Below are 243,793 nucleotides of genomic sequence, written 5' to 3'. Positions count from 1 at the left end.
TGAAACCTATTTGCTATTTTAGAAAAATGACTAGTAGAACACATATTTCATAATATCACATGATAAAACAATTTAAAATTCACAGGTAATTAAAAACACTTCGCTGTCCTATAGTGACAACTAAGATCACTTAAAGAAATCCCTCATTTATCAGACTACATTTATATGAAAAGAGAAATAAAATCTTTTCATGTTCCATGAGGGAAGAAGATAGAATGAAGTCTGACATAGTGCAAAAATGTGATTAAAGTGAAACAAGTTGCAGTAAGAATTAGACGTCTGTCTTTCTAAGGATAATTCTCTACTCATGTTTTCCTGAACACAAACAAATGCTACATCAAAAAAAAAAAACATAATATAGATAGTATTAATTAGGAGGTTCTTTAAAAACATTTCAAAATTCTGCTGCACAATAGGAAACCTAATTTTCATACTCTGAAATGTATCAGGTACATAAAGTTGATTCTTTTCCTTGTTCCAATAAGGTTTTGCCTTCTTTTTCTTTTCCTTTTTTTTTTTTTTTTGAGACGGAGTCTCGTTCTGTTGCCCAGGCTGGAGTGCAGTGGTGCAATCTCGGCTCACTGCAAAGCTCCGCCTCCCGGGTTCACGCCATTCTCCTGCCTCAGCCTCCTGAGTAGCTGGGACTACAGGTGCCCGCCACCAAGCCTGGCTAGTTTTTTGTATTTTTAGTAGAGACAGGGTTTCACTGTGTTAGCCAGGATGGTCTCGATCTCCTAACCTTGTGATCTGCTCGCCTCGGCCTCCCAAAGTGCTGGGATTACAGGCATGAGCCACCGCGTCCGGCTCTTTTTTTTTTTTAAGACAGAGTCTTGCTCTGTCACCCAGGCTGGAGGGCAGTGGCACGATCTTGGCTCACTGCACCCTCCACCTCCCAGGTTCAAGTGATTCTCGTGCCTCAGCCTCCTGAGTAGCTAGGATCACAGGCATGCAGCACCACACCTGGCCAAGTTTTGTATTTTTAGTAGACACAGGGTTTCACCATGGTGGCCAGGCTGGTCTCAAACTCCTGATCTCAAGTGATCTGCCTGCCTTGGCCTCCTTAAAGTGCTGGGATTACAGGTGTGAGCCACTGCGCCTGGCTTGCCTTCTTTTGAAATAAATTGGCTGTCTCCTATCTATGGAAGTGTAGAAACTCTTGAACAGAGTATGAATTATATGTCTCCACTGGCCTGGAAATTTCTACCCTTGACATTGTTGGTTTTGTTGCCCATTTTGGGGGGCAGAAGAGAGGATGCAGGCAGGGTGGAGTGGCACAGTTTCCTCTCAGGCCTACAATCAGAAACAGGTTGGCACAAAAGGACACTCCCAGGGCCAGGATCAGGGTGAGGTCAGTGAGGCTGAGTGGAGAGGCAAGTGCAGGGTTGGATCCTGTCTTTACTTAAGATTTTGATATTTTGTTCACCACATTTCTTTTCTGCATTAATTTTTATTTTAAAAAATGTCGCATCCCTGAGTTTTTTGGCACCTATTTACATTTTGTGCCCAGGGTGAATGCCTCACTGACCTCACCCTCATCCTGGCCCTGCTCAACCAACACCTGGGCTGTGGGCTCAGGTAGATCTGTGAGGCCACAGCGAGCACAGCCTCTCTCTTTTACCCTCTTCAGCTCAGATGGGTCAGGAAAGTCTCCTACAAGAACTAAGTTCTCCCTGCTTGCAAAAACGAAAACAAAGGGTAAAGAAAAGTGTCCTCTTTGTCTAACAGGAAGCCCAATGGGAGTGTTACAGAATAGCAGTTGTCATAGATAGAACTGACCCATGGGAGTTTCAGCTGGTCTCTATTCCAGAGCTTATATCTTTCTGGACAGGAACCATAATGAGCAAAAGAACTAATGCCCACAAGGTGAATTTAGCAGAAGAATCAAGGAGTCAGAATAATACATTAATTCAAAAAGTAGGAAGACTCCCGCCAAAGAATGCTAAGTTAAATAAAAATGAGAGACTTGAGATGCACACACAAATGTGACATAAAGCTCTTTTATGTAGTGAAATGGGCAGGATTACGTGCAGTACACCTAAAGTAACCGATGGTAACTTTCCATTCTTGAAGAGAACAAAATAATACTTTCAATCTATCACTGAACTTCTCATGGGACAGGTTGGTATGTGTCTCCTTGTATTTTCCAAAAATACATGCTTATCATCCTCAAGCAGGGGCCAGATGCTGCCCCCCACAAAGAATACTGGGGCCCTGCTTTCTCTCCATTTGGGTTTGAAGTGAGTAGAGTGGAGAAAGGGATGCTTTCAGAAATGTTATCTTACTTAATGCCCCCATAGCCTGTAGCTCTGTAAGGAACAGTCTCACAGGGAGAAAGAGAGGATTAGGAGCTGTGGGGGAAAAAGCTTTCCTTCTGGCAGTTTCTACAGATAGAACCATGAAGCCCCCAGGTGTCACACTGTTTTCTCTGGAGGAATATGATAAGACTAGATGTAATGTTATTACGCTGTCTCATTTAGCAGGTAGTATCATCATCCGATTGTTTGCAAAGGTGAAATACAGGGGATTCTGGTTCTTTGCCCTACCATGGAAGGAACATTTGGACACCACATTACTTTTTTTGGAAAACGGAAGCTAAAGCTAGAGGCCAAAAAAGCTCTCAAAAGGCAAGACGAAAAAAGTTAGGAATATTGGTCTGATTAAAAAGCTCTCAAAATTATCTAGTGAATGCTGACATTAGATAGGTATTGGTCTTTAGGTAATAACATGGGTATGTATCTACTTTATGCATTTCTATGCAGATTTAGTAGAAAAAAATACCTAAATATATATTTAATTCCATAGGATCCCAGTGCATTTTAAGGATTTAAACAGATAAGCCAACCTCAAAGGGACTGATTCTTGCAACTAAAACACAGACACCTCTGGGGTGAAATGTGGCAACAGTTTGACAGGCATAGCAGTAGCTTAGGCCAGAAAGGATTTATCCAATTAAAATTATGGGATGAATTTTGGCTGGCAGAATGTAATTACCAGCCTTGGAATGGATCCAGGATCCTGAGGTTAACACCCCTCCTCTTGCCAACAACCCTCCTACCTGCCAACACTCCGAGATGGAGAAGGCTGGATCTGACATAATCGCACATAATACTGTTGTGACATCTAAGTACAATGATGATGATGTGAGAAGCATCATGAACCTGATTTTTTTTAACACTCATTATGTTACTTATTTTTATGCCACATTAGGCTAGAAACCAAATGTCCACATAAATGTTAATTTCCTCAAATCTGTGTTTAAAAATTATAATTAGAAAATAAAAAATAGATTTAAAAATTAATTTATTCCGTCAAAGTAGTTATTTAGTGATTATTTCACTACAGGAACAAAATTGGATCAAAATGGTGACATTTAATCCTTGCTACACGAAAAAAAAAAAAGCAGGTCCTGATTTTTTGGAAGCGAAATGTGTTTTCAAGGTTGAGTGGCCTAGAAAAAAAGGAAATGCGGAAGCCTGTTTCATATTCGTTGTAACTTTGACTAAATGGGTATGCACAAGGACTGCTTTTGTCCCGGGGTGGGTCCAGTTCACAGTCACGGGGGGCACTAATCCTCCAGGAGGGGATTTACCAGAAGGGTATGTGTGAGTGCGTGTGTCCCTTCCAAGGAAATCAGAGAAGAGCCCCCTGCTGGTGCATGATCAATAGGCAAAGGCCTGATCATTAGATTCCAATGCCCCTTTAAAGTCATTAATTGACTAGAGAATTGCAGAGGGTCTGGCGATACAGAAGAGCAGACGAAAAGGGAACACTGAGAAAAATCTGAAGCGTTCAAGGGCGCCAGGCACGTGGTGCCGGGTCAGGGAGGGAGACGCAGAGCCAGCCCGGGCGGTGTGCGGCTGGGGTGGGGCGCGCTCCGGGCGTCCGGGAGGCGGAGCCGGCGGCGGAGGCTGCGCGCGGGCCACGCGCGGCGGCGACTCGTGCTGGGCGGCCGCCCTGCCCCACCGCCCTTTGGCGCGCGCAGGTCCGCTCCCCTCCCAAACCGCAGAGCGGCAGGCGCGGCCGTTGGTTCGGGAGCTCGGCCAGGGCAGCGCAGCTGCCGGCCGCCCCTCGCTCCCAGGCGCCACAACCCCGCGCCCTCACCGCTGCTGCGTCCCGCGAGACCTGTGGGGAGGCCGGGAGTCACTTCGGGTTCCCTTTCAGCCCACGTGGTCCTGGGACACTCCACCCAGGAACCTCGTCGGCACCGCGCAGGGAATCCCAGCAGCGGGGTTCTGGCCCCAGCTCGCGATGCAGCAGCCTGGCGAGCGTCCCTGCGGCCTCCAAGTGCCGGTGGGGTGCGTGCGCAGGGGGCAGGTGAACTGCTGCACTTTGCACTTGCTGGGCTAGGTTCTCCGGGGGTGGGGAGGCGCGGGGGCGGGGACGGCCGCGTGTTTGATCTATCACCAGAGGTCATCCAATGGTAATTGAAGGATGAGATGGGAAGACTAGGATCTCCCTGTCCCAAACAGAGTGTTTTGGGGGACTTGCTTTTGGGTCACTTTCTGAGCCTGGTACTGCCGCTCATTTAAGCTTCGCTGTGAAGGTGAATTTTTCTAACACCATCTTTGTGTGATTTAGCTGTCCACAGGGAATCAAAATGTGGAATGAGAGGATGAAACTAATCCTTTCTTTTGCACTGTTAGGGGTTGCCATAAACACCATTTGTTAAAAAGCATAATTATGTTGGGAAAGTGCCTGATGAGACAATTAAGCTGCATAAACACACTGAAAACAAATGAAAACCAGAAGACGCCCACACCCCTTGTGTAAAGCAATTTTTTGTTTACATAGAAACGAGAGGTCTGGGTTGCTTTATTACAACAATGTTATTAATATCTAGAAAAACCTAATGACAGAATTTTTATGAATTTTCAGTGATGAGATGATGGACATGATATGAAAACCTGCCTGCAAACGTGAGCCAGCTACGAAGGCTGAGCTCTCTCTAGGTTAAGATGATTAGGCCAGCGAATGATCCTGGCGAACAAGCCAGCAGATTTATTGAGGGAGAGCACCATTATTTGCACCAGAGCACTTTTAGCTTAAACTCTAAAGTTTAAAGCGTGTCTCAGAGTTAGACCACTGTGGTTGGTATCCCTCACACGGGGAACATTACCTGTCAGAAAATGACCCTCATCAAATATTTGTTGAATGAATTCATGAGGGCCTTATCTATTTTTAGTTATGATATTTAAAAGAGACCAAAGTTATGAGGTCCTGAACTTGAAGAGGGAAATTATTTTCTTATTATTTTAAGATGTTTTAATTCCTTTAGATCATGAATATCATTTGAGGTATGGAAAGATGAGTCAAAAATGCTATTCTAGAGTACTAAAAAGTATCAAAGCAACCTCCAAAACCTGTATAATTTTCAACAAAAATCACATTTTTGATATTATTGAATAATATATATCAGAATATGTGTCATCTTTCAAGTTACAGAATTTTGTAAAAAGACTTTAAACTGATTTAGAAACTTTGGTGGAACAAGGAGGAACTTAGACAATTGTCATGTAAACCATCCAAATGGCTTCCTTATTTATTTGTATAATGTCCATGGCATGGCCTGTAGACACTTTCATTTTTGCCACAAGAATTTCTTTTATAAGAATCCACATATTAAATAATCTTCCTCATTTCCTTTTTCTGCATTTCCCCAGTAAGTCTAGTTTAACAACAACAACAAAAATACCTATTTGTAAAATAGTACAGACCTTGAAAACAGGGATAAGGCTAAGGAAAACTATGCTTAAAATGGGATAACATACTTTAATGAAAAACTTTCCCTTACATGATGGAATTTACGCTGAGGACCCTGCCAGGTATTTTCCAGTGTCGTTACAAGGTTTATATGTATGTGACCATGTACGCATGGTTTCTTATTTTAGTCAATCTGGGGATTTTATGCTTTAGAATGTTTCTAGGAATGAAATAGTAAAGTGCTCATATTATGACTGCTTCGTTTCCAAAAAGTTATGATTTTTTTATAGTTAAAACATGAAAATATGAATCAACTCTAGAGACACATAAAAATTTTTCTCCTATTCCAGAAAAATCATGTCTTCTTCCAGAGTGGAGCTCCGTTTGGCTGCCTGTTTACTAAACGTTTCAGAAGCCAGAAGAAAATACATTGTTGAGAACATAGCAAAAGCAGCTCTTCTTGACAAAAACGGTAGGAAAAACAGACAATTGAAGCTGAATATTGTAGTGTTTTGAGAATTTAGTAATTTTTGTACTATGCACACTGTATCTACAGAACACTTTTCTTTCTTTCTTCCTGAATTTTCCTCCTTGCTCTTGAGCTGTTGCAGCTCTGCGCAACTCCAGGATACTGAGATAGCTCAGTTACTCAGATGTGCACATATGCTCTTTTCCAAATGTCTGCATACGCTCAGCAGCGCAGCTCTTAACATTTGCGTGTGAATCTCTGAGATGCGTGTTGTTCAGGATATTGACAGGCTCCTGGGGAGAATGTATTTACATAAAAGTATAATGTTTCCCTCATGGGTCGTTTATTTGATCATTAATAGAATGAGCATAATCGTACCTTATGCTTTTTATTGAGCAGGTTAAATGAAAAATAAACTTGCCAAATACCAACTACTTTTCAAAGCACTCCTGCCAGCAAAGCCCATGCAATCATTACAGTATTATTATTTCTACCCTCTTTTCTCTGTACAGACACTGTGAGGCAAGTGCATTTAAATGATGCGCATAAGATCACTCAGCAATTTGGTGACAGAAGACTGGAACTCATGCCTCCTTATTCCCTTGGCCAGTATTACTATGAAAGATACTGCTCTTTTTTCACCCTTCTTAAAATGTTCCTGTGATGACACATGGTTAGGTATTATTTGTCTTTACTTTCACACACACAGTAACACACACAACAGTGTATACAATCATTTAAATAGAATGCTGTTATTAAATCAATAACTTTTTGGCAACAGGTGAAACCAGCCCTAAAGCATTTCAGACAGTAAATTTTAATTTCCGATTGTCATTTTTAACGTGGTTACTGCTTTTCATAAGAAAGAACTGTTTTCCCCCAACCCATCTTAACTGTGAGCACGTTTAAGTTACTGTCTTGCAACTTTGCAGGAGCTAGAAATGTCTGTGAAAATTCCTGATAATTGCTGATAAGAAAACTCCTTTGGAGTTGGTATGCAGCTGTGATTTTGCATGCTTTTTGTGGAAAGAGCCAGCTCGGGCTCTTCATTGTCAGAAACAGTACATCTAATGGGATTGGGTTGCCTGTCTCTGTGATTAAGTGAATGTGCAGAGACATTTGTAGAAGACACACACTGATGGATGCCTGGGTCTCAACTCACAGTTTTTATCAGCTTATTAGTGGCAGCAGCTCAAATGGAATTATAGCTATTATACTCCATTACAAATACCAAACAATTTACTTCTGCTGAGATTCACACTGACAGCTCCTCTTGCCAGCGGTAATTTTTTTTCTATATGCATGCTTAAGAAATTGCAGGAGAGAGTGTTTTATTCTTTCAGCATTTGATTCAATTGAATCATATGAAACTGAGAATAAAAGCTTTTCAGGAGAAGATTTAGGATGAAAAAAAATTAAATCATATCTCTTTTCTTCCAGGAGTTAGAGTATGTTGAAAAACTACAAAAAATAGGAGGTTGCATGATCTTGTTCTTACTTCATCTTTTCTAGTTTTCAAAACGCAAGGAAGGTAGCACTAGTTAAGAAAATGAACGTTTTCTTTTTTTACAAATATTTTAAAGGCATTTATTTTTAAGTGAGTGGAATAAAACTATATAAACTGTATGTTTTTTTCTAATTAAGCAATGTGAGCACATTTAAATGGCCTAGAAAGGTCTTAGGTAAAGGAATCTGAGTAATAAATTTTAGACCTACACCAGGGCAGGACTCTACAGATGCTCATTTGGCCATGAGTGAGTGACATATGTTTATCTTCTCACATTATTAAAATTAATAGTGTAGGGCTGTTCTAAGCTCTGTAGTTCCTGGGTGTAACTTGTTTTTCCTTTCCTCTGAAAAGATTAATTGTTAAGCTGCCAGGGGACAGGGAGACAAGTTATAATAGCATAACCAAAGGTTTAATTACCGCCTGAAAACTTTTGTCCTTCACTTTGAATTTGCTTTTGTAGGCTTAAGGGGGACTTTTAAGGAGCCTGGACCATGCTTGTAAACTTCAAAAATAACTGTAGGGTTATGTATGGCTGCCACACAAGGGAATGTCAGCTTTCTCCTCAAGGTTACACATATTCAAGAGAGTCACAAACCACCAAAAGCTGGAAGTTGTTAACATCTGAAGGCTGTTGGTGGCCTCCGAAAAGGAGATGGTGGATCAGAACAGTTTCTAATGGACAGGTGCATGCGTCTCAAAAACCTCTGCTCTGGGCACTAATTGGTCTATTCTAGTTTTACCAGATGTCAGATCTTGACCCAAACAGTTTAGTTTCTGGATTTTGAAAGGAAATATTGACAGGGCCTAGGTGATGAGGTTGCTAAGGAACAGGACTTAGAGCGATATGATTTGGCTATCGAAGAAAGGAGCTACCATCTTAGACTGAGTTAAGGGAATTTTGGCAAATTCAGTAGCAAGTCCAGAAGAGCATCTCTTACAGACATCAAAAGCTTGTGTCTGAGCTGAGCCATCCGGTTATACAATAAGACGCTGTAAGGAAAGTGGGACATTGCGTCTCATGAATTTCATGTTTATTCAATGTCACTTTCAAAAGTCACATACCATAATTTTTCCACTAAGCTAAATTTAAATATACCAGAAGAAATAAACTATTAAGGTTTTATCACAGAAAAAAAATTCTTGCACTTCCGTCTTGTTTTCTTCAAAGGAAAGAAACATCCTCAAGTGTCAGTGCTCAATATATTTTCTGATCAAGACTACAACAGATCAGTCATTACAATAGCAGGTTCTGTTGATAAGTTGGGTAAGATATCAGTTTCTTTCTTTACATATATGTCTTTTTTTTGGTGAGGGGTAGGCTTCAGGTAGACCTGAACATTCTCTAATCATTGATTTCCTCTGTAAATCTGAATACTCCCCTCTGTTAAGTAAAGAGTCTACCACAAAACTACATTTAATCATTTTTCTGAACATGTAAATCTCAGTCTCCATTTCCTCTTTGTTACAGTGAACCTTGGGGTCCAAGATTTCATAACTTTTTTTTTTTTTTGCTGAAGATGATCACATATCCTTTGGGGTTAAGAAAAGACATCTTCAGGTTTTAGCCTGTGAAGTAATAGTGTTGAAGTCCCCGGAGCGTGATGTTCCCCTTCCTGTGTCCATGAGTTCTCATTGTTCAATTCCCACCTATGAGTGAGAACATGCGGTGTTTGGTTTTTTGTCCTTGCGATAGTTTACTGAGAATGATGTTTTCCAGTTTCATCCATGTCCCTACAAAGGACACGAACTCATCATTTTTTATGGCTGCATAGTATTCCATGGTGTATATGTGCCACATTTTCTTAATCCAGTCTATCGTTGTTGGACATTGTTGTGGGGTGGGGGGAGGGGGGAGGGACAGCATTAGGAGATACATCTAATGCTAAATGACGAGTTAATGGGTGCAGGAAATCAACATGGCACATGGATACATATGTAACAAACCTGCACATTGTGCACATGTACCCTAAAACCCTAAAGTATAAAAAAAAAAAAAAAATAGCGTTGAAGTCAGCTTTCATTTCACTGCTAAGCTGGCATGGAATGAAACGTGCTAAGCAGTGCATTCTGGGTTGGGAGCTTGAGATCTGGAGTTGGGCAGTGAGTTGACATGTCTCACAGGGACATTGTAAGGTTTAGTAGAGAGCTTACAGATAACTTCAGCAAGCATAGGACAGATTATCTTTTTTTTTTTTTTTCGAGACAAGGGTCTCACTCCATCACCCAGACTGGAGTGCAGTGGCCCGATCTCAACTCACTGCAACCTCTGCCTCCGGGGTTCAAGCAATTCTCGTGCTTCAGCCTCCTTTGTAGCTGGAATTACAGGTGCACAGCACCATACCTGGCTAACTTTTTGTATTGTTTTCAGTAGAGACGGGGATTTGCCATGTTGGCCAGGCTGGTCTCAAACTCCTGACCTCAAGTGATTTGCCTGCCTCAGCCTCCCAAAGTGCTGGGATTATAGGAGTGAGCCACTGAGCCCAGCCTGAACAGATTATTTTGAATGTTATCTTAATACAGGATAAAAATCTGCTTTTTCTTCTATTGCTAAAATGATCATGCTGTATTACTAATAAAAACTCAGAGTAATATCACAAAACTCTTAGGTATCTGTAATATGCATTTAGCTATAATAGTTCAATGGAAAATATAATTAGTGGATAAGAGCAAAACTAAAATAAGTAAGCTTTAAAAAATTTATGTGAAAAAAAAATTTATGTGTTTGGGCACAGTGGCTCATGCCTATAGTTTCAGCACTTTGGGAGGCCAAGGTGGGAGGATTGCCTGATGCCAGGAGTTTGAGACCAGCCTGGGCAACATAGCAAGACTCAGTCTCTAAAAAATAAAAAATAAAAAAAATTATGTTTGTGTATCTATTTTAATATAATTACTCATAAGGCATTCTGAAAATAAGGAATTTGATTAGATTAATTGGAGACAATTGAAAAAATTTAAACAACTGTAAAAAAAAATCAAATAGTATAAGGCCAATAAATCTTGTATAATTCTCCCACTTTGGGGAGGAAAAAGCTGGAAGAAATGTCAAGTTTTATGACTACTGTGAGGTAGGGTGAGGGAAAAGTTAGATTTTGTATTTTTCATTATTTTGGACAAAAAATCTTCTATACAGATTACAAAAGAAAAGCAACTAGTGGACCAACAAAATGATAGCTTTTTCTTTAGATGCAGTTGAAAGCTTAATGATTGTTTTTCACAGTTTTGCACTTTTAGGCAGTTCTGTTCTGGCTGCCTGCCTAGAGGCCTTCCAGGGTATCGATATGGAAGTTCAAGAGGGAATCCACCCTTGCCTGGGAGCAGTGGACCTGATTCCAGTTTACCCTCTCTCTGGTGTCACAGTGGAAGAGTGTGGAGTGGCGGCTAGAAGTAAGAGAAAGTTTGGGGTTATGTGTTCTTTCTTACTGGAAACCATTTTTACAAACTGAAATATCTTGTGAGAATCAAATCACTCCTCAACCCCTGGGAAAAGTTGATCTTGAAGAACTGTATCAACAATACACTGTGTGTTTGTGACACACCCCTCCACTTCCTACCCCATGACATCATGGTACACCAAATGTTGTGGGATATGGCAAAAAAAAGAGAAATCAATAATTTTATCCCTTACAAATTCACAGTAGCTCCTGAGGAAACAATAATAGTTTCTAATAAGTCCTTTAGGCTCTTCAGGGCAGAACAATGGTGTGTTTTGCCTATCTGTGTCCTATTTTCTTGAGCAGGGGTAATGATGAGGTCGAAAATCCACTTAAATGTTAACTCTTACCCCTTTTTCCTCCAACTTTTTTTTTTTCTTTAGAGCTGAACTGTCACTTGCATGATTCCAGCCCCAGGGGTAAAGTTAATTTGGAAAAATTTGAGCTATGTCACTTGAGGTGTTTTTGAATTAGGCAAATTGAGAGAAAAGAAAGACCTTTTGCCTGGACTGTCTAACTGTACCACGGTTAATTACAAGATGCAGAGGCTTATAATCTTCGGGGAAAAATAGCCGCCTTAGGATAATTGCATTCTTTTCTGTATGACCTCAGAAATCCCTCCATGATGTTGCCTCATTTTTAATTAATGGTGAATCATCTAACATTTGGGATGTAGATTTGGACTTTAGCTGAGATACATTAAGCACCAGAAATAGGAAATTAGAGTTGCTTCCAAAGGAATACCTCACTACTTATGCTGCATTTTATGTGACCTGACAGTTGAAGAGTTATTTCCGAAGGAAATTTTGACCCCAGACTTGCTTTATGTTTTATCCAAGAAAGAGTTAAAATTCAGCATGGGGGTGTGGGGAAATATGTTCCACACAAAAATGAAGAGTTCAGAATTGTCCAGACCAGAATAATGATTTTAATTGTCTTCAAAACAATTATGGACAATTACACTAAATCTCAAATTAGCTAGTACATGAAGTTCTTCATTATATCAGGACTGGTCCACCCCAGATGTTCATCCTGTGTAGGAGACAGTTGAGAATCAGTGAGTCTGGACACAGGATTTCTCCCTTCCCTTGCCCTTTGCTTCATTGGCAGCTACTGTACCTCATGATTTAAACATGGACATTTCTAATTAAATGAGAGCTCAGCTGCATTCTTGAATTAATTTATAACATTTGATTTGAAATGTAATAGCTTCAATCTTCATCTGATTAAAAACAGTCCTATACTGTACATGGTTACTATTTTGATGCTCCAACATGCAGTTTTTATTTTTACATTCCCTTTTCTACACAGCTGTTCATCTAATATCATCCAAATTTTTTTAAGTTTGTTTTTTGTAACAGCATGCTCAGGCATTCTTATGAGGCAGAAGTATTTGCATTCTAGGATCCCGCTGTTCTTAGAACAGTGAAAGGATGTTTTTCCCTAGAATAAGGCTTTCCCAGAGAAATCAGCTTTAACATAATAATCAGCTAACTTTCTCTGGACAAGGGGCAATAAATAGCATCCCAGTGACATAAAAGAGTTGATACTGATATGTGTAATTTATGTATATTTTGTATGCAAAAATGCTGAATAACATATTTCAGAACTTTTTAATATCAGCTATAAGTTTGCTTATAGCTTCAGGAAGAGGTTCTTTTTTTTTTTGAGACGGAGTTTCGCTCTTGTTGCCCAGGCTGGAGTGCAATGGCGCGATCTCGGCTTACCGCAACCTCTGCCTCCCGGATTCAAGTGATTCTCCTGCCTCAGCCTTCCTGAGTAGCTAGGATTACAGGCATGCGCCACCACACCCGACTAATTTTGTATGTTTAGTAGAGACAGGGTTTCTCCATGTTGGTCAGGCTGGTCTCGAACCCCCGACCTCAGGTGACCCACCCACCTCGGCCTCCCAAAGTGCTGGGATTGCAGGCGTGAGCCACTGTGTCCAGCCAGGAAGAGGTTCTTAAGGTGGGTCCAGGAAGAGGTTCTTAAGGTGGGTCCAAAGGTGGTATTCAGAGGATTTATAAATAACTGTCAACAATTTTTGCAAGTTTTTATGCATATGCATTGTGTATATATACATAGAGACATATATTCACACATAATTTTGCATATCATTTTAGTTTGAGGACTTTTAGAATAACAGGAACAGTGATGCAGAGGCCCAGAGGTGAGGGCAGTTTGAACTTGAGCACCTGCAAAGGACTTCATTATGGCTGCGTGGAACTTAGAGGTGGAGTGGGATGGGAAAGACATTCCTGGGAATGTTATGAAATGAAGCTCAAGAGGTAATCAGAGGCCAGATTATGAAGTTTTATTTTTTTTTAATTTTTTGAGATGGAGTCTCGCTCTGTCACCCAGGCTGGAGTACAGTAGTGCAATCTCGGCTCACTGCAACCTCCGCCTCCCAGACTCAAGTCATTCTCATGCCTCAGCCTCCCAAGTAGCTGGGACTACAGGTGTGCACTGCCATACCCAGCTAATTTTTTTTTTTTTTTTGTATTTTTAGTAGAAATGGGATTTTGGCATGTTAGCCAGGCTAGTCTTGAACTCCTGACCTCAAGCAATCTGTTGGTCTCGGCCTCCCAAAGTTCTGGGATTACAGGCATGAGCTACCACACTTGACTAGATTATGAAGTTTTAGATGTTAGGTTGAAGGGTTCAAATCTTGTGCTAAAGGCAGTGAGTGGTAACCACTGAAGTGTTTTAAGCAAGAAAATTATATGATTGGCTTTCAGTTTTAGAAAGATCACTCTGCCTGCATGATAGAGAATGGACAGGAAGCAGGCTGACCAGTTTGGAAGGATGATATTGGCCTAAGAGAATAGAGAATGGACAGATTCCATGGGCTGTTGCTGGTGAGGGACAGAGCAGTGGTGTGATAATGTTATAACTTAAAATGACAGAAGAAAGGAGGTTTGAGGGAAAGAGCATGAATACATTTTTTTACATGCTGTCATTTGACAGCATGTAAAAGGTTGGCAGAGGTAAAATAATAATAATGTTCTAAATGATTCATTGTGAACAATGTTTACATAGGTATAATAATGTAACCACTAACTATTGGCCCAAATTTTGATATAAATATATTGAGAGGATGGTTGGTTATACAGTTTAGAGCTCAGGTGAGATGTAGGTCTAGTCTGTATTTATTTAAAGCTTACAGGTTTTTTTCCCAATATTTTGGACATTGGTATTTATTTATTTATTTATTTATTTATTTATTTATTTTTTGAGACAGAGTCTCGCTGTGTCACCCAGGCTGGAGTGCAGTGCACGATCTCTGTTCACTGCAACCCCCGCCTGCTGTGTTCAAGCGATTCTCCTGTCTCAGCCTCCCCAGTAGCTGGGATTACAGGTGTGAGCCACTGCACCCGGCTGGTTTTCATTTTCTATAAAAACTCACAATTGATCTATTAGGCTACATCTCATTTTTATCACTATTAGGTCTCTAAGTTTTTTTTTTTTTTTTAAGACAGGATCTCGCTGTGTTGGCCAGGCTGGAGTGCAGTGGCGTGATCTCAGCTCACTGCAACCTCTGCCTCTCTGGTTCAAACAATCTTCCCACCTCAGCCTCCTGAGTAGCTGTGATCACAGGTGCATGCCACCACACCTGGCTCGTTTTTGTATTTTTTATAGAGACAGGGTCTTGTCATGTTGCCCAGGTGGGTCTTGAATCCCTGGGCTTAAGCGATCCTCCCACCTCAGCCTCTCAAAGTACTGGGATTACAGGCATGAGCTACTGCCCCTAGCCAGGTCTCTAAAATTATTTCCTTTCTTCCTTCTCTTTATTTTTTCTTCCTTCCTTCCCTCTCTTTCTTTTTGTTTTTATCAAAATGATACAGGCATGTAGCTAAAAATCACATACTGTAGAGGGGTTTATTCTAAAAATTCTAAGTACCTATCTAACCCCCTTTACCTCCTACCATACACACACTTCAATTTCCTTCTCCTCAGAGCCAGCCAAGTACTTTCTACTCTTTTACCTTATTGATTTAACTCTAGATATCGAAATATCACACATACACTGGTATGTCTTGGTCTTTCAGTTTTAGGCATTATCTATTGACTTCTTACTGTGGAATACGAAAATTTAGCTTCCCCTTACCCCACCTCCCATCTCTAACACACACACACACACACACACACACACACACACACACAAACACAGACACATGCCACTCACACTTCCCAATCTTCCAACCTCTCAATGTATTTATATCAAAATTTGGGTCAATCGTTCGTGGTTACATTATTATAACTATGTGAACATTGTTCACAATGAATCATTTAGAACATTATTATTATTTTACCTTTTCCGTGTAACTTTATACTTTTGCTGGAGTTGGTCATTATCTTTTTGATAATTTGTTTGCTTAGTGTTTTATATACTTACCACTGGTTTAGCTCCAAATTCTCTGTCAATAGTTACATCTCTCCATGCGTTCAGATAGAACACTTCATACATTCATTGAGGGTTCTATCAATTCCAGCTTCTTAAATAAGTATCTTCTAGAATTCTCTGACCTGTTGCAGTTAGGACTAGCTGCCCTCAGTGTGTTGAGGATAACTGTCTTCATAGGATCTCCCTCAGCCATCATCATGACTTTCATTTTTCTCCATGTTGGATGCCCTGGTCCTCAACCTGAATCCAATGTCTTCTTTTTCCCTTTTTTTACTTTCTTGGTTTATGGTGTCGTTTTGGTGGAACATATCCTTTAGTAGCTTTCTGAAAAAAAATGAAGTACATTGTTGACCCTTTGCATGTCAGAAAGTGCCATCATTCTACCTTCACACTGAATTGTTAGTTTGTCTTGCTATAGAATTCCAGGTTAGAAATAACTTTAATTTAAAGATGTTGTATCACTGAGTTCTTGTTTCCACATTGCTATTGAGACTTCTGAAATGATTGTGACTCCTTATTTTTTGTATGTGACCTTTCATTTCTCTCTGGAGGCTTGTGAGGTCTTTGCTTGGTTCCCAGTGTTCTGAAATTTCCCTGAAGTGCTTTTGTATGGGTCTGTTTCCATCCATTAGGCTGGATACTTATTCTTTGAAACTGTTGTCCATCAGTGCGGGACAATTCTTTTGAATTATTCCATTGTTGATTTCTTCCATTTTCTCAGTTCTTTCTAAAAGCCCCATTATTTGGAGATTAGAACTCTTTTACTGGTCCTCTACATTTACTTTCTTTCTTATTTTCCATCACTCTATTTTTATAACACTTTCTGGCAAATTTTGTCTACTTGCTATCCCAGCCTTCCATAAGTTTTTATGGCTTCTATATTAATTTCCAAGTGCTTTCATTTACACTGTAAATGTTCCTTTTATTTTACTTTTCAAGAAAACATCCTGGTTTTATTTCATGAACGTATCATTAATGGATCATTTCGGTTTCTTCTTCCTGTATAGTCTCCCCTCACCTTGTCCCTTCACCCTGTTGCTTTTGCCTGTTTTTTTTTTTTTTAAAGGCTTTCCTTAGATGTTTGATAATGCTGGGTTGGCTGCTTATTCTGAGTGGATGCTAGAAGGCTGAATGGACACTCTGAGTATGCAGGTGGTGTTTGTCAGCTGTAGGCTGACATGGCTGGGTCGTTTCTTTGGGGAACTCATACTTCAGTATTTTTTTGGTCTTTCCTCTTGAGCTGTTCAGGTTTCCCAGAGAAGGATCTTCCAGTGTCCAGCCTGGAGTGGAGACACCACTACCAGTGTTTTAGAAGCTGAGTTGCACAAAAGGGCTGAAAAAATCTCAACGTTTAGATTGTCAATATAAATGTTCTTTTAATTCCTCTCTTTTCGTTACTCACCCCAGCCCTCAGCTGTGTCCATATTCCCCAGCCCAGACACCTTGTGTTTTACCTCTTACATATCCTGCCAGGGTGTGGCAGGGCAGGTGACTGTCTGTGTGAATTAGGGATGGGCTCTGACCGCTGCTGAACCCGACTTCCCACCCATCTTCCGGTTTTGAGCTTCCCCTTTGCCTTCCCTCCCAAAGTGGGGCAGCTGGTTCTGTCCACTATCAGGCGTCTGTGGGATGCATCAGGCGCTTCTCTGCTGCTCCGTTTGCTGCCTTGAGTCTGCCGAATCACCTCCCCCTCACACGTTTTCTCTGCAGCTTCTAGTGCGATTGCCTCCTCTTTCTTTCTGTTTGTTTGAGTTAATGCTTGGGAAAAAAATTTCTTTACCATTGTTTCTTCTTGGGGTTTTTGGAAGAAATGAAAGTAAACATATGGATCCACATTTTCATGTTTTCCTGGAAGTCCCTACTTCTCTTGGTGATTTTAAATCATCTTGGATCTTTCAGGAACAATGCATTCACCTCACTTGGAATCATTGGTAAATTTTCAGGAGCATTCTTCTTTTGTCTGACTTCTACTCAGTATTGAAGATATTTAGTCTGATGTTCTGGACTTCTATCAAGTTTCTATAGACATTTTCTCTGCAGGATACTGTGGACCCTGATGCTTCTTGTATGTGTTCCACGTCTTCCTGACTCCGTGTTTTCACATGCTGGACTCAGTGTCTCTGTAACATGACCCTGTTGCCTGTTCACACACAAACTTTCATGAGAAGGATTGAGTGATGATAGAGGGGAGGGGTCAGCGCAGAAGATTCTTAGGCAAATTCTCCCAATGCCTTGACAGTGAAAATAGGCTTACCTAACATGTAGGCTCATAATATTCAGCTTCAAGAGTCTAGACCATAGTTAATGAATTTTATAAATGATATGGAAACTTGCTTTTTGTTTCATGTCATTGATCAAATGAATGTTTGCACAATGCCATATCAACTAAGGTCATTATTTAGAGAACTAGAAAGATAAATGCTAGCCATGTAAGTTACATGAATAAACAAATAGCTCTGGCGTGATTGATTCTTATTGTTTTGATTTTTTAAAAAATACATAAAACATTAAGGACTTTGGGCCGGGCGCGGTGGCTCACGCCTGTAATCCCAGCGCTTTGGGAGGCCAAGGCGGGTGGATCACGAGGTCAGGAGATCGAGACCATCCTGGCTAACACGGTGAAACCACGTCTCTACTAAAAATATAAAAAATTAGCCGGGCTTGGGAGGCTGAGGCAGGAGAATCGCTTGAACCCGGAAGGCAGAGGTTGCAGTGAGCCAAGATCGTGCCACTGCACTCCAGCCTGGGCGACGGAGAGAGACTCTGTCTCAAAAAAAAAAAAAAAAAAACAAAACATTAAGGACTTTGATCAGAATGATCAGCCTTGTAGATTTTTTTCTATTATTCTTATGACTTGGAGGATGTGTGCCATGACACATTCACACAGCGTCAACACTCCCATGGTAGTCTTGAGACCCTTTGATTACCTTATTACAGATTGTCAAAACATGGGCTGATCTGGCAAATCAGGAACAACTTTTCACTTTAAGAATTTCTACTCTGATTCTCCAGTTGCTATGGAGATTGTCTCATAAGACAGTGTTGGATTTGGTTGAGATCAGTCAATTTAGATGCTGGGTTCTGATATAGTTCTAACCACCATCAACACTACCCTCATTGCCATAGCATAAAAACAATAGTCGATTTTACAAATGTGTTTAAACATATTTAGGGCATAGCATTTAGTTGGAGAATTACAGGAATACTGCCACCATAGAAAAATCTGCGAAAACAGGGGATTGTGCATTGGGAAAGTACTTAAAATATTAAGATTGATTTCCAGTGACTTTAGTACATTTTAACTATGAAGGAGAGTTACCGGGTTGCTCATAAATGCATGTTGCCACAGGCTGAATAAATGCAAGAGGAGTCTACCAACCACTGTAAAACAGAGGTACTAATGAAGAAGGAAAGGCCAGATGGGAGAACTGGGATAAACAAACTTAATCTTCCATGACCAGCAGTTATGGATGAACCCAGCCATACTTGAAAAAGCTGCACTCTTTTCTCTTACTGTGGCTCTGCTACAACCTGCAGTGTGAGTGAGCAAGCAAGTTAACCCCATCGGGCAACACTTGACCTGTGGGGGACCAGAGCTGGTAGATAAATGCTTGCCTCTTTTGTCCCTGAGATGGACAATTCTGAGGCCCATCTCAGCAGGATTGAGTCCCAATTGCTCACAGCTTGATACCATACCCTGATATTGGCTTTTACTCCTTCCCTGTATCACTTCTTTTTTTTTTGAAACAGGGTTTGCTCTGTCACCCAGGCTGAGTGCAGCGGCACAACTGTGGCTCACTGTAGCCTTGACCTTCCAGACTCAAGTGATCCTGCCACCTCCGCCTCCCAAATAGCTGGAACTACAGGCATGTAACACCATGCCTGCTTAATTTTTGTAGGATGGGGTCTCCCTGTGTTGCCCAGGCTGGTTTCAAACTCCTGGGCTCAAGGGATCTGCCCACCATGGCTGGCCCCCTGTCTCACTCTTGATATAAAAGCAATAGGGTTTATTGAGATATTGACAAGTGGCTGGGAGTGGTGGCTCATGCTTATAATCCCAGCACTTTGGGAGGCCAAGGTGGGAGGATTGCTTGAGCCCAGGAGTTCAAGACCAGCCTGGGCAACATAGGGAGACTTTGTCTCTACAAAGAATAAAAATAAAAAACATTAGCTGGGTGTGGTAGTGCGTGCCTGTAGTCTTAGTTACTTGGGAAGCTGAGATGGGAGGATCCCTTGAGCCCAGGAGGTTGAGGCTGCAGTGAGCCATGATGTGCTACTTGTACTCCAGCCTGGGCAACAGAGCGAGACCCTATCTCAAACACAAAACAAACAGAAAAAGAAATATCAACAAGAACAAATGTCTTATAAGAACACAAAACAAACAGAAAAAGAAATATCAACAAGAATAAATGTCTTATAAGAATCTCCTAATTGGAACAAATGAGGGGTTACATGAAATCCATGCTGCCTGACTATACACTTCTTGTAATTGTTTCCTAATCTAGAAGCCACAGGTGAGATTTACAGTTAAAAACTAGGAGCCCCCTCCCCAGCCAACCACTTCACCTAGGTAAAAGGTCTCTTAAGACACTCAGTGTTAAATCAGGAGTCATTGTGGGAGACATCAAACATTCACCCCTTACTAACAAAGGGAGCCCTGGGGAGCCTCAAAGTTGAGGGGTTTTAGGTTTTCTGATTTTCAGTAGATATCTACAACACTCAGAGTTTGGTATTTTATATGATTGCTGATGGTGTTTTAGAGATTGTGGATCTAGTAAGGGTTTATAACAGGTGACTGAATACTAGGCCCTGGTATTTTTGAGCCTAGGCCCCGTAACTGTGGAGATGTTTTTCCTGAATCCCTTTTCCTTTTATCTTTCCTTCCTAGCTTTTATAGTGGCTTCTAGTGTCAAGGCCACTAGGATTAGAAAACTCTGAAGAAATGATACAATGATGTTAATAACGTTGATGGGCTTGTAGATTAAGTGCAAGTCTCTCCACACCGTCATGCACCCACCAACCCATCCACGTGTTCTCTATTGGTAGAGTAAGAATGTGCTTCTCAGGAGACTCACAGCCTGCAATAATAATGACAACAATGTATTACGATATTACAATAATTATAGCATCATTAATTAATTATCTTTTATTACGTGACTATTAAAGTTACATAGGTTGAATAATTCATTCTCCAACTTTAATTACCTAAACGTATGTAGTAAGATAATATCTTGAGATACTAATTGTTGTGCTTTTCTTTTCCCCATAGCCTGTGCGGGACTGTCTGAGTTACCTACCTTGAGGGGATTATAGGATTGTTATAGTGACAATGCAGAAGTAACAGTGTTCATGTTTGATTTATTTATTTATTTTAGAGACAGGAACTTGCCTGTTGCCCAGGCTGGAGTGCAGTGGTGCAATCCTAGCTCACTGCAGCCTTGACCCCCTGGGCTCAAGTGATTCTCCTGCTTCAGACTACTGAATAGCTTGGACTACAGGCATGTATCACCATGTCCAGCTAATCTTTAAGTTTATTTTTTGTAGAGACAGGGTCTTGCTTTGTTGCCCAGGCTGGTCTGGAACTCCTGGCCTCAAGTGATCCTCCTGCCTTGGCTTCCTAAAGCTCTGGGATTATAGGCATGAGCCACCACACAGCCAGAATTTTTGGCAGTCGAAAGCAGAGGCTTTGGGAAAGCAGTACACAAAGTTTATATAGCATAGCAACGAAATTAGAAAGAGAGTAGAGAAAGAAGAAGGTCACTTCACTCCCTCCCCTCAGGGAAATAAGAGTATTGGGGTGGGTTTAAGAGGAGAGCATGACAAATAATACACGTCTTCCTTTCCCACATTTGGAACCAGCCCCACAGAAGAGAAAGGCAGATGAGAAATGGAGATGCTACACTAACTTTATTACTGATAAAACTAGTATTGGCGACTGGGCCTACCCTACCAGAGAATTAGACTAACCCAGCCAGTCACAGGCAGTACCGGGCAGCCAAGGCCTGAGGTTGGACAGCTTTATGGCAAGGAGGAGTGGCCTGGAATGTGTGTTTCCTGCTGAAAACCAGCTCCTAAGAAGGAAGAGGGAGGCAGGGTGGGCCTGTGCACATCCAGTTTCTCTCCCAAACTTCCCATCAGAGAATGAAAGTTAGGAGGGAGCGAGGCTGGTGTTTTAGTTTACTAGGGCTGCAGTAACAAAGTATTACAGTCTGGGTGGCTTAAACCACAGAGATTTATGGTCTCACAATCCTGGAGGCAAGAAGTCCTCGATCAGGGTGGCAGCAGGGTTGGTTCCTTCTGAGGGGTGTGTCCCATCTTGGCTTGCACTTGACCTTCTTCATGGTCACGTGGCATTCTTTCTGTATATTGTCTGTGTCCCAGTCTCCCCTTTTTATGAGGACCCCAGTCATATTGGATTAGGGACCCAACCTATTGTAGTATGACCTCATCTTAACTCATTACATCTGCAATGACCCTATTCCAGAATAAGGTCATATTCCGAGGTACTGGGAGCCAGGACTTCAACATATGCATTTTTGGAGAACGCAATTCAGCCTGTAACAGACAGCAAGATGAGCAGAGCTCTCTCTATGTGGAAGAAAACATCAGTAATGAGCGGAAAGCATTTTTCTCCAAAACATAGGTGAAAGAGGTTGGAGAAGGGTGTGTGGAAATGGTCGTTATCTGAAAGGTGGGGATATGAAAAGGGGGAGGGCAGGACTTGACTCCTTTGGGGGGCAAATGGTGAGAGGTAGTGCCAGCTTTGAGACCACTGAGAGATTATTGTGTGTTGTCTGTGGCCAGCAGCCAAGAAGAGGCTTGAGAGCTGAACACACACAAGGAAAGCAAAGTAACTCATGCAAAGCATTTGTTTGCCCTTTTGAGGAACACCAAATAGGTGGAAGAGCCAAGTTAACTCTTTGTTGCTGTGGGGAGTAGGCTTAATGCTGAAGGCTATTTATACATTGCTGATATGTTATCCAGCAGAAGGATTCTTGGCCATCCCCAAGGCTTCGCCATGACCCATCTGAACTACTCTTTGGGGAACCTTTAGCATCTCTATAGCTTCTCTGAAAGAGAGTGAGAGGTCCTTAACAAGCAGGGAGCAGTATATGCAAGTGAAAGGTCAATACTGATTCCACCCACTCAGGATGTATATGTATAGATCTGCCTGTCAGTCTCTGATGAGCGTGAACTAACCAATAACATCACATTCCACTGTGGTTAGACAGGGAAGCAAGATGGGAAGTGGGCAGGATAAGAATTTGAAACTGGACACACTGGCTCATGCCTGTAATCCCAGCACTTTGGGAGGTCGAGGCAGGTGGATTGCTTGAGCTCAGGAGTTCCAGACCAGCTTGGGCAACACTGTGAGACTTCATCTTTACAAAAAATGTTAAAAAAATTAGCCAGGCGTGGTGCTGTGTACCTCTCATCTCAGCTACTTGGGAGGCTGAGGTGGGAGGATTGCTTGAGTCTGGAAGGCAAGGCTGCAGTGAGCTGTGATGGTGCCACTGGACTCCAGCCTGGGAAACAGAGCAAGAGCCTGTCTTAAAAAAAAAAAAAAAAAATTGAGGAGCTGAACAATCTTAGTTCAAATCCCACATCTGCTACTTGTTTGCCAACTGGCTTGAGAAAATTTTTTAGTCTCTTCTTTTTCGGTCTCTAAGAGTTTTTGTATCTGTAAAATGGGAGAATAATATCATCCTATTAGGATGGTTATGATAATTGATGACTGTGTAAAGCCCCAGATCCTCTGCCTCCTACTGGCTGTCATTATTTTTAGTGATTCTCCATTGCCTTGTGGAGGGGGTACAGAGTAGTTGGAGCCCAGGAGAGTCCCTTTCACCATAAAGAGAGTGGATCCCCCTTTTCTGCTTTATGTAGCAAGATTCCAAATAAGGTACCTTCTGAGAAAAGGGATTGCACAGCAAGATGTTAGAAAATCACTTGAGCAAGAGATGTCTGAAGTGCTTTCAGCTCTGAAATTTAAGTTCTATAGCAAACAGCTTCTCCTTTGTCAGTTCTCCGTTTGCAAAATGATATTCAGTACCTATTTCAGAGAAATATTATGAAAATAAATGGAGAGGTGTTTGTGAACATCCAGACAGTCTTGGAGTGCCTGTTATGTTTCCATTTCCTATAGTAAATGCTATTGTGACTTTTAGAGAAGTATAACAAACTACCTTCCACCAACAAAACTGAGGCCATGAAATCTGTGTGTGAAGCCATTAGAAGGCACCACAGGACACAATAAAATGAGTTATGGAGTACAGTATAAGTTAAATATGTTAGGCCACTCAGGAAAGTATAATTCTTTAAATGAATTATATCACATCTGCACAAAGTGGCAAATATATCAGCATATGCCCTACAAAGGAATAATAAGCTTCTGTATACATATCTCTATGAAACTATATGTTATATGCAAGGAAATAACCTTCTTGGATTATTGGTTATGAAATATATAAGTAAAATATGCCCCAAACTCCTGATATACTGTATACTTTCATGAATACTTATATCTGTATCTCCATGAAATTGTATGGTATTTTAAGAGTTTGAGGTCACATTATTTTTCTGTTTATAGGGAGGAGAGTAGATAGGTCCAATTTTTTCATTCCACAGCTGGAAAGCAGACTTTGACACATTAAGAAACTCACTTGTAGTTTTTTCTATCAAGACAGTAATAGAACAAAGAATCCTCACAAACATTTATTTATTAGACCTTGCCTGATTTTTTAAAATTAATTCTCTGTTTCAAAATTTCGAGTACTACAGTTAAGGTTAAAATTCACCTCTGATCACTACTCTTATTCCTGGTTCTCTGAATGTCCCCCTGCCAAGTTATGGTAAGAGTATAGCATGTCCCAAATCCAGAATTTTCTACATGCTTTACTTACATACATGTATAAACCAATAAATCCAATAGAGTATTGCTTGCATATGTTTGTATTAGAAATGCTCTTATACTATAATTTTTTCATTCAGCAAGATAGCTTAGAAATATATCCATGGTATTACATATAGTTCTATTTCATTCTACCTGCTTTATAATTATCGTAATATGAATATAACACATTTTGTCTGTTCTCCTGTTTGTGGACATTCAGATTGTTTCTTGTTTTTCCTAGACCAAATAATGCAATGATGAACATTCTTGGATAGTCTCTCTTGTGCACAAATGCAAAGCTTTTCCTAGAGCAAATACAAAGGAATGGAATTGTTAGGTTAAAACATTTAAAAGTGTTTTTTCCAGATTAATTTTACATGAAAATCAATTAAGTGCTTATCCTGACCTCATTTCCATAATAAATAAGTTTTTTCTTTGCATTTTATTTTTTACTGTCATGCCAATAATAAACTGACAACTCAGAGATGCAAGTGAAATTTTTCTTAGCAAGGCCTGTTCATTTGGAGGCATAGATGTTGTTATCAGCCTGTCGTGGTTTTTAAGTTCGTCCTTTTGAAATGAAACATGATGGAGTAAACAGTAGCATCCAGTGATGTGCGGTAGTTTTGTTTCTTCCTTTAAATTGTTTTCTGCTACCTCAAGAAAAAACAGGCAACAGAACGTGTCAGTCGAAATGCAATTTAGGAATTGCACTTGATCTCATTTTTCAGCCTGATGTTTCTGCTCTTTCATCATAAAGATCAGCTGCATTTTATTTTTTTCAGTCCCTTAGAATAACATCCAGTTCTAGTCAGCATGTTTAATGTGCTTCTCAATGATGTTCTAGCACAATAAATTTCTGTATCTCGTGCATGTGTACATATGGTAAAAATTTCTTCAAGTTCTAGCCATGTGGGGGAGGAATATTGCGGTCGCTTTGTTAATGCAGTGTTTGTGTTGGAGCGGTTAGGGCCCCGCGCTTTAACTCTCAGCACTGGGCGTAATGAGACGGCTTTGATGGTGGTGTAAGAGTCTAGTGGGATGGTCACAGCTTCACACTTCAAAGCAGAGCATATGGGACGAATACTGGTTAGCTTTGTACTCTTTGGGGATGGTTGGGAGACAATTCTTAACAGCTCTGTTTAATGAAGACATTGGAAAAGAAATGTTCTATCTTTAAAATAATTTTGAATTGCAAAGAGAGAAATTTCCACCACCCCCCTTTCATAGACTAAACTAAGAATAATTTTTCCTAGTCTGCACTTAATTAGAGGCAGTGCAGCATCACACTGCTATACTGTATTTTCAAATGCCACTCTTTTTAAACATACTGTAGTGAGATTAATCGGCCAGTTTTAGTTTATGTGCATGAGTTTAGGCAAAAACTTTTAGGGCTATCTGTCTTATCATCTGAAATTTTTATGACTTCTGGTAGAGAATTTTACCTTCTTCTCATTAAAAAATATGAAAGTAAAAAATCAACTAAACAAAAAAAACTTGGCTATATTAACAGCTATACTAAAACTAGAGGATGCTTGTAAGATTTTAAGTCTAGCACCCAGTTTAATTTTTAGATTTTGAGCTTTTTTTTTTTTTCTACTTGATTTGAGTCTCAGGTGATATAGGTTGGAAAATGCTCTTTTTGATTGGTTTGGGAAAGGTTTGATACTTTTTTGAGCATCATTTGAATCCAGGTTTAAGAATAATAATGAACCATGCATTTATGCAGTAGGTCACAGAAAAGAGAATTTAACTTTTCCTGGAGGAAAGGGAATGACAGAACTGAGGTCTTTTTTCTAAGTTCTGCATTTTGGCTGGCATCAGAAATATAACAAAACGAATGAGTTATATTCCTTGAGCTGCTGAAATGCAGTTCTGTTTAACAATTCAATTTCAGGTCCATTTATATCAGTAGTCCTAAATTGCTCCTGAAAGAAAGAAAAGCAGAAGGGAAAAGAATGATATTAAATACCACTGTAGACAGATACATTTAATTAAGCAGATTCTTAAGTCCTGAATTCGTGTACTACTTTTACTGTTGTATAGTCTTAATAAAATACTACATTTTAGCCACAGTTATGTCTGTTATAGGCTTAGAAACGACATTTGTGTTATAAAAATGAAGCTTAAACTTCTCATTGCACTGAGAAACATCTAACTGCATCGATTCTCCTGCAAAAAGGAATATAACCAAACTCACAGACGTCTCTAAAGTTAAGCCTGAAAAGAAAGTGCTAGATATTCGTATTTAGAAATGACTAAAAATTATTTTATAGCAAATAAGGTCAGCCAAACATGAAGGTTAAAAAATATATATTTTTAAAAAGCATTTCAGTATTTCCTTAAATCAACCCTTTTAGAATATGACCAGAGAAACTGGAAAGGGCAGAACCACTGACCATAGCGGTGGGAAAAGCTTCTTAAATTGGGGGAAAGAAGTAACCTAAAAAAAAATTGATCTTTTAATAAAGCGTGATTTTGGAAGCTGCAGTTTTGTTTTGCCTGTTTCAAAACTGCATGATGGCATTATGTTCTTTCTGAACAGGTGATTCATATATATGCTTTGTCTACCAAAGCTGATCAGCATGGATATCCCACAGGTACATGTGGTTTTGACTGCTGTGAATATGACCACTACTCTAAGGACAGAACATACAATGTTAACACGACTGTGGAAAATTAATCCCATGGTTTCTCACTGGGAATACAATATGTTCTCGCTGGTGTTGAACTCTCTTCTTGTTTTGTTAGCAGAGTGACTCCTTACTCCCATTTGTTAGTTTAGAATGGACACTGATATTCCAGGTTTGCAGCGCCAACGTCAACAAAGTGCTTAGGAAGCAAAGTCAGTTCATTCAATTTGATAAACCTTTATTGAGTAACTAGAAGGCACTGCCTTCTGGGATTTTGAAACTCAGAATGGAAAACAAAAGCTCAAGTTTATTTAATACAAGTCTATTAGATTTGATACTATCAATAAAAACAAACAAAAGCTGTAGAATATTCTAACACAAGAATGGGAGAAATGAATTCCAGGAGAGGGAGGACACAAATATGAAGCTGGAGTTAATTCAGGAGTTTGGGTTTCCTGGGACTCTTTCACAAGCTTAAGTTTGGTTCCGCTGTAGAGGGAAGTGGAACAAACAGCTAAGAGGGCTACAGTAAGCAGTGGCTTTACAGCAAATCTGAACAAAACTATTGCTTTAAATGATAATGCCACTTACTTGAAAACTGATGAGACAGTTTTCCACAGGCTTGAGCTTGAAGTATTCAGAATTATTATCTTCTTTAAGAGGCCAATATGATTTGCTTGATGTGGACATTTGAAGTTACAGGGGATGATTTTTATGCAGATTAATTGAGAAAATCAAAATATAAAATCAAAATTAGCCATTTTGAATATACAATTCATATCACAAATAAAATAGCTTGGTAGTAAGTAATTCTCTGACTAAATATGAGATTTTTTTTGAAACACAGGCTGTCTAAATTTGTTTTCCAACAAAATTACAAATACCTACTTACTATAGGCCCTTGGATTGCAGTCATTAGAAACACAAATGTTATTTCCTTGAGTATGAAGAGGGTATTGTACTGTCTTTATTGCTAAGTATTATTTTGGCCTTGGTTATCTCTTCATTGTAACGAGAATAATGTAATATTTCATTTTCTTGCTTCATTAGAGAACAAAAATCAAGCTTTATTTCTTCCATGATGAATCTATGTAGATGACAGAATGGAGGAGGAACTGTTAAAATATAGGAGCATTTCTAGTAAGTAGGTACATGCCAGCCTAGGAGGGTATTCAGAACTCAGAATTCAAAACAGTGGCTTAGGCTTGCAAAAGCGAAAGGGAGCTATTTATTGAGTTATGCTCTGTACCAGACATTGGGCTACATGGTTTTCTTAATTTATCCAATCTCTATCGATCCACTGGGGTAGTTTCTTTTTCATTTTTTTCCTTTACTTGCTGTTATTTTTCTCTCCTTGCATCTCCTTCATTTTCCTTTTGTTTTTAGTAAATAATTTTAAAGCAAATTCCGAAGATCACGTTATTTCACTCCTTCATAATTAATATACATCTCTAAGCAATTTGAATATTTTCTTACATAACTGTAATGCCACCATCACACCCAACAAAATGATAATTTGATGATACCATCTAACACCCAGTGTATAATCCAGGCAAATATCTCTTTATAGGGGCCTGTTTGAATCTAGATCTAACATGGCTCATACATCACACTGATTGTTGTATCTCTGAGTCTGTTTTGATCTAGACCAGTCTCCCTGTCCCCCCAAATCCCCCAGTTTTTTCCCTGCCATTTACTTGTTGCAGAATCTGAGTCAGTTATCCTATAGAATTTCCACATTCTGGATCTGTTTGCTTCCTTATGGTGTCATTTAATTTGTGTCTTTATCTCTCACATTTCCTGTAAACTCTGTTAGCTCCAGAGGCCTGATTAGTTGAAGTTTAATTTTTTGGCAGGAATTCTTCAAAGGTGGGCTGTGTGCTTCACACTGCATCACACCAGGAGGCTGCAGTGCCTGGATGTCTCACTTCTGGTGATACAAACATCAGCTGCCTTTGATGTTGTGAAGTTCCTAATTGACTTTTCAGGAGGGTTTCATCCATTCATAATCTTTGCCTAAAACAATCATATTTTTAGTTGCTGCAAAATTGTGATTTTCTAATTCTATCATCACTTCCACATTTATTAGTTGGATTTTTTTCTATTAAAATTTTTTCTCATCAGTTTGGACTATCTAGCTACCCTAAAATACTGTTCATGCAGGAAGGACAGGATAAATGCTTATTATTATTTATTGTTTTTTTTTTTTTTTTTGAGACGGAGTCTTGCTCTGTCGCCCAGGCTGAAGTGCAATGGTGCAATCTCGGCTCACTGCAACCTCCGCCTCCTGTGTTCAAGTGATTCTCCTGCCTCAGCCTCCAAGTAGCTGGGATTATAGATGCCCGCCACCACACCCAGCTAATTTTTGTATTTTTAGTAGAAATGGGGTTTCACCATGTTGGCCAGGCTGGTCTTGACCTGTCGACCTCAAGTGATCCACCTGCTTTAGCCTCCCAAACTGCTGGGATTATGGGCGTAAGCCACCGCGCCCAACCTATTCTTTTTTTTGACTGAGAAACTTCTAGATAAGGAATTGGTGATTTAGAGAAAGCTTTTTTTTTTCTTTCTTTCTTTTCCATTTTACAGATAGAGAGGTTAAGACTCAGAAATGTAAATTGTTCAAGATTAAATAGCTATTAAGGAGCAGAAATGGTATTCAATCCTATACTTTCTGGACTTAAAAACATATGTTGTTTCCACTAAATTAAAGTGGTACCCCTGTAAATTAAAGTGGTACCCCAGTAAATTAAAGGGCACCCCTGCCCTCGAATCTCCAATTGCAGACAGCTGGGGGTTGCTACCACAAATATCTCCCAGTGCTTTGCCCTTTAGGAACCAGCTTAAAGAATTTCCTTTGTAAGCATTCTGCCTATATAAACTTAGGCAGTGCTCCAGAACTGTAGCTCCAAATGGAGGTGCTGGCCTGGGTGGGCAAAGAGCTGGGCAGGGCCAGGAAACATGTATTTAGCAGGACAGGCTTTTGGGCATCACAGTTTGTGCTTTTAGGCTACTGCAGCAGCCCAAATGTGAGTTACGCTAAGTTACGGCTGGAGCACATACATGTGACCAGAACAATTTGGAGAGTTGTCAGAATTTAGTTCTAACCTTTCCTAAATATTCTCCCATTTCTCTTGCCGCCTCCTCAACCATTGTAGATTTGAGGGGAGAATTTAGCTCACTGCCTGTGTTAGTCCATTTGCATTGCTATGAATGAATACTCCAGACCTGGTAATCTATAAAGAAAAGAGGTTTATTTGGCTCATCGTTCTGCAGGCTGTACAAGCATGACACCAGCATCTACTGGACTTCTGGTAAAGGCTTAGGAAGCTCTTACTCATAGCTGTAAGGCAAAGGGGGAACAGGTGTGTCACATGGTGAGTGAGGGAGCAAGAGAGATGCTGGCTCCTTAAACAACCAGCTCTTGTGTGAACTCATAAAATAAGAACTTACTCATTACCATGGGAGGGCACCAAGCCACTCATGAAGGATGTGCTACTATGACTTAAAGTCCTCCCATTAGGCCCCACCTCTAACACTGGGGATCACATTTCAACATGAGATTCGGAGGGGACAAACATCCCAACTGTATCACTACCTAAACATTATCTTGCAATTCCTAAACTTCAGTTGACTGTATCCCTGGCTTCTAGCCCCACCCCACTTCAGGAGCTGTGGACCTTTAGTACTGGCTTACCTTGCTCATTGTGACTTTATTGCATTATTTTACAAATTAAAGGTTTGTGGCAACCCTGCATCAAGTGAGTCCATTGGTGCCATGTTTCCAACAGTGTGTGTCCACTTTGTGTCTCTGTCACATTTTGGTAATTTTCACAATATTTCAAACCTTTTCATTACTATTGTATCTTTTTTTTCTTTTTCTTTTTCTTTTTCTTTTTTTTTTTTTTTTGAGACAGGGTCTTGCTCTGTCACCCAGGCTGGAGTGCAGTGGCATGATCATGGCTCACTGCAGCCTTGGTCTCCCAGGCTGAAACAATCCTCTGATCTCAGCCTCCCAAGTAGCTGGCACCACAAGTGTGTGCCACCATGCCAGGCTAATTTTTGTATTTCTTGTAAAAGATGGGGTTTCACCATGATGCCCAGGTTGGTCTCTAACTCCTGAGCTCAGGCAATCTGCCTGCCTCAGCCTCCCAAAGTGCTGGGATTACAGGCATGAGCCATCATGCCCAGCCACTATTATGTCTCTTATGGTGATCTGCGATCAGTGATCTTTGATGTTTGGGGTGCCATGAACCACAACCACATAAGAGATAACTGATAAATGTTGTGTATTCCAACTGCTTTATCAACTGGCTGTTCCCCCATCTGTCTTCCTTTCCTTGGGTTTCCCTATTTACTGAGAGACAATAGTATTGAAATTAGGCCAATTAATAACCCAACAATGGCCTTTAAGTGTTCAAGTGAAAGGAAGAGTCTCACATCTTTTATTATAAATAAAAAGCTAGAAATGATTAAACTTAGTGAAGAAGGCATGTTGAAAGCTGAGACAGGTCAATAGCTAGGCCTCTTGTGTCAGTTGGCCAAGTTGTGAATGCAAAGGATAAGTTCTTAAAGGAAAATAAAAGTGCTACTACAGTGAACACATGAATGATATGAAAGCAACACAGCTTTATTGCTGATATGAAGAAAGTTTTAGTGGTCTGGATAGAAGATCAAACCAGCCATAACATTTCCTTAAGCCAAAGCCTAATCCAAAGAAAGGCCGTAACTCTTCCTCTATTCTGTGAAGGGTGAGAGAGCTGATGATGCTATGGAAGAAAAGTTGGAATCTAGCAGAGGTTGGTTCATGAGATTGAAGGAACGAAGCTCCCTCCATAACATAAAAGTGCAAGGTAAGGCAGCAAGTGCTGATGTAGAAGCTGCAGCAAGTTACCTGGAGCCTGGTATCTTGCTGGAGCCTGGCATCTCTAGCTAAGAGCAAGGATGAAGGTAGGATGGCCACGGTGGCCATTCCTGTAATTCCAGCACTTTGGGAGACTGATGTGGGAGGATTGCTTGAGCCCAGGAGTTTGAGACCAGCCTGGGCAATATAGTGAGACTCTGTCTCTACAAAAATTTTTTAAAAAAGGATGAAGGTGGCTACACTAAACAGATTTTCAGTGTTGATGAAAACAGCATTCTGTTGGAAGAAGAGGCCATCTAGGAGTTTCACAGCTAGAGAGAAGTCAATGCCTGGCTTCAAAGAACAGGCTGATTCTCTTGTTAGGGGCAAATGCAACTGATGACCTTAAGTTGAAGTCAAATGCTTATTTACCATTCTGAAAATCCAAGGGCCTTTAGGAATTGTACTAAATCTACTCTGTCTGTGCTCTATAAATGCAATAACAAAGCCTGGATGACAGCACATCTGTTTACAGCATGGTTTACTGAATATCTTAAGCCCACTGTTGATACCTACTGCTCAGAAAAAAATATTCCTTTCAAAATATTCCTGCCCATTGACAATGCACCTTGCCACCCAAGAGCTCTGATGGAGATGTACAAGGAGATTAATGTTGTTTTCATGCCTGCTAACACAACATCCATTCTGCAGCCCGTGGATCAAGGAGTAATTTTGACTTTCACATCTTATTATTTGAGAAATACATTTTGTAAGGCTACAGCTGCCATAGATAATGATTCCTCTGATGGATCTGGAAAAAGTAAATTGAAAACCTTGTGGAAAGGATTTGCCATTCTAGATGCCATTAAGAACATTCATGATTCTTGGGGGGAAGTCAAAGTATCAACATTAAGAGGAATTTGGAAGAAGTTGATTCCAACCCTCATGGGTGACTTTAAGACTTTAGTGGAGGAAGTCACTGCAGCTGTGGTGGAAATAGCAAGAAAACTAAAATTAGAAGTAGAACCTGAAGATGTGACTGAATTGCTGAAATCTCATCATAAAACTTGAATGGAGCCCAGCAAGGTGGCTCACGCCTGTAATCCCAGCACTTCGGGAGGCTGCAGCTGGCGGATCACTTGAGGCCAGGAGTTCAAGACCAACCTGGCCAACATAGTGAAACCCATCTCTGCTAAAAATACAAAAATTAGCTGGGAGTGGTGGCACACACCTGTAATCCCAGCTACTTGGGAGGCTGAGGCATGAGAATCACTTGAACCCAGGAGGCAGATGTTGCAGTGAGCCTACATCATGCCAGTGCACTCCAGCCTGGGTGACAGAGCAAGAGGCTGTCTCCAAAACAAACAAAAAAACCCAACGACTAGAATGGATGAGGAGTTGCTTCTTATGGATGAAGCAAAAAAAGAAGTTTCTTGATGTGGAATCTACTCCTGGTGATGATGCTATGGACACTGTTGAAATGACAACACAAGATTTAGAATATTACATAAACTGAATTGATAAAGCAGCATCAGAGTTTGAGAGTATTGTTTCCAATATTGAAAGAAGTTTTACCGCGGGTAAAATACTATCAAACAGCATCACATGCTACAGAGAAATTTTCGTGAAAGGAAAAGCCAATTGATGCTGTAAACTTCACTGTGGTCTTATTTTAACAAATTACCACAGCCACTCCAGCCTTCAGCAGCCATCAGCCTGATCAGTCAGCAACCATCAAGATGAAGGCAAGAATGTCCACCAGCAAAAAGATGATGACTTGCTGAAGCCTTAGCATTTTTTAGCAATAAAGTTTTTGGTTTTTTTTTGAGACAGGGTCTAGCTCTGTCACCAAGGCTGGAGTACAGTGGCATGATCTCAGCTCATTGCAGCCTTGACCTTCCAGGCTCAAGTGATCCTCCCACCTCACCCTTTTCAGTAGCTGGGACTACAGGCATACGCCACCACACCCAGGTAATTTTGTTTATTTTTTGTAGAGATGGTGTCTCACTATGTTGCCCAGGCTGGTCTCAAACTCCTGATCTCAAGCAATCCTCCCTCCTCAGCCTCCCTAAGTGGCCACTGCACCTGGCCAATAAAGTATTTTTAAATTAAGGTATATATATTGGTTTCTGCAGACATAATGCTATTAAACACTTACGAGATTACAGTATAATATAAACATAACTTTTATATGCACTGGGAAACCAAAAAATTTATGTGACTTGCTTCACTGTGATATTTGCCAGCAATATTTGCTTTATTGCTGTGGTCTGGAATCAAATCCACAATATCTCTGAGAAATGCCTGTACCTTAAAGTAGTGTTAATGAAACAGAAATCATTAGGGCTAAAATAAACTTGGGAGATTTTCTTGGCTTTATGGTATCTACAATACTAGGGACTTCTAATGCTGGAGTCCCTACCTGACTCAGAGAAAGAACATTTCCCAGGCTGGGTGTGATGGCTCACGCCTCTAATCCCAGCACTTAGGGAGGCTGAGGCAGGCAGATCACTTGAGGTCAGAAGTTCGAGACCAGCCTGGCCAACATGGTGAAACTCCGTTTACTAAAAATACAAAAATTAACCAGGTATGGTAGCGGGTTCCTGTAATCCCAGCTACTTTGGAGGCTGAGGCAGGAGAATCCCTTGAACTCAGGAGGCTGAGGTTGCAGTGAGCCAAGATCATGCCACTGCACTGCAGCCTGGGCGACAGCGTGAAACTCCATCTCAAAAAACAAACAAAAAACCAGGCTGGGCATGGTGGCTTATGCCTGTAATCCCAGCCCTTTGGGAGGCCGAGGAGGTCAGATCATAAGGGCAGGAGTTCAAGACCAGCCTGGCCAGCATGGTGAAACCCTGTCTCTACTAAAAATAAAAATAAAAATAAAAAATTAGCTGGGTATGGTGGCACGTGCCTGTAATCCAAGCTACTTGGGGGGCTGAGGCAGGAGAATTGCTTGAACCCAGGAAGCGGAGTTTGCAGTGAGCCAAGATCTCACCACTACACTCCAGCCTGGGCAACAGAGCGAGACTCCATCTCAAAAAACAAACAAACAACCACCAAAACCAAAACATTTCCCAAGACTTTTTACACCCCAGTGGTACCCAGTCTTTTTTTAGTGTCTTCCACATTTCATTTCCTCCATTAACATGGCAGCCTGAATTAGAATTAAACAAATAATACACCCTGAAATTGCAGTTGGGACGGTCTCCTATGCTTATTGTGGCCAGAGGTCTCATCTCAGCCCTGATTTTGATGATCCATGATATGGAACAAATAAAGAAGGCCTGTGCTCCTGCTATCCCAGGCCAGCACTAGAATTCCCTAAGCACCTACATTTTGTATATCAGACAAAAATGTATGCCATCTCTGTGCTTGCTTACAGGGGACTATAATTAGCTCCTAGAAAACAAGCAGAGGTCCGGTGAAGGAGTAATCTAGAAAAGCCCAGCAATTCTGTATTTTGCCTTGAGAAGATAAAGTCATATCCAGATATGAAGAATGGCAGAGGAAGATGAAAAATGTTCTGCCATTTAGAGTAATCTCTGATTGTGTTTAAATATTAGGCTTCCTTATGTAGCATCTGGCCCAGGGCTGTCCAGTAGAACTTTCTGTGGCGATGGAAATGTTCTTCGTCTGTGCTGTCCAGTATGGAGACCACTAGCCATGTGTGGTGGTTAAGTACTTGAAATGTGACAAGTGCAACTAAAAAACTTCATTTTTCATTTTTTTCTTTTCTTTTTTTAGTTTTTGTAGAGATAGGAGTCTATGTTTCCCAGGCTGTTCTCGAACTCCCGGCTTCACGGTATCCTCCTGCATCAGCCTCCCAAAGTACTGGAATTATAGGTGTGAGCTACTGCCCTGGCCTATTTTATTTAATTTTAATCGATTAAAACTTTATCTCTAGTTCTAGAGATAAATCCTAATTAAAATTTTAATTGATTAGAATTAAATTTTAATAGCACACATAGCTAGGGGCTACTGTATTAGACAGTGTGGTTACTGGCCCTTGCCCTCCTAACTTTTTATACCTTCTAACAATATTTACAAGTTGGGGCTATTATAACATTGTTCAAAAATTGAAGGCACCAATTTCATTAATCCTACATATACATTTCCACTGTGAAATTAGATTTGTAATGGGTTAGAACTTCAAGCCTCCTTGTATCAAGGCAAGCTTTTATTGTGAGACTAACTTCAATGGAACATTCATTATGTTTAAGCTTTGATGTTTAAAATTTGTATAAATCATGTGCTTTAGTGGTGATGGTTGCACAACAGTGTGCAACTTCATGCCACTGATCTGGACACTTAGAAATGACTAAAATGATGAGTTCTATGTTAAATATGTTTTACCAAGCAAAAAAATTATATGCTTTGGTTTTTAAAATTTGGCTTGATTGTGATTTTCTTTGGTTAAAATTCCCTCTGCCACAGGCCTTGCTGACGATCTGGTGCTGCATGTTCCTGGCTGCAGCGTGTTTCTCTTTGGCAAAGCTGACCTGCCTGAGAAGCGCAGTCTTGTCCAGAGAAGGAAGCAGCTGGGCTGGTTCACGAGGACGGATTTCAGTGCTCTTCAGCCTGACCTGGGAGCTGCCCCTGCCCGAAGATGTGGTTTAACAGGTTCTGAGCATGGTTTTTGCTTTGCTCTTTTTTTTTTTTTTTTTTAAACTTGAGGTTCCCTTTATGAGTCACACCCTCTTAATGCAGGAAGAGTTATAGGGGTGGCTACTTCTTGAAATGGGTGAGGCTCTCCTTTCTGCTGTTACTCTCACCTGGGCCTTTTTAAGCTAACCTGTGAGCCTAGAAGCTCCCGTCAGGTATTTGATGAGGGCCCCCAGAAGTGATATTCAAGATATATCATTAGCCCTGCAACGTGATCACTGATGAAAAGAATGCTCATAGCTCCTTGCACTGGGGCAGGGTCCTGGAGGCCCCTGTCTGTGAATGGTGGTGGGATGTGTCCTGGGGTGTGATGGAGACACCTGGAGAGGGAGGACTTAGGGAGAGATCACTTCTAGCTGGTAGGAAGGTCTTTCAATACTTAAACATCAGTGTAGGCCAAGTTGGTGCTTACAGCTGGAAATCAGTTCTAGAGGAACCCTGGAAAAAAGCTTTTCTACATAACGGACTTCTAGAATACAGAGACCAAAGACTGGGAAAAGAAACTATTCCTTCCCCTGGCTCTCATGAACTTTTGCCTCCTCTGCTGCTCCTGCCCTCACTCCCTGCCCCACCCCTAAGGGATGTGTCAGGAAAAGGTGGAACTCCTCCCTGTTGTCTGTACTTCCACCATCCTAGTGTCACTTATTTGAGTCTTAATTGTTTCATTCTCAAATGTCTGTTGGGGCCACAAATTAAACTATATAGATCACATTTTGATGGTCAGTCAATAACTTAAGCAATTACCAAAATACTAGATATCCAAGGAGCGAGAGGTGGGCGAGGATAAGAAACACACTTCTCATGGCACAGCTCTGCCAAAGCCCTGCAGAATCATTTACACATAGGTCTTTGGTTACTAGCCTCTGGCACAGAATTCTGATCTTAAACAAATATTATCTATAATCAAGTAGAGCAATGCATTAAAAAAAATAGCACAGGTTTTGGGGCTATGCTGAAATCCCGGCCTTGCTATTTGCTGGCTGTGTGACCGTGGTTCCTTGGTCTCATTATGCTTCGGTTCTCATATCTATAAAATGGACGTAATAATGTCTCCCTCTCATTATTGTGAAGTCGAAATGATGTCTGTAAAGTGCCCAACACAGTACTAAAGGGCCATTTTTTTCTTCCCTATGAAGATGAGATTTAATAAAAGTGATATTATAAATGTATTTCATTCAACATTTTGTTATAGAAAAAAGGAAGAGACTGATTGCTCTCTGCCAATTTGAACCTCACATATTTTCCCATGATTTGTCTCACAAATGGAGAAGTGTAAAGTTTTATGACTAAATTTTCAGAAATCTATTTCCTGGTTTCTAATTTGAGCCTCCCTAAAGACTGAAGAGATTATACCGCAGATGTAGTCGCTTCAGTGCCAGGTGGACTGGTATTGCAGTCAGGTGGATGGGAATTAGACATAGGTATACTGCTGTGAGAGCATTAGGTTAAGCAAACACTTGAATAACTTAATTCTCATTTTTGCAGTGCTGTTAGAATAAATGGGTCGATATTTGGGAAAAACTTTAACCTGATATAAAAAGCGTATGTGAGTTAAAGACCAAATGCTAATATTATCACTAATTATGTTTAGTTTCCTAAGAACAAACTTGATATGTAGTTGTTTAAACTAAAGGGAAGATTGCTTCCCAATCTGATCTATCACTTGCCTGTGGTTGGATAATCTGTGTCTCTGCCTCATCATTATGTATTTTATATTGTTTGATTTGAAATGGTCAACACATTGGGATTTCTGATTTTTTCTTTTTCTTTCTTTCTTTCTTTTTTTTTTTTTTTTTTTTTTTTTTTTTGAGACACGGTCTCATGGCATTTGCCTAGGCTGGAGTACAGTGGTGCGATCTCGACTCACTGCAGCCACAACCTCCTGGGCTCAGGTGATTCCCCCACCTCAACCTTCCAAGTATATTTTGTAGAGACAGGGTTTCACCATGTTGCCCAGGCTGGTCTCAAAACTCCTGGACTCAGGCCATCTACCCGCCTTGGCCTCCCAAAGTCCTGGGATTATAGGCGTGAGCCACCGTGCCTGGCCCGTGATTTTATTCTCTGTTTTTACTCACATGGAGATCTGTAATTTACATCAAAAATTTCATAAAAATCTGCAAATCCCAAGTTAAAACATTAAGATGCCAAAATTGGCACAACGAATGTTTAAAGATGATATTTTAAAGGTAATATTTAATACTGGGGAAGATGTAGTTAGAGACATTTACACTGTTAATGATAGTGTAAATTGGTATAAACTTTTTAGAAGTGAGCTTGTGATATGTACGAAGAGCTCTAAAAATGTATATAACTGCCTTTCAGAAATTCTAGATCTAGAGATAAATCCTAAGGAAATAGTAAAAGGTATATGTACAAGTATGTTTAGCAAAGCATTATTTATAATAGCAAATACTGAAAATAATGGAAATGTTTGCTATTTGGGAATGTTTATATAAACTATGGCATACTCAAGCATGATGTTTTAGAAGAACTTTCAGAAATAGAAAATGCAATCTAATGTAGAGAGAATTTGCAGTTAAATTAGTTAACGAAACAGATATTAAGTACTTACTATGTGCTAAGCAGTATCACCAGTGGGCAAAATAGAACTAATGTGTCCTCAAAGAACTTACATTGTAGTTGGGGAGGAGCAAAGAGACAGACCATAAATAAAAGCCTTAATAAACAATGAATTATATATTACATTAGAAAATAACAAGTGCTACAGCCAAAATAAATATTGAACAGGACAAGGGCATTAAGAGTTCCAGAATGGGGCCGTATTGTGATTATAAGTGGAATAATCCAAATTAGGCCTCATTGTAAAGGCAATATTAGAGCAAAGAGTTGAAGGAGTGAGGCCACTAGCCATGTGGAGATGTGGAGGAGGGTTTTAGTCAGAGGGAATAGCCAGTGCAAGGGAAACCAGGTAGTATAGGCAGCGTGATCTCAATATTGTAAAATATATAGGTACATATTTTGTTTGTATTATATATAAGAAAAACATTTTTAAATTCTTAAAGCTTCCAACATATTTTCATAATATCTCTAAATCAATCCTGTGATTATTTCCATCATCTTCCCTGAAGGGTAATTAGTAAGATTTATCAGTGGTAAATTTTATAAAAGCTAAGTTTCAGTACCTGTATTCAGATTATATTTGATGGTGTATTCATGATAAGAAGGGAAAAGGAGCACAGCTTTTCCCCTACATGCCTTTTTTCACTGGTACCCATGACCAAGGGTAGAAACCTTAGCTTGTGGAAGAAACAAGAAAATTACGGTTTGCCAAGTTTGGGCAGTCTGTTTGCCCATCATTTAGTAGGCTCAAAGCAGATGCTAATAGCAGAAAAATAAAGTATTTCAAGGAGGATCAGTGAATAAGGGATGTGAATAAACAATTAGTTTCTAATATTCCTCACACCAGATAGTAGAGTTTAAGACTTTCTACTAAAATATTAGGTTACCTTAATTGCACATATTCTTCCTTAAAAAATAATCCAGAAAGAAGTAAATTGCTTTCTTTCTTTCGTTTCTTTCTTTTTTTTTTTTTTTGAGATGGAGTCTCATTCTGTCACCCAGGCTGGAGTGCAGTGGTGTGATCTCAACTCACTGCAACTTCCGCCTCCTGGGTTCAAGTGATTCCCCTGCCTCAGCTTCCTGAGTAGCTGGGACTACAGGCGCACGCCACCATGCATGGCTAATTTTTTGTATTTTAGTAGAGACGGGGGTTCACCATGTTGGCCAGGATGTTCTCGAACTCCTGACCTCGTGATCTGCCCACCTCAGCCTCCCAAAGTGCTGGGATTACAGGCATGAGCCACCGTGCCTGGCCATAAATCACTTTCATTTTTTGAAGCAATATCTACTGAAGTAGAATTTATAACATCTCTTTCTTTAGGGTAGAAATGTTATTCATCTAATTTTTCAATGAATTTGGTTCCCAACGATAGCGATTTCCCACTTGTTTAAATTTAATTGGCTTTATATATTTTTCTAACTTTTTTTTTGGTTATGTCAGTGTTTCCCAACATATTTTTCCCTCCCACCAAAACAGAAAAACCTCAACACATTGTTACTATGTTTATGTTTTTTCCTACAAAAATTAAATAGAAATGATTGGCGCTATCAACTGTACAGTATAGTCAACAATCCAGGACAAATTAATTTGCACAGTACCGGAGAGGAAGCAGAATCTATAAGGAAACAGGTTTCTGTTTTGAAGTTCCCAAAGAATATTATAAACAGAAGAGAAAAAGAAGTGAGCTCAGAAATGATTAACACCCATAGTCAGTGCCAAACACACAAAATCTTTTAAGCCAAATTCCTTTTAAAAGTTTGTAGTTGGCCAGCTTGTGGGGAACATAAATAAGGGCAAAGCAGTAATAGTTGATACTTTTAGATCTATAAATAAATACTTTATACATATATATTTAAAACCCTAAACATTTATGGGGTAATTTAAACACTGCTGTCTGATATGTTGTATGAATGGCCTGCATGTATGCATCATTGTTTAAAAATGTGGGGAAAATTCTTTGAACTGTAGTTTCATATGATGCCCTAGGAGTCAGAGATGGAGGTAATTGGTACATCTTGGAATCAGGGGCTTCTGTTTAGTTATTTAAATGGGTTACTGAGCACTTTCCTGCTTACTTCTTTCTACTATAAATAAGAAATGCATCATCAGGCACTTTTCTTGACATTGAATACTCCAATTTACTCCACACCAAAACTTTATCTGGTATTTGAAAAATAATTTCTAGTTTTAGAATGAGTCTTGTTTTAAGGAGCCTATTTTTAAAAATTATTTGCTGATGCTGGCTAGGAAGCCTGGTTGGGATGATGAAAAATTAAAGTCTCAATGTGTCACTAAGCATGTAACCTATAACTGGAACATGAAGGACTTAAGACTTTGCCTGAACTCAGGGAAGGCACTGTTCTATTATTGAAAAACCTGAGAGTAGGCAAGTTACCTGAGTTTCCCTCTTATCTGGACTGGCTTCATTATGGGAGGTAAATTTGTACCTATGTTTGTAATCTCTTCTGAATTATTTCTACTCTGAAAGATTTAAATGAGGTTCACAATGCCTCGCAGAGCAAGGAAACGTCATAGCCATTTTACAGAAAGACAGCTGAGCAGAGGCAGTGTCCTGTTCAGGTGGAACTTGAATTTGGACCCACAGGAGTACTTCCTAGCCCTGTGGCACGTGGTTCTCACTTAGCTTTCTTTTCTGTGGATTCAGCCACATGGAAACAAGTCCTGCATTCTTCCCGCCATGGGAGCATTGGACTTAGCAATTATGTTTGAGTTTTATGGCTTTAGTCATCAAATGTCCTGTTTCAGCTGTGGTTTCCCTTCAGTGCATGGTCTAAAAAATTTAAAATACCAATATATAATGATAACTAATTGTTTTTGGTATAATAACTGTTTATGTTTTTGAACCTGAGTTCTGAGTCTGGTTGCCTTGCTCTGTCTATTACTCTGAAGCAAAGTCCACATTTAGGCTAGGGTTTTACCTTATTTTAACCTTCTTCCTGTTTTTATACTCAGCAACCTGCATGGTTCCTGGCCCTCACCAGGTTTTCAGTAACAAAGTATTTTTTTTTTGTTTTTTTGAGACAGAGTCTCGCTGTGTCACCAGGCTGGAGTGCAGTGGCAAGGCGATCTCTGCTCACTGCAACCTCTGCCTCCTGGGTTCAAGTGATTCTCCTGCCTCAGCCTCCTGAGTAGCTGGGACTACAGGCACATGCCACCATGCCCAACTAATTTTTGTATTTTTAGTAGAGACGGGGTTTCACGATATTGGCCAGGCTGTACTCGAACTCCTTACCTTGTGATCCGCCCGCCTCGACCTCCCAAAGTGCTGGGATTATAGGCATGATCCACCACGCCCAGCCCAGCAACAAAGTATTTAATGAGGGAGTTGAATTGGTTGAAAAGAATCTATTTATTCAAACTGTAATACAGTCCACAAATTTGAAGTTTTCTCTTTATATATAAAAGTGCTAAATATCCTAAAACACCATCCCAGCTCTTTCCTCATGCATGCTTTAATACTGGCCACCAAAGAGGAGTATAATATAATGAATGGAACTTCTGAAGACACCCCTAAACAACTTTGGCCCTCCTAAAGTGAAACTCTTTTCTGTAGAGTTAAAATATGAAGAATCCTTTCACCTTTAATTGATTGAAAATGATGGTGCCTGGAACCATTTTTGAGAATAATTTTGATCTAAAGGGAAAAAAAATACATGTGTTTCTTCTGAGTGCTGCTTTTCCATCTTCCTGATGGGCTCTTCACTATTGTTTTGTCTGAATGCAGTTTTTTATTTGTGTTATTCCAGACGTGGTCCTACCACAAGCATCTTTAAACCAGACATTAATAGCATAGTTCACAGTCATTACTGCCAGTGCTCAAACACAAATATTGCATTTGTGTTTGCAAAAGCTACACATCAGATGTTAATTAAGTGCATTTGGTTTTTTTCTGCTTAAACAGTCTGGCATAAAGAGTTTACATCTATATCAGTTCACCATAAGGTCTCAACAATATCTAAATCACCAGCCGTACAGTATATGATAAATACAGTGTTTCCACACAAGAAAATAACAGAATTGTCAGGAAAACATCAGGCCTGTTATATTTCTTTGTGAAATAATAGCAACTGAATCTCAGTTTCTTTTTCTTTTTGATAAAAAAGTATTTAACTAGGAGTAAACACCAATATTTAGAATGATAAATTTTTCATTAAAGCACACATGGAAAGCGAAATCATACCAAAGATTTTTTTCCTTGTTTTTAGCTTGCTTCAGGGCGTTGTGACAGTTGTGTTGGAAGAAAATTGGAATTTCAGCCTTGCAGTGAGGGGATTCGTGCTGCCACCAGAGCAGCCGAGTGCCAATCTGCGGGAGGCAGGAGTGGAGCGAAACTGCAAACTGAGAAACAAACTTTCACATCAGGTTTCTAATTTTAGAGCAAAAAGTGGAATTACTTTAATTATATGACATTTAACTAGAAATACGATTTGCTGGGATTAATTATCTCTCTCATTTAAAATACCTTCTTAGTAGGTTTAAATTAACATAAAAAATCAAATTCAGCATTTAAATAAGGTCAATGGGACTGCTGGATTTAAACACAGAATTTGATTCAGTATAATTGGATCACCGTATTAGCTTTGACTTGGAAGGATTAAATGGAGGAAATTGGAAAAGCATGAATTTGGGCAGAAAGAGAAATTTTCTCTTCTTTCTTTCTTTCTTCCTTTCTTTCTTTCTTTCTTTCTTTCTTTCTTTCTTTCTTTCTTTCTTTCTTTCTTTCTTTATTTCTTTCTTTCTTTCTTTCTTTCTTTCTTCTTTCACCCTCCAAGGGAGAGAAGTTTCCCCACCTTGGAAAGGAAACTATTACCCTGGTTAGGTCAGAAACATCTCAGATTCATTAACTGTCTCTGTTTTATCACTACTTGGATAAGAAATAGTAATAAAACAAAAATATTGTGTAACTAAAGCTTACTAGAAGAATTTAAAATACATATAACAAGGGCCTGTTTGAAAAATGATTATTCTGTGTTAAGTGATTACCTCTTATTTTATTTAAAAGCATATGAAAGTTATTTCTGATGTTTTATTTTGCTTAAAAAAATGAACTTTATGCTTTTGAAGGAATTTTAAAAATAAGAGTTTCATTTCAATCAAGTAAGTTGGTGTTGGGACACTGAACAGTGTACATGTCATGTTCTTTATTGAACTCTTGTCCTTAGGGCTTATGTCTAAACTTACTTTATCTTTAATAATTTATCTTAGGCAGTGAGTTCATTTATAGCAAGAATGATCAACTTTGGAAATTCTACTAACAAGGGGAAGTTATTAGACATGTGATAGTAGAGGATGTCTTGGAATTTGCTGGGTGAGGGAATCAGGAAAATTCCCAGGACTACAGGGATGGAATGACCCATGTCATGGGGAAAGCCCCAGGTCCATGTGCAGGAACTTCCTTTGAAAGTGACTTGCTCTCCCAGGCTGATGAATTGCATGTGAATAACTGAATGTGACTGGGCATATCAAAGCTATGGGACAGCAAAGCGTAATGGTGAAGCACTACAGGCCTGGTAAGGATTTTGAAAAGTTGTGCTGGTGTAACCCCCAGTGTTATATACTCTTCAGCAAAACCTGAGTGTGATCCAGCTATTTGTTGGAATGATGGTAAAGATATTACCATTCCTTGAGTCAAAATAGGATATGTACACTAGATTTTAGGACATAAGACTATTTGTAACATGACTTGTTGGGGGGTTAAATGAGAGAAAAATGTTTGGAGGTTTTCTGTTAAAGAGTGGCAACATTAACATTGACAAAAATTCCAATTATACTCTGTGCAATGTTAAAACTGATATAATTCTTAAAGATATTTAGGGTAAGTGATTGGGACATGAGATGATGAGAGAGAGATGTATTGACTGTTAGGAAATTTAATTTTTATGAAATCAGCATTATGGGGAAATACTGTAATCTGATTCATTCCTGCAGAATTCCCAGGAGGAAGAGGCCCAGCCTCGGGAGTTGAAATGTTTCATTATGTACATGTGTGGGAAAAAGATGAAATGTGGTTTCCGTGTGCTGATTTTCTGCAAAACATCTATTAGTATGAGAGTAGCCAGGCTAGGCAACAAAGCCCCCAAACCATCATAGTCTGGGGAAAAGTGAACCCAGAAGGCATTTCTCTGATGGATACTGACATCAGGAGCAATAAGTTTGAAAGTAGCAAGAAAAAGTAATGACAGTAAAATAATGTTGAAATAGTAGCTAAGGAATGGTCACATGCTGAAGATGAGGTCAGTCCTTTATTCCTCATCAATCCCTGCTTCACTTTGCTTTTAGAAATGTAAGGTTCCCCAAAAATGAGGAAACTGCAAATGTAAGCTTTTTATACCAATGCTAATTTAACCAAGTTGTCCATCTTATAGTGTAAACTATAATTAGAGCCACACTATTTATGTAATGTGAGCTGCACCGTCCCTGAGACAGCGAAAGGCAGGACATTTGCCCCTGAGCTCTAGAGTAACAGGGCTCTAGAGTGGCAATGGCCATCTCAGCCTCTTGTAAAGCTGGGGATGGAAGAAAGTGGGCCTCTAACAGGTTGTACAAAGAGAAAGGCACGAGGTTTATAAGTCTGTGTGAGGGGACTCTTTTGTCTTGTTTGGCTCCAAACCCTGCCAAACTCATATCATCACAAACCACCTGAGTCCCTTTGCTCTTCCCAGTTCCAAGGCCGTTTGTTAGTTTTTAGTGACCTCTTTCCCTAATTAAGACTGGTTTTGAGATTCATTTTAATCTGATATTAACCTAATTCAATAATGACAGGTGTTTGTTTCGGAGAGAGGGAGTGGTGGGTACAGAGGTGTGATTTACTCCTGTCTCTGAGACTCTTAGGCCTGTCATTGAATTCCAGCCCCCATGGAGATGGCCTTGGAAATGAATGAAGGTCCAAGGCCTGTTGCTGCTGATGACACTTAGCTCTTAACTGTGCTTTTCTTTCTCTGTTGGTATTTTGGAAAGTTTGAGCTCTTTTAGGAAAAAAAAAAAATCCTTTAGATAGTTTAGAGTAGATAAAGTTACCTGATTATAGCCTAAATACTTTTGTTATGGAAAAAATATTATCTTTAGAAAATTCTGGAGTTGACAGTGAGAAATATTTGTATTGTTTTTAAATAAAACTGAGTAAAGGAAATGCCTCTGATTAAAACTGGCTGACGAATAGAATCTTCAAAACAAGGCTTTTGTTCCGCCTGATTAACATGCCTTTCTAGGTGTTGGTGCCAGCCCGTATGTGATGAACTGCAGCATTACCATAGATTCTCAAGACATGTCTGCAGGAAGAGAGATCGCTAGTGCCATTCGGGGCTCAAATGCAAATGGATTGAAGGGTGTCCAAGCCATGGCTTTTCCCCACGAGGGAAAAATTGAAATAGCCTGCAACATGGAGAGTTTTGATGACCAAGAAGCTGCAGAAATCTCAGAAGACCTCCAATATGTGTCTTACACTGTCCTTGGTGACCAGTTTTCTTACGTGTCTCCTCATTACATAGAAACTCAAGTTAAAAAGTTGGCAAAGGATCGGGGAGTTGGTACTAAAGGGAGAGCATTAGTTGGATTTACACCCCAAGAGTGCAAGAACTGTGCTGAATATGCTATAAAGGAAAACATTGGGGAATTCTGGAAGATTCGGGGAGGTGTTTTCATGTGATCCAATCTAAGGCTTCACTGAAATTTTAAGGAAAATTATTAGTCATTACAAAATTTTCTTTTGGGCAGTGAAGATGTGGAGAAACTACAAAGAGCTTAGTTGCAGCCACGTATTGGAAAATTGAAAGCATTCTTTGTTCAACAACAAACAAATGTTCATAGATTATCCTTAATTACCTTATATTGCTAGTCATCGTTACAATTTCGAGACAATCTACTTTGTATCATATGCTAGTAACTTGTGAACATTAGAAGCTCTTCTGAATCAGCTGGGTAAAATGGCCATGGTTTCTGAACCGTCTTTCATTATTATGAGGAAAAAAAGATAAAATGAACTTGATTGGATTTTCCTGAATGAACACTCAAGTTCCATATTCAACTCTCATTTTTTGAGCAATTACTATCTTATTTTTTTTTTTTTTTTGAGACAGGGTCTCACTCTGTCACCCAGGCTAGTGTGCAGTAGTGCAATTATGGATCACTGCAGCCTCTGGCTCCTGGGCTTAGGCAGCCCTCCCACCTCAGCTTCCCAAGTAGAGGGGACTACAGGCATGAGCCACCATACCCAGCTCATTTTTGTGTTTTTGTAGAGACAGGATCTGATGTGTTGCTCAGGCTGGTCTCAAACTCCTGGCTAATTATTCTTTTAATATGTGCATTTAAAAAGATCAAGACTGGGTACAGTGGTTCATGCCTGTAATCCCAACACTTTGGGAGGACAAGGCAGGCAGATCACTTGAGCCTAGCAGTTTGAGACCAAACTCAAACTGGGCGACATGAGAAAACCACATCTTTACAAAAACTACAAAAATTAGCCAGGCATGGCGGTGCACACCTGTAGTAGTTACCTGGAAGGCTAAGATGGGAGGATGACCTGAGCCCAGGAGGTCGAGGCAGGATCATGCAGTGAGCCATGATTGTGCTACTGCACTCCAGCCTAGGCAACAGAATGAGACCGTCTCAAAAAAAAAAAAAAAAAAAACCCAACCGACCAACCAACCAACCAAACAAACAAAAAATCAGATACTAAGTGACTAAAAAATGGGAGGGTTACCAAAAAAAAAAAAAAAAAAAAAAAAAAAAAAAAAAATCAGGTACTAAGTGACTAAAAAATGAGAGGGTTACAAAATATAATCTCTCTTTCAAAGCGTGATTGTTCATTCTTGCCTTACTACTTTTAGGATGATCTGCTGTTCATAAACCAGATATAGAATTTTGAAATGTTTATATAGGGAGATGGCATGATGGTGTTGGGCATGACTTCAAGGAAGTACTTATTCTTTTGGAATTTAGATGGAAAATCTAAAGGTTTAGAGAACATACTGTTTTTGAGCAAAGAGAAGGGTATTGGCAGAATAAATTTCATTTGAAAGAAATTAAAATTTGTAGCCTTTTTGTGTACTAAAAGAAGCTATTTGTCAATAATGGCAATTTTAATTAAATCCTTAGTATTTATATTGTTCTAGTATCAGATGCTTCCCATAAAGCACAGAGAAATGAATTTTTCCACAAATTGAGTTTAGCAAGAAAGATTGTGATCTTCTTTAATAAGAGCACAAAATGTGAATTTATTTTAAGGAATTAAAAATAAAGAGGTTGGCTGGGTGTGGTGGCTCATGCCTGTAATCCCAGCACTTTGGGAAGCCAAGCTGGGAGGATCACTTGAACCCAGGAGTTTGAGACCAGCTTAGTCAATGTGGTGAGACTATCTCTATTAGAAAAAAAAAAGTAAAAAAAAAAAAGGCTGAACTCAATCTTTTTATAGATCCAGTGATCTAATTTTTTTACTTACATTTGATTCTTGAATCTGATTGCATTTATATTATTCTGGAATTCCAATTCTGTGTGTGTTTTCTCTGTCAATATGATTACAATGAAGATGGATAAGATGATGGACTAGTTATGGTTTTTAGATGTGAGGAATTTTAGTTGCTCTAGTAAGGGGAGAAAATGCTGTCCAGTTAGACCTGATAGGTCTGTCTCTCAGTCTCTGAGAGATGAGAAGCAGCAGTGCCCAGATCTTGCCTTGCTTTGGTGGAGGCTGTGTGGTCCGATAGAAAGAACAGCAGAGAGTGGTTTGGAGGGCTTGAGTTCAGTCCTTGCTCTTATTTTTCATATAGCCATAATTTCATTAGCTATGAAATAGGAAAAACAGTTCCTCCCTGACTAGGGGAATAAATGTCTATAAGCTGTAATGTAAAAATGAAATGTGTTATTAATAGTTTTTCTAGGTCTATTCTAGAGCTTTGCTTTAGTTTTGAGCATCAGTATTAAACAGATGAGAGGGGATGAAAGCACATGGTGCCACTGATTCATATTGGGTTGTAGGAGGGGTTGATTCATTTGCCAGTTACCTGAATTAACCTCTCCAGGTTCCTGTCACAGCATTACAGGCTGCTGGCTTTGAGCAAGGCCTATTTAAAACCAAACATCCTTTTAATGGGTATAGTGTGTCATTTGGGAAGATGAAAAATGTTCTGGAGATGGATGATGGTGCTTGGTTGCACAACAGTGTGAATGTACTTAATTCCACTGAATTATACACTTAAAAATGGCTAAAGTGGTAAATTGTATGTTATGCATGTTGTGTTTTATAATTAAAAAAGAAAAGTATGTATTTATCCCACAAAAGTTAAGAAAAAAATAGAAAAATCCCCTCATATCTGAATAAGATAACTTTACTAAGTCCATTGTATTAGTCCATTCTTGTATTGCTGTAAAGAAATACCTGAGACTGGGTAATTTATAAAGAAAAGAGATGTAATTGGCTCATGGTTCTGCAGGCTGTACAGGAAGCATGATGCTGACATCTGCTTGGCTTCTGGGGAGGCCTCAGGAAACTTACAGTCATGGTGGAAGGGGAAGGGGGAGCAGTTATGTCACATAGCCAGAGAAGGAGCAAGAGAGCTGGTGGGGAGGTGCTACATACTTTTAAATGACCAGATCTCACAAGAACTCACTCACTGTCATGAGGAGAGTACCAAGAGGATGGTACTAAACCATTCATGAGAAATGCACCCCCGATGATTCAGTCACCTTTCACCAGGCCCCACCTCCAACATCGGGTATTACGATTGAACATGAGATTTAGGTGGAGATATTGATCCAAACCAGATCATCCGTATGTTCTAAATAAAATGTTGGCAAATTTCTATTATCTATTAATAGATACAAATATGTACAACCTATTTTTCCCTTTTAAAATCTATTATGATGGACTGTAGTGCTCCAGATGAGGTTTAGTTAATGGTTTAAAATCAAGTTCATTAAATGTGGCCTTTGATCCAGCTATCCATTAAAAAACAAAAATTTACATTTTTATTATAAATAAATAATTTTCTTTTTCTGAGATAGAGTCTCATTCTGTCACCCAGGTTGGAGTGCAGTGGCACAGTCTTGACTCACTTCAACCTCCACTTCCCAGGTTCAAGGGATTCTCCTGCCTCAGCCTCCTGAGTAGCTAGGATTACAGGTGCGCATCATCACACTCACCTATTTTTTTTTCAGTATTTTTTTTTCCAGTAGAAATTTTCCAGTATGTATATATATATTTTTTCCAGTAGAAACAGGGTGGTCTTGCCCAGGCTGGTCTTGAACTCCTGAGCTCAGGTGATCTGCCCACCTCGGGCTCCCAAACTGCTGGGATTACAGGTGTAAGCCACCATGCCTGGCCAATAAATAATTTTTAAAACAAGCACAGACACACCTCTTACTTCTCATTCATATTTGAATTTGTCTTTTCTTTCTCTGTACCCCTTCTGCCTTTTAGAAAATCTGAACCAGGTGTAAATTGCGGAAGGTGTTCTGGTGGATGAGTACACTATCACCAGCTCTTCCTCTGCAGGAACTGGCATAAGTCACTGGGATGCATCTATAATAACTAAGAAGGATGATCCCATTGGCTTGAGAAAACCTGACAAAATGAACTAACAAATACCCCGACTCATATGCAGCTTTTCTCAGATTGGCCTCTTAGAAGCAGCCCCACAGTTTGTGCCAGTGTTTCATCAGTATTTGTTTTTTAAATCTTACTACAGGGTGGACAATGTATGGAATATGTGCTTCATAGCTCATATTTACCCTCCCTGCTTTCACCAGCTGTGAAGAGGCCAAAATTGATGTGAACAAATAGACTTTACTTTCTATCAGCCCCTTTGTGTTTTTATTCTACTCAACTTTAAACTTTAACTTTTAGTTTCTTAAAAGAGGGATAAGGAAAGCAACAAGCTAGCCTATGAGGTGATAAGGTGTTGTGTATGGGATGCGGGGGAGAGGGGGAGTTGTCATTGCTTTCCAGCCTAAACTGAGGCTTGACTCATGATAAATTAAAACTATTTAAACATTGGGAGAGGGGAGTAAGTAAAATATAACTGAAATAAAACAAAAGGGAGGTAATATTTTCATTTCTTGACATAATGAAAAGCCTTGCTCTGTAATTGGTTTGTACTGTCTTGGAAGTGGCGTCCGTGGTCAACAAAGGACCATTCTGTGAGAGATCTGCAAGGAATTTATCATTCCCCCTGGCTGAGCCAAAGCAGGCTTGATATACAGTTTTGTTTCGTATAAATATTCTCATGTTACTGTTTATTCTGTGGGAATATGAGGATCTCACTGACAGGGTACGTGCTCCACTGCCTTGCTTTTAAAGGCATTTATTTGACTCTGTTGTTTGTACTTGCCCAGAAACTTCAGAGAACAGCCCAGGAACTTGTTTGATAAGCATCCAGACCATGCTCCCGAAGTATGTTGTGCTTGGGGGGTTAGGAAAGCTTATTGTTTTAAGCGAGCCTGCACATGGCCTCCAAGGAGCCCATTTTTCATAGATAAAACAATTAGGACACCCTCAGCAATCTCTTAGAATGCTTCTCCAATGTGTAATAAAATGTCCTGGTGAGCAAGGCTCTGGTTGAACTCGGACTGCCTTTGGATTACTCTGCCACTTCTTTTGTTCCTATTTGCAGTATTGTGAGGCAAATTAGTGTATTGTGAATTAAGGTATGAGATACAGACCTAAACATGGAACTAATTTCTTTCTACATTTTTAGTGTGGGTGTTAACCTATTATCTCTCGGCTCCACATTCATCCTTCCATATACTTTTTTTTTAAAGACAAGGTCTTGCTTTGTTACCCAGGCTGGAGTGCAGTGGCATGACCATGGCTGTCTGCAGCCTTGATGTCCCAGGCTGAAGTGATCCTCCCACTTCAGCCACCCAAGTAGCTGGGACTACAGGTACACACCACTACACCTGGCTAATTATTTTTTATTTTATTTTATTTTATTTATTTTTTGAGACAGAGTCTCACTCTGTCGCCCAGGATGGAGTGCAGTGGCATGATCTCAACTCACTGCAACCTTCGTCTCTTGGGTTCAAGCGATTCTCCTGCTTCAGCCTCTGGAGTAGCTGGGATTACAGGCGCACGCTGCCATACCTGGCTAATTTTTTGTATTTTTAGTAGAGACGGGGTTTCACCATGTTGGTCAGGCTGGTCTCGAACTCCTGACCTCAAGTGATCCGCCTGCCTCGGCCTCCCAAAGTACTGGGATTACAGGTATGAGCCACTGCGCCCAGCCAGTTTGTTTTATTTTTATGTTTAGTAGACACAGGGCCTTGCTATGTTGCCCAGGCTGGTCTTAAACCGAACTCAAGCAGTCCTCCCGCCTTGGCCTCCCAAAGTTCTGGGATTGCAGGCATGAGTCACTGCACCTGGCCCCATACTCTACTTTCTGATACTGGGACTCTGCAAACCACATTTCTTCTTTGCCAGCCAGTTCCCTGTTAGGCTCTGCCAATATGGGGTCCTGGACTGGGGAGGCTGCAGGGGTGGAGAATGGTGAGGGATTGCTCCTTCCTTTTGACTTCCTGTTTCCAGAAGCCCCACTTCAGCAGTGACTCTTCACCTTGACAGTGGCTGTTAGTTCCAGGCTCCAGCTATTCTTTCTCCCCACCCCCCCAACACTTTTCAGAGCTTGCCTTGTTGCACTCCTCAGAAGCCCCAGCATCAGCTGGGCAGTGCCACCTCCTCAGACACCTGAGCCCCACCTCTGCAGGGCCTCTCCTTTCAGCTTCTAGGCTCTGAGGACCCCTGCCATAGTGAGTGGTGCTGCCTGCAGTTACAGCTCTGTGATCCCTTGTTCTCTGTTTTGCTTTTTAAGTTCTGTTGACAATTTTTTTTGTGATCTCTTTTGAAATACTTAGTGTGGTTTCTGTTTTCCTGATTGGGTTTGGACTGGATTCTGTCAGAAACAAACATCAGCAGACCCAATGGGACTGGGGGAAATGGAGAGGGAAAGGAGAAGGCAGAAAATATTCATTGTGAACATAGCTCCTAACACAAACAGCCCACACACGGTTACTCTCCTTTTCTTCTCATTCGCACATTATTCTCTTATCTCACTGTCTTCTTGTTGTCAAATTCGCAGTTCCCTTTGGCATTCATGCTATTTTTTCCACCAGTAGGGAGTCTGAGTGTTGACTTGAGGTGAGGGTGGGAAATGCCATGGAAAGCCATTAGGCCAGATTTTCCAAAGGATGTCTTTTGCATAGTAGCATATTCCATCATTTAAAATGTAAACTAGTGTAATTATATAATTTAAAAAAGTAAAGTCTTTTGAATCTTATAATAGTTACTTGTCTTTCCTTGTATAGCCATCTTCACCTGCCATGTAGATAATGCTTTTTATCTGGCGGTAAGCCCCCAGCCAAACGCCTTTCCCAAACCTCTGGGTACCACGCTATCAACTTTTTCTCAGGAAGCCCTGTCTGAAGCCAGTCAGTTTTCTAACTTCTTTGATACCTGTATCTCCATGAAGACTAACTGCTTTGAAAAAAGTAATTATATGGATGTAGTTTAGCTGGGACCCATCGTTACAAAACTATATTTTTTCTAGTACGTATAAAGGATTTTCGGTAACTGATTAATATTAATCTGTGTCTATCCCAAAATTCTTTTTAGTAGTTCATCTTCATGATATCCACTCTGTTATTTCACAAAGATAAAAGGAAGATAAAATAGCAAGATACGGGAAAAGAAGTCTCGAGTGAACCCTTTTGGCATCATTATTTGTAGCTATCTTTTACTGAGTACCAACTAAGTATTAGTTATTACATGATTTTCACAACAACCCTCTGGAGCAGGTGACTAAAGTAATAAAATTCCTTAAGTTCGCTTAGCCTATTGGGTCAACCAGGAACCTTCTCCTACCATATTCCATATCTGTAGGTTTATACCACTGCCCTAACCCTAAACAGTACCCCTTGGGCTGGGCATGGTGGCTCATGCCTATAATCCCAGCAATTCAGGAGGCCCAGGCGGGAAGATCACTTGAGTTCAGGAGTTCAAGACCAGCCTGGGCAACAGAGTGAGCCTTTGTCTCTACTAAAAATAAAAAATTAGCCAGGCATGGTGATACACGCTTGTAGTCCCAACTACTCAGGAGGCTGAGAAGCAAAGGTCGCTTGAGCCTGAGAGATCAAGGCTGCAGTGAGACATAATTTTGCCATTCTATCCTCGGTGACAGAGTGAGACCCTGTCTCAACAAACAAACAAAACAAAACAAAACAAATCAACAATAACCTTGGACCCACATTCTCAGGTCTCCAGGCCTCTCTTCCTAGGCCTGATGGGCCTTTACCTCCAGTTTGTTGTGTTCCAGTTAGAAATTGTACATCCAGTTAGTTGACTCACCCCTCTATGGCAGTTTTATAGGATGGTCCACTCAGGATCCTGAGACTTCTTCCAGATCTTAGGCCTTTCTCCAATACTTCTGTACTCTTTCCTCTTTTAAAATTTCTTCCAGATCTTTTTTTTTTTTTGAGACGGTCTTCCTCCATCACCCAGGCTGGAGTGCAGTGGCATGATCATGGCTCACTGCAGCCTCAATCCCCAGGCTCAAATGATCCTTGCACCTCAGCCTCCCGAGTAGCTGGGGTTACAGGTGCACACCACCACAGCTGGCTAATTTTTAAATTTCTTTTTAGTTTTAGTAGGGATGAATTCTCACTCTGTTGCCCAGGCTGGTCTTGAATTCCTGAGCTCAAGTGATCTTCCTACCTCAGCCTCCCAAACTCTGTCTTTTACTCTGTTATCATATTCTGAATTCTTGCCCATTTATTCCTTTTTGTACCTGAAAGAACTATTAGCTTCTAGTTTTGTGACTTCCTCCCCTGGACTGTCAGCGCCTCCACTGTAGGATTGTGCATTTTGTGCTGCTAGGCACAACCCTCTCTCATCAGGTGGGGAAGTGGAGGATGAACTGCACATCCCCAGATTTCTCCCAGATGAACTTCTCTGAGTTGGGCCACAAACTTGCTCCAACTCTTTGGGAGATGCTTGAAATCACTCCCACTATCTTGAAATAGCCAAGTCAGCCATAGGACCCAGAGTAGTCCCCGTCAGTATTTAAATCAAGGAGGAAAATTGCCACCAGGCGAGGCCAACACTGCTGCTAGAAACAGGATGGTTGTGGATTGTGCAGCCAATGCTCCAGAACTCCTGGCTGGCTAACCATGCAGAGTCACCTGGTCATTTCTTTTAATTCACATCCCTACATTTTATGCAATTTTAGTTTATGGACTTGACACATTGACTTGTTACAGGGTTTTACTGATGTTGTTTGTTTTGCTGGCTAGACTGTAAAGTCCCTGAGGATGAAGCTTCATTCATAAACATTTATTGAGCTCCTACTGCATTTCAGTGGGAACAGATTTATCATTATCCTAGTGATACGTAAGATGTAGGTGCCCTCACTTGTATGGAGACCTAGTAAGGCCTGGGTAATATGTTCACAGGCCCTAGTAATATGCTTACATGGTCGTATGATTTTGAGAAATGTATACAAGTTAGATATTTTAGGCACAATCTGTTGAAACTGCTGTCTCTTACCACCTCTATTTCTTTGTTATATGTCCTTTCATGATGAGTGGCAGCGGAGCAGCTAGTATTGGCTTCACGAGCTTGCAACCTGTGCAATAGCACAGGGTCCTATACTTGGTTCAATGTTCTACTGTTACTGTCAGGAAATTCTGAATACTTTTTTTCTTATTCCTTTTTTTTTTTTTTTTTTTGAGATGGAGTCTCGCTCTGTCGCCCAGGCTGGAATGCAGTGTCTCAATCTCGGCTCACTGCAAGCTCTGCCTCCCAGGTTCATGCCATTCTCCTGCCTCAGCCTCCTGAGTAGCCGGGACTACAGGCGTTCGCCACCAAGACCAGCTAATTTTTTGTATTTTTAATAGAGACGGGGTTTCACCGTGTTAGCCAGGATGGTCTCGATCTCCTAACCTTGTGATCCGCCTGCCTCAGCCTCCCAAAGTGCTGGGATTACAGGCGTGAGCCACCGCGCCCGGCCTATTCCTTTTTTTTTGAGACATGGTGTCAATCTGTTACCCAGACTGGAGTGCAGTGGTGTGATCTTGGCTCACTGCAACCTCTGTGCCCAGGCTCAAGTGATCCTCCCACCTCAGCCTCCAGAGTAGGTGGGACCACAGGTAAGTACCACCACACACCTGGCTTTTTTTTTTTTTTTTGTATTTTTGATAGAGATGGAGTCTCACCATGTTGCCCAGGCTGGTCTCAAACTCCTGAGCTCAAGAAATCTGCCTGCTTGGGCCTCCCAAAGTGCTGAGATTAGAGGCATGAGCCACTGCCCCCAGCAGGGACCCATATTTTCATTTTGCACTGGGCCCCATGAGTTATATGGCTGGTTCTGGGAGTGGGACATTTTTGGACTCAGATAAAGGAGAAGTTGAGTTGTGAATATTTGTGTGGTTCATAGTCACATCCGTGTGTAGTAAAGTCATTACCAGCTCTTCCAGTGTAGGAACGGCTCCCAGGAGTACTCCTCTTGCCCTCTGTGATGGCTCACTCAGTGCTGTGACTCACAAAGCAGAGCCAGAGGACCATCACAGGTGAGTGTGTCCTGTGGTACCCAGCATCAGAAGTATGTAAGAAGTGGAGGAAAAACGAGGGTCAAAAGCTATGGAGCCAGAAGCTAATCTGTGCAAAATCTTTCTAGTTATTGGCAGCACAAGGTTGTAAGCAAAGGATGTGGTTTTTAATAATGTCCATCCAATACAGAAGCTGCAGCTGCACTTATGTATATGTTGATGTAGTATATACAATTATAAGGACACCAGATTATTTCATTTTTTATGATAATTGTAGGAAACAGAATTGATGAGAATTTCTGTTTCTAGAGGAACAAATCTGTGGTATAGCTATCAAGAACAAGTATGTCCCATGGGAATTTGCCTATCGGGAAAGTTGTATCCCAAACATTAGTGATTAAAAACACATTTCTATCAACCATTCTAAAAAAAAGGAATGAATTAGTTTTATATTCTGTTTATATAAAATGACAGATTACTATCATTTGCTTAGGTGAAAAAGAGTAGCCATAAAAATGTGGAAAACATGTATAAAAAGAGTAGCCATAAAAATGTGGAAAACAGATAATAAGAATATGTTATTTTTCTGGAATTCACAATAATTACAGTATTTCTCTGCTTTAAAAAATGTATAGTTTGTTGTAATTTATTTTCTCATTCCAAATTCACTTACAAACCTATTTTGGGGTTATTTTTTAATGATGGTACTCAAAATGGTGTAAGCTTCCGGCTTCACAGAACCTGGACCTGGCCATGTGCTGAATACATGCTCAGCATTTGGCACATCTATTACTTTATTTAATTCTCACAACATCCCTCTGAGAGCAATATTATTCCCACTCTACAGGTACAGAAACGGAGGCTCAGAGAAGTTAAGTAACTTCCTTGAGGTCACATATCTCGTAAGTTGCAGGACCAGGTTTACTGTATAGGTTTGTCCTTTCTAAAGTCTATTCTTTTACCCTTTGCTCTCCAGTTCCTAGAGTGACAATGCCATTTCCTCAGGAAAGTCTCCTAAGATCACCAGGGTAGGTTATATGCTCCGTTATGCCTGTCCTTTCTTTCCTAGCTCACGTCACAATTAACTAATTACTAAAGTGATTATACTGTGATTATTATATAATCACAGTGTATTATTATACTGTGATTTATCATAGTGTATTATTATACTGTGATTAGAAAGTGATTATCCTGTAACCTCCATGGAGGAAGCTGCTGTTTTACCTACAGCGTGGAGACTCTGGGTATTCAGTGAATAATGCATTTAGATCTACTAATTTTGAGAGGCACCTTAGAGCAGCTTCTTGTCTCAAGCACTTTCTTTCTCACCTTTCCTTGTGCTCAGGAAAGGAAGGGTCTGGGAATGGCAAAACATTCAGGCTCAGAATTAACACCCAAGAGTATTAGGGTTGTGCAGCTGATAATGTAGAGATGTTATCATTTATACATTCACACCTTCATATGGATTGCCTGGTACCAATTTCAGGTACCAGATTTCTATGGGGGTGGGATATTCATGCCAAAAGGGTGTCTGTTACATAGTTTTATATTTTTGTAAACTGAGTCATCTTAAAATGGGAGAGCACCTGTATTCAATTTTCCCTGGAATGAGCTGCTAAATTCTCTTGTACTCTTCACTTCAGATGAGGTTTTCTGGATGACACCATCTGGGAAATGTCACTTTGATTAAAGTAAATATGCAGCATAGTTAACACTGGGAGCCTATTTGAATTTCTCTAAGTAGCCACATCTATAAAAGCAGAAGGCAGCCGGCTCTTTGGGCTGGGAGAACTTGAGAGAGATGCGTTCCACGGTTTGGTGTCAGTCGAGTGGCCGTGTGTGGCCAACTAAGCTCTGAAGGATTTTGTGTATTTTCCTTTTCTTACCATTGGCTATTTTTTTTCTTTTCCAGTTTATTTTGACATGAAGAAGAAAATATATAAAAATAAAAAAACTGAGCTTTACGATTGCCAAGTTTTTCTTTCAAACTAAGAAAAGAAACCAGTTGTTGAAAAATATGATGAATGGCATCCTTTGTTTTATTTTCAGTGTAGCACATGAGGGCACTGCCATTGGAAAGGGGCCAAATTCCCCAAGCAGGAGGGAACCCTAGGCTGAAAGGCGGCCTACTGATTTTGGAGGCTGGTGTGTCAGGATTTCCTCTCAGCTGTTACAAATATCTCTCTTCTTTCCGCAAGAATTCCTCACAGACTCACCCCCATCCCATCCTTCAGGCATTCCTTGTGTTTTCAACACTTGCTACTGATGAGGATGTCATCTATTTGTAAGAAAACGCCATTGGTACAGTGTGGGGCTTTCAGCATTTACATTGTGGTTTTCCCGACTTCCACAGCTATTGACTTATTTGGCTGTGGGATCATGTATGGTTGAGGGCAACAGTCAGCAGTTGATGTGTAAGCAATCCGTAAGATTGTTAGCATGATTCCTCCTTATTGTTGTCTTGTCACCAAGTGGTTTGGGAGAACCAAGGGGAGAGAGAGTCTAACTTTCTTGTTCTGAAAGTCAACCTCAGGGCCCTTCTGATCTCTCTCTGCCACTCACGTGGTGGAGTGAAGAGGAAGGGATGGATGAGAAGAAGGGTCATGCTACTCTTTCAAGGAAGTGAGGGAAATGCCTCAGATGCCTTGAGCTCATCCTCATGTGTCCCATGAAGTGAAATGTAAAATTGCTCTGAGGACATAGGTGAACTGTACCTCCACAGAACCTGTAGCACTTTCCCAATTTGGAAGCTCCTTCTGAAAATTTTATGCACTTTGGCTGGGGTATTTAACTCATTTATTATAACTTTTGTTTGCAAGGGTGTTTTTCTCACTAGACTGAGATCTTTGAGAACAGGGCTGTTTTATTCCACTTGGTAATTCCAATACCTGGTCTCAGAAAACCTTTGCTAAATAAATTAATGTACGAATAGCTGAATTCTAAGCCCTGGTGTTGAGTCAGAACTAGACAACTCTCTAGGTATAGATGGTTTAATCATTTACCAAGTGACTTCACGTTTTGTTGCAGCAAGTTGAGTTACATTTATAAGGGACAGTTAAAGGAAAAAGCTGTTCTGAACTTCTAGGGAACAGAAAGTCTGGCTCAACTTATGTGTGAGGCTGGGGAAAGAGGGTAGAGACACCAGAATTCCTCATAAAGACAGACATCAAATGACTCGAGAATGCAAACACCTGACTTACTTCCTGCAGAAACGCCAGTGGGAAAAAGTGTGAGTTGGAGCTCCTCATGCCTCTTCCTGTTGTCTTTACTCTTAAATTCAGGCTGTCTTTTAAATGCCCCATGATCCACTTGTAAACTCTTTAAGCAAAAACGATGCCAGGTTCTGTTCTGTGGCTACCAGATTGGAGCTTTTCTCTCCCGGCTTCATTCAGTTAATTGAGCTGTGCTGGAAGGTTCAGTAATTTATTCTATGGAGTCTTTCTGTGGAAACAATTCTAGGCTGAGGGAAAGAGACTTAGCTGAATCTCTCAAACACTTGAAATGCAGAATTTATGTTTTGGAAAACACCAGTGAGTCAGTGTCCTCAAATGTAATCAATAAAAGACAGTCTCCATCATCAGCTTTTCATTAACTGAGCTTAGAGTTGCCTCCTTTTATTGCTTTTTACATGTTTACAGTATCTCATTCTTTCCTTGATTCTGGATTTTCACACCATATGGCCACATCTTTAAGTCATTTTTCAGCTGCTCTATTAAATAGTAAAATGAGATTCAGAACAGATTTCTTTGATTTTAAAATAGCATTTTGGGTGTGTGACTTTTTTGTAAATAAAAAAAGAATTAAGGCACTCAAAAGCATGAAATTTCAGGTATTTCTACCCAGACAGTGTAATATGTAGCTTTCTGCTTACTTAGAATAAATATATGTTTATCTCGTGGAATTTCACCTGCTGCATAAATGGATGTATTCATTCATTCTGCATACTGAAATTCATTTCTACTTAAATAAGATTTGGCCTCCACTGTTGCTAATGAACATAGATTGAAAATGAAATTGAAAGTATATCTTTATAACTATTCAATATTATACTGTATTTCTCATTAGAAATGATTGCTATCGCTTATAAGCATCCATACTACATGTCAATAATGCTCTATTGCTGTAATTGTGGTGGTGATTCTGCTATTTGATCATATAAAAGGTGGGATTATTTTATGTTTTACTTTTTTTCTGGGTTATTTAGTGGTCAGTTCCTTGAGAAGTTGCAAAGGAGAGATTTTTGACTGCCAGCATTTGGATCTCACAGTTTAGAGTTGGTCAGTGAGGGCTTAAGTCATATAGTCCTACAACTTAACACAGTTTACTTTGTAAAGGGTTACACATATTTAAAAGACTATTAAATATTTACTACTTGTTTTCTGAGCCAGAAAGGACATTTTGGTGTAGATTGAATGGGAATTTTTTTTTTAAGGATACTACTTAACAAAAGGAAACCATTGCATGAGTAAATTTTGTAATATGAGTAAATTTGCCATTGATCCAGACTTTAGCAGCAGGGACTGTGTCAGTCACAATTAATCAGCTTATGAGTATGTGATTCAGAATCTTCAATTATCTTTTAAAATCTGGACATCGACTTGAAGAAACGACTGGCCTACAGTTGATTGTTTAAAGCTAAAACCAAGTGCACTCAACATCTGAAAGGTCAATAGTCTCTTAATTGTAATTCAATAAAGTCAATTTAAAGTGGTATACAATTTGTGAGTGTTATAATTACAGTTCACATATTTTTGACTTCAGTGATGGTACTGTTTGCTAGAGAAATATGCTTCAGTTGAGGATAAGTCCACTGGATGTGTGTATTTTGATGACTATCAATATTTTAAAGTTCATTACTTAATATGATACATAGGAAGATAGCAATTTGGAGCAACTATTCTAAATAACTCAGGTAAAATTCTGCTTTTTCTTGAACTATTCTGGCATTATTCATTGTTTTATTGTCACCATGATAAACTTGCACAAAATTTTTAAGCAACAATAACAAAAAAGTAAAACCTTGTTTTTAATTCTGTTTAAAATTTTAAAATCAGAATCACTTTTGCATGTTCTATTGTGTTTTTTTCAATAACATGTATCTCTAGAAGATATAGTTGATATCTCTCAATCTATTTTATATCATTTCTAGGATGTAAAGATTGTCTCTGAGGCCAAAATTAAGAGCCTGCTATCCTTTCCACATAGCAAAAATCATCACCCCTCAGCATGTACTAAGTATCTAAAACTTAGCAGTGGCAGAAAATGTTATAGACATAGTGCTTTTACCTAAGAGCTTGAAATTAAGAGAGATAATAGCATTTACCGAGACAACAAAAGGAAATATGATGACAATGAGATATAGACAGTACATTGACAGATCAGAAAGACAAACATTTCTCAAAGTCTCCATTGTCATTTTCAGCTTGGAGGTCAGCACAGGGGACCCTCCTGCTCCTTGAATGAGATCCACTAGTTTTGGAAGAAGTGCCAGCCTTCTGGTGTTTCCTGATCACTGCCTGGCAGGAAACAGTTTATTATTTTGAGAAAATTACTTATTTAATAAATATTTGTTGATCTACTGTGTGCCACTCAGGGTCATAAGAAACAGAGCTGTGAATAAGACAAAGTCCCTACCCTTAGGGAGCTTGCTTTCTAGTGGCAAGAGACAGGCAGTTTACAAATAAAAAGAAATGGAAAAATGTTCATGTGATGTAAGTACCATGTAGAAATATAAAGAAGAATAAGGAGGACGTTTTTGTAAGGTGTTCAGGAAAGCCCTCATTAATAAGATGCCCTCTGAGCAGAGAGAAAGAAAGAACCACGTGTTTGTATTGGGAGGAAAGTGAGGTATTGAGGTTCAGCTGGAAGAAACCTGCGATAACTCTTCTCTCTAGCCACCCTGTGTTCAGCCATCATGTCTGATCTAGCCTAACAAGTGGGTAAAAGACAAATTACAAGATTACTAAGGTCAAAGGGTCTCTTATTCTCCAGTCAGTGCCATAGTGGAAAAGTAATTTTATCAGCTACCACTTATTGAGTGCCTTGTATGTCAGGCATTGGGTTGGCCATTTTGCAGCAGTCCATGTCAAGTTTTTATTATTTCCTTTTCTCTAATAGGGAACCTAACGCTTAACTGAAGTTAAATGACTTTCTCAGGCCCACATGGCTTTGAATGATGGAGCCAGAATCTGACCTTGGGTCAGTCTGACTCCAAAGTCCCTACATGTTGTCACCTCTTCAAGAGGGTAAGATGTCTGGGAGGACAACAACATGAATGCATTGTTATTATTATTATTAGTAGTAGTATTTGAAACAGGGTCTCACTCTGTCACCACCCAGGCTGGAGTGCAGTGGCATGATCTTGGGTCACTGCAACCTCTGTCTCACTGGCTCAAGCAATTCTCCCATCTCAGCCTCCCAAGTAGCTGGGACTATAGTTGCGTGTCACCATGCCCAGCTAATTTTTTGCATTTTTTGTAGACATGAGGTTTCACTATGTTGCCCAGGCTGGTCTCAAACTCCTGGACTCAAGTGATTCACTTGCCTTAGCCTCCCAAAGTGTTGAGATTACAAGCATGAGCCACTGCACCTGGCCATGAATGCGTTATTATTAAAATATCCTCAGAATGTGACAAATGTTCTTAATTTAATGAGAATGGCTTAGTTGTTCTCCAGGAAAAGTTAGAATAACAAATGGCTGCCAGCCTCTGATTGGATTCACTGAAAGCTGCAAGGTTTTGTACTATAGAGAAGTAGAAACGTGGTTATTATCTAGTACATTTGGAATCTTTGGGCCACTGATCCGCATAATCCATCACTCCTTTATTCCTTCAAGTGAGAAATATTTGCTTTGGCCACAATGCTTTTTTATTTTTAAACTTTTGTGTAGGAATGCTGGTTCTTCTATGCAAATATTGCCAGCCCACTATTATGAATAAAAACCACCCAGTTCCTTTCAGGAGCATTGGATATATATTAAAAATTTTCTGGCTCTTAAATTTTCCACCAGTCTGTACTCAAATAGATAGGATTAATAAGATTAATATCCATTACTATTCTTCCGGAATTATAAAATTTCAAGGTATCTGTATTTTCAGTGATGAAATTTAGAGTATTTCTATCCATCGGAGTCCACTAGGGTGCTGACTCATTTGAACATCAACATATGGAAAAGTGATCTTCAGCTGGGATAATTAGAAATGCAGCTTTTACTCTTTATGCCACCTCTTTCTATAACGTTTTGGTCCTACACTTTGAACTAACCTTGCGGAGAAAAAAATGATAATGAAGTGAAGTACACGTATAATGAGTATCTGTTAAAATAATAGCTCTGGAAAGAAACTAAAGTTTAATGCAACACAGGAATTTTCCCTACTTTTTAGCGGATTCACATTACAGCTGGTCTTAGGTCGTGGCCTGGGGGGTTGTGAGTTCTTGATGTCAATGCCATATGTTTAAGGGGGAATATCAATCCGATAGCCATTTTCTTTACTCATGTGTGCTATGCATTTATTGTTACACTGGGACTCAGCTTTTTTTAAAAATGTAAATGTCTATATCAAAAAATAGTCTTAGATTTTTCATTGTCTTGATCAAATCATGGTTAGCTTTGAAGAATGGATAATTTTGTGGTGAAAATTCATAAGGGAAAAATGCCTATATAGATGGACTGCACCAAACTTCAAAATACTTTTATTCCTTTGTTGTTCTCCAGTTTTGGTAGCCTTATTATGACTCTTTATTGATGATGGGTAGTCATATATACTTTATGTTTCTTTCACTTGCTTCTCAAGTAATGCCCCCCTCCTCCGTCTATTCTCAGGAAATATGAAACTAACTCTCAGAGGGTTTCTGTTGAGGACTAGACAAGAATTATGCCTTGGATTATTTATCCTTTATTCACGTCTCACCTACTTTATTATTTTTCTGATCTCATGTATTATTTCCATTTCCACTCATCTCATTATGTTTCTAAGGGAACTTTGGGTATAAAGATACTTGCAGGCAGTTAGAGATGTTAACTCCATATGTATAAGAGCAGCAATTAGCATCAAGAGCTGTTTCTAGTAGGAGGAAGGAACTTGGGTCCTTGTGGGGACATGAAGAGAGACTCATTTCACCACTTTTCCAGAAGTATTTTGAGGTCATTGTTTTTGTGTGTATGCTCCCTAATCTATCTATTAAATATAAATCAGAAAATTATACATTAATAACATATTTGACAATACAATAAGAATCTAGAGGGGAAAAAGATATATTCCTTAATTTAACCAGTACTGATGGTTAAATTACTTATGTTTAGTACTAGCATATTTGGAAATTAAAAAAATAGCACCCACCGTTTCTGTCTAAGATCTTACTTTGGATACAAAGGTTGCACATATGGAGTCATTAGAAAGCAATTGGAAGCAGTGCAGAGACACAAGGAGATAAATCTCTATGCTGGGAATAAGTGGGCTGTAGAGATAAGAAGTCATCAGAGGGAAATACTGTCAGTTTTGCAGGAAATACAGATTAGCGAGACGGGTGAGAATATTAAAGATTGAGGTAACATGGGCAAGAGCACAGAATGGGAAATAAGTGATGCGTGAGTGGGTAGTTGGTAGGCATGTATGTAGTCAGGCACGAAAGGTACAGAAATGACTGGACTTTGGCTTTGCCCTGTTTGCTCACAACCAAGCAGGGAGAAGAATATACAGCCCTCTAAGTATAGTACCAGTGGTAAGGACAGAAGGGAAGAGCAAAAAGTCCTCTGCTGGACAGAGTCAGGGAAGGATCCTCAAAGGAGGATGTAATATTTGCAGGATGAGGCAGGGACTTTGGAAGGGTATAGCAGATTTGGTTGGATAGAAGTGAGATCTCTGGTGAGAAACAACCTTCAATGTACCTTAAAATCTAGTATCAATTATTTCTAAATTTACCAAAACACCTACTACTTTAGGAGACTTGATTGCATAGTTGCTTTGGGGCTTCATATTTCAAATATTTGTGAAATTTGAATCATTAAGAATGATAGAAAAATAATTTTTCCAAAATTTCATCTCCCACCATTTGCTTTTTCTTTTCAACAAAATTTACTGTGATTTTTTTTTACACATAAAATTGAATGGAAAAGGCAAAATGGAGGAAAAGGCAAAATTCATAGTGGAAAATATGCTATATTATTTATTTACATATTATTTTCTTCTAAAGGCGGTAACATAGCTAATTCTTTTAGTACTGTTATGGAAATTAGCTCATGTAAGTGATGTAATTTATAAAAGGTGATACTATATACAAATGTAGTATACACTATAGCGGTAGTATATACAAATAGGTATATACACATATGCATATATATATATATATTTGAATGGGGCACATTATATTTGCTTGTAGTCTCTCTCATCACTTTGTACTGCACCATCAAAAATTTTTCTTTATACTATTAGTCCTTTGGAAACACAGTTATCAAAGTAAACAAAAATAGATGGCCTTGACTGCATAACATTATATGGATTTAACATAAATTTTATATTATGTACAATGACACTATTAAATGTGTTAATACAACACATAAAATGACCAATTCTCTTTAAATTTTAGTGTTTAGCATATTTGTTTTGATTGTACGTGTGGGAGCTGTGAGAGCAGCTCTGCAAAAATACTTTGCAAGTTACCATAGTGACTAAATTGTAGTGCTTTATGATGTTGTCTTTCCCCTGGGTCTTAATTCAGTTGCATGCTTTTTAAATCATAATCTAATAGTTGATGTTTAAATTTTTCTATTTTTAAAAAACTGTATACACACATACAGGTTTATAACTTTACTTAAATGTATAATTTGATTATGTTACACATTCTTCAAGTAAAATGTTACTTTTTCCTTTCTCTTTTTGCTGGGTTCCCAGATCTCTTTTTTCTCCTTTTTCTTCCCCCTCTCAGTGACCCATGTTGACAAACGGTATCTTTTAATTTTTTTCCTCTATTTTCATACAATTATATACAGACCTATATATGCATGTACAAAAATAAAGCAGGATTGTTATAAGCAGGATTTCATGGAAATAGTTCTGAATTAATTGATATGTAGTAGTTCCTATTTATTCCTTTTAATGGCTTCTTAATGTTTCATGTTGTAAATGGGTCATAATTTAATTACTTTGCTTCCATTTTTTGTTCTATGCATAATGCTTTAATAAACATCACAATACCTATGTCCACACTTGCCAGTGGTATTTTTATGTCTGTGGGATAGGTTTTAAGAAGTTGAGATTGCAGGGTCAAAGAGTATATTATATATTTTAAATTTTCATAGAAATTGAAATTACCTTTTGAAAGAGCTCTAACACATCAAATTTATACCTAGCAGTATTTGTATCTTTATCCCATGTGTCTGCCAGCAGTGGGAATTAAATATGATTCTCTTTAATTTTTGCCACTCAATTAAGTGTAAAGTAAAATTTCATTGTTACTTTAATTTGCAGTTTCCCAACTATTAGTGAATTTGCTGGTTTACAGTTTGGATATGTTTAAAGAATATGTTTGTTGAAAAAATATATTTATTTAATAATTGCCCATTCATATCCTTGTCTATTTATTTTTTATCCTTTTCTAATCAAATTGTGAGATCTGTTTGTATATTACAAAGATAACCCTTTGTATATCAACTCTGATGCTTTTTTGTTTGTTTGTTTGTTTGTTTGTTTTGAGATGGAGTCTCACTCTGTCACCCAAGCTGGAGTGCAGTGGCATGATCTTGGCTCACTGCAACCTCCGCCTCCCAGGTTCAAGCTATTCTCCTGCCTCAGCCTCCCAAGTAGCTGGGACTACAGGTGCACGACACTATGCCCGGCTAATTTTTGTATTTTCAGTAGACACAGGGTTTCACCATGTTGGCCAGGCTAGTCTTGAACTCCTGACCTCAGGTGATCTGCCCACCTTGGCCTCCCAAAGTGCTGGGATTACAGGCATGAGCCACCGCACCCAGCTGCATTTGTTTTTCTTATAGCCACTGTGTCTCTTTTGCCTTTCAAGTGTCTTATGCGATACAGAAATTTTAATTTTTTATATAGTCTTTCAAAAGTGTTTTAGTATAAAATAATTGTTTCTCTTCTCACCCTCATAAAAGCAAAAACCTTGTCAAAATTCTAATCAAAATGACATTACATTTATATAACTGATATTTTTTAATAAAATTAAGTATTCCGACCAAGAACCTGGTATATCCTTCCACTTGCCAGACCTTATTTTATGTCTTCAGTAGAGTTGTGATCCTCTTTATGCAGGTCCTGTATCTTTCTTGGAAAGTTTATTCCAAGTATTTTATTTGTTGCTACTGTAAATATAATATTTTCCTGTTTTCCATCTCTAAGTACTTCTATGGAGAAAATATATTGATATTTAGATATTTATCTTATATCCAGCTACCTTGTCAACTTTATTTATTCTAAAAGTTTTTATTTTTTAAACTTGAATTTCTTGTGGGCTTCCTGGGCATAGATTCATGTTACCAATGAAAAGAAGTAATTTTATATCTTCATTTCCAATTCTTATGCAAGCTATTTAATTTTCTCCAAAAATCAGAGATAATATTAAATAATAATGAAGATACTGGGCCTACTTGCTAAGTTCCTAATTTTAATTAAGATGGTTGTGATGGTTTACCATTTAGGAAAATATATACGCTTGCTTTTTCATAAATATTCTGTGTTATAAGTCGTGTTCTATTACTATTATTTTTCATGTTTTTGAAATAGAGATGACTACTGAATTATATCAAATAACATCTTGGCATTTATTAACGTTTTCAATAATTCTTCTCCCTTAATGCATTGATGTAAGGGATTATGTTAATATATTTCTTACCATTAAACCACCTTGCATTCCTGAAATAAACTACTCTTGGTTATATCATATTACTTCTTTGGGATTTTGCTGATGTTTTTCTTAGTATTTGCAGTATATTCACTGTAAGATTAATCTGTGGCTTGTTTTTTCGTTTTTTGTGTTACCATCTTTCATAGGTTTTGGTGTAATTGCTGTAATATAAAATAAATTCAAGAGTTTTCACTTTTCTTCTAGAGTCTGGAATAATTCAAATAAGTTTACAACTATAACAGTTTGAAGATTGGATAAAATTGTCCTAGTGACTTCTTTTTTTTTCCAAAATGATAGCTTTCTTCTATGGTAATTTCCGATATTCAAGTTTTCATTCGGGTAATTTTGGTGACTTATATTCAGCTATCAAATTATCCATTTATTCTAGATTTTCAAATTTGTTTTCCATAGAGTTACACACAGAATTCTCATAATTTTTAATCTTTTCTCTGTATCTGTTATACATCCGATTGCTCTTATTTTTAGGATCTCTCCTTTATTTTTAACCAGGCTTTTGAGTCTTTTTTTTTTAAACATCATTTTATAATCTTTTCAAAGAAGGAAATTTTTATAATTTGTTTATTCTTTCAGACTTGGGGGTCTATTTTATTAACTTCACCTTTTATTATTATTCTTTCTAGTTTCTTTATTTTGTGTTTATTGTCCTAATTTTAAAGAGGGATATTTAATTCTTTAATTTTTGGCCCTTTTTCTGTAATAGCAAACAATAAATTTTTCTCTGCAAAGATCTTGCTATATCTTGTAGGATTTATTATCCAAACAGTTCCTAATTTCTCTTTGTATTTTATCCTCAGGATTTACTTCAGGTTTATTTAAGAGAGTGCTTTCAAATTTCCAAGTTGTTGAGATCATTTTGGCGACCCTTTTATTATTTACTTTTAATTTTATTCTACTGTGATCATAGAATATGCTGTGCTAAAATATCTACTAAAAAAAATCTTCCCCTAGAATTTCTCTTCTTCCCTCTCTTTCAGCTAGAATGCAGAAATGCCAGCCCCTGCTTCATGCCAAGGGCACAGATGCCTTTGGGGAGGGCAGAGCAACAAGAGAGAAAGGACCTAGTCCCTGAATAGCCATATGGAAAAAACTGCATCTTTATCAGGACTGCTCACTTAAGCACTATTTTATGAAAGAAAAATAAGCTTTCATCTTCTATTATTGTTTATGTTCTTTTTCTTATAGCATCTTAGCCCTTAATTCTACTCTTATAAGCCTTACCTGCAAGCTCATATTCACCTTGCCTTTTCATGTTTTGGTTATTATTTTCAGTGCAGAAATCCAGTTTCTGCATGGAATACAAATCTGCAGTGCTTACAATTCCAATTTTGCATTTAGTGCTAATGACGCCGTCACCACAGGGATGCAGAACAAAATTATGTCCTCGGAAAAGTATGTGTTCATATACATTTATGTATTTTATATTTTTACTTAAATATAAAATATTAAAATTGACTATCTGTGAATTTATACTCTGTTCCCTTCAATCTAAGATGCCATTGACTCTAGGATTACAGTCAAAATATTGGAAGTCATATAGTTGACTTTTGTGTTTTTTCCCCCATATAATGTCATCGTCTGTGACACCAAGAGCTGTGGCAATGTAGAATATTTTAAAAGAATGCTTCTCTCGTCTCTGAGATTTTCTTTCAAACCTCTGACACGAGTTCTGCAAGTTTTTATATTGCATGTATGTGATAGGTAGAATATTGTCCCTCCCCCAAAAGTCTCAATATCTTAATCCTGGGAACCTGTGAATATGTTAGACTATGTGGGATAGAAAATTAACGTTGCCAAAGCTTGGAGTGGTAGCTCATGCCTGTAATCCCAGCGTTTTGGGAGGTGAAGGCAAGTGGATTACTTGAGCCCAGGATTTCGAGACCAGCCTGGCCATCATGGTGAAAACCTGTCTCTACTAATAATACAAAAAATTAGCTGGGTGTGGTGGTGTGCACCTGTGATCCCAGTTACTCAGGAAGCTGAGGCAGGAGAGTCGCTTGAGCTTTATTCACTGGTGTGAGATAGAGCACTGATAGCCCCTGGCATACAGTCTTGGCGCAATTCCTAATCTTTACATGGTGCTGAGGAGGGATTATACATAGGTAGACCAGAATGCCCTGCTGGAGGAGTATCTCAGGCATTTGAGAGTAGTAATTACAAGGACTTTGGAATTAGATTGCTGTTGCTAGGAGCCTTTAATACATTGGAGCGAGACAAGTTAGGGGATAATCACCAAGAAGTCCTAGTTGGTAGCATATAAAGACTCTTTCATCTCCTGTAAATGGAGGGTAGAAAAAGCTGAGGTTCAGTTCCCAAACTTAATTATAAGGGTAGTGAGCCATCAAGGAAGATTAAATTTTCAACCCTAAGAGGTTGGCTACCATGAGGTTAGGGCCTCAGTTGGGAATGGGAACCTGAGACTTAAAATAGGGACATGTGGAATGATGCACTTATCATCTTGAATCTTGAATCCCCAAATTCCTCTGAAGACTCTGGGCTCACTCCTCTTCATCAAAAGCTAGCATTGTAGCATTGTTGAACATGATACAAAATCCTTTTTTTTTTTTTCGGCACAGAAAGACCCCACTCAGAAGGTACCACACCTGGTTGCATGGCTTTAGACCAGTGACTCACATGATGAACAATGTAATGTGTCTAGAGAAGTGCTGGGCTTGCTGAGGGAGGAGGAGAATTGTGTCCTGAAGGTGCTGCTGGACCCACCTAACATGGCTAGGCAGGAGCCAGGAGAGGCTGTACGGGACAGGAGCCTGAAAGTGCTGGTGTGATGAAGGTGGAACATAAATCTGGATAAGGGAGAATTTATTGATATGAGCACTCTTCTGATATAAAGGATTTTAAACCCTAACAGGGTCCCAGAAGATGGTGCTAATACCTAAGCTCTAGGGAGCTTGGAGATAATGATGGCCCATACCATGTAACATTGAAATATTAGAATTATGATGGCCAATAATTGAAGGGTGGATCAAAAGACCCAAAGATGTATATGAGAACTTATTAACATTGGTGTCATTAAAGTTGGTATAAAACCCCCCACTGCTAAATTTGACTGGCTTTAAAAAAAAAAAAGACTCAGAGATGTAGGCATACTAAAGTAGATATTCTACATAGGGCCAGAAAACTCACCAGCCAACTATGTTATGTGGGCTTGGAGAATACTTGTTTATTGTATAATGAGAAAAGTACTGGTAACAGGCCACGGCCTTGCAGTAAAGCTTAGTGGCATCTTCTATTGTCTAGGGCTGACAGTAGGCAATGCTGCTTCAGAACCAGGCGCCCTGACGGCCCTATATGATAGAATGCAGAGCAAGCAACATTATCATCGTGAATAGCAAGTGAAAGTGATATCCAAGAGTGCCAAACCTACAGAAATCTGTAGAGATGGGCAGTCAGCAAGAGGGTTGCTTATTCTGTACAATCAGAAGAAGTCAAGAATGGATGACAATATGTTAAGGATGACCACCCCAAAAAAGTCATAGTCCTTTGTCTAATTTATAGAACTGAGTTTTTAGACATGGAAGCCACTGACTGAAGGAGAGGCTGGATCTGAAGGATGAAGGACCCTGCAAAATCATGTATAGTATACAGTTATGAAACAGTGACGGAAGAGGAAGTCCCAGACATTTTGAGGACTATTGAATAGAAGTAATGGGCTAGAAACTGAGATTGAAACTTGCTGTTTTAACATGGCCCCCTCTTAGGAGGATATGTGGAGGCCAGGTGAGAAATGGAAGAGTTCTGGTTCAGGTCCACCAGTCCCACAAACCCACTGCGTGAGCATCTCTCTAGTCCCTCAGAATATTATTGGAGTGGACATAACTGCCAGTTGGTAGAACCCCCACATTGAATCTCAGGACTGTAGGTTAAGAACCTTCACAGTAGAGAAGCTACGTGGAATCCTTTGAAACTTTCCCCCTCAATCAAAATAGTAAATTGAAAAGGGTCACAAAAGAACATAGTGGGGTGATGGAAATGTTCTGTATTTTGATTGCGGTGGTACTGATTACATTGATTCATGCATTTGTCAAAAAGTCATCAAACTATGCACTCAAAATGAGTTCATTTTATTGTATGTAAATTATTCCTCAATAAAGTTGATTAAAAATATCATTTTGCCCAAGCGTGACAGACATTGAAGAAGTAAAGAAATCGTATCTCTAATTCGATAGTCAGCCTCCTAAAAAATCCAAATGGATCCTGGAGCATGAGAGTGAACTATCACAAATTCACAAATAGTGGCTCCAGTTGTAGCTCTTGTGCCAGTTCTGCTGTCTTTGGTAGAGCAAATTAATGATACCTCACAAAGGCCGGGCGCAGTGGCTCACGCCTGTAATCCCAGCATTTTGGGAGGCCGAGGTGGCAGGATCACGAGGTCAGAAGATCGAGACCATCCTGGCTAACATGGTGAAATCCCGTCTCTACTAAAAATACAAAAAAGAAATTAGCCAGGCGTGGTGGCGGGCGCCTGTAGTCCCAGCTACTTGGGAGGCTGAGGCAGGAGAATGGTGTGAACCCGGGAAGCGGAGCTTGCAGTAAGCCGAGATGGTGCCACTGCATGCCAGCCTGGGCAACAGAGTGAGACTCCATCTCAAAAAAACAAAAAAAGAAAGAAAGAAAGAAAGAGAAAACAATATCTCACAAACATGGTATGTGACCATTTGTCTGCCAAATATGTATTCTATTCTATCTCCTTCCACAGAAAAGAGAATCAGACATAGCTCACATGCTTTGGAATGAACAAGAGAATGTATGGTTTTTTTCTAGGGCTATATTAACTTTCCCACCCCCTGCCATTCTGTAGTTCTGAAGAGTTATGAACTGCCTAGATATTCTACAGAATATCTTACTGGTCTATTATGTCGATCTATTGTGACATTGTGCTAATTTGATTGGATGAAAGAGAAGCACCAAGTAGGTTCAAGGCTCCAGAAAGTGGAAATAATACCTATAGATGATTCAGGAGCCCATTAAATTAGTAAGTTTTATAGGGCTTCTGTGGTCTGGGAGATGACCTCCAAGGTAAAGGAAATGTTATCATATTCCTCCTGTCAGTAGGAAGGAAGCACAGTGCCTGAGGAGCTGCTTCAGATTTTGGTGGTAGCATATTCCACACTTGAGAATATGGCTCTTAGAGAAGAATAAATGTGTACATATAGGTAATGGTTTATATCCTGGCTGTTTGGTCAAATGCCTGGAGGGAGAAATACTGGATAACCAAAGACAAGGAGGTCTGAGTAAGAGACATGATGGACCTTTGGGAGTGGACGTGAAGTAAGAGAGCCTTGAATATCATATGAACATCTATGTGGAAGGAGAAAGTCATCAGCCAGACTCTGACACCAGTCACTCGGTGCTGGCACAATGGGCATGTGAATGGAGTACGTTGTGGCAGAGATTGTGTGCTTCCTGTCTCTGTAATTCTAGGCATTATGGGTTAGACATCTTGGTTCCCTAGAGGAAGAGCACTTCCATGAGGGGACATAAGAGAACAGCAGGCACAGAAAGAAGTGACTCTTCTGGCAGGGACATTTTTTCCTGGTAACACCAGGATAGGGCAGAGGAGCTGGTACTTAATGGTGGCAGTGGAGAATGTATTTGGCACCAAGGCAATCTGCTGTGGCATCTCTTGGTATTCTCCTGCCCACTTGTGATATCAAATAGACAAGTGCAGCAGCCATGCCCTAGGCTAGGGCTCAGAACCCCAAAAAATGAGGGTGTGTGTTACTTTGCCAAGCTCTCTAGATCAGCAGAAGTGCTACCTAGGGACAAGGGGAACCTGGATTAGGTAATAGAGGAAGAGATGGGCCGGTTTTGAGACCAGCTGCAGAAGCACGAAGAGAAGCATGGCAATTGATCCCTCTAGTTTTCATCTTTACTTTTTTTTCAGGAAGAGACCAGTGAGAATCCTGGAGAAACAGATCCCAGAACTTGTTACATGAAGCACATGGGGATGAATGGCCTAACGGTGGACTGAGGTGTGGGGCGCTGCCAGATTCCCATCAGCATGAGAGACTCATTCCACAGTCTGCTGGGAGTGCTGGCAGAACACAGCTCTCAACAGAGTCCCTCCCCAGGATTTGCCCTTGGTCAATTTCTTCTGTGAGGCAGGCAGCATCTAATGGTGGACTCAGGGATATAAGGGCCCAGCAGCCCCTTGCCCCATCCTAGTGAGGTGGGCCATCTGGGCTCCAGAGGTCCCTGTAGAGCTGGATAAGGTCTTTGCTGTGGCTGCATCCTAGTTCAGTTTCTCTGTCCAGTCCTGCTTCCTTCACTCCACAGGCACTCCTAAGAGCACCTCCTGCACAACAATCTTAACCACAGTCTGTTCTCCAGGGAACTCCATGGATTGCTATTTTTTTGCTTTTTATTTCATCAGGGCTAGCTGTCGGCTTGTGATAAGAGGTGGTACTTTTGCAGGTAGTGAAAGCAAAGTGTCTCATTTTGCAGGCTGTGGTCCTCTGCTGAGCCCCCTGGAAGAAGCTCTCAGTTGTCTTGCATGTTTGTTCTTTCAGAGTCAAGGAGGATACAGTCTGGCTATTGAGCTCCTCTTAGGAGCGAGGACAACCCCGTACACTTAGGACTGATGTCACCATCTCCATCTCAAGCACATTTGCTGGAGGCCGATGTCACCCTTCTCACCACAGTTCCCTGCCCCTATCTGGGGTACACAAACCACACCAGGCCATGGTTTTCCAGGTTTGATTGTCCTTATGTCCTTGATCCAGAACCCCTGACATTGCTCTCCAAGATTGGTGCAATCCCTGGAGGCACATCGCTTTTTTGCAGGGGTTCTCTCCTCTAAGAGTGTAGGGGAGCCCTTTGGTTCAAGAGAGGCAGATGAATTGAAATCATGAGTGCACATGTGGAAGGTGGAGGGAGAGCTGCATTCAGGTCACTGTGTTCCCAGAATCCTCTCCTATTTTCAGTCTTCCATTTTGCTTTCTGTTTCCCCATTTGCTCTTGAGATGACTTGTTTGTGTGCTGATTAGTCTGTGTGCTGATCTTCTGTATGAAATAATTGTCAGGTGTAGGTAACTGGCAAGGACACTTACACAATTGGTCCAGTAAATTTGGGAAATTTAGCTTCCTTGGTACAGTGAATAACTCTTCTAGAATATGTTTCACTTTGACTTCATAGTTCTAGTTAAAATTTTACTTGAGCAAATATCAATAAAGTCTTTTGCCCAGCCGATAGAGCCAATTTCTGAGAAATATTGTCTGTGTATAGTTTGAATATAGTAGTGGATATTTCATTTGGATTTCTCTTTACTTACATAATAAGGAAAACAGGACTTTTAAGTCTTTATTTTACCTCTAATTTTTGCATTTCAGAACTTGGAGAGGTACATTTTAAGACTGAGCAAGTCTATCAATTATAATCTGATGGAAAAAGATATGACTGAGTGTTCCTCCTTACCAAGAAAGTTCTTGTGATGACTTATTTGGTACTCATGTCCACTGAGAAAGGCTTCCCTGAGCTATTTATTACTCATGCGCTTTATAGAGCATTCCAGTCAGTAAATATCCTTTGCCTGTCACAAGAATTTGCAATTATACTAGAATGTCATCATTTCAGGAAACTATAAAGCAATGAACATGTTTATTTTCAGCCACAAAGGGAAAAAATATCCTGAGAACCACATTCTCTTGGCAGTTTGAGGCATTTATTAGAAAATCTGTAATTTCTTTTTGTAATCCCACACTCAGTGGGCATACCCTTTAATGGAGGTATGTCAAGTCTGCAGAATTATATGGTACATTCTAAACTTGCTTTGCTGGAAAAATAGGACTCATGGCTTAATTTATAGGCTTGTTGAGCTCACCACCCTGCTGGCTCCCTAGAAGGAGGAATTAAAGTCTCCTAATGGCTTAAAGGGGCTGAAAGTGCTTGCAGGTGCCCTTAGACCCTTGGAATGGTGGGCACTGAATTTCAGCATTTGTATTTTACCTTAAGGAATGTGTTCTCTGCAAAATAGATGACTTCAGGGATTTCTGCGTAATCCCACTGAGTAGAGATTGTCACCATTTTTCTGTGTTTCTACCATGTTCCCAGTTTTTTATTCCTCAGTACCTAGAAATATACTGGCTTTTAGGTGTTTGCTCCTTCAAATGTGCTTTCAGGAGGGAGAGAGCAAGAATCATTGAGGTGTTAGCGAGATAATGCCTAGTTCCTCTCTAGACCTAAATATGTATCAGCTGGCCACATTTTGCTTGCTGGTTGTGATCTCCTAAATTATTCTTCTTTGTGTATGGTGATAGCTTCAATTGGGACCAGACTTCCTGTTTTGGACTACAGATTGAATGTTTTGGACCTCCTGTTTAAGTGGCAGGTGTCTGTGGTCAAATCTACTTTGGTTAATGTTTCTTCCTCTTGGTTCTCTACTTCTATCGTTATATTTTTTAATTCATTAAATGGAGTGAAATCTACATTTTCTTTCGAAACAGAGCCTGATTCTATTTTTTTGATATCTTTTAAGCTGCACCCCTTCTTCTTGCCCTTGTGCCCCGCATTTAGACATTCAGGATAAGAAAGCCTGCATGCTCCCTCCTTTGGCGCTGGAGGGAGGTTCAGGCCACATGAACTTCTGTCGTGAGTGGGAACGTTCCACCCCCTTGTCAGCCAAAAATCCCTAAGCAGCCTCTTTCCCAAGCTCTCTCAAACCATTTTTGGGTGTGCTTTTGAGTCACCCTTTTCCCCACAGAAAGCCTCATTATGTGAATGTGATGGCTAGTTTTATGTGTCAGCTTGGCCATAATATCCAGATATTTGGTCAAACATTCTTCTAATTGTTTCTGTGAAGGTATTCTTACGATGAGATTAATATTTACGTAGGCCAACTTTAAGTAAAGCAGATGGCCCTCCATAGTTTGAGTGGGCTTCATCCGGTCAGTTGAAGACTTTAATAGAAAAAGACTGACTTCCCTTAGAGAAAAGAAAATTCTGCTAACAAACCACTTTCAGATTTGAGCTGCAGCATCAACTCTTCCCTGGGTCTCCAGCCTACTGGTTGACCCCGCAGAGTTTGGATTTTCTAGCTTCCACAATTCTGCAAGCTAATTTCTTTTCTTTCTTTCTTTCTTTTCTTTTCTTTCTTTCTTTTTTTTTTTTGGAGACGGAGTCTTGCTCTGTCACCCAGGCTGGAGTGCAGCGACGCGATCTCGGCTTGCTGCAACCTCCGCCTCCCGGGTTCAAGAGATTCTCCTGCCTCAGCCTCCCACGTAGCTGGAATTACAGGTGCATGCCACCGCACCTGGCTAATTTTTGTATTTTTAGTACAGACAGGGTTTCACCACGTTGGCCAGGCTAGTCTCAAACTCCTGACCTCTGGTGATCCACCTGCCTCGGCCTCCCAAAGTGCTGAGATTACAGGAGTGAGCCAGTGTACCTGGCCTCAATACACACACACACGCACACACACACACACACACACACATAGACACACATTTTGTGTGTGTGTGTGTGTATATATATATATACGTACACATATATTACACATGTATATGTGTGTATGTATACATATGTATATATATACACACATGTGTGTGTATATATAGGGAATATGTAATCATATGCACACATCCTATTCATTCTGTTTCTCTGGAGTATACTAATACAGTGATTAACAAGCTTTTCTGTACCTTTTTAGTGTTGTGTGTGGAATCATCAGTCTTAATATCTGAACCCCAGTTTGGGTGGGGTCCACCCTCTATCTACAGAGTGTCTACCACACCTTTAGTTTTAGCATATTTTGCTTTCACCTGCCAACATTCCCTTGCACAGTTGACTTAGGGGTTGTGTGCAGTTTTGGTAATGTGAGATGCAGAGGAGGACCCAAGTGGTACTTTTGATGCCAGGATGTTTAGTTAAATCCCATACTTGTGCAGGCCACTTTCAGTGCTGGACTAGATATGCCATTGGATAAAAGGCAGCATCTCTGCCATTTTTCATGGGACATAGGCTGTTAGAATGATTAATTGGCAACACGAGTACAGTGGAGTAGTGTGATTAAAACTGAGACGGATGTTGTGAGGTGTTGTTTTGGGGATGTATGTAAGCCTTAGCTGAATTGTTCTTGTTGGAGCTAGATGTCAGACATCTGTTCCCTTGTTCTCATTGTATGACGGATATGGCCCTGAAACCTAAGGTTCTTTGGGCAATATCAGTTTCTGGCTTTCCTATCTTATCTCAGGATTCCAAGAGGCCATGGCCACTTTAAAGGAGATCCTGGCCGAGGTGGGTGGATTACGAGGTCAGAAGATTGAGACCATCCTGGCTAACAAGGTGAAATCCCATCTCTACTAAAAATACAAAAATTAGCCAGGCATGGTGGCGGGCACCTGTAGTCCCATCTACTCAGGAGGCTGAGGCAGGAGAATAGCATGAACCTGGGAGGGGAGCTTTCAGTGAGCTGAGATCGCACCACTGCACTCCAGCCTGGGCAACAGAGCGAGACTCTGTCTCAAAAAAAAAAAAAAAAAGAGATCCTGCTACTGTACCAGCCGGTTCTGAGCCCCGGTTTCTTTATAAACTAGAAATGATCCTTATTTCATTGAGTGGTTGTGAGGGATAAATGAAGAAACATATGCAAGAGATTAGTACCGAGCCTGGTACCTATAAGGTCCTCGAGAGGTACTCATTTCATTCGCTTTCTCTTTCTTTTTTCCTTCTTAAGTTCCTTTCTTTATGTTCTAAACTAGGTTGCGGGAAGAGGAGGAACAGTGGAGAATGAGTAGATATTACTCAGTGCTACCATTAATAGCAGGAGGTAGGCACATGAGCATGGATATCTGGAGCAGAAAAAGGAAGACTGGAGTCACTGACTGAGATCTAAGCCACTGATTTCCCAAGCTGCAGGAATGTTGGAGACTGAAACTGTGCAGCTGAGTCCCCCACAGGAAATTGCTCCTGGCTTAATGGAGTTGCTTCCCTCAAGTTTTCATCAGCTCCCAGAGAAATGACTGGTCAGTGTAAGGAAACAAAGGCTAGCCTCCTTGCCTCAATTTGAACCAACTCTGATGGGCTGTTACATCTGAAGACATCTCGAGAAGTCTGTGGGGGATTAGCTGAGTCTGCTACAACAACACTGTTTTCAACTTTTCCTTCTGCTTAATATTACTGGCTTCAGTCCCTCACACGTATCACTCCTGAGCATTCTCTAATAAACGTTCTCCAAAACAGGGGTTGCAGGCTTAGAATCTAATCACCAAAACATTTGGTGTCAGGAGTGGTTGGAGAACGCAGACAATGAATGTGATTTTGGAGCTGCATTACTTGCTGGCCAGCTGGCAATATGGAAACTATTGCTGGTGCCAGGTGAAACATGGAAGATCCCTGGCATTCTATAGCACTGAAACTATTATAACTTTATCAGTGGTGAACAGGGATGGGATAGCAGTAAAAGGAATGCACTCAAATATCTCAGGGTTTGTTAGATTCTGAGGGGACTGGTACTTATGAGGATGATGGAATTGAATGGCTGTTGTGGACTGCAATCCCATGCCCTGGAGAAAGACAGTGAATGCCTTTGAGTCAGTAATCAGTAATTTAAGAGATACTGTGAATGTCAGAGGAACTCTTTAGGAACATATAAAGAGATTCTTATCTCTATTATCAAGGACAGAAAAACCTGAGGGTCAGTTCTAGGCCATAATTTTCAGGATGGCAAAGCTCCATAGAAGGTTGAAGTCTCAGATCCAGAAAGTCTATCATGTCAAGGCCATGCCCTGGTTGGGAGTCTTAGAAAGGGGATACCTGGGTGGGTGCACTAAAAAAAACCCTTAAAACCCCTTTTGCCTGGAACTCTCTGAGCTGGTAAATGTTCAAGGCTAGCATGCCCACCCCCTAAAGCCCCCACCATTAAAAACTGCAGAGACCCGTGCTTTTTAAGACAACACGTACCCCTCAGGAATTACCTCCACCACCCCTCCTGGCCTAGTATGAGACAAATAGAGTCAATTCCAACATAATCTGTCCAGGAAAGAGGGAGCCTGCTAAGGGAGGAAAGGGACAATATAATAAATGAGCTGTGAGACCTGGCCGTATAATCCATATGGGACTGGATCCTGAAGATGCTGAATTTGTAGGGCAGAGCGTGAGATTGGGTAAGGGAGAGCATATTGATAGTGGACCACTGTCCTAGTCTACAGTATTTAATGCCCTGACAAAAATGCTGGTTGCATTTCCACCTTCTAACACATGGCTAGGATGGCTCTTGGAAGACTGGAGAAGGTTATGACTTCTCCACACTAAATAGAAAAGCCAGAACTTCTGTGTGGAAGATGGTAGAAAAGGACCAAAAGGCCCCAAGGATGAGTACATTCAAGAATGGATGTATTACAAAACATTGCAAATGCTCCCAGCTGACTACATTCCAGGGACAGGACAGAGGACACCCTGTTGACTAAAGTGATATGAAATGCATCACTCAGAGAGGGACCAGCGTCACTGAGAAGTTCAGTGGAGGCTTTCTCTGTAAGCCAGGGACCTGCTGCTAGAGAACTGGGCTCCCTCACTACAACAGGGATGATGGGATCCTGAAATAAGAAAGGCCAGGTGGTGATGCTTAATATCAGAAGCGAGATGCAATGCAATTATCATAATGAACAGCATTGTCACAATAGTAGTTGGGGGGATGTGACCCACATAGAGCCATGGAGATTGTTTATTGGACATAGCAAGATAGATGGACAGTCATCAAGGGAATCACTCAATCTATACAATTAAAAGAAATCAAGGAGGCTAAGTGTAGGCATCCCTCTAAAGAGTCACAGTTCCTTATCAGTGTCTGGACATGAGCCACTTCTCAGACTGGTTGCCGTTGACTGAGGGAGAGGCCAGATCTCCAGGAGGAAGGAACTGCAAAATCATGGCAAATATATATGACAACGACTCCTACAGATTTTCCCCAAAGGGACCTATGGCCATTTATTCAGGTAACCTTACAATGGGGAAAGAGTAATACTCAGACACTTGTGAGTACTTCTGGACACAGGGTCAAGGTAGCACTGATACCTAGGGAGCTAAAGGGTTGTTGTGGCCCTCTCCTAAGAATGGGGGTAGATGGGGACTGGTAATAAAATGGAGTCCAAGCCTAGGCCCGACTCTTAGTGTATGTTTGTGTGTATGCATATATATATAGTTGGGATATATATGCTGATAGCTAGTGAAACCCTCCACATTGATCCTTTGGCTTGAGAGTAAAGAGTTATCATAGTGGGGAAGAATTTGAAACTGTCCCCACCCTAGTACAACAAGATAATAAATAAAAGGCAATGTTTTGTCTAGGGGAAATGGCAGCAATTAATACCAGCCTTACAGGGGTAGTGAGCCTCATCATATCCCCATTAAATTAATCAGTTTCTGGCCAAACAAAAAAGACAAGAAAACCACAAACAAACAAAACAGATTAACAGTTGACTTCTGCCAACTCAACTAGGTAGTAGCTCCACTTGCAATTACTGCGCCAGAGTAGTATCTTACCTAGCCAATGAACACAGCTAATAATTAATACAGGGTGTGTGGCTACAGATCTGGCAAATGTGCTCTTTCCCATCTTTCTCAGAAGGGAGGAGCGGAAGTGGTTTATGTTCACATGGAACAGATGACAGAATACATTTAAGGTCTTATCTTGAGGCTATGTTAACTCTTCCTTTTCTGTGATAATATAATCTGAAGGGACCCAAATCATCAGAATGTCCTGAACATCATCATATTGATCCATTATATTGATGGCATTGTGTTCATTAGACTGGATGACCAAGAAGGGGCAGATGTATTGGAGGCCTTGGTAAGACACATGTGCTTCAGAGGGTGGAGGATAAACCCCACGATGATTCAGAGTGTGGGATCATGGGGAGGATTAGGGCTCCTGTGTAGATATAGAGCATACTGACATTTACTTAACCCCTACTGTATGTCATACCTTGGAAATGTGTCCCCTGCTCTTTGGGACCCTGACAGAGAAAACAAGAGTTAAGTGCTCAGAAAGAGGAAGCCCAACGTGTCACAAGACGATTTCAATTACAGCAGTTGTCTCCCTTATCTGCAGTTTCACTTTCCAAAGTTTTGGTTACTGTTAGTCAACGGTGGTGCAAAAACATTAGACGGAAAGTTCCAGAGATAAACAATTTATAAGCTTTAAGTTGTATGCTACTTTAAGTAGCGTGATAAAATCTCCTGCCATCCTGCTTTGTCCTGCTCCAGATGTGAATCATCCCTTTGTCCAGCGTATCCACACTGTCTATGCCACACGCTCATTAGTCACTTAGAAGACGCCTTGGTTATCAGATTGACTCTCACAGTATCGCAGTGTTTGTGTTTAAGAAACCCTTATTCTGCTTAATAATGGCCCCAAGATGTAAGAGTAGTGATGCTGGCATATTGTTGTAATTGTCCAGTTTTATTATTAGTTACTGCTGTTGATCTCTCACTGTATCTAACTTATAAATTAAACTTTATCATGGTTATGTATATATAGGATAAAACATAGTGTATACAGAGCTTGGTACTATTAGAAGATTCAGGCATCCACTGGAGTCTTGGAACATATCTCCCATGGATAAGGGGGGAACTAGTATATTCTAATTCTACTGCTTTAATTGTAGGTAGTATTCTCTTAAAATCTAAATGACATACAACGCCAGTTCTCTACTAGAAAATCATAACATTGCTTGCTGTCATTGGGTGGTATGGAAATGATCTTTTGCCTAGAGTTTATAAAGAATCTTTTACTTAATGAGCTAAATGACCAGGAATAATACATTTAAATTATGACATACTTTTCCCATTTACCATTTGCTTTTGTTCTTTTATACCATAAGAAATTAATGAGACTGAGAGTCTTAAACTGTGTTTTGTGTATTTAAAATAATTATGATTAAGGGTCTTTTACACGTGTATTTATCATGAATTCTTGTTCAAAGAACTATTTTTTATGGTTCAAGAAGCAAAATTAATTTAAATCGGCAGCTAATGCACAGTTCTCAATTCCATGAGTCAACTGGATACTGCTGACATTTTTATATGGAGCCTCCTTTAATGTAATAAAAAGTATGGCACCAAATGGTGTCTGATATGGGAAGGGGTAGAATACTCATTGTCTGAAACCTACATGGCGATGTTCTGGGTCATGTCGTGAGCCATAGGTAGCACGCTGTTGGCTTCATGTTCTCTATTGTCTTAGAGTTGACTCATAGTGACAATGGAATGGTGTCATCAGTTGCTAATTTTTGCATTCATATGTTGCAAAACTAAGGTGGCTAATCCATGAATGCACATGCCTGTCTTTCTCTATCAGAATAGGAAATAAAATTCATTATTGCATGCTCAGAATCCCTAACCATAAGCCAGTAAAAGCATTACAAGAAAGTTGCCTTCAGTGCTGTATACATGTACTGTGAGCTTGCATTTGGTCTAAGTATTCAGGACTCCAGGGCTCAGCCTCTAACAGGGCTGGATTCCTTAGCAGAGTAAGAGCTTATGGCTCTGTGCAGCTCTCTCTGTGCATCTGCTGGCAGCCAGGTGCTCCTTGTAGGACAGAGTATGTAATTATGAATATTTTAAATGTGGGTAGTTGATCCCTTTTCTATTCAGCATGTAGCTGTGAATGAAGTGGCAGACAATGGCCAGAATACTCTTTGTGTTTGCCTGAATTTATCTGAGAATATTGAAGTAAAGAGCCAAAGGGCTCTATTCTCCTCTTCCCAGATACACAGGGAAGAACAGAATCCAGTCTTTGTCTGGGTGGTTAATTTTTAAAATGATATGTGAAGGATAGTGCATGAATAACTAACAGCCCTGGGGGGCTCAGGAAAATTGTATTTCACCAGGAGGAACAAATATATGCTGTTTTTGAAATGGAAGTGCTATACTAAGGATTCAGATATGAAGAAGTAGATTTTTGATAAGAAGATATTGAGATACAAAAAACTGGTATCAGAGGCAGCAAGGAATGTAATAAAAATATTCTGGCTTTGAGCCCCAGATGTGCCACTCACTGACTATGCGATGTTGGACTTTAGGTCATCTCTCCAAGCCTCAGTTTTCTCATCACCACAGTTGGGAGATCAGGCCAGATTATCTCCCTAGTTCCTTCTTAGTCGACTTACCTGTGATCCTGTGACATGCTCTCTTAAGATAAATGTGCACTCACACCTCTTTTCAAGGTGTGATCACTAAGGAGTGACTGCTACAGCTCAAGAAAGACTTTTGTTGAGTGCCTAATGTTGAGCCAACACAGGATCAAGCAGTAAGGGTATAAGCAAAAAAAGTTATCAACTGTACTGGTGGTGCTGAGATGAAGAAGAGGCCTGAAACAGAGGACAAAGTGGGAGCTGTAGAGTACGAGCTTAGAGAACATCAGATGGGAGACGTCAATGTAGATGCACAAGCATGAGGATGAGATTTGAACGAAAATGTGAGCTGAGCTTTAGAGGATAGATAGGATTTGGGTACGTCAAAAAAAAAAAAAAAAAAAAGAATAGCTCATTCCTGGTTGGAGGGTGAATCAGTCAGGTTCCTTGTAGGAAACAGATGGTTCAATCAAACTGGGTACTGAGAAGAGTTTAGTAAACAGATCATTTACACAGGTGTCGCCAGGGCTGAGGGAAACCAACACAGATGGTGCTGTACCCTGGACTAGTGACAGTGGTGAGCCATGACCACCCTGAAATAGCAAGGGGTAGGCGTGGTGACCACAACCAGACCTGACTGTCTGAAGGGAGAAGAAGCCTTCAGTAGAAGGATTGATGGAGACCAACAGATTGCACACTGGCAAGCAGGAATCAGGGAAACAAATACCCAAATCTTTCTTCACTCTCCTTGTATTAGTCTGTTCTCACACTGCTACTAAAGACATACCTGAGACTGAGTAATTTACCAAGGAAAGAGATTTAATTGACTCACAATTCCACATGGCTGGGGAGGCCTCACAATCATGGTGGAAGGCAAAGGAGGAGCAAAGTCATGTCTTACATGATGGCAGGCAAGAGGACTTGTGCAGGGGAACTCCCATTTTATCAAACTATCAGAGCTCATGAGACTTATTGACTAGTAGAACAGTAAGGGGGAAATTGCCTCCATGATTCAATTATCTCCACCTGGCCTCACTCCTGACATGTGGGGATAATTACAATTCAAGGTGAGATTTGGGTGGGAACACAGTCAAACTACATCACTCCTTCAATTTTTTTCTGGTAGATAGTGAAGGTCAGCACCTGTGGGAAAGGATGAAAAATGGATCTGAAGAAGCAAATGGAAGAACTCAGCAGAGCAGGAGATGTGAATGCTCACAGAGATACAGCTAGAGACCAGCATGAACGGTGGAAGTCTCTTGGTAGAGTCTTGCAAGTTGGGAAGAGGAATCACACATGTTCTGCCCCTGAGCAGTGTCCCCTTGATTGCAGCACCGTGTTAGATTGCTGCAGGAGTGTGGGTGTGTGTGAAAGAGCTTGCAGAACACCCCCTAACATTCCTGGCCACGGTGAGGGTGCCCACGATGCCCACCCATCCAAACTTTTCCTTTGTGGAGAGACAAACTTAAATAGCTCCTCTCTTCTCATTCTTACTTCCGATCTCAGCAGCCAAGTACATGCTAAAGAGAGAGGGAATACTGGAGCCTCAGCAAAGAATGATAGAAGTAGAACTCTTGCTTTTCCCATGAGAACTCACCCTGGTAGGCCTCCAATGCTCCATTTCACACCTTGCTGTCATCCATCTAGAACTTGCCTTCTCTTGGCTTGTCCTGGCACACCAGGTACCTGCCATTACTCTTTAATTGGTCTGCCTTTCCTTCCTTATTCTTCTTTCTGATTTCCTAATTAAAAAAAAAACTAATCTCAACTATGGGAAAAGGGGAAATGTCAAATACAAAGTTTACCTTCTTCATGATTTTGCTCTGGGCCATTAAAACTAAGTGGGGTTGTAGATCCTTTCTTCAGAAAGGCATTGAGATGACTGTAAAATGGCTCATTTGTCTGGAAAGTAGTAAATGTATAGTATATAAAAACATAAAATGATGTAGAAGACTTCTTTACTCCTCGTTGCCCCTTTAATCTAGTAATAACTTATGGTGGAATATGTGGTGTTCTTATGAATATAAGAACTTCGTCTTAAGCATAAGAACCTCATATTAAGAATTTTTCTGCAGGCAAATATAAGAACCCAGTGCAATCTTTTACACAGGATTGATTTTTGTTTTTGTTAAGAATTTACAACTTCCAGAATATATTTTGGAATCAGTATAATTAATTCCCATGTCTTACATCTCTTTTCATGTTTCTAAAAGTCTATACTTTCTTGAGAATATGTATAATGAGGCACAATACTCTTCACTGTCTGTATCATACTCTACTTATCAAGCCTAGAAAATGGGCTAAATGTTAAATATGTATGTTTCAGGTTATACAGAACTCAATAATGTCAGTTAATTGAGAAATTTCTTACTTTGTCCTTTTAATTCATTGAAATAAAGCTCGTGTTGTGCTTATCTGGAGGTTTTAAAAGTTAGATTGTGCAAAACTCCTTGTCTTAGTTTATTCCTGTTGCTATTGCAAAATACTTGAGGGTGATATATAAATAACAGAAACCTACTTCTCACAGTTTTTGAGGCTGGGAAGTCCAAGATTAAGGCGCTGGCAGATTTGGTGTCTGGTGAGGACTTGTTCTCTGCTTCCAAGACCATGTCTGTTGCTGCTGCTTCTGGAGGTGACAGATGCTATGTTCTCACATGGTAGAAGAGAAAGAAGAGGTGCAAGGACCAAGCAGCTTTCTAAAGCCTGTTTTATAAGGATATTTATCCCATTCATGAATGCAGATCCCCCATGGCCTAATCACCTCCTGAAGTCCCTACCTCTTAATACCATCACCTTGGGGTTTACATTCCAACATATGAACCTTGGTGGGGGGATGCATACATTTAAACCACAGCATTAATTAATGCAGTTCTTTTATTGTCCTAAAAGATTGAGTTAATACCAATAGATGAAAGTTAATTCAAACGAAGCTGTCTCAAATAAAGTAAGATGATAACTGGAGGGATTCAAGTAGAAGCTGACTGTTCTTGGCTGTTGTGAAATGAGAGGATTCAGCTATTTAAGAAAAGATTTGGCTTCAAGGGTTTCTAAGCCCTGAGTTCTCAGACTACCTGAAAACTGAAACTGATAAGCTCACTCACAAATACTCATGAGAAACATGGTACCTGGTATGGAAAAGAATCTGTTTTTTCAAGAATCTTTTTGTTTTCTAAAAGATTATTTGGCACTTTACTTATTACAGGATTTTTATAGAAAATCATTTTGATTTTATAAACTTCTTACTTCTCACCCTGGCATTGTCGTCTTGATCAAATATAACTTTTTTATATTGGGGTCTTTTTATTATTAAATCCTATTTGTATCAGAATGGCTTGATCTCGATATTTAGTACTAATCCAAAATATTGCTTTGTTTTTTCTTACTTCCCCTACCTCAATAACCAGAAATATTGTATACTTTTAAGGCCTTTTTGTATGTTGCTCCCCACACATTTCAGTAAATCATTATTGTCTAGACACCAAGAGGAAGTCAGAAAACATTGCTGGAAGTGAAAATTCTTTAGGGATTTTCATTCAATACTAGGGCAATTAAATGGGACATATTATTGATCAATAGAGAGTACTTTCTTTACTATCTGCATACGTAGCAGTCACATCATTAACCATCAAGCCAACGTTTAAGTTCAAGGCCACATAAACCAAAAAAGCACTGTTCTGTGCATAGCTACATGATCTGTCCTTGGAAAATACTTAAAATTTTACTTAGAAAATGAAATATTACATTCTATATTAAAGCCACAATTAATATAGTATGTTGTGATTATCTACATATTTGTGATTCCTAAATTATATGGCAGAAACAAAATTATCAAAGTATAACTACTCTGCTCATTTAATCAGAAGATATAGGCCTAAAAATGTGTTCCTTATGGAATTCAGATCTGCCATAGCTTAAGGCAAACCATGCTGAAGGACAGTGGGTGTCTGTTCAAAGGCCAATATGGTAAGGCTATGATGATGTCTCAGTTCAGTTTACAATTTATATATCCTGTCAGCTTTAAGTTAGATAATCTTTACAAGTGTTTATTTGTGGCGGCTACACATTATTTCAAAATCTGTGCCTAATGGGAAGCTGTGTTAATATTATTAAAATTGCCCTGTTCTCAAACCACACAATTTAATGCTGTGTGCAATTCAAATTTATATTTGCACTTATAATGCCACTTTATTGCATTGACAGCACTTCCAGCTATTTGACATTTTAAGGAGGGTTTCACACTGGCCTGCCCAGGTTGTCTGTACACTGTTGAACTGATGGGGGTGAGGGGAATGAGGAAAGCAGCAAAGATAGTGAAGCTTGATTGACTTATTTAAGAAAAGACTTATTGCCACTAGGAGTGAGGTGTGCCTATGTGTGTGGACCTGTAGTTAGAACAAACAGTGACAGAGGGACAGAGAAGGAGAAAGAGACCCAGAGAGAAAGCAGGGTGTCAAGGCAGGAGAAACACAACCACAGCAGGTGGGCTGGAGTCAAAAAATAATGAAGGCCAGACACAGTTGCTCACACTTGTAATCCCAGTACTTTGGGAAAGTGAGGCAGGTGGATTGCCTGAGCTCAGGAGTTTGAGACCAGCCTGGGCAACATGGTGAAACCCAGTCTCTACCAAAAATACAAAAAATAAGCCAGGCATGGTAGTGTACGCCTGTGGTCCCAGCTACTTGGGAGGTTGAGGTGGGAGGATCGCTTGAGCCTGGGAGGTTGCCATGAGCTGAGATCACACCCCTGCACTCCAACCTAGTGAGACGCCATCTCCAAAAAAAAAAAAAAAATAGAATGAAGACAAAAAAGAGATGCCACGTGGTAGTAGTTTCAGGCTAGGATTTCCTTTTTGCCTCCTTTTACAAGGCTGAAGTAAAGGTCCATATTATTACTACTAATTTTGTAATAGACTTTATTTTTAGAGCAGTTGTAGGTTTGCAGCAAAATTGAGCACTAAGTACAGAGCTCCCATACACTTCTTGCTCCCCTGCTCCCAGCCTACCCTATTATCAACATTCTCCACAGAATGGTACGTTTGTTACAATTGATGAACCTACATTGACACATCATCATGTCAAGTTCATTGTTAACATTCGGGTTCACTCTTGGCGTTGTACAGTCCATGGGTTTTGACAAATGCATAATGGCATGCAGCCACCAATATAGTATCTTACATAATAGTTTCACTGACCTAAAAATCCTCTGTGCACTGCCTATTCATCCCTCTTCATGTTATTTTTTGATGTTGAATATTTTGGGACTGAATTCCCCCTTGCTGTTCTTGAGATGGGAGAAAGAAGGCCCACATGCTCAGGTCCGAGGTGTGGGCTGTTTACCCATGAGTGGCACTGAGGTCTACTATGAGGCACTCAGACCACTAAGTCTGTACTTAAATGACTTGAGAAAGCTTCACAATGGCTGTGTGCGAAAGTCAGAGAAATCTTTGGGGCTGGGCCTAGGCAGAACTGAATGCCTGGGTCAGGGGGAGTAGGGAAGCGAGTGCAAGAGGAGAGCTGGGGCGCATGACACAGGGTCTTGGAAGGTCCTGTTTGTGCAGAGTAGTCACAACAGAAAGCTCATCTGGATTCCAGGTTTCACATGCCTAGGGGCACTGTGGACATTTTCTTTACAGCATTCTAGTAATTCTGCTTCGGTAAATGGCCAGAGTCCTCTGATTTCACTGGACTCGGGGAAGAGGCAGCTTTTCATACCTCTCCAGGCATTTTACAGAAGAGTCCTGACTCCCGCACTTACTCAGAAAGTGACTTATAAGGTAGGAAGTAGAGAGAATCTGGCCAAATAACCACCGTACTTCATGAGTATTCATGTTCTAATGTGACAAAAATGAAGGCTTTGGGGGAGCTGAATCATGAATGTTTGCACAGCATATGACTTTGGTGATAGTCTAAGTGGCAGCATGGTACAAACGCTAACAGATGGCCCCAGAGCTGGGCTTCCTGGGTCCAGAGTCCAGGTCTGCTGCTTTGTCATCTGCATGATTTTGGGCAGGTTACTTCACTTTTCTCTGTCTCAAGTTTTTTTTCATCGGCAGAATGGGGATAATAATAGTGCTTGCCTTGTGAGTATTAAACAAAGTAATGTTTTAGTAATTTGGTAGTGTTTTAGTAACTTAGCCATGTTTTAGTAATGTGTATCCCTTTGGAGATTGTCTAGTGCACAGTACGTGCCATGACAATATTTGTTAAATAAATATTCCAGGCCAGGTGCAGTGGCTCATGCCTGTAATCCCAACACTTTGGGAGGCTGAAGTAGATGGATCACTTGGGGTCAGCAGTTTGAGACCAGCCTGGCCAACATGGTGAAACCCTGTATCTACTAAAAATATAAAAATTACCCAGGCGTCGTGGCAGGTGTCTGTAATCCCAGCTACTCAGGTGGCTGAGGCAGGAGAATCGATTGAACTCGGGAGGTGGAAGTTGCAGTGAGCCGAGATTGTGCCACTTCACTCCAGCCTGTGTGACAGAGCAAGACTCCATCTCAAATAAATAAATAAAATAAAAATAAAAAATAAATATTCCAACATTGTCATTTGACAGATGAGGAAACTTCTCTTAGACATAATTTATTTCAAATTTTCACAGGGATTCGCCAGTCTGACTGTAAATACTTAAAGTTTGTAAAGTCTCTGATGCCAGAAATTTTGAGATTTTTCTTCTTGGCATTGAATAGGGGGAGAGGGTCTTTCCTATGAAACAGCCTCTGCATTCAAATCCCCAAGTTGTCTCATCCCTGGACAGGACTACCAGAAACAAGTAAGAGCTCTGGCAGATCCAGGCAGGAAACACAGGTGGGTAAGTGGGAACTTAGGGAAAGGTGAGTAGAGAGCTGGGAGGAGGCTGAGGAAGGCTTCATTATTTCTTCTATGAAGATCCCCAGTGAACCTCCAGGTGGTGGGGGCTATATAAAAATATTTAAGGGAGGGAACCCCCTGTCCCCTCCCACCCTTGTAATACTATATCAGATGTGTTTTGGGAGAATACAAATCACCCACATTGTAAAAGGCTCTGCAAAACTTGGTGCACACTACAAGTCATGCTGGGGGAGAGGACAGTATGAACACTCAGAGCCCCTGGAGCATCCAGCAAGGAGCCTGGTTTTCCTGCATGGTCTGTGGAATCTACCTCATTAGTAAGGGTGAAACCCTGGAAACCACTGGAGCATTGTCATCTCTGCATGACGTCTCTATAATTGTAGTGACTTAGAACCGGATGGGCACTGAGCAGTGCTTTTTGGTCAGAAGATAGTAATGTGTTGTTACTTAGAACTAGATGTATTGAGAAATGTCTCTTTCACTCCTTCACTTTTTTATAACTCCCTGTTTAATTGACTGCATTGAACATGCATCTCATGACAAGTATGCGATTTCTCTAAGTGATATTACAAAGCGGAAAATGTTAAGATTGACCCCAAATGTGTGCTTTTATGTTAACACCGAACCTTGCATTTTACAGGAATGATGTTGTCCTTGCAGTTTTCAGGATACTATTACCTTATCTCACTTGATGGTTATATATAACCAATAAGGTGAAATATGCTAGTATATATAAATGTACAATTATATGATAGATATAATTGTATATGTGATATAATATATATGACATAGGCAGATTAGTTTCTTATTGCCATTGTACAGATAAGGCACCTGAAATTCAGAGTGTATACTATCACACAATAAAGGGTAACACTGCAAAAACTCATTCATTTATTCATAAATGAATTATTCATTTACTTGTTAAATATCCATTTGTGCTATTTTACTGGGCCAACACTATCTAAGTTCTGGAAAGACAGCAGAGAACAAGACAGAAGAGACCCCAGTTTTCCTGGAACTTATTTTTCAGTAGGGGAAAGATAAGCGTTAAACCAAGCTTGTCCAACCCGTGGCCTGTGGGATGCATGTGGCCCAAAATTGCTTTGAATGCAGCCCAATACAAATTTGTAAACTTTCTTTCTTTTTTTTTTTTTTTTTTTTTGAGACGGAGTTTCACTCTTGCTGCCCAGGCTGGATTGCAATGGTGAGATCTTGGCTCACTGCAACCTCCACCTCCCAGGTTCAAGTGATTCTCCTGCCTCAGCCTCCTGAGTAGCTGGGACTACAGGTACCCACCATCATGCTCAGCTAATTTTTGTATTTTTAGTAGAGATGGGGTTTCACTATATTGGGCAGGCTGGTCTCGAACTCCTGACCTCATGATCCAACCACCTCGGCCTCCCAAAGTGCTGGGACTATAGGCATGAGCCACCATACCCGGCCACAAATTTGTAAACTTTCTTAAAACATTACAAGATTTTTTTTTTTTTTCTCATCGGCTATCGTTAGTGTTAGTGTATTTTATGTGTGGCCCAAGACAATTCTTCTTCTTCCAATGTGGCCTAGGGAAGCCAGAAGATTGGACACCCCTGCATTAAACAAACAACTGAAAGATAATGTGAGATAGTAAACAATGTTAAGAAGAAAATAAAATAGAACAACTTTTGATCAGGTTGCGAGGGCGGCTTCTGAGGAGATAAGTGACCTGAGGCTTGAGAAAAGTCAGAATAGACATGTGAAGACTTGGGACTGAGCACCCCACATGAAAGTCACAGAAAGTGCAAAATCCTGAAGACAGGACCCAGGAAGCCAGCATGACTGGGGTGTAGTGGATGAAGATGTTGGGGTTTGGGATTTTATCCTACTTACAGGCTCATAAATTAGCCTGTTACTATTTCATGGATACCAGAAGATGACATGAGGCTCCTGGGTTAGGCTCATAGCACAGCCAGCAATATTGAGCATCAGGTTTTCCTAAGTTTCCTTTGTCTGCAAAGACCCAGGAGGGCAACAGATGGGCCAGGTGGGAGGCATGTACTCAGTGAGACGTGTCCAGCTGAGAAACATCGAGATCAGGAACCCACTGCTCTATTTATGGCAAGTGGTAAGCAAGACGGCTCTTTTCGTCTTGGAGAGAGACGTAATCTCATCCAACTAGCCTGGGTCAAGGGTGGCCAAAGTCTTGCATTTTCAACATACACAGTGAGAACAGGCAGCATGCTCAGATCCATGGTAGATCGCCTCTGCCAACAGGGGCAGAGCATGCAGAGAGGCAGATGTGGGTTGTGCAGGACCTGATGTGGCCCTGGCTGGGATTTATTCAGGAGTGGCATGAACCTTCATTTACCAGTTGCTGTCATTACACCAGAATATTCATGGATACATGCAGGCTTCTTACTCTGTGCCGGGAACAGTCAGGGTCCTGGCAAGAAACTGATGGAACATTCAAAGGATTAACTGAAAGAGTAGTGAAGGGACTACTTACAGAGGCGTGGGCTGGGTCAAAAGCACCAATAAGTGAGAGCAAGTGACTTAGGGACCACTGTCACCAGAACCCAGAGAACGTGAAGCCTTGGAAGAGAGCTGCCAGGTAGCTACTGTCAGTCAGACAGTGAAGCAGGGAAAGGAATGGGGGTTGAGTGGAGAGGGGTAATGCCTCAACCACTCTTTCTCTTCCAAATACTAATCTCTCCTTCCCTTATTCCCAGTGGACAAACGCAACCAAGCCTAAAGGCAAGTGCTGTTGCGAGGTCGACATCCAGGAACCAGAGCAGGGCAGAGCAATCCACAGAATGGATCTGGGGTGACTCATGGAGGAAAACCAAAACACAGTATCGTTTAATTCTTTCAAAAAAGATGGAAAATTATACCATACCCAGAATTACTAAATTCTAAATAGAGGGTATATTTCATTTACATTTGTAAAAGAATGTTTCCCCATGTATCTTTTTAAAATTCATTTTAAAGATATACAATAATAAAAAGTGTTTAACTCTGCTTTTCAAAAATAATTTGTTTATAAAATTGGACTGACTAACCCTCTTATATACAAGGTGTTAAAGGCATTTGTGTTTGTTTGGTTTTCACTCCGGAAGGAGCCCTGGCCTAAGGGACAGGAAAAGTAGATTCCAGTCCCAAATTTATCATTGACTGGTTGTAAATGACAGGGTTGTCAATAGTCTCTGAACCTCTTTCCAGTTAACTGCTATGTTTGAATACTGCATATGATCAAGAAAGCAGAACTTTCTCTCTGTTATGGGGAAAGTTGGGTTGGCTGAACTTTGTAATTAGCTTTGCCTTACTGTTTGGTTTTTAGTAGAGTGTTTTTTTTTTCTTTTTAGTTCTGATTTAATCGAGATTCTTCCTTACGACTCCCCCGCTCCACCCCCAGAATTCTGGTTTATTCAGATTTCTCTATATCTTGGTCAAAACAAATCCAGATTCATACATGAAACAAGTTACTAATCTTTTTTAATTTTCAAAGGTGATATATGATATTGAAGATACACAGAGTGATTGACATAAATCCCCAGTTTTCCTGTTAGAATCAAAACATGATACGATCATTATAGCTCTTTGGCCTGACACTATCTATATGCCCAATGCAATTACGAGCTGTCCGCATGCATGATTATTGTCTGGACCAGTGCATTCTGCTAGGATGGGGTGGCCATGTTGTTTATGTTCACATACTGATGCTATTGAAACTAGGGACCTAAAGATTCATTTAAATTCAGATCTCTAGAAAACTTTGAGAAACAATTTGTTTTATCAGATTTCTAAATGTTTATTTTAAAAATGAGCTTCTCACAGCCACAGCAATATTTAAAGGCAGGGTATCTCATGCAAGTCATTTGTCCTATGATGACATGTGGAAGTATTATCATTATTAACTATTTCTTCAAAGGACAAATACAGACATAGATTTAGATATACACATACATGTTTCTGTTTATTGCTTTGGTTAGGTTTGTTAAGTAACCTGATTTTCACACCAAGACTCTTGGAAGAATCATAGCATGATACAGCTGAATAAAAGGACTTAGGAGTTAACTGGCCTAATTCCTCTGTTTGGCAGGTTAGGAATCTGAAGTCATGGAGGCTGGTACTCCCAAGGTAACACAGCTAGGTGGCCTAGAATCCAAATCTCCTAACTCGCAGGGAGTGCTCTTTCTTAAAATTAAAAAAAAAAGGAAGACAAATGTTTTCAAAAATAATATCTGTATGAATTTTCGTTACAAAAAAAATGATAAGGAAAAAGCCACAGTTTTCCTTGACCACCATCCTAATCCCAGTATTTTCACCAGAATTAAGCACATTTATCAACTGGTGTATCTACTCTGGACTTTTTGATGAGTGCTGCGCACACACATACATATGTGTATTATATATATACACACACATATATATACACATATAATACATATATATTACATACACATACACAGATTTACATGTAGAAATGTACATTTAGAAATGTATGGCTTTGTTTTGTAGTTTCTTTTTCAAAAACAAATATTACACTATTCATTTTGTTCTTCAGTGTTTTTCTGGATCCACACATATCTACCTCATTCTTTTAAACTCTAGGTTAATTTTTTGTAATATAGTAAGCCGTGGTAGATGATGGACAGTTAGCTTGCTTTTATTTTCCTTCCAGTACAAACAATGCTTTGACACAGTGCTTCTCAAAGTTTTGTTAGCATCAGAATCCCCTGAGGGGCTTGTTAAAATAGGTTTTTGGGGCCCATCTCCACATACTCTGATTAATTAATTCTGAGATGAAACCTCCACCCCATTTCCTATAAGCTTTCAGGGGGCGCATATGCTAGTTGTCCAGGAACCTTACTTTGAGTTGTGCAGCTGTTATGGATATCAATGCATAGACTTCTTGTATACTTGTGAATGGTTTTGCATAGGAGCCAGTGGGAGGGAAGGACTTGCTGGGAGATGGGGTGTGTACATTTTAAATTTATGGATACTAAGAAATTACCCTCCAAAGTGGCTATACTGATTACAATCACCCCAGCAGTGTATGAAGTATGAGGGTCCTTGTTTCCCCAATTCTTTTTTTTTTTTTTTTTGGTGGGAATGGCCTCTTGCTTTTCCCTGACCACTAATGAGTTTTATCATAATTTCTTAACTATACAGGGCACCTAAATCTCCAATTCTATGAATTGCATATTCATATCCTGAGTGTGTTTTAAAAATAAGTTATTTGTTTGTTTTCTCATTTATTTATAGCAATTTTAAAATAAATATTTCATATATTAAACCCTTGCCTGTTTTATATGCCTCAAAATGTTTTTTTTTCCAGTTCTCTTTCCTCTATACAACATAGTTACTACTTCCCTCCTAATTTTATAATGTTACCTGAATGGTACTGGTCCCTCTGAGGATCATAAAAATTCCAGAATAAAACATTATTTTCCTTTTGGACCCTCAGCTCACACCCTGTGCCTGTTTTGCTGAATGTTGGCTAGTGATCAACGAATTGTGGAGAACTCAAGAAAGGGAATAGGTTGGAGACTTCCCCAACCCCCTTTAGCCAAGGATACTCAAATGTGGAGGAGCACCCCAAATTAATTAAGGAATAAGACTCACATATGGAATTGAAATAAAGCAACCTCCATTTTGTCAAAAAGGAATTTCTGTAAGCTCCTGAGTAAAAGTTCTTCTAAGCCACTTTGACATAGGATTATTCTCTTTTGACATATTATAAACATTAAAGAAAATTTAATGCCCATCTGGACAGTTAGTTTTTGCCAATTGCTACCACCACCAGCTGCAAAACTACACTGACTACAAGCCATCCAGCTGCCATGCATACTCCGTGCCAAGAGAGAGCAAGCTGCCAACACTGCTTCAAGTGGCTGGGCTGGTTTGCAGCCAGGATTTGAGGGAGGATGTGCAGTGAAACACAGTAGTCAGGACTCGGATTTTCAATGAGTGTTATTTGTGTTTGCTTTTTTTCTGGTCATCTACTGTGGGAGGCTGCTGGGGACACCATCCCTTTCCTGGAAATGGCAGCAAAACATGTTGATCCTTCTTCCTCTGCCTTTTATGTACTTTCTGGCATCCTTTGCATTCACATTCTGCTTACACGCCATCATTAGCTGGAACCGCCTGGAGCTGCAGAAAATGGTGTCATCTCTCCAAGACTGGGTTTCCCCAGCTCCTAATCTCTCTCCCCATCTCTAGTGGCACCCCTTTCCTTGGATTTTTTTTCCTATTTGTTTGACATTTATTTTCTCACAAAATAGCAAAGAGAAAGTGCTTCCCCAGCTCATGTTTTCCTAGAAGGGTTCTTATATTTGTGTACTTGGGTCCAAGCACTCCTGTGTTATAGACTTTTCCCCTCAACAAAGAGGAGGTTCTTCTTCCTTCCTTTTAGGCACAAATCATTTTCCTGTTTAGGAGATAAATTCTCCATTGACTTCTGTAGTAGATTGCATTAGTGTTTGCCAATTATTCTATTTTCTTTCCTAGTCATGTTCTTTGTGGGAGGTTAGGTTATTCATGCCCTGCTTGTTGAAGTCAGGAGAAACCACGTGAATGTGATTTACTTTGACCAATATAATGTGGGCAGAAGTGATGTGTGTGACTTTCATGTAGTAGTTTTGAGAGCCAGCTTATGGTTTGAAATTCCTCTTTCCCTGTGCCAGGAGAATAGCCATGTCCAGATGGAGACTGCTCCATCAGTCTGGGCTCTGGAATGAAGAGGACATGGAACAGGGCTGCAGCTGACCCTGGATGCATGTGCAACATGGGTAAAAACAAAACTGAGTTGTTGAAAGCCATGGAGATAATTGGAAGTATTTGTTACTGCAGCATAACCTAACCTGTTGTGACCGATACAACCTCCTTTCCTTTGTACATCTACAATAAAATATTCTAATCAACATATTGAGACTACACAGTAGAACATGAAATGGGAGATTTAAGAAAGTTATCCTGAAAACTAGGCAGTGCTGCTTGCCTGCTAATGTGTATTTGGCCAGGTTAACATAGGATTTTAGAGTGTGAAAAACTGTAGGCATCTTTGAGCTCTTCTACTTAAGTCACCGTGTTTTGCAGTTGAGGAAATTGAGGCTCAAAATGTGAAGTGAAACTCTTCAGTCAGCCCGCTGGCTGGTGGAAGAACATGGCCCAGAGAGGAGGATGCCAGGCTCCCACCCCCACGCCCTTTCACCCACACCTTCTCCTGAAGTGTTAGCTTAGTTAGCATTGAAGAAAAGATTCATAAATAAATTGAGAAGATTCTTAAATAAAATTGTTCTATCACTTTATTTAAAGTATATCTCACAAGCTTAATAATATTTTCACCTATCCACTTTAAAATCCAGATTGTCTCTCATTACCTGTACTACTATTCATGTCGAGGACACCTCATATTACCCCAATGAAATGCATATTTAGAGAAGTAAATTTACTATAAAAGACAAGTATAAGACTTTTCTTTTAGTCACTGCTCCAACATACCCATATTCATAATCCTCTTCATTTTACCATACAGTTGAGAGTTGACTCTATGTAATTATTTTTCCAAATCAGTTAAGCCTAATTTTATTTTAGAACATGTAAAGTGGTCAGGTCACTTCCCAGAGAGCCGTCTTATACTGTATATTATTACTGCTTCATAATAACAGAAGCTAATATTTATATCATACTTACCGTTAGCAAAGTGCTGTTCAAATGCTTTACATCTCTTTAAATGCTTAATCCTCACAGCAAACATGTATTATCATCCCTTATTTATAGATGAGGAAATGGTGGCACAGAGAAGTTCAGTAATTTACCCAAGTTCACACCATTAGGGAGTGGTAAAGCTGGGATTTAAACCTGGGCAGCATAGCTATACTGCTCCTGGAATGACTGTAATGCTGATAATGATAAAAGTAACAATAGCAGCAGCAACCACCATGCAAGTATTAAGATACTGCTGTGTGTAGGGACTGTGTACCATTTTGTGTTCACCATTTGTAATCCCTAAACTATGTGTTTCATTATTTTAGAAAACTGAGGCTTAAAGACATGAAATGACTTCCCCAAGATCACATAAATGGTGAACCTAGAGTTCAAGGCTAGATGCATCTGCTCTCCAAGTCTGAGCTTCCCTCACCTTGCCATTCTGCCTTTCATGTCTTCTCCACAAGAATGCAGTGAGACAGACTGAAGGAGTTGCTTTTAGCTGAGCAAATTTGTATTGCTTTATGTATCAAATACACTGGGTAGCTTAATAGTGAGGTCCCTGTCAATGGAAATGTAGACTCTAAACAGAACAGATAGATACCTACTTATCAAGCCAGTGATGAAGGGGATACAGGCATCAGATGGGTGTGTGAACCAAGTACCCAGTAATGTCCACTCTTGCCTTAAGCTTCCATGAGGCTACAATCCTTGCTGCCTTTCTCTGGAAGAGTTGCAATCATTTCTCCTCTTTTGGAGATATGAAATTGAGGTTCAGAGCAGCAGAGCGCTTCAGGCTGCTTAACTCTGAAGTTAGTTGTGGGGCTCATAGTAAAACTTGGGTCCTTTAACTCAGAGATTACACTCTATATGATGGATTTCACAGTATTGACCATCTGGTAAAGTCGTTTGCAGAGATTTCCAAAGCTTGACTGGAATTTTCTACCACTAAAAGTGTTTAAACTGTTATTCAAAAGAAATGTTAGAAACATATATATAGTTTAAAATTATGTGTGTGTTTTACTTTTTAATTAACGGCAACTAAGGAAGCAGCTACAGAAGGATAAGGACTCACTTGGTAAATCACTGCGTAACTAAACTGCAAGGCACAGTCATGAGGTTCCGAAGCCCCCAATCTGTGAACAACGTTCACAGGATTCACTCTTGTGGGAAGAGTCTGCCCTTGTTTTGACCCCTACACCTCTAGGATGGGAGTGGGTAGAAAAAGTTTAAAGCCCTGGAGACTCTCTAGGAAACAACTTGTATCAGTTAGGATATGGCTTAAAATAATGACTTAAATAAGATGGAAGTTCTCCCTTTCTTGCATGCTAGTCCAGGCATCAGTGCTCCTGGTCTGGTGTGGTGGCCTCCTGGTGTTAAAGACTAGACTCCTCCCATCTGCAGGGCCACCAGCCCTGATATGCTGCCTCTAACCCATCCTCCAAAGTCCTTACCATCACTTCCACAGTTCAGCCCATGGACGTGGAAAAAGGCGCTAGGAGGGGGCGTGCCACTTCCCTCTGGGGCAAGATCTGGAAGCTTCACACATTCCTTCCGCTTCTCCCATGACCCACAACTTGGCCCCATGGCCACACTCAACTCCAAAAGAGGCTGGAAAACAGAGGCTGTGTTCTGGGTGTCCGAGTGCCTAGCTATGAATTGTATTATTTACAGAGGAAGGGAAGAATGAATTGTGGGGGACAATTTTCAGGCTGTGCCACACTTCTGCTCTCTCTGCTGCATTCTCTCTCCACTTCCATGAGAAGGCCCTGAGGCCCTGCTCTTTCATAGCCTGGCCAAGTCACTGGCGTGTTTGCCTCTAGATAAAGGCCCAGGGAGTCTTGGAGGGGCAATATCTCCAAGGAAAGACAACATTCATTAATAAATAACTCATTAATGTAGTTTTCTTGATAACTATAGAAAGATACCATCATAATCCACAGTAAAAGTGTTAAATTCCCCTTTCCCTTCTCCCTGGTTTTCTATCCTCAGATCTTTGGAGGAGCTTCTCACCAGCTACTCCTCTCCCCACAAATAATCTCTAAATATTCACCCTCAAACGGCTTTCTCTCTGACCTACCTCTTCATTTTTTAGTTATGTATTTTAACTAAAGCTATCTCCCTGTAAGGAAGCATCTCTCCTCTTGAGAGGCAACAAACCGAAGGGGAAAGGGTAAGTGCAGGCATCCCTTTTCCAGCTGGGGATGGGAGTAGAAGCGATTGCTGCCATGAATTCCTAGTGACAGTGACCACGCTTGTTCCATCACACTGGGCTCCCCGTGTGTATTCTCCAATCGTGGATACATGGAAGTAGCCAACAGAATTAAAAATATATATAAATCAGGGTAATGTCATTCCTCTGCTTAAAGTACTTTGCTGGCTTTGCACCATATTTGGGGAAAATGCACCATCCTCGGCACCGTCCTCAACAGGGCAGCCAGGCTCCCATGTGGCGTGGCCCTGTCCCACACCTGCCCGCTGTCCCCTGCTGCACCTCCTCTTGATCTTCCTGCCTCCAGCCTCACACCTGCTGCCGCCTCACCTGAAATGCTCTCCTGCAGCTTGGGAAACTCCTATTTGTTTTTCAGTTTCTCTAAAATGTTGGCTTTTTGGAGATGCCTTTCATGACCCCTTATACCACCTCTTATACCTCTTATAACCTTATACAGGGTTATTTCCTCTAATGGGACACAGCAGCTATCACCACATACCTTTATATATGTGTCTTTATTTAATTGCTGAATCTCACTAGAGTGTAAACTTCAAGAAGGCAAGGCCCCGTTTCACTCCCCACCATGTGCCCATGGCTTAAGCACTGCTGGAGGATGAAAGTCTCCCTATAAGCTTCTTATTTACTTGTGGCACTTATCATCAGTGAGACAGACCAATTAGATACACTGCTGTGTCAGATGAGAAAAACTAAGCTCACCCTTTCTTAAGGCTTGCTAAGCCCCAATCACTTTCATATCTCATATACTTCTCTTTCTCTCTCTCTCTCATTTTCCCTCTCTCTCTCTCTCTATCTATATATCTCCATTTTAGTTGAAGACCTGAATACACACACACACACACACACACACACACAGAGAGAGAGAGTATATATGTATATACTGAGAGAAAGAGAGAGACACAGAGACAGAGACATTAATTTTAAGGAATTGGCTTATGTGATTATGGGGGCTGGCAAGTCCAAATTTTGCAGGCTGGGGGAGAGCCGATGCTTCATTTCAAGTCCAAGGCCATCTGCTGGCCAAATTCCCTCCTGCTCTGAGGAGGAGAGTCTAGTGTTCTATTCAGGCCTTTGACTGATTGGCTGAGGCTCACCTACATTATGGATGCAATCTGCTTTACTCAAAGTCCACTGATTTAAATGTAAATCCCATCCAAAAACACCCTCATAGAAACATCCCAACTAATGTTTGACCACATATCTGGGCACTGCAGCCAAGCCAAGTGAACTCATAAAATTGACCACCACAGGATGTAAATTTGTTCCACTCAGGGAAGAAAAAGTTTCAGTGTTCTTTTGAAAACAAGGATGGTCCCTAAACAAAGAACCTAAGTAGTATCTGGGAATGCTGTGGGGTGGGGAGGGAGAGGGGAGGCAGCCTCAGCTCCAGGGAGGGTTGGCTATGACCAGAAGTGGAGGCATCACTGAAGAAGGCAGAAGGAGACAGGTGAGAAGGAATCACAGGGGAAGAAGCTGGGGGGAAATAAAAAGGAGAGAGAGAAGCTCTCTGGGTTTCCATACTGCCTTTGGGAGCATCATTCTCTGACTGTCTGTGGACAGTCAGCCTGCCCCCTCCCTTCCTCCGTATTTAGTGATCCACCAGTGGCTCCCTGCCACTAGGTTTATTTGGAAGCAATAGATAAATGTCAGCACTTAGAAGCTATGAAACGACCTAACTGGCCCCCCAAGACTAATAAACATAAAAAAAAATCCTGATTCAGGCAGCCTGATGGGCTCATTGGTGAGAGGGAGATAAAGTTTCCCTTCAGGACATTTATAATTTACATAATAAAAAGCTTTTCACCTTCTAGTCAAGGAGCAAAATTAATTACCATGGCCCTATTACTTCACGGAACATTTTTTGCTTAAACTGGCAGGAACAGTTTGTGAACTCTTAAATGAAGGGTGGGGGTGGGGGGATGTTAGCATAAGTCGGGGAGAGAGAAGGGGAGAAAGGCGCCCTACAGCTCACTTTACAATGTTCTGGAATGGGCTTGTGGAGAGTGGGGGTGCTCTGCCTTTAACAAAGACGGCTGTGCCTGACCTGTCCTTCCAATCCATTCCCCATCAAATAATGCACTAATGATAATAGACTCAGGCAATCTGAGGCTCTGTAATCACCTCCCCTCGGACAGATGTTGAATGGACAGTCACCAGAAGGGTTGACTCGATCATAGCCTTCAGTCATGTCTTGTCCTCTTCTCTTTTGGGCATCATTTCAAATAACAAATAGAAAAGCTGGTGTTTCCGTGCCCCTGGTTCTGAAGATATATGGACAGCCTCAAAGTCCTTTGATTAGGGAATCATATTTGATATCCATACAAGGTATCTCGTTCCAAATTCATCGAGCTCTTCAGAAAGCTGACAGCATTAGCCTAATACCATTAATTCTCACCACACTCCTGTGAGGGAAGCAGGTGGCCTGCATTTTATTTCGCTATTTTGCAGATGGAGAAACAGAGGCGAAGGGAGGTTAAGTGTTACGCCCACTTTCCACTGATGAGCTGGGAATATAATCCAGTCTCAGGTCCACAAGGTTATAGGGTCTCTCGATAGATGGGGGAGGTCCAACTGAGGGTCTTTGGAAAGCAGGTAGGAGCTGCGAAGATGAGGATGGCAAGTCAAAGCCCCCACTCTTACGAAAAAGGAACAATTATTGCTTTAAGATTCATTCTTAGCTGTAGCAATTATAATATGACACAGGATTATAAAAGGAAAAAGCAAAGGATGGCATGGCAAAATTATGTTTTTTATCTCCTTTAAGCCTGGCTTCCCATCTTAGATAAAGAGAATATCAACAGACAAGTAAGGTAGCTACTTTTATTCAAAAGTTCAGAATTTTGAGGGGAGAGCAGGATGTGTGGACAGTGTAAGCAGGATGAGTGGACAGTCCGCCCCGTGGAAAGCCATCCGTGGCGGAGTCTTCAAGGCCCTTATCTGGCTCTCTGATTCACTTCGGCTTCTACGTTCCCTCCCCAGATTTGCATTTTCTTGGTGTTTTCTAGAACCTGGTGTCCTCAAAGCTGCAGAGCACCCATATTTCTTTCTCTTGAGGCAATGATGAAGTTAAGGTCTTCTCAAAATCAGTTAGGTGGGAGAAGGGGGCAAAAATAAGTTCAGTCAAGTTGGAAACAACCTTTTCCCCCCTGACTTTCGGTGTGTTGGGTATTAGGAATAAATTGACCAATGGGAATTATAGGATTGAGCTATAGAGCATCTGAGATTTGCGATTTCTTTTTATTTTTACTTATTTATTTATTTATTTATTTATTGAGACAAGGTTTCTTTCTGTCACCCAGGCTGGAGCGTAGTGGTGAGATAATAACTCATTGCAGCCTCCACCTCCCAGGCTCTAGCAATCCTCCCACCTCAGCCTCCTGAGTAGCTGGGACTACAAGGCACATACCACCAAGCTCGGCTAATTTTTGTATTTTTTATAGAGAGGGGATCTTGCCATGTTGCCCAGGCTGGTCTCAAACTCCTGGGCTCAAGAGCTCCACCTGCCTCAGCCTCCCAAAGTATTGGGATCACAGGTGTGAGCGACTGCACTCAGTCTATTTTTTAAGTTTAAATTTTTAAATTTTTAATTTTTGGGGGTACATACTAGGTGTGTATGTCGGTTACCTGAAATATTTTGATACAGGCCTGCAATGCGTAATAATCACATCAGGGTAAATGGGGTGTCCATCGCTGTGATGTCTTTTTGATGTGAATATAAGATGGAAGCTGTAGATAACTGAATTATGGATCTACTGGAAAATATCATGTGCTGTTTCTGGTGGAAACCACACAATGCTCATTCGTGTCCTCAGAGACAGTAGAACCTAGTGAGGGAGAACTTGAGCTGCCTGGCTGTATTGTGAGCCCACCTCGGCTGTGCCTGCTGGGTGCCTGTAGGCAGCTCTCTCATCTGTGAAGTGAGTACTACAAAAACATGCACCTTCTAGAGTTTTTGTGAGGACTCAATGAATCAGTCCATGCAAAATGAATAAGATAGTGCCTGGTACATAGTAAACACTCAAATAAATGTTAATACTTTCCATTCATAATAGCTGGCAAATGCTCTTTTTTTTTTTTAGGGGGAGAGGGAGAATTTATTTCATATGTGATTTAATCAACAAATGACTAGTCTTATTTGCAAAGATGATCAAAACAGTGAGTTCAGTTGTGTCATACTCTGGTTATTGGCTGGTGGGTTAGTGGTCCAATTGAGTTGATTGTATGGTAAAAAGATATTGCTACCAACTTTTGCAAAACAGTCAATTTAGTCAGTTCATAGAGACCTCACTACCATGATTTCCTTTAGCCATGTATTCCCACACATCTATTCATTCAAAAACCATTAAGCATCTGCTGTCTCCCCCCTCAGGAAGTCCTAGGCTGGAGAGAAGAGACAGGCGGGTCACACATGTTGATCATTGTGAGAAGGGCCAGGTGTGTGCCCCAGGTGATGAAGAGGCCCCTTCCATTAGGAGACAATGTCTAAGGTGAGGCTTGATAGAGAAGTGGGAGTTAGCCAGGAAACAAAGAGCCCTTCAGACGGAGGAAAAGCAGGTGCTCCCCATATAGAACAGGTGAGTCTGGATTGGCAGGCGCTTGGGTGGAGGGGCTGAGAGAGGCCAACTTCTGCAAGGCCTCCTGTGCCCTGGGGAGTTTGGACTGCACCTTGTGGGCCAGAGGGTTTAGGAGGCAATGGGGAGCAGGAGAGGTGAGCAGGAAGGGGGCAGAGGAACTCCTCAGAATGAACCAGAGAACTTTCCAGCTCCCCTCTCTCACATCATGTCAGAATCCAGAGGGATGAAGGGCAGTTCCTGTAGAATTGGTGCAAAGTATAAAAATTCCCTAGAGAGATTCTAGTAAATTCTCTTCCCTCCACTCCTCGATCCTTTTGACTACCTTCCTTGGTAATGGAAGTCATGGAAGGATTTAGGCAGGGCAGGACACACTCAGAGGTGCATGTTAGAACTATCGCTAATAGTATAGATAATGGACTGTCTTGCAGATCAGGGGCTGATTAGGATGGATTGATGGTGCAAACTCAGGCAGAGGGGCTCAGGTGTAAACTAAGTAGGAGCCACTTAGAAAGCGACCTCTCTTTGTGGCACCTTGAACACAGGGATAAGGGAAGAGGCGGCTTCATCTGGTATCATTAACTAAGGCAGGAATACAAGAGAGGAAGCAGTTTACCTTTTATTTGAGGGGCTAGTAAGACTTCCCCATGGACATACTTTGGTAACATAGTTTTCAAAAAAAATATCTATGTAGTTTAGGAGAGAGTTCCGTCTTAAAATCAGTAGCTTTGTTTAATAGTCCTAGCTGATCTATATGAATATGGGAGATGACTTCATCAGAATTTTTTTCTCAAACTCTTTCCATAGTATGTATAAGGATGATCATGTGCAGGACAGGACGAATGAGTTTCCTTTTCTTATATGAAGTATATTCTACATACTTTCTTTCATACTTTCACTGAATTATTATATTTTTTCAACTATTACACTGCTCTCTTTGACCCTACTTTTTCTTCTTTAAAATTCTTGTTTACATTTCAAAAGTTGACTTTGTTCTGTTTTGCAGGTTAAAGATTGAGGGATAAAGAGGACTGAGGAAAATAAGGACATTGTAAAAGTAAGTGGCAGGATTAAATAGGGAGGGAAAAGAGAAAAATCTAATAATTAGCCATCCAACATCAAATGAAACCTAAAACAGAGGTTCCCAGGCCAAGAAGGGTCTTGGGAAAGGGGAAGAGAAGAGACTGAGTGTACTCGTGTTGATGTTCTTTTCTTGTATAAATTTTATATCAAATTTGGCTTAAGGTTTCTGGCAATGCAGACTGTGCAGAATGAGCTGGAAAATGGAGACTTCTTGCTTGCTACTTTTAGCTCTCACCATTCTGCTGGTTCAGACGACTTCTCACTGGGTTCAGTGTACGGCAATGAAATGCAAATCATAAACGATGCGAGCTGGCCTCCGGGGAAAAGGGGTCCTGGATGTGATCCAAGGTCTGTAACACAGAGAAAAGACATATTTCTTTGTCACACACAGTAGATTCTCCCCGAGGGTTTTAGCGATGGGAATAAAATGATTGGGAGGGGGGTGGGTGAGTGGTAGTGGAAATCATTACAACGTTCTTCTCTCATATGAAAAACCAAACAAAAACAAACCCTCTGTGAGTGTGAACACAGACAGGCTCGAGGCCTTGCAGCCCTTCTTCACAGCACACTCCATATACCATAGTTATTACTCTAGGCCGCAAAAATGTGTGCGCCCCTATGACCATGCGATAGACGTATATCCATATATTTATAATGCGATCTGACCTGGGGTGGGGAAGCTGTCAAGTAAAGTTTGAGATGACTTTTTGAACATTTGAGCTCAGGAAAATCCAGAATATATTTCCCAAGCACTTTCTCTCTGAATATTTAAACCCAAGCGTATTTTGAGGGAAATTTAATCCTCATGTTCCTGATTCATTTACACTTAATTCATCAGATTGTTTTGTAAGAGTCATCTGATGTCCAAGGATCTTTATGAGGGATTTTGTTTTGTGTGTGTATGTGTGTGTGTGTGTGTGTGTGTTTTTTTTTTTAAATAAACCCTCTTCTCTGAAACAGGATATTGCTCATGTCAACACTGGCTAAACAGAATTCACGAGAACCTCATTCTGAATCTGAACTCGCAACCCAAGACCTTTAAGGTAGTGGGAGGCGTGAGGGAGGGAAGAGTAGTTAAGAAGGACCTTCGTTTGGCAGAACACAAGGAACATTCTCTCATCTTTAATTATAATGCTGGGGATGGAGGCTTTTCTTTTAATTTTTCGAAGAAAAATAAATGCAAAGGACACCCTGACCATAAGTGGTCTTAGCCATCTGCTTGTGATTCTCGGTGGAGGCTGTTTTCCACTGTCTCATTCATGAGGGTTCAGGGCCTCTTGCTAGTGTTCAATAGGACCTGAGCCCTGAGCCCTGAGCAGAAAGATTATCATTGGTTTTCAAAACCAGCTTGACATTTGGTGGCCAAACATCAGTGATTTTTAACAAAGCCTATTGCTTTTAATGCTTCTCAGTCTGGCTCCATCTAAATACTACATGCTGACCTCCTCATAGGGCTCAAGGGCAAGTGCTTGGACCTCTCTGCCTAGCTGGCACCGTGGCATAGACATTAAGCTTTGCCTTGATGATCAGATTGGTTTGACTCTATACAACAAGTCTAAGAGTGGATTCTAACTTGTCACTCCATGACAGAAGGCTAAGTCGACACAACTTCTCTAAGATAAGTTTCTTGGAATTAAATCCTATTCTATTTTGACCCAAACACATTTGACCCATCCCCCAGTAGCCCTGTTGCCACTGTTAGAGATTTGGAGAGGGTGAGTTTCTAGTATGACACAACTGTCAGAGGAATTAAGAAAGAATGCAAGATGCAAAGGGGTGATTAACCACAGCCTTGAGAAATTCTCCTGCTTTACCATAAAACCTAGGGACACTGATGATTACTGATTTTGGTAGAGGAAAAAAATAAATTATCTTCAAACACATTTATGAATATGATAAATGTCATTTCTGGGTTGGTTGACCTTGAAGAAGCAATTTTAATGTCATGTAAAATCTGATCCATGTTGTGGAATCATTTATATTTAATATGTACATTTTACGCTTAAGTTGGCTTTTAGGTCTTTTCGAAAGGCAATGCTTTGAACCCAGGATAGCAATTTGACTGAGACTTGCTATAGTCAAAAATAAAATAATTACGGGGTAAACTCAGTGTTACTTGGATAGGAGTTCATGCTTGTAACTCCTACCCAAGGTCTCTGATCTGCGTGCAATATGCATTTCACTGTCATGACCCTGGTTGCTTTTGTCTGAACCAGTACAATGGAGTTATAAGAAATCAGCCAAGAAGGGTCCTTGTGGAGAAGTTATAGGAAATTTTGTTTGTATTTTTACTGCCAGCACAGAGCTTAAGTGGAAAGTAAGAATGTGAAGCACTGTGCTTTGCTTTCTGTTGGTTAATCTGTACTCCAGACTTTAGAAATCCTAGTTCCTCTCCCTGGCATTGAGATGATGTGTATGAGTGCTATGGGAAAAGACAGATTCAATTATCCTTTGTCCTTCAACATCTCTATTGGGAAAATGGACTAATGATAATGTTATTCACTTTCTAAGAAATGGGAAAGCAGATAAAAAAAATGGTTAAAAACAGAAACCTGTCATAGAGTAGGAAAAGGCATCTTGTGACAAATAAAGAGCCGTGTTAGAATAAGAGAAAATAAAACAGAATCTTACTTGATTAAAAGTTATTTAATTAGGGCTTACAATAAAATGTAAACTCCATGAAGATAGGGATTTTTGCTTGTTTTATTCACTGCAATATCCCAAGTCCCTGGAACGGAGTCCAGCAAGTAATAGGCATTAGTAACCATCTGTTGAATGTAAGGGCGAATCAATAAATATCAGTAAAACTAGGCACCGCAGTGAAGTGGCAATCTGCATTTGTCTTTCCTCCTCAGGCAAAGCCATAGACCGACGTGGAGAAAATGGCAGGTAGGCGGGTGGGCACCTACAGGACAGTACAGAGGTCTGGGGCCTGGTTTCCCTGGTGGACACAGGATGATGCCTCTGGGAGGGCTGCCAGCTGAGAGGCGTGCACAGTCACCAGGCATTCTCTTAGGAAAAATGGAGAGGCCTTTGCGAGGAACGGGCGTTTTCCTGTCTCTTGCCTGTGGCCAAGTTCCAGAGGCTGGGAGAGCAGGCTTAGCTCTAGGAAATCAGCCTTTTACTCCTACGAAGGTTGGGAGATAAAGAAATGAGCTAACGTGAGGAGAAATTAGAAATCCTGCTTCAATTCTTAAACTCTGACGTAAGGAAAACAAGCAGTCGTGATTAAGTCATTGAAAAAAATATGAAAGTTACTTTGAGGATATCACAATGCCAGCCCTAGGGAGTGTGTTAGCTGGCTCTGGCTGCCATAACAGAATACCACAGACTGGGTGGCTTAAATGACAGAAATTTATTTTCTTACAGTTCTGGAGGCTGGAAGCCTGAGATCAAGGTGTTGGCAGGTTTGGTTTCTCCTGAGGCCTCTCTTCCTGGCTTGCAGACAGCTACCTTCTTGCTGTATCCTCATATGGCCTTCTCTCTCTCTCTCTCTCTCTCTCTTTCTCTGTGTGTGTGTGTTTGTGCAGAGAGAGAGAGAGAGAAACAGAGAGAGAGAGAGCGCATGAGAGCATGTGTCTCTTCCTCTTCTTATAACAACACTAGTCCTATAAGATTAGGGCCCCACTCTTCTGACACTATTTAATCTTAATTACCTGCTTAAAGGCGCTATCTTTAAATATAGTCACATTGAGGGTTCAGGTTTCAACACGTAACTTTTCACAGAGACACAATTCAGTCCATAGCAGGGGCTTAAAGAGTCCATCTCAGGTTGGAGGTGTCAGCACGGAGGGGGCATCTCTGAGGCCTTGCCAGCCCTTTTCCTAAAGCAGTCATAGTCATTAAAAATGAAAGACTTTCTCAAGTATTAAGGGGGTGGCATGCTCTGTGATCTCTGGCTCCTATTTAGAGCACCATTATTACTATTGGATTGTGACATTAATCATGACACGAGAGACATATAAAGCCTAAGGCCTTGTTTATGGTTGAGAAGTTTAGGCAACAGGCATGTTCAGTAGGAAGAGAGCCAGCCTATTTCTTTATTCATTTATTTTTAAAAGCGAGCTATATACTGGAAATATAATACTTAGGTTTTCAGATTCTTACGCAAACCACTGAAAATGCAAATTGTTTACCAGTCATGTCGGAATTCCTGGGGAAAATTTCTATTCCCTTCAATTCGGAAAATGTCACTCCAGAAATGTAGTGTTAGAAGAACCCTCAGAGGAACCTATATCCTCATTTTATTAACGATGGCCTGCAGACCCCGAGACATTAAGAGCCTTAATTACCATCTTGCAGCCAGTCAGAGGCAGAGGCAAGGGATGTGCGTAGGTTCCACACAGCATGCAGTCTCGGGAAAAACGCCCAGAGCCTCTGACAGGCTGCCTTTGCCTGCAAGTCAGGGAGAGCCTCCACCACTCCATCTACACCTTTGCTTTTGGTCCTCATTTAATCAGTGCAGAAACGTTCAGTGAATATGTAGTCTCCACTCAACAGTGATAGACAAAAGCATAACATTCTGTCTCAAGAGGTAAACAGTCTGGTTTTGGATGTTCAGGCTAACATTCAAGAAAAGAATACAAGAGAATATTCAATTTCACCTAAGCAGCTAAAATCCTAGTGGGCTTCTAAAGACTGCTTGGTTTCCTGAGAGTCTTTCGAGCGGCTTTGAAGTCAGATCTGGATTTGAGCTCAACTTTGTTATTAACTGAGTGACCTTAAGCAGTCGCTGGGCCCACTGAGCCTCAGTTTCCCCATCTGTAGAGAGGAGACAACAGGACAGATCCACATGGGCTGTTGAGGTGATCATGGTGGTTATGGTGACCACACCACTGTAGTCCCAGCTGCTGTTAAAACAGCTGCCACTGATATTCCCATTGCCCTAGGGATAAAACAGCAGGAGCTTAGTTGGAGATTAGCCTCCAGCTGGCCCTCCAGGTGACCCCTGAAGGCTGCTTCATTCTTAAAGATAAATAACATTTCCAGTCTTCTTTATAATGCTCGCTTATTTTCCCCAAGAACCTAACAGGTGGGTTTTTGTGAGACCCATTTGTAGTTCCTTTGTGGTCCTCCTACACTGCACCATAAATATCCAAGCATAATTCTTCCTCCTCCTTGGTGAATTGGAGGAAAACTCATACCTTATTTTTCTACTTCTATTGTAGTGAACTTTTTCCTTGTTTGAATAGAAACCGAGAGACTCTTTGGGTACAAATCCCAGCTCTGCTTCCACCCGTTGTGTAACCTGGAGCAAATTACTTCGTTTCTGTGTGCCTGATTTCCTCATCTGTAAAATGGAGATAATCATATATTCATATCATATGGTGGTTGAGATCATTAAACAAGGTATTCCATAAAAAACACTTAGTATGGAGCCTGGCACATAGGAAACACACAATAACTATGAGCTATTATTAGTAGTATCATCAAGACTTTTAAGAAGAGATAAAATTGCTTTGTGTAGGACTACTTTGAATAAAGAAGAAATTAAAATAAGGAAGAGAATCTCAGTGCAAAATTCTCCAGGCATTGATCCCCGAATGTTCTAGGCATTATGATAAACCCTAAGAAACAGAGTTACTTTGGAGCCTTTGAGCAGTTAATGGGGAAACAGAGGAAACCCCCCCGCGCTGGTATAGTAAATGGAGGGAGGTACCCACAGGGCCAGGGGAAAGAAGGAGCAGGGTGTAAGTCTTCGTGGGAGGCGTTAAGGAAGTGTTGGGGGTAGTGGGGGAGTCTTCACAGAGAAGGAAGACCTGACTTGAATTTGAAAGAATGGTTAGGAGGGGATCAGATGAACACAGAAGCCCCAGGATGCTCTAGGCAAAAGGACTAGTTTATTTAAAAAAAAATTGAGAAAGAGAGAACAAGATGCATTCTGGAAATAGCAAATAGTTGGGTCCGCTGTAAGGCACATGAGGGCGGAGGGTAGGAAATGAAGCTGGAGATGGTAGACAAGTATTGGTTTATGAAAAGCCCATGTGCCATGCTAAAGAGTCCAGATTTTATCAACGCAGCCAATATTCCATAAACCGTATTCCCCAGATTCCTCGATATGTTAATAGCTGTTCCATTAATTTAAAAACATTCTGTGGTCCAATATATTTGAGAAATGTTTAGTACAAAAAAGTTAATTTTTTTTTTTACTGTAGGATTTTCAGAGCATTAATATGTCAAGAGGAAGACATAAAATGAAGCTTTCTTAAAACCTTTGATTTGGTTTTGAAATACTTCTTATAGTGTGCTTGTTAACATCTAGTTCCAGAGGACAATAAAGAATTTTGAGGAGGGAAGTAACATATGAAAATATTTTATTTAGGATTACAAAGACAATTCTGGAAGCAAAGTGGAGATGAGCTAGAGAATGTTAATGAGGGGGAGGTGTTTTTGAAGGAATATATTATTTGTTCCATAAGTATAATAATTATTCTGAAATGAGTAATATAAATATGTCACCTAGTTGAAAGGGACCGCTAATTAAAAAATAAAATATTGAATTAGTTCTTATTTAAAAAGCATGGTGGTGCTTTGCTGGCCAGTGCTACTTCCTACAAGGAGTTCATCAATTAATTAGGTACATATTTAATAGACTTCTTCGGTTACCTAGTTTTGCATTTGTATTCTTATAGGTTGATATGGAGACTTTGAGTTTTGTTTTTTCTTTTGTTTTGTTTTATTTGAGAGACAGGTTCTGACTCTATTGCCCGGGCTAGCATGCAGTGGCGCGATCATAGCTCACAGCTGCGTCGAACTCCTGGCCTGAGGCGATTCTCCTGCTAATGCCAACTCTAAAATACCTAAGGCAGGATGAACACAGGCTCTCTTCCACTTATTAACTGCACGAACATGAGCAAGTTATTTAATCTTTCTAATTGCAAATTTTCTAACATATAGAGGGGAGGTCATGATTCCTGCCTCAGGGAGTTGTGTTGATAGGGTGGCATGAACGTTCTTTGTGATCTGTGAAGGACTGCCTGAATGAAGACTTGTGAGACACTGCAGGAAGCTGGCACACAGTGGGCCCTCTATAACATTTGCCGAACCATTTCATGAAAGTAGATCCTAGCCCTGTCTTCTAACAGCATGAAAAGGGGCATGTGCTCAATTTGTGTAATTCAAATTTTCAAATCGAGAGTTGTTACCTGTTAGCTCTCCCCAGGACTGCCACCTCCCTGTCGTGTGAATGTGAGCTGCGTTTCCAGACTCCCCTCAACAGCCTCCCTCCAAGTTTTCCTAACTCAAAGAGGCTTTAGGAGATTCAGTGACAATTGCCTTTGAGGTTGCCAGAGCAGGCAACTCTTTGTTTCTGGTGAATCCATTGGATGGGCTTTTCTCCCCTGCAGCCTTGCTCTTGGAGATCACCTTGATCTCAGCCCACCCCACGAAGCTGGGGAAGGGAGGGCACCTATGGAATGTCCTTGTGGTGTTCTAACACGTCCTTAGAATGGGGCTCCAGCCCTATGCTCCACTCCTCCGGGCAGCGCCCATGATGCTCAGATTAGGGGGCAAGAGGGAATGGGGCAGAAAATAAGGCGATTCAGAGGCTCTGGAGAGCTCTCAGAACTGCAGCTTGGCTTGAGTTCTCACTCTAACTTTTGGTGGTGCGACTGGCTACGTCAAACTGTGAACTATCAACACCTGCAGAGTTTTCTCTTCTCCAGGCCCTGCTCCATCTCAAAAGCTTCCGTCACCACCGTGGCTGCCTTTGTCTCTCTTGTCCTTTCATTTAGGTGGCTATTTGCCAGTGATGGTAGCTCATAAAGATGACTAACAGTCATAAAATAAACCGAGTTGTTTTTCCATGCAATAGTGATTCTTTGCAGTTATAATTCTTCTGAACTGACAGCTAAAAACTGAAAAAAGGTGCGGTAATTGAAATCAATTTCCCCTTATACAGTGGTTGTTTTCCACCCTCGAAGTTTTTCTGGCGGCAATGCGTACTCTCGCCAGCAGGGGGCAGTGTTCATCTTTAAATGACGTGATCCTGGCAGGCGCGGCTCCCAGAGCTCGCAAACCCCCGTGTCCCAGGATCCTAGGCCCTCCGGAACCCATACTGAAGTTCTTCCTACACACACATCTCCTGAATGCAAATCTTACGGCCTGGTAAGTCTAGATTTGCTCTTTGTTCTGACATTAAACAAAAGCACTTCCATAAAGTGGAATGATGGGGACTTTATGGCAGCATGCAGCGTTATTTTCATTGTGAATAATGTTTTAAGCATTTCGGGGTGTTGGGATGGTCACAGAGTAACTGAAAATCACTCTAGTATTATCATAGCTGCAAAACTGGGTTTTTTGTTTTGGTTTGGTTTTGATTGTTGTAGTCACCCTGATCCTGTTCGAATAAGCAAGGGAGGAATGAAACAACTTTCTCCCAATTAGACAAACCCCCCGTACGGAGGCCTCTGTTATTTCACATAAGCATACTCTAGCTTCCCAAAACAGAAGTGAGTTGTCCACAGAGTGGTGACTTGGATTTTGAATGTGAAAACTGGAATCACACTATGTTGCAAGTCAACTTTTAACCAATGAATAGATGATAAGCCCAATATACTCTTAAGTTTTACCCATAAAGCCCCTTCCGAAAATAAAAAATTCGCAGCACACATTTGTGTGCATCCTTGCAGTTTTAGCCCCCTGTTGATAAGAGCACCCCGATTCCGAAGTGGTAGAGGGTAGGGAAAGAGAAAGGGCTATCTCCTCTCCATTGGCCTTGAGGCAGGAACCAGCATTCAATAATGTGAATGAAGTCAGATGATTAAAATAGCCACACTGCTTCAGACTTTGAAATCTTACTTAAAACACAATCTTCATTTTATTTCAATGAGAGACACACACTTTAAGGAAACATTTCACATTATTTTTCCAGGTTCTTGAAGAATTTTGCATTTCTTCCGTCCTTCTCAGACATGGTTTCTAATAATTTTCCCACACAATTTGGGCTTCCTGTGACTGAGAGTTTATTGCAACGCTTGACACATTTTATGGTGCTATTACGAAATTTAACTGAAATACATAAGAATGGTGTGTTTACAAAGGTTGTGCAATCCTCTGAGTTAATAGAAACAAAGTTCCTTTGGAAGAGTTATGTGGGTCTTAAGCTATAGTGCTGAGAGAGGGAGAGAGGGATACAGAGAGAGAGGAGGAAATTTAGCCCTTACAGTCTTCACCTTTGCTTCACTCCATCATTATTTGCTTTTCTCTTTACCATCATTGATAGTTGAATTCAGCGTTCACACCAAAGCAGCTGTGTATTGAAACGGGCTTTCTTAAGAGTTAAGGAATTTAAAGCACTGAGATTTTGGACTTTGGGAAACACAAAGTGAATCATTTGACCTTGAATTGTGTATCACAATCCTCTGTTTCAGCATAAAGACTGCATATGTACATGTTTAATGAAAAAGACCCATAAGGTTTGCAAGGGGAGAAAAACAAAGCAACGCCCTAGATTTATATATTCCATTAAACGTGATCTTCACAGGCTAATTAGTTAGTAATTTCACCCTTGCTTGTAATATAAACCATTTTATGCTCAATAATAATAAAATCTATGTAAACCAGGCTCTTTATTAATAAACATGATGTGCTTCTGGCTTTCAAATAAAGTAATGCTTTACGTGCTTTCCTCTCTATCATGCCTAGACTAATCACACAGTAAAAATCAAACAACGAAAACAGTAGTTTTTATCTCATGCTGTAGAAAAACAATACAGAGACCACGTCAAGAGCTTCCGAATGAGCCATGAACTAGAGAAGGCTGGGATGGGGGAGAGAAACCCAAATCTTTCTTTCAGTGTATGGTATCGAGAAACTTTTAGGCTCTTAAAATGATTCAAAATATGTTTTTGAATAACGAGCAGACATCTGTGGAATTGCAGGTGAGGGAAATGACTGAGAATCCCGTTTCTTATCAACTCCCCCAACCTGTGAGAACCCAGTGAAGCAGTTAATGGAGAGGATCCGTGAGCCTGTGCCATGAGGCAGCTGTGGTGATTGAGGCAGCTTCCCCAACAGACAGGAAGAAACAGGAAACCTTATGTCTCAGCTCCAAGTATCATACAAATATCTTCTAACTGAGACGCTCCTAATTGTGGAATTTGCATTACTCTAGCTATCAGTAATAGGTCACACCCAGGCACGACCAGCTACATGACATGCAGGGACCACTGCAAAATGAAATGTGGAGTTCTTTATCCACATTATTCAGCATTTCAAAACGATGACAGCAGAGCATTAAACCAAGTGTGGGGCCTTCTAAGTGTGGGCCCTATGAGCCTATGAAGCCAGCTCTGTGCCCAGGAGACACAGTGGCCCCAGGCCTGACACACGAAATTAATTTTTTTCTACACATTTCATCTCTCTAAAAGATTGTTTTAGTCAACACAGGAAGAGTTCTGGTCATTTTAGCACCACTATGAAATTTTTCAAAAGGATAATTCCAGGTAACCTTTCTGTTGATACATTTAGTATACCTACGAGTATTTGGAGAACTCTGGAAAAATAAAATATTTATTGACAAATGAAAGTATCTTTGCTAGGAAATATATTATTTCAAATTTAAAAGTATCCAAGGCAATCTGGGAAATTCTATTCATACTGTGAAGGCTCCTACCTGAAATTTCCTTTTGTTAGATAATAACAAAAATAATGGCTAACATTCATTGTTTATTAAGTGCTTTATATGTATTAACCTATTGATCCACTAAACAACCCAGTAAGATGGGTAGTATTATGCCCAAATTATAGACTGGAGGCAGAGAGTGATTAGTTAAGTCACTCAAAGTCACAAAGATGGTAAGTGACAGACATGAGATTTGGTCCAAGGTAATTGTTTCCAGAGTTCTTGCTCTTAATCACATCACAGCTCTCAGACAAGGTGGAGAACACAGAGAGTAAAGTTGCTGTTTTGGAAATTTATTCCATGATACTTCAGGCACTGTGGCTCAGCAGTCTGGCAGTCAGTGACTTTCTGCCAGTTTCTCCTGTTTCCCTGTGTCCACTGTGGTCCACATTCATTCCACAATGGGACAGTTTGGGCAACAGGGGGTCCCCAGGATGACTGCTTTGAACTGAATTAATCAGTTCATTCAAAGAACCCTTCAACCCAGTCAAATAACCAGTTCAACTGACTATTGCTTTGTCTGGGTTGGTTGGTGCCTGAACTCAGCGTATGGGTAGCTGAGTCTTTTGAGGCTGTGTAGGCACTCACAGTTGTAGATTGAAGTGATATCACTACTGTGATGCTGAATGACACTAGTCAAGTTCTTCCTGTAAAAACCAACATCACCAGGCTTGACTCTGTGGGAAGGGGATCTGCTGCTTCTCTAATTGAATCTAAGCACGTTAAAATATTGTTTTTCCTCAGTGAAGGCAGCTTAATGGATTGAATTAGCAATACAGAGGTAAAGACAAAATATGAGACAGAAGGCATACTGTTATTTCTACCTTTAAGGGAGAATGCTGCAGGTAGTGTTTGAGAAGATTTTCTTCTATCTAGAAAGTCAAGGTTAGCACCCACATTGTGAGTTCTAACAAGCAAGTCAGGCATCCCCCATAACTCTGGAAGTACAGGTTGGAGGCCAGAGTGCAAACTGGTATTTGTTTAAGGTTGACTAAGGCAGGTAAATGATCCAAAGAAGCTCATGGAAACATTGAAGGGCAGACAATTGAAAACCTGAGGCATGTTTTTAAGAGTCAGGTTGATAGCCTCTTTGCTCTGTAAAGATCTGAAGATGCGTCCACTTAACCTGCACCCGTTTCTTTATCACTGTCAAATATTTACAGATAAATGTTTAAGTGCCTGGAAGCTTGGAGAGCTTTGCTTATCAGAAAGCCAGTTTTAAAAGGCACTTAATGCTGGAGTTGGTGGGCTGATGAAAATGCCCTCTGTCCCATTTACTTCCCAATAGTCACAAAGCTAATTGGGATTGGCATAGGCTATTCTGACTTTGCTGGGAAGAAAATCTTGAAACATTTTCAAAGAATTCATAGCTATAAAAGGAAAGGCTATTAGAGAATAGTGTACATAGACAAATGATAGAGTTGTCCGCTGTCGTATGTGAGTCTTTGATTGAGGGAAAAATAGATGCTGGTTATTCTGGCTCTATCTATAATGTGTGTATTCATTCACAAATATGCAACAGATATTGATCAAGTGCCCTCTTTTTGCCTGGTGTCATGCTAGAAATTATGATAGAGCTGTGAATATGGCAGACAAGAGCACTGCCTTCACAAAGACACAGCCTTAGTGCGAGAAGAACATAGCTATGGCGTCTGCATACCGTGTGCTTGCTCACCAACAAACATGAAAAGATGAGCAAGAACTCTTCCACTTGGGCATTTTCTGATTTCTTTGCCCATTTCTATAAAAGAAGCTTTTTACCTAAGGACAGATGGAAATGCTTCTTGCCCACCACTAAAGATATGTCTAGGGAAAAACCAAGGAAGCATGGAATAGGACCCCGTACTAATTTAAGCTGTAAACTTTAATTTGTTATACACATGTAAAAAAAAGCAGGGTAATATTCGCTATTGCATAAATCAAACCAACCATTTACCCTGTAAAATGTTTTTATGCACAATGGATCTCATAAAGCAGAACACAGAGTCTATTTCACTAACGTTGCTGCGCTTGTACCAAAGCACAGCATAAATGATGTGGCATGGAAAGAGTTTCTTCTTCCTTCTCCAACATTTGGGAAATTGAATGGTCAAAGTCAGGACCATGTTCTTCAACCCTAGAGCCGGATATCTTTTACAAATTGAGCCTTTCATAGAGTTCTGTGTTGGTAGCCACTAGGATAATCTCATATTTAGAACTGATTTCCCTGAGAAATAATGTTGTTTTTTTTTTTCTAAAGGTAGTGGCTTTGTTTGTTTGACTATCAGGGGGGCTTAAGAACATTCTCATCTTCTGAAGCCTTGATATGCATTTTAAGACACCTTTGTGGTTAGTACCTGGAAGAATAAATGACCAAACAGAGTTTTTGTCTTGGCCTCTTTTCTCCAACTCTGTCAGACATGTGGGGTTTGGCAAATCCCTTTAGCACATTTTGCCAGGCACTTTCCCCATAATTTTTTAAACCCATGTATGTTTCAAGAGAAATTTAATCTACATGTCTCTGATTCATTTACACTTAGCTCATCAGAATGTTATTTTGCTGGAGTTCTTTCATTGTCTGGGAGATCAGTGAATCCCCTTAGCAAACTCTATCCTTTTTCTTTCACAATTTCTGAGAATAAGCAAAATCTGAACTTTATAATTCTGTATTCTCAGGAACCAGTCATTCTGGGTGCTATTTGAAATACCAGCATGTTCACTGCCTTTGGTGATCGTGTGTCATTTAAATTTGTTGGGTCTAGAATAATAATAATTTGAAAATTTGATTTAAAGATAACTTTTGGGACTTATTGATTTAAAGATATTTAAAGATAACTTATTGACTCTAAAGGAGAAGTTTCTGAAAAATGGGATATTTAGATAATTTTGATAATCTCCAAATATCCTGCCTACAATAAAATCATTAGTAATTGATTCAAAATATTGTTTGAATCCACTTGAAATTGATTCATTTGAAATCCTAGAGTTAAAGAAAGTAAAAAAGTTGGAAGCTTTTCTTCTCTGTCTAATGGTACCTTAAATTTGCTTCTAAGAATCACTGCAGTACACATTGTATGTTGTATAAAGCAAAATGGTTAATCTGTCTCTTAAAAAGCAGTTTCAGCATCTACCCGCAATGCTGTATGAGCTGCTAGAGACTCTTTGGCTCAGAGTCAGAAATCCTGCTTTCCAGACCTGACTTCCACTGCCTACGTTTTTGTGTAACTGGAAGATCATTTGTAAACACCCTCTAGATCTTACCTCATGTAAAATTCAGGAAACCAGGCTTGCCCTACTTATTTGAAGATTTTTTCAGGATAAAATGAAATAATAAATTAACAGAACTTTATAATCTTTGTGTTTGAAGCATACTTCCCAATGGCACCTCTCAAACTATTTTTGGTGGAAGACAGTTTTTTTTTCCCTTCAATCCATTGTGGGTTGAAATCTTTATAAAATACAATAAAAATGAATTGCCAAAAAAAAAAAAGAAATTAAAGAGACAAAAATATAAGTGCAATGAAAAAAATTAGACCCAATAAACATAAAATGTTAAATTTTGATATAAAGGTTACTAAATGCTTTGCTTAAATTTAATTTCCATCTCATCATGTATGTGTAACATAAAGCTTGTGGACTGGCACAGATCTGCGGACCACATTTTGAGTAGCTGTGCTTCTGCATACGGAGCAGGAAGAACTTGCCTGTTGTTACTGTCCTAAGGGTATTCTTCTTTCAGCACCTGACATTGATGGTTTCTAATTCCATGTCATGTGGGTTGAACTACCATCTCTCTTCCTGCTTTCCTAGATACAGTAGCTCTGCTGAAGAGACATCTTTCTGAATATTTCACATTTAGATTTCCAGTGATGCTCTTTTGGGCCTTATGCCTTGGCAATATTTGATTCTCCTTACCTAATACCCATAACTTAACTTCTCAGGCATCTCTCTTCTCTCTATTCCTATTTCTACCCTTCTGGGCAGGTTTTCTTGCTTGCACCATTACCAGCCTCTGTCCAGTCTATGGTACTCTTCATACTGTGGTTGAATTGACATTCTTCAGCTACATGCCTAAATACATTATTCCTTTTCTCACAAATCTTCTGTGGTGTAGCAAATGAGCACTGCCTGCCTTATGCTTTCCTGCTGATTGGCCTCTTCTCATGCTATCCTCCCAGCTTAAACTATCCCCCAGCCTCAGCATCCCGGCATTTGCATCCTCTCCATCATTCTGTGCTTATGCCAAACACCACCTTCTCCATGAAGCCTCTTTGGGGGATATGTTCTGTCCTTCCCTGTAATAGTCTGTACCTCTCAGCTGACACAGATGCTCTTCTGTCCAGCTCTATGGTGCTTTGTAGGTTAGAATTAATAATTTCCCTCTCTTCTTCTCCACCCCACCCCAACTCAATTGTGAACAAGTTGAAGTTAGGAGTTATGCTAGTCTTTTAAATAAAAAAGAGTTATTATTAGTTATGGAATAGTACATTCCCTTTGCCATAAAAAGAATGTTCAAGATGGAGAGAGTTAATTGTCCCTTGATCACTTATCCTAATCTCAATCTCTTGGGTAACTATAATCATGGGTTTGGTGGGTTAGGGTGCATTATTTGAGACCTTTTCCTTTTTTATATATTTTCATATATAACTACTGAAATATGTTTATTTTGTGTGTACATGTCAGGAAGTCTATGTGTTGGCTTTTAGTACTTTTGTTCTGCAACTTTTTTTTTCCATTCAGTGATATGTCCTGGAGATCTTTTTATGTCAGTACCCATAGATCTACCTCGTTTTATGACTGCCCCATAGCATTCCAGGAAGAGATGTACCTGAGTTCATTTTGCCTATTGATGGACATCAAAATTATTTCTACTTTTTTGTTATTACAATATCAGAATTATTTCTACTTTTTTATGCCAATGTCTGTCTTTTCTAGAATTTAGTACAATGCCTCACCCATATGAATGCTTGATAAATACTTGTGGAATTGAACAAACCAGGGAGTTCCCAAGACTCGTTAACTTTTTGTTTGAGAGATTAGGAGTGATAGTCCCTTGAGGTGGTCTATAGAAATTTCCTGGAGAACAACTCATATTTGGACTTCACAGTTATAGTGAAATGTGAAGAGCAAGAAGGAGAGTTTCAAGGAGGTGAATGAAGATTAGAGAGGTGGAAACGAAGGCCTAGGAAAAAAGGCCAAAAGGAGGCTGAGAGTCAACTTGATAATATTCTTTCCATATGAAGATCAATGTTCTCTCTCTACAGAGACAGAAGCAGGAGAGAACTGTGAACATGTTAAATTGGATTTGGTGTGAGGATTATTAGACCTAGGATAATTGTGGATTTCCCTCCTGGAGGCTTTGAAAGAACAAAAATTGTTTCTCCTCTTTAAGAAATAGTGTAATAGTAGTCTTATCTGACAGCACGGAGCTAGAATAGATGACTTCTCCTAGGGGATTTTTCCTGGTGGATAATTTATTAGCACTTCATTGTCTCTTTAAACCCTTACCTATTGTGATCTGTTCAGCAAACTCAAAATTCCTAGGGGGCACAACTGTTATGTTAATGATGAGTGAAATGTGAGAGTGCAAGTCATCTATCTAATTACATTGTTCCTAACTTCAATTTATTCACCTTTTAACTGTCTTTCCTTGGAAATAAATTCTCTCAATTAGGTTGGTCATTGAAGTATGCCATTTAAAAAAATTTTTTTTATTTTACTTTAAGTTCTGGGATACATGTGCAGAATGTGCAGGTTTGTTACATAGGTATACATGTGCCATGGTGGTTTGCTGCACCTATCAACCTGTCATCTAGGTTTTAAGCCCCACGTGCATTAGGTATTTGTCCTAATACTCTTTCTCTCCTTTACCCCAGCCCCCCAACAGGCCCTGGTGTGTGATGTTCCCTTCTGTGTGTCTCTGTGATCTCACTGTTCAACTCCCACTTATGAGTGAGAACATGCGGTGTTTGGTTTTCTGTTCTTGTGTTAGTTTGCTGAGAATGATAGTATCCAGCTTCATCCATGTCCCTGCAAAGGACATGAACTCATTCTTTGTTATGGCTGCATAGTATTCCGTGGTGTATATGTGCCACATTTTCTTTATCCAGTCTATCATTGATGGGCATTTGGGTTAGTTCCAAGTCTTTGCTATTATAAATGGTGCTGCAATAAACGTATGTGTGCATGTGTCTTTATAGTAGAATGATTTATAATCCTGTGGGTATCTACCCAATAATGGGATTACTGGGTCAAATGGTATTCCTGGTTCTAGATCCTTGAGGAATCACCACACTGTCTTCCGCAATGGTTGAACTAATTTACACACCCACCAACAGTGTAAAAGTGTTCCTATTTCTCCACATCCTTGCCAGCATCTGTTGTTTCCTGACTTTTTAATGATTGCCATTCTAACTGGCGTGAGATGACATCTCGTTGTGGTTTTGATTTGCATTTCTCTAATGACCAGTGAAGATGAGCTTTTTTTTCATATGTTTGTTGGCCGCATAAATGTCTTCTTTTGAGAAGTGTGTGTTCATATCCTTTGCCCACTTTTTGATGGGGTTGTTTGTTTTTTTCTTGTAAATTTGTTTAAGTTCCTTGTAGATTCTAGATATTAGAGCTTTGTCAGGTGGATAGATTGCAAAAATTTTCTCCTATTCTGTAGATTGCCTATTAACCCTGATTATAGTTTCTTTTGCTGTGCAGAAGCTCTATAGTTTAATTAGACCTCATTTGTCAATTTTTGCTTTCGTTGCAATTGCTTTTGGTGTTTTCATCATGAAATCTTTGCCCATGCCAGTGTCCTGAATGGTATTACCTAGGTTTTCTTCTAGGGTTTTTATGGTTTTGGGTTTTACATTTAAGTCTTTAGTGCATCTTAAGTTAATTTTTGTATAAGGTATAAAGAAGGGGTCCCGTTTCAGTTTTCTGCATATGGCTAGCCAGTTTTCCCAGCACCATTTATTAAATAGAGAATCCTTTCCCCATTGGTTGTTCTTGTCAGGTTTGTCGAAGATCAGATGGTTGTAGATGTGTGGTGTTATTTCTGAGGCCTCTGTTCTGTTCCATTGGTCTATATATCTGTTTTGGTACCAGTACTATGCTGCTTTGGTTACTGTAGCCTTGTAGTATAGTTTGAAGTCAGGTAGCATGATGCCTCCAGCTTTGTTCTTTTTGCTTAGGATTGTCTTGGCTATACGAGCTCTCTTTTGGTCAAGTCATTTTATGGGGCCAGCATCATCCTGATACCAAAACCTGGCAGAGATACAACAAGAAAAAAGAAAACTTCAGGCCAGTATCCCTCATGAACATCAATGCAAAAATCCTCAGTAAAATACTGAATCCAGCAGCACATCAAAAAGCTTATCCACTACAATCAAGTTGGCTTTATCCCTGGGATGCAAGGCTGGTTCAACATATACAAATTAACAAATGTAATTCATCATATAAGTAGAACTGAAGACAAAAATCACATGATTATCACAATAGACGCAGAAAAGGCCTTTGATAAAAATGAACATCCCCTCATGTTAAGAACTCTCAGTAAACTAGGTGTTAAAGGAACATATCTCAGAACAATAAGAGCCATATATGACAAACCCACAGCCAATATCATACTGAATGGGCAAAAGCTGGAAGCATTCCTTTTGAAAACTAGCACAAGACAAGGATGCCCTCTCTCACCACTCCTATTCAACATAGTATGGGAAGTTCTGGCCAGGGCAATCAGGCAAGAGAAAGAAATAAAGGGTGTTCAAATAGGAAAAGAGGAAGTAAAATTATCTTTGTTTGCAGATGACATGATCCTCTATCTAGAAAACCCCGTCATCTCAGCCCAAAAGCTTCTTAAGCTGAAAAGCAACTTTAGCAAAGTCTCAGGATACAAAATCAACGTGCAAAAATCACAAGGATTATGTTCTCACTCATAAGTGGGAGCTGAACAATGAGAATACACGGACACAGAGAGGGGATTAACAAACATTGGGGCCTGTTGGTGGGGGCAGGGGGAGGGAGAGTATCAGAAAAAATAGCTAATGCATGCTGGGCTTAATATTTAGGTGATGGGTTGATAGGTGCAGCAAACCACCATGACACACATTTACCTATGTAACAAACCTGCACATTCTGCACATGCACCCCATAATGAAAATTGAAAAAAAATCGCAAGTATTACTATACACCAACCATAGACAAGCAGAGAGCCAAATCATGAATGAACCCCCATTCACAATTGCTACAAAGAGAATAAAATACCCAGGAATACAACTAACAAGGGAAGTGAAGGACCTCTTCAAGGAGAACTACAAAACACTGCTCGAGGAAATCAGAGAGGACACAAACAAATGGAAAAACATTCCATGCTCATGGATAGGAAGAAACAATATTGTGAAAATGGCTATACTGCTTAAAGTAATTTATAGATTCAATGCTATCCCCATTAAGCCACCATTGACTTTCTTCACAGAATTAGAAAAAAACAACTTTAAATTTCATGTGGAACCAAGAAAGAGCCTGTATAGCCAAGACAATCTTAAGCAAAAAGAACAAAGCTGGAGGCATCATGCTACTTGACTTCAAACTATACTACAAGGCTACAGTAACCAAAACAGCATGGTACTGATACCAAAACAGATATACAGACCAATGGAACGGAACAGAGTCTTCAGAAATAATGTCACACATCTACAACCATCTGATCTTTGACAAACCTGACAAAAACAAGCAATGGGGAAAGGATTCCCTATTTAATAAATGGTGCTAGGAGAACTGGCTAGCCATATGCAGAAAACTGACACTGGACCCCTTCCTTACACCTTATACAAAAATTAACTCAAGATGCACTAAAGACTTAAATGTAAAACCCAAAACTATAAAACCCCTAGAGGAAAATCTAGGCAATACCACTTAGGACATAGGCACGGGCAAAGATTTCATGATGAAAACACCAAAAGCAATTGCAACAAAAGCAAAAATGGACAAATGAGATCTAATTAAGCTAAAGAGCTTCTGCACAGCAAAAGAAACTATCATCAGAGTGAACAGACAACCTACAGAATGGGGGAAAATTCTTGCAGTCTATCCATCTGACAAAAGTCTAATATCCAGAATCTACAAGGAACTTAAACAAATTTACAAGAAAAAGACAAATGACTCCATTAAAAAGTGGGCAAAGGACATGAACAGACACTTCTCAAAAGAAGACATTTATGCAGCCAACGAACATAAATGAGAAAGCTCAATATCACTGATCACTAGAGAAATGCAAATCAAAACCACAATGAGATACCATCTCACGCCAATCAGAATGATGATTGTTAAAAAGTCAAGAAACAACAGATGCCAGTGAGGCTGCAGAGAGATAGGAATGCTTTTACACTGTTGGTGGGAATGTAAATTAGTTCAACTATTGTGGCAGACAGTGTGGTGATTCCTTGAAGAGCTAGAATCAGAAATGCCATTTGACCCAGCAATCCCATTACTGGGTATATACCCACAGGAATATAAATCATTCATTATAAAGATACATGCATGCGTATATTCATTGTGGCACTATTCACAATAGCAAAGACATGGAATCAACCCAAATGTCCATTAGTGATAGACTAGATAAAGAAAATGTGACACATATACTGTATACCATGGAATATTATTCAGTCAAAAAAGGAATGAGATTATGTCCTTTGAAGGGACATGGATGGAGCTGGAAGCCATTATCCTCAACAAACTAACACAGGAACAGAAAACCAAACACTGCATGTTCTCAACCATAAGTAGGAGGTGAACAATGAGAATACATGGACACAGGGAGGGAACAACACAGACTGGAGCGTGTTGGGAGTAGGGGGAAGGGAGAGCATCAGGAAAAATAGCTAATGCATGCTGGGCTTAATACTTAGGTAATGGGTTGATAAGTGCAGCAAACCACTATAGCACATGTTTATCTATGTAACAAAGCTGCACATCCTGCACATGTACCCCGGAACTTAAATAAAATAAAATTAAAAACATAAGACAAAAGAAAGAGACAAGCGGCAGATAATTTATGAACTGTATTTATTCAGTAGAGTTTGTTCTCCTTTTCTCTTGCCCCACTCTGAAATTTGCAGAAAACCTGGAGGTAGATTAGACTTTTCCAGGCATAGAATCAGGATTCTAGAAAATCACATCTGTATCTTAAAGAGAAGGAAGACCTCAACTGACATCCAGGTTACTGCTGTTATACCATGTAGTACAAAGCTTTCTGAAATGGATGCAATCTAATTCGAGAAATTATATAATGTAGTGGATTGAATGGTGCTTACCCCCATTCCTCCTTGAAAAAAAAAAAAAAGATATGTCTACTTGGAACCTGTAAATGTGACCTTACTTGAAAAAAGCATCTTTGCAGGTGTAATTAAGATCTTGAGATGAGATCATCCTGGATTATGTTGGGCCCTCCAATGGCAAGTGTCCTTATATAAAAAGAGAAGGGTAGAGTACACAGAGAAAAAGACCATGTGAAGATAAAAGCAGTGATTGGAGTTATGCTGTCACAGGCCAGGGTTACCTGGAGCCACAGAAGCTGGCAGAGGCAAGGAAGGATGATCTCTTATTGCTTTAGAGGGATCATGACCTTGCCAACACCTTGATTTCAAGGTCTCCAGAACAACAAGAGTATACATTTCTGATGTTTTAAGCTGCCTAGTTTGTGGTAATTTGCTATGGCAGCCCTAGGAAACTAATACAGATAGTAACCCACCAGCCAAATCCAAGTTAATATTATTCTGTGGTGCTCTCTCTTTATCAATCTTGCTTAATTTTTATTGTAGGAAGTCAAGAACTAAAGAACAGCTTCAATAGGGTCATACAATTCAAACTTCTTTTAGGGAAGTCCTCACCAGAGCAACCTGGCAAGAGGAAAACATAAGAGGCATCCAAATTGGAGAAGAGGAAATCGCGTTATTCCTGTTTGTTGACGATATGATCTTATGTCTAGAAAACCCTAAAGACTTCACCAAAAACCTCTTAGATTTGTACAGAAATCAATAGCATTTCTATACACCAATAACAGTCTAGCTGAGGATCAAATCAAGAAGGCAATTCCATTTATAATAGCTACCAGAAAATGAAATACATAAAATAAGTTTAACCTAGGAGGTGAAAAATCTCTACAAGGAGAACCACAAAATACCGATGAAAGAAATCATAGATGACACGAACAAATAGAAAAATATTTCATGCTCATGGATTGGAAGAATCAATATTATTAAAATAAACATACTCCAGCCTGGACAAGATGGCAACCCCCCATCTACAAAAAATACAAAAAAATTAGCCAGGTGTGGTTGTGCACACCTGTAGTACCAGCTACCTGGGAGGTTAAGGTGGGAGAATCGATTGAGCCCAGGAGGCAGAGGTTGCAGTGAGCTGAGATCATGCCACTGCACTCCAGCCTGGGTAACAGAGTAAGACTCTGTCTAAAAAAACAAGAAAGAAAAAAAATACGAACATACTGCCTGAAATAATCTACAGACTCGATACAGCCCCTCACAGATTACCATCATTTTTCACAGAATTAGAAAAAGCAACCCTAAAATTCATATAGAATAAAAAATAGCCTGAATAGCCAAAGCAATTCTAAGCAAAAAGAACAAAGTTTAAGATATCGCATTTACCTGACTTCAAATTATACTACAATGCTATAGTAACCAAAACAGCATGGTACTGATATAAAAATATACAGATAAATGGGAACCCAGAAATAAAGCCACATACCTACAACCAGCTGATCTTTGACAAAGTCAACAAGAATATACACTGGAGAAAGAACACTTTATTCAGTAAATGGTGCTGGGAAAATTGGATTGCCATATGCAGAAGAATGAAACTGGACCCATACCTCTTACCATATACAATGATTTACTCAAGATGGAGTGAAGACTTAAACATAAGACCTGAAACTATAAAAACACTAGAAGAAAACCTAGAAAAAACTCTTCTGGACATTGATCTAGACAATTTATGACTAAGTCTTCAAAGACAAATGCAACAAAAACAAAAATAGACAAATGGGACTTAATTAAACTAAAATGTTTCGGCACAGTGAAAGAAATAGTCAACAGAGTAAACAACCTACAGAATGGGAAAAAAATATTTGCAAACTATGCATCTGACAAAGGGCTAATGTCCAGAATCTACAAAGAACTTAAACAACTCAAGAAGAAGAAAAAAATAAAAAAAAACCATTGAAAAGCAGGCAAAGTATATGAACAGACATTTTTGAAAACAAGACATGCACTTGGCCAAGAAACATGAAAAAAATGCTTAACATCAGTAATCTTCAGAGAAATGCAAATTGAAACCACAACGAGATAGCGTCTTACACCAGTCTGGATGGCTATTGTTAAAAGGTCAAAAAATAACAGATGTTGGTAATGATGCAGAGTAAAGGGAATGCTTATACACTGTTAGTGGGGATTGTAAATGAGTATAATCTTTACAGCAAACAATATGGAAATTTCTTAAATAACTAAAAATAAAACTACCATTAGATTCAGCAATCCTACTACTGAGTATCTACACAAAGGGAAAAAAATCATTATATCAAAAAGATATCTCCACTTCTATGTTAATTGCATCACTATTTACAAGAGTGAAGACATGGAATCAACCTACATGTCCATTGGTGAGGGATAGGAAAAATTTAATATGTGGTGTATTTATACCATGGAATACTACTCAGCCTTTAAAAAGAATAAAATCATGTCTTTTGCAGCAACGTGGATAGAACTGGAGGCCACTATTCTAAGTGAAATAACTCAGAAACAGAAAGTCAAATAGTAGAGGTAAACAGTGGGTATTCCACATTCAGAGTGGAATAGTGGACATTGGACACTACAAAAGATGGGAAGGTGGGGAGGGGGGTGAGGTTGAAAAATTGCCTTTTGGATACAATGTACACTATTTGGGCAATGGGCACACTAGAAACCCAGACTTTACCACTACACAATATATGCATGTAAGAAATCTGCACTTGTACCCCTAAATCTGTACAAATAAAACATTTTTAAAACTCATTGGAAACATTTTTTGGGCCATTTTGCAGGAGAATTAAGTGATTTTTTTTTTTTAAAGCATTGAATCCAGAGACGATGGTGTTGCTCCTGCCTTTTTTATTCCATAAGGAGCATGTTGGAGAGTCCATTGTGGATCTTCTGGCTGCCTTTGCAATTGGGATCTTGTTCTTTGAAAATAACTGGGCAAGGACGTTTATGCAAGGTTGATGACAAGTGCTTGAAGTAGTAATATGAGTTTAATCTGTCAAGCTCTGGAAATGAACATGCCTCCTGGAATAGCACCAAGTCAAGCCTTGCCCTACTCGCCCTCATTGTCTCATAGGAAGGAGCCAGTGCTGACCAGTTGTGGCCTCCATGACCACTAAGCCTTAAGTTCCCTCTTAATGGAGAGGGGCTTTTATGAAGACTTGGAAATAGTCCTTGTTGGTTGTATATTATTGTGAAACGAAAACAACAGAGGCCTTGCCAGATGTGAGGAAGCAAAAAAAAAAAAAAAAAAAAAAAAAAAATCTCCTTTGTAATGTGGGCATTTGCTGCTGGGAGTGTCTCCTGCTGCTGAGCAATTCTAAGGAAACATTGGGGGGTGTTAACAACAAAGAAACATAAGGAGGGAAGTTTTGGAGGCAAAGGTACAGAATAAGGATGAGCATGAAAATTACTGAAATAAGTACTGAACCAATGTACAAAGTAAAGGCAACTTTATAAAAAGACACCCTTGTGTTGAAGGGAAGCTGAAGTGTCAGCAATACAGACTACAAGGATGGTTATTTCTCTGATGCCCGACATGGCAAAATCTTCTGTAGCTTCTAATTCCTTTTGTTTTCCACACTCAGCAAAAAAGGAGGCACTTGCATGAATGAATGAGATTGTATTAAGGACACAAGCCATGTTCGTATTCTCTATTGCTCTTTGGGCTCCTGAGAGAATTTTTTTTTCCCCTTTTTGCCTTCTTGGCAAAGTTCCATCTGGGAGAGATTGCCCACAAAGAAAGACATTAGTCACTCTGACACCTAACACTCTGAGAAACGAAGCAGAACAGCCCAGAGTGAGGCAGGCTACAGGAGTCAGAACTTTGCCAAGCCCTTAATTAGGGTCAGAGTAACTTTAGCCATTTCCCATCTATGTCTCTTTTGAACCATAGCTACTAACTTGTGTCTTCTTTCAAAAGGATTTAACACATTTATCCAGGAATTATCCAGGAAACTGCTGATTTTATTTGTCCTTTCAGCCTGTTATTTTAGGTTAAATGTATTAAGGCAAATTATTAAGGCTGTAACCATAAGCCCACCAATTTTCCCAAGCCTCGTTGTAAATCGCGTTATAGTAAGGTCCTGTTTAAGCAGCTCCTAAATAATCAGAAGCCCCATTAATCTGCAGTGTTTTTACTATGCTCCATTGTTTTGTGGGGGAGTGGGGCAGGGTAACAGAATCAATTAAACAACTTCATCACAGGGAGTTAAAAAGGCATAAAACACCTTTCGGGATATGCCTTCCACATTTTCTTCATGTGTAGATGATATAATTACTCTCAGAGTCATTGAGAATTGGGGCTAAAAAAGGCTTTGGAAAATGTCATCCAAACATTACCTAAAGTCCAACCATCTTTTTAAATAAATGAGGATACAGGGAGCCAGATATAAATTGTAATGTCTAAAGTGTTGGGCTCATCAGGGTTGAGCTGGACCTAGAACACAGACCTCTTCATTCCCAAGCTGACTGTTTTATTTGGTGTAATGGCCTGAAGCAGTTTCTACATTATCACTTGCCAAATAAAATTTGCACTTCCTTATACTTAGGAAAGCAAGAAAATTAATACATTTTTGAAAGGACAGTGAAAACAGAGAGAGTGCTGCTCAATCTTAAACTAAAGAGAACTGCCAATTATTCAGAATATGCTAAAGCTGCTGCTTTTTTGCTCTTTAAAATCTGCTATTTGTGTTCTTTTTTTTTTTTTTTTTTTTTTTTTTTTTTTTAACTGGAGGCAGTAGAGTTCAGGATCCTGTTTTCACATGCGGGATATATTTCTGAAGAACTTAGCGGGTAATTCAGGACTAATATTCTCATTGGATGAAATGTAAAGAAAATGTAAAGACAGCACATTTTTCAGGGCAGGATTAATCTGAGGAATAATCTGCTGCTCTAGGTGCCTGTTCCTGTGCCCTTATTCTAATAGCCATTTTACCAGCCCTTTTCTCCTCTCCTCTGTTATTCTTGCCCCATTGGTTCTCCCTCTTACAAGCTATATTTTCTTGGACAAGTAACTTAACCTGTCTGTGTCTCAGTTTCCTCATCTGCAAAGGTAATGATGCTCTGCACCTCATAGGGTTGCTATCCCTTGTAGGGGTGATTAAATGGATAATTTATTGTGTGTTATGTTGTATTAGTCCATTTTCATACTGCTGTAAAGAAATACCTGAGACTGGGTAATTTATAAAGAAAAAGAGGTTTAATGGACTTACAGTTCCCCATGGCTGGGAAGGCCTCACAATCACAGCAGAAAGTGAAGGAGGACCAAAGGCACATCTTACGTGGCGGCAGGCAAGAGAGCATGTGCAGGGGAACTGCCCTTTTATAGAACCATCAAATCTCATGAGACTTATTCACTATCACTAGAACAGCACAGGAAAAACCCAGCCCCATGATTCAATTACCTCCCACTGGGTCCCTCCCATGGCACATGGGGATTATGGGAGCTACAATTCAAGATGAGATTTGGGTGGGGACACAGCCAAACCGTATCACATATGGAATTAGATTTGGTTGCATATATATAGCATATATATATAAGACAAAATAACAGTGGCTCAAACAAAGTAGAAATGTATTTCTTGCTTGAATTACAAAAAGTTTGAAGGCAGGCACCCAGGGCTGCTGTGACAGTGTTTTTTTTTAATTATTTTGTTTTTATTATACTTTAAGTTTTAGGGTACATATGCACAATGTGCAGGTTAGTTACGTATGTATACATGTGCCATGTTGGTGTGCTGCACCCAGTAACTTGTCATTTAACATTAGGTATATCTCCAAATGCTATCCCTCCCGCCTCCCCCCACCCCACAACAGGCCCCTGTGTGTGATGTTCCCTTTCCTGTGTCCATGTGTTCTCATTGTTCAATTCCTACCTACGAGTGAGAACATGCAGTGTTTGGTTTTTCGTCCTTGTGATAGTTTGCTGGCAGCTTTAACAGGACTGCAGTGTCTGTGTTTCTCCTCTGCCATCCCTGTACAAGCAAAGCCTGCCCATCCCATACCTGTGACCCTCCCTTTCCTCTGGTGGTCACATCCTCTGCAACCCCCCAGCATCCGTTTGCCACAGCTGGCTGCCCAGTGCTCCTCAGCCAAGCTTTGTTTCACCTGGGGAGTTTCTTTTCACTGTCAACTTGGGAACATTCATTTGGAAAGAAGGAGAATATAATTTACACGTAGGCAATGATGGTGGCTAGACCATCTTTAAGAAATTAACCTCCCATACTTGCCTTTATCTCTCCTCTGCCTTCTCTGCTTTCTTCCCCCAACTTCTCTTAGTTATGCCATTACTTTTACCCTGTTGTGATTTGTAACATTTACACCTTATTCTGTCACCATATGTATCTTTAATATTTTATTCATGACTGATGTTAATAAGAGATAAACATTGTTGATGGTTAATTTTGGACATATATATTTTTTTTTTAGTCAGATTCTCAGCTGTCATCTTGGAATGATTTTTCTATTGATCCCTTGAGTTTTGCGCTGTCTTTTGATTGTCATGTCTTTACCGTTTTTGGATTCTTTCTGCATTGCTGGAGCCTATCCTCATTGTTTTCAGAAAGTAGGCATGAGACGTAAATCGTCTGCATCATTGCACACATAAACATATCAGTATTTTGTCCTCAAAATCACTAGTCTGAATTTCATAGAATTCTAAATTCAAAATAGTTTTCCTTCAGACTTTTGAAAGCATGGCTCTATTGACTTCTGGAATCAAGTTATTCTGATGTCCAAAGCCAATCTGATTTGCATTCCCTTTTTACAGGACACACTATACTTTGGCTTTTATCTTGGTGTTTGACCCAATTTTGCCATTAGGTTTTGGTTTCAGCCACTGTAAGTCAAAATGAGTGAGACTTCGATGTCATTTCTGGCATCACTGAACTTGTGCATGATCAATTATGTTCTTGAATAAGTTTCTTAATATAAAATTAGTCCAGTAATCATATTAGAAGAGAGGCATATTGTTCAGATTATTGTTACTGTTTAGATCCTTACTTTCAAATATAGCTAAGTACCTTAGGTATAACTTTTAGCAAGAAAAAAATTCTTTACATTCTGAAATTCTATCATAGTATAAATGTGCAAATATTATAAGACTAACATGGCACACTAACAATTGACAATGATTGTCAGAGTATCAGTTTTATGGATTAAAAATAATTATTAAGAACTTTAAAATACACAAACAAGAAAGTAAGTTGAGAGTTAATATGACTATTAGAAATCGTGTTTCATCTGGGAAATCCCCAGGTCTTTCTCCTCAACTCAGGCAGCTCTTTGGTTTTCCCTGTCTGGCTTCTCATTCCCTGTGCCATGTCTGGGAAGCTGTCCCAAGTTGTAAGCTGTGGGAATTGATTGCGGGCTCACCTTATTCGTTTCCAGTTTCTCAAGGATCATTGTCTTTTGTTCCTTGATGTCCAATGTCTTAAAAAAAATGTTTCATTTGTTTTGTCTGGTGTTTTAGGTTTTCATGCAGTAGGATAAACATGGTCTCTATTATTCCATCTTGAGTAGCGGTGACAGTCCTATAAATTTAAATGTTTATATGAAGGAAAATCTCCTAAATAAAGTAGAATAGCACTCATGACAAATTAACTTTAAGACCCAGACCTAATACAGAAGAAAAAAGAATGTGATGAAAAGAAGAAAAATGAAGAATTCTAAACACATTTGTTCTCACTATACTGCAAAACTACATTACAGAATTATTTCAGAAGCAGTTTTCTATTATTTTGAATCTATGGAAACTGTTGTAGGTTGAATTGTGTCCCAAAAAAGATACTTTGAAGTCCTAACCCTCAGCACCTCAGAATGTGACCTTATTTGGATGTCATGTCTTAGCAGTTGGAAGAAGTGAAGGTGAGGTCATATTGCAGTAGGGTGAGCTCTTTATATGGTATGACTTGGTGTCCTTACAAGAAGACAATGTGAAGACACAGAGACATGGAGGGGAGAATGCCATGTGATGACAGGGGCAGGGGTTGGAGTGACACAGCTGCAAGCCAAGAAATGCCAAGGCTTGACAGTGGCCACCAGCAGCTGGGAAGAGGCAAGGATGGATCCTCCCCAGAGAATCAGAGAGAGCAGGGCCCTCTTGCCCCCTTGATATCAGGCTTCTGGCTGCCAGAGCCAGGAGAGACTACATTTGTGTTGACTGAAGCCACCTAGTTCATGGTACTTTGTTATGGTAGCCCTGGGAGTCTCATTCAGAGATTATACCTTTTTTAAAGTTGTTAAAATGATTCTTATAGTTTGCTGGCCATTTTTGGTTTTCAAAGGTGGAGAATTGAACAGTACATTCTAGTTAGAAGGCTTCTTCTAACAAACATGCTACTCAAAATATTTTTCTGAACTATATATTTTTGCATATAAAAAGATTAGTGATATTATTAAAAGTACCAGTTGAAGTTAATGTCTATTTAATATCCCAAATGGTACAGTGACAGCAGGAGTAAGTTAGCAGCTGACAGTTCTGAAAAAATTGTCTATCTTGCCCTATTAAAATTTGACTAACACTAAATTTGAAAATTAATCAATTTTGAATAAAATTTTATATTTGTTCTTGTATCCCTGAAGTTTATTCCATGATGATGATTTTTAGCTTTGGCTGGGTATTGATTTTTACTCTTGGCCGTTTGGTTTTTTGACCGATATGTGCATTCAGAGTACCTCTACCTTGAAGGTAGGGGTACTTTTACCTCTAAATCTGCATAGAAGCTTTCTGGATTCTCCTATCTGGTCTACATCATTGGGTGTCTTACTGTCTGGCTTCTGGTTGGGCAGTGGGGAACACAGGCAAGCCATCAGATGGCTGAGGTATTTTCCTTTAGTTCTCTTCCTAGACTTCTCTTGGGCTGGCTGAGGATTGACTAAACATCACTGCTCCTCTCAACATGACCTTCTCATCATGACTCTCTGATTCCAGGATGTGGAAACCCAGGAACTGGAAGCTCATCCCTTTGGTTGCTTCCAGCCAGGTGTGGTGACAGCTCCACTGCTACTTGTCCTAGAGGACTGCAATGTCCCTTCTAGTTTTCTATAGCCTTTTTTCAACAGTCCCTTTAAAAGCCCTTCTGGAATAATCTTAATTTCATTTTTCCATCTATTCCTGTTAGGACTATGACTGGTACAGACCAGTTGGTAAATCACACTCTCAGTGTTGCAAAATGGTATAGCCCTGTAGAACCAAATACCATAATAGAATAAGGTAGGTCCATAACAACCCAATATCAAAGCCCATAACAAAGACTCCTGAGGGAAAAACGATTGAAAAAATTTTACTTCTCATTTTCAAGGGAGTATTAATACATGTTTTTCTAATAAATCAGAAAAGCCAAATTATGCAGATAATTCATTTCATTTTTCAATCCCCCCCCCGCCCCCTCACAACCCCCATTAGATAGTCACCTTCTGTCATTACACATATGGGTCTGTATTCTTTACACTTAGCAGAGTCTCATCCTTTAGCAAAGAGTTGTAAGTTACTTTTGCTTCTTACATGAAAAACCGTGGGTGTGAATTCAGGTTGCCACCTGACTGTACTCTTCCTGTATTTTTAGTAATGTGCCCATACCTCGCTCAGTCTGGCTGCATTTTGGCACTCTGTATTCAAAGCTGTCATCAGAAGGCTGCAGCCTATTGAAGCCTACTGTGGCTGTTTTCTTGTAAAATTCCTTATTAATATCTATTTCTTAATGTGACATGTACTGTTATTTTGATATTACTCCCAAAGTCATGAGCAACTCTTTTCCTGGGAAAAATTCCCAGATTAAAAAAAAATCAGTGCAATTTACTTAATCTCTGTGGCACTCTATAGAACATAGCACTCACTTCTTGTCTTATTGTAAGGTCATTATTGCCACCCTAATTCCTCATATGGAGCAGGATGGTTTGCAATAAAGCAAAGAGAAGACTTTCTCGGGAAGAGACTATTTTTGAGAATTTTCCTTACTGATGATTTAAGTTCATAGAATGCTACGACTTCAGGGGCCTTAGCAATAATCTAATTTAAAGAGCTACAGTCATAGATAAAGAAGACAAGTGAGGCCCAAAGACTTGCTGAAAGATACACCGCTAGATAGTGAAGGAGTTAGAACTAAAACCAAGATCTCAAAATTTTTGGTCTAGTGCCTTTTCTACTGCACCATACGTTCTTTTAAAGAAAAATATTATACAGTTGAATCTCATTAATTTGTGATAATTGTGTTCTATAAAGTCGCTGGGAACGCTGAGTTACAAACTACTGAATTATTGCTCCCAAGCTTAGAGTCTTGCGAGCCCTCCAGTCAAAACATTTTTGTCAACCAGTTGACACATTACCTTGTTATATGTGTGTTTCTGTTTAAAGACATTTTATTTAATATATATTGTTGATTCATTAACATTGAACTCATGACCAACAGCACCATAAGTCACGCCTGAATAAAACTTCTTGAACTCTTATATTCTCTCTATAAGGTGTTTCCTAGCTTTCTTGTTCTTAGGAACATTAGACAGAACTTCAGCATTACTTGAAGCACATTTTTAACTAGTGAAATCACCAAAAAAGCACAAAAATGTGGCACTAAGTAGATTGTGAAAAAGACTTCTTTATGGTATCAGAGCTGAAACAAGAAGGCAGGGTATAGCCTTGTTCACCTCAGCTAGGAACATGCACTTTGGGCAACTCAATTTTTTTGCCACTCTGTATATGTCTATGAGTGATGGCAAAAGTTTCATGAGGTTTAATTGTGGGGTTTCAAATAAATTTTAGCAAATAGGCAAATGTGCAAATACAGAAGCTGAGAATAATGATGATCAACTGAATATAGAAAAAGAGATTAACAAATACATGAATGGGATAAATTATGGCTCCAAAAGAGGTATTGTGACAATATTGGCACCTCTTAGTAGAGAAATAAATAAGATTTTTCTGTAAAGAATGCCTATTTTTACAAAAACCTTTTCTTCTTATATTCTTCCCCAGGTATCTTCTTTGCTCCCTCGACAGCAAAACTTGAACTTGTCTCTGCTTTCTCACCTCCCTTTCCTCTCCATTTCACTGAAAATATTCTTGCTAGATCTGTCTTGCCTAAACCAGTGGCAGATTTTCATTTTTCATCTTACTTAACCTCTAAAACCATTTAATCACCCCAGCCCTCCGAAACAACTTCCTCACTTGGTTTTCAATACAATATGCTCTCCTAGTTTTCTCCTACTCCATACGCAATTCTCAGTCTCCTTTGTCAATTTCCACTCCCTGCAATCCATCTCTAAATATTAAAATTCCTCAAGACTCGGTTTTTTGCTTTATTCTCTATCCTTTCTTTCTAGTAGCATAGATGGAAATAGATTTAAACAATTTGTACTGTGGAAAATGAGGGGGGCTGTTACTGGCTAGGACTAGCTGCCCTGGGTTAAAAGGAGCATTATCTCCATACAATGTAATAAGTTCAGGAGAAACACTTGCACTATATGACTTTCAAATTTATAGCTTCAGATTAGGCTTCTCTGAGCTCAGAGTCAGAGTCAGACTGAAATATTCAACTGCCCAGCCAATAGATTTTTGCATCTGGTCATGATGGAGTAACATGCATAAATTTACTTTCTACCTTAAACAACAGGAGAACTGGAGAAAGATATGGAGCAGATTTTTTTTAAGTTTTTGAAAATAGGGAGTATAGTATTGGGATTCCAAAGAGAAGAGAAATAATTGCATCTGCCCTGTAATTACCCTAGATTTTCACTTGGGGAACAGGGAGGAGATCCCAAGTAGAGTGGAATGGCTTTGATTTCTCTGAGTCTTGGCAAACAGAGACTGGTGTTCAGGGTATCTGAGGGATCTAGAATTTATAAAGCAGAGTTTCAGAAAGAAAGGAGCTACAAAGAAAAAGAGCTCCAGAAATGTACTTATGGATACCATTGAGTTTTTACTAAATATTAAGGCATGCACAAATAAGGTTAAACTTCATTTGGTCAAAGACCAAACAGGGAACTGAATGGTTTCTAAGCTCATAGAATCCTCCAAGAAATAGTCATGCTTTCAGCAGTCAGAGTGGAAAACCCTTGTTGAAGGCACCAAGAATGTAGTAATTGAGATACCAGAAGGTTATGTCTTCATAGTGAAGGTGAAATTTCCCCTGGAGAAAAAGCTGCTATAGGCCTACCTAACAAAGACTGAGAACAAACCTTGAAATAATTTGCTTTATTCATAGGTAACTTAACTGTTTAACACAAACAGAGCCCAATACTTTTTAAAGATAGATAATGAAATTCAGGTACTAAACAAGATAAAATCTACAATGTCTAGTATTAATAAAAATGTTACATATTTCAAGAAGCAGGAAAATCTGATCCATAACCAGGACAAAAAATTGTCAATAGAAACTGACTCAGAAATGATAGTGGGGATGATATTAGCAGACATGAACATTAAAACAGCTATTTTAAAAATATGCATGGTGAGGAAAGGAATTGATGATATAAAAGTAATCATGTGGAACTTCTAGTCATGAAAAAATCACAATATCTGAAATGAAAAATTCTCTGGATGGCCTTATTGGCAGATTAGACAATGTAGAATAAAAAAGTGGTACATTTGAAGACATAGCAGTAGACTTATCCAAAATGACATACAGACATTTAAAAAAAAAACTCAGAAAAGCTCAGAATCTCAGTGATATTACAATATTAAACAATCTAACATAAATGTAGTTGGAATCTAAGAGGAAAAGGAGAGAAGCACAGAAAATAATATTTGTAGAAATTGCAGTCAAATATTTCTAAAATTTGATAAAAATTATCAATCTATAGATCCAGGATACAGTACAAATGTAAAGAAAAACACATCAAGACACATCAGAATCAAACTCCTATAAAGCAAAAACACAGAAAATTTTAAAGCATTGAGGAGAAAAAATCGTGCATTGTGTATAGATGAACAAAGACATAAATTACTGCAGACTTCTGTTCACAAATTATGTAAGTCAAAAGACAATGGGATACTATCTTTAAAGTCCTGAAAGAACTTGTCAACTTAGAATTCTATACTTATTTTTGGGCATTTTTTTTAATGGAGAAAAAACAACTTTGAATTAAACAAAAGCTGAGATGATTTGTTGTCAGTAGACCTGCTCTACGAGATATGTTAAAGAGGAAAGAAAACTTTACTAAATGGAGACATACATATATGCTAAATGAAAAGAGAGAAAAACCAAATTACCAATATAAGGAACGAAAGAGGAAGCATCATTACAGAACCAACATTCATTAAAAAGAAAATAATGAAATATTATGTCCAACTTTATGATAATAAATCCAATGCCTTGGATGAAATGGGCAAATTTCTTGAAAGACACAAATTGTAAAGACTTATTCAAGAAGTAATAGAAAATATTAATAGTAATATTTATATATATATAAAACACACTGAATTTATAAGAAAAAATTTGTAACAATGTAATCTTCAGGCCCAGTTGGCTTCACTGGTGAATTTTCTCAAATATTCAAGGAAGAACTACTAATACCATACAAATTCTTTCAGAAAATTGAGGAGTGGGGAGGACATTCCAACTCTATGCCCCATGGTCAAGTGTTTTGTCTCTAAATCTAGGAGTCAAATAACATTCCAGAAACACTTTACCATGGGGCGTTAAGTAACTAAGTGTCCATTATCATCTGGGATATATATAAGTGATAACGTCTGACATGCCCAGCAGTAGTTCATCATAAGATGAAAATAGCATATCTGAGAAAGCTCAAATATGGCCAGAAGGCCTAAATAAGCTGACCAGGAGCAGATAGCCCAGATCCCTATGTCAACCAGCACAGAGCCCCTTCCCCAGCTTGCAACTATAGCCCTATGGGGGATGTCCCATATAATCGGCTGAAGGAGGGAAAAGCCTGAGCTTGGATTACAAGTGGGTCAGCTAATTATGGGGAACAACTAAACATGGTTGAAAGCTGCATTGTAGCCACATTCAGGGGTGGCCTTGAAGGTAAGTGAAAAGAAGAAACCTCAGTGGACAGAGCTGTGAGTCGTGCAGCTGGCCATTCACTTTATGGAAGGAGACATGGCCCAAAGTGATAATATATCCATATTCATAGACAGTAACCAATGGCCTTGCCATCTGGTCAGGGACCTGAAAAGGAAAGTTTGGAAGATAAGAGGTCTAGGATAAAGGCATGTGGATGAACATATGGGAGTGGACATGAAGTGTGAAGGTTTTTATATTATACATTAATAAAAAGGCTCCATCTGTAGTTAAAATGGTTTAACCAGTTGGCATTAAGCAGTTTTTAATATTGGCCTACCTTGAACTAGCATAATTGGAGCATTAACAGAGTGCCCAAGGTGACAGAGATAGAGGCTATGCATGGTCTCATGAGCATAACCACCTACTTCCAAGACCAGTCCAATTATTCCTATCTTTGAATGTTCAACCCAATTTACTACTGGGATTTTGTGGTTTCCATCTCTGCATCTCCGGGTTCCTCAGGATTCTAACATCCAAAGAGGGTACATTTTTACCAGGTGACATAGCAAAGGTCACATCAAACTAAGACTTAACAGTTGTCCCCAGGACACTCTAGACTTCCTGTATTCAGGGAATAGTAGCAAAAAGGAGGTATCACTGTTTTGGCAGGGATAATGGACACTAATCAACAGGAAGACTTAAGGCTGCCTTTATAAAACGGGGACGGGACAGAAAACATGGAGATCAGATGATGCACTTGAGAACCTCCTTTCCCCTGTTATAACTGTGAATAGACATTGTTAGCTATCCTAGCCCAAGACAGGGATTGTTAGCAAGGGCCCAGAGCCCTCAAGAATGAAGGCTTGGTTCATACCACCTGGTTAGCCAGTGAGACTTCCTGCCCTCCTTTCATAGCTGTCCAACCTGCAACAGATATGAAGTCTCTGCTGCTACTCCACTGCCTCCTCCTTTATCCTTCACAGGTATTTCCCCAAGTATATCTTTTGTGCATCTAATCTCATCTTGGCATCTGCTTCTTTGAGGAGCCAAACTGACACAGAATGAAACTTGCTCAACTTGATAAAGTGCATCTACACACAATCTACATCTAGCATTACAATGACTGTTTTCTCTTTAAGGTAGGAAACAAGGCAACAAGTAGACTGTCAGTACTCCAATTCAACATTGTAGTGAGAGCAGTAAGGCAAGAAAAAGAAATAAAAAGCATGTGGATTAGGTAGGACAAAATGTAATTTATTTACAGATGATTATCAAGAAAATCCCAAGGTGTTTATAAAAAACTTACTAGAACTAAGTGTAGTAAGGTTGCAGTATACAAAATCAGCATGCAAAAATGAAGTGTAATTCAAAACATTAGAACTAAAACATTAGAAATTGAAATTAAAGAAAAATATAATTTACAATAGGATAAAAATGATGAAATTCGTAGGGATACATTTAGAAGCTATCTGAAACTTAACATAACCAAATTCTTGATTCTCACCACCTCCTGGGGGTAAGGTTCCAGTACTATCTCAGCCCATAGTACTTATGTTCTTTTAGTTGTCCAGACCAAAACTGTAGGATATATTCCTTACTTTCCCCCTCTTACCACATATCTAGTCTATTAACAAGTCTAGTACATCTTTAAAATATATCTTGAATCCTATTTTCACCACCTTTCCTAGAGCAATCCATGTCCATCTCCCTTGTGTGACCTTCTGACTGGCCTCTGGGCTGTCATTTGTTGTTTCTGTGGCCCCATGAGCTCACAGGCAAACATGTATCTGAGCAGGATGTCCTAGCAGAATGGTCCTGACTCCTGAATGAAGGCTTCCACAGAACCTCAGTCCTCTTAGTGGGGAGAAATTTTCATCTGCAGAATTGTTTCAATCCTTGTTTTATAGTATATTTTACCTAAAGATTGCTTGGATCTCTATGTCTGTGGATAGGGCTGGTTTACAATTTGCTGTGGTTTACAAGATTCCTAGTTCAAGAGCTCCCTCTGCTGTCAGTGTAGCAAAGTGTGGCTGCTTTCTTTGCTGATTGGCTGTGTGTGAGGGGTGGGGGCACTGACGGGAGGAAGAGTTGTGCATTCTTTTGTTTTTAATGGTCCTAACTTTCCCATTCTTGCCTTTTCTTTCTGCACTGTACAGTTTTCTAAAGGTGCTTCTCCCTTCCCATTTACCCAGCTCTTCTTGGAAGAGTGACTTTTCCAAGATGCCACCTTGAGTCCTGCACACACTTAAAAGTCTCTTCTCGTTTCACTCTGATCAACCCCCACACTTTTCAGCATTTTGCATGTAGGGAGGACTTTCTCTTTCTGTGATTTTAGATCACTCTATGGCCTTTGCTTCTCTTCCCTCTTCCCCGCAGTCTTCCCTGGACAGTACTTGCCCCTCGACGCCCAACCCCAAGGCTTGGGGAAGCAGGACCATGTAGGGTGATAGTATGCTAGGATCTCATGCTCCTTGGTTTTTGTTTTTGTCTTTTTAACTTACAGTAATTGGGAATTTGGATTTTCTCTGTCTTTTATTCATGCCAAGGACAGATTTTTATGTTGCTTTCTTTGTTGTTGCTATTCTTTATTGAGTTGTTTTTTGGAGAATGTGTTGGAAAATACAAACTGACGCAGCAAATATTATCCCAGTTATGGAATTCCTTAGTTCCTGACCTCTTAGGATTTGGGCAACACTGGATATAAAAGGTTATTTCCAGGAAGAGCTATATTCTAGAGGCAACATTCAATTCTCCTCTGAGGGGCCGTCAGAAAAACAGTCCTCTGAAATCAAGACTGATTCAGGACAATTTCTGAATCCAGGCTGCAGTGTTCTTAGGAGAAGGGAAGAGTAAAGCCTACTCCACAGACCTTCATCCATACCTAAAGCATCAGCCATTGAAGAAATAGATGGAACGACCCTGAGGTGAGAACAACAAGAAAGCCAGTGTCAAATCCAGAAATTAAGGAGGGTGATTGAGTGGGAGGTGGAAAGAAGCCAGATTATGGGCCTGGCAAGGACTCTGGGTTTTTTTTTTTCTCTCTCTTTTTTTTTTTATTAATTTTTTTTTGCACAGAAAAACAATAAACATTTTCTAAAAATACATACAAACAAAAAGATGCGTATCAAACATATTAGGAAGGTTGCACATGGGAAGTCGGGGAATAGAAATGGGGGGTGGGAATTAAAATAAATGATAGAGGAACTTTATATGGATCAGTGATAATAACTCAATCCTCTATTTGACAAAGAAGAAGGAGAAGGAAGAGGAAGAAAAAGGAAGTGGGATAAAGGATCAGAAAGGGAGGAAAATAGAAAAAATTAGAGTATGACTCCAGGGTAGACCTGTTTTGTTGTCACTGAGTTGGTTGGTTGGTTTGTCTGTTGTATTTTTCATATGTTTCGCCATATTGGCCAGACTGGTCTTGAACTCCTAGCCTGAAGTGATCAACCCCCCTCGGCCCCCCAGAGTGCCGAGACCACAGGCGTGAGCCACCACGTCCAGCCCCCACATTGCTTCTGGCCTCCATGGTAGACCTCCCAGACGGGGCGGTCGGGCAGAGGCGCTCCCCACATCCCAGACGGGGCGGCCGGGCAGAGGCGCTCCTCACTTCCCAGACGGGGCGGCCAGGCAGAGACGCTCCTCACTTCTTCCCAGATGGGGCGGCCAGGCAGAGGTGCTCCTCACTTCTTCCCAGACGGGGCGGCCGGGCAGAGGTGCTCCTCATTTCTTCCCACACGGGGCGGCCGGGCAGAGGCGCTCCTCACTTCCCAGACGGGGCGAACGGGTAGACGCGTTGCTCATTTCTTCCCAGATGGGGCGGCCGGGCAGAGATGCTCCTCACTTCTTCCCAGACGGGGCGGCCGGGCAGAGGCACTCCTAACTTCTTCCCAGACGGGGCAGCCGGGCAGAGGCGCTCCTCACTTCCCAGACGATGGGTGGCCGGGCAGAGGCGCTCCTCACTTCCCAGACGATGGGTGGCCGGGCAGAGGCGCTCCTCACTTCCCAGACGATGGGTGGCCGGGCAGAGGCGCTCCTCACTTCCCAGACGATCGGTGGCCGGGCAGAGGCGCTCCTCACTTCCCAGACGGGGCAGCCGGGCAGAGGCGCTCCTCACTTCTACTCTGGGTTTTATTCTAAGAGTAATAGAAAGGTATTAGGACTGTGCTGTCCAGTAAGGTAGCCACCAGCTCATGTGGCTTTTGAGCACCTGAAAAATGAGCAATAACAAAAACGGATACGGGAAGGGGAGGGTAATTCTATCATTTAGCCCATTTTTATATGTTTTTAAAAGGTTTATTCTATACAAAAATTTAACTTTGTGTTATAGAAAAATTTAAATACATACAATAATAAAGAAATAATTTAATAAGCCCCATGCACCCAATAATAACTTTTAAGGGGGTACATGTGCAGGTTTGTTACATGGGTAAGTTGCCAGTTGCAGAGGTTCAATGTACAAATTATTTTGCCACCCAGGTAATAAGCATAGTACCCTGCAGGCGATTTTTTAACCTTCCCACCTCTTGCTCAAACCCTGTAACGCAGTGCTGTCCAGTAGAAATATAACGTGAGCCACAAACATAATTTTAAACTTCCTACAAGACATATGGCTTTGAAAAGTAAAGAGAAACAGGGGAAACCAATTTGATCAATATAGTTTACCTAATAAATATATCTAAAATGCGATTTCAATGTCAATCAATGTAACAAAATTATCACTGAAGTATCTAACATTCCTCTTTTCTTGCTGACTCATCAAAATCTTGGATGTATTTGTTACTTGCAGCACATCTCAGTTTCGCCATTTTTCAGGTGCTCAACAGCCACATGAGCTGATGGCTACCTTACTGGACAGCACAGTCCTAATACCTTCCTATTACTCTTAGAATAAAACCCAGAGTCCTTGCCAGGCCCATAATCTGGCTTCTTTCCACCTCCCACTCAATCACCCTCCTTAATTTCTGGATTTGACACTGGCTTTCTTGTTGTTCTCACCTCAGGGTCGTTCCATCTATTTCTTCAATGGCTGATGCTTTTTCAGGGCTCCCGTCCTCACTTCGTTTTACTTTCTCCTTAAATGTCACCACCTCAGAAAGGCCTTCCCTGGCTATGTTCTATTGCCTGTTTTATTTTTCTTTACAGTGTTTTATCACTACTTGCCACTATGTTATACATGTTTTTATGCGTTTGTTTATTGTAAACTCCACAAGGGCACAGATCTGTGCTATTTACCACTATATCTCTGGAACCTAGAATAATAACTGATGCATACAGGCAGCTTGATAAATATTTGTTGAATGGAAGAAGGAACCATATTTTTAGATTAGGATTGTATTGACCTGCTAATATTCATTTACCAAAAACTGAGATACACATTTGGGAGACTATTTATTGAGTATGCTGAGGGTCTGCCACTCTGGTATTTTTTATTCTTAGGCACTGGTTTGGAATAAAGTTGAATTATTCCTACGAAGGTCGCAAGAGTTGCATAGGGAGGCGAGGGTCTTCTGGGGTTTCTTTTTTCCCACCTTTGTTACTATGTGATGACTCAAATTCTGGTTTAAGACTTTGGTGGAAATATTATTATTATTTTCTTTTCAACTTTTAGGTTCAAGGGTACATGTGCAGGTTTGTTACATGGGTAAATTGAATGTCACGGGGGTTTGATGTACGGATTATTTCATCTCCAAGGTAATAAACATAGCACTCAGTAGTGTTCAATCCTCACCCTCTTCTCACCTCCACCTTCCAGTAGGCTCCAGTGTCTATTGTTCCCTTCTCTGTATCCATATGTACTCAATGTTTAGCTCCCACTTATTTTTTAATATTACATGATTTTATTTTAATTTTTTTGAGACAATCTTACTCTGTCACCCAGTCTGGAGTGCAGCGGTGCAATCTCAGCTTATTTCAACCTCCACCCTCCAGGTTCAAGCGATTCTCATGCCTCAGCCTCCTGAGTAGCTGGGATTACCAGTGTGCACCACCACGCCAGGCTAACTTTTGTATTTTTAGTAGAGATGGGGTTTCGCCATGTTGGTCAGGCTGGTCTCAAATTCCTGGACTCGAGTGATCTGCCTACCTTGGCCTCCCAAAGTGTTGGGATTGCAGGCATGAGCTCAGCCTAGCTCAGCCTAGCTCCCGCTTATAAGTGAGAGCATGCGCTCAGCCTAGCTCCCGCTTATAAATGAGAACATGCAGTATTTGGTTTTCTGTTTCTGCATTAATTCACTTAGGATAATGACTTCCAGCTGCAACCATGTTGCTGCGAAGGATGTGATTTTGTATTTTTATGGCTGCATAGTATTCCATGGTGTATATATACAACATTTCCTTTATCCAGTCCACCACTGATGGACATCTAGGTTGATTCCATGGCTTTGCTATTGTGAACAGTGCTGTGATGAACATATGCATGCATATGTCTTTATGGTAGAGCAATTTATATTCCTTTAATTCCAATAATGGGATTGCTGGGTCTAATGGTAGTTAGTGGCTGAACTAATTTACATTCCCACCAGCAGTTTATAAGCATTCCATTTTCTCTGCAACCTTGCCAGCATGCGGTGGTTTTTTTTTTTTTTTAACTTTCAAATAACAGCCATTCTGACTGGTGTAAGATGGTATCTCATTGTAGTTTTGATTTGCATTTCTTTAACGATTAGCGACATTGAGCATTTTTAGATGAAATGCTAGAAAACGTAGCATTCCTATACATGAGTTTAATATTGTTCTCAAATAATTGTTGGCCAAAGTTTCATTTGATGAATCTGATTTTTCTGAAATAGATAATTCTGATGATTCACATGATTCTGATGTTAGTTCTGTTTAGAAAGAACTCCAAGGACAGTTTTTATATTTTATTTTCACATTGAAAATCAGTCAGATTTGCTTCAGCCTCAAAGAGTGTGTTTATGTAAAATTAAATGAGCGCTGTCAGCGAACTGAACTTTTTTTTTTCTAGATGAGAAAGGGTTAAGTCTTTAATCCATCTTGAGTTGATTTTTTGTATATGGTGAAAGGAAGGGTTCCCGTTTCAGTCTTCTGCATTTGGCTAGCCAGTTATCCCAGCACCACTTACTGAATAGGGAGTCCTTTCCCCATTGCTTGTTATTGTCAGTCTGTCAAAGTTCAGAGAGTTGCAGGTGTGCGGCTTTATTTCTGAGTCCTTTAACTTGTTCTATGTGTCTGTTTTTGTATCAATACCATGCTGTTTTGGTTACTGTAGCCTTGTAGTACAGGTTGAAGTTGAGTAGTGTTATGCCCCTGGTTTTGTTCTTTTTGCTTAGAATCACTTTGTCTATTTGGGCTCCTTTTTGATTCCGTATGAATTTTAGAATAGTTTTTTCTAATTCTGTGAAAAATGTTGGCAGTTTGATAGCACTGAATAGCATTGAATCTGTAAATTGCTTTGGCAGTATGGCCATTTTGACACTACTCATTCTTCCTATCCATGAACATGGAGTGCTTTTTGTTTGTTTGTTTGTGTTCTCTCTGATTTCTTTGAGCAGTGTTTTGTAATTCTCCTTGTAGAGATCTTTCACCTCCCTGTTAGGTGTATTCCTAAGTGTTTTATTCTTTTTGTAGCATTGTAAATGGGATTGTAATCTTGATTTAGCTCTCAGTTTGGACATTATTTGTATATAGCAATGCTACTGATTTTAGTACATTGATTTTGTATCCTGAAACTTTGCTGAAATTGTTTATCAGATCTAGGAGCCTTTGGGCAGAGACTATGGGGGTTTCTAGGTATAGAATCATATTGTCTATGAAGAGAGATAATTTGACTTTCTCTCTCCCTATTTGTATGCCTTTTATTTGTTTCTCTTGCCTGATTTCTCTGGCCAGGACTTCCAGTACTATGTTGAATAGGAGTGGTGAGAGAGGACATCCTTGTCTTGTCCCAGTTCTCAAGAGGAATGCTTTCAGTTTTTGCTCATTCAGTATGGTGTTGGCTGTGGGTTTGTCATATGTGGCTCTCATTATTTTGAGGTATATTTCTTCAATGCCTAGTTTGCTGAGGGTTTTTAACATGAAGGAATATTGAATTTTAGTGAAAACATTTTCTGCATCTATTGCGATGATCACTTGATTTTTGTTTTTAGTTCTATTTCTGTGATGAATCACATTTTTTGATTTGAATATGTTGAACCAAACTTGCATCCCCAAAATAAAGTCTACTTGATCATGGTGGACTAGCTTTTTGGTGTGCTACTGGATTTGGTTTGCTAGTATTTTGTTGAGGATTTTGGTGTCTATGTTCGTCAGGGATATTGGCCTGAAATTTTCTTTGTTTATTATGTTTTGGTATCAGAATGATACCAGGTTTTGGTATCAGAATGATGCTGCCTCATAGAATGAGTTAGGGAGGAGTCCCTCCTCCTTGATGTTTTGGAATAGTTTCAGTATTTCAGTAGTATTGGTACCAACTCTTTTTTTTTTTTTTTTTTTAGACAGGGTGTCACTCTATCACCCACGCTGGAGTGCAGTGGTGCAATCACAGCTTACTTCAGCCTCAACCTCCCAGGCATAGGTGAGCCTCCCAAGTAGCTGGGACTATAGGTATACAGCACTACACCTGGATAATTTTAGTATTTTTTGTAGAGAGGGTGTTTCATCATGTTGCCCAGGCTGGTCTCAAGCTCCTGAGCTCAAGTGATCTGCTTGCCTTGACCTCCCAAAGTTTTGGGATTATAGGTGTGAGCCACCACACCTGGCCCAGCTCTTCTTTATACATCTGTGAATTCACTGGGTCCTGGGCTCTTTCTGGTTGGTTGATTTATTACAGATTTAATTTTGGAACTTGTTATTGGTTTGTTCAGAGTTTCAATTTCTTCCTGATTCAATCTTGAAAAGTTGTATGTTTTCAGAAATATATCCATGTCTTCTAGGTATTCTAGTTTGTGTACATAGAAGTGTTCTTGATAGTCTCCGGGGATTTTTTCTATTTCTGTGAGGTCGGTGGTAATATTCCCTTTGCCATTTCTCATTGTGTTTATTTGGATCGTCTCTCTTTCTTTCTTTGTCTAGCTAGCAGTCTATCAATCTCATTTATTCTTTCAAAGAACCAATTTTTGCCTTTGCTCTTTTGTATGGGTTTTTCTCGCCCCATTTTATTCAGTTCAGCTCTCATTTTGGTTATTTTTTTCTTCTGCTAGCTTTGGGACTGGCTGTTCTTGTTCTAATTCCTCTGGGTATGATGTTAGGTTGTTAATTTAAGATCTTTCTAACTTTTTGATGTGGGCATTTAGCACTATAAATTTCCTTCTCAACACTGCTTTAGCTGTGTCCCAGAGATTCTGGTATGTTGCATCTTTGTTTTTACTAGTTACAAAGAATTTCTTGATTTCTACCTTAATTTTACTGCTTACCCAAAAGTCGTTCAGGATCAGGTTGTTTAATGTCCATGTAATTGTATGGTTTTGAGAGATCCTCTTGACATGTTTTTATTGTGCTGTGGTCTGAGAATGTACTTCATATGATTTCATTTTTAAAAAATTGTCGAGAATTGCTTTATGGCCAAGTGTGTGGTCGATTTTAGAGTATGTGCCATGTGCAGCTGAGAAGAATTTATATTCTGTTGTTGTTGGGTGAAGTGTTCTGTAGATGTCTGTTAGATCCATTTGGTCAAGTGTCAAGTTTAGGTCCTGAATAGCTCTGTTAGTATTCTGCTTCAATGATCTGTCCAGTACTGTCAGTAGGGTGTTGAAGTCTCTCATTATTATTGTGTGGTCATCTAAGTCTCTTCATAGGTCTCTAAGAAGTTGTTTTACGAATCTGTGTGCTGCAGTGTTGGATGCATATATATTTAGGACAGTTGAGTCTTCTGGTTGAATTGAACCCTTTACCACTATGTAATGCCCTTCTTTGTCCTTTTTGATCGTTGTTGATTTAAAGTCTATTTTGTCTAAAATAAGAATAGCAACCCCTGCTTTTGTTTGTTTGTTTTCCATTTGCTTGATAGATTTTTCTTCATCTCTTTACTGTGAGCCTTTGGGTGTCACTGAATGTGAGATTAACCTAATGAAGACAGCATACAGTTGGGTCTTGCTTCTTATCCAACTTGACACTCTTTGCCTTTTAAGTGGGGGCATTTAGGCCATGTACATTTAAGGTAAATATTGATATGTGCTTATTTGATCCTGTCATCATGTTGTTAGCTGTTTGTTATGTAGAGTTGATTGTGTAATTACTTTATAGTGTCAATGTTCTATGTACTTAAGTGTGTTTTTATGGTGGTCGGTAACAGTCTTTTATTTTTATGTTTAGCACTCCCTTAAGGATCTCTTTTAAAGCAGGTCTGGTGGTAATGAATTCTCTTAGCATTTGCTTGTCTGGAAAGGATTTTGCTTTTTCTTTGCTTATGAAACTTAGTTTGGCTGGATATGAAATTCTTGGCTGGAATTTCTTTTCTTTAAGAATGTTGAATGTGGACCCCCAACCTCTTCTGGCTTGTAAGGTTTGTGCCAAAAGGTCCACTATTAGCCTGATGGGGTTCCCTTTTTAGGTGACCTACTCTTTCCCTCTAGCTGCCTTTAATATTTTTTCTTTTGCACTGAACTTGGAAAATCTGATCACTATGTGTCTTGGGGATAGTCATATAGCATCTTTTTTTTTTTTTGAGACGCATTCTCGCTCTGTCGCCCAGGCTGGAGCGCAGTGGCGTGATCTCTGCTCACTGCAAGCTCCGCCTCCCAGGTTCACGCCATTCTCCTGTCTCAGCCTCCCGAGTAGCTGGGACTACAGGCACCCACCACCACACCCGGCTAATTTTTTGTATTTTTATTAGAGATGGGGTTTCACTGTGTTAGCCAGGATGGTCTCGATCTCTTGGCCTCATGATCCACCCACCTTGGCCTCCCAAAGTGCTGGGATTACAAGCGTATTATGAAATTCTTGCAGTGAATTTTTCAGCTCTATCAGATTAGTTTGGTTCTTTCTTCAAATGGCTATTTTGGCTTTCAGCTCTGGAATTATTTTACTGGATTCTTTAGGTTTCTTGGATTGGGTTTCAACTTTCTTCTGAATCTTAATAATCTTCATTGTTATCCAGATTCTGAATTCTACATCTGTCATTTCATCCTTTTCAGCCTGGCCAAAAACCATTGCTGGGGAGCTAGTGCAGTCATTTGGAGGGAAGAAGGCACTCTGGCTTTTTGAGTTGCCAGAGTTTTTGCGCTAGTTCATTCTCATCTGTGTAAACTGATGTTCTTTTAATCTTTGAATTTGCTGTCCTTTGGATGGTTTTTTTGTTTGTTTGTTTTTGTTTTTTTTGCTTTTATATTCTTTGATGCCCTTGAGGGTTGGTGTTATAAGTTGGATTCAGTTGACCGGCTTTGTTTCTGCACAATTTCAGGTGGCCAAGGCTCAGCTCAGCACTCCTGAGAAGTGTGCTCTCACCCTGGGGCACTGGGACCAGGCTCATGGCATTCTTCTCTAGTCCCTGAAGGTTAAGGCCCTGCTGTGTTGAAGGGGCCTAGGTGTCCCCAGTCTGCCGGCAACAACACTTCAATGGCAGGGGGAGGGAGGTTGCTGGCAAAAACTCTTCATCAAGGTGGTGGCAGCAGGGTCCATGTTCATGTGCACTGGCTGTGGCAGAGCAACAGCATAGCGGGGTCTGCATGTGTGTGTGCCAGTGGCAGCAGGGTGGTGGTGCTGTGGGGTCCATGTATGCATGCTTGAGCCAACAATGGCAGGGTGGTGGGGGCTGCCCATGCACGCTTGCCCTAGTGGCAGGGTGGTGGCATGTGCATGTGTGTGCCATGGATAAGTGGTGTGGGAAGCTTCGGGAGAGTGCCTACTGAGGGGGGCCTATCTGTGGAAACTCTCCAATGGCTAGGCAGGGTCTGCTGGTGAAGGAGCTGTGGCAGTGGCTGCTGGGAAATGTCCCAGTTAGGCACCTGAGGCTGTGTTGTAAGCAGGTGCAGCCAGGCAGAACCCCAGGACAGGCCAGCAGACAGGAGGGTGCTCAGATTAGACTGGCTCTGTCCCATGGGCAAGATAGCCCTGTTCTGTCCAGTTCTGACAGTCAACAAAGGCAAAAGCCACCTAGAGGAGTGTGGTGATCCTTGGGGATGGGCATCACTGCCATTGCTCCAATACAGCCGTTCCTGCACCAAACCTTCTGCACTCTGCACAGGCTGGAGTCCTGTTCCTGTCAACTCTCTAGGCAGCTCTCCCTGCCAGCTCAAATGTCTGTGGGGGTCGTGGGGTCTCCTGGGGCTAGGATTCTGGATGTCTGTGGTGATAGTGGGTCACTCTACACTCATTCAAGTCACCCCTTCCCCAGGAGCTGCTTGGTGCCATGAATGAGTCCTGGTGCTTGGCAACCCCATGCAGGGTTCCCAGCTTCCTCTCCCTTCAGCCCAGGGTCTCTGTCCTCTCTCCATCCACTTTCAATGACTTTCTCCCCTATTTTTATTATTAAGAGATATTTTACAATATTTTCTTACATACAAAGTCATCAAAATCTGGTGTGCATTTTAAACTTACAACACATCTCAGTTTGGGCTAGCCATGTTCCAAGTGCTCAACAGCCACATGGATTATTTAAATTATGGTGATTTCAGAGTGTAAGTAAAAGTTATTAGTGATGTTCAAAAATTATATATGTAAAATAAAAGCTCCCTTTGATAAAACATGTGTGGTAGATTATATTATTGTTCCAATTTGTCATGCCTTCCCTCTATTAGAATTATTCACCAACTCCCTTTGTCTTGTGATTTTGAAGTTCTTTCTACTAGAAATAAAACATGTTTTATTGCTTGATGGATGTTGGGATTAATCGCTTGACTTGCTTTGGCCAATGGAATATGGGTGGAAATGTTAGTGTGTGCATTCTGGGCCAGTGCCGTTAAGCCTCTGCCATTTTACATGAAAAGGGCATTTCCTGGGTAGTCACTAATCCAAGCAAGTTAGAAGATATATGAAACAGGTCTATACCAAACCTGCAGCTAGATCCCAGAGGCTGGAGTTCAGCCTAGTCTGGCCAAGTTGCAGCTGGCTGTAGACCTTACTGAGAAATAAATGCTTTCTGTTTTAAGTCAATGAATATTTTTTAATTAATTAATTTTTTTTTGAGACAGGGTCTTACTCTGTTACCCAGGCTGGAATGTAGTGACACAATCACAGCTCACTGGAGCCTCAACCTCCTGGGTTCAAGCAATCCTCCTGCCTCAGCCTCCTGAGTAACTAGGACTACAAGCACATGCCATCATGCCCAGCTAGTTTTTTAATTTTTTATTTTTTGCAGAGATGTGGTCTCACTATGTTGCCCAGGCTGGTCTCAGACTCCTGGACTCATGCAATCCTCTTGCCTCAGCCTTCCAAAGTGCTTAGATTACAGGTGTGAGTCTCTGTGCCTGGCTAGTCAATGAATTTTGGACAGGTTTATTATGTAGCATTATTGAAGCAATAGCTGATTAATGTACTACCTAAGATTAGAAGCAGGAAGGCAAACACTGACCACATGTCAGAGAAAAGCCCAAAATATTCATCCACTTGAAACCTGCTTATGCACATCAGATTGGGTACCCCAAAAGTTGTAGCTAATAACTGGGGCATCTAGTCATCTCTTCATCTCAAATATCTGCACTTATAGAGCAAAATCAGGGGTTTGAAAAATAAAACAAAATAACTACAATGACAAAACACCTGGTAGGTCTGAATATAAGTAGAACAGCTGCCCTGAACAGGCCAAGGCAGGAGCCTCACGTCCTTCCCGCTCCAGTGCAGGGTCCCAGGCTGAGCTTTCCTAAGACTGCTCAGGGGGCAAGGGCAACTTGCATTCTTAGTGTAATTTTAAACCTTTTTTTCTCACATTTCTTTCCTTTTGGCTGTAGTCCCAGAGGTGGCCACAGACCTTGGAATTAAATATCCAATCCTTACCTCTCTCTACTGTCAGGCCAATCTACAAATCTACCAGTTGTTGGGGTCATTTCCCACATCAGAAGCTAAGATGAGATGAGACAAATTCTCTACACATCCTAAACCCATATTCCAATCCCCAGATGAAGCCGATTAGGATTATTAACAGTTGGTTTCAAAGAAATCTGTCCAGTGGTTCACAGCCATACGAATATGTACCTGATCATTCTCTAAGTTTGTTCTGTTTAGCAACAAGAGTTTGCATGTGTAGATGTCTGCACATTACTAAGTACTAACACTCTGTTAATTTATTTCCCCTGCTCAGCATCCCTCTGAGATAGGCAGAAGTTACTCCGTTTTACAGATGAGGATACTGAGGTTCAGTAAGGTCATATGGTCAATAAACAATAGAACCAGGTCTAGGTGCTATCTCCTTTGAACCAATCTTGTAATGTTTCTATTACCTATAATTATCTGTGTAGACATTTTCAAAATTATTATAGACTTCCTAAAATTAAGATACCAAGTCTCTCACAGTACTTTCTCAAGGGTATAATATTTGTCACTTAATGCACTTATCACAGGATAGATGCTAAAAGAGTATGAAAAACCTTAGTCATGGAGTAAAAAGTATACGCTATTGCTTTACTAAGCCACTTCCAGGTAACTGATACCACCATAAACCTAATGATTTTGCTTTTTTCTTTTGTTTTTGTATTGTGAGAATTTACAAATTGGCAAGTATTAATATGAATATAACAGTGTTTTCTGAAAGAAGCCTACTTCTATACATCATAATCATTGTCAGATTAATGCACACAAATGCAAGCTACTTTGTCATTTCAGTCTACTTCATTTTTACATTCTTGTACTTGAAGTTGACAGTATCTAATCTGGTATCTATAACAGAAAACAGAATGTACTGTACAATGCCCAGCCCCCAACACATTGCACTTCTACCAAAGAAAGCATTCTATCCTGTTTCCTCAAACAACCAAATAAATACAGCAAGCAATGGCTTGGTTCAGACCCTAATACAAAAACCTTCAGCTACTGAGGATGATTTGTTGTAGCCAGAGTTGCCATCTTGTCTGTAAGGAAAACACAGCCATTTTCTTTATTGTGTATACAAGCACTGCAGAGCTGTTTGTTTGGTTTTTAACAAAGACAATACAAAAATAAATTAAGCCTCGATTTGGTTTAGGTAAGCAATCTTTTGAGCCACAGCTGTATTACTAACTCATCTATAATTGCTCTGCATTTATGAGGTACATAGTTTATTCTCTTGCTTGCCACACAATGGGCCATGCAAGTTAAAGAGCTCCAAGTTTCAAGGACTGGAGTTTTTGGGTGCCTGCCAGGACTGATCTGTTTAGCAAACAAGCTGGAGGGTGCTTATTAGTAGGTTGTGGCTTGCAGACCATGAAGCCCCTGGGGCAGAAGCACTGATCAAATGGTAGATCTATATACCAACAAGGCCATTGGATGGAAAGGAGAACGGCAACGCATTACTAAATATGCTTCTCACAAGCCTTAATTACGCCACTGTAAATGACTTCTTTTGTAACTCCTTCTGTTGGTCCAGAAGACAGGCTATTTAAGATTAACATACCAACTCTTTTTCAAATTAAAATGTAGGCAATTCTAGCGAGTTATAGTGATATTATTCATATTACAAAAAACGAGCCCTGGTTAGATTGGGAGAGTGGAGTCATATTTCTAGTGGAACAAAACACATCTTATTCTCTCCAGTTGCATTTTTTTCTTGAAAAATTACTAGGCTTCTCTGCCCCCTGCTTAGATTTTTGTTTCTATTGAGTGACTCAAGGTGGCTTGAGGCTTTAAATTAATGCGTGGTAGAATATCATTGAGGCCTTAAAAGAATGAAGCCGGTCTGACCTATGATACCTCAAAAAAGAAAAAAAATCTGGATGATTTCATCTTTTGCCATTCTTGGTCTTGTATGTTCTCTTCTGCTGCTTTCCCTAGTGTGTTCCGCATTTTAAGATAACAGTATAAAATGTACCTTATGAGTGTTGCTATATTTTAATAGAAGCTATTTTAATAATGCAAATACATGAGTTGAGAAGTTTTTTGAGAGTCAGCCCAGTATTCCATTTAAATGAATCCTATTAGTGAAATCTTTTGGGTCTCTTGCTCTGCTGCTGATTGGTTAATAATTTGTTTTTTTAAGTTATTAGATAATTGATCATTAAATATCAATCTCATCAAGTTATGCACATCCATAGTATAGAGGAAGAGCATTGAGAACGTACAGAGCTATATTTGCTACCACGATAATGATTGACCATAGTTATAAGGAAGAGTTACCCACATTATGATGATGAAAGTATAGTATACAACAGTTTTGTAAGTGCTTATGATATTTCAATTCCAATTTTGAGAAATTCTGGGAAGGAGAGCAAACTAAAAGCAATTTTTATTTCCAGTTTTGTGATATTCTTGGACCTACTTTACCATTGTAATATTGACATGGTTAAAGTGATTTTTCATTATTTAGGAGGAAAATATTTACCTAGAAAAATATAATCTTAAAATGTGTGGCTATTATGTCAACTGTAATTATTTAGTGCTGATAAAATTGGCCACCTTTCGGGCAGATTACCTGAGGTTGGTAGTTCAAGACCAGCCTGACCAACATGGAGAAACCCTGTCTCTACTAAAAATACAAAAATTAGCCGGGCGTGGTGGCGCATGCCTGTAATCCTAGCTACTTGGGAGCCTGAGGCAGGAGAATCACTTGAACCCGGGAGGCGGAGGTTGCAGTGAGCCAAGATCGTGCCATTGCACTCCAGCCTGGGCAACAAGAGCAAAACTCTGTCTCAAAAAATCAAAATCAAAATAAATAAATAAATAAAAATTGGCCACCTTTATTTCTTATCAAAATATTTAACCAAAAACAAATGCACTATAGCAAATTCCACACTTTTATTTAGGCCTCAAAACTATTTTACTCATAGAAATAACTTGTTCTTTATTTTTTATTTCTTAGCTTTTGGCCTATATTTGTATATGTGGGTCATTTTACTATTTTTAATAAGCTGATTGATGAAAATTAGTTATTCAAGGTGCTTAAGCTCGTACAGTTTGGGCCTGCAAATTACATTGGATCCAAAAGTTTAGACCATGGAGTAAATAAAAGTGGACAAAGTGGTCTATAAACCTGAAGCATAACTCAAAAATGCATAGGAAACAGAAATTCCTTCTTTAGATTTCTGTCATTTGCTTCATTCCGACACATATTTTTTGAGCCTCTACAATGTTCCTGCTTCAGTGTTTGATGCAGGAGAGATCAAGACCTGGTCCTAGCTTTCTTGGGGCTCAATTTCTTAGGGAATTGGAGGAAAGACAGAAAAGCCAACCTAAAACTATAGTTGAGTGGGGTGCATTCAAACATGGAGATACTTGTAGGTAGCCCAAAGGAGCTAGTGACCACCTGTGAGGACTGGGGCCGGGGAGCCTCTCTGAGGTGGTCTTTGAAAGGCCGGATAGAGTTTGCTCATCACAGAAAGGCAGAGGACGTTACGAGGAGAGGGCTCAGCAATTGCAAAGTGACAGCCGGTGAGAGAGGAAGCATGTCTGAGAGTACAATAGAGGGGAGTGAATGGAACGGGCCTAGGCCTTGAGGATGCAGGGGCTAGGCAGGAGCTAAGCTCTACTCTCGGGTATCATGTTCAGGACTTCGATTTTAATGTGGGGATCTCCTGAGGAAGTTACAAAATCAGATTTGTGTGGATGTATTTTAATAATACCCTTTCTTTTACAAGATAAAATACACTGGATGCATAAAATGGAAACCCCAATGTACTTACGCTCCAACAACTCAGAGAAAACTACTGTTAACATTTTGATGTAGATCCTTCTGATCACTTTTCTATTTATGTGTCTGATATATGTAAATATCTATATGCACATATATGTATTTAGAAATAGTTACATGTCATACTTGCTACTCAATAACCTGCTGTTTTACTTAGCAGTAGGTGTGTTTTGAACATTGACATATCAATTCTTTTCTGCAAGATGATTTTTAATAACTATGCAGTATTTCATCATATGGAAATATACCAATTAAGAAACAATTGTTGGACATTTACATTATTTCCATATGTTTTGCTATTATAAATAATGCTCCATTAAACATCATTGTGCACATACATCTTTGTGCCCATATCTAATTATATCCTTTTTTTGTTTGTTTGTTTTAGATGGAGTTTCTGTCTTGTTGCCCAGGCTGGAGTGCAGTGGCGCCATCTTGGCTCACTGCAATCTCTGCCTCCTGGGTTCAAGTGATTCTCCTGCCTCAGCCTCCCGAGTAGCTTACAAATTCCTAAAAACCTAATTGTTGGTTGAAGGAGTAGAAGCAATTTATCATGAATTTGATAACATATTGCCAAATTACCCCCCAAAAAACTGAGCATTGTACTGAACAGGGGTGAGGTTATGGGCCAGGAGACACATGAGAAAGCTGTTTCTGTAGTTCAATGGAGAATAATTGGTGACTCATTAAAGGTGGTAGATCAAAAACAGGTAGGCATCTGGGATGATGCCCAGCTTCCTGTGTTGGGTGACAAGACCCATGGATATACCTAAGAGAGAAAGAGCATGCAGAGGGAATAACTCAATTCCTTTCAAGGCCTTCATTATGGACTCTTAGTTAGGAATGTGTATTCTGGCTAATTCTCTCTTCCTCATATCAACAACTTTTTAACTTGCTTGATCCAAATGCCTAGACCCAAACCATTAGAAAAATTCTCTTTCATTAAGGTTAACTACATAAAAATGACCTTGCTTTATTCATAAGAGAATATTTACTGAGTAGTTTCTCTAGGCAAAGCTCTTTATGTGGTGTTTTGAATGTTGTCATATCAATTCTTTTCTGCAAGATGATTTTTAATAACTATGCAGTATTTCATCATATGGAAATATACCAATTGAGAAACAATTGTTGGACATTTATATTATTTCCATATGTTTTGCTATTATAAATAATGCTCCATTAAACATCGTTGTGCAGTGGCATGATCTTGGTTCACTGCAAACTCTGCCTCCACGGTTGAAGCGATTCTCCTGCCTTAGCCTCCTGAGTAGCTGAGTAGCTGCCCTTCTCGGCAGGGCAGAAGAAGTGCTATAGAAATAATGGAGGATGTAGGAAAGCCTAGAGCAGGCATCTTATCATAATGCCCTTAAATGAAGGAATTCACTATCAACCCGAGGCAGAACTGTACTGAGATTGCCTCCAAGTCTGGAATGCACTTTTTCTGATAGTCCACAGAATTTTAGAGCTAGAAAAGGTCTTCCTGTCCAAAGCTTCCTGTTTTATACATAAAAAACCGAGTCTTTCTCAAGGCAAGAAACGTGCTGGAATGTTGAGCCCTAAGGCCAGGGGAGGACCAGAATGACCAGAGACTCCAGACCTGTCTCCACTGCCTGGGAACAGCCTTGTCCACTTTTCCCTGTGAACTGTACAGATAGTACCATTATCGGTGTGAGTGAGGTTGGGGAACCACTTCAAGCAGTAGTTTCCAAGCCTGAATCAGGGTCAGAATTACTTGGGGAGTTGTTTAAAAACAACGAAAAAGGGCACCAGATTTCTAGACTTGCCCTAAGCTTACAGAATCAAATCTTTGGCTCCTGGGGCCTAAGAAGCTTCTTAGGTGATTCTGATGTTCATAGTTTACAGATCAAGTTCCCAAAGCCCCTGGATTACAGTATGGGCTTTAGGATGAGGCACACCCACTTTATTTTTAATTTTTAATTTATTTTTATTCTAATTCTTTTTTTTTTTTTTTTTGAGACAGAGTCTTGCTCTGTCATCCAGGCTGGAGTGCAGTGGCGTGATCTTGGTTCACTGCAAACTCTGCCTCCGAGGTTGAAGCGATTCTCCTGCCTTAGCCTCCTGAGTAGCTGAGATTACGCCTGGCTAATTTTTGTATTTTTTAGTAGAGATGGGGTTTCGCCATGTTGCCCAGGCTGGTCTCAAACTTCTGGCCTCAAGTGATCCACCCACTTCGGCCTCCCAAAATGCTGGGATTACAGGCATGAGCCACCACACCCGACCCAGAGACATGCTCACTTTAAATGGTGGTTCCATTACTAGTTACTATGTAACACTGGGCAAGTGATATAAACTCTTTGAGCCTCAGTTTTCTCATCTGTAAAATGGAGATAAAAACACATATATTACAAAGAAGGAGGAAGTACATAGACAATGTCTGGTTCTAAGAAGCACTAACTAAATTATAGTTGTTACTATTATTCTTATTTATGCTTACTGGTACTTTAATGACCAGAGTTCATGTAGTTTCCCATGGTCAGTCCCATTTCTGTGTTTTTTTAATCACTCAGAGTTAAGGTTACTGAAAAACTATCCCTGGGCCATATATATTTAGCAGTTTGGTCCCCTCCCAGTGATGGGTTTGCACTTACAACTTCTACCTCCAGGTGCAAAGACTTTCAAGTTTCGAGCACAGCCAATGACCAAAGAGGCAAAAAGAATAACATTAACTGACTCACCTGTGAGCTGACCATAGCTTTATTCATTGCCAGAGCCAACCTGACTGTGACTAATTTTAATACAGGGAGAGATAGCACTCCATATGTTCCATGGTAAGTTCAAAATCGGAACTTTCATTTCCTTTGCTACTGTAGAGAAACATTTGTATGTTGCAAGTGTAGGTTCTCATGTCTAAACATTTAGCTGTGCATTAAATTCTGCCTTTGGTCAAGGCTTACCAGAGTATTAATAAGACCTTGAACTTTTGCTATATTCTACAAACTTCCCTGATCAAAATTAAGAACAGTGCCATCTTCTACAAGGTTTTAGAAAAAAACTCCAACTGCAGCAAATGATTAAAAGGCAGCACCACTTTTAAAGACAAAAGTTTATAATTAGCATGGAGGTTCTGTAATTTAAAATGGAAAGTTTGTGAAGACACAGGAAAGTAGGATAAACCTCAGCTACAAAATAACAGGTTTTAGATGCTAAAAATATCAACCATTTAACCCAAAGTGAACCAATTATAACAAATTTCCTGTAATGGATGGGCCTAAAACTTAGAGGTAAATCCACTGACTTAACAGGAAATAAGTCAGATTCTTAATACTAATTACCAAACTTTTGCCATATATTGCTCTCCAAATTTAGAATTCCAAATATCTATTCCATTTGAGTTGCTGAGCTCAGTGTTGTTTTTATGTTAATAGGATAGGAGCACTTGCATAGTATATTGCATTGAAATTTGTTATCTATATAATAACCATGTATCACTTATTTAATTATTATCTAGACAAATATGTTTTTCATAGTCATCTGGGATCTATTAGGAATAGTGTAACTCCTGTTTCAGCTTAGAGTTAGTTTTATTTCAATATTATCTCACTTCTGTATATCAAAAGCATACTTTAGCAGTGTGACAGGTAATAAATTGTTATTTTCAAAGAACTATCAATCATTTCATAATATATTCTTCTAATCAACTGGCATGAATTTGATACATGGTAGATAGCTTATCAAATGTCTATTTGGATTCTTTCATTTGGAGTGTGTTAACTGAACCTATGGAATGATGAAACTCAATCTCAGGCTAAAGTAATGGAATATTTATATCTAAAATATAAAGAGTTATTTTTGGGCAAGGGAGTTTAGGTGATGAAATGCTTCACTATGAAGTGCCAATTCCTTCCCACCCCCAAGAGTTAGTTTAAAATTGAGATCACTAAGTTCCAAAGCCCAACTGCACTCCAGGAAATAATTTAAACTATGCAGTGGTGTAAGTATCACCTTATTCATAGTGCATAACAAAGAAAAATAAATTTGACTACCAAAGGTTTCTTTTTAGAAAACCAATTGGTTTTTACCACTATGATCATATCTCTGTTCACACCCACGCTGAACAGTGGAGATAGCCCACTGGCTTCATTCTGGGGTCTGAAGTAAGTTTGGAATACTTTCCCAGCTATTCTTCCATGCCCCACATTAGATTCCAGTTATTAAATGAAATTTTCCCAAAGAGTATACCGATTTCTCAATAATAAAATGTAGAATTTATGTTCTGTAACTATTCATGTTCCAGACTAGGTCAGAGATTTCTCACGCATGAAGTAAACAGAAGTCTAGGGCTTTCTAGGAACACATCAGGTTAAAAGGAGTCTGTGGTTTCTTCAATTGGTTTGATCTCTCATGTACTAGATCTCCTTTCTCTGAACTTCTGTGACACCATATGCTAATGTAAGTTGTTTTATTGTCACTTTCACATTTGTGGGGTTATATTCTTCACCTGGTTTATTTAACACTCTTGGATTTATAAACCAGGTTCTGCATTCCCATAGTGTTGGATTAGGAACATAGGATTTTAAAAACTCTTATTAACGGATTTGAATTGATTGCAACTTCTCTGGGTAACTTAGAGAACTTCCTTAATTTTGCTTCTTATATTTGCATGTAAAAACACATTGCAGTTACAGCAAGACTCTAACCGTGATCAGTCATACAGTAAGAATGGAGCTACCTATCAATTCTGGGAGGCTCTTGGTTTAGAAAACGAAAACAAAACTGTGCAGTTAAATGAACATGGGGTCCGAAGTAAAGATGGAAAGAGGATGCGTGTGGAGAGGAGGGTCTTAGGTGGCTCTGGAGGTAGTGCAGTATCTTGGTAAAGGCACTTTTATCCACTCTAAGGCTCTATTTCCAAAATCCTATCACTGGGTCATATTTTTGCCAAAGGCACAAGAAGGGTGATCCGTGTGGGCTGGGTATTTCCTTTGCCTGCAGGTCTCTTAGGTGCTGTTTCCCCTTGTCTCAGAGGTTCTGTTGTAGATTCCTGAAGCCAGTTATATCACATTCTGGAATAAAAGGTTTTCTATGTTCAGGCCACCATTTTGACTCCACATTATTTCAATCAAACCAAGATTAGCCCAGAGAAAGGGAAAGTTACATTAACATGGAAGGAAGTACGAGCTCCACAGAGAAAATGCAAATTAGCATGTGGTAAATTTTAATGAAATGATCATCATAAAAGATTGCAGACTCAGGGAAAAAAGAAAACCACAGACACTTTAGTCTGTTTGTGAAGAAGCTTATGTACAACCATCCTGTACAGTTTAGATCTATTTCTAGGCCACCTGTCTTCTTGCCACACTTTTTGAGAATATACATTTATCAAAAGTTATTCCTTACTGAATTAATAATTTCTAGAAAGAGACTTTGTGTATCCTCATGCTTAAAAGTGAAATGCTCCTTGAAGATTATAGGTGACTTTGATATACTGTGAGAACGGCCCTTCTGTAACACCCTCCCCTCTGCCGTCTAATTTGACACTTAATCTGAAAATTAATAAAAAAGTTCTTATGCAATATTGTGTGTAATTGATCCAGGGGATTTGGAAATGGCCAGTATTAAGTGAAGAGAAGTAAGTAGGGTTGTCTGTGGCCCACCGCACTTGCCTGAGTCCATACAGTTGTGTATCTTATCCCAATCAATGCCATAGATCCTTTCTTTGAAATTGCACAGAATTCAGTCCAAAATGTTATTGATATAATGCATATGTGTGTGTAATTTATTTACATACTTGGGGGTAAATTGGCAATCTAACTGCTTTCTCTAAAAGAAAGTGGAACTTAAGTGCCATGACTCTGGAAAGTAGGATATTTATAGTGCCATCTGTCTTCAGTAAAAATTTTTGAATCCCACTCCCACCTCCATCCTCAACTTATTTGGGTAATAATACCTACAGCAGACAGAAGATTTGTCTAATGAGTTGTGAAAGTTGTTTCTTTTGAAAACTGGGCTCTCCTCACAGTAGAATAATTAAGTAATCGCTGCTATAGTGTGAATCCATTTAAAATTGCAATGTTTGGGTCCACATGGGAACAATTTGGCATGGAGATAATTACTGAAAGTGTAAATGTAGTTTAATTCTTTGGCAAGTGGTAACAACAGACAGTTACCCATCATCATCCTAATTACCTGATGGTATTTGTTAAGCACACATAGGCCACTGGCTCTATATTATGGATTGCACCCACAATTAAAGTGGGCCCAGACCTTGCCCTCTGGGCACCTACAAGAGAGAACAGACAGCCGATTATTGAATGCACAAACTGAGCATGTCTTAATTCTCCTGGTTTTCAAACATCATGACTTTGCTGGCTGCCACATACCTTTAGCTAAACTGATGTAGACAATGTGAGCTTTAGGACAGAAGATATAGGATTAGGATTTCCACAGGGAATTAAAGGTATTTTGCATTTACAAACCTGCAAGGTAACACCTGAATGCCTCATCACAGGTATTATCTTATGAGTTCGTGAATGCAAAATACATTTAGGATCAAAAGAAAATACTGTCAGGAATGTGCACGGGCTGCTCCATCTTTACAGCAGCCAACTGTGGTCTCTTAGAAGAAAGGTCAAGAATATCAGATTTGGCAGAGATCTCGTAGGCCACTTAGCCAACTTCCCACCTATATGGAAATCTCAGTCAGCTGGGATTATCACTGGTAGTGTTAAAAATAAGCCTATTAAAGTTGTAGGGAATTTAAATTTTAATGTGCCTCTACATGATACACTGGATTTGAAATTGGATTTACTTGGAAATATGAATACTGAGTAGCAAGAAAGAACTTCAACATTAATTCACTTTGTAGCATGTGTAAGCAGTAAGTATAGGTCCTTTCATATGCATTACGGCTTATAATAGTCATTTGTCCTCTCTGCTCTTTATTTTGGCAATTTCATTCAAATACAAACTCCATTTTAATAAATTAATCCCAAATTATATAATATAATTGGGTTTTTCATGGAATGGCTTGCTATTGCTGATTTAATTTGGAAGAAACTGGAAGATCATTCTTCTTGTAAAAGATGATGATGAATCATATCTAAGGCTTAAAAGCTCATTCAGTTTTGGGTGCAAAACTTTAGACCTGAATGGAGTTGTACAGTGAGAAAGAGAAGAAAGGGACTTCAGTCTTTGAAAAACTGTGTCCTCTCCTCACAATTATAGAATGGGGTCTCCAAATGATGACATTCATTGAGTAATCTGTCTTGAATATGAATTCTTGGGGACAGATCATCTTCTCTATATTCTAAAAAGAACTTACAAAATGTTTCCTACAGAAGAATTCTCACTGTTAATCATTCGATGATGAATAATCAATTTTAGGTGGGTATTCCCTTAATGAAAGCTCCGCACAGGATAATGAAAAATCTATTACACGTTACCAAACTTTTTTCTGTATCCATTTATTCACACTCTTTGCTAATACACTTAATACATATGTCTTTATTATCATCACTCAGTTAAACAATACCTTCCTGCATATTGTTGCTAATTGCAAAATTTCTGAAGAGATTAAGATATTTGGAAAGTTTTGGTGAGTTAACAACCCTGCTCATACAAACACTGTGTATGTTAAACAATATATTATGGTTCTGTATGGAATCTGGAGACTGATAGAAAAGTATGTAAAATATGAGAGTGGGGTCATATTCTTGGGTTCATATAGCCTGATTTCCTTTCAAATGCAGGCTGTCTTTTTATTCCCACAATATCTAGTACAGTTGTATTAGTCAGAGTTCTCCAGAGAAACAAAACTGGTAGGATGTATATAAACATAGAAAGAGGTTTAATTTAAGGAATTGGCTGACATGATTATGGCAGCTGTAAAGTCCAAAACCTGCAGGCTGGGTGGGCAGGCCAGAGACCCAGAGAAGAGCCAACATTGCAGTTCAGGTCCAAAGGCCACCTGCTGGCAGCATCTCTCCTGCTTAAGGAGTATAGTCTGCTGTTCTATTCAGCCCTTCAACTGGTTGGATGAGGCCCACCCACATTATGGAGGCAATCTGCTTTGCTCTGAGTCCACTGATGTACATGTTAATCTTATCTAAAAATAACCTCACAGAAACATCCAGAATAGTGTTTGGCCACATTTCTGGGCAATGTGGCCCAGGAAAATTGACACATAAAATTAACCATCACAACACCCAACAACAACAACAAAAATTAGACAGTATTTGGAAAGAGTGTTGCTTTTCCCTTTCTGTCCTCTTTGGGCAACAAAATTTTGACTGTAATAGGAAAGTAACACACACACACAAACTCACATACACACACCTCTTGGAGCAGTTCATAGTTAGACTTTATGAAAGCAGAGAATGGTTAATAGAGAAGGAGTGAATCCACACTTTGGAATGACAACGCTACATGATTAATATTAGCACGGGTATATATAACCATTTGTATATTATTTAAATTGGGAAAAGAGACCTGATGTAAAATTCTGATTCCTCATCACTAAGAGTCTTGTGACTTTTGCCCGTGGAAATATATCCAGAGACTCTTCTAGGTTCTCATGATCCTCTTTTGTTTCTCCGACAGGAGAAACATACTGCAGGGAGCATACTTCTTTATTTCAGGACAATAGACTGACTTTGTTTCTGAACTTGCTCTCATCCCCTTTTCTTGTCTCTCTTGCTCTTCCATATTATGCAGAGTCTTCAGAGCCTCCCAACCCTCCAAAGCCTGCAAACATTCAGACAGAAAGCCTGGCTTTTCTTTCTTTTGGAGATGGGGTTTCACTCTTGTTGCCCAGGCTGGAGTGCAATGGTGTAATCTTGGCTCACTGCAACCTCCGCCTCCTGGGTTCAAGCAATTCTCCTGTCTCAGCCTCCCAAGTGGCTGGGATTACAGGCGTGTGCCACCACACCCAGGTAATTTTTTTGTATTATTAGTAGAGACGGAGTTTCACAATGTTGGCCAGGCTGGTCTTGAACTCCTGACCTCAGGTGATCCACCCGCCTCAGCCTCCTAAAATGCTGGGATTACAGGTGTGAGCCACCGCACCTGGCCGAAAGCCTGGCTTTTCTATCTCTCTTTTCCCACACCATGCCATCCTTTTAACTTTTTAAACTTATCAAGTAACCCTTTAAATAATACTATTCACATTTTCCCTGTATTCTCAATAACAAAGCAATTCTGGACGCTGAGCCAGCAGGTAAGAGCATTTCCCACTTTTCTTCTACTTCTCCAGATCTTGTACCTCTATATAAGAAGCCCAGAACCCTGCCCAGCAAAAGCAGAGCTCTCCTCAAAGATGAAGTAGGAAAGAGAGTGAGCAGGTGAGAACAAGATGCTCTTTAGTAGAGGTATTAGGGGTGGGGGCAAGGGGGAACATTGTGTAGCAAGGAGAAGTCTAGGAAATCACACACAATAGTATATTTGTCCCAAACACATTTCTAATTAACCATTTCTTTGCCAATATCATATAGGCTATGTGTCATCTTCAAAAGATACCATCTACTCTCTGAGGATGGAAACCATGCGAGTGTCTGATGCGGCCCATGGCAATCTTGGACTGCTCTAGCTATGACAAATTTACTCCTGTTGCATCACAATCTTTTACTCTGAAACTTTATTTATCCCTCTACATCTGCCACCAGGAGCAATGAGTCTAAATTTATTCACTGTGATAGCTCTTCAAATACACAAATACTGTCAGAGCTCCTAAATCTCATTTTTTCCTGGTTTCAAGCCCCCAGTTCCCTCAGTCAAAATTTATATGACATGATTTTCAGAGTCTTCTCTGTCTTAGTTGCCCTTTTTGATGTTTGCTAGTTTTTAAATGTTGAGATGCTCAAACTGACTTGAACATTCTAGCCAAAGATTCCATGGCTTGTACCTACTCAAGTGGAATTATTATCATTTTCTTCTACGATTTGTGCTTTTTAACATGACCACCGTATTTGCATTTGCTTTTTAAACTATCACATTACAATGGTTTGCTTATATTGAGGTTACAAACTCCAATCTCCTGGTCATTTTCATTACAATTATTGCGAACAGACTCCTCCAACCTGTATTTATTTAATCTTTTAACCTAAGAGCATTACTTTTCCAGCTTCATTGTTAAATGTCATCTGGTCAATCTATCGTTCTGGCCTTTTTACAATCTAGCTGCCTGAGAATCACATTAAAAACTCAAGGACCCGGGAACAGAAAAGCTCTAATACAAAAGGACTGCTAGTGACTGTGGGCAACAAAACCACACTAACATATATTTAAATTAAAATAATTGGCATTACATTCATACAAAGATTAATGCATATATAAAATGAATAATTTCTTTGAAAATTAATATCAAATTACTCTAAAGGTTATAAATAGAAAAGTAATAATTTAGTACTAATGATCTAGATTGAAATCCCAGATGATTTCAATGAAGACCAGAAATCAAATGCAGGAAAGAACAGGGGCGTGAAAACATACCAAATTCCTAATCTCATGTAATGAAAATCAAAGGTTTTGTTTCATTCATGAATTTGATATTTTATGAAATATAGGTTCACATATGATTTGAAAAACTTAGCAACCACCAGAAAAATAATACAAAAAAAAGATGTCTATGTTCCAAATCACCATGGGAGATAAAAGCAATCAAAACACCAATCATAGAGAAAAACACAGGCACCCACAAAATAAACAGCAAGACATTACCCAAAAACAAAAGGAAAAAAGCAAAATGCTAGTGGTAAGGTCAAATATCAGATATAAGAATTGAAGTAAATTTTGTAAACTTTCCAATGAAAAGGCATATACTCCTTAGGATGAGTTTTTAATAAAAGATAAATAAGAGGGCAGACAGAATTAAAACAAAATAACATAAGTATTTAATTTTTAAAAACCCCAAAATTGCCACAAATAAGGCAGAAATGGTTACTATCTTTTATACTATAAAGATGACATAACAATGGATAAGGAAAATAAATTTTCATTAGAAAAATGAATAAAAGGCAAGAACAGACAATTCACAGAAGAAACATAAACAATAATGTTCATATAAAAATATTCAATATTAAATATGTAGTTAATGAAATTCAAACCAAATTAAAATTAGATTTTTCCCCCTGCTAAATCAACAAAGAATTTGAAAAGGAAAGAACATTTTGAATGCCGGTAAGATGGGTCCTCTTTCAAACAAGTGCTGGTGGCAGTGTGAATTGGTACAAGCTTTCTGAGAAGTAGTTTGGTACTGTGTGTATCAAGAATCTTTAAAACATAATGTATCGTTTCATTCAATAATTCCACTTCTGGAAATGTTCCCCAAGGAAATAATCAGAAATGCAGATAAATATTTTTGAAAAGTAAATTGCAATTTTATAAGAAAAACAATAAAAAATTTCAGAATAAAGTAGTAATTAAATGAATTATGTAACTGATTTACTAGAAATTATGTTTATAGAGGTTTTTATGACAGGGGGATCAAGAACTACAACAAAATGCCAACTGAACAAAATGTATGATTTCAACTCTGTAAATGTGTTCGTGTATATGTGTATGTATTTCCTCAATTCTAAGGTTTTTTTTTTTATATTTCAGTGATTCCAAAATTAGGATAAATTACACACTTAATATAAATATTTTTTACAACCCAAAAAGCTATATTTAAATTAATAGATTATCTTACAATAAATTACATCTTAGGGTCAAGGAAATACTGTGTCCACGTACTTAAAAAATACGGCTTATATAATAAAAAATAAAATTATTCTTTAAAAAGGAAAGAAAGTCCTGTGTGGCATACCTTTAACAATTGCATTTCAAGTTTCTAAGGAGGCTATCTTACAGTTCTTCTGTGCCATGGTTGTGGCATGTGCCTATATCTGCTCATCTATTTACCTTACTAAAAAGATAATCTATTTATTTTACTGAAAGCCCATTTGGAACGGATTTTCATTATGAATACTCACTAGATCCTACTGATCATCATTTTGGTTTGTGAGGTCCACAAGCCACCTCTTTTATTGTCCTCTCTGGGATTTTGCAATATAATAACATCATGTCTACTTATTTATTTACTGTTTCTAGAATTTGCTTCCAAACCCCCAATCTCCTACCTTCTATAAATCCAAAGCGACTCTGTTTTGTTTGTCTTTCGACATATTTCTGTTTGTCCTCGATTCAATGGTTACCTCACAATCATGCCTAGGAGTTCCTTTAGATTTTTCTGGAAATGAGGGTAGGATTCATTTAAGCAGCCCTCTCTTTTCTAGAAATTTGTGTCCCCTTTAACCCATACTTGACTTTTAAGTTTTGAAAATAATTTTCCTCAGTGGAACTGTTTCTCTCATCTATTAGCATTATACTGTCATCTCCAGTATTGTACATTTTACTTTCTTGTTCACATCAGTGATCTAAACAGAGTTGAAACGATTGGTTTTATTGCTTTTGTCACTTTTGTAAGCTTTGGCTTATGAGCACATTAACGATTCTGACAATTTTCTTAGACATTTCACAATTTGTGACCTTGGTTATATGACCTTCCTTGCTTTATATATGTATTCTTTCAAAATCTAAACTCATCAGAGGACTTCTGGGCAGTCTTACTCGTGTCCTTATTTCCACATTTATTTATCATAACATGGTCAGAATTTCATTTTTAGAGCCCACTATCTCTTTTAGGCAATGCTCTCTCTTCATAAAGCTATATTTTCAACTTCCTCTAAACTACTTCTCAAATCTTCTTAGTCTTAAGGCCTTGGATATATGCTGGACTCTGACCAAAAGTCAACATCTTATATATTAGTAATTCCTAGATGGCATGATCACTTTTTTCTGTAGTCTCTGTTGTTATTATGGTCTCAGAAAATGAAAGATTTAAATGAATAGTATACTTTGTCAAGATAATTAGGCTAAGTAATTGATATCAGCAAGTAGCTGTGTGGCAGGGGTCTGCCTAGTCCTGATTGCTTGGTTTTATTCTGTAACACAAAGTGAAAGCTGTCAATTTTAGGTTTTGGCCTTAGGGAAATGCAACATGACTAGTCCAGCTATAGCTTCGTTTGAAAAGCTTCCAAGTCTACATACATGTTATACAGAGGCACACATAGTACACACACAGCACATCGAAATCAAGACTCCATAGTACCTCAACACGCTTCTCCAGGGCCCTGTAACTCATGACCACAATGAGCAGAGCAGCGGTGTTCCTTGTTTATTCCATCTGCGTAACCCAATAGTAGTAAAATTAAAGCTTCATAAACAAGAAGATATTGAACTCTTTAGCAAAGTCAAGTATGTTGTGAAAAAACCCAAATGGGTTTTTCAATGCAGACATTTTGTCGAGACGCTTAATTTTGTTTGTCGGACCCAAAATGTGGGAGTTGCAACAATCATTATTTCTTTTCCATGTGGGACATAACAACATAACAACTTATATTGTTAGCATTTTGTTCTAGCCTTCTTTGTTAGGTTTTGGTTGAATTCTCAATTGCAATAATGATGTATGTGATCACTAAAGAACATAAGTCAGGATATCCACCATCTGTTAGATCAGCATTTGCTTAAGAACATCAACTGGTGTGAAGGAAGAAAATATTCGAACTTTGATTTTTACTTCTGATCTCATCAATTTTATTTTTTGTGCATATTTTGTTATATATATAATATATCAATATAGGGGTACATTTTATAAAGCATATTGATAAATAAGTGTAAATATACTGGGGGATTAAAATTTATTGATTGTTGTTCATGATCAAAAAAGTTGGAGACCATTATGTTTTACATAAAAATGGCCCCCAACGTTTTTGATTATATATAATATATATGAAATCTCCCAGAGCTTGGAACTTATATTTTGCTACATTAAAAATGGAATCTATTGATATTTATTGAGAATTCAATAGGAACAAATATGCTAGAGTATGAAAAACCAATTTAAATGAAAACAGAAATTCACTGACCAGCAAGGTCTGGCAAACATTAGAATGGGCCATAGAAATGGAGACTTCCGGTTGTCTCTCAATATTTGTTCTCTCTTCCTCCTTAGCAGCAGAACTCATGATTTTTAAACCATGCACATTCCACAGTTTCTGTTACAACTGGGTGCTATATGTGACTGAGTTATAGCTAATGGGATATAATCAGATGTATGCGACGTCTGAGATGTGTTCATTCCTGTAGTCCCAGCACTTTGGGATGCTAAGGCAGGAGGATCACTTGAGCTCAGTAACTGGAGACAAGTCTAGGCAACACAGTGAGACCCTTGTGTCTACAAAAAATACAAAAATTAGCTGGGCTTGGTGGTGTGTTCCTGTAGACACAGCTACTTGGGAGGCTAGGGTGGGAGGATCCCTCAAGCCCAGGAAGTTGAGGCTGCAGTGAGCTATGATCACTGTACTCCAGCATGGACAATAAAGTGAGACCCTGTCTCATAAAAGGAGGTTGAGGGTGATATGCCATTCTTCCGCTCTTCCTTCCTGCTGGGAGGAATAAGGCTAAACATCAGACATCTATCTTGAACCATGAGGAAGAAGCCACTCACTGAGGATGATGGAGCCACCTTCAAAATGACCAAGACAGAAGGACGATGGAGTCATTATACCAGCTCCGGACTGCTGAGCTCCAGATTGCCTTTATGAGAGAAAAAAAATCAATTTCTATCTTGTTAAAGCACTGTAATTTTGAGTTTTCTGTTATTCACTACTGAATCTTATATGGGTAAAGTAGTTATTAATTTTAATTAATGTATTAACTTAAGATTAAATTAAATTTATTAATTCTAATTGTGAAATATTTTAAAAAGTACAACATATTGAATATTGCATCATAAAATATCTTATATACTATGATTTAATTATATGCACTTATTATTCCAACCTTTATTGAACACTAATGCATATACAGAGAGGAAAATATAGCGATTACTTATAGTTAAAATAGGAGATATAGACACAAACTACAACAATTAAAAGCAAGAGTGGAACAATAAAGGAACTGTAGTTTAGAAGAGAAGATAATATTATCAGGAGGAGGGAATGTGGAAGAAACTGGTAGATAGGGATGATCATGCAGACACAAAGTACATTCTGATGACATTGAGAAAGCACAAAATGTCGACAAAAAGGGGTCAATAGATGGAAAATTGTTCCAAATTTGGTCTGGAATAAAACTCTTTGTGTGTGAGACAGTTCACAGCCAACTTTCTTCTGCAATGAAATTAGCATTCCTGATACATGCTTAAGCAATTTTCTGAGAAACTTTAATGCAATTAAAAGCTTTTCTGGGAAGTCAGCTCCTTACCTCCTCTATTGATGTTCTTTAACCAAACAGATTATTTTTCTGAATTTTGTCTAAAATTTTTATCTAAATGTTCTCCTTTTCCATAATACCTCCCTACTAAAAGTGAATCTTTGAATTAGCCTCATTGGATTTCTTCCCTGGCAGCATGAGAAATAAAAACTTAGATATGTCTTTGTAAATAAATTTGTTGAAAAGGGTTTTTTATTGGCCTAATTACATTTTGACAAAATAAAGTGTGCATGTGAGGACATAGTTGCTAAGACAGGCTAAATGATACTGGAAAGCAATGCATACTGGGCTAAGGAATCTAATCTCTGGTGGGGAGTATGGAGCCACTGAAAGTGGCCAGAAACACAGAAAATACTCAAATGCATAGTTGTTAAATTGCATTGAAGAGTGATGCAATCCAGATAATATTGTAGGGCTACTTATTTGGAAATAGTGTGCTGGGTAATCCAGGAGGATCTGAGCTGCTTCACTATAATTCAACAGAAACTGCTGTGTGAAGTTCACCAATGCCCACCTTGTGCTACCTGTGATTTCTGCAGCGCTGATCTCAGCCTTCATTCTTCTTGACCTACATAGCTCATTCATGGAGTTGTCTCCCCTCTCCTTATGAAATGTCTCCTCACTTGAGCTGTCATGGCATTGTACTGTCTTGATTCTTCTTTTCCTCTTTACTTTACCAATTCCCTGATGACCATTATTTTGTCTACTCAGTGACATTCTTCCTTCTTCCAGCCTCAGAATGTAGTTTTCCCTCAGTGGCTGCCCTGTGACCTCCTCCTCTGACACCTGCTCCCTCTTAGGGTTTTCATACCTGATGGTACATCGGGACCTCCTGCAGCATAGTAAATATCTTTCACCATATAAAATATAAGAGCTGTTTCTATTAGCACTATCTTGAAAATAGCAGATAGATTTCCATAGATTTGGGCTGGGCTGAGAAATCTACCTGGATGCATGGGGGTGAACCAAATGACATCTCAGTAATTTATTTCTAGACTGGGATTCTAAGCTTATATTTTTGTGTTTTAACTTGGAAAATCTTTGTCTGACTTTAACCCTGAAGGACTATATTAAGGAATACTTTCCATATTAATATTAACAATGTGGTTTATGGCACATTTAAATTAGACATAATCAAAAGTTTCATTTTGCAAGTCTGAAAGAATGACACTCTATGATATGATTTTATCGGGTTATTTTTCTTTCTTATATCTATTTCATCTCTATGTCTTGTTTATGCATCTAATTTTGCAGTTGTCACATGGAATTATAAATTCAAATGTGAATTTCCTGTGAACGCATGGACTGTATGAGTTTGCTTCTGTATTCCAATTGTTTTAGTACATGCCTAGCATATAGTAGGTGCAAAACAAAATTTGCCGATTAAATTAAAACAAAAAATGATGTCATTACAAAAAAATATAATTATATAGCAAAAATTAGAAGCTAAATAAGAGTAGAAATTATATTGAGAAGATTTGGAAGGTCTGAATCTTATTCATGATGAATTTTAAGGAAATGTCAATGGAAATTACTTTTAGCTTTTATTCTTTGTGAATTTTTTTTCTTTTTTTATTTTTATTTTTTTGAGACAGAGTCTTGCTCTGTCGACCAAGCTGGAGTGCAATGGAGTGATCTCGGCTCATTGCAAACTCCACCTCCCAGGTCTAAGCAATTCTCCTGCCTCAGGCTCCCAAGTAGCTGGGATTACAGGCACGTGCCACCACACCCAGCTAATTTTTGTATTTTTAGTAGAGACGGGGTTTCCCCATGTTGACCAGGCTGATCTCAAACTCCTGGCCTCAAGTGATCTTCCCACCTTGGCCTCCCAAAGGGCTGGGATTACAGGTGTGAGTCACCGCGCCCAGCCAATTTTGTGACTTTCATTTGCAGTTGACATTCACGTCTCCCTGACTTTCTCTGTGATTGTCTAAAAAGAATCTGCAAATTCTTTGATACTCCTGCAATAAAAGATTGAGTCTAATTACCCTTCCTTTGAACATGGGTCAGGCTTAGTGACTCAATTCTACCAAACAGAATGAGGGGGAGGCAACCTCCTAACAGTTCTGGGGCGGGGTTAGGAGCAGAGATGCAGCTTCTGCCTGGCTCTATCTCTTAGGAGATGTGCCTTTTGGGCTCAGGCTGCTATGTTAGAAGTCCAGATATCCTAGAGCTGCCCTGATGCAGAGAAAAAGCAGACCACTTAGAGAAGGTCCAGTTATTATAGTTGCCAGCTATCTGAATCTTTCCAGCCGGAGCACCAGGTGTCAGGTGTGTGAGTGAAGAAGTCTTCAAGATGACCTCAATCCCAGCCACTGTCTTCCTGTAACCTCATTAGACCTCAAACCACCCAGCTACCCTGCTCCCAAATTCCTGAGCCACAGAAATCTAAAAGATAATAAATGATTTTTATTATTTTACACTGCTAAGTTTTGGGGTGATTTGCTATACAGCCATAGATACACACTCTCACTAAATTATCATCTCTAAAATCAGCCAAATTCATCTATTTAAGTGCATCATGCTTTTCAAAACATGTTAAAACTTACATGTAGTAAATCTATTTATATGCTTCTAAATTTTATTCCCATTTTTTGTGTATATCCCTGATTAGCTAAAGCAAAGACCCTCTCATGTCAGTTTGAGAGTTATGAATATGAAACTTCAGAACTTGCAGCCTTTCAGAGCTACCAAGAATGTAACACTTTCAGGGCTGGCTGGGAGGAAGAGGGATAGAGAAGGAGCAAGGGTACCAGGTAGCTATGGAAGTCAATCAGCAGGTGATTGGCACACACTGGTATCCCCAGTACAAACAGAGTGTAGTCTTCTAGGGCAAAAAACATGTAACCCTTTAAGGAAGATAGCATATCACCTTTTCTGTGACCCAGAACATGGGAGAGTCTGAATCTGGACGATGACACTGTGATCCCACCCCATGTTAAGATCTGAGGTTCTGAAGCAGGAACAATTATGAACAGATACAATAAAACTTAAAAAGAAGGAATTTCTTATTTTCAGAGCTTTGAGTTTTGTTATAAGAACTGTGTTCTTTGATCTGACAGAAAGAGAAGTCTGTGTTCCTCTTAAGATATATATGGTGCTCAGGTCTTTATGTACTCTGGGCGAGACAGAAACAATCCCTGGCCAAAAGATTGTCAGGAAAGCCAGCTGGCAGGACAGCTGGGCTGATATTGTCCCAACTCAGTCAATCTGGAAGAGGACATTGACCACTCAGCTAGCAGGGTACAGTAGACCTTTGAGGATCAGTGCATGATTTTAGGTGCTCCTAAAAGAATCTTCAATTTTGAAAAGAACCTGGCATTTGTTAGTTGTCTGTGGAATTTTGAAAAGCTTTTGCATACTGTCAAACTTCAGGTTCTTATGACTTGACTCTTCCGGGATATGTAAGAGAGTTTGGGAGGTTTTTTTTCCTTTCAAACTTTCTTTGACTTGTTTGTAATTAGGGCTCTTGCCTACATGTGGTTCCCTCTGCCTGGGATGCCCTTCTCCCAGCCTGCACTCCCATAGGCTGCCCTCCCATCATAAGCATATACTTCTTGGGGTGGCTTCCAAGAACTCTCCCTTTTGCCACCAGAGTTGATCACCACCTCATTTGTGATATCATTGATGGTGCTTAGGCCTCTACAAGACCCTTTTCCATGTTGTGTGATCATTATTTATTTTCTGACTTCATTCACTAGGCTGTGAGCTCCTAGAAGGCTACCTTTTTTTTTTTTTTTTTTTTTGCCATGGATTTAATACAGATATTATGCCTTTCCTAGTTTCCTCTTCCCACTTCCCAGGCAAGCCAAGCAGTAGGTGCTCTCCTAATGGGTCTTGACACTTGCCATTTATGGAAACACAGACAGGGTTTTCCACTGACCTTCTCTAGGTTGCCTGGCAAGGGCCAACTGGGCAGCTTGTATGCTCAGCACTGGCGTGTACTTCTTCTGAGACGCTGGTAGTAAAACTTAGGTTATTTAGCCCTCTTTTCACAAGACTACTGTCATGTGAGCCTTATAGAAGGACAGAAGAAGAGGGGACTGGGCCCCTCTTGTGTACCGTATCTGGCCTATCTAACCCACCTCTTAGCAGGAAAGGGGAGCTATGAGTCTACTGACTCTGCCTGTGCATCTCAGCCTGCTCTAGTGTCTCTTGTGCCATGTTCAACTGGGCCCTTTGCCTGATACTAGGCCACTGCTTGGAGATAAAGTGATCAAGAGAAGATGTATACACACATACATACGTACATATATACATACAAAGTCTGTGAGTTTTGGGGAACAAGTGGTTTGTGGAAAAGCTAAGGTTTAAAGGTCTCCATCAACCCCCAGCAGTCACTCTCTTCCCTTCTACTGATACAAAAAAGAGAAAGACCTTATTACTTTGCCTGAACGTGTTTTCTGCAACTTCCTTGTTATTTTGATTGAAAAGTCTCTTGATTTCTGCCATTGATCCTAGACAAAACTGATTCTTGAGTCCTATTTTGCCTTAGTAAATAATCAGGGTTTCTACTTAAAAACCCAGAGACCGGAAAGTGACAGCAGGTAAATGCACCTACTGGAAAGCTGAAATAAATTTGAAAATCTCATTACTGATACCTGCTAAATTTGCTGCGACTTCATTTAGAGGTGACTTCCAGTATTTGGCATTCCAAAATTAAATATTAGGAGAATCTCTGCTTTTAAGTCAGAAACAGAAAGTTCTCTCTATCACAAATATCTACCCATTATCTTTCTGCAAATTATTAAAAGGATTGATGGCTCAAAAAGGAAACCAGTAGGAAATATAGTAACTTTCCCAGGGTATAAATCCATGTAAGGATTATGCTTGCAGGTAGAAACATTATGTTTCATGTAATCACCATTTGAAATTTTAATTTTGAATTGTGGTACTTGCCCAGGAGAGCCACTATATCAATCTCAAAACTAGGAAAAAACTTATTCTTTCAACTTGAGAGCTACTTTGGTATTGGTTTATAACATGCCTTTCTCTTAAGACTCCCAAAAATTATATTTTATTATAAAATTCCCCAAATCTTGTATAAAATATTATCTTTATGTAGATAACATCTGGAAAAGTGACCCAGCATTACATAAAAGCAAATCAAGGACGGAGGTAAGAATGGTTCATTCCTGGATTTCCTAATTCGGTTCTTTTGTTATAAACTGTGTATTATTTTACTGGCTTTATGGTTTCACAAACAAAAGGTTCGGCAGAATCTTTGGACATCAAATGGCCTTTATGAAACAATGTCTTGATGAGTTAAATAAAAACGAATCAGAAACACATGGACTCGACTTCCCTTGAAATATAAGAGGACGCACAAATCAAGGCAAAGAGCACTTAACAAACACTGGGTTTGGGTTTCCTGAACCTGAAATGTTAAAATAATTAGCAAAGACTTATTGAGGCTGAAAAATGATCAGTTCCAGTATTTCTAACTCAAAACTAAAATGAGGAGAGGCGGGAGGGTCCTAGAAGAGAAGGGAGTGGTCATGGGGCAGATGGAAACCTTTGAAAATTAGCTTTTCCTCCAAGCTGTGTGTTTCCCAAAGCTCACAAACTTTGCTTTTATTTATTTTTTTCTCTTTTGCTTTGATTTCCAGATTTCAGCTGAAGACCTATCTAAAATATTCTGAATTGGTTCAGCTGAAGTCTTTCTAGTCCCTTTTCGAAGGCAGAAAACCATGATATTTGGTTAAACAATGCTCTGTTCATTCTTGAATTGAAAGATAAATTCATATATTGGTTATCCAGGAAGTTCGGTTAAGTTGAATTTATTTCCTAGTGAGTTGGACTTCTCAGCATTCCCCAAACCCACGAAATAAATTCTTACAGAAAGCACTGTGAAAAAGTTGTAAGAAAGAATTATTACGTACTAGACTACAGATTTTAAAATAGATTGTAAGCCTAGAGGAAAAAAAAAAGAAAAGCTTGAATTATTACAATCTGAGATACAACAGTTTCTTTGCTTCATCCTACACTGTATCTGGGATTCCCAGAATTTCTTCTCTGGCCCAGATCTGATGCTTTCTTCTTTCTTCCCGAGTTCCCCTGAGAACTCAGCCTGCTTCCTTAATTCTTCCACAGTTGTTTCTCTCTACTCTTTGCAATTTTTGTCTCCAAATCCAAGTCTGGCTGCAGTGTGAAGCAGTTACTCACGACTACTTCAGAAAGCATATATTTTTAAAAATATTATTTTAGATATTTTATTTGTAATAATAGGAAACTGACTGGGGTGACAAAAACAGCAACCAAGGGGAGGTCTCAGAGTAGTGGCAGAGTAATCCCTGATCTCTTGGTTCCTTACTTCGTCTGTCAACTGAAAACTTGAATACAGCAGTCCTGCCTTGCCTCTTATCTCTGAGGGTAGATCTCAGCTCCCAGACCTGCTCATCTCAAGGTCAAGTGGGTCCTTCATTGGCCATGCCTGGAGACACTATGCAGATTGCATCATTAATGCCTACTTGTATTAATGGAGAAGTTTCCATTTCTAAAGACCTTCTGATTATAGGACATTTGTTCACTACTGCTATGTGTGGTATAAAATCAACCTCTTTGGGCATATTCTCATGTACTCCCTCCTATTTATGAAAAACTATTTTTAAGGTATTTCAGACTCATCAATTTTTAAACTTTAAAGTTAAAAATAATATTTTTATCACTTAAATATGAGATGTTTCACTTAGTCATCAATATAATATATATTTGTTTCCAGTAGGTCCAAAATGTCTGGCACTGTGAATACAATGTGGTCAAGCGCGTGGTGTAATTTAAAACAACAACTGTGAAAGCATTCAGCAAAGCCCAAGAGTTCTAAGGGGGGAGTTCTTCATTAATGCTGTCAGCAAGCACCATCACATTGCTTCCTCTGGATCTCTACTAATAGTATTTTAGCACATGATGTAAAATATAAATAATATTTTGGGTTTGGTGGCTACTATTTTTTGTGCATATTGTCTTTCTCTTGTGATGCAAGACCTTTTCAGATGCTTGAGTTCGTTGTTTCTTCTCTTGCCACTCTCATAGCTCCCTTCCATAGAGCAGTTACTATGAGGCTTATGCCTCATTTAATCCTTGAGCAACCCTGTGAAGAAGTTAAATAATCATATTTCATGACAGAACAAATTTAGACTCAGACACATTAATTGGCTCAATACCAAGCCACTAATAAAGTGGAAGAGCCCACATCTGAGCCCAGATCCAATTCTATTTTCTTTGATTTATGTATTTATTTTTATTTTGTTTTGTTTTCTTGAGACAGGGTCTCACTCTTTCGCCTAGGCTGGAGTGCAGTGGTGCAATCTCAGCTTACTGAAGCCTCGACCTCCCAGGCTCAAGCAGTCCTCCCACTTTAGCCTCTCAAGTAGCTGGAACTACAAGTACATGCCACCACACCCAGCTAATGTACTGTTGTTTTTTGTTTGTTTGTTTGTTTGTTTTTTGTAGAGACGAGGTCTCACTATGTTGCCCTGGCTAGTCTCCAATTCCTGCTCTCTCGTGAGCCTCTCATCTTGGCATCCCAAAGTCCTGGGATTACAGGGATGAGCTACCATGTCCAGCCCAAGATCCAACTCTAAAGTATATTTATCTCAACATTCCTCTCCATTTTCTTGGTTGTCTGTACACAATGCCTAGAACTTTCAAAGAAAGGTGCTATCTAAAAACCAGTTCTGAAGTTAGAGTAATAATGGACAGGAAAACCGACTCACTATTTTATAACTGTATCATTATAAGTCCATAAAATGTTAGAGTGGTAGGGGCATTTATGATCACCAAATTTAACCTCATTTTTACATAGAAAAAAGCCTGCTAGGAATAGAATGTCATCTTTAGAGTGGCACTTAGGCTGCAATCACAGTCCCCACTCCTCAAGCCAGTGTGCTTTCCAATGCATTTACACCTGGTCTGACGAACCGTAATATAGACAAAAGAGAAAAACTCCACCAAGGAAAAGCAAGTCCACTTCACTAGATCTCCAAAGGTATCACTTTTTATTTATTTATTTATTTTTGAGATGGAATCTTGCTCTGTTGCCCAGGCTGGAGTGCAGTGGCGCAATCTCTGCTCACTGCAACCTGGCCTCCTGGGGTCAAGCAATTCTCCTGCCTCAGCCTCCTGAGTAGCTGGGATTACAGGCATGCACCACCACGCCTGGCTAATTTTTGTATTTTTAGTAGAGACAGGGCTTCACCATGTTGGTCAGGCTGGTCTCGAACTCCTGACCTTGTGATCTGCCCACCTCGGCCTCCCAAAGTGCTGGGATGACAGGTGTGAGCCACCACCCTGGGCCAAGGTATCACATCATTAAGGTTATTGCCAAAGCTACCATTTCTAAAACCAAGAGTTCTGAGGAGAGTTGTGAGTGTTTTGCATTGGATTCTAATGGCTGTCCAATCATTGAATATATGAAGTTCTTTTTGACAGTTGGATGTCAAGACAGAAAAAGGCAGTGTGACCATTTTTCAAATGCCACATGTATGTGTAACATGGGCATGTGCTATAGTACCATTAATCGAGTCCTTGTTTTTTGTTTAGAGTATACAGTTGGGTCTAGAATCACAGTTCAGCAAATCTATAATAGCTCTTCGATTGCTTAGACTCAGGAGTCCTTCCTTATCAGTCCTAAATTATCTTCCTGTGTGTGTTTTTCCTTTATTTGCCACAAGTCCTAGAAATTCAGCTTGTTTTCCTATTTTAGTTTAAAAAGATGATGGAGCAACCACAATTATTTTTATTGAACACTTGTTATACACAAACACTGTCTTTAGTGCTTTACATGCATTATTTTGCTAATCCTTACGAAGTAGGTCCTATATTATTCCATATTTATAGATGAGGAAACTGAGATACAGATTAAGTAACTTTAGCAGGTTAAATCACAAGAAAGGGACTGAGCTGCTCTGCACTATGTCGTTTTGGTTTCTCCCAGATTTCTCCTTTGCTACTCCTAAAAGGCAGGCACATACTGTATGCCCTTTCCCATCACATTAGAAAAATAGGGTTTTGCTGGTAATTACTGCTATAAAACAGAGTAATACAATCTAAACATTAGTTAGTTATGAGGTAACAGGATCTTACAAAGTTCTTTTGATTGTGATTTGTGGTCTGTAGTTTATGACTGCCTCCTGACCTGACAAAAAGAAGCCATAATCCTCTCTGTTCTCTTCTTTCTTTACTCTTTTTTTTTAGATGAAGTTTTGCTCTTGTTGCCCAGGCTGATATGCAAATGGCACGATCTCGGCTTATTGCAACCTCTGCCTCCCTGGTTCAAGTGATTCTCCTACTTCAGCCTCCTGAATAGCTGGGATTACAAGTGTGCACCACCACCCCAGCTAATTTTTTTGTATTTTTAGTAGAGACGGGGTTTCACCACGTTGGCCAGGGTGGTCTTGAACTCCTGACCTCAGGTAATCTGCCTGCCTCAGCCTGTCAAAATGCTGGTATTACAGGAATGAGCCACCGTGCCTGGCTTGTTCTCTACTTTCATTTCCCTGGAGATAGCAGTCTTTTATTCCTGTGTGCCTTTTTGCCTACCTGAAGAAACTGGGGTGTCTAAAGACACTGGTGATGGAGGCTGAAGCAAAGGTGTATCTTGATCCCATCCCACGGGCTCATGTCATTACTGAGCCCCTCCAGACTCCATGGTATGCCCATCCCCAGGTTTCTGTGTATCCCTGAATGATCCCCTCTGGAAAGAGAAGTAGAAGGAAGGAGAGGATAAGGAAGGGAAGAAGAAATATTCTTATCATTAACACATAATCAGCGTGTTTTCCTGTAGCATCTTGGTGGTAAAGGTTGAGAGTGTACTTGGACTTAATTTTTCTCTTAAAGAGGTTCATCACTTCCCTTTATGGGCATAGTAAAGATAGATATGACTAGGATTATATGCTGAATTGGGCCGTTGACTCCTAGCCTACTGGTTGTCCAGGCTATTGAAAGCAGGCGAGTAAATTTTATGCAGAAATGAGCTCCACTGTTTTTTCATAATCTAGTATTATGCTGACACTGTTATATGTTATAGAATAAAATCATAATTAAAATTTAAAAAAACCAAAGAAGTAATTCCAATGGGAAGACACATGCCTTGGCTCTGCCATTGATTAGTTTTGTGATTTTTGGCATATTCTTTAGCTTTTTGGGGACTCAGTTTCCTAGTTTTTAAAGTGAGAGAAAAAAACTTGTCATTTCTAAGATATCTTTAAGTTCTAATATTCTGTGATTTATAGGAACCATGTGAATAATGGAGGCTTTTGAAGCTTAAAAGTATAGTATTATAATGGATTTTGTGCTTTTCTGTTATTTTGAATTTTATTAGACTTTTGGTTCTGGATATTAAAGCAGAATTGAATATTTTTCAATTAGCTCTGTAGGTAGTACTGAACACATGTTTAATTCAGGAAGAAAAAAGCTAAAATCTTGTATTGGGGGAAAAAGAAGTGTTCTTCAGTTTTCTTAGACATTAAATGGCTCATTCAAAGCAACATTTTGATAAATTGTGTAAATGAGAGAAGAACATATGGATTAAATTTTCCTTGAAATACATACGCATTTAAAAATTAAGAAGAAAAAGTGCTTGGCAAAGCCCATTTGGGGCTCTGCCAAATGGAAAACATTTTAAAAATAGTTGAAAGTGTAGTTTTATCTTGAAATGCTACCATATTCACCGATCTTTATTGATTATATATTTTTAAATTTGTTAGTTACTCTCCTTATATTTATTTTTACAGTTTTTTTTAGTGCTCTGGGGGCTTGTTCAATTATAGTACTTTTTTTTTTTTTAAACAGAAAACACAGTCCATCAGTTACTGAAGAGCACATTAGTGTATCTGTCTCTCCCTGTGTGAATCCTGTTACTTGGACTTCTGTAGAGGTTGCAGTTTGATCTTTCCTGTAGTAATGACTGGCATCAATTTATATCGATATAATGAAAAATTCTAAAGAACACTTTGTGGTAGAGAAATAAAGGAGATCTTGTCTTTGAAGATGCAGAGTACGGCAAGTAACTTTCCAGTAAATCATTCTATTTTAGTGGAGGAGTTTTGAAGGAAGATAAGCCCTGAGTTTCCTGATTATATATAATTCAAACATAGATATTCAAAAGTCTTAGAGATAACATTCTTCCGTATGGACAGAAGAGTTTGCGTTGTCTATAGTTCCCATTGTACAACTTGAAGAAGAGAAGAATTATTTTCTCAAAATCTCAAAAATCATATTTCTGCAATTTTCTCGAAATCTCAGAATCACATCTAATTTCTGATCAAATTGGCAACACTCTCTAGTTCTAAGTGTTCAGTTCATCTGGAAAGAACTTGGTGCAATTTGTGTAATTACTTTACAGCTATCTGCAAAACAAACTGTAGGAGTCACGTCTCTGTCGATGAATGTACGGATTTAGGTCACTAGAACATAATCCCGAAACTGACATTCTCGGTGAGATTCTTCTCCTCTTTCGGTTCTCCTTTTTTTTTTTTTTTTTTTTTTGACACAGGGTTTCTCTCTCACCCAGGCTGGAGTGTAGTTGCAGAATCACGGCTCACTGCAGTCTTGACCTCCTGGGCTCAGGTGATCCTCCCACCTCCCTCCCAAGTCGCTGGGAATACAGGTGTGTGCCACTACACCCAGCTAATTTTTGTATTTTTTGTAGAGATGGGTTTTCACCATGTTTCCCAGCCTGTCTCCTTTCCTTTTTATGATTGAATCCTTTTGAAAAGAATGTTGTTTTGTTATGAAATTTTAATGAACGAAGAATTTATTTTGATGTTAAAATCTTAAACCCTAATAGATGGTACCATAAGGGTTTGTATTCTACTCAGGATATGTCCAAGGAAATGATACGATTTGTTTGCATAAGATGGTAACAATATCTTATCTTTTGAGGCTAATCTTTAAAATCCAAGAGTATGTGTTAATTGTTGGGTTGTCCTTTTACTTCTATAGCATCAAAATATTATATATTATTGTTAATAATTTTCAATGAATTCTTTATGATTTAAATAAAATCATTCTTATTGGGCTCATATGTTTTACCCCCACAAAATTGTGAACAGAATTTGTACAGTTTCATGAACTCTGAAATAAAAAATGTAGGCAATTTTCTTTTTTTTTTTCTTTTTTCTTACTCAGAGGTTTCCAACACATTTTATTTTGCAGACCACTGATTTGTAGCTTTTTAGGACCAACATCTGTATCAATTCCTATAAAACGTCCAATCGATTTCAGTTCCACAGCAGGCTCTTCCATGCTGCGCACCATGCTTATGGCTGAAGGTCTAGTTACACATGCATAAAGGCTGCCCTTCCCACTGGTTCCTGGACGAGGGTGCATCCAAGTTAAAGCCTCTTCCAGGAGGTCCATCTTCGCAGGGGGTCATTTCCTTTGGCAATAAGTCAGTTTATGTGCGCGGCTTTGGTGCCTGTGAGCAGGAAGCACCAGAAACGTGCAGGATGTGCTATTTTTTCTCTGATAAAGATGGGCACTTGAGGATCCAGTGCTCTTGTGCTTAATGACAGGAATCCCTCAATTGCTTAGTAGGTTAAAATATAAGGAAGCCTCCACTTTATGCAACACAGATAACACCTTTCGAGATTGCCTATTTATTCTGGAACTACAAAGTTTAATTCAAGAAAATATAGGTCCCATGAAAGACTTAAAAGTTTTATAAAACTAAAATCTAGTTTTTCCCAATAAATTGTACTTTAGGCAAAACCCTCCCAATGCTTCTAAAATAATACTAAAAGGGGCATCTGATTATACAAGAGCAATTTAAAAAATTAAATATTTATTTGAATAGCAAGTTTAAGTTGGAGCTGCAGTGTTGGCAATGCAGGTTTTTAACACAGATCACAAAAAGCATGCACAAAAAAGTACTGGTGCAAAGGACAAAATAATGCTAAGAATTAGGCTAAATATCTGCTGATTTCAAGAAAACAAAAAGCCTGAAATCACTGTACAAAATAGAAAATGTATTAAACGCTACCATCCACAGAACAGTCTTTATTATTGATTATATGTCAAAATTATTTGTGTAATTATATATTGAATTGTAAATGAGTATTATACATGAGCCTCCTTTCGGAAGGCAATTCCTTGTAGCACTATAGAACATCTAATTACATTGCAAAAAGTAACCTTCCTTGCTATCGATAAAACAGTTAGTGGTATTACTGTAAATATCAGAAAGGCTACAAAAAAAGAAATAAGATTTCTTTTTTGTCTCTTCAAAGTGTTTTCCATGCAGTGAAGCACTTGCCCTGTTGAACTGAGTGCACTACCGGATAATGTTCTGGGTTCGAGATGCTCTTGAGAGACAAGACTAGGCTTTTCCAAATCAAACATTCAAAGGAATCATGCAACCCTCTTATGACTGGGATACCGTCATGTGCCACTTACCAATGCTGTCTCTACAGAAAACCATTGAAGACGCTTAAAAAAAAAATCAGACTTATGATAAATATACGTAAAATGAAGACACCAACTGCTATTTGACACGACGACTGGTAATGTCTGTGCTATGTGAGAGCACCTTTAAAAAGAGCCTATGCGGCAAGAGCTAAGTGTCTAAAGATTCAAAATGAATCAACAGTATTGGATAACAATCTAATTCTCAACTCAGAAGCTGCCTCAAGATTAGGTGCATCTTCAGTTAATGTAACAGGACAAAAAGGCAATTGATTTTATTTTATTAATTGTATCCACTTACAAACCGACCTAAGGTCACCCGATGTGTAGACACAATGAGATTTTTTTGTTTATAGTCTTTAATTGAAGTGATGATAAAGGACATAGATCTATTTAAAAACAAAACCAAACAGCTATTTCTGTCTAGATTAAGAGGTGGCCTCGTCAGGCATGTAATCCCAGCACTTTGGGAGGCCTAGGCGGGCGGATCACAAGGTCAGGAGATCGAGACCATCCTGGCTAACACGGTGAAACCCCATCTCTACTAAAAATACAAAAAAAATTTAGCCGGGCGTGGTGGCGGGCGCCTGTAGGCCCAGCTACTCGGGAGGCTGAGGCAGGAGAATGGCGTGAACCCGGGAGGCGGAGCTTGCAGTGGGCCGAGATTGCGCCACTGCACTCCAGCCTGGGTGACAGAGCGAGACTCTGTCTCAAAAAAAAAAAAAAAAAAAAAAAAAGAGGTGGCCCCGGGTGTGGGATTCACATTTTGAGTGGCCACTTGTGGTGGGACCTCAATGATCCAGGGTTTGTCTATGATTCTGGCTGTGCAGTTGCCCTTCTCTACAATCCCAATAATCCATGTTTGGTGGCCTTCACCATATTTTGGGGACTTTATCTCTGCACAGAACCGAGCTGCTTGCTGATGTGGTAAACAGATCAGAAGGCCGCCTGAGGTCTCTGGGCAGGTCCCGTGCATGAGGCCGAACATGTTTCCGCATGCCTTGCTCGCTGCAGCCATCTTGGCCAGCACCGGGAGGTTGTGAATTACAAATGACACCTCGTTCCTCTGCTGCTTGGCCAGGTTCTGCACATGGCCCCAAATCCCAAAGCCCGTGATGTCAGTGGCCGCGTGGGCATTGAACGTGTGCATGAGTCCGGCAGCTGTACTGTTGAGCCTCGCCATGTTCATCATCGCCTCCTGGTAGGCCGGCTCTACATCTTCTTGGGTGACCACTAGTTTAATCTTATTCCATTTCTCAGGAATATCCAGCCACTGGTGCACAGCCACTGCCACCTGTGTCCCCAGGGGTTTTGTCTACACCAGCACATCTCCTGACACTGCACTGTCTGGCATGATAAATTCATTGGGCTGGCAGACAGTGGTAGCGACTCCTCCCAGGACAATCCAGGGGTTTAGAACTGTTTGGCTGCCTGTTACAGACGTTCCTGCTTCTTCAGCTGCGTCTTTAAAACCTCGGATAATCAGAGGCATCACTTTATCCCTTTCTCTGTCAGTCATTTTATTACTGACTCCAAGGAGCATCAGCATATTGTCACATTCCATGACCCCCGTTGTGTAGAGGTCACTGAGAACACTGACACATGCTATCCTGCCAATCATGTAAGGGTCGTCTACGATCGGGTAAATGTAATCTATGGTTTGAACCAAGGAAAGCCCACCGTGCCTCAAAGAAATGACACAAGTATCCATTCCAATGCCAAGCCTTGGCATAACGGCTCCCAGAAACTGCTCATCTTCTTGGAAGTGGTTCTCCTGTAAAGATTCCAGCAATTTTTGCAGGACATCTTGGGGCACTTTGCAGCCTGTGTCCTTCAGTTCAGTGAATCTGGTTAGCCAGAAGCTCCTGTCCAATTCGTAACTTTCTGGGTTAAAAGGACTCCCGCGTACACATGGTTCTTGTGCCCCGCGCTCTTCTCAGCTCAGCCCCTCCCCTCCCTCTGGGGGTTGACTGGTTTCTTTATGGATCCACTAGCTTGCTTTGCGCCCTCCGCCTCCTCCCGAAAACGGGCCGCCGGCCGCTCCCACAATGCACCGGGCGCGGCCGGGCTCCTTAGCGTAGCTTAAATAAAAATGCCGCGGTCCAGGCCCGCGCTTGGGCGCCGCGGGGGCTCCCCTGGCTCGGCGCGGCCCTGCGGCAGCCGGGCCGCCGTGCTCCCCAAGTGTAGGCAATTTTCTGTAACAACTCAGAGCAGACACAGAAGTGAAGACCTAGATGATACCTTGGAACTTCTCATGTGCTGGGTTTTGTGTTTAAAGGCCGTTCAACATAATACAGCATATTTAAAACACGAAGGAAGTAATTTTTAAATGCTTTATTTTATGTACTTAGGGAATGTTATAAATACTGTAAAATGTTTACTCTCCAAACACTTTAAATATAAATTCTTTTATTCCTTGGTGTATTTGAAAGTAGTAGCATTTATTTAGTAAGTCTGAAAGAAGAATGTAATTATTTTGCTGATGGTATTGTGGGAAGTTATTTCAGTTCATTAATAAAGGAAGCTAGGTACTTAAATGCCTTAAAGTGTAAGGGGTTAATTTATCATTGGTAAGTTAGACTTGAGTTTATCACAGTGGTTTGGAGAATTGGATTATTGTCATAGTTTCTCAGTTACCATGAGAACTTACTTTTTTAAAAAATCAACTTTATCAAGGTATAATTTACATGAATAAAATGCACCCATTTTAAGCGTACACTTTAGATGAGTTTTACAAATCTGTACATCTGTGGAACTACCATCACCACAATCAGGATATAAAACATCTACATAACCCAGAAAGTTTCTTCATGTTCCTTTGCAGTCAATCCCCTCCCCTACAGGCCCTAGGAAAACACTGATGTACTTTACACCACAATAGATTAGTTTTGTCGGTTGTAGAATTTGATATAAATTCAATTACAAAATATGTACTCTTTTGTGTCTGACTTCTTTCACACAACATCATGTTTTCAGATTCATTTGTGTTGCATGCATCAGTAGGTTACATTTAGGCTGTTCACAACTTTTGGTTATTATGAATAAAGCTACTATGAACATTTATGTACTAGTCTTTGTGAGAACATAGGTTTCATTTTTCCTGGGTAAGTATCTAAAAGTGAAATTGATGGGTTCTATTATATATTCAACTTTATAAGAAACTGTCAGATTGTTTGTCTAAAGTGGTTGCATCATTTTTTACTCTCACTGACACTTGCTGACACTTGGTATTATTACTCTTGTTAAAATAAGCAAAAGAAGTAAAAAGCTGAAGAATCTAAAAAAACAGCAACTCTTCTTGTATCTGTAGGAGGAGTGAGGACACAGGGAAAACTTCAAAATTGGAAAGACCAGCAGGGGAACACAGAGAATCACAGTTTACTAGAATAGACACCCACAAACAGAAACCTCCATATTCTGTTCTTCTTAACAAGGCCTGTCCTCAGGAGAAACTATTTTATCAGGCCTGAATCTGCTGGGGTTTAATCAGAGCCTTACCCACCAAGGGGAAGAGAAATGCCCAACTCCAGTTTTCCACGTGGAAAAGGAGAAATACCCAACTCCAACTTTTTCCACCCATCCTGTCTCACAGGGAGAGGGGAGAAAACTGAGAAGCACTGGTAAAGCTCATAGTTCAGGGGCACAGGCTCCCTAAAAGACTGAGAACTAATCACGGGAATATAGAAAACCACGTTGCCTTACTACCGTGTTATTAAAGGCCTATTTACCCTGTACATCATTTTACCCCATGTATCATGTCTACCTTTTAACAGAAAAATTATAAGATATCCAAAAAGGCAACAAGTGTGGTTTGAAGAGACTGACAAGCATCAGAACCAGAGTTAGATACATCAGAAATGTTGATATTTAACCAGGAATTAAAACAAATAATTACTAGTATGCCAAGAGCTTTAATGGATAAAGGAGACAACATGCAAGAACAGGTAAATAATGTAAGCAGAGAGATGGAGATTCTAAGAAAGAGTAAAAAGATGTACTAGAGATAAAAAATACTGTAACAGAAATGAAAAATGCCTTTCCTGGGCTTATTAGTAGACTGGACATTCCTGAGGAAATAATCTGTGAGCTTGAAGATATATGACAACAGAAACTCCCAAAACAGAAAGGCAAAGAGAGAAGAGACTGAAAAAACAGAACAGAATATCCAAGGACTGTAGGACAACTAAAAAAAGGTATACCATTTGTTTAATGCAAATACCAGATGGAGAAGAAAGAGAAAAGGAACAGAAGAAATACTGGAAGCAATAATGACTGAGAATTTCCTTAAATTAATGTCAGATGCGAAATCATAGATCCAGGAATCTCAGAGAACACTAAGCAGGATAATTGCCAAACAAAATCTGGGAATTTTATATTCAAATTTCAGAGAATCAAAGATTTTTTTAAATTTTTGAAAGAAGCCAGAGTAAAAACACCTTACCTAGAGAGGAGCAAAGGTAAGAATTGTATCCATCTCCCCGAAAACTATACAAGCAAGAAGAGAGTGGAGTGAGACATTTAAAGAGTTAAAGAAAAAAACCCATCAACCCTGAATTTTGTACTCTATAAAATTATTCCCAAAACTGAAAGAAAAATCAATAATTTCTCAGCAAAACAAAAATGAGGACATTTGCTGCAAATATACCTGCCTTGCAAGAAATGTTAAGAAAAGTTCTTTAGAGAGGAGAAAAATTATATAGGTCAGAAATTCGAATCGACATAAGGAAAGGAACAGCATGGGGGAATGCGTAAGTGAAAGTAAAATAAAAACTTACTTTATTCTTAATCTAACACAACAATTTGTTCAAAATAATATCAACAATGTATTCAATTTTATAGATATAGATATGTTTACATATAAGTAAAATGAATGACAGCAATGAGGCAAGTGAGGGAAGGGAAGAATTGAAATATCCTGTTATTACAAAGAATAACAGACAATAAATCGTGACAGAGCAACACCCTGTTTCAAAAACAAAAAGAAAAAAAAGAAATTGTACTATGGTGAAGTTGTGTAGTGTTTTTTTAAAGTGGGTTTGGATTTGTTGTGAATGTATATTGCACACTTTAAGACAACCACTAAAAGAGAAAAAAAAGAAGCATGGCGAAGCGTGGCTAATATGCTAAGAAAGGAGAGAAGATGGAATTACATAAAATACTAAATTAAAACAACAAAAGCCAGAAAAACTATGGAAGACAAAAACAAAAACAAAGAAAAATGGCAACAGATAGAAAACAGTAAAAATGTAGTAGATATTAATCCAACTATATTAATAATCACTTTAAGTGTCAATAGTCTAAATAAACCAATTAAATGGCAGAGATTGAAGAGTAGATTAAAAAAAAAGACCCAAATACACGTCTGCAAGAATTCCACTTTAAATACAAAGACATATATAGATTAAAAGTAAAAGAAGGAAGATAGATATACCATGCTAATACTAATTTAAAAAGTAAAAGTAGCTATATTAATTTCAGACAGAGCAGACTTCAGGGCAAGGAAAGTTATCAGGGATAAAGAGGGGCATTATATAATGATAAAGAGGTCAGTTCTCCAAGGAGATATAAAAACTTTAACATATATCACAACAGATTGTCAAAATATGTGAGACAAAAACTGATAGAACTGCGAGGAAAAATAGATGAATTCACTCTTGTACTTACAGATTTTAACACTCTGTCAGAAATGAACAGATCTAGCAGGCAGAAAATCAATAAGGACATAGTTTAACTCAACAGCCCCATCAGTCAACTGTATATAATTGACATCTATAGACTACTACATCCAACAACAACAGTTTACACATTTTTCTTAAATTCACATGGAACATTTATCAAGATAGATCAAATTCTGGGTCACTGAAAACACACCTTTAGAAATTTAGAATTACAGAAATTAAAAAATGTCTGCCCTCAGACCACAGTGGAATTAAACTAGAAATTGATAACAAAAAGGTAGCTGGGAAATCCCCAAATACTTGGAGATTAAACAACATGTTTCTAAATAACACGTGGTCAAAGAAAAAATTTCAAGAGAAGTTTAAAGATGTTTTGAACTAAATGAAAATAAAAATACAACTTATCAAAATTTGGGGAATGAAGTGAAAGCAGTGCTTAGAAGGAGATTTATAGCATTGAAAGCATATATTAGAAAAAGGAAAGATTCAATAATTGAAGTCTCCACCTTAGGAAACTAGGAAAAGAATAAAAAATTAAATCCAAAGTAAGCAGAAATAGTAAAAAATAAGCACAGAAATCAGTGAAATTTAAAACCAGGAAATCAACAGAGAAAAACCAGCAAAACCAGAAGCAAAAGGCCAGAAGCTGGTTTTTCTAAAAAGATCAATACAATTGATAAGCCTCTAGCCAGGCTAAGAAAAAAAGAAGGAATACACAAATATTAGTATCAAAAATGAAAGAAGAAACATCAGTACAGACCCCATAGACATTAAAATGATAATTGAAATGATGATAAAGAAATATTATGATCAACTCTATACTCACTAAATTGATAACCTAGATGAAATAGACCCATTTTTTGAAAGACACAAGTTTTCAAAACCCAAACATGAAGAAATAGACAATCTAAATTAAAGAAGTTAAATCAGTAATAATATTCTAAAAGAGAAATGACTCATCTGTCATGAACCTACCATGAAAGATGGGTTCACTGGTGAATTCTACCAAATATTTAAGAAGGAAATTACATCAATTTTCTGCAATCTCCTCCTAAGGAGAGAAACAGAGGGAATACTCTTTCTGTGAGACCAGCATTACCCTAAGACAAAAATCACACAGACATTACAAGAAAGGAAAACTGCAGACCAATACCTCTCATGAATTTATAAATGCAAAATTCCTTAACAAAATATTAGCAAATTGAATCCAATAATTTAAAAAAAGAAATATACAACATGACCAAGTGGAATTTATCCCATGTATGCAAGGCTGATTTAACATTTGAAAACCAATTAATGTAATTTATCACATCAAAAAGCAAAAGAAAAAATCACATAATCATATTCATAGGTGCAGAAAAAGCATTTGATAAAAATCTAATCCCCATTCATTACAAAAATTCTCAGCAAACTAGGAATAGAGTGGGAATTTCCTCAGCTTGGTAAAGAATAGCTACAAAAACCTATATCTAACATTATACTTAATGGTGACTAAGATTGGGAATAAGGCAAGCATGTCCTCTTTCATCAGTGCTTTTCAACATTGTACTAGTAGTCCTTGCTAATGCAATTAAACAAGAAAATGAAATAAATAAATGTTACAGAGATTGAGATTAAACAAGTAAAATTTTCTTTGAAGATAACATGATTTATTACATAAAAAATCTGAGAGTCAACAACAAAAACTCCTGGAACTAATAAATGATTATAGAAAGCTTGCAAAATACAAAGTTAATATACAAAAGTCAATTGCTTTCTTATATACCAGCAATGAACAAGATGAATTTGAAATTAAAAACATATATCAATTCTTTTCAACTTGATCTATAGGTTTATTGCAATCCCAATAAAAATCTCAGCAAGTTATTTTATGAATATCAGCAAACCGATTCTAAAGTTTATCTGGAGAGGCAAAAGACCCAGTCAACTCAATATTGCAGGAGAAGAACAAAGTTAAAGGATTGACACTACCCAATTTCAAGACTTACTATACAGCTATAGTATTCTAGATAGTGTGGTGTTGTTGAAAAAACAAATAAATAGACCAAAAGGCAAGAACAGAGAGTCCAGAAATGGCTGAAAACTCCCCAAATTTGGGGAGAGAAATGGACATCTAGATTTATAAGGTGCAAAAATCCCCAAATAGTTTGAACCAGAAAAGGAATACACTGAGACACAGTATAATTAAGTTGTCAAAAAGACAAAGATAGAGAAAATTTTGAAATCAGGAAGAAAAAATTGACTCACATCACATACAAGTAAAGTACCATAAGACTATCAGACAATTTCTGAGCAGAAACTTTGCAGGCCAAGACAGATTGGGATGATATATTCAAAATGCTGAAAGGGGGGAAAAAAAACTGTCAACCAAGAATGCTTTATCTGGCAAAGCTGTTCTTCAGAAATGAAAGAGAGATAAAGACTTTACCAAACAAATAAAAACTGGAGGCATTCAATACCACTAAACTTGACTTACAAGAAATAATAATGATTCCAGGTACAGTGGTTCATGCCTGTATCCCCAGCACATTGGGAGTCTGAGGTGGGAGGATCACTTGAGCTTGGGAGGTCGAGGCTACAATGAGCTGTGATTGTACCATTGCACTTCACATGGGCAACAGAGAAAGACTCCGTCTCAAAAATAATAGGAAAAAAATCGACTAGGTTTGGTGGCTCATGCCTGTAATCTCAGCACTTTGGGATGCTGAGGTGGGTGGATCACTTGAGGTTGGGAGTTTGAGACCAACCTGGCCAACATAGTGAAACCCCATCTCTACTAAAAATACAAAAAACTTTAGCCAGGGGTGGTGGCAGATGCCTATAATTCCAGCTACTCAGGAGACTGAGGGAAGAGAATTGCTTGAATCTGGGAGGCGGAGATTGCGGTGAGCCGAGATCATGCCACTGCATCCCAGCCTGGGCAACAGAGTGAGACTCTGTCTCAAAAAAAAAAGGAAAAAATAATAAAGGAAGTTCTTCAAGCTGAAAAGAAAAGGATGCTAATTAAAAATGTAAAAACGTAACTGTACAAAGCTCATTAGCAAAAAAATATAGTTAAATTCAGAATTCTGTAATTTGTAATTGTGTATAGACTACTTTCAACTCTAGTAAAAGAGTGAAAAGACAATGTATTTTTGAAACTACAATAATTTGTTAATGGATACATAATATTTAAAAATTTACATTGTAACGTCAATAAGTTGAAATGTGTGTGGAGGAGAAGTAAAGTATAGAATTTGTATATGCAAATGAAGTTGTATGACCTTAAAATTGGTTGTTATAACTATAATGTTTTATGTAGCCTCATGGTAACCACAATAAAAAAACCTGTAGTAGATACACAAAAGATTCGGAGAAAGAAATCAGAGCCTGTCACCACAAAAAGTAATCAAATTGTAAGGGAAGACAGCAAGAGAGAATGAAAGGAACAAAGGAATTACAAAACAGTCAGAAAACAATTAACAAAATGTCAATAGCAAATCCTTACCTATCAATAATTACTTTAAATATGAATGAATTAAATTCTTCAATCAAAAGACATAGAGTAGCTAGATGGATGAAAAAAAAAAAACAAGATCCAAGTACATGCTGCCCGCAAGAGACTCACTTTAGCTTTAAGAACATGCATAGGCTGAAAGGTGAAAAAAATAGAAAAAAAAAAATCCATGCAAATGGTAACCAAAAGAAAGCAGGGTGGCTATACTTACATTAGAAAAAAATAGCCTTTCAGTAAAAAACTGTCAACAGAGACAATAGATCATCACAGAATGTTAAATGGGTCAACTCATCAAGAATATATAACAATTATAACTATATCTGCACTAAACATAAGAGCACTTAACTATATAAAACAAATATTAAAATAACTGAAAGGAGAAATAAACAGCAATATAGTAATAGTAGAATACTTTAATACCCCACTCTCAACAATGGATAGATCAACCACATAGGAAAATCAATAAGCAAGCAGTGGATTTGAATACCATTGTATAATCAATGGACCTAACAGACACATATAGGACATTTTATCCAACAGCAACAGAGTATAACTTTTTCTCAAGTGCATATGGGACAGTCTCCAAGATAAATTATATGTTTCAAGAAGACTGAAATTATATCAAGTATCTTTTCTGACCACAAAGGTAGGAAACTAGAAATCAGTAACAAGAGGAAAATTAGAAAATTCACAAATCCATGGAAATGCAGCAACATGCTCCTGAACGACCAATAGGTCAAAAAGAAATCAAAAGGGAAATTAAAACTATTATGAGATAAACAAATTTGAAAACACAACAAACTAAAAGATATGGATGCAACAAAAGCAGTTCTAAAAGGAAAGTTTAGGCCGGGCGCGATAGCTCACACCTGTAATCTCAGCACTTTGGGAGACCAAGGCGGGTGGATCACCTGAGGTCGGGAGTTTGAGACCAGCCTGACCAATATGGTGAAACCCCATCTCTACTAAAAATACAAAATTAGCCGGGCATGGTGGTGCATGCCTGTAATCCCAGCTACTCGGGAGGCTGAGGCAGGAGAATCGCTTGAACCCGGGAGGCAGAGGCAGTGATGAGCCGAGATTACGCCATTGCATTCCAGCCTGGGCAACAAGAGCAAAACTCTGTCTCAAAAAAATAAATAAATAAAAAATAAAAAAGTCAAAAAAGGAAAGTTTATAGCTATAAATGCCCACATTTAAAAAGAAAGATATCAAATAAATAATCTAACCTTACACTTTAAGGAACTAGAAAAACAAGAACAAACCAAGCCCAAAGTTAGCAGAAGAAAGAAAATAATAAAGATTAGTGCTAAAATAAATAACATAAAAACAGAGAAACAATGAAAAAGAATAAAATGAAGAGTTAGTTTTAACAAAAATAAACAAAATTGATACACCTTTAGCTAGACTAACCAAAAAAAAGGATGACTCAAATAAATAAAAAGAAGAAAGAGGAGACATTACAAATGATACCACAGAAATACAAAAAAGACCACTATGAACAACTATATACCAATGAATTGTATAACCTAGAAGAAATGGATAAATTCTTAGAAACATATGAACTATGGATACTGAATCAGAATCATGAAAAAAAATAGAAAGCCTGAACAAACCAATAACAAATAAGAAGATTGAATTGGTAATCAAAAACCTCCCAACAGGCCAAAGCCCAGGAGCATAAGTCTTCACTGGTGAGTTCCACCAAAATTTAAAGAATACTTGATGCTAATTGTTCTTCAATTCTCTTAAAAAATTGAAGAGGAGGAAACAGTTCCATCCTCATTTTATGAGGCCAGCATTATCCCCATAACAAAGCTAGATAAAGACATTACAAGAAAAGAAAAGTACAGGTCAATATCCTTGATGAACACAGATGCAAAAAATTTTGTCAAAATACTAGCAACCAAATTCAACAGCACATTAGAAGAATCATACACCACGATCAAGTGAGATTTATCCCCGTAATGCAAGGATGCTTCAATATGCACAAATCAATAAATGTGATACACCATATTAACAAAATGATGAATAAAAAGCATGATTATCTCAATACATGCATAAAAAGCATTGACAATATTCAACATCTTTTTATGATAAAATCTCTCAACAAATTGATATAAAAATAATGCACCTTAACATAAAAAGACCATTTGTGTAAAACTCACAGATAATATTATATACTCAACTATGAAAAACTAAAAGCTTTTCCTTTAAGATCAGGAATAGGACAAGAGTGCTCACTCCCATCAATTCTATTCGACATAGTACTGGAAGTTCTAGCCAGAGAAATTAGGCAAGGAAAAGAAATAAAAGGCATCCAAATCAGAAAGGAAGAAGTAAAATTATTCTGTTTACAGATAACATGATTTTATATACAGGAAATCCTAAAGATCATACCAAACTTTAGTATCTAAAACTAAACTAAAATTAATAAATGAATTCAGTAAAGTTGCAGGATACAAAATCAATATACAAAATCAGTTGCATTTCTATACATTAATGACAAAAATATCTGAAAAAGATATAAAGAAAAGAATTCCATTTATAATAGCATCAAAACATAAAATACTTAAGAAAAAATTTAATTAAGGAAATGAGAGATATATGCACTGAAAACTATAATATATTGATGGAAGAAATTGATGAAGGCACAATTAAATGGAAAGATATCCCATGTTCATGGGTTGGAAGAATTAGTACTGTTAAAATGCCCATACTACCCAAAGTTTTCTATAGATTCATTAGAATCTCTATTAAAATTTCAATGGCATTTTTTTTGCAGAAATAGAAAAAACAATTTTAAAGTTCATGTGGAATCATGAAAGACCCTGAATAGCCAAAGAAATCTCGAGAAGGAATAAAACTGGAGGCATCATCACACTTCTTGCTTTCAAACTGTATTACAAAGCTATAGTAATAAAAGCAATATCTTACTGGCATAAAATCAGACACTCAAAATAATAAAAAATAAAGTTATTCCATATTTATCCTGGAATAAATCCTGTTCATATGCCAATAGAATAATAAAGAGCCCAGAAATAAACTTATGCATATATGGTCAAATAATATTTGATAAGGGTATCAAGAATAACAAAGGGAAAGGATGGTCTTTTCAACAAATGGTGTTGTGTTGAGAAAACTGTAATGTCCACGTGTAAAAAAGTGAAATTGGACCCCTATCTAATAACACTCACAAAATGTAACTCAAGATAGATTAAAGTCTTAAACATAAGACCTGCAACTATAAAACTCATAGACAAAAACATAGGAGAAAAGCTTCTTGACAATGATCTTGGCAGTGATTTTTTGGATATGATACGAAAAGCATGGGCAACAAAAGTAAAAATAAACGAGTGGAAATACATCAAACGAAAAGTTTCTGCACAGCAAAGGAAACAAGTAAAAGGCCACTTATAAAAGAAAATACCTGCAAACCATATATCCAGTAAGGCGTTAATATCTAAAATACATAAAGAACTCATACAACTCAGTAAAAAACAAAACAAAACAAAATAACAACAATACAAATGGCCAATAGGTATATGAAAAGGTGCTCAATATCACCGATCAACAGAGAAATGCAAATCGAAACCACAATGAGGTACGAGGTACTACCTCACTTCTATTAATATGGCTACTATTAAAAAAGACAAGAGATACAAGTGTTGATGAAGATGTGGAGAAGAGAACCTTGTGCACTGTTGGTGGGAATGTAAACTGGTATAGCCATTATGAAAATAGTATAGAGGTTTCTCAAAAAATTAATAATAGAACTGTCACTGGTCAAGCAATCCCACTCATGGAAATATGTCCAAAGAAAATGAAATTTGTATGTCAAATATAGATATCTGCACTCCCATGTTCATTGCAGAATTATTCACAACAGTCAAGACAGGGAAACAACCTAAGTGTCTGTTGAGAGATGAATGAATTTTATACATACATGATGAAATGTTATTTAGTTATGAAAAGGCATAAAATCCTATCGTTTGGGGGAAATGAGAAGATGTGGTCAAAGCATACAAATGTTCAGTTATAAGATGAATAAATTTTATATTCTGGCAGAATATTTTATGCCAGGACTATAGTCACCTGTTTTAGATGACTATAGTTAACAATAGTGTATTGTATATTTGAAAATTTCTGAGTGTTGTAGATTTCAAATGTCACTACACAAACAAAAAATCATAATTCTGTGAAGATAGATGTGTTAACCTGATTGTGGTAATTATCTCACATCATATGTCTATGTCAAATCACCACATTATACACCTTAAATATATACAATATTATTTGTCAGTTACACCTCAATAAACTGGGTTAAAAAAACAAAAAACAAAAAAGCTAGTTACTTGTAAACCAGCAAGCACCATGACCTCATCTAGGGCAAATTAGGTACCTCTGCAGTCAGGTGATGCTGTCTTGCAATAGGGTCCTTTGGCTGTTTCTGGAACCATAAGTTTACCAGTAGATGTGATGATGGGTTGTCCTTTCCAGCCAGGTCTCAAACAGCCACACTTAATCTTCCTCAAATGCAGCAAGTGCATTTTTAGCTTCAAGTCTTATTCATGCCATTTCCTCCCAATCAAGAATAGCTTTATATTAGTCAGAATCCTGGCAACAGGATCACTACATAATTTTCAGGGCCCATGAGAGAAGAAAATGCAGGGCCTCTTGTTCAAATATATTAAGAATTCCAAGACTGTTGCAGAAGAGCGTTAAACCAAGCATGCAGCCTTTCTGAGCATGGAGCCCCATGTGACTGCACAGGAAACAGACAGCACATTCACCTGGAATTTTGAGGTGACTTTTAAGTTAAGAGATAATTTACAGAGATGTGTGCAGAGCTGAGAAATCAATAATGCATATTGAAGCACCAAGATATTAGCTAGCAGCAGCAGCAAACTTTTGCCACCCCAGGTCTGAAGGGACACAGGAGAATAAGGAGTGGCCAGAACCTCATTGAGAGCTAAAGCAATAAATAAACAGCCACCCCCAAATAGATGTAGCTATAGAGAAACAAAACTACTGCCAGAATTATGGCAACACACAGAGGAAGTGGGAAAAATAATAACCTGTTATCTCTCCCTTTCCACCTTCAATGTCCAGGTGGTACCTATTATTGGCTGAGTCCAACCAGAAGCCAGAGGGCAAGAGAGCCAGCCCCTGGATAATCTGGTTTCTGGACAGCCTCGTGGAGACTGGAAGAGAATAAAGAAAAATGGAGAATGAATCTGGAAGCAAATATTTTAACCAGCACGATTTTCAGCTGTTTTGCCTGTTTACACATTTTCCATTCTTTAGAAGAATTCTCATCAGCTTCAGCTACCTGTTAGAATTATCTGGGGAGCTTTAAAAGCTTTTATCACCTAGGTTCTAATCCTGGAGATTCTGGTTTAAATGATCTGGTGTACAGCTTGGATATCAGGATGTCTAAAGTCTTCCCAGGTGTTTCTGATGGGCAGCCAAGGTTGAGCTTTAGAGCAGTGTTTCTCAATCTCAGCAGATTGACATTTTGGACCAGATAATCTTTTGTTGTGGAGAGATGTCCTGCACATTGTAGAATGTGTCCTTCATCCACTAGATGCCAGTAGCTCCCCCACCCACACTTTGTGACCACCAAAAATATCTGCAGACATTGCCAAATGTCCCCTGGGAGCAATGTTCCTTGCCCCACCCCTGTTTGAAAACCACTGCTTTGGAACAGGGTTCTCAGAGTGTGATCCCTGCACTGGCAGCATCAGCAGAGCAGGTGGAGGTGAGGTTGAGAAGTTGTTAGAAATGCAAATTCTCAGCCTCCATCTCAGACTTAACTGTGTAGAAAACTCTGGAGTGGGGCACCAGATAATTCTGATGCATGCTCAAGTTAGAACCACTGCTTTAGAGCCTGAATTGAGTTGCTATTCTTCAGAAAGAACTTTAAAAAACAAAATCTGTGTCAGCTTTTACCTATAAACTTGTACCTTTTATTTGAACTTCTAGGGTACTATTTTCTGTATTTCTCATGTTAATAATCATATGTTTGTTACCAAATCAATAACTTTGACACTGGGTTATTTTAGGCAAGTTTCTTCTCCTTGACAAGATTTCGTGCTCTTCAAGAACAAGGACTGCCAAGATGACATTCAGCAGACTTTACAGCCTAGTCCTGCTTGGGGAGGAGGTGGAGGTCACCTGGGGAAATGACTCTAAGAGAACCGACCTTAAATTCACTCATTTCCCAGGTAAGCACTTAGAAGTGTGTCAGGGAAATGCTTCTCAGACTTTCATGTGCAAATAAATCTGAAGATGTTAAAATGCAGATTGTGTTCCTATTTCTCCACATCCTCTCCAGCACCTGTTGTTTCCTGACTTTTTAATGATCGCCATTCTAACTGGTGTGAGGTGGTTATCTCATGTGGTTTTGATTTGCATTTCTCTGATGGCCAGTGATGATGAGCATTTTTTCATATGTTTTTTGGCTGCATAAATGTCTTCTTTTGAGAAGTGTCTGTTCATGTCCTTCGCCCACTTTTTGATGGGGTTGTTTGTTTTTTTCTTGTAAATTTGTTGGAGTTCATTGTAGATTCTGGATATTAGCCCTTTGTCAGATGAGTAGGTTGTGAAAATTTTCTCCCATTTTTTAGGTTGCCTGTTCATTCTGATGGTAGTTTCTTTTGCTGTGCAGAAGCTCTTTAGTTTAATTAGATCCCATTTGTCAATTTTGGCTTTTGTTGCCATTGCCTTTGGTGTTTTAGACATGAAGTCCTTGCCCATGCCTATGTCCTGAGTGGTATTGCCTAGGTTTTCTTCTAGGGTTTTTATGGTTTTAGGTCTAACATGTAAGTCTTTAATCCATCTTGAATTAATTTTTGTATAAGGTGTAAGGAAAGGATCCAGTTTCAGGTTTCTATATATGGCTAGCTAGTTTTCCCAGCACCATTGATTAAATAGGGAATCCTTTTCCCATTGCTTGTTTTTGTCAGGTTTGTCAAAGATCAGATAGTTGTAGATATGTGGCATTATTTCTGAGGGCTCTGTTCTGATCCATTGATCTATGTCTCTGTTGTGGTACCGGAACCATGCTGTTTTGGTTACTGTAGCCTTGTAGTATAGTTTGAAGTCAGGTAGCGTGATGCCTCCAGCTTTGTTCTTTTGGCTTAGGATTGACTTGGCGATGCGGGCTCTTTTTTGGTTCCATATGAACTTTAAAGTAGTTTTTTCCAATTCTGTGAAGAAAGTCATTGGTAGCTTGATGGGGATGGCATTGAATCTATAAATTACCTTGGGCAGTATGGCCATTTTCACGATATTGATTCTTCCAACCCATGAGCATGGAATATTCTTCCATTTGTTTGTATCCTCTTTTATTTCATTGAGCAGTGGTTTGTAGTTTTCCTTGAAGAGATCCTTCATGTCCCTTGTAAGTTGGATTCCTAGGTATTTTATTCTCTTTGAAGCAATTGTGAATGGGAGTTCACTCATGATTTGGCTCTCTGTTTGTCTGTGATTGGTGTACAAGAATGCTTGTGATTTTTGTACATTGATTTTGTATCCTGAGACTTTGCTGAAGTTGCTTATCAGCTTAAGGAGATTTTGGGCTGAGACAATGGGGTTTTCTAGATATACAATCATATCATCTGCAAACAGGGACAATTTGACTTCCTCTTTTCCTAATTGAATACCCTTTATTTCCTTCTCCTGCCTGATTGCCCTGGCCAGAACTTCCAGCACTATGTTGAATAGGAGTGATGAGAGAGGGCATCCCTGTCTTGTGAACACTTTTACACTGTCGGTGGGACTGTAAACTAGTTCAACCATTGTGGAAGTCAGTGCAGCGATTCCTCAAGGATCTAGAACTAGAAATACCATTTGACCCAGCCATCCCATTACTGGGTATATACCCAAAGGACTATAAATCATGCTGCTATAAAGACACATGCACACGTATGTTTATTGTGGCACTATTCACAATAGCAAAGACTTGGAACCAACCCAAATGTCCAACAACAATAGACTGGATTAAGAAAATTTGGCACATATACACCATGGAATACTATGCAGCCATAAAAAAATGACGAGTTTATGTCCTTTGTAGGGACATGGATGAAACTAGAAACATCATTCTCAGTAAACTATCGCAAGGACAAAAAACCAAACACCGCATGTTCTTATCATAGGTGGGAATTGAACAATGAGAACACATGGACACAGGAAGGGGAACATCACACTCTGGGGACTGTTGTGCGGTGGGGGGGAGTGGGGAGGGACAGCATTAGGAGATATACCTAACGCTAAATGACGAGTTAATGGGTGCAGCACACCAACATGGCACATGGATACATATGTAACAAACTTGCACATTGTGCACATGTACCCTAAAACTTAAAGTATAATAATAATTATTAAAAAAAAGAAAATAAATGCAGATTGTGGATCAGAACATACTTTCAGTGGCAAGGTGCTTAAGTGCTCACCAGTCAGTCACTTGCAGGTAGTAAGTCAGACAGTCCAACAGTCAGAGACTACAGAACAACTGGGTGGCGCTGGAGGTTAAAGCCTTCCTGAAAATGGCAAAAGGAGCTTCTAGAAGGACCCAAAATGATTCATACCCTTGTTAGCTGATTTCATTTGGCAGTGATTGGTCATCTTAATATAGTTACGGTCTTGTAGCTTTTACCGATATTAAAGGAACTTTGTTCTTTGTGCCTTCTAGTACCTTTCTGTCAACCACTGAGCCCTTGTAACAACTGTCAAAGTCTATATAGCATTCTTTTGCTTTCTCTCAACTCCAATTTAGTGTTATATATTTGACTGATGCTTAATTAAATAGGTGAATAGGAGGAGGGGATCATGGCAGACGGGAGGAAGGACTAGATTACAGCTCCTACTCAGACAGACAGAACAGTGTTTGGAGGTTCACATTGTGAATTTTTGCTCCAAAACGACTGCAGGAATAAATCAGAAAACCTGAGAGGACCCGCCCTGAAGGAATCAGAATGCTCCTGCAGGACCCAGGAGACACCCCATATACTGTGAGTGTCCAAACCATAGAACTGGGAAAGGGAGATCATCCACCCCGGAACACACACCCCCACTGGGGAAATGGAAGTCCTAGATTACAGAAGATTTTGATCTTACCTGGAGTTGAGTCAATTTAGAGAGCCGAGAGAAATACAGGGGTAGAGGAAACAGCAGGAAAAGCCATGGGAGCTTTGTGGGTCCCCTAGCAAGCCATTTTTGCCTGACCTCACAGGGGTCCTTTGGGAGGGCAGCCAGAGGTGATGGGAAAAGGCCACAGGGAGAAGGAAATCTCCAGCAGAACTTTGTAACACTTTGAACTGATTGAGAAGCCTCCTGGCCAGAACTTGGGGAGGGCGTGAATCCAGTGTGCAGATTCCACAGGCAGAGGAAGAAGGAAAGCCATATTTGCTTCTGCAGCTGGGGACATGGCCGTGCTCACCCACTCCCTGGAAATAGACTTGATGTTGTTGCGGGGAGCATGGTGGGAGAGAGACTAGCCTTTCGGATTGTGTGGGAGCTGGGTGAGGCCTGTGACTGCTAGCTTTCCCCCACTTCCCTAACAACCTTCATGACACAGTAAAGACAGTCGTAATCCTCCTAGGACCATAACTGCATTGACCTGGGAACCTCACCCCCATCCCCAACAGCAGCCTCAGCAAGACCCACCCAAGGAGAGTCTGAGCTCAGACATGCTTAGCCCTACCCCTACCTGGTGGTCCTTCCCTACCCACCAAAGACAAAGGGCATATACTCTTGGGAGTTCTAGGGCCCTGCCCACCACCTGTTCCTCCCTTTACTACCACAGCTGATGCTCTCTGGAAAGTGCCATCTCCTGGCAGGAGGCCAACCAGCACAAAAATAGTGCATTAAACAACCAAAGCTAAGGACCCTCACAGAGTCCATTTCACCCCCCTGCCACTTCCATCAGAACAGATGCTGTTATCCATGGCTGAGAGACCCACAGACAGTTCACATCATAGGACTCTGTGCAGACAACCCCCAGTACCAGCCTAGAGCCTGGTAAACTTGCTGGGTGGCTAGATCCAAAAGCAAGAAAACAATCGCTACAGTTCGGCTCTCAGAAAGACACATCCACGGAAAAGGGGGAGACTACTACATCAAGGGAACACCCTGTGGGACAAAATAATCTAAACAACAGCCTTCAGCCTTAGACCTTTCATCTGACAGAAACTACCCAAATGGGAAGAAACCAGAAAACTGACTCTTGTAATATGACAAACGAGGTTCTTTAATATCCCCCCAAAATCACACTAGCTCACCAGCAATGGACCCAAACCAAGAATAAATTCCTCATTTACCTGAAAAAGAATTTAGGAGGTTAGTTGTTAAGCTAATCAGGGAGGGACCAGAGAAAGGCTAAGCCCAACGCAAGGAAATCCAAAAAATGATACAAGAAGTGAAGGGAGAAATATTCAAGGAAATAGATGGAAAAAATAAAAAACATTCAAAACTTCAGAAAATAATGGACACACTTATAAAAATGCAAAATGCTCTGGAAAGTCTCAGCAATAGAATTGAACAAGTAGAATGAAGAAATTCAGAGCTTGAAGACAAGGTCTTCAAATTAACCCAATATAACAAAGACAAAGAGAAAAGAATAAGAAAATATGAACAAAGCTTCCAAGAAGTATGGGATTATGTTAAACAACCAAACCTAAGAATAATTGGTGTTCCTGAGGAAGAACAGAAATCTAAAAGTTTGGAAAATATATTTGGGGGAATAATTGAGGAAAACTTCCCCAGCCTTGCTAGAGACCTAGATAGCCACATACAAGAAGCACAAAAATACCTGGGAAATTCATCACAAAAAGATCATCACCTAGGCACATTGTCCTCAGGTTATCTAAAGTTAAGACAGGGGAAAGAATCCTAAGAACTGTGAGACAAAAGCACCAGATAACCTATAAAGGAAAGCCTATAAGATTAACAGCAGATTTCTCAGCAGAAATCCTACAGGCTAGAAGGGATTAGGGTCCTATCTTCAGCCTCCTCAAACAAAACAATTATCAGCCAAGAATTTTGTATCCAGTGAAACTAAGCTTCATATATGAAGGAAAGACACAGTCTTTTTCAGACAAACAAATACTTAGAGAGTTCACCACTAACAAGCCACCACTACAAAAAACTGCTAAAAGGAGCTCTAAACCATGAAACAAATCCTGGAAACACGTCAAAACAGAACCTTTTTAAAGCATAAATCTCACAGAACCTATAAAACAAAAATACAATTTAAAAAACAAAAACAGGTCAGATGCGGTGGCTCACACTTGTAATCCCAGCACTTTGGGAGGCCGAGGCAGGTGGATCATGAGGTTAGGAGATCGAGACCATCTTGGCTAACATGGTGAAACTCTGTTTCAACTAAAAATACAAAAAAAAAAAAAAAAATTAGCCAGGCTTGGTGGTGGGTGCCTGTAGTCCCAGCTACTTGGGAGGCTGAGGCAGGAGAATGGCATGAACCCGGGAGGCAGAGCTTGCAGTGAGCTGAGATGGCACCACTGCACTCCAGCCTGGGTGACAGAGCAAGACTCCATCTCAAAAAAGCAAAAACAAAAACAAAACTTTGAACAAACAAAAAAACCCCAAATAACCCAAAACCAAGGTATACAAGCAACAAATAGCATGATGAATGAAATGGTACCTCACGTCTCAGTACTAACCTTGTATGTAAATGGCCTAAATGCTCCACTTAAAAGATACGGAATTGCAGAATGCGTAAGAATTCAACAACCATCTGCTGCCTTCAGGAGACTTACCTAACACATAAGGACTTGCACAAACTTAAGGTAAAGTGGTGGAAAAAGACATTTCATGCAAATGGACACCAAAAGTGAGCAGGAGTAGCTATTCTTATATCAGACAAAACAAACTTTAAAGCAACAGCAGTTAAAAAAGACAAAAAGGGACGTTGTATAATGATAAAGCCTTGTCCAAAAGGAAAATGTCACAATCCTAAACACATATGCACATAACACTGGAGCTCCCAAATTTATAAAACAATTACTAACAGACTGAAGAAATGAGACAGACAGCAACACAATAATAGTTAGGGGACTTCAATACTCCACTGACAGCACTAAACAGGTCATCAAGACAGAAAGTCAACAAAAGAAACAATGAATTTAAACTATACCCTGGAACAAATGCACTTAACAGACGTATACAGAACATTGCATCCAACAACTCCAGAATATGCATTCTATTCAACAGCACATGGAACTTTCTCCAGGATAGACCATATGATAGGCCACAAAACAAGCCTCAATAAATTTAAGAAAATTGAAATCATATCAAGCACTCTCTCAGACCACAGTAGAATAAAACTGGAAATCAACCCCAAAAAGAACCTCTAAAACCATGCAAATACATGGAAATTAAATAACTTGCTCCTGAATGATCATTGGGTCAAAAATGAAATCAAGATGGAAATTTAAAAATTCTTTGAGCTGAACCACAATAGTGACACAACCTATCAAAATCTCTGGGACACAGCAAAGGCAGTGCTAAGAGGAAAGTTCATAGCCCTAAACGCCTACATCAAAAAGTCTGAAAGAGCACAAACAGACTATCTAAGGTCACACCTCAAGCAACTAGAGAAACAAGAAGAACCAAACCCAAAACCAGCAGAAGAAAGGAAATAACCAAGATCAGAGCAGAACTAAATGAAATTCAAACAAACACACAAACAAAAATATAAAAAATAAATAAAACGAAAAGCTGGTTCTTTGAAAAGATAGATAAAATTGATAGACCATTAGCAAGATTAACCAGGGAAAGAAGAGTGAAAATCCAAATAAGCTCAATGAGAAATGAAACGGAGATACTACAACTGACACCACAGAAATACAAAAGATTATTCAAGGCTACTATGAACACCTTTATGTGCATAAGCTGGAAAACCTAAAAGAGATGGATAAATTCCTGGAAAGATACAACCCTCCTAGCTTAAATGAGGATGAATTAGATACCCTAAACATACTGATAACAAGCAATGAGATTGAAATGGTAATTTAAAAATTGCCAACAAAAAAAAAGTCCAGGACCAGACGGATTCACAGCAGCATTCTACCAAACATTCAAAGAAGAATTGGTACCAATTCTATTGACAGTATTCCACAAGCTAGAGAAAGAGGGAACCCTCCCTAAATCATTCTATGAAGCCAGTATCACCCTAATACCAAAACCAGGAAAGGACATAACCAAAAAGGAAAACTACAGGCCAATATCCCTGATGAACATAGATGTTAAAATCCTTAACCAAGTACTAGCTAACCAAATCCAACAACATATCAAAAAGATAATCCACCATAATCAAGTGGGTTTCATACCAGGGATGCAGGGTTGGTTTAACATATCCAAGTCAATAAATGTGATACACCACATAAACAGAGTTAAAAACAAAAATCACATGACCATCTCAATAGATGCAGATAAAGCATTCGACAAAATCCAGCATCCCTTTATGATTAAAACTCTCAGCAAAATTGGCATACAAGGGACATATCTTAATGTAATAAAAGCCATCTATGACAAACCCACGGACAATATAATACTTAATGGAGAAAACTTGAAAGCATTCCCTTTGAGAACTGGAATAAGGTGAGGATGCCCACTCTCTTCAGCATAGTACTGGAAGTCCTAGCCAGAGCAATCAGACAAGAGAAAGAAATAAAGGGCATCCAAATTGGTAAAGAGGAAGTCAAACTGTTGCTCTTCGCTGATGATATGATTGTTTACCTAGAAAACCCTAAAGACTCCTACAGAAAGTTGTTAGAACTGTTAAAGGAATTCAGCAAAGTTTCCAGGCACAAAATTAATGTACACAAATCAGTAGCTCTTCTATACACCAACAGTGACCAAGCTGAGAATCAAATCAATAACTCAACCTCTTTTACAATAGCTGCAAAAAATAAAATAAAATAAAATTCTTAGGAACATACCTAACCAAGGAGGTGAAAGACCTCTACAAGGAAAACTATAAAACACTGCTGAAAGAAATCATAGATGACACAAACAAATGGAAACACATCCCATACTCATGGATGAGTAAAATCAATATTGTGAAAATGACCCTACTGCCCAAAGCAATCTACAAATTCAACACAATGCCCATTAAAATACCACCATCATTCTTCACAAAATTAGAAAAAGCAATTCTAAAATTCATATGGAACCAAAAAAGAGCCCACATAGCCAAAGCAAGACAACAAAAAGAACGAATCTGGAGGCATCATATTACCTGATTTCAAACTTAAGTAAGGCCATAGTCACCAAAATGGTATTGGTATAAAAATAGGCATATAGGCTGGGTGGGGTGGCTCATGCCTGTAATCTCAGCACTTTGGGAGGCCAAGGCCAGAAGATCACTAGGTCAGGAGTTCGAGACCAGCCTGACCAACATAGTGAAATCCTGTCTCTAATAAAAATACAAAAATTAGCCAGGCATGGTGGCACACACCTATAATCCCAGTTACCCGGGAGCCTGAGGCAGGAGAATCACTTGAACCTGGGAGGCAGAGGTTGCAGTGAGCAGAAATCATGCCACTGCACTCCAGCCTGGGTGACAGAGCGAGATTCTGTCTCAAAAACAAACAAACAAACAAACAAACAAACAAACAAACAAACAGCACATAGATCAATGGAACAGAATAGAGAACCCAGAAATAAACCCAAATACTTACAGCCAACCGATCTTCAAAGCAAACAAAAACATAAAGTGGGGAAAGGACACCCTTCTCAACAAATGTTGCTGGGATAATTGGCTAGTCATATGTAGGAGAATGAAACTGGATCCTCATCTCTCACCTTATACCAAAATCAATTCAAGGTCGATTAAGGACTTAAATCTAAGACCTGAAGCTATAAAAATTCTAGAAGATAACATTGGAAAAACTCTTCTAGACATTGGCCTAGGCAAGGATTTCATGACCAATAACCCAAAAGCAAATGCAATAAAAACAAAGATAAATTGCTGAGAGTTAATTAAACTAAAGAGCTTTTGCATGGCAATAGGAACAGTCAGCAGAGTAAACAGACAACCCACAGAGTAGGAAAAAATCTTCACAATCTATATATCTGACAAAGGACTAATATCCAGAATCTACAATGAACTCAAGCAAATCAACAAGAAAAAACCAACAATCTCATCAAAAAGTGGGCTAAGGACATGAATAGACAATTCTCGAAAGAAGATATGCGAATGGCCAACAAACATGAAAAAATGCTCAACATCACTAACGATCAAGGAAATGCAAATCAAAACCACAATGCGATACCACCTTACTCCTGCAAGAATGACCGTAATCAAAAAATCAAAAAATAGTAGATGTTGGCCGGGATTTGGTGAACAGGGAACACTTCTACACTGCTGGTGGGAATGTAAACTAGTACAACCAGTATGGAAAACAGTGTGGAGATTTTTTAAAGAACTAAAAGTGGAACTACCATTTGATCCAGCAATCCCACTACTGGGTATCTACCCAGAGGAAAAGAAGTCATTAAACAAAAAACATACTTGCACACGCATGTTTTTAGCAGCACAATTCACAATTGCAAAAATGTGGAACCAACCCAAATGCTCATCAGTCAATGAGTGGATAAAGGAACTGTGGTGTATACATATGATGGAATACTACTCAGCCATGAAAAGGAATGAATTAATGGCCTTTGCAGCAACCTGGATGAGATTGGAGACTATTATTCTAAGTGAAGTAACTCAGGAATGGAAAACCAAACGTATGTTCTCACTCATAAGTGGGAGCTAAGCTATGAGAATGCAAAGGCATAAGAATTACACAGTGGGCTTTGGGGACTCAAAGGAAAAGGTGAGAAGGAAGTGAAGGATAAAAGACTACAAATAGGGTGCAGTGTATGCTGCTGGGGTGATGGGTGCACTAAAATTTCACAAATCACCACTAATGAACTTATTCATGTAACCAAATACCAGCTGTTCCCCAATAACCTATGGAAATTAAAAAAATTAACAACAAAAAAGTAAAGTAACTACATTAAATGAAAAAATAAAATAAAATAAGGCTGGGCACAGTGGCTCACACTTGTAATCCCAGCACTTTGGGAAGCTGAGGTGGGCAGATCACTTGAGGTCAGGAATTCAAAACCAGCCTGGCCAACATGGGAAATCCTGTCTCTACTAAAATACAAAAATTATCTGGGCGTGGTGGGAGGTGCCTATAAACTCACCTACTTGGGAGGCTGAGGCAGGAGAATAACTTGAACCTGGGAGGCGGAGGTTGCAATGAGCTGGGATCGCTCCATTGCACTCCAGCCTGGGTGACAGAGCGAGACTCTGTCTCAAAAAAAAAAAAAAAAAAAAAAAAAAAAAAAAAAAAAAAAAAAAAGAAAAGTGAGGTGAATAAATGAATAAGCCTTCATTGACCCTTTGGATTTTATATCTCCAGATAAACCCAGTTAATGTGGTCCCTAACCAAATTGTAGGCACTTTTATAAACTGAACTACTGTTTCATTTACTACACCTCTATCCCTCAAATCCAGTCAAAGAGGTTAGATGTGCAAACCCCCAAGCAAACTTTGGGCTATTAACACCAGTAAGTTAACTCCACAACCTTACTTCTAATTTGTAACATCTTCATGACATGTCCAAGGTACAAAGACAGAACTAGGATTCCCTGCCTTGTAAAAATTTGAAAAATCTCTATCATTGAAATACTGACAGATTTTATGACTAAATCATCCCTCCCATTTTCTTAAAAAAATTGGAGTACTAGTTTCTGTTCCTTTCTTTGGTATCTCTTTGCCAAAACTTAAAATCCTAATATTCAGAAATTTTTTTTTGGTATTTTTGCCTAATACTTTTTTTCTGCAGTTAAAGTCCATTTCTACTTATTATGGCCTTTGGACACATGTGGAAAATTTGACCTGTACATAAGTACTTTATGTGTTTGAAACCTTACTGTATTAGAACAATCTGAAATTTTATTTGGCTAAAATAAATAATCCTTACTAAAATCCGTTTTTCTTTTCTTCCCTTTTCCTTGTTGGCAATTCTATCAAAATAATGAATAAGGGGGAAAATCTGTACCTCTAGAGATAATTGAACAGGGAACAATAAGCCGCCTGGGGTTTATAACTAAGCAGGGTATGTGTTAGGCCGTCCTATCAAGTGTTGCTGGGAAAACATTATCTGGGAAGACTTTATGGGAAGAAGACGACTTCCAAATAAGGCTCAAGTTCATAATGGAAAAGTTAAAAATGATCTTTTTAATAGTTGGCAGAGTACCCCAACACAATACATTACTATTTCAGACTTCTCATGAGTTATGTCCTACTACAAAGATAATGGAAGAGATGCGTACTTACAGCTTTATTAACAACCTCATGATTTGTGTCTATTGTGCCAAAGACTTACCACAACTTAAACTCTCAGGGAACCATAATGCCATAGGGACAGAATCTAATGTCGGCTCCTTCTTCAGACAGAGCTACAACTAAACCATCCTTCCCAATTTTTTTTTCTAAAAATTGGAGGACTGTTTTCTGTACCTTCCTTGGGTATTCCATTACCAATGTTAAAAACCCTAAAATTCAGAAATTAAAAAAAAAATTTTTCACCTGAAGCTCTTTTTTTTCTGCTGTTAAGTTCAGCTGCTACTTATTTTGGCCTTAATAGAGATACAGAAAATTTGATCCGCACATGAGCACTTTATGCATATGAAACCTTACTATATTAGGACAATCTGAAATTTTATTTGGCTAAGATACATAGTCCTAATTCTGTTTACTTCTCCTCAAATACCCTATTACTTAAGCCTCAAATCATCTTTATTATATCCTTTTAGTCCTCTCTAACATTTCCATGTCCTTCTAAGTTGTGCTTCTAAAACTTAAGTACAATTGTTTATTAAGATCTCATGCAATGCCCAGGAGAAGGAGATGGTTTGTATTCTTAAGATTCTTATATGTTTCCCTTTTACTTAGATAACTCAGAAGCAACCTGATTTTTGTCTTCCCATTAGGAACTCTTGCTTGAAATAACCCTTGTTTAAAATTGGGCATTAATTTCTAGTTAAAAATGTCAGACCGAGCACAGACATCTACCTCCTGTTCTTTAAAAGATGCCTTTGAAATGACAGCAAATATTTTCTTTTAATGAAAGCAGAACAATGCTGAAAAACATGTGTTTGTCAAAAATGTGAAAGAATTCCTAGAATACAGAAAACATATGTGACCCAATAGACAGAGACAGCAGAGGAAACCATAGCCCAAGATAACAAGAATACGTATGGGATGTTCTCAGGAGTTCCAGGAAAGCTCCAAGTTCAAAATCACTAAAGGCAAAGGGTAAGGGTGGCTAGTTCCAGGTTATTCCTTTAAAAGAGCATCCCTACCCACTCCCACCGTAAGTGGCCAGCAGTGGGAATTTTTGTCCTTGGGCAAAAGCCCGAAAATTACACTTTAAAGGAAATGAGTGATGTTTGCCCAAAGCTTTGTAGTTAGGGTTTCGGGAGCTGAGAAGGAGTCAGAACCGAGGCTGAGTATTTCCAGAATATACAACAGATATGGAGAGGCTCTGTTTCTATGTCATCACCATCCCCACTCTTGCTGATGGAGGAACCATCACATGGAACATTATCATTTGATGTCGCAGATGTAAAAGGAGAGTTCTAGAGGCCTTGGAATAAAAATTTTACATGTGGAAACTTAAAAAGTTGATCTCGGCCGGGCGCGGTGGCTCACGCTTGTAATCCCAGCACTTTGGGAGGCCGAGGCGGGCGGATCCCGAGGTCAGGAGATCGAGACCACAGTGAAACCCCGTCTCTACTAAAAATACAAAAAATTAGCCGGGCATGGTGGCGGGCGCCTGTAGTCCCAGCTACTCGAAGAGGCTGAGGCAAGAGAACCCGGGAGGTGGAGCTTGCAGTGAGCCGAGATTGCGCCACTGCATTCCAGCCTGGGCGACAGAGCGAGACTCCATCTCAAAATAAATAAATAAATAAAATAAAATAAAAATAAAAAGTTGATCTCAGGCCGGGTGCAGTGGCTCATGCCTGTAATCCCAGCACTTTGGGAGGCTGATGTGGGCAGATCACCTGAGGTTGGGAGTTCGAGACCAGCCTGACCAACATGGAGAAACTCTGTCTCTACTAAAAATACAAAATTAGAAGAGTGTGTTTGGTGCATGTGTGTAATCCCAGCTACTCGGGAGGCTGAGGCAGGAGAATCATTTGAACCCAGGAGGCGGAGGTTGCCGTGAGCCGAGATTGTGCCATTGCACTCCAGCTTGGGCAACAAGAGCGAAACTCTGTGTCAAAAAAAAAAAGAGAAAAGAAAAAAAAATTGATCTCAAAAAAAAAAAAAGAAAAGAAAAAAGTTGATCTCATAGAAGTAGAGAGTAGAATAGTTACTAGTAGAGACTATAAGGTTTGGGGGGAGACAGTCAGAGATTGGTTAACAGATACAAAAGTATAGCTAGATGGGAGAATAAGTTCTAGTGTACTATAGCACTATAGAGTAACTATAATCAACAATTTAGTGTATATTTTCAAATAGCTAGAAGAGTGGATTTTGAATGTTCCCAACACAAAGACATGATAAATGTCTGAGGTGATGGAAATGCTGATTAAACCTGATTTCAGCATTACACATTGTATGCATATATCAAAATATCACGCTGTCTCATAGAGGTACAATTATTATGTGTCAATTAAAAATAATTTTTAAAATCTGAGTTATGGATATTTTCTTAAAATAAAACAGAAAAAAATCAACATATATGTACACACAGTTTTGCAAATCACTTCAAGAGATTTGCCTCTAAAACTTATCCACAGAGCTCTGGCAGCACAGACCCAGATTAGGAACCTTAGAATGGTCTTACCTGGAATCTGTTTGGACCTCATGATGCTGACACCTGCAGCCTAAGAGCCGGAGTGGGCACATGGATGGGGCAACACAGTCCATGCTTTCGCTTTTGGGAGCAGGAGTGTAGTCTCTCATTCTGCCTCTAACATTATAGCGGTTCTCTAGGACCTCCTCATGTGAGTGAGGAAATGCAAAGAACCAAAGGCAGCCTGATAGTTGTGTGTGGTCGGGTATGGTTCCACAGGAAACAAGAATCCTCTGATCCAGTGGCCACTGTGCTATGAATTCTTGACTTTTGTATAGCATGCAGCGATTCACAGAGCACTTTTATAAATGCTGTCTCATTGGACTCACGAATATCTCTGGAATCATGAGGTCAGGAGCAGCAGTCTCATTTTACGAAGTAAAGCAGTGAAGCCTCAGAAGGGTTAAATGACTTGTTGAGGGTTGTCCAACTAGTTAGTGACAGGGTTGAGACTAGGTTTTCTGACCATAATCAAACAATTTTTCCATTTTACCTGCCCCCGCCAACCCCCGGCCCAGGCTAAACTTCCGTGTGAGTAAAATGTGGAATATGATTTTGGACTCTTGAGAAAGCCTCGTTTCTCTAATAGCACACAAAGACTTTCTATTCACAAGCAGAGGGAAGGCTCAAAATGCAAAGTAAATTTATTATCACCAGGAATACTTGCTATAGCTATTCGAAAACAGGGGCTGGAGGCAATAGGGACTATCCTGTGTGGTGGTCTGTAGGGAGCCTGTGCGAGGCACTGGATGCCCAAGAAAAAATACAGAGATTAAGCAGATTCCCCAACACAGCTGTGGGGCCTCTACTTCCCAACATGGCCTAGAGCTGGCCCTAAGAACATTAAAGAACAGTAGGAGGTTTGCGAGAGAAGAAAAAGTACAAATAACTTGTTTTGTAGAGGCCCAGCCATTTAGGAACCGGATCTACCTCAGCTGTGTATCTCCTAGCCCAGCCCCAGGGCTGGCAGAGAGTAGGTGCTCAGGAGCTGTGTGTGCTAAGTGGAGGAAATGCAAATGGTAAACTGGCCCATGGAGGATCAAGATGAGTAACTATGAGACATTCTGAGACTGCCAAAAATGACTTTTCTACCAGTGACATTGTCAACTGGCATACCATTGGTTAGAAGGCAGTATTGGAACTCAGAAAACTGGGGTGGACAAAGAACTGAATATAATTTTTTGGTTATTTGGGAGTGGGAGGGTCACATACTGGCAGGTGGTGAACCCAGTGACCCAAGAGACCTCTTTTATTTGTGATTCCCCTATGGTTAAATAACAAACTGCTTTTCACAGTTTGGTAATTCAGTGGTTCCTTTCCATAACAGGAAAAAAAGTGAAAGTAACTAACCATCAACTAAGACCTTGAACTCCCTCAGCTGAGAGAAGAGACTAATGCATACAGGTCATAAAAAAATTAAAGTTCTTCTGCTGCAGCAAAGAGGGAGAGACAAGGCTGTGCTAACGATCTATCTCATGCTTTCTTGTTGTATGAAGAAGGCCATGATGACAGCTAACTTTCAAGACTTCCAGTATGAATCAGTGGCATGACCACTGTGCTTCCCTAGGTAGACCCTGAAAGAAGCATAGAGAAGAGAGTCTGGTGGGGAAATCCTACCTCCAGGATTTAACCCTCCTCCATTTCTCATAGCGTAGTTGAGTAACCCCAGCAACATCCTCTAGCCCAGGGTTTCCCAAACCAAAGTTATTTCTTTATAATGGTCACAATTTTTGTCTTATCCAAGTACCAGCTGTATTTGTATTTCTTTGATATTTTCCTGTAAATTAATCTAGATTTTTAAACCTAATGCTAGAGCTTAACACCAACTGCTTGTTCAGTATACAAGCAATTATTTTTCTAGAAACAACAAAATAGCTTCAGTTTTTTGTGTGTTTTGTGGCCTAAAAGTACATTTTTTATTATGATTTTTCTTTGAATATTAGGTTGTTGGGGAATGACATCACTTAAAACAGAAACTGGGGAAATACTTTGTACAAGCTTTTAAAATGTGGTTAAAAGTTGGGAAAAAACAGATTCTTCCAATCAGTGATAGTTTTGGAAGAAAGTGGTGTACCCAGAAAACTTCTCTTTCTCAGTCCTGGTTGTGCAAGTAGGGAAGGAGGTGACTTTCATTCAGATAATGAAATATAATAAGAATGGTGTAAATTTGGTCAAAATAATGACAAGGAAAAGAAAATATTTCTCAAAGGCAAAATCACACTGCAAGGCAATTTGTATTCACTACAGAAAGCTTGCCCAAAGTGAAACTTCAGCTATTTCAGAATTCTTAGTGAAGATTAAATCTCTCTAATTTGTTCCTACTCAGGGGAATCACAAGATATGGAGTTTACAGGTTTCTAACCTAAATGGTCTTTTGCAACTGGAAGGACATCCCTAAAGAATAAGGAAAAGATTGGCCTCACTGGCCTCTCAGGGAATGGCATGGTTTTGGACTATTTAAATCAGCAAATGTATTGCTTTCTTACCAAGTTCAGAGTCTGCATTTTGTAAACTCAGGAGCACAAAGGTAAAAGATAGAAGTCCTACTCTGTATGAGTTGTAATTGAGTGAAAGGAAAACAAGCAAACAAAAAATTGCAGTACATTGCAAGTACTCAAGGCAGTAAGAACTGACATTTATTTAGTGATCGTCATATGATACACATTAACCTACCAAATCCTCATAAAGATACACTTCACATATGGAGAAACTGAGACACAAAACAATCAAGCCGTTCATCAAGGTGTCAAAGTTTATAAGTGGCAGAACCAGAAATCAAATTGAGACTGTTTGGTTCCAGGGCCTTAGGCATCACAAGTTGGGGAATCTTCAAAGAAAGTGATCTGAAGATGAAGAAGAGCTTACCAGGCATGTGGAGATCAAGGGGTAAGAAGCTGAGATATGACACTCCAGTTCTAGAAAATAGAGTGTATGAAACATCTCTGAAATGACTATTTAAATATGATGAGTTGCTAGATGTGCTTCAAAGTGAATTATGAGGCACAGTTCCCACCTTCATTACACATTTATTAAGCATCTGTTATGTGCCAGGAATTATATTCCATAGTAGGAATATGGCCATCAAGAGGACACCATCCCTCTCCTAGGCCAGAAGAGTCATTATATGTGATTTGAAAACCCATTGAGTTTGGACAAATTGTTTGAGAAGGGTGGCATAAACTCTTAACCTCATAAAACTTAATTAGAACTGGGAAATCTGTCAAATTTGGGGGTTTTGTTTTACACCTCGATAAAAACAAACAAGCAACAACAACCAAGATTCCTCATCCTTTCCCCACTGGCAAAACACTTTTATTTTCCATAAATGCTTTAATCAGTTTGGAGTGTTGGTTTAAACGTTTAGAGTGTATTTGAGAGCTTTAAGTATCAAACAGAGTTTTAAAGTGGCTTTTCCTGTTAACACAATGTTTCTTGTAACCAGTGAGTTGTGCCAAAACTCACTGTAAAGTAATAGTGTCAGGTGGGGTTGTATTTTGGCAGTAACGCATCAACCTTTTGAATGGCACTACATTTTTTCTAAGTGTTCAGTTCACATTTTGCCTTTGCGTACAACTTCCAGAACATCACTTTACCATCTTGGAAATCAGTTTGCATTATTTGTGATAATACTTACCCTTTATTATAATTACCACAAGTCATGGGAAGGTTCAACTGTTTCATTAGTTAACTGAGAACAACAAAGTCTAAAGTTTCATTAAAATCAGATGTAATGCTTGTGTTCCAAGGTCAGCTGGAAACTAATAGGAATAATTTAAGCCACGATATCCCAACTGAGGCTGAGCCACGCTAATCATTCTGCAGATCATACTAGAGTGATTCTGAAGGGAAAAAAAGACATCCCATTTCTCCCTCATTAAGTATACTGAAGACCAACTTTGTAGGAGGAAAGGATTAATCTACAGCAGGGTGGTCACAGTTCATGCCTGGAGAACCACTCACAGGCAATCCTTGGCATCCAGGAGCCACAACCAAGTGGGTCTTAGGGGACTAAAGAGCTGATTCCCCTTTCTCCTCTCTCTTTTTTTTCCTTTTAGGTGTCTCTTCTCTCTTCCATAACGTAGCAAGTGTGGAACCAGGGGATTCTGAGAATGTCTAGAGTCCCTTGGAAAATTTTCTCACCCACCACCTTCCAAAGCTGTAAATGCCAGGAAGCTTTGAGAATGAGGAAGGAAAGTCTTGCCATTCTGGCAAAACAGCCTACTGGAAAGCTCCCTGTGATACCCACTAGCCTTTTGTCTAAAAACTTCTAGCCCTTTACCTGTAGTCATTATTTTTATTTGATAAAGTCATAAGGGATTTACCTTCTTCGCCATGAATAAAGGAGCCTGTCTCAGTCTGCTTTGTGCAGCTATAACAGAATGCAACAAACTAGGAACTTTATTAAAAACAGAAATTTATTTCTCACAATTCTGGAGGCTGGGAAGTCCAAGATCAAGGGGCCATATCTGGTGAGGGTCTTCCTGCAGGATCATAACATGGCAAAGGGCATCCTATGGGTGAGAGATAAAAGGGGGCTGAACTTTTCTTTTTATAACAAATCCATTCCCGAGATAACAAACCCACTCCTGCAATAATAGCATTAATCCATTCATGGGGACAGGGTCCTTATGACCTAAACACCTCTCAAAGGTCCCACCTCCCAGTACTGCTGCATTGGGGATCAAGTTTCCAACACATGAACTTTGGGGGATGCATTCAAACCACAGCAGAGCCTCTTCTGTCTTCAAGGTTTTGTCAGGCACTTCCCAGGGGTGCCTTTTTTCTTCTGTGAATAAAATCAAGCTGGGAAGACTGCTTCTATGAACTGCAAATTTAAATAAAGAAGAAAAAGAAAGTGTGTCTAGGCAAAATAAGTATAGAATACATATAGTCATCATCTGCCTAATTGTGGCATTTGAAACAAAGATGGAAGAGAAAATAATTTTATAGGCTATTGGAAATCCTGAATCTGTTAGTCCACAAAGTAAACGCAAGCTTGTAAAACTGGAAATTCCCGAGACCACGTTACTGCCCCCACCATACGAACCCCATTTTCTCCATTTGCTTTGAAAGAAGGAGGATGGGAGTGGGGGAAACAAGAGTTCTAAGTAATATATTTTTCTGCTTTTGGAATACATAAAGGTTCCACACAGACCTCTAAGTAACAACAGTTTTCGGGAATGTTGAAGAGGGGACATAATTGTTGACATAGAGGATGCCAGACTAGGGATCAAAGAGTTGCCTCTGGCTATAAGAAACTTAGAAGCTGCTGGGCTGTGCTTCCTTAACCCTCACACTGCTATTCACACCAAACTTGGGCACTTACCAGAATCTCCTCTCTCCATCCCTTTTCTTTGCTTTCTAATTCCCTTTAAATCTTAATCCCTATAGTTATTTATGCTTTGCAAAATGCCTTCATAAATTATGATGAAAATGAAATTTCATCTGAAATTGCTGATAGTAGTCTGTTTTGCCCTACAAATGGGTATTTAGTACAATTTAATATACTGCCTCATTTTATCACCTTGATACCCTTTTTGCGGACAGAGCCTGTTAACTGTGGTGAGACTCAGCCCCAGAGGTCATATAACAAAAGAAGTGGCTGACCTAGAACTTGAACCTGGGTGTCTGACTCTAAATCCAGTACTCTTTTCTCCCTGCACTGCTGCTTCCTGCTCCTGGGGCTGACCCTGCAAGAGAAGAACAAGAAGAAAGGAAGATGTGTCTAGGTTTTGGGTTCTTCACTGTGGATTTGAACCACCTTTGTAGGTCCCAGGCAATCTTCTCCAGGCAATCTCTCCTCCAGTGCTCAAGATATCAAATATATAAAAATGCACCCATATCTTGTATTACCTACAATTTTTATAAATTTTAAAAATTGATGCTTATAATTGTGTATTTGAAACTATTTGGCTATGAATAACACATGACTTATAACTGACTATGATTTCTTGATCACTTACAAAATGATGAAATCTAGCCTACAAATTGCTTTCAAATATAATGAAAATTTCATGGATTCTAAATTTAACACTCAGTGAATTTGCCATGGAATTACGTTTTGGAGATATTTAATTAAACATTTATTAATTTTAGTTTTGCCCTTTTTGCATTCAGAATAAATGCTCTTTTTTTTCTGTAATTTCAGCTTTTAAACCGTTTTTTAGGTCCTCAGAAATCTCATAGGCCCCAGATGTTATGCATTTTATGCCCAATGTGTAAAACAGCTTGGCAAAGTCCACTGGCTCCAGCGAGCATGGCCATTCATTCATTGCCCATTTTGTGTGCACTATATATGGAAGAAGACATGGTCTTTCCCATCAGACCTAAGGCAAATACTTTGAAAAGTTATTGTCACTAAGAAGCCTCCCTGACACTACTAATAAATATACTATTAGAGAGTCTGCTGATCCTGCACCAATGTAAGCCAGCAAAACCTTGAGAAACCGGAATTTTTGGGTCTTCTAGAAAGGAATTTGGGGTGTCTCATAGTTAACCAGAAAGCATGTTTCCTTTAGTCCTTCTTGTTTTAGCTTACTCTCTAGCCCTAGTGAATATCATATGTGGAACAAAATGAGATCTTTCATGATGATGATTATCACGAATGGGCTCTGAAGGTGCATCCATTTGGAATGATCCAGGAATAGTTTCTAGACATTGATTTTCTTCTTTAAAACAAAATTTCTGCTTAAGACTATTTCTATGGCCTTGAATTTTTTGTGGCAAAAGTGGAGTGCAGCAAAAATTCTGAGTTACCTTTGCTAGTCAGTGTTTTTGTGATGTCACAATACAAAAAGCCAAATGAAACATTTAATCAATGTAATACATTATTTGCTGTCTGCTCTGAAACATTATCTTACTCAAAAAATTTGAGAAAAAAATCCTTTAACTTCATGGGCAATATTTTATTCTGCACCTAATATTGTAGGCTCTTATCTTTCCCTATATCACTACTTCTAACATCTTCAATAGGAGAGATATTTTTCTTTTATATTAGGGAAAAAGCTGTTTCCTCAAACATTTATCACGATGCTGATAGACTTAGCAACTACTCTAAGCTCCACACTACATTATGAAAAGAAGTCTCAGTATTTCTGGTCTATAAAGAAGAATGATGATGACACTGTCCTTGCTCTGATTCACTCGACTCATTCTGTACACACATTTATTCATTTAGCAAATGTTTATTGAACATCTACTCTGTTAGGTACTAGCAAGGCACAGTATTAAAAACTGGAAATGTTTTCACTTTGAATTTAGTATTTTATCATTAATATCTCAACACACACACACACACACATACACACACACACACACACACACACACCCCAATAATATCCAACGGGATGGTGTAAATAAATAGTGGTCCCAGTACCACTATTTTTTGTTTCTGGGAGTTTAGTTCAATAAATGCTATTTATGTGCAAGGCCCTACATTGGGTGCTGTGTATGAACATTTCTTGATTCATTTCTTCAACAATAATTCACCGAATGTCAACAATTTGCCAACACTTTGCTAGTCGCTGGAGCTACAGAGGTTAACAAGAAGCAGTCGCTCCTCTCAAAGTGTCTCCCCTTTCTTATGGGGTCAGCAGACATATACATGAACATATACAAACCATATAATAGGTGTTACAATGGAACCGGCATTCCAGACAGAGTGGGAACACACCCAGGGAAGGCTTCCCAGATGAGCTTTGTAAGCCATTTTGTTATCCAGACCCTCCAAGGATGCATGTGCAGCATCCCTAAGGGGAATTGTTTATATCGTAGACATCATTAATCAGTATATTTTAAACAAGAGTTTTTAAAGTTAACAAAATTAGTATAGTTCAACATTTCTCCAGCAGAGGAAAATGAAGGGTCTTGAGTAAGGCGTGCATTTTTCTAGTGTGCACAGAGATGCCACATAAACTAGAAGGCTGTGGAAGAAGGGCGTTCCAGTTATGGAAAATGTGCACAGCATAGATCAGCATGGTGCACTGGAAGAATTTTAACTATTATATAGTTTTATATGATTGAATTATAGGGTGCCAAGCTCAGGTGTAGTGAGAGAGGCTGAAGACGTAAGCACAGGCTCAATCACATTTTTTTCCTTCCTTCCTTCCTTCCTTCCTTCCTTCCTTCCTTCCTTCCTTCCTTCCTTCCTTCCTTCCTTCCTCCTCTCTCCCTCTTTCCCTCCCTCTTCTCTTCTCTTCCCTTCCCTTCCCTTCCCCTCCCCTCCCCTTCCCTTACCCTCCCCTCCCCTCCTCTCCTCTCCTTTCCTTTTCTCTCCTCTCCTCTCTCTCTTTCTCTCTCTCTCTCTCTCTCTCTCCTTCCTTCCTTCCTTCCTTCTTCACAGAGTCTTGCTGTATTGCCCAGGCTGGAGTGCAGTGGTGTGATCTCAGCTCACTGCAACCTCTGCCACTTCCTGGGTTCAAGGGATTCTCCTGCCTCAGACTCCTGAGTAGCTGGGACTACAGGCGCATGCCACCATGCCTGGATAATTTTTGTATTTTTAGTAGAGACGAGATTTCGCCATGTTGGCCAGGCTGGTCTTGAACTCTTGGCCTCAAGCAATCCAACCACCTCGCCTCCCAAAGTGCTGGGATTACAGGCATGTGCCACCACACTGGGCCTCAATCATATTCTTTTAATACCTACACTTCTACCCAGGCCTGTTGTTAGCTTTCAGCATCATGACTTAATGTGATATAGTTTTCCCTTCTTCTATAGTAAACAAGATGTTGATCCTTCACAGGATTCCATTACTTAAGTGGGGATGTTGTGACTTCATTCTAATTTCTTGGGGCATGTGTAAAAGTCAATGAGGGATTTATCAATACTATTGAACTCTATAGAGGAAACCTTCCTCCAATCCTGTATTCTTAGTGCTTTTTTTCATCATAGGACAATCTTTCTCAAGTCATGGATCTTGTGGTTTTTGGCATTACAAAAGAATCTCTAGGATTCTATGGATCTGAGAACTATTTTTAATGCAAACTTCCTCATTATGCAGCTTTTTCACTCATGTTATTCAATATTATTTCCTTTATCTTACTAGTCCTTTTACCCTAACTTAGTTGGATAGAAATCTCTTTCACTGTCATTAACATCATCATTTTTTATTTGTAGCATATGGTTATAGATACAGCTTAGTGTAGGTGAAAATATCATTATTCTTAAAATGAGCAGAACAGTGGGATCTAATATCTTCAGTAAAAGCTCTTTGTTTGCAAATAGCCCACTGGCAAGCACCCTGGCCAGCATCCATTCTCCTGGGAGAGGGTCATGTTCCAACTGGTGAATGCCTTCTACCACAGGTGAGCCAATTGGTAAAGCTTTTCATTGACACCTCTGATTGTAAACAATAGTGAAGAACTTTGGCTAGGTTAAGAAAAGATAAATTAATGGAAAAGACATAGAAGAGATAAAGAAACAAAAGTAAGACCAAATAAACATATTGGGAAAAGTTTAGGACTCAGGGCAGTCAGATTCTGGGTAGTAGGAACTAATAGTGATGGCAAGTCACTGCCTCTAGACAGAGTAAGCACCCACCTGTCCTTGCTACACTGTGCCCAAGACTCAGTCTCAGGAATGCAGTCTGTCTAGTCTACCTTGGCTCAGGCACTCATTCACTGGCTGGGGGAACAGGGACATCTTAATTGGCAGACCTCTCAAGACTGTTCTTAATGGGGTCAGGTGATTTCCTAAAAAGGAAACTGGAGTCCTGGTACAAAGAAGTAAATAAATAAACGTGTGTGTGTGTGTATGTGTGTGTGCTCATGGTAAAAAAAAAACTCATAATTTGGCTGGGTGCAGTGGCTTACGCCTGCAATCCCAGCATTTTGGGAGGCCAAGTGGGAGGATTCTTTGAGGCCAGGAGTTTGAGGCCAGCTTGGGCAACATTGAGAGACCTGTCTCTACAAAAATTAAAATATTAGTCAAGTGTGGTGGCACGCACCTGTAGTCCCAGCTACTCAGGAGGTTGAGGTGGGAAGATTGCCTTAGCCCAGGAGGTCAAGGCTGCAATTAGTTATAATCTGGCTACTGCACTCTAGTCTGGTTGACAGAGTGAGACCTTGTCTCAAAAAAATAAACAAAACAAAAACCCAAACCCACAATTGTCATTATGGTGTAGTATAGTATACTATACAGTATTTTTTCTCTTTTCTAAACTATGAAAATCTTACCTTCCTTTTTTCATGGAGGGGAGATGTTGGTAGAGGAGTTTTAAGAGCCTCCTGGGTTTTAGGAGCTAGGAAATGGTGAGAGACACAGAGACAAGACCCAGGAGTTTATTTCACCATTTTGGATTTCCTCAGTCAGATTTTTTTTTGTTCCATTTTATAATTATCAATCACATGAACTTGAAAATGTGAAAATAGAAGAAAGAAAATCACTGGGGAGAGGAGGATTTTTTAAAGGAAATTTTTTTTTGAAACTTGACTTAGAATAATGGGATTTCTTCAATTTGCTGTATGCAAAGTAACAGAGAGCTTAGTGTATCCCAGAGATGGATTAGACAGATGTGGCTCTTAACTATTAACATTTGTGAGGTTCATTCCCACCAGTGAGATTTGTGAGCAACTTCCATGAGATGCTATGCAAAATCAGCTTAGTACTTTCCTCATTTGTCACTGTGCTGTGAAACTGGTAAAATATAGAGGAAACAGAAAATTGGGCACATCTGTGAATTTGGTTGTGCCCTGATTATAGCAATGCAATTCCACAGATGTGCATGTTTTCACAGGAGAACAGGTTTCTATTTGACTCCAAGCTCCATCAATGCTCAGCTGATGTTTTATAGCCCCCTGTGGGTTTAGCATGCCCTCCCTTTATAGAGCCAAAACAGTAGCTTAGCTATAAGATTCACTGGCACCACTCTGGTACCTATTTTCTTAAATTATGGCAAATGGGGATTTGTGGCATACCTATGTCAACTCCACCCACATATTTTCCCATGATAGTGCTTGGCACATTCATGCTACCTCTCAGCAGAGAGCCCCAAACATTTAGTAAACATTTATTCTTTCTTCCATCAAAAAGAGTTTGGTAACTTTCATAACTCCCATTTTATAGAAGCATAAAAATGAAAGGCCTTTAACTCATTAAGGAAAGAATACATAAATATAAGTATTAATAATCTGTTTCCTTCTCAAAACAAAGTCAGAAGTGCTTGAAATTGAAATAACATCAGAGATGATGTTGATATATTCAACTGTATTCTGTGTCAGAGGTTCTCACAGTTGGATGTGCATGAGGATCATCTAGAAATCTGGTGAAGACAGAGACTACCCATTGCCATCCTCAGAGATTCTGATCCTGGAATTCTGGGGTGGGGTTCTGGCATCTGCATTTGTAACAAACACTTTTCCTCTAAGTGATTCAGAAAACCACACATTGGGAAACAAATTTTAAGACCATAAATAGAGAAACAAAAGCATAGCTCTCAAGAGACTACAAATCCTCTCCTTCTCCAACCATGCCCTGCCTCCCAAAATTATTCCATTTTTGAAAAATATTTCTTGAAAGCAGTTGTCATTGTCACCATATTTGAGGAGCCCTCAGAAGGACAACTAATCGCAAAAGAAAGGTAATAAAGTAAAAATTATAGCTTGAGTCTAGTTTTGGATTCATTTTTGTAGCTAATCAAGGGAACATGGCCATCTATGGCTAAGGATCTCAATTTGTCCCAGAAGGACTTGTAGTCTAGAACCACATGGGCTATTCAGAAGAAGCAGAAGCTGTTTCCAGGGGCAACCCACATCTCTAGGAATTTTTCTAACATCCATCAAATGGCTTATCTTGTGGCAAGTGAGCCTCCTAAAACACATCTGGCTTGTTACCATGATTCCACTAAAGACATTTATGCCCATGGTAATAATGACAACTAACATTTATTATTTACTATATGCCAATCAACTGGTATTCAGTTTTGCATTTGATCCTCCTGACAATCTTATGAGGCAGATAATGTGTATAACGATTTTACAGATGAGGAAACTGATATAGATTAAATACCTAGCCACACAGACTAGTAAGGGTGTGAAGTGAGTAAGCCTTGATTTGAAACATATTTTATATATCACTGAGTCCCTGCACATAAACACTATCATCACATTGCCTCTCTTGGTAGAAGGACAGTGAATTGGCCGGGCGTGGTGGCTCATGCCTGTAATCCCAGCACTTTGGGAGGCTGGGGTGGGCAGATGACGAGGTCAAGAGTTCAAGACCAGCCTGGCCAATATGGTGACACCCCCTCTCTACTAAAAATACAAAAAATTAGCTGGGCATGGTGGTGCTCACCTGTAGTCCCAGCTACTCAGGAGGCTGAGGCAGGAGAATCGCTTGAACCCGGGAGACGGAGGTTGCAGTGAGCTGAGATCGCACCACTGCACTCCAGCCTGGGTGACAGAGTGAGACTCTGTCTCAAAAAAATAAAATAAAATAAAATAAAAATAAAGACGGTGAGTTACAAGGGCAAAGTTGTTCGAATGTCTTTGGGATAGAAAAGGAGGATATAGGAGAATTAAGCCCACTGCTTACAGGCAGAGGAAAGTAGGATTCTCATTTCTCAGAAATCAGACTACAGAAGAGGATTGCACTAACTTACATACCATGTATTATTCTCCATGTAATTATACTGAGTAAAATACCTTTAGAGTAATTGTATACATAATCAAATATTGCACAAATCTAAAAGCTTGAAAGTGCCTGCCAGCCTCCTCCTACCCTGGATCAAATGAAATCCTATATACTAAACCATAGTTATAATTTTCCCCCTGGTTTCACTTGGATTTCCTTTAATAATGTTTGATTGTAATTAAAAATCAGTGTATATGTGGAATAGAGAAAGAAACCAAAATTACTCTCTTTTGTTTTTCAGAAAAGTGACAGTTATAAAAATGCTCAATATAATCAATTCACTCCCTGTCCCCACTATTGAACTAGCGTTTTATCAACCACAAATATGCTTCTCCACATAAGACAGTAACTACAGTTCTGTGGTAAATGCAACAGGACTGAAGTCATTGCCAAAGAAGCATCAAAGCTTTCAGAGTGCTATTGATGTGCTCAGTTCATAACTCAAAGAAAGAGCAAAGAGAAGAAAGCCAATGGCAGGAATGGCTTCAGGCTATGCTTTCGAAATAGGTTTAATAGAAAGGCTAAAATGGCAGTTAAGATACTCATATATAAAACAGATACCTGCTGCTTAGCAAGCTGAATGGAATGAGTTTCCAGAAACTCTCAATGTTCAGGCACCACTGATCCCAGCAACAAAAGGCTTGAAAAATATAAAAGATTCTAATAGTTTATTCTGACCTAATGGTGTCTGTGTGGGAAATCTAGAGATCTTAGTGATGAGGCATTAGGATTCATTCACTACCTTTGTCTGTCCTGTTGTTATTAGGATCAGGAGCCAGAATATTCAGAGGTTCTGTGATCTAATTCTACTGTTCAGGATGAAGTGACTGACCACCATCCAGAGGCATGTCCTGGACATCCAGGAGAATCCTAGTCTTTTCTTGAGTAAACCCACTTATTGGGTTAAAAGTCAGTCACAGCCCTAGGTTTTGGAGGCACTGGCAGCAGCAATATTATTTGAGAAATTCTACTCTCTGCACAGCTACTCAGAGCTATCTGACTTCACTGGTTTATAACACTGTCTTCTCCCTTTCTACCTAGCTTGATGTTGCCACTATTAGTGTTCTGCAGGGACTGAGGCTGAAATCAACACTTGCCACCTAGTCACAGACTTTCATGACAGCCATGTCTTTAACGGAGAAGAATCCCCTTTTCATTTCAGGAGACAATGTGTTATAGTGGGAAGAGGGCAGTGCTGGAGGACATACAGAATCTCGTCTAATCTGAGAGTTGTCATTTATTAGCTTTGACACATTAAGCAAGTTACTTAATCTTTCTGAGCCTCGATTTTCATCAGAAAGTTGTACTAAAACTCAACTTATAGGGTCATCCTAAGGAATAGAGATATTAGAGAGAGCTAAACAAAAGGTGACTTAGTGTGATTGTTGAGGTGATGAAAACAAAGTAGAACAGTTAGTGATAAAAAGTCTGGCTCTCATTTTTTTTTAAGGATAGGGTTCATTTTGGCGATTTTCAAAAGAGGATGGAAGAAAGGAAACAAGGCCACCTGTTTTTCGTGGTTGAGGGAAGATACCTGGTGGTAAGCAACTAACAATTTTCTCCAAAGAGAATGAGGTGGTACTAAGTGGGGGCAGACACTGGTGGAGTGAGATGGGGTTGTGGTCCCTTTGGGAGATGCCAAAAGAGGAACTCACCAAAGATGACCTCAACTCCTTCACAACTCTTAAAGTCCTTCTTGACTCTACTTGAAAGCGGACGCTGAGTATAGCACTGGGCAGTTAGCTGTAAATGAGAATTATGGCATCTGAAGGTGAGATGATTGGGAAGTCAGTGGCAGTCTTTATGCAAAGATCTCTGAGACCCCAAATTCCTCTTGCTAGAAATAGATAGGTACTCTCCAGGAGCGTCTGTGGCTTGTTGTTAGAATATTCTTTTCCTGGCTGAGCGCGGTGGCTCATGCCTGTAATCCTAGCACTTTGGGAGGCTCAAGCAGGTGGATCACCTGAGGTCAGGAGTTCAAGACCAGCCTGGCCAACATGGGGAAACAGCGTCTCTACTAAAAATACAAAAAATTAGCCAGGCATAGCGGTGTGCACCTGTAATCCCAGCTACTCCAGAGGCTGAGGCAGGAGAATCCCTTGAACCTGGGAGGCAGAGGTTGCAGTGAGCTGAGGTCATGCCATTGGACTCCAGCCTGGGCAACAAGAGCACAATTCTGTCTCAAAAAAGAAAGAAAGAAAAAAAAAGAATACCTTTTTCTCTGAGGTCTTAGACACCAAGGCTAGAAACCAACATAAACCTAAAAGGAGAGGCCTTATGTCCACAGGCCATCCACAATACATCAGAGAAGATTCCCCATCCTTTCCAGTCTCACAACTCTCCTCTCTGTTCACGTGAGATTCCTGTGGCAGATATATCTCTTCTGAAACAGCCCTTTTAATCTACAGAATGGTATAGACAGGCATACTGGTATATTTTCTCAAACTTCTCCAGCAGTTAGTATTTCAGGAACACAAGATTAATTAGAATTAATTATACATTTGAAAAACAAATCTGGTTGTTTGGCAGAAAACAAGAAGTAATAATTTTGTAGATCACATATTTTTACATTTCTCCATTTAAAACTATGGATTTTGTTTCATTTTTTATGGAAAATGTTCTTTTGAGTCCAAGTGACATAACTGAAAGAACTGGCAATGATGAGTGAAACTCACATACCTATTTCCTCACAACCTTAAAACCTTTTTTTTTTTGAGACGGAGTCTCGCTCTGTCCCCCATGTTGGGGTGCAGTGGTGTGACCTTGTCTCACTGCAACCTCCGCCTCCCGGGTTTAAGCAGTTCTCCTGCCTCAGCCTCCCGAGTAGCTGGGACTACAGGAGCATGCCGCCACGCCTGGGTAATTTTTTGTATTTTAGTAGAGATGGGGTTTCACCGTGTTGCCCAGGCTGGTCTTGAACTCCTGAGCTCAGGCAATCCGCCCACCTCAGCCTCCCAAAGTGTTGGGATTACAGGCATGAGCCACTGTGCCCAGCTGCATTTCTATTAAATGCATAAAAATTACAACTTTCTAAAAGAGGCCCGACTGTATATAGAAAATAATAAAAATCTATAAGGTGATTATTTTTATGACATCATGGCCTGTTGCTATGGAAACTATGATGAAGCAGATTGAACAATATTATGCCAATAGAAAAGGTAGGTATAACAAGGGTGAGAGCTGAGAAAGAGTGAAGTCCTATATTACTGCATAAATACCTTACATAATTAGAAAATGTAGCAGAAAAAATGTATAATATGGAAGTAAAAGGTAAATAGATTTCTGTTTGATTGGCTTGAAAATTATCCTCATCACTAAAAAAAGAATCTTCAAACTTGAAATATAAAGATGATTACTTTTTACTTTAGTGTACATTTTTATACTACGCACAGCCACTTTGAACTCAGACTTCACTATCTGTATCACTCAATTTCCGTTTTATAAAAAAAATTGCTGACATCTGTTTAAACCCTAATATCTCCACAACCATGTAGAATGTTAACTCAAGCTTGATGTCATGTTAAATCACTTGAGCCTTAAAATAATATTAAACTTATGGTTCTGTTTCAACTTTGTAATGATACTACATTTAACCCTTCAGATGTTCCAAACTGTTCACCAAGGAAAATGTTGGACAAAAAAATGAAATCAATTGTGGACCCTTCATTTTCAAAATGATGCTCCATTAGGGATTGTCTAAAACCAACCCAGAATCTGGAGTCTTAGAATATAATGGACAGTTAAAAAGTCAGTAACTTAGTTAACACATGGGAGAGTCTGACCTCACTAAGACATCTTCTCTTACTGACTATGGCAGCTGATTCTATGCCTGGGCCAACCCAAGTCAAAATTGTGACGTAATGAGAATATCTTGCAAAAAAATGCAAAAATTAGCCAGGCATGGTAGTACATAGCTGTAGACCCAGCTACTCAGGAGGCTGAGGTGGGAGGATCACTTAAGCCCAGGCAGTTGAGGCTTCACTGAGTGGTGAGCATGCCACTGCACTCCGCCTGGGTAACAGAGGGACACTCTCTCTCAAAAAAACAAAACAAAAAAACCCTTGGATTTATAAAGTGTTGAAAACAAACTAAAGTCCTTCCACATTCATGTTCTGATTAAATTTTTAGAACAGCATTGGTAAATGCAGTTGTGAGGTACACCCCAGATTTCTCTCTCCACCTTCACCTTCAGGACTGAGGTTCCTATTCTCCCAGCTGCCAGGATTCTTGCCTGTGGATGGCTGACAGTGAGTTCTTCCCCAGGAATTGCCCTGAGCCTGAAAGGTGCTGCCTCACACTAGTGTATGTCCCTGCCCCAAGGGCAGCCCATATCCAGTGAGGTCTTGGTCAAGAAGGAGGCGACAAAGATGAGGCCCCCTCACCTCAATTCAAAACACCTGTGAAGGGCTGTCCCAGGTCCAGAGATTCCCCAGAGGATGAACTGTTGCAGTTCAACCTTTCCCACTGCTTAATCTTGTTCCTTATACACCCACCCCCATACATATTGTTCCTGCAAGTATCCTTAGTGAAGTCTCCAATTTTTGGAAGTAGGTCATCTGCTAGCTGGCTGGCAATGAGGTTCTCATCCTTGGTAAACAGATGGAATGTGGACAGTCTCTAGCATTTTGTAGCAGGGCAATTGTTAAAACTTCATCTGACAGAAAACTGGGGTGAAATACAGGGGAAAGGAAAGCACTGGAAGGTGCAACATCTCAGATGTTTGAGAAATTCAGAAAGGAGTAATTATAAAGACAAGGGAATTAGTTTGCTCTTGTTGAGTATGATCAATGCATTGGAAATAGACAATGAAAAGGTGAGGGTAATTCATGACCAGTGTAAGGGAGAGTGTGAAATTCAGAAGCCTCCTCAGAAGCACATGAAAGGACAATCATCTCCTGCAGCCACAGAGCAGAAATAGTTGAGGATCAGGCCCAGGACTTAATTATAAGAGTAGCTGAGCACCAGAGAGAAATTTAAATTGTCAATCCCCCCAGCAGAGTCCTAGTTAGGAAGAAGTGGGACTCTATGACCTGGATGGGGATATCCGGGTCAGTGCACTAAAGAACCTTGAATTCCCAGTCCTCTTAGACCCTTGGCATATTCAAAAGTAACCCACTCTTCCCTATTAAAGGATAGCACTCCCCCTTGTTTGAAGACAACACAAAGTCCTCTGCTTTGCAGGACAACACATTCCCTCCCCTTTGCCCCTCCTTTAGAATTTACTCCCAATTCCACTCTTGGCTGCTGACCAGTGATTAGGGACACACCATAACATAACCTGATGGAGGATATGCTGGACCTGTGAAGGGTGGAAAGGGACTAGGTACAAAACGAGCTGTATAATCTAGGAAACCAGGAACCAACAGAAGGCAGGATAATACATATTGGACTTTTTGATGGCTCTGGATCAAGGTTTATGGAACATAGAGCTGGCTAAAGGATAATTTATCAATATGTGAGCACCTTCCCATCATATGGGTGATCTTGGGCAAATACACAGGAGGCAGTGCTAATATATTGTTGGTCCATAGTAAGTGAAAAAGAAAGGGCAGAACTGCCATGCAAATGGTGAAAAATGGAATCAAAGGCTCAAAGAAAAGCTCAAAGAGGATACCCTGAAATAAATATACTTTATAAAGCCAAAAATGCACCAGCCAACTGTGTTCCACAAATTGGACTAAAAAACACTCTGTTTACTAAAGTAATAAGGACTATACTGAAGAGAGCTTCAGCATCCTTAAAGACTCAGTGATAACTTTTCTCTGTAGACCAGGACAAATGTAGGAGATGCTGTTATAGAACTCAGTCCCCTAGCAGATGTGGAGATGATAGGATCTCAAAATAATGAAGGCCAAGTAGTGGTACTTAACCATCAGCATCCAGGTTGATGGGATTGCCATAATGAGTACAAGGTCAGAGCACAAGCAAAAGGAATTGTGCCTGACCTGCAGAGAGAGCGATAAAGATGCCTAGATCTCTAGAATAAGCTGGACAGTCAACAACAGTATTTTTCAATTTATATAGTCAGCAGCAATTAAGAGTCGATTAGGGCTTAGGGCAGAATAGATGCCCAGTTTCTGAATCTGAGCCACTTTTCAGATCCAGAACTTTTTGAATGAAGGAGAGCCTGGGCCATAAACAGGAAGACTCTGATATCATGGTGAGATTATTTGGTAATAATTTGCTTGTGCTTTGTCAAAACTATCTATGGCCATTTAATCCAGTAACTCATCACTGGAGGACAGTGAATACCTAAATATTTCAAGGACTATTGGGCACAGAATTTGAATTAAAATGAATATTTGTTGATATTTGTCATCATGACCTCTTAGAATAGGAACAGTAGGAGCTATGTAATAAATGAAGTCCTGGCTCAGGTTTGGCTATGGTGTGTTCCCTGAGTCCATGAATGCCTCCAGTGGTCATTTTACCGGTACCTGAATGTATACTTGGATTGGACACACTTGGGAGTTGGCAGAACTCAACGTTGATTCCTTGGCCAATAAGATAGGAGCCATCATAGTGGATAAGGCAAATGAAATTCTCTGAAATAGCCCTTAATTGTCCCCACCCTTTCTCATCCAAGATGGTAGACGAAAACCAATAATGTATCCAAGGGTCAAAGGTAGAGAATAAACGTTACCTTTACAGTTAAAAGACTCAGAAGAAGTAACGATTAATTCCTAATTTATCCTTATTTAGTTCACCAATATGTCTTCTACAAAAAAATAAAGTCAATCCTAAAGAATGATAGTAGACTACACAAACTGAACCATACAGTAACCCTATTTATCGCTACCATACTAATTATGGTTTGTTTGCGATAGCAGATTAGCATGGTCCATGCTCAAGTACAGTATCCATTCACTGATCTGGTGAATGTAACCATTTTTTTTTTTTTTGAGATGGAGTTTTGCTCTTGTTGCCCAGGCTGGAGTGCAATGTCACAATCTCAGCTCACCGCAACCTCCACCTCCGGGGTTCAAGCGATTCTCCTGCCTCAGCCTCCTGAGTAGCTGGGATTACAGGCATGCGCCACAATGTCCAGTTAATTTTGTATTTTTAGTAGAGGCAGGGGTTTCTCCATGTTGGTCAGGGTCGTCTCGAACTTCTGACCTCAGGTGATCCACCCACCTTGGCCTTCCAAAGTGCTGGGATTACAGGTGTAAGCCACTGTGCCCGGCCTTGGTGAATGTAATCTTTCCCATTCCTCTCAGAAAGAAAGACCAGAAACAATTTGAGTTCACATGAGAAAGCAACAATATACATTTATGATCTTGTGCCAGAGCTATGTTCAATCTCTTAGGCTCCATTACCCTATAGGACTGGAACATCTATACATTCTACAGAACATCACCTTGGTTCACTATTGATGACATCCTATTAATTGAACCAGATAAGCAAGTAGAGGCAAGCATGCTGGAGGCATTGGTAACATGCACTCCAGAGGGTGGGTGATAAATCCAACGAAGATTTAGGAGCCCATAAAGTTTTTAGGGGTCCCATGATCTGGGGTTTTTGACAACATCCCCATTCAAAGCAAAGGACAAATTATTTTGTCTTGTATCTCTGATTATTAAAAAAGGACCGTAATGCCTGGTAGGGTTCTTTGAATTTTGAAGGAAGCATCTTTCACATTTGAGAATATTGCTCTAACTCATTTACTGAGTGATAGGGAAGGCTTCTAGCTATGAAAAAGAAATGGCTTTGCAGAAGGCTCATATGACAGTACAAGCAGCCCTGCTTGTTGAAACATATGATCTTCTAGACCATTGGTATTAGAGGTAAGTGTGCTGGGAAAAGATATTGTGTAGAGGTGGTGACAGGCTCCAAAAGGGGAATCGCAACATCGACAGCTGACCAGAGCCACACTATCTGTAGTGGAGAACCATATACTTTTCACAAAACAGCTACCAGTGTAATTTTAGGCATAAAAAGTCTGCCCACAGTATAAGTGAGCATGCAGTCAGAACCACCTATCACCTATCAAGGAGTTGGATTCTTTCAGAATCATCAAATCATATTAATTAAGTGAGCCCTGCAGCAATCCATTGTAAAAATGGAAGTGGCACATCTGGGATGGGGCACAAGTAGGTGGTATAGACCGCTTTGTCATGGTTCATGTCACAATGGTGCCTCTCTTGCAGATCATACTTATAGCTGAATCATCTACTTTACGTGGAAAGGAAGTGGCCTGAAATGAAAACAATATACATATGGATTTATGAGGAGAAGAAAATGGCTGGTTGGTCAGGGTGTTGGAAGGAGAAAGATTGGAAAGTCAGAAACCAGACAGCAGGTCTTGGGAGTGATCTTGAAGTATGAACATTTTTGTGTAGCATGTTAACATCCACCAGAAATCACCCACCAGGAACAAGGCTCTTCTTTGCGGAGTGAATGATAGATAGAGATGATCTTGTTGACAGCATAAAGATTTCTCTACCTTAAAGCAACAGTGCTCCTTCCACAAATATTTATCAAGTGGCTAGTGGGGATCATGTACTGTTCTTGTGTTTGGAACAGATATATCAAGGGAAAAAACAGCCAGAAATCCCTGGGCTGGTGGAGTTCTAACTGCTGTACTTCACAGCTTATTTCAATTTGACATTTGTGAACAAAGCAGGTGTCTTCCTTACCTTGATCACTGTCAGGAGTGTTTTACAGGCAGCCAAAGTTTGCTTACCATGAGTGTGAGTCCCTTGTTTTCACTAACTTCTATGGGTTGAATGTGTTCCCCAAAAGTATATGTGTTGGAAGCTTAGTCCTCAATGCAGCAGTGTTGAGAGGTGGGACTTTTGAGAGGTGATTGGATCATGAGAGCTCTGTCCTTAAGAATAGATTAATGGTTTATCATAAGAGAGGGTTAGTGATCATGAGAGTGGATCTGTTATAAAAGCCAGCTTGGCTCTCAGTGTGCTCACTTGTCTTATGATGCTCCACACTACCACAGCACTCTGCATAGAGTCCTCACCAGCAAGAAGGTCCTCACCAGATGCAGCCCCTCATCTTTGGACTTCCTGGCCTCCAGAACTGTAAAAAATACATTTCTTTTCTTTATAAATTACCCAGTCTCAGGTATTCAGTTGTAGCAAAAGAAAACAGACTAAGGCACTATGCCTCCATATCAAGGGTTGGCAAATTATGGCCACTGAATGTTTTTATAAATAAAGTTTTATTGGAACACAGTCACAACCATTATGTCTGTAATTGTTTTTATGCTAGTACAGTAGAATTGAGTAGTTGTGACAGAGATTACATGGCCCACAAAGTGTAAAATATTTACCATCTGAGCCTTTATAGTAAATGTTTGCCAACTCATGCTGTGCAAGGGCTCTTTCGGGAGGCTTTTAAGTTTGAAGAACTTTGTAGCGACAGGAACCTCCCAAAGTGAAGAGAAAGCCTGACCCAGCTCTTTATGAGAGCCTGACTGCAGCCTTATCATAGCTTGTCTTCACTCTGTGATGGACATTTTATAGATGAAAGCTACTGCTTTGCAACTCAGATTTGTGTCCTAGACATAGGAGAACAAATTTTGAGACAAATTTTAAAATAGAAACATTATTTGGCTGAGCACAGTGGCTCATGCAATAATCCTAACAGTTTGGGAGGCTGATATGGGAGAATCACTTGAGCCCAGGAGTTGAAGAAAAGCCTGGCAACATAGTGAGACCCCATCTCTAGAAAAACATTTAAAAATTAGCTGGCCATGGTGGCATGCGCCTGTGGTCACAGTTACTGAGAAGGCTGAGGTAGGAGGATCACTTGGCCTAGGAGGTCAAGGCTGCAGTGTGCCATTAGTGCACCAATGCATTCCAGCCTGGATGACAGAGCAAGATTCTGTCTCTAAAAAAAAAGGAAGAAAGAAACTTATAATTCAACAACTATTATTGGCTATATACCAACAAATGAAATAGATTTATTTCTTTCCCTTATTAATCTTACAGTCTAATGGGGGAGACAGATAACAAGAAATTACAACATAAATAAGTATTTAATTACAAACTGTGAAAAATGCTATCTAGGAAAATAGTAGCCTTGTTGTGGCTTCTCTTTCCATTGTACTGGCATATGATAAGAGGAAATAACAGGATGGGGGTGAGGGCCCTCTTGCCGTTGGGGATTCTCTGCAGAGTCCTGAGGTGGCACAGGGCATCACAACCACCGTTTCCTAGGTCAGGGAAAGACCTTGGGATCTGCAGGATCAATAGGAGGTAACCAAGTAGGGTGGAAGGGAGAACATTCTAGACAAAGAAACATCATGGAGGAAGTCACTGAGGTCAGGAAGAGAAACAGAATTCTAGAAGATAACATTGGAAAAACTCTTCTAGACATTGGCCTAGGCAAACAGAAATATAGGGATATGCAGCAGAAGTGCAGTTAACAAGGGGAAAAGGGGCCAAAGATGATACCAGAGTTGCAGGCAGCAGATTTGTAAGCCATGGGAAGGAGTGGAATTTCATTCTAAGAGCCATGGAATGTTTCAGCATGGATGATATGACTTTTGCTTGGATCCCATCCTTGCTTCCTTTCTTTCTTTTTGCTGTCTTACTTTCTTCATTCCCTTACTGGATTTTCCTGGGTTCACTTCCTTAATAAATCTCTTGCATACACATCCTTGTCTCAGGATTCGATTCTGAGAAACCTATCCTAGGACACTTCCCAAGGATATATACTATAGAATAGCGTGAATTCAAATAATCGATCTGGAAAAAGCTAAAATCCTTAAGGAAGTGAAGCTTGCAAACAAACAAACACTATTCCAGCTATGTTTCCAAAAGGAAAAGAAACAACAAAAAGCTAGGAAACTTTATGGTATAGAAAGTGTCATATAGGAAGCTTAACTTCTCAACTCCTGTGTTGACTCTATCTAGTCTAGCAAGGAAAATAATCTCTTCCAAAAAGAAAATAGAGAGGACAGAGCAGAATGTACTAATTTCAATATGTTCACATCTCTGGTCTAAGGCAAGTCATAACCCAGAACTTTAAGTAACATTTCATGATGTGATCTCATAAACACTTGTAGATTTTTGAGAAACTATAAAGAATGGGGAAATTGCTTGGATAATGGAGCTGGAAAAATGTTTTCCTGATTTTCGGAAAAGGGAAAAATGTAGAATGATAAATTTGATTGTTAATTGCTTCCTAATTTCAAGAATGGATAATCAAAGAGACAAATACTAGAAAAAAGTGCAGTGAGGCCAGGCACAATGGCTCATGCCTGTAATCCCAGCACTTTGAGAGGCCCAAGGCAGGCAGATCACTTGAGGCCAGGAATCCAAGACCAGCCTGGCCAACATGGTGAAATCTCTACTAAACAAACAAAAAAATTAGCTGGTCGTGGTGGTGCACCTGTAGTCCCAGCTGCTTGGGAGGCTGAGGCAGGAGAATTGCTTGAATTCAAAAGGTGAGGGCAGCAGTGATCCGAAATCACACCACTGCACTCCAGCAGCCTGGGTAACAGAGTGAGACTTTGTCTCAAAAAAAAAAAAAAAAAAAAAAAAAAAAAAAGAAGAAGAAGAAAGAAAAGGAAAGAAAAAAAATACAGTAATTACCAGGTACTAACACAAGATCACAAAGAACCTTTCAGTTTTAAATTGGATTACTGGGGGTGGGGGTGGGGGGAGGGAGAGCATCAGGATAAATAGCTAATCTATGTGGGGCTTAATACTTAGGTGATGGGTTGATAGGTGCAGCAAACCACTATGGGACATGTTTACCTATGTAACAAACCTGCACATCCTGCCCATGTACTCTGGAACTTCAAATAAAATAAGATTAAATAAAATTAAAAAAAATAAATCAGGTTATTGAGTAGAATATTGAGTAGCACAATCTCCTATGCTCTGGCCTTTTCCATTCCTGAGTTCCCCCCAAACCTGCTTTCCTGTTTCCAATGCTTCAGCCCTTCATTGCTCTCACAATATACCAGCCTCCTCAGCTGCATCTAGTGACTGGGGTGGCATTCACACACACTCCAGCATATGCCTCAGTTTTTCTGTTGCTCTCAACCTAGAAATATTCCCCCTTTGGAATAATTCAACCTTCCATTTTCTTATGATTCTGTCTACTGAGAACTATTAGAGAAAATTGCAAACTAATAGCTTTCAATTCCAGATGTCCTTCCTTAGAGTAATTTCTTTTCTCTCAAGTTTTCTACCCTCTGTGACTAACACCATTTATTGAAGATGAAATCCCCAGAGTACTTTTGACCCTGTTCTCTTCCTTACTCTTTATATAATTTTTGTTTGTGTTTTTTCACTCCTCTCAGCTCATACTTATTCACTCTTTATATTTAATTGGTCATATAGTCTTACTGATTCCACCTCTGAAAAATTCTGAATTCTGTCTCCTCTTCTCTCCTGTTGTCCTTGCTGTACTTCAGTCCTTATTAACTCTTACCTGAAATATTGCAGTAGCCTCCTAACTGGCCTCTCTGATTTCGGTGTTCTTCTTTGCCAAGAGAAGATGCTTCATCATCCCAGCTGTTGCTGGAGATATTCTGCTAACATAAACAGCTGATCAGGTTATTCCCCTTGCTTGAAAGTCCCCTAGTTTAATCTCCTTAATGGGGTAAGTAACGGCAATCCAACTAGCTGACCCCACCTACCTCTCCAGTTTCATCTCTTGGGCTCCTCATCTCTGTGTCTCTCTAGATGGTGAATGCTTTGAAGACAAAGATCTTATTCATTTTTGTATTCCTCTTTCCTACGAAAACACCAGATACATGGTGGATCTTTTGTAAATTAGTGAACAACTGAAAACATGGAAAAAGGATTTTCAAATTATTCGGGATTCATATATGCAGATGGTATCATGGCAAAATAAAATTAATACACAATACAAATTTAGAAAGATTTCAATATGCTAGATCTGAAACTAATGAAACTATTTTAATGGGGACCAATAATTCAAAACTCATCTCTGCAAGAATAAAATGGAGGAGGCCTGCTGTCTTAGTCTGCTTTTTTTTATTGCTTGTAACAGAAATAGCTGAAACTGAGTAATTTATAAGAAACAAAATGTATTTCTTACAGTTCTGGAGGCTGGGAAATCCAAGGTTGAGGGGGCCCATCTGGTGAAAACCTTCTTGCTAGTGGGGACTCTGTACAGAGTCCTGAGGTGTATGACATGGCAAGGGGGCCGAGTGTGCTAACATGCTTGCTCAGGTCTCTCTTCCTTTCTTAGAAAGCCAGCAACCCTACTTCCATGAAAAACCACTAATCCATTAACCCATTAATCCATCAACCCATGAATGGATTAATCCATTCATGAGCACAGAGCCCTCATGATCCAATCACTTAAAGGTCCCACCTCTCAATATTGCCACATCAGGGATTAAGTTTCAACATGAGTTTTGGTTGGAAACAATCAAACCATAGCACCTACCTTACACTCAGTTAAGATGAAAAATACCCAGGGGTGTAGTTGTATTACAACTGAATAGTGGCCAGAAGTGTGTTCTGGCTAGCAAAATTTTATGAAACCCTAAGTAGCATTTCTAAACAAAGGACGAGATAATGGAGAATATAGTTCCACAATCATTCGTGCTGGTCAGAACAAAACTAAGTTTCAGGGACACTGACAGCTGAAGCTCAATCAGAGAATGGCATGTAGGAGGAGAGAGGTTCTGGAAAATATTCATGTGAAGAACCATTAAAAACTGAGAGTATTTACCTTAGAGAAGAGAAAACTTAAAGGGAATATTAGTTGCCTTAAATTTTTGCAAAGTGACTGTGTGCAAGTGTTTGATATTAGCTGAGTTCTTCTGAGGGCAGAACTAGCATGAATGAAATGGCATTA

At 39.4% G+C, this 243,793-nt stretch overlaps 1 protein-coding gene and 1 pseudogene across 7 annotated transcripts; one reads left to right on the top strand and one right to left on the bottom strand.

Moving 5' to 3' along the window:
- The first annotated feature begins 3,896 nt into the window (after positions 1-3,896).
- On the top strand, positions 3,897-221,503 carry FTCDNL1 (formiminotransferase cyclodeaminase N-terminal like). 7 transcript variants are annotated; one of them, XM_063644988.1, is made up of 7 exons: positions 3,897-4,314; positions 6,051-6,172; positions 8,848-8,943; positions 10,911-11,063; positions 36,319-36,504; positions 203,540-203,701; positions 221,422-221,503. In XM_063644988.1, exons 2-7 carry the CDS (start codon positions 6,058-6,060, stop codon positions 221,481-221,483), a joined length of 774 nt encoding a protein of 257 aa, XP_063501058.1. In that variant the 5' UTR covers positions 3,897-4,314; positions 6,051-6,057; the 3' UTR covers positions 221,484-221,503. The 7 variants fall into 7 exon arrangements, with proteins under 7 accessions (XP_063501058.1, XP_055146116.1, XP_063501059.1 ...); XM_063644989.1 differs by lacking the exon at positions 36,319-36,504 and having other exon boundaries at positions 4,025-4,295; XM_055290138.2 differs by lacking the exons at positions 36,319-36,504; positions 203,540-203,701; positions 221,422-221,503 and adding exons at positions 93,473-93,579; positions 94,184-94,334 and having other exon boundaries at positions 4,025-4,295.
- Positions 189,069-190,236, bottom strand: LOC129487322 (selenide, water dikinase 1-like; annotated as a pseudogene).
- Positions 221,504-243,793: the final 22,290 nt, after the last annotated feature.

This window comes from Symphalangus syndactylus, chromosome 8, assembly GCF_028878055.3.
Source record: "Symphalangus syndactylus isolate Jambi chromosome 8, NHGRI_mSymSyn1-v2.1_pri, whole genome shotgun sequence".
Classification (NCBI taxonomy): Eukaryota; Metazoa; Chordata; class Mammalia; order Primates; family Hylobatidae; genus Symphalangus; species Symphalangus syndactylus.
The sequence above is the reverse complement of the archived record's forward strand: the minus strand, read 5'-3'. Positions and strand labels throughout refer to the sequence as shown.

Excerpts from the sequence above, each read along its gene's own strand:
- FTCDNL1 (XM_063644988.1), top strand. The coding sequence starts at position 6,058 with ATGTCTTCTTCCAGAGTGGAGCTCCGTTTGGCTGCCTGTTTACTAAAC. Across the intron at positions 11,064-36,318 it reads GTGTGGAGTGGCGGCTAGAA|GCCTTGCTGACGATCTGGTG; the intron begins GTAAGAGAAAGT and ends CCTCTGCCACAG. Across the intron at positions 36,505-203,539 it reads CCGAAGATGTGGTTTAACAG|GCAAGTTTCTTCTCCTTGAC; the intron begins GTTCTGAGCATG and ends GGGTTATTTTAG.